This window comes from Hyperolius riggenbachi, chromosome 3, assembly GCF_040937935.1.
Source record: "Hyperolius riggenbachi isolate aHypRig1 chromosome 3, aHypRig1.pri, whole genome shotgun sequence".
NCBI classification, from domain to species: domain Eukaryota; kingdom Metazoa; phylum Chordata; class Amphibia; order Anura; family Hyperoliidae; genus Hyperolius; species Hyperolius riggenbachi.
In genome coordinates this window covers 212,315,449-212,537,849 of record NC_090648.1, presented here as the reverse complement: position 1 = coordinate 212,537,849, position 222,401 = coordinate 212,315,449, and the positions used below count along the sequence as shown (strand labels likewise).

General features: G+C 44.5%; 2 protein-coding genes across 5 annotated transcripts; both read right to left on the bottom strand.

The window, feature by feature from the left end:
- Window positions 1–37,346: 37,346 nt before the first annotated feature.
- On the bottom strand, window positions 37,347–162,222 carry ZNF609 (zinc finger protein 609). 4 transcript variants are annotated; one of them, XM_068275665.1, is made up of 10 exons: window positions 162,007–162,222; window positions 130,902–131,802; window positions 76,191–76,416; window positions 67,644–67,731; window positions 65,099–67,457; window positions 53,733–54,102; window positions 48,316–48,491; window positions 46,647–46,881; window positions 40,082–40,160; window positions 37,347–39,590 (listed from the first exon to the last, which is right to left on the bottom strand). In XM_068275665.1, exons 2-9 carry the CDS (start codon window positions 131,631–131,633, stop codon window positions 40,087–40,089), a joined length of 4,260 nt encoding a protein of 1,419 aa, XP_068131766.1. In that variant the 5' UTR covers window positions 131,634–131,802; window positions 162,007–162,222; the 3' UTR covers window positions 37,347–39,590; window positions 40,082–40,086. The 4 variants fall into 4 exon arrangements, with proteins under 4 accessions (XP_068131766.1, XP_068131765.1, XP_068131767.1 ...); XM_068275664.1 differs by having other exon boundaries at window positions 65,099–67,532; window positions 162,007–162,221; XM_068275666.1 differs by lacking the exons at window positions 130,902–131,802; window positions 162,007–162,222 and adding an exon at window positions 105,004–105,091 and having other exon boundaries at window positions 65,099–67,532.
- Window positions 162,223–176,787: 14,565 nt separating this feature from the next.
- On the bottom strand, window positions 176,788–222,189 carry TRIP4 (thyroid hormone receptor interactor 4). The gene is made up of 14 exons (XM_068275662.1): window positions 221,997–222,189; window positions 219,239–219,402; window positions 217,753–217,800; window positions 208,595–208,740; window positions 202,802–203,020; window positions 196,671–196,749; window positions 193,520–193,631; window positions 191,177–191,392; window positions 190,265–190,385; window positions 188,039–188,211; window positions 182,590–182,714; window positions 180,762–180,853; window positions 178,435–178,537; window positions 176,788–177,382 (listed from the first exon to the last, which is right to left on the bottom strand). The coding sequence occupies exons 1-14, from the start codon at window positions 222,074–222,076 to the stop codon at window positions 177,315–177,317; spliced, it is 1,746 nt and encodes a 581-aa protein (XP_068131763.1). The 5' UTR covers window positions 222,077–222,189; the 3' UTR covers window positions 176,788–177,314.
- Between the last annotated feature and the right edge of the window lie 212 nt (window positions 222,190–222,401).

Here is a 222,401-nt window from a genome sequence, read left to right as displayed (position 1 = left end):
ATACAATCTTCAAGTTTAAGAAGGGTACATTAGTTGAAATAGTTAAACTATAATCTATGTTACAGCAAGGCCCTAATGACACTTTCTCTTAAGGGGCTATGGCCGCCAATTGGCCCATGTGGCAAAGCAAGGTGTAAAAAACATAGTACACCTAGCAGAGGATGGTTTCAATCCATCAACCTCTGGGTTATGGGCCCAGCACACTTCCGCTGCACCACTTTGCTGCCACACAGTGAATGCTTCGTTGTAGGAAAAAGTGGTGTTAAACTTCTTGGACCAGACTTCCTCCCTCCAAAAGACACACATACATCCCCATAAAATCATTTAGCAGCAACTGCATACACAGTCTCTGTAGCGCAATCAGTTAGCACATTCGGCTGTTAATCGAAAGGGTGGTGGTTCAAACCCACCCAGGGACGGCCTTGCCTTTTGTGTTCAACAGTTGTCCGAATAGAACCCCAGATAGCCATTTAGCAGCAACTACATATACAGTCTCTGTGGCACAATCGGTTAGCACATTTGGCTGTTAACCGAAAGGTTGGTGGTTCAAGCCCACCCAGGGACGGCCTTGCCTTTTGTGTTTTGTGAAGGGAACTAATGTACCCTTCTTAAACTTGAAGATTGTATACAAATGTAAGAAGACTGCAGAGTGGCGCAGCGGAAGTGTGCTTGGCCCATAACCCAGAGGTTGATGGATTGAAACCATCTTCTGCTAGGCATGATTTCATTTTTGCACCTCGCTTTATCGCATGGGCAAAACGGTTTCCATAGCCCTGTAAGAGAAAGTGTAATAAGGGCCCTGCCGTAACATAGATATTACGGTAGCTAAGACTACTCCTGGGCCTTTCTTGTAGTTGAAGAGATGAGTGAAATGGCTGGCTTCAGCCTGTAATGTTAGTTGACCTGGCTTCAATTCCCGGCCAATGGTGGTATAGTGGTGAGCATAGCTGCCTTCCAAGCAGTTGACCTGGGTTCGATTCCTGGCCAATGTATGTGAGCTTGCTTTTGACAGCCTACAAATCCCTGGAAGACAAAATCAGAGAGAGGGAGAAGGGAGGAGGGTGGAAGAATTAAACTCCCTGATTGATGTATACACATGCATTAGTGTAGGCCTGCAATTTAGCATTGAATGTGATTTCTGTCCTTAAAACACTGCTTTGCGTGAAAACTAATTTTTTTCCCCGGGACTTTTGACGTCTATCCCAGTCAACCATGTCTCCCTCCAGATGTTAGATGCCTTGAAACATCTTTTCCATCACATTTCTGGCCAGCATAATTTTTTCTAATTTTTCAAGTTTGCCTCCCCATTGAAGTCTATGGCGGTTCGCAAGTTCGCGAACGTTTGCAGAGGTTCGCGAACCTAAAATCGGAGGTTCGGGCCATCTCTAATCATCACTTAAAAGGAAAATCCATGTAAAACCTTGTTCTGGCTAACTTGACGGCATGACAAATCTGACTAATCTTGCTAAGCGCAATGTGAGCCCGAACTTGAAAATTTTGCTTACTCTTCCCTAATTATCAGTATTACACCTGCATGTGGCATGTAATTGTATATATACACTTTGTGTCATGGAATAAGGTAATGCCATATAAAAATAATAATAATAAACAGATATATTTTGTGCTCAACCTAACTACTTCCCATTCCAGAATGTAGATTCTACGTCCTAATTAGTGCTGCTTTATGTTTTAGGACGTAGAATCTACGTCCTGCTTTAAAAACCGATATCCGCTGCCGCGCATGCACAGTCCTGTGAATAATTGTTGCTAGTGAACAGCAACAATCATTTAACAAAGTTAGGGGGGGGGGAAAGTTTAAAAAGTTTGAAAAAAAATTAAAGTGGCATGGTCCCAATAAAATACATTTTTGTCTTTTTTTAATCCCCAGCCAAGTTTTAATCCTAGCCTAGCCTAATAACCCATTGTTAACCACTGCAATACCTATAACTTTTTTTAAATTGTATTTATTTATTTATGTATGTATATAGTGCCGACATATGCAGCGCTGTACAGAGTATATTGTCTTGTCACTACTCACTAACTGTCCCTCAGAGGGGATCACAATCTAGTCAGAATCAGAATCCTTTTATTTCGCCAAGCACGACTGGGTCGTGCCCGGAATTGGTTTTAGCAACAAAACAGGCACAAAAAAATTTGGCAATAGAATTTGCAGCAGTAGAAAGACAGTGAGAAAAGGACAGTGCGAGATAAAGGCGGACATTGCCTTGGTAGCCATAACAATAACAGTGCAAAGAGAAACAAAAAGATAAGTAACAAAGAAGGACAAATAGAACAGACTTTTAAAATAAAATTAAAAATAACACTTTCAGTTACATGGGCTCAGAAACTAGAAAGGTGCATCCTTGGGGAGGGGGGGCTTAGTTGGAGTTTAAGAGTCTCACTGCTGTGGGGAAGAAAGTGTCACTGTGTCTCGTTGTCTTGGTGTGGATAGCACGAAACCTCCGGCCCGATGGTAGCCGTGTAAAGAAACGATGACCTGGATGTGATGGATCATTGGCAATCTTCTTTGCTCTGGAGCCCATCCTGGAGTTGTGAATGAGCTCCAGTGGGGGGAGGGGCTTCCCAATTATTTTCTCCGCTGTTCTGATGACCCTCTGTAGTTTGTATCTGTCACTGGCCGAGGCACCAGTGTACCAGACGAGGATGGAGGAGCAGAGGACCGACTCGATAGTGGCAGAGTAGAAGGACTTAAGGACTTGGGCCATGCCGAACTTCTTTAACCCCCTTGGCGGTATGAAAAATACCGCCAGGGGGCATCGCAGCAGTTTTTAAAAAAAAAAAAATTTTTAAATCATGTAGCGAGCCCAGGTCCCCCCGCCCGCTTCGATCGCCTTCGGCGATCTCCGATCAGGAAATCCCGTTCAAAGAACGGGATTTCCTGGAGGGCTTCCCCCGTCGCCATGGCGACGGGGCGGGATGACATCACCGACGTCAGCGACGTCGGGACGTCATTGGGAGACCCGATCCACCCCTTGGCGCTGCCTGGCACTGATTGGCCAGGCAGCGCAGGGGTCTGGGGGGGGCGCGCGCCGCACCGGATAGCGGCGATCGGGCGCGCGGCGGCGGCCATCAGGGTGCTGGCGCAGCTAGCAAAGTGCTAGCTGCGTCCAGCAAAAAAAAATTTAAATCGGCCCAGCAGGGCCTGAGCGGCACCCTCCGGCGGCTTACCCCGTGTCACACACGGGGTTACCGCTAAGGAGGTTAATTGACGCAGGAAGAACAGCCTCTGCTGAGCCTTCTTTTGGACTGCCCTCGGCGCCGCTCAGCAGGCTCCCGGTCCCCTCCGGTGGCCGACCCGACCTGGCCAGGCCGGCTGCCAGGTTCTTCTGCGTTTCAAAATGCGCCTCACGGGGGCACGCTGACGTCATCGGACGTCCTCCGGGCTGTACTGCGCAGGCGCAGAACTACTGCCCCTGCGCAGTACAGCCCGGAGGACGTCCGATGACATCAGCGCGCCCCCGTGAGGCGCATTTTGAAACGCAGAAGAGCCCGACCTGGCAGCCGGCCTGGCCAGGTCGGGTCGGCCACCGGAGGGGACCGGGAGCCTGCGGAGCGGCGCCGAGGGCACGTCCTGGCTGCCACGGGCTGGAGGAAGCCCCAGGTAAGTGGATGGGCATTTTTATTTTTTTAACAGCCACCCTGAACCTTCCCTTTAAGATAGTGTTCGCCTTCCAGTTCAGGTCGTCTGAGATTGTTGTGCCCAGGAGGCGAACGTTGGGTACTCTTTCAACTTCGGATGCATCTATGTAGATCGGGCTGGGGCTGGTGCTCTGCCTTCTGAAGTCGATGAGCATCTCAACAGTTTTGGTAGTGTTGAGAACCAGCTTTTTCTCCTGGCACCAGTGGCAGATCCTGTCCACCTCCTTCCTGTAAGCCTGCTCGTCGTTCTTGTTAATGAGGCCAACAATGGTGGTATCGTCGGCGAATTTGATTACCTTAACGGAGTTGGTCATGGATATACAGTTGTTAGTATAGAGCGAGAACAGGAAAGGTGATAGGACACAGCCTTGAGGGGCTCCAGTGTTAGTAGTTCTTGGCCTGGACGAGATGTTGCCCAGCTTTACAATTTGGGACCTGCCTGTTAGGAAGTCCATGATCCAGCAGCGAAGGGTGGGGTGAACGTCAAGGTCAACAAGGTTGTTATGCAGTATCCAGGGGCTGATGGTATTGAAGGCCGAGCTGAAGTCCAGAAGGAGCATTCTGGCATATGAGTCTGGTCTGTCCAGGTGGTCCGTGATGTACTCCAGGCAGATGTTGATCGCGTCGTCAGTGGATCTATTCGCTCTGTACGCAAATTGAAACGGGTCCAGTTGGTGCAGTGTGGAGTCCTTAAGGAAGGATAGGATCACTTTCTCAAAGATCTTCATGACAACGGATGTGAGGGCCACTGGTCTGAAATTATTAATGTCCGTGACACCTTGCTTTTTGGGAACAGGGATAATGGTGGAGTCTTTAAAACATGTAGGGACCTTGCCTTCATTTAGGGACTTGGAGTATATGGGAGTAAGGATGGGGGCCAGCTGCCGTGAGCAGGTTTTAAGGCAGGCTGGGAACACACCATCAGGGTCTGAGGCTTTCCTTGCATTCAGCGTCGACAGGTGGCGCAGCACCACAGCCTCGCTTACTGCTGGGGTGGGAGAGCTCGGGCTTCCAGAGAGGCGGGCAGAGTGTGTAGGATGCCACTGCAGTTCCGTTGGGTCCTCGAACCGGCAATAGAAGTCACTGAGTTCCTCGGCTAGCTCAATGCTTGGTGTGGCATGTTGAGGGGGAGGCTTGTAGTTCGTGGCCAACTTGAGCCCTTTCCAGACAGCCCTTGGGTTGTTTGAGCTGAGGTTCTGTCTCAACCTCTCCGCATACTCCCGTTTTGCGGCTCTCAGTTCCTTGCTGAGGGAGTTCCTGGCTGTTCTGAAGTCCTCTAAGGAGCCAGACTTGTGGGCAGCTTCTTTGCGCTTCCGCAGCTGTCGTAGCCGGTTAGAAAACCAAGGTTTGTTATTTGGATAGATTTTGAAGGACTTAGAGGGAATGCAGGATTTGCTGATTCCAGTCGTCTCCTGTAGGTGGGGACCAGGTGGATGAGGCAATGGTCGGAGGAACCCAGTGCAGCCCAGGAGATAGCCTTGTAAGCCTCTCTCAGAACCGTGTAGCAGTGGTCAAGAGTCCTCGTATTCCTGGTGGGGCAGGCTACATGCTGGTGGAACCGTGGCAGCTCCCTGCGGAGGTTAGCCCTGTTAAAGTCACCCATAACAATGAACAAGGAGTCTGGAAGGGTCGTCTCCCACTGAGTGATGATGTCACTAAGGTCATGTTCGGCGAGTTTGACGTCGGCGTCAGGCGGAATGTAGACGCCTACGAGGACATAGGAGGAGAACTCTCTGGGTGAGTAGGTCGGCCTACAGTTGACAAGTAGGAGCTCAAGTTCGGGGGTACACTTCCTGGCAAGTAGTGACGTGTTATTGCACCATGAGGAGTTTATGTAGAAGCAGACCCCACCGCCTTTCTTTTTCCCTGAGAGCGTGGTGTCGCGGTCTGCCCGGATGAGGTTGAAGCCCGGGAGAAGAAGGGCATTGTCAGGGATGCCCTCATGAAGCCATGTCTCTGTGAAGCAGAGGACAGGGGTGTTGCTGCCAATCTCCCGCTTGTCGCCAAGGAGGCGAAGCTCATCTAGCTTGTTGGGGAGTGAGCGAACATTCGCCAGGAGTGCTGAAGGGATGGCTGAACGCAGGCCCTTTTTCCTCAGTCTTACAAGGGCACCTGCACGGCAGCCCCGTCGGCGCTGGACCATACGGGGTTCTGGGGTGGAGCTGGTGATCTGCTGGATGTGCCTCCAGACAGACTTGCATAGGAGCCCGTGCCCCGACTGAGGGGCCCCGCAATGCTCCCACTGGATAAGCTGTGCCCTTGTAAAAACAGTGCGTGGTGTGTGGGATGGCATGGGGGTTACAGTCCCTGTGGTTGCAGACATGATGGGGGGCTTGTGGACAAGGCAGACTGGTATAGAGCATGTCGTGGCAGGGCAGAAGCAGGCCAGCGGTTAGGGAGACAGGGCAGCAAGCAACATGAAGAGCAAGCATTCCTGTGAAGATACATACATGTGTAGGGGGCAGCTGGCAGGAAGAGTAAAGCAGCAGAGCAGAGTGCAGGGAACAACACCACAGCTACCCATGATCATGTAGTCATACCTTCAAGCAGAGACAGAGGTGATGATTCTCCGGGTGTCTGGCTGGACAATGCTGATCAGTAGTGGTGAGGGGGCAGGTGGACCAGTTGGGCCTGCTGAGGTGCAGGGCAGGGGGCACCTTTTAGTTGCTGCTGTGGACTGCATCAGGAGCTGGTGGAGGCGAGCGGTTGGCGGGGGCAGATGGGAGCCCGCCGGGGAGTCTGAGGCAGCAGGTAACTTGTGGAGCCTGCGGCTGGCTCTGGAGCAGGAGCGGAGGCGTCGGGCACTCGATGGCGCCGGGGCGGTGGAGTCCCGTGATGTCCGGAAACTGGGAAAGGCCAAATAATTCACGTTTATGTGCTTTATAACTGTGGGATGTGTCATGTGAAAATTAAGAAGGATGAAAAATGAAAAAAAGGGGTATTTTCTACATTTATGACTAATTTTTTCCCATAAAATGACTATAAAATATTTACGTTTTCAACGTTATCTAGTTCTAAGGCCTGGTACACACTATGCAGTTTTAACTTCAGATCCTATTTCCGATCAGGAAAATGATCAGATAAAAAAAAATATACAGCCTACTGATAGCCAGCGATTAATCTCAAGCTCAAAATTGATCTCTGACCTGACCGAAAGCAGATCGGACAAGCTGGTATACATTGATCCGAATACTGGCTATTATTCTGTGTGTATTTTCCTTCAATTTATTTTAAATTGATATCCAATTGGAAAAATGATCTGATATCTAGAGATGGCCCGAACCTCCGATTTTAGGTTCGCGAACCTCCCGTGAAAGTTCGCGCGAACACGACCTTTCACGGGAGGTTCGCGAACCTAAAATCGGAAAAGACTTCAATGGGGAGGCGAACTTTGAAAACTAGAAAAATTTATGCTGGCCACAAAAGTGATGGAAAAGATGTTTCAAGGGGTCTAGCACCTGGAGGGGGGCCTGGCGGAGTGGGATAAACGCGAAAAGTCTCAAGGAAAAATCTGGATTGGACGCAAAGCAGCGTTTTAAGGGCAGAAATCACATTGAATGCTAAATTGCAGGCCTAAAGTGCTTTAAAACATCTTGCATGTGTATACATCAATCAGGGAGTGTAATTAGAGTACTGCTTCACACTGACACACCAAACTCACTGTGTTACGCACTGCAAACAGCTGTTTGCGTAGTGATGGCCGTGCTGGACTGGTGCGCACCAAGGCGAGATTGCTCTTCCTCACTCAGTGATGTCAGGTAATGTCTGACTGCCATATCAACTTTCGACGGTTCTTTCTCTACCATTGTTAAAGCTTACGTCTATTTTGTTAAATACTTGTTCTGCTTGCTGTTCAGTACCTGCAACGAGAATCTTTTATGGAGGGCAAGTCTGCCATTGCGAATGACCAAAGGTAATGGCCGGGGAATCCTGGTTCAATTTCGGTCCGGAGTGGGAGCCTAAGAAACGGCTACCACCACCACACATCCAAGGAAGGCAGCAGGCACGCTGTAAGCAAAGGAGCAGGAACGGCTACCACACATCCAAGGAAGGCAGCAGGCATGGCATGCACGTCCCGAGGTAGTGACCAAAAATAACAATACAGGAGGACTTTCGAGGCCCTGCTGTATATGACACAGATAGACTTTACTTTTAACGAGAATCTGTTATGGAGGGCAAGTCTGCCACTGCGAGTGACCAGTGACCACGGGTAATGACCGGGGAATCCTGGTTCGATTCTGGTCCAGAGTGGGAGCCTAAGAAACGGCTACCATCACCACACATCCAAGGAAGGCAGCAGGCACACTGTGGGCAAAGGAGCAGGAACGGCTACCACACATCCAAGGAAGGCAGCAGGCATGGCATGCACGTCCCGAGGTAGTGACCAAAAATAACAATACAGGATATGCTGTATATGAGATGAATCAACTTTAAATTCTTTAACGAGAATCTGTTATGGAGGGCAAGTCTGACATCCATTCAAGTGAAAGGTATGCACTGACTGCCAGGTATAATACAACGTGCAGTCAAAGATGCAGTGAAAGGTATGCAGTGACTGCAAACAGCTGTTTGTGTAGTGACGGCCGTGCTGGACTGGTGCGCACCATGACGAGAGGGCAGGGGGTTGCGGCTTTCCAGCCTATATGGTCGCTGGGCTGAGGTAGCTGAATGACAGAACAGTGACTGTCCAGCTGATCGAATTTGGTCTGTCCACAATGAAGCAACAAACTTATTATCTTTGGTGTGCCACCCCCCGAGACACTCATATAGCCGTCGGTCATTTCTTCATTGTGATATGCAAGCCCCTGCATAGCGGAAAGGTAATGATCACGAAGGGGATCATTACGTAGGTAGGTGGGTAGGTAGGTGGGTGCACTGAACACAACAGGTAGGTATATGCAGTGATGAGGTGGGTGCACTGAACACAACAGGTAGGTATATGCAGTGATTGGTATTACAATGTGCACCTGTCACACACAGATAGGTAGCGGACAGGTACAGTGACACTGCGTGCGCTCAACTCACGTGGGTAGGTGGGTGCACTGTGAACAACAGGTAGGTAGGTATATGCAGTAATGGGTATTACAATGTGCACCTGTCACACACACACACAGACAGATAGCGGACAGGCACAGTGACACTGCGTGCGCTCACATAGGTAGGTAAGTGCACTGTGAACAACAGATAGGTAGGTATATGCAGTAATGGGTATTACAATGTGCACCTGTTACACACACACACACACACACACACACACACACACACACACACACACACACACAGACAGGTAACGGACAGGCACAGTGACACTGTGTGCGCTCACGTAGGTAGATGGGTGCACTGTGCACAACAAGTAGGTAGGTATATGCAGTAATGGGTATTACAATGTGCACCTGTCACACACAGACAGGTAGCGGACAGGCACAGTGACACTGCATGCGCTCAACTCATGTAGGTAGGTGGGTGCACTGTGAACAACAGGTAGGTAGGTATATGCAGTACTGGGTATTACAATGTGCACCTGTCACACACACAGGTAGTCACTGAATGTGCCGGGCCTGGCTGGCAGTGGCACACACACAGTATGAATTAGCAAGGCTGTCCATGCAACACAAGTGTCAGTGGGACACACACAGAAAAAAAAATAGATCACAAGAACAAGATTAGCTCTCAAAAGAGCCGTTGAGGGGTGCTATTTTAGCAATAAGAATCAGCAAGGAGCAAGCTAAGAAGCCTACAAGAGCCTAACTAATATTTTCCTATGAGAGTTCCTTCTCTATTTACTGCAGGCACACGAGTGAGTATAATGGCTGGCGGTGCCTGCCTTTTATAAGGGTGCGAGTGGCTCCAGGAGGGAGTGTAGCCTGATTGGCTACAATGTGCCTGCTGACTGTGATGTAGAGGGTCAAAGTTGACCCTAATGGTGCATTATGGGGGCGAACCCGAACTTCCGGAAAAGTTTGCGGTTCTCCGCGATCGCGAACCACCGGAAGTTTGCCGGGAACCGTTCGCCGGCGAACCGTTCGGGCCATCTCTACTGAAATCTGATCTAAATTTGTAAAAAAAAAAAAAATCACTTGTGTGTGCACTAGCTTTCTTCTATCTCCATTGCCAACGATACCACAACTGTTGGCCTTGTTGGTAAGAATGATAAGCAGGCTTACCGCCAGGAGGTAGACAGATTCTGATGATCTAGCTTCCAGTACCAGAAGGGCAGCCAAGGCAACTACTGGTCCGCTCTCTTGGTGTTTACTTTTTACTTTTCTGTTTATTCTTATGTCAATCTGTTTGTGTCTGCCTCCTCCTCTGTACTCTGTATGCATGACATCACCGTGGTTGGCGAATTAAAAACAAAAAAAAATTATTCTGATTCTGAGCCTGCAACTGTTGTAGAGAGAACAGGCTAGCCCTGAACAAAACCAAAACAGTCAAGATGGTCATTGACTTCAGAAAGCATGCCCCTTATCCACCCCCAATTTATATTGATGACTCTGAAGTCGTAAGGGTACCCAGTGTCTGCCTCCGGGGCACAACCATCTCTGATGTCCTGACCTGGCAACATTATCTCAACTCAGAATTGTGCAGCAATGACTTTTCTTCCTTCACCAACTAAAGAAGATTGGTATAGCTCAGGAACTCCTGAGGTCCTCCTACTCCGCCACCATCGAGTCGGTATTTTGCTCATCCAACCTGGTCTTCCGCCAGCAACAGATATGAATTCAGAGGGTCACCAGCTCAGTGGAGAGATTTATTGGGAAACTCCTTCCCCCTTTAGACCTCATCTACAACACCAGACTCTAGAGCAACAAAAATTGCTGGTGACCACTCCTACGAAGGCCATAGCTTCTTCAGCCTGCTCAAATCGGGCCAGAGGTTCCAGTCCATCCCCACCAAGACCACAATGCATAGAAACACTCCCCCCGCAGCTTTTAGACTCTTGAACTCTGCCCATGCCCCTCTCCTCCTGCGGTCCTTTCCTCTTTCCCCTTAGGCTGTAGTTGTCTGTTGACTGCTATCTGACTACGGTTGTTGTTGCACTGTTCACTGTCTCGCTGTAGGTTGTAATTCTATTACTGTCTTATCTTTGTAACATGTTGTTCCTGTACTGTTTTTACTTCCATTGATGTATCACTTTCACTGGGCCAAATCCAATTCCCGGCAGGACCCAGTTGTGCTTGATAAAATAAAACCGATTCTGATTGATATCAGATCTGAATATTGATCTAACCACTCAGTCAAATCTGAAATTAACATTGCAACGAACCTCCCCGAGGGAGAATTGTTAATTGTGTGGGCTTTTGGGGGCAGCGTGCATTTACTTACATATGAAGGACTACTCCATAGCCCCACATTTATATGACATTCCCATGGAAATGACCTGCATCGCTGGAATTTCATCCTGCGATTCTGAGGCAGAGGGGCATATAGATGGTAAGCTACTGAGTAGCTCCCCGTCGGTTTGTGAGTAAATGCCTACTGCACAACTCACAAGCACACACAATTAACAAACCTCTCTTAGGGGGAGGTTCGTTTGAGAAGTTTTAAAAATTATGTGCAAAGTTCCTTTACAGGACAACTGACGTGAGAAGAATATATGGAGGCTGCCATATTTATTTCCTTTTAAACAATACCAGTTGCCTAGCAGCACTGCTAGTCTGGCTGCAGTAGTGTCTGAATAACACCAGAAACAAGCATGTAGCTAATCTTGTCAGATCTGACAATATTGACAGAAACACCCGATCTGCTGCATGCTTGTTCAGGGTCTTTGTCTAAAAGTATTAGAGGCAGAAGATCAGCAGGATAGCCAGGCCACTGGTATTGCTTAAAATGGAATAAATATGGCAGCCTCCATTTTCCTCTCACTTCAGTTGTCCTTTAAGGGGAACCCAAGATGAGAGACACATGGAGGCTGACATCTATTTATTTTTAACTTCCTCCTGATCGCCTAATGCCGATCGGAGGCGGGAGGGTGGCAGCCCAAGGACCATCTAACGCCTATTAGTGTCAAGAACGGTGGGAGGAGAATAGCGGCCGCATCCTGCTGAGTGATGGAGCGGAGCTCTGACATCAGCCTGCTAGCCCACGATTGCGGCTAGCAGGCTGCCAGAATTTTTTTTAAAAAAGTTTCTTTCGGTTGTACAGCGCTGCGATCTAGCGTAGTGCTGTACACGGGACAGCTTAGTGACAAAGCTGTCCCCTCGAGTGGCTCACAATGTGATCCCCTCTCATAGGCTGCTGCCTACAAGATATGATCACTGATTGGATAGGGGAAGGGGGACGGAGGGATGAAAAAAAAATAGCGAAATTTATTTAAAAAATAAATAAATAAATAATCGCAGCAGCAATCAGATGCCACCAACAGAAAACTCTGTTGGTGGCAAGAGAAGGAGGCAAGATTCATTTTGGTGGTAAGTTGTATGGCCGTGCAGCACATTGTTAAAGCTGCAGTGTGCTGAATTGTAAAATAAATAGCCTGGTCACTAGGGGGGGGGGGGGGGGGGGGTTGCCGTATAGTGTGTCCCCAGGCCCCCCCCCCCCTGTGCTCTGCAGTCCCCCATAATAAAAACCGCCATGCAAGCGACACACAGCGTGTCACCAGCAGGCGGTTTACCTCAGTGGTGCCATTCAGCGCCGCTCCCCACCCGCGTCCCTTCCCTCCAATCAGCGGGAGGGAAGGGACGCAGGCGGGAAGCTGCGATTTAGAGGAGGCGGGGGAGCGGCGCTGAATGGCACCACAAAGGTAAAAGGTAAACAGCGTGCTAGCGACAAGGTGCATGTCGCTAGCACGGCAGTTTTTATTACGGGAGACAGCAAAGTGCAGGGGGGGCCTGGGGGCACACTATACGGCAACAGAGGCTGGTGATAGTATGCACAACCAGCCTCTGTGCCCTACTAACCTTGTTAAATCCCACCTCAGGTTTTCTTTAAACAGGGAAGAATTTTTGTGCTTTTGTTTCCTAATGAACCATCGTGGCCTAGTTGTGAAAGAGTGCTGCCACCATGTGGATGCAAAGCAGAATGTCATACCACAAAATATCACCAGGGGGAGGACATTTACTGTATATGTACAATATGAAGTCAAAACTCTAATTTCAGTACTTTTAAACAGGTATGCTCCAAATACAGTTCGGGTGCACTGAAGCTTGGCTGGAGTTTTACTTTAAAGAGTAACTGTCAGGCAAAAACAAGTAATTTTTATCTATGTTCCCCTGTGTTAAACAGTGTGGAAGGAAGCCAAATATCAATACTGAAGTAAAAAAACTCTCTTACTTTATTGTGGGCTGAATAGCAGCCTTCCTTATCTCCAGGCTGTTTAGGAGGCCGCATCAGACTGAAAAGGCCGCAGTCAGCCTGCAAAGCAGTATGGGAAGGTCTTACTTCCTCTCTACTGCCCTCCCTGCACCACCCCTTCATTTCCCTATCCAGCCCTGCTGCAGCCTCATTGGCTGGTCCCTCTCTCCTTCCCTCCCCATCCAGACACCCCGAGTGACAGCTGCAGGCTGCCTGTGGCAACAACCCCCCCGTGAGTGACACCCGCGATCGGCACATTCGCCCCCCCCCCCGCGAGTGACACCCGCGATCGGCACCCCCACCGCGAGTGACACCCGCGATCGGATTAAACCCCCCCCCCCGCGACTGACACATCCGCGATTGGCACCCCCCCCCCCCCCCCCCCCCGTGAGTGACACTCTCGATCGGCACAACCCCCCCCCCCCCCCCGGGAGTGACACCCGCGATCGGCACCCCTTACCCCCCACCCCCCGCGAGTTACACCCGCGATCGGCACTAAACACCCCCCTCCCGAAGTGACACCCGCGATCGGCATCCCCCCCGCGGGTGACAATCGCGATCGTCGGCAACCCCCCCCCCCCCCCCCCCCGAGTGACACCAGCAATCGTCGGCACTCCACCCTAACCCCCCGCCCCCCCCGGTGACAACCGCGAACGTCGGCGCACAACACCCATCCCCCCTTCTCCACCCCCCCCCCCCCCCCCCGGAGAGTGACACCCGCGATCGTCGGCGCTCGAAGCCACCCCGCCCCCCCCCCCAGCAAGTGACATCCGCTATCGTCGGGAGCCCACTCCCTACCACGAGTGACACCCGACCGACATCGCGAACGCACGCAAACCGACCAACATCTCAATCGCCCGCAAGACGACCGACATCGCAATCGCAAGCAAAAGGACCGACATTCCCATCGCAAGCAAAACGACCGACATCGCAAACCGCTCGCAAAACGACCGACAACACAAGCAAAACGCCCGACATCGCAATCGCAAGCAAAACGACTGACTTTGCAATCGGCCGCAAAACGACTGACTTTTCAATCGCAAACAAAACGACCAACATTGCAATCGCAAGCAAAACGACCGACATAGCAAGCAAAACGACCGACATCGCAATAGCTCGCAAAACGACTGACATCGCACGCAAAACGACTGACATCGCAATCGCAAGCAAAACGACTGACTTCGCAATCGCAAGAAAAACGACTGACTTCGCAATCGCTCGCAAAACGACCGACATCGCAAGCAAAACGACCGACATCGCAATCGCAAGCAAAACGACTGACTTTGCAATCGGCCGCAAAACGACTGACTTTTCAATCGCAAACAAAACGACCAACATTGCAATCGCAAGCAAAACGACAGACATCGCAAGCAAAACGACCGACATCGCAATCGCTCGCAAAACGACTGACATCGCAAGCAAAACAATTGACATCGCAATCGCAAGCAAAACGACTGACTGCGCAATCGCTTGCAAAACGACCGTCATCGCAAGCAAAACGACTGACATCGCGATCGCAAGCAAAGCGACCGACATCGCAATCGCCCGCAAAATGACTGACATCGCAATCGGCCGCAAAACGACCGACATCGCAATTGCAAGCAAAATGACCGACATCGCAAGCAAAACAACCGACATTGCAATCGCAAGCAAAACGACTGACTTCGCAATCGCTCGCAAAACAACCGACATTGCAATCGCAAGCAAAACGACCAACATTGCAATCGCAAGCAAAATGACCAACATTGCAATCGCAAGCAAAGGACCGACATCGCAAGCAAAACGACCGACATCGCAATCGCAAGCAAAATGACCGACATCGCAATCGTAAGCAAAACGACTGACTTCGCAATCGCCCGCAAAACGACCGACATCACAAGCAAAACGACCGATATAGCGATCGCAAGCAAAGCGACCGACATCGCAATCGCCCGTAAAACGACTGACATCGCAATCAGCCGCAAAACGACCGACATCGCAATTGCAAGCAAAACGACCGACATCGCAATTGCAAGCAAAACGACCGACATCGCAATCGCCGCAAAACGACCGACATCGCAAACCGCCCGCAAATTGAATGACATCGCAATCATCCGCAACCCCCCGCGACTGACAACGCAATCGCTCGCACAGCTCCCCCCACCCCAACTGACAGCGAGATCGCACGCAACCCAGACATGATCGCTCCCCGCTGAGTGCCTAATACACACGATGCGTTTTCCCGCTCGATCCGCGGGTCGATTAGATTATTTCCAACATGCTCGATTCGGATTTCGATCGTTCCTGCCGTCGATTTGGCATAATTAACATGTTGGAAATAATCAAATCGATCCCAATTGACCCGCGGATCGAGCGGGAAAACGCATCTTGTGTACCGAGCATAAGACCAGAGACTGGTAGGAGTGACTGAGGGCTGGGACTTGGGAGGGCTAATGTATAATTAATCAGGAAGCAGGGTAAGGGAGGATATGACATCACAATTGGCTTCAGACAAGACAGACAAACATGGAACCTGCCATGAGCTGTCAGGAGCATCATTCTCTGCATATACTAAATAAAAATTCTGTGAAATCCAAACGTGGACAGTGAAATGCATATGTAATGTAAGTACAGCCAGTATTTAGCTACTGATATATGTGTTTTTTGTCTCTAAGGCCTAGTGCACACCAAAAACCGCTAGCAGATCCACAAAATGCTAGCAGATATTGAAACGCTTTTTCTTATTTTTCTGCAGCGTTTCAGCTAGCGTTTTGCGGTTTTGTGTAGCGGTTTTGGTATAGTAGATTTCATGTATTGTTACAGTAAAGCTGTTACTGAACAGCTACTGTAACAAAAAACGCCTGGCAAACCGCTCTGAAGTGCCGTTTTTCAGAGCGGTTTGCGGTTTTCCTATACTTAACATTGAGGCAGAAACGCATCCGCAATCCAAAATCTGCAGCAGCCCGGGAGTATGCGTTTCTGCAAAACGCCTCCCGCTCTGGTGTGCACCAGCCCATTGAAATACATTACCCAAGCGTATCCGCACCCGCAAGCAGATCGCAAACCGCAGCGGAAACGCTCCGGTGTGCACTAGGCCCGAGACCCTATACCTAACAGCTCCTTTAAAGGTGGCCACACACAATACAATAAAATGATCAGATTTTACAGCAATTCGATGAAAACGATCGTATCTCTCGAAAAAAATCGAAAGCTTTTTTTTCATTCGACTGAAAAATCCGATCGGAATTCCCGTTTTTTTCGATTTAAATCGATCCGGAATGCCAGATATTTCTGTTCAATTTCTCTAAAGATTGTATGGTGTGTGTTGGATTGTAAGTTTATTAATATACACACCCTAGCAATTTTCTCAGAGTTTCCAATCATTTTTATCATAATTGGGGAAAAATTGAACATAGGTGTGTGGTACATTGGTCATATTTTTTAATTTGTTACAATCAGTCAGAAAAATTGATTGCAATTCTTAAATTGAACAGATATTTAAAAAATTGTATGGTGTGTGGCCACCTTAAGTCAGTTTCTAGACCTGTTTTCTCCCTATGAATTAGTGTTGATTTGACATTTTAGCTATGCCCATTTAATCAGCAATGACTTCATCACAACTTATGGCACCTTAGTGATATATACTACACTGATTTGTTTTTTCAGGGCAAACTAAACTTTCTTCGGGTGCTTTTTTTTACCCAGGAGTTATTTTATTTCCAAAGCATTTTAAGGAGAAAAAAAAATTGAAAAAAAGTTTTCATCATTTGTGCTACTGTAGATAATAACCCCAAATTAAATGTATCTATTTATCTCATTTATTATAAAACTTACATTTTGTTGCAGCTACAATGTACAGTGAATATATTTAATTTTGAATAAAGGTATATTTTTCTGCATTATGTAGTTTTTCTTCCCATCACTGCTATGATAAAATATGTCTAAAGGTAAATGGTGGGAATAAAGGGTTTATAGAAAGCTTAATTAATTGCTTTATTATGCAGGGGTGTGGTTTCAAAAGTGGATGGAGTTATAAGAGCTGGCAAAACAGTATATAGCTTGTTGATCTTGCAACAGTTGCAATATTTTGACTGTAAGCTTGTTCTCTGCTCTTATCTACAAGACCTAGGCCACATACAGACATCAGACCATAGTCTTTGGAAAATGAAAGATCACAGACCAATCTTGCCACCCTTCCTGTAGTATAAGAGCCATACTCTACACAGTCTTTTCTATGGAGCTGAACTCCACATCAGGAAAACATCTTGGCAAGATGCTGCACACACAGATGCTGTACAGACACAAAAGATCAGTATCTGCAAAAGATCTGTTCCTGCCAAAAATCCATTCCTGCAAATTGCAATTATAGTCTATGAGATCTGCAGATCATCATACACACATGATTTAACTGACATTCATCTGCAGATCTGCAGATCTGAAAATCCATCCTGGTGGATCTGATCTGCAGATGAATGTCAGTTAAATCATGTGTGTATGATGATCTGCAGATCTCATAGACTATCATTGCAATTTGCAGGAATGGATTTTTGGCAGGAACAGATCTTTTGCAGATACTGATCTTTTGTGTCTGTACAGCATCTGTGTGTGCAGCATCTTGCAAAGATTTTTTTCTGATGTGGAGTTCAGCTCCATAGAAAAGACTGTATAGAGTATGGCTCTCATACTACATGAAGGGTGGTAAGATTGGTCTGTGATCTTTCAGTTTCCAAAGACTATAGTCTGATGTCTGTATGTGGCCCTAGGATGGTGGTATCCTGCAAATGTTATGACCTTTGACACAGTTGTTCGTGTAGATCAGGGGTCAGGAACCTCTTTGTCAGAGTGAGCCATAAACGCCACATATTTTAAAATGTAATTCTGTGGGAGCCATACAAAATGTTTCAAACTGGGACAATGCGCATGTGCAGCAGAGGGCTGATATGTACACAGTTGATCCTCCAGGGAGCGGAATTGTCACACACGCCAGACAGGAGAAATACCGACTAACAGCTTGTACATTTATAATACTGACAAATAAAAAGAAGTAATGTGGTTCCACCCCTATTAATTATGTTCAACAGTACAATGTACACACGCAGGCGGGGTTTTTTATGAACCCAAAAGTTCTCTTTTATTCTTCAATTTTTCTCTTCAAGAAGAGAAAGCTTGTACATTTAGCTAGCTGACTGGGGGATTGATTCACTTTGTAGGACGAGATCCCTGCACTTTGGTCCAATAGGCTGCCTGTCAAGTGACAGACAGCCTATTGGGCCAATCAAAGTGCGGGGATCTCATCTTACAAAGTCACTGGACCTGACAGGGTCCAGGGTGGGACAATTGGAGCGGCCGTTAGTTTTGAGGGAAGCGTGAGTAAGTTAGTAGTGCATGCTACAGCAGTATTGTGCCTACTTTGAAAATGTTACTTGCGCTGCCACACTAAGCTGCGCTGCTTGTGCAGTGTAGCTTAGTGAATCAACCCTACTGATTTGTCTGTGAGCCAGATGTAGCCATCAAAAGAGCCACATGTGGCTCCCGAGCCATAGGTTCCCTACCCATGTACAGTGTAGATAAAGAACAGAATTGGGGATAGAACACAGCCTCAGGGGTGCCTGTGTTGGTGGTTTGCACTTGAGAGGAGAAACTGTCAAGCTTGATCAGTTGAGTTTTATTGGTGCAGAAGTTTTTTTAGCTACCTGCAGAGGATGGAATGCAAGTCGAGTTCTATAGGGTTGTTGTAGAGGCCGTCTGGGCAAATAGTTTTGAAGGCGGAGCTGAAGTCCAGAGGGAGGATCCTGATGTAGATTTAGTCTGTTGAGATGATTTAAAGGATACAAGAACCGAAAGGTTCTGGTAAAAATGATAATTGCAGTGTGTGGGGGGTTAAAAGTACATACCATCCCACTCCTCCTGCCCCCCTCTGTCTGCCGCCGTTATTGTAATATACATCCCGGTGCCCAGCGACTTGCGTGACCGGGACTTACTGCACCCTGTGTGCGCAGTCTGTCCTCCCCTCTTCACTTCTGGCCGGCGCATAGCGAGCGGCTCAGAAGCACGCTGATCCCCATGTCTCCTCTGGGCTGCGTGTGCACTCCACTACACCAAGCGTCACATGCTAATCCTCAGGGCGCATAATGTCTGGGTCAAGCAAGTCGCCGGACACCGGGATGTATATTACACTAAAGGCGACAGACGGAGAGGGGGCAGGAGAAGCGGATGGTATGTACTTTTAACCCCCCACACACAGCAGCTATCATTTTGAACATTACCTTTCAGTTCTGGTATCCTTTAAGATGTACTCTAGGCTGATGTTGATGATTAACAGACCTGTTTGCTCTCTGTGTGAAAAGGAGTATGTCGGAGAGGTTTTTGGTGGTGTGTTTCAGGTGGGAAAAGTGCAGTCTTTCGAGGAATTTCATGACATTTGATGGAAATGCTATCAATCTGTAGTCATTGAGGTTTGCAACTCCTAGGCCCATATGCTATTCACTTTTTCACCTGAGTTATCTCCTAGGTGATACTTTTAAACTTGTCGATAAAATGCATTTTAAGCCACCAGAAAGCAAGAAAATACTCAAAATTATTTTTAAGTACTTTTTCATTTACTTTTTGGTACTTTTTAGTTGAAAAGTGTTTTAAAAGTTATTTTAAATATAAGGTGAAAACTTATCTCCTAGGTGAAAAAGTGAATTGCATATGGGCCCTAGTTTCTTAGGCATTGGAATAATTGTTGACTGTTTGAGGCATGAGGGTACCGTGCACTCTTTTAAGGATTGTATAAGTAAAGTGGTGAGGACTGGGGCCAACTGGATTGCACAGGTTTCCAAGTAGAGAGTTGACAGAATGTCCGGGCCAGCAGCTTTCCTGGGATTCCCAGAGATGCTTCAATACCACATTAATAATGTTTTAAGGTAGCATGATCGAGTTGCCCTGCGGAAACCTCGCCCCCCTCAAGATATCGAGTCTGAGAATGACCGCACCCAGATATGACTCCACAGGAGAGCCGCCTCTCTGCCACCCATGCCAAGCACTAACAAACACCCAGTTGGTGAATTCGCCCCCTTTAATGTGAAAGGGGCTAAATTATGTAATTGTAAGTTAAACTAAGCTGTGGTCATTAACATCACTTTTATACTCTAGCTAGTATGAACTGCCTCCAAGGTTAAGACCCGTTCACATCTAAAATCGCAAGACTCTAGCACTTGAGTTTTGCTCGAGTGATTTTACCACGATTATCACGGTAAAAATCACTGGACACTTCTGCGATTTCAGAGCAATCGCGATTGCTCCCAAAATGCTGCAGGTAACGCATTTGCGATTGGCGCTAATCACAAAACACCCACGATCTGCGCCAATCGCGGCAGTGAGAACACTGCCATAGGGTAGAACAGCACTATATTTTTGTGGGAAAAACAAAACATTTCTCAGCTTTTTACATTTGAGCAAACTGTGTTGTCCAAAATTATTCATACCCTTCACAAACTGTCAGTCTGTGGGAAAATCCAAAGTTCTATACCCTTCCAAAGTAGTCCAAGCTGTTCTAAAACATTCTAATTACAGATTAATTGGGAACAGCTGTTTTAATCAACTCAACAGGTGAAAACCAGCAGCTCTCTGCAGTTGGTTTGTGGCCAGTCATGGCTAAGACAAAGGAGCTCAGTGAGAACCTGTGGCTGCGCATTTTGGTTGCTCACAAGTCAGGAAAGGGCTACAAGGTCATTTCTAAAGGTTTTCAAGTTACAGTGGCTACAGTGTTTTAAGTATTTTTAAAAAATACAATATGTTCCACACTGTGGAAAATCTCAGATGACGTGGTTGGAAGCCAAAGGTGACAACTGTGCTGGTCAGGTGGATAGTGAGAGAGGTGAAAAAGAATCCAAGTATCAGGGCCGGTTTAAGCAACAATGGGGCCCCAGGGCAAAATAAACCTGGGGGGCCCCCTCAACATATACCCCGGAACAAAAATCGGCATTAGGGGACTTTTTTTGCAGTTGGTATAGTCAGGGTGTGAAGTCCCAATCGGCCAGAGCTCCACATTCTGGCTATCCCAGCCTGCATGGGGGACAAGGGGTTAAAAAGTTTCAGGAGGGGGGACCCCACATAATTTTTTTTTTTAAATTCCCACACTCTAAACATAAAAAAAATGGGAAAATAGGAAAAAATGCCAGGGATCTTCATACAGCCATATTACGGCTGTATAGCGATCCCTGGCCAAAGCGCTGCGGCTGCGTATGGGCCCCCTGGAAACCCCGTCAGGAAATTTATTACGCTTTCGTTTGATGCATGTAAAATTACACTACCGTTAGGTTTACTACTAAAAGTGACATTTACCGCATTTAAAACTATACTTTTTTCCTTCTAAACTTTAAAATCGATTTTCTCAAAAACTATAAGGCCTTTTTGAAAAATTGTTTTTTCCTCTTATTCCTAATGATCTCCTTAACATATTCTGCAAATTTAGGGTTTCTAGCATTTAAGGTGGATTTGCTATTAACCATTAAAGTCGGCAGGTTTTTAAATGTGTTTTTTTTTTCCTTTGAAACTTTAAAATCGATTTTCTCAAAAACTATAAGGCCGATTTGAAATTTTTTTTTTCCTCTTGTAGCCACTGGGGGCCCCTACAAGCTCTGGGGCCCTGGGGCAGCTGCCTCCTTTGCCTTAATGGTAGCGCCGGCCCTGCCAAGTATTACCACCAAGGCCATCCTGGTGAATCTGGTCTCTCGCTGGTGGCAATGTCTCAAGGCAGAAAATCCAACAGACTCTGCACACTACTGAGTTCCACGGATGCAGATCACGGAGGACTCACTTCTCCAGATAAGGCACACAAAAACTTGCTTGGCCTTTGCAAATGCTCATCTAGACAAAGAAGACTTTTCCTCTTCTGTGTTATGGTCAGATGAAACAAAAACTTAATTGTTTGGTCACAATGAGGATTTTCAACGTAATCAGCAGGCAGTCTGCAGAGAAACTTGGCCTTGGGCACCAGTGGACATTTCAGCATAACAATGACCCAAAACACACAGCAAAAGTGGTAAAGATATGGTTAGCAGACAGCAACATTAACATTTTGGAGTGGCCCAGGCAGAGCCCTGACGTGAATCCAATTGAGAATCCGTGGAGGGAGCTAAAGATCAGAGTGATGGCAAGAAGACCCTCCAACCTGAAAGATTTGAAGCTCATTGCTAAAGATTAATGGGCAATAATACCTGTGGAGACATGCAAAAAGCTGGTCTGCAATTAAAGGAAGTGTTTGATCGCTGTAATAGCCAAAGGCTTTTCTATTGATTATTGATAAGGGTATAAATAATTTTGGACTGGACACTTTTTGCTCAAATGTAAATAAAAGCTGAGATTTTTTCCCCCACAATAATGCCTCTTGTACATGGTCTTATCTTTTGGGAGACACCTATGTCATTTCCCGTCAAAATTTGCCAGGGGTATGAATAATTATGGACAGCACTGTATTGTTTACAGCCTGTGCTTTCAAATGAGTTTATCTGCTTATCTGCCATGGGCAGTCATGTGACAAAGTGGAGGGGTCAAATTGCAGCTAGTGATTAGACACGAATGAGGGGGGGGGGGGGAATTAGACAGGCTACACTCTCAAAATACATACTGGATGCATGTCTCGGTTTTCCTTTTGCCCAGTGCAAGAGTTCAGGTCCACTTTAAAATCCTAAACCATAAAAAAAAAAGACTGGTGGTGATGGAACAAAGGACCAATGTGGTCCTAACAGTAACAGATGGCAGCATCCGGACTACCGGAAGCAAACCGGAAGTCACCCACAGCTGTTTGTAGCGTGATGCGATCAACACCCATGCATTGGAAATGGGCCCTTAGGCAGCGGACACACTTGACTGTTTTCATGAGCATTTTCTGCACAGAAAAAATGATTTTAAAACTCATGTTAATCAATGGGCTAGTTCACACAATGCATTTTTCCTGCAGGATAATTCTGCACATTTTTTCTATCCATTACATTAGCTGCTGTGGAAAAAAGCACAAGTTTTTCTGCAAACACAAATGGTTGCATAAAACGCATGCAGAAAAAGTGTGCCCCCTGCTCTAGGCCCTTTTCACACAAATCTGCACATTTCTGGTCCAGTCCAGTACTGGCTTGTCAGTTATGCATCCGTTTTACCCGACTGGACCAGAAAAGTATGCTTTTTATGTGTAAACACACCCATAGAAACAAATACAAAACTGATAGGAATGGACTGGACATGTACAGATGTGTGTGAGCACAGCTATAGAAACACATGCAAAACTGATGCCAACATTCAAAAACTGACAGGATGGGAGTGGATACCATTTTATGTGTTAAGCAAGCCTAAGGGCCCGACACTGAAGCGAGAATAAATCTCGCTTCAGTGCTTATATTCAGCAGGGGCATGTGTGCCCCTGCTAAAACGCCGCTATCCCGCGGCTGAACGGGGGTCCCTTCACCCCCAAATCCCCCCCTGCAAAATCAACGACCAACTTGGTCGTAGATTTTGCTGCTCTTGAGGCAGGGCTAACGGCTGCAGCCCTGCCTCTCAGCACTGTCTATCAGCGGCGCATCGCCGCCTCTCCCCCACCCCTCTCAGCGAAGGAAGACTGAGAGGGGTGGGTGGGGGAGAGGTGGAGATACGCGCTGATAGACGCGCGTGAGGCAGGCCTGCGGCGGTTAGCCCTGCCTGAATGCAGAAGAGATCCCCGCAAAGAACAGAGTGGATTGGGGGTGAAGGGACCCCCGTGTAGCCGCGGGGTAGCGGCGTTTTAGCAGGGGCACACATGCCCCTGCTGAATATAAGCACTGAAGCGAGATTTATTCTCGCTTCAGTGTCTCTTTAATGGATTGGTATGCATTAGTACGCATTTTTTCCATAGCAGTGCATTGTGAAAAAGATTTCAGTTAACCACTTCCCGACCGCCGTATAGACAAATGGCGGCGGTCCTTGTAGGGGCATGGGCGGAGCGATCGCGTCATCCGTGACGCGATCCTCCGCCGGGAGTCGGAAGCCCGGCATTTTGCCTCTGCTCGCCGGCCACTTAGCAGAGCCGGCGAGCGGTGGAATCCGTATTTCCCAGCCAATCAGGATGTATAAGGCACTTTGTTAGGTAAACAAAGTGCCTTATACGTGCTTCCTCCTCGCCTCGTGGTCTCATTGTTGCAGAGACCACCAGCGAGGAGGAACCACATTGTAAGTTTCATTGATCACTGCTTTATTTTGCCCACAGCCTCCCTGATCACCCACCCCAGGCCTCATACCCCCCCTGATCACCCCAGCAGACCCCTGCCTAGCACCCTTGCACCCCTGCAAAACCCCCACCCCCCCACCTGCCACTAACTAGCGACGCTGCCCCTTAGTTTAGGTCCCTAACTGCCTCCTAGTCACCCCTGATCCCCCCCCCCCCCCCTACCTTTAGATCACCCCCAGACCCCATCCCAGACTACCCCCCTGTATACTGTATACATCTGTATACAGCTACCTTACCTCCTGATCCCCCTCTGATCACCTGTCTATCACCTGTCCATCACCCCTCAGCACCCCCACCCATCAGAGCAGACCCTAACTGCCCCGCAGGGCTAAGCCAATCACCTGCCCAGGCCCTCGATTGCCCTTATACCCCCCTCCTGATTACATCCCCTGCTCTTTGTTTACATCTGTCCTCCCCAGCGATCACTAACTGATCTGCGATCAGTAACCCCCTGTGTCTGCCTCTCATCAGATCAGGACTCAGTCTGCCCCGTGCGGGCTCCTGATCAACCCCCCACCCCCTCAAATCGCCCTTAGACCCCCCCCCCCCCTAATCACCGTCCAAGTGCATTGTATTTGACTGTGCTGTGATTGTATCGATTGTGCTGCGCTTGTATTCGATTGTGCTGCGATTGTATTTGTCCCATGATCGGCTTCGATTGTCCCGTGATTGTTTGATTGCCTCTGAGACCCCACTTCCCACCAACCCCCACCCCACCCCCACCCCCCATCACCTTCCGAGTGCATCAGATTTGATTGTGCTGCGCTTGTATTCGATTGTGCTGCGATTGTATTTGATTGTCCCGTGATTGTTTGCCTCTGAGACCCCCCCCTCCCCCCCCCACCACACCCAACCCCCCCCCTCCCCCCCACCACCTCCAACCACCACCTTCCGAGTGCATCAGATTTGCTTGTGCTGTGATTGGAGTCGATTGTGCTGTAATTGTATTTGATTGTCCCGTGATTGTTTGCCTCTGAGACCCCACTTCCCACCAACCCCAATACCTCTCAAATACTCCCTTTTTGCTAGGTAGGTGCTCTTTTTTTCTGGGTAGTCTCGGAGGAAAACCCCATAAATTTAGCAATCCACAATGGCAAGAAGGGGGCTTTCCGATGACGAGGTATACAGGTACATGGACCAGTCGGATGAGTTCTTTTGGGAAGAATCATCCGTCGAATCTTCCGGGTCCGAATTTGAACCTGTAGAAAGCAGTGGTTCCCTGACCGAAAGTGATGACGAGGCTTTGGTCCCGGCTAGAGCCAGGCGTACCAGACCCCAAGTCGTTAGACCGCAGGTGGCGCAGGATCCGCCTCAAGGGCAGCAGGGTGGTGCTAGCGCTGTTGATAGTTTTCTTGGTGAGGCAGGCACCAGCAGCGCAGCATCTCCTGGACTTGGTACCAGTACTTCTGTAGACCCTGGTGAAGTGGTGAGCGTCAGCATGGAAGCTGAAACTGGTACGGTGGCAAGTGCAGTAGTACCCCCGTCGCAGCCACCAAGAAGAAGACGGGCCCGTAGTACCCATAGACTCCCAGAGGTGCTGGCACAACCAGATTGGCAATCCCCTGATTCCGCCGCACCCGTAGTGCCCCCTTTCACCGCCCAGTCTGGAGTCCAGGTGGCGACAGCTCATCTAGGAACGGCCCTAGACTTTTTGCAGCTGTTCATCACCCAGGTTCTCTTGGACTTAATTGTGGTTGAGACCAACCGTAAAGCCACACAATTCATCACCGAGCACCAGGAGAGCATGTATGCCCAGCCTTTCCGGTGGAAACCAGTCCAAGTTTCCGACATTAAAATCTTTTTGGCCCTTATCCTTCACTTGGGACTAATGAAACAGAATGTATTGCGGTCGTATTGGTCTACGAACCCAGTACATCATGTTCCCTTGTACCCTGCTGCCATGTCCAGGACACGATTTGAGTCCATCCTGCGCTTCCTGCACTTCAACGACGACGAAACCTGTCATGAAAGGGGAGACCCTGCTTATGACCGACTCCACAAAATTCGGCCCCTCATAGACCACCTGTCCTCAACATTTGCAGATGCTTATATCCCTGAACAGAACATCTGCGTAGACGAGTCCCTCTTACGCTTTACTGGGCGCCTTGGCATCAAACAGTACATCCCAAGCAAGCGCGCCCGGTATGGGGTGAAACTGTATAAGCTCTGCGAAAGGGCCACAGGCTATACATGTCGTTTTAGGGTCTATGAGGGAAAAGACTCAAAATTGGAGCCGGTCGGATGCCCTGACTACCTGGGGAGCAGTGGAAAGGTTGTGTGGGACTTGGTGTCACCGTTGTTCCAGAAGGGGTACCATCTTTTTGTGGACAATTATTACACAAGTGTGGCCCTCTTTCAGCACTTAAAGTTAGAAGGAATCCGATGCTGTGGCACTGCGCGGCCTAGTCGCCAGGGCTTCCCTTAACGGCTCGTTACCACCAGACTTGAACGGGGGCAGAGGGCTGCCTTGCGTACTGAAGACCTGCTCGCGGTGAAATGGAGGGACAAGAGGGATGTTTACTTTCTGTCCACCATTTACACAGACACGACAGTCCAAATTCAACGGGCAACTAAGGTCATTGAAAAGCCCCTTGTCGTCCACGAATATAATGTCAACATTGGAGGGGTGGACTTCAATGACCAGAGGTTAGCGCCCTATTTAATTACCCGGAAAACAAGACGCTGGTATAAGAAAGTGTCTTTTTATCTGATTCAATTGGCAGTTTACAACAGCTTTGTTCTCTACAGTAAGGCTGGGAGAACTGGATCTTTCCTCCAATTTCAGGAACAGATCATTCTGGACATCCTGTATCCAGGAGGTGCCAGCCCCCCCCCCCCCCCCCCCCCCCCAGATGCAACTAGCCGACTGCATGGTAGGCATTACGCCTATCAGATTCCGTGTGCCCCAGGTCAACGCATCCGAAGAAAACGTTGTCGTGTCTGCAGCAGGACTGGAAGAAGGAATGACACCAGTTTTTATTGTCCCCGCTGTCCTGACCAGCCTGGCCTATGCATAGGGGAGTGCTTTGAGAGGTACCACGAGCAGGTACACTATTAGAACCTAGGGAACTCCAGACATAGGAGTAGGCACACACTCAGTGGTCTTTCGCACATTGTCCCAGGTGGAGGAGAGGTGAGCTTGAAAACCAAAAAAAACATGTAAGCATAAAAGTCGGAAGAAGGATCGGTTTCCATGCTTGATATTGCTGATCTGTCCTGAGTTGGCGATATAAGACTGCATGTTTGAATTTCCCTTGAGTGTGGACACCCCCGGTTTATATGTGATTTGGGCCTATGATGATGCTTTAATGCCACACAGAGTCATCTCTATTAGCAGGCATATTGCTGTATCCTACAGGCATAATGCTGTATACTAAAGTTCTGAGGCCCAGTCACATAAGTTGGTGGCTCACCCTGAGTGCAGGGTGGCACGGGGTGTCTCTCTCCTGAGGTTATCACTGCCATTGATGTGGAGGAAGATCTGCCATTGATGTGGAGCAAGGTATGTTTGCCGTTCATTTTTCCTTTCAGCCCAGAGTGCATTACTTGTATACCCAATATAAGGAGTATAGCAGAAACTCCTAATACTGGCCATACATGTAATGATTGCAGAGACCCTAAAATGCCAGGACAGACTCCACAAATGACCCCATTTTGGAAAGAGGACACCCTAAAGTATTATGTGAGGTGCACGGTGAGTTCATAAAAGATTTTAGTTTTTGTCACAAGTTAGCAGAATTTTTTTTTTTTTTTTTTAACAAAGTGTCATTTTCCGTTAACTTGTGACAAAAAATAAAATTTTCAATGACCTCACCATTCCCCTCATGGAATACCTTGTTGTGTATTCTTTCCAAAATGGGGTCATTTGTGGGGTTTGTTAACTGTCCTGGCAAGTGGGCAGGGTGCTAAATTTTGAGCACACCTGTAAAGCCTAAAGGTACTCATTGGACTCTGGGCCCCTTAGCGCAGTTAGGGTGCAAAAAAGTGCCACACATGTGGTATCGCCGTACTCGGGAGAAGTAGTACAATGTGTTTTGGGGTGTATTTTTACACATACCCATGCTGGGTGGGAGAAATACCTCTGTAAATGACAATCTTTTGATTTTTTTTACACACAATTGTCCATTTACAGAGGTATTTCTCCCACCCAGCATGGGTAGGTGTAAAAATACACCCCAAAACACATTGTACTACTTCTCCCGAGTACGGCGATACCACATGTGTGGCACTTTTTTGCACCCTAACTGTGCTAAAGGGCCCAAAGTCCAATGAGTACCTTTAGGATTTCACAGGTCATTTTGAGAAATTTCGTTTCAAGACTACTCCTCACGGTTTAGGGCCCCTAAAATGCCAGGGCAGTATAGGAACCCCACAAATGTCCCCATTTTAGAAAGAAGACACCCCGAGGTATTCCGTTAGTAGTATAGCGAGTTCATAGAAGATTTTATTTTGTGTCACAAGTAAGCGGAAATTGATTTTAATTGTGTTTTTTCACAAAGTGTCATTTTCCGCTAACTTATGACAAAAAATAAAATCTTCTATGAACTCACCATACTCCTAACGGAATACCTTGGGGTGTCTTCTTTCTAAAATGGGGTCATTTGTGGGGTTCCTATACTGCCCTGGCATTTTAGGGGCCCTAAACCGTGAGGAGTAGTCTTGAAACGAAATTTCTCAAAATGACCTGTGAAATCCTAAAGGTACTCATTGGACTTTGGGCCCTTTAGCGCAGTTAGGGTGCAAAAAAGTGCCACACATGTGGTATTGCCGTACTCAGGAGAAGTACTATAATGTGTTTTGGGGTGTATTTTTACACATACCCATGCTGAGTGGGAGAAAGATCTCTGTAAATGGACAATTGTGTGTAAAAAAAATTAACAAATTGTCATTTACAGAGATATTTCTCCCACCCAGCATGGGTATGTGTAAAAATACACCCCAAAACACATTATACTACTTCTCCTGAGTATGGCAATACCACATGTGTGGCACTTTTTTGCAGCCTAACTGCGCTAAGGGGCCCAAAGTCCAATGAGCACCTTTAGGCTTTACAGGGGTGCTTACAATTTAGCACCCCCCAAAATGTCAGGACAGTAAACACACCCCACAAATTACCCCATTTTGGAAAGTAGACCCTTCAAGGTATTCAGAGAGGGGCATGGTGAGTCCGTGGCAGATTTCATTTTTTTTTGTCGCAAGTTAGAAGAAATGGAAACTTTTTTTTTTCTTTGTCACAAAGTGTCATTTTCCGCTTACTTGTGACAAAAAATAATATCTTCTATGAACTCACTATGCCTCTCAGTGAATAGTTTGGGATGTCTTCTTTCCAAAATGGGGTCATTTGGGGGGTATTTATACTATCCTGGAATTCTAGCCCCTCATGAAACATGACAGGGGGTCAGAAAAGTCATAGATGCTTGAAAATGGGAAAATTCACTTTTTGCACCATAGTTTGTAAACGCTATAACTTTTACCCAAACCAATAAATATACACTGAATGGTTTTTTTTAGCCAAAACATGTTTGTGCACATTTTTCGCGCTGCATGTATACAGACATTTTACTTTATTTGAAAAATGTCAGCACAGAAAGTTAAAAAAATCATTTTTTTGCCAAAATTCATGTCTTTTTTGATGAATATAATAAAAAGTAAAAATCGCAGGAGCAATCAAATAGCACCAAAAGAAAGCTTTATTAGTGACAAGAAAAGGAGCCAAAATTCATTTAGGTGGTAGGTTGTATGAGCGAGCAATAAACCGTGAAAGCTGCAGTGGTCTGAATGGAAAAAAAGTGGCCGGTCCTTAAGGGGTAGAAAGCCCTAGGTCCTCAAGTGGTTAAAATGCACATAGTGGGAACTTTGACATTACTTTGAAAATCAGTTTTCTTTCAGTTATCACTGAGAGCAACTGATTAAGTGTTAAAAGTGGCCTAAAGGTGGCCACACACCGTATAATTAAAGCGGACCCAAACCAAATTTTTTTATAATTAATAATATTTAGTTGCACCACTCTGGCACATAGAAAGATAAATAAACACTCCTTTAAGCCTATGAGCATTTCAGTGCCTGCTTTTCACCCTTCTCTTTTCATAACTAGGGTTAGACAAGACAAGTAACATTTATATTGCGCTTTTCTCCTGGCGGACTCAAAGCGCCAGAGCAGCAGCCACTAGGGCACGCTCTATAGGCAGTAGCAGTGTTAGGGAGACTTGCCAAAGGTCTCCTACTGAATAGGTGCTGGCTTACTGAACAGGCAGAGCCGAGATTCGAACCCTGGTCTCTCATGTCAGAGGCAGAGCCCTTAACCATTACACCATCCAGCCACTGTTATACAGGTTATACAGGTAGCAGCCATTAGCAATTCCTCCTTTGCCAGACACTTCATACTCCACCAGTTTGCTGGATTCTGTCCCTGCAATATGAAAGGAAGGGAGGGGCTCCTCCAATAAATGTAAAATATTTTATATTTGTCATCATACAACTGAAAAAAGGCTGCTATTTATTATTATAATTTAGTAAATATATTTTGTGTCTTTAAAGGGAGGGTTCACGGAGAGATAAAAATACTAATCCACTTACCTGGGGCTTCCTCCAGCCTGTGTCAGGCTAGAAAAATTAGGAAGGTGCCACCACTCATCTGGTCTAAAGGGAAAAAATCCTTAATTGGTACAAAAAGTGCTGGGGGAACAATCTAAAACCACTTAAAAATTGAGCGCTCCCACACACCAAAGCTCACTGCAGCACCACACAGCCTCTTCACCACTCATACCAGGTACCGGTAACCAAGAGTCTCAATACAACTCCTATGGGTGTCAGTGGGTTAATTGTGTAATCCGCAGTATTCTTGGTACGTCCTGTAAGGCTATATCATATTTCAGGGTACAATCCACATCAAAACAAACTTCAGGCAGCAGAAAAACATAGGCAATCTTCACCTGTCTTCACAGGACTTACCCAGTCAGAATCTTACCGCCTTCTTTTGTGATGTTGCTTTCTGCCGGTATGTCACACCGATTTCCCTTATCTCATCCCAGCGTATCCGGTCTTGAGATCTGTCAGGGTTCCAGGTAGACTCCCAGCGTGCACGCTTTTACAAAGTACCTCCAGAGTAGCCAGGACGTCAGGAGCGCTCCACAAGCCAATGCGGGTGTCAGGCCCCGCCCACCTACGCGGTGCACTCGCCTCTCACGAGCTTCAACTGGATGTGTTTTGGTCACACGACGAGGTTGAGTTAGTGCAAATACAGATTGATTTCCAGCCCGTGGCAGGCAGGACGTGCCCTCGATGCCGCTCCAGAGGCTCCCGGTGTTCTCCAATGGCGCACCCGACCTGGCCAGGCCGGCTTTCAGGTTTGGCTCTTGTGCGCTCAAACGTGCGTTTCACGCGGTCGTGCTGTCATCGGACGTACTCTAGGCTGTACTGCGCCTGCGCAGTACAGTCTGTAGGACGTCCGATGAAGTCAGCGCGACCGCGTGAGACTCACGTTGGAGCCCACAAGAGCCAAACCTGGAAGCCGGCCTGGCCAAGTCGGGTGCGCCACCGGAAGCCTCCGGAGTGGCGTCAAGGGCACGTCCTGCCTGCCACGGGCTGGAGGAAGCCCCAGGTAAGTGTATTAGTATTTTTTTTTTAAACTCCATGGATCTTCCCTTTAATCTTGTATTTTTAATTTGGGTCCACTTTAAAAGTTTCAATATTTCTCCAATTCAATAATTTCAATTGGTTGTCCCCCAAAATTGAGAGCTTTTCTTTGTTTTAGATCAAAAAAGCCGATCAAATTTACCAATTTTTTTTTTTTTTTTTTTTTTTGAGATTAAACATGTTGGAAGTTTTAGACTAACTTTATCAAGAATTGTATGGTGTGTGATGGATTGTCAATTACTTGATGTATAGTTATGCTGGGAATACACGATGCATTTCTGCCTCGTTTTTGCTGCTCGATCCTGCACTCGATTCTCTTCTCTTCCACTCGTTTTTCTTATCTTTTTCCATTCACTTCTATCAGAAATCGAGCGGCAAAACTATCGAACAGGAGATCGGACATGTCGGAAATTATCTATAAAACCATATATCTGAGGCAGAAACGAATTGTTTCCCAACATTACAATCTTTTTCTGAACTTTCATTTTATTAATGATTGGGGGAAAATTTAACATAGGTGTGTGGTACATTGGTCAGATTTTTTTTTATTGTTACAATCAGAAAAATGGATTGGTATTCTTGAATTGAACAAATATTTTAAAAAATTGTATGGTGTGGGGCCACCTTTAAGGTGGCTCCATACCATTTTCATGCAATTTGTACAATTTTTATACAATCTTACCAACATCCATGTAGTATACAGCTCTAGGTGATTGTACAGCCAGACTGCATGAAAATTGTATGGTGTGTGGCCACCTTAAAGCGGAATATAACCCTGCATTTCAACTATGCTCTAAAACATTATTTACAGCATATTATATGCAAAAAGCATTTTGTTTAACTAGACCAGCATTGGAAGGGTTAAACACAGAGGTTTAAAGTTCCCTGGAGAGATATGCAGAAGTTCAGATTGTTACATTCTATTTAGTTAAATGTATCTATTGAGAAATGTTACACACTCTTTGGCTGTCTTCCAGCTCCTTCTCAGTCAGAAAGAGTGAATCACATTCAGCACTTAGATGCATTTATGTAAACAAAATATATCTATCTCAGCTTCGGATGCGTCTGCAGAAATCTCCAGGAACTTTAAAGCACTGTGTAACCTTTCCAATGCTGGTCTAGTAAAAAAAAAATGCTGGTTGCATATAATATACTGAAAATAATGTTTTAGAGCAAAGTTGAAATGCAGGGTTATATTCCGCTTTAAAGAGAACCTGAACTGAAAATGAAAGGTCAAAATAAACATAAACCCATCATACTTACCTCCCGTGTACTCTACTCATCAATCTCTTCTCTGCTGTGTTCTGTTTGTCCACTGTGATCAATGGAATTCTCAGTCCTCCATTCCTGGTCAGCACACTGTTAAACTGTAATATCGCCCACTTGAGGGAAACATGGACACTACCTTGCACATTCAGTTGTAACTGACAGCAGCTGATATATAAATGACAGCAACTGGTATATTTCAATTCTGACAAAATATTGTCAGATTGGAACAGGGGGTAACAGTGCTCGAACGAGGTAACTGTGAGAGGAATAGGAAGGCTCTAGCAGTGGTCCCCAACCTTTTTTGAGCCAAGGACCGCTTCAGCATCAGGATGTTTTTCCAAGGACCAGGCAGGTGGGTGTGTTTGTGCCCCCAGGGGTGGGGGATTCTACAGGTAGTGTCAGTACATAAATTCCTGACAGCACCTTGGACATGACCACGACTTGGGACGCACTGTGCGATTGATTAAATAAGAAGGCTGCTGGCTAAGTACACACACACACACACACACACACACACACACACACACACACACACACACACACACGCTCAGCTGCACTAATTAGGGGGATCAAATCCAAATGAAACTCATTTGGATTTCATCCGGAGCTCATCCATACTCAGCATTCTGTTCACTGTGCAGCCAGATGGGCACGGCCCTGCTCAGCACAGCCTGTGGCCAGGCAGTGGGTCACGGACCGGGGGTTGGTCCTGTAGAGTCTATAGGAGCCTTCCCTCACCATAGGAGAATATCTGTTTTCTTATTATAAATTCACTTTAGATTTGATTTAAAGGACATCTGAAGTGAGAAGAATGTGGTGGCTGCCATATGCATTTCCTCTTAAACAATACCAGTTGCCTGGCAGTCCTGCTGACCTATATGGCTGCAGTAGTGTGAATAATACCAGAAAAAATCATGCAGCTAATCCAGTCAGATCCGACAATAATGTCACAAACACCTTATCTGCATATGCTTGTACAGGATCCTTGGCTAAAAGTATTAGCGCCCAAGGATCACCTGGGCACCGCCATAGTCCATAATGAGAAATATGGTTAAAGCGGCACTCTGTGACTAATTTGGGCAGAGCCAGAGCTTAAATTAGAAAAACCTAGGCAATTCAGCCGCTGGCAATAGCTGGTGCTGGAATTAAATGTTCCCTCCTGAGTTGCTGCAACTCCAAGCGGGAACAGTATTTAACACGGCCTTGGCGTTTCAGCGAGAGCAATGTGAGCAGACTTTCAGCTTCATCTTGCTTTGAAACTTACCCGGGCCCATTTTACATGTACGCCCGCACCATGCTCGCTAAGCCAAGACGCACTCACAGATGAGCAGCTGCTACAGGCATGAAGTGGGAGAGTCCTTGGCAGCAATGGGCATAAAGCAGGCCTCCCATTGCAACCAGGGCTGTGGAGTCGGAGTCGGGCAATTTTGGGTGCCTGGAGTCGGAGTAAAAATGCACCGACTCCTAATGAAATTGTAACTGTAATTAAAATAGAAAATATGATCAAATGTTCTATTTCTCAGATAAGTCATTAAAAATAATGTATATATACAGTATATATATATATATATATACAGTAATAGCTGTGCTTAGTCCACAAAAATAAACCAATCAAAATTAGTTACTTGTGCTGCTTCAATAAAGCAGTCCCCGTATTTTTAAGGTCAGATATACACATCTGATTGTGACTGTATATATGATGTGTACACAGGAATCTCTTATATATACTAAATAACATCTATGCTGTAAGAATAAAGCCTGATGTGTAGCTGTGTCACTAATAGAGATGGTCAATGAGATGTAAATAAATCTGCATTGATGCTGATTTATGCAAATGTATGCACTCCCTTTGCTGATGAAATCAAATAATTTGATATGTTATTAAAATTTGGTTTGTTGACTACAAATTAAAGGGTAACTGAGACGGATGAAAAGTAAAGTTTTATACATACCTGGGGTTTCCTCCAGCCCCCTTAAAGCTAATCAGTCCCTCGCTGTCTTCCACCACCCGGATCTTCTGCTATGAGTCCTGGTAATTCAGCCAGTCAGCGCTGTCCGGCCGCATGCCGCTCCCACAGCCAGGAACATTCTGCACCTGCGCAATAGTGCTGCACAGGTGTAGTATGCTCCTGGCGGCGGAGTGTGTGCATGCGCACTACGCCTGACTGACTCAAGTACCTGGACTCATAGCAGAAGATCCAGGTGGTGGAGGAGTACAGCGAGGGACTGATTATCCTGAAGGCGGCTGGAGGAAGCCCCAGGTATGTATAAAACTTTAATTTCATCTGTCTCAGGTTTACTTTGTTACACAGTAGTACTATACTCTACATATGCACTCCCCACAGAGCTGCAGGGAATCCACTGAGAATGCTGTGCACATTGAACACAGAGGTGTTGTCTGTTTACAATCTCCTCATTCCCCTGCAGAGTACCTGCACATCATTCTTACATGTACCCACACTTACATTGCCTAGGGCCTGATAGATGTTCTTTGTTCCGGTTTGTACCTTTTACAAGTACTCTTACCAAGGACTAGTTTTAGTCTAAAGGGAATAAATATAGTAGTCTACATATCCTTCTCACTTCAGTTGTCTTGTAAAATTCCTAAGCGTTGGCAGTTAAGAGACGAATTTCATGTTACATACTTTTAATCAACAAAATTGTAATATGCAAATTAGAGGAGTCGGAGTCGGTGGAATCCTAAACTGAGGAGTCGGAGTCGGTGGATTTTTGGACCGACTCCACGGCCCTGATTGCAACTGATACATTCTCATCCGGCTTGTTCTTCAACAAGATCTAGACAAGCAGCTTGCCAGATTTGTGGCAAATAGGTCGGCTGATACCGGCAAATTTTAATGTATACCCGAGGTGACATATGACATGATGAGATAGACATGTATAAGTTCAGTGCCTAGCACACAAATAACTATGCTGTGTTCCTTTTTTTCTTTCTCTGCCTGAAAGCGTTAATCATCAGGTATGTAAGTGGCAGTTCCTGTTTGAGTCAGGATTGGGTCAGACTACAATGTGACCCTCACTGATAAGAAATTACAACTATAAAACACTTTCATAGCAGAAAATGGCTTCTGAGAGCAGGAAAGAGATAAAAAGGTTCAATAGTTCATAGATTTTAGCTCTGGCATACTTCAATGAATGTGTCATTGAGCAAAAACAATAAAACCGTAAAAACTTAAAAAGTAGATTTAAATATAAAATAAAACTGTGGAATATCTTAAAAAGTATTTTTAGGAGAAGGAGGATAGATACAGTTATTTAATTAGTTTATTTTCACCTTGGGTATCCTTTAGGCTGGGCAGAATGTCTCCCAAGGCACAGTAAGTATATATTGTTAATTTTATACATTAAAAAGCCTTCAGGTACACTTTAAAGTGTACCCAAGACAAAATAAAGCCAGGGCTGTGGAGTCGGTACAAAAATCTTCCGACTCCTCAGTTTATGAAACCACAACTCTGACTCCAGGTACCCAAAATGGCTCAGACTCCGACTCCTCAACTCCGACTCCTTAGTCTAATACTTAACAGGGCTGTGGCTTTTGTACAAAAATCACCCGACTCCGACTCCTCAGTTTATGAAATCCACGACTCCGACTCCAACTCCGGGTGCCCAAAATTGCCCTGACTCAGACTCCTCAACTCCAGCCCCTTGTAGGCCGTGGGCGTCCTAACTGTCCTCCCAGGCTGCTTCTTTGACCTGCAGAGAGCTCCAGTTAATTCCTCAGTCACTCAGTACTCCACATGCTGCTTGATCACGCTCCTGTTCTGCGCCTGCACAGTTACAATCTGAGCGAACTGGGCATGCGCAGAATGCATTTGGCCAAGGGAGCATAATCAGGCAGCGCACGCAACTGTGCATGTGTAGTGGCGCATTACTGAACAATTCACTGCAGCTCACTGTGGGACAACGGAGCAGCCCGAGAGGGAGCCCACAGTCTACAAAGGCCTGGAGAAAGCCCACGGTAAAGTATAAATGCTGGGCTTTATTTTGTCTGAGGTTTCCTTTAAGTTTCTGCCATCCCCGACACACAAAATTCCATACAAAGCTCCATCCCATCATGTCATGAACTATGTTTGGTAGGGGAGCCCCACGCTGTCTGGCTTGGCCCCTCTTTGACAATAGCAACCTCCATGACAGACAAGGGGTTAAAAGAGTTGGGAGGGACATACCTACAGGTTTACAAACTCTCAGACACACAACACACAGCATGGTCTGACACATACAGAGGAGATTGCCACTCTGATAAAACAAACTCATGTAATAAAACAAACTTGTGTATTTTTTTTTCTTTAAAACGGCAAGAAAAAAATTCAACTTTGCCACAAAGACTTCAAATTTGTATGCAAAAAAAGAAAAGAAAAAAATAGCTACATAACAGAAATAGAACTTTACATCTTTATACAGAAACATATGAGGGATGAGGTGAGAGAGGGATTACACTCCCCAGTCACTTACGTTAAAAGTCGTAAGGGGTAAAGTTTATTTCATATACAATAAGTTCTGTTTACAACCAAGCAATACAAAAGAACTTTATTGGAAAACTTCCAGAAAGATTAAATACATTTTTTTGTTGTATTTTTTTTAATGAAATTCCTTCACGTCACCTCCTGGGGTGGGAGTAGCAGAATGTGGATCCCTACAAAAGATTTCAATATTATTGTGCATTGAGGATGATGAAAGATTGACATATGACTGAGATTAATCTTCCTAAATATACCATTTAAAATAACGGGGCAGGTTCAGCTACTGAAGGTGAACTGGACCAAAGACGGAGACGTCTGTGAGACACTTTTGCTAGCAGTAGACAGAGTAGTAGACACAGATAGTTACAGAACCAACAATCTGTTGGAAAATAGCAGCAGCCTGAATGATCCCATAACGCTTGTGTGACATCCGACGATACAACAATGGCATTCTCTAAACAGGATGCTCCCAGCTCGGTGAAAACCTACTTGCACCCATTTATATACTCATTTTCTCTAACTATCTAAAGGGGAAACGGTTCACCTTTAAATACAATAAGACACTTTATGAATATATGTCATTCATCTAGGATTGTTTCCTATACTTATTTAACTTTTTCTATATCCTGCAGCTATAGAGGGGTAGTTCATACCGAATGGGAGCAGTGCTCGTTTCCAACCTTCATATCCGTGTATGTGTGTCTGTAAACTCAGTCCTGAATTCAACAAAGTGCATCTTTGTAACCGAGGGATAAAATCCTTACAGGTTTCATCATTCTCTTATTTGAGAACACTCATCTTCTGCAGAAACAGGGGGACTACAACATACTTAGCATGCTGTATCATAAAAATAAGAACTTTAAATAAGATGTATAGAAGGGAGACTATTGATGGGGCTTTCTTGGTGATCCATGATAGACACTAAACAATTAGTGATAAAACAGATCTAAAATGCTTGTATGAAATATATCTCCCCAATTTTTAAAAGATTAGTGTCTTATTAAAAAACAAACAAACAAAAAAAAAACTTTTGCGAGGTCTATATACATTATACACAGCTAAGGGGCATATTTGGGAGTCCAGTATTGTTACATCTTCATGCCTTCTAAATATATAATTAACCTTTCGATTTCTCCTATTTGTAAGAGAATTATCAAAAATGTAGATTATGAACATTAATCGCGTTGGTAAATTAATAAAAGGCATGTCTGGAGGCAGCTATTGTGCTGGAGCTGCTTGGACAGTGCAGATTAAGATTTACTTCTAGCCTATAGGCATAGAATCGGGTACCCTATGTGTTTCCAGGTCACTGGCCCTTGTTACACAAATACCACAGGAAGTTAAAGTAACTGCCTTGACAAAGTTCAGGTCTCAGGTAAGGGGGAAAACATGAAAATTTTTAAAAAAAAAGGCGTAAAAGAAGCTGAAAATACAGCTATGAAATAGTCACTGCCGAAATGTCTGAAACATAAAACTAACTCCAAATATCCCCAAATTCATGTGGATGCAGCAGATGCAAAATCTTCCCTTGACTTTTGTAACCTGTAAGTATCAGATGCCTGAGCATGGGTGGTGAAAGCAAAGGAAATCCATAAACTGATGCATTACAGCTGATGAAGTGTCAGCACTGAGACAGAAACAGTCATAGGAGTTGTACAGAACATTAACCAGAGTTTCTATGCACAGTAGGTTTTCCTGACCTTGAATGCTTTAGTATATGAATGAGGTGTTTGATACTGTGCACGCAGACTCGCAACAAAACACGAAAATTCCAAGTCTTCTCCTCATGGCCCAGTCAGCTGGAGAGATGCAAGAATAAATACAGTCCTGTTTTGCACAACTGGGTCTCCTTACAATAGGATGATTGCTGAACTTTTGAAGGGCAACAGTTACATTTGTGTGTCCTGGATCAGAATAGGAATGGAGGAGCCCTCGGTGGAAACAACACCATTCAACTGATGCACAGACTCATTCCAGACGTTTCCTGCGATCCAGTCACATGAGCTGCAGACAGGTACCTTGACAAATACAGATTTCTTCTACAGGAGCATAAAAAACAGAGAAAAGGAGTTAAAGAGAGGCTGTACTCTAAAATTCTTACAATAAAAAGCATACCATTCTATTCATTATGTTCTCCTGAGCCCCTCTGTGCTGTTTCTGCCTCTCCCTGCTGCAATCCTGGCTTGCAATTGCCATTTTTATCCAGTGTTTACAAACAAAAGACATAGGGATGGGGGGGGGGGGGGGGAAAGAGAGGAATTCAGCCGCCTGTTGGCAGCCCGGATGTGCAGCGCATGCGGGCCGGATCCCTTGTCCCATCTCCTGGTGGTCTTCAGAGTTCCTTATACCATTTTTTGCATATTCCATGGGGACTGCATAATTCTATATGAATCTCTTACCTTCCCCTACATCCATACACTGCGATTATCAATAACTTCTTTTTCACTAAACCAATTGTCTAACACAGAAGGGGATCCATGACAAATGGGAACTTTCGGATAAAAATAGCAATAAAGACATTACTACTTACCACTTTCACCTCCTTGGGGGTGGGTATAGTGATGGGGCGGAACCCTGCTGACTTGCTACAATAGGTGTAGATGACAAACCTGTAATAAGAAGAGACATTGAAGAGTCTATCTTGGTAACATAAGCTAACATGATCACACCCACACATGTAACATTTTGGTTTGTAAGATGTTTACCGCTGGCCACGGTGCTTGTCGTTAGTGGGCAGCACCGCTATCATCGTTTACGCAAACACAGCATTCCAATCCCAATTTTCCCCATCGTTTGAAGTGACTCTGGCAGTAACAGGTTGCTTTCAAGGTAATTTACCACTGCACTCCTGTCTCCCTCTGCATATGTGAAGAATTAAGCTGGGGCTTCTATCAGCCCCCTTCAGCGGTAATGTCCCACGCCGTCCTGCTCCCATCCGCCGTTCCCCGCAGCCGGCACCGGGCTATTATTCGTCTGTCACACAGACGACTAATGCGCGCCGCCGCTCCTCCGCTCGCGTCATCTGAGGCTTACTGCGCAGGCGCAGTACAACGGTTTTTTGTACTGCCCTTGCGCAGTAAGCTTCCGATGACGCAGGCGGAAGCGAGCGGGTGCGCGGCCACTGTAGCGCAGCCGCAGTTGGATCCCATGCCGCGCTAGACCGGGGCCGGCGGCGGAGAACGGCAGATGGGAGGAGGACGGCGTGGGACATTACCGCTGCAGAAGGCTGATAGAAGCCCAAGGTAAGTGTCTGTTTTTCTCCTAAGAATCCCCCCACAGAACTCCTTAAAGAGAAACCCTCTTTAAATGCAGATTTAGAATTTTCCATAACTACTTCCTGTGGTAGCATATTCCAGATTTTAACCACTATGCTGTCCTTGCATTGAAGGACATCTGCAGCTATAATTACTAGGTAATTCCCAGAAGAGATGATTCAGGCATTTATCAGACTACCATCTGGGGTCTGGAAGGTATTTTTCCCCTTTTAGGGCTGGTTGGCACGAGCATTGTAAGGGCTTGTTTCCACTGTTGCGACGCGATTTCGTCGCATTCCGACGCTTGTAAAAACGCATGCGGATGCGTTTCCACATGCGTTTTTACCCGCGATTTCGCATGGCAGGGTGCCATGCGAAATTAACCATGACACTGCCAGGGCTAAATAAAATTGAAAAAGGTGCGAAATCGCACGCGAAATCGCGGGTAAAAACGCATGTAACAAACGCATGCGTTTTTACTATTAAATACATTAGCGGCGATTCGCACGGATTCCCGACGCAGGCGAAATCGTTGGCTCTTTTGTGCGTTTTTATCACGCTGAAAAAAACGCACCTCAACAACGCTACAGTGGAAACAGGCCCATCCACTTGTATTACATGTGCGGATCTGCATGCGTTGGACGCATGCAGATTCGCGATAGTGGAAACGAGCCCTAAGGGTTTTTCGCCTTTCTCTGGATCAACTGGGATAAAGTTTGAGTTTAGTGGGTTTTTGTTTTTTTCTGATTGAACTTCATGAACAGATGTCTTTACTGAACCAACCTATGTAACTTGTGGTCCTCTTACCGCACTGAGGGCTCCCTTACACGCTTGGTTCTTTGAGCGTGTACAAGGCTGAAGGTTGCTTAGGAGAACTCATGCAGTTATAAAGGAAAGTGGTGATCACACTAAGTATATTTCCTCTTTATGTTCTTTGTAGGTTGTATAATTGATACACAAAACTGTTCATCGCATTATTTTATTAAAGGAAGCTTATTTTTGTTCTTGAAAGTGTTTTGCACGGTAATGTATATTCAAGTGGTCAAGCATTTTTAGCTGACTTATTATACAAGTCTGATAGGGATAGGTGTTTTTTGTTCGCATGAAAAGCGTGGAGATCCTTATATCTGTTGTACACTTATGTTAGCAGTGCAAACCCATAACTCAACAATGACACATTGCTTTATATTTGACAAGGAGTACAAGGCATACAGCTGCACACACAGCTAACATTTTGTTTCACATGCATGGCTTCATTCAGTTATGTATTGCAAAATCAAAGCACTTAAAGTGAATGGGAACCCGCATTTAAAAAAAATGAAGCAAATACTTACCTAAGGAGAGGGAAGGCTCTGGGTTGTATACAGCCTTCCGTCTCCTCTCTCGGTGCTCCCTATCCTGTTCTGGCTCCCCTCCGTTTCAATCCCACGGCAAAAGGGTATTTGGAAGTCTTAAGGAGTCCGTGTCCTCCCGAAGACGTGCGGCTCCATACTGCACAGGCGTGAGGGTGCAAGAGATCGTGCTTGCGCAGGCGCAGTACATGGCCGCCCTTCTTCAGGAGCACTCAGGCTCCGTGAAGATTTCTGAAGCCTCCTTCGGCCGGGTAAAGCAGTATTTGACGAATTTAGTCAAATACTGCTACCGGGCGAGCCAGCACTGGAACGAGGGGACCAGGAGAGGAACGGGAAGGCTCTATAGCAGGGTTTCTCAACACGTGGTACGCGTACCCCTGGGGGTACGTGAGAACACTGCTGGGGGTACGCACAGTTGCTTGTTACTCAATTAAACTACACTTTCTCCTGCTCCGAGCTGCTATTTTGCTATTTACAGCTCCCCTCCAGCTCCTGCAATGCGGAATGCTGATTGTTGATGATTAGATAAAGCTAGAGGATCAGAGCAGAGAGGAACTAAAGCAGCAAACCCCCTTTCCTTTCCAGGCATAATGAGCTCATCCAGTACCCCTCCACCCCTCCCTCAGGAATGTGAGAGGAGGAGAAGAGGAGAGAGAGGTACACATCACCATGTGCTGCAATGGCAAGACAGACAGAGTGAAAGAGCTGCGTGAGTTGGAGATGCTGCTTTATGCTGACTATATGTGTGTGCTGACTGTGTGTGTGTGTGTGTGTGTGTGTGTGGTATGTAGTACTAGTATGTATGTGTGTGTGCTGACTGTGTGTCAGGGTTGCCAAGCGTCCGTCAAAAGACGGACTGTCCGTACAGAAGCTCTTAAAATAGAGCTGTCCGTACTGCCCGTATTTCCTGGGCAGTCGTCCGTCCAAAAGTGCATAAATTATGCCAATCTATTCTGCGCATGCACTATGCGCGCTCTTTTTCCCCCCTCCCTCAGTCTCCCCTCAGCCACCCTCTCCTGCCCGGGTGTCCCCTCCAATCAGCTAACCTCTTTTTGGAGCCGGTGACTCGCTGCCCAATAAGAGATGCAGGGAGCCGGCCCAGCCCACTCTGAGCAGAGCAGCGAGAGGAGTGTCACCAGGAGGAGGACGGCGAGGAGAGTGTCACACGGGCGGCAGCCAGGTCGGAGCTGAGGTCGCAGCACAGACAGCACACAGACCCAGCCGCCGAGCCACGCAGCAGAGCAGATCAGCAGCAGCCGACCGAGCACATGCCATCCCTGCTAACAAGTAAGGAAAAGACAGTCCCAGGCTCGCTGAACTCCATGGCGGCAGCAGGCTGTGTAATAGCTGTCCCTCCTCTCATGTTTCATTAGGGCTCGCCTCGCTCGTTCCGGTCTGACAGCTGGCTGATTATGACCACCAGGCCGGCCACCAGGTCACAAAGTTCATTCATGCATCATGCCTGTATTCTTACAGCAGGCGATGCAGAGGAAAGGGACATCCTCAGTTTTCTACTACACTGTGTGAGGTGAGGAGAGCAACGTAGTTCTTTTATTCCTGAAAGTGTTTGTGTGACCTGAACAGGGCAGAATGAAGGTATTTAGTAATGCACCCTGTATGTATTTAGAGAATTTAGCCTGTAATTCCTCTTCATTTGTGTCTATTTATGATTATTTAGTATTGATATAGCGTGACATCTTACGCAGCACTGTAAAGAGTACATAGTCATGTCACTTAACTGTCCTCAGAGGAGCTCACACTCTAATCCCAACTGTAGCTATGTGTCCTCCATCGTGTATGTCAATACAATAGGCCAATTTTAGGGGAAGCCAATTTTTAGTTATCTGTATGTTTTTGGGGTGTAGGAGAAAACCAGAGTGTCTGGAGGAAACCCATGCAGTCACACTGAGATAATACAAACTCTGCCATGGCTGGGAATGGAACCAGGGACCCAGCGCTGCAACCACTATGCCACTATGCTGTCCACAAGTTGTAATTTGATCTCTCCCTATGTCACCTGACTGCCATGGCAGATAAGCTCATTTGAAACCACAGTATGTTAACAATATGTTTGCTTCCAATAAAGCAGGAAGTAGATACACTGCAGATGTATTGCAGGATCTGTATCAGCTGTAACAAAGAAGCAGAGAGGAAGTTCTGAGTTCAGGTCTGCTTGAAAGGGAACCTAAAAAAAGCAAGAGTAACTTATCTGGGGCTTTTACTGGCCCCCTCCCTCCAGCCGCTCTGTGTTCGACTCAGTCCGCACGGTCACAAACAGATCCTCTGGTCCCCTGCAGCGCCCCACTTTTGGTTCCAGCGGGTAAATGGGCCACTGGGCCTGTGCAGCCAGACAGGGTCGCACAGGTGCAGTCAGTGACTATTAACTTGCTGAGTGCCAGAACTAAAAGTGAGGCGCTGCAGGGGACCAGAGGATCTGCCATCTTCTGCAGCACATTACAGAGTACATAGTCATGTCACTGACTGTCCTTAGAGGAGCACACAATCTAATCCTACCATAGTCATAGTGTAATGTCCCACCATATTATTATTATGTATTTATATAGCACTGACATCTCCTGCAGCACATTACAGAGTACATAGTCCTGTCACTGACTGTCCTCAGAGGAGCTCATAATCTAATCCTGTCATAGTCTAATGCCCTACCATATTATTATTATGTATTTATATAGTATGGACATCATGTTTCTTTTATCGGGAAACAAGCCTTCTCGGTTCAGGTGGGCTGTTTCACATGAGCCGTATGCAGTAATCACCTGCTCCAGCTACAGTATGTTTCTTTCCTCCCGAAATTCACAAGAAGTTCCCTAAAAAGCCTGCTACTGACTCCGCCCCTGACTCCGCCCCCTGTCCGTCCAAAATTTGGGCTGTCCAGATTTTTTGACCATTTTGTCCAGGAAAAATGAGAAATTGGGTTGGCAACCCTGCTGTGTGTGTGTGTAGTATGTATGTGTGCTGACTGTGTGTGTATGTAGTATGTATGTGTGTGTGTGAGTATGTATGTGTGTGTAAATTGCCTGTGTTCTCATTATCCTCTGCCACCCTCAGTCAGCACCCTCACATGTCCCTCACCACTTATCACCCTGTGCCAGCCTCAGCCAGCACCCTCACATGTCCCTCACCACTTATCACCCTGTGCCAGCCTCAGCCAGCACCCTCACATGTCCCTCACCACCTATTTTCCTGTACCAGCCTCACCCAGCACCCTCATTCTCTCAAGCATGTGTGTGTGTGAGTTTGCCCGCGCATTAGCCGGGGGTACTTTGCAGAGATGGAGTAGCAATAAGGGGTACTTGGTTTAAAAAAGTTGAGAAACACTGCTCTATAGGACCCAGAGCCTTCCCTCTCCTTGGGCAAGTATCTGTCTCATTTTTTTTAAATGCGGTTCCTATTCACTTTAAAGAGACTCTGAAGTCTCCAAAAATTCAGCTTTTTATTGCAAAAAGCTGTTCAACATTATTGCCCTAACTGCGGCTGAAATCTAACTAAATCCCCCCAAACTCCCCGGGGCACACTGCGGGGATCGTTTCCGTGAGAGGCAGAGCTTTCAGCTGCAGCTCTGCCTCTACACGCGTCTATCAGCGTGTATCTCCGCCTCTGCCCGCCCCAGTCTCTCAGTCTTCCTTCACTGAGAGAAGCGGCGGAGAGGCGGAGTTACACGCTGATAGACGCGCATGGAGGCAGAGCTGCAGCTGAAAGCTCTGCCTCCCACGGAAGCGCACGGGGCAGCAAAATCCACAACCAAGAAAGTCGTGCATTTTTGCGAGGGGAGTTTGGGGGGGATTTAGTTACATTTCAGCCGCGGGGATCCAGCGTTTTAGTTAGGGCAATATGTTGAACAGCTTTTTGCAATAAAAAGCTGTATTTTCGGAGACTTCAGTGTTTCTTTAACTGCTACACAGTGTTTCATGCATATGAATAGAAAGATAAAGAACAGTTCTTGTTTGTAGCAAGCAGCCTTTTTCTTGCATGCAATGAGCAATGTCTTGCCCACTTGTAAAGACATTTATGTATTTATTAATAATAAAAACTGATCACAGTGCAATATATGCATTTTGCCTTGCAAAATATCTGGATAGCGTTTATAAAGATGGAAAGAGCACATCCTGCACAGTTAATCATTTTTTATAGCAATAAAGGTCTGACCTAGCACACTGCAAGCAAAGAATTGCCACCTTTAAAGCAGAAGCTAGTCATTTTGCATTCATCTAAGTTTCCATAGAAAGCTTTGAGTTCAGCCCTGAGGACATCTTTACTATTTGTGTGCATCCTCCTATTACAGCCACTTTCAGAGTTAGAAGGTAAACTATCATCACATGATGCAGCGTGACTGATAATACAACATAATTCTTGCTCCATCATCTATAGTGGAAATGATGTTCCATGCTACAGTTTGCAAGCAGTGACAGCGACAAACAGGTTGTTTTTTTTGCTTGCAAAGAATCATCAAGGAAAGTATAGCATGCATTACCTGCACCATATGGAAGCTGATACTGGCCAGGCAACAGCGAGTAGCCAAGATGATGGTGGTGATGATGCGTGGACATTAAACGTTGGGAAGGAGAAGTCCGAGGCCTCTCAGAACTCCTGTCACTGACTCCTCGGTCCGGTGCACCCATACTGCTGCAGCCACCTGCACCTGCTGAAGAAGCACCTGGAACACTGCAGCCACCTCGGTCTCGCTCCTGGGGAGATTTATCCATAATCTGTATATATATATAGGAAAGAAGTATACACTATAATATACAACATGCACTACACATAAAAAAAATCAATGCATTATGATATATTCATATTCCAGTATGCTGCATGGTTGTCTGGCTAATTTTCTGTATAGCGTTGTCTAGTTTCAGGCTCCAAAGCAAAACGTGATAAACACCAACATATTCTTCAGTTATAAACTCAAAATCCCTTACAGAGGAAAACCCGAACTAATCCTGCCAACATACAAAAGGTGGTTTCCATTTACATTTGGTACCAGTAAACAGAACACCGAATCACTCCGCAAGACTACTGCTCACTAAACCATATAGCGTTTTGTTTCTGCTGCTTTGAAAGTCTGTGTATGTCCGCAGCAGCATGCTCATGTTAAAAAGGGAAATAAACTTTTTTTCTATGTTTTCCCACAGGAGAGGTTATCTCATCTCCATTTCAGCATTTAGACACTGAAAATAATAAAAATGTAGGTAAAAAAGGTACAACAAATTAATTCTACACAACTTATTCTAATTGTATTTTGCGGACCATAAGACGCACCTAGGTTTAGAAGACAAAAAACAGTGGGAAAAACAAACAAACAAACAAACAAACTACACCTGGTACGTCCATGATGCAGGGGAATCTTGTGGATATCTCTCCCCCCCCCCCCCCCCCGATTATTATGTCCCCTTTATACCTTTAATGTCTCCCGTGTGTCGCCCCCCCCCCCCCCCCCCGCGTTCTCATCCAAGCCCAGTTTCCTCTTAAATGCACCCGGGTTCTCCTATGTGTCCCCTGTGTCCTCTTACATGCCCTCTTTTGTCCTCTTATGTGCCCCCGTTTTCTTGTATGCTCACTTGTGTCCTCTTATGTGCCCCCGTGACATTACCTCTTAGGGCCCCGCTGTGTGCAGTATACCCTTCTGTCCCCCCTCGTAATCTGCTGATGCGTCCCCGTCCCTGTGTGTCTTCCCATGGAACTGGTGGGCAGTGTGCACGCTGTAGCTTACAGAAACATGAACGGATATGTGAAGCGGTAAGCCGCCAGGTGGTCCGTGCTTGCAGCCGGAGCTCTCTCTCTTGCTTCACTTCCGCATTGGTGACGTATGTGGAAGTGAAGGGAGAGAGAGCTTCGGCTGTCCCTCGCTGCAGTTTCGCTGAGCTTCAGGGTCCCGCTGTCAGCCCCGTATTAGATTGCTGACCTGCAGGCTTCTGCATATGCGTACCTCTCGCGGTCCCATTGTCGCAATTGTGAGAGGCGCCCATCTGTGCATAAGCCGACGGGTTTGCAATCCATAACGGGGACAGTAGTGGAATCCTGGGTAACACTTCCTTCACCTGGGATTTTCTTTTAAGAATGCTACACATTTAAAAAAATATTCCAAGGTATGTAACCTTACCAGCACAAATATTAAAAAAAGAAGAAGTCAGAAGTACACTAACCGTAGGAGATTTGCTTTTGTAATGACTGGCATGTTGTTGTAAAATATCAAGAGCTTTAGATTCTGATGTGGGTTTACAGCCGACGCTGGGACTGGCTCGAGATTTCTCAGATTCTTCACTTGCAGAAACTTTGTTGCCGTATGGTGAAAAAGGATAACTAGAGGAGAGGTAAGAGCCTGAATATGGAAAAAGAAAAAGATTATCAACATCTTTAAGTTGAACAACAAATCCAAAGGCTCTTCATGGTTTGAGATATATCACCCAGAGTTTTTTTCCAGCCTGGTGGCATGAAAAAGTAGGCGGGTGGGGCGTGATGAAAAAAAGCAGGACTGACATTTCTCTGTGCAGCTCAGCTTACAGCATTGGAGGAGGTAAGCGATGGCAGCTGAGTGCTCACCAAAACTAGCCGGGTGGAGTACCCCGCTAAAAGAGCCTGGGGAAAACTCTGTCACCTAATATAAAAATCATAATATTTCCTCAGATTTGATTAATGAATGAGATTTTCACAATCAAATTGTACAGAAAACCACACAATATGTGGAGAAAGTTGTGTGAATTTATTCTATGGTCAATTGGAATGCTAAATTTTGATGAACAGAATATTGGATTTTACAGTCATATCTGGAGAGTGTAGTGCCATAATAAACCTATTTATGGTAGCACTCAATTATTCCCTTCAAATTACTTAAAATCCCATAAATCTGATGCAATGATCGCATCTGAGGAAAATAATGTACCGTTGATGGGCACCTTAGAAAGAAACTCCGACCAAGAATTGAACTTTATCCCAATCTGTAGCTGATACCCCCTTTTACATAAGAAATCTATTCCTTTTCACAAACAGACCATCAGGGGGCGCTGTATGACTGATATTGTGGTGAAACCCCTCCCACAAGAAACTGAGGACCCTGGTGCTCCTGGCAGTTTTCTGTCTGTGAACCTTGTTACATTGTGGGAAATGGCTGTTTACAGCTGTTTCCAACTGCCAAAAAAGCAAGCAGCAGCTACATCCCCTTCCAACAGTAAAAATGTCACCATGTAATAAATGTCAGAATGTAAATCAGGGATTTAAAAGATTTTACAATGGGCAAACAATGACTAAATCATATATACATAATTATTGTAAAAATGAAGCACTTTTTTTTAATTACTTTATTTTCACTGGAGTTCATTTTAATGCTCTTACCACTGTTTGGGGCCAGTTTTACAAAAGGGCTATTTAAAGAGGAATGTTAGAAATCCTGTTTGCGTTAGTCCTCACAGCTGCTCAGCAGAGAATTAGACTCAGTTGCTAGGAGCATGTAGGAAGTTCTTTTTATCACATCAGCAATATGACGATTATTTATCTGGGTTGCATAGGATAGGCAAGTTAATAAGGATAGTCAATACATTTCTGATATACCGTAAATGCTCTCCACAAAGCATTCATTAGTCACATCCCATTGTAGGTGAGCTGTGGGTGGATTATAGGCATTAATCTTCCTACTCCTAAAAATAACTTTTAGATGTCCCGCAATTTTATGTTAGGTTGAAAAAAAGTACATTGTTTTGTCCCAGCTCAGTGAAAGAGTCCCGGTTCTCAGAGTGCTTAAATAGATAAACTACTAGTGAAACTAAGCCCGTTTAAAAACGGGCTAGGTCTTCATTACGCATGCGTCCGCCGCGCACGCCAACCCGTCCGCCCACCCCTTGGCCGTGCGGCTCACGTCACTCCCCCTCACTGTCTCTGAGTCCCTGCACATGCAGAGCGCAGATGGGACACTCACAGGGACACGGGACAGAGGGACAGTAGGGTTTTATTATATAGGATTTACTAATTTTTTTTTCCTATCCACTGCTCTCAGAAGCCCAGCTCTCTGCCAGGAAAGTACTGTATGGCTGTAAATCCTTATCAGTGAGGGATGCTATAGTCTGGCTGGGTCGTGACTGGAGAGAAACGGTCAGTTGCATAGCTGAATATTAACTATTTCAGGCAGAGGATAAAGAAAAGCAACTCCACATGTTTATTGGTGTGCTAGGCATCTATTTCATGTCAAATATCACTTAATTTTCCCTTTAAAAGTGGACCTGAACTCTTGCGCAGGACAGAAGGAAAACAGAGAGAATGCACCCTGGATGTATTTAGAGAGTTTGGCCTGTCTAATTCCCCCTCATCTGTGACTAAATCACCACCGTAATTTCATCTTTCAGCTGTGTCAGCTCAGTAATCACCTCTGAAATGGCAGAGCAGCTAATGTGTAAACAGAAGATGTTAACAATATGTCTGCTTCCATGAAAGCAGGTAACAGACACACTCCAGATGTATTGCAGGATTTGTATCAACTGTAAAAGAAATGTTTTTCTTTAAAGTAAACCAGATATGTCAAAGTGTAAAGATTTGATACTTGCTTCCTCCAGCCCCATAATCGAGAGTCCCACTTTGCCCTCCACTCTCAGTCTCATAGGCGCAGTCAGGGCCGGATTTAGGCCATGGCCTAGGGCACCACATGAGCAAGGGCACCAAAGCAGCAGGCTAAACTGTTGCAGCATTTACAAGCTTGCAAATGCTGCAATGAAGGGAGATCGGGCTAGCGCCTGACCGTGGTACTCTGCTGCTAGACGCCTGTGCAGCAGCTATCTTGCTCTCTATGCACGTTTGCATTGTGGCCGGCGGCTATGGACTTGGGCAGCATTGGAGACGGAAAGGAAGAGGAAGCTTCTGCACTGTAGTTGAGTGGAGAAATGAGTGACACTGATGGCTGCTGCAGTGTGAAGGTGAGCTGGCTACCTATACTGAAAGGGGGTGGGAAAAGGAGGGATTAAGGGGAGTCATCTGGCTACCTATACTGGAGGGAAAGGGGGAGGGGTCATCTTGCTACCTATACTGAAGGGGGACGGCTGGTGACAGTGGCCTAGGGCGGTAAAGAGTACAAATCCGGCCCTGGGCGAAGTCGCATCAGTCTGTTTCTATTGCGGATGCGCGAGAGGTTAGGGCATGCGCAGTAGACCCAGACTGGAACTGACTGAGCCACTGACCGGGGCTGATTGTGGTTGAACAGCAGATTGCGGGAGGACGGCGTGGGACTCAGACAAGCTTATGGGGCTAGAGGAAGCCCTGGGTAAGTATCACATCTTTAACTTTAAAGGTTATTATGTTGTTGCGTATCTTGTAGATGAGAGAATAAGTTCTAAATTCAAGTTCGCTTTAACAGAAATTACGCATTGTTCATTGGATCATACTTTTGACGCAAGACTCTCAAGTCATACCAGACACCACTGACCTCAGTTTGAAATGACTTAAAGTGGATCCGAGATAAACTTTTACTCATTGCATAGTTGTGTTCCTTTCATATAGTTTATAGGGGATTCCTCAAGCCAAATACTTTTTTGTTTTGTTTTAATACTCTAATTCCCTATAAACTAAACAAGCCACGCCCACAGCTTTTCCCAGTGCCTTGGCACTTAGTCCCAGGTAGCACGGGCTTATGGGAGCTCAGTCTGGGCAGGTGGAGGTTACTAGTCATTGATTTCAGAGGCAGAGGGGAGGAGGGAGGAGGAGAGGGGCCTGAATTTACACACAAGCAAGCTGATGGCATCTCCAGCCCTCAGCCTGTGACAAACCGAACATGGCTGCCCTCGTATTAAAGCAATAAATAATCATAAACTTTTGAAGCTGTTTGCAGCTAGATTTGCTGTGTAAACTATCTAAACTTTAGATAAGATATATAGACAAGTTACTTGTTATAATTACTTTTTCATCTCGGATCCGCTTTAAAGTGACATTAGATTTAGTCTTAGAAATTGACGCCTTAATCAGACTGAAATTAGCTCTTATCTAGAGTTCCAGCATGGAACTCTAGAGTCCACTGGAGCAAGGTGCAGCCTGATACCAGTTTGCTAACAGCCATATTCTCTTCTGAAGTGATTATTTTATTAGACTGAATATTTATCTACAGGGGACCTCTGTATAATTTATATTTTTGATGAAACGATGGTTCTGAACAAATAAGGGTTTACAAGGACCTGTAGTCAAAATAACATAATGACTTCATGCATAAATGATTTAGTCAGTGTTTGCCCATTGTAAAATATTTCCTCTCTCTGATTTACATTCTGAAATGTATCACAGGTGGCAATATCCTTAGTACTGGCATGTGATCTCTACTGGATGTTCTTTTACTAAGAGTTTTAAACCCAGTAAAATAGATCTCTTCTCTCCCAGAATGCTCTAGGTGGTCTGCATGGTTAACAGCATAGGTTGGACAGGAATATAAAGCTATAAGAAGTGTTTCTGATGCAGAAAATATGATATTTAAAGTAAAAGTAGGTATCCTGAATAATGTACTGCCATTACTCTATGTTCTTTCCGTTCCTCTTTAACCGGTCACTATTTTGGGATGTGGGAGAATTCATAATATCCAGTGCAAGCACTAGAACAACTTACAATCTCTATGCAGACAGGACCTGAACTCCTGCACATGACAGAAGGAAAACAGAGAAATACACCCTGTATGTATTTAGAGTTTTGCTGGTTTAATCCCCCCTCATTTGGCTAATCACAAGTTGTAATTTGAGCTCTCCCATGTCACATGCCACGGCAGAGAATGCAGATAAGCTCATTTGAAAGCACAGGATGTTAACAATATGTCTGCTTCAATGAAAGATTTATTTAGGATTTATATCAGCTGTACCAAAAAGTTTTTTTTTGTTTAAAGATTATTATACTGTTGCGTATCTTTTAGAGCAGAGGACCTTCTGAGTTCAGGTCCGCTTTAATTAATGTACAGCTGCATTACTGCAAATGGACACAAGAGGGCACTTCTTCCCTCACATCAGCTGCTCTAATATCACTCATGTGGTTTTTCAGCTAGAAAATGATTCATTGCATAAGGAGAACTAATTCAAATTCTTATGAATAACATCCTAATAAGCCTCCCTTTACATCACTAAACAGCTATTTCAAATGCATTCAAAATGCACTGGTATCCGCCTATTCGGAATTATTTTACATAAGCAAGAGTGACAATGCCTTTTCATAAACAGGAAGCACTTCAAATTGCTCAACTAAAATGCTATAAATGGTCCCCTCAATCCAGCTATTCTATCAGCAGTTATAATGCACAATAGTATAAAAGGTTTTTATAAAATATAAAATTAAGTGCAACAATTCCATAAAAAAAATAAATAAAGCTCTGAGTATCAAAATGTGCAACATTAATAAATATGCCTTTGAGATATATTCTGAACGGGGTTCTTCCTGATTATGTAGCCAAAGGGTCAATTTCCACTGTGTATGTGTATCTTGCAAAACGTGATGCCAGCACAGCTGTGACGCGAAACGCATCTTAATCCTTCTAACCATACCCTCCACAAGTATAGGGAATTCAGATGTGTTTAAATGTAAATATGAATTTAGGTGTGCATATTTATGTCCTGACCTGGATAGTTCTGCATCATGACTGCTGGCATTCCACGGTAGCTTGGATGGCTGGGGTCATACGCTTGACTGTAAGTGTAACCATGCATGTATGGGATATAGGACTGGTGCTGCGTAAGGGGGGAAGACACAGGAACATGGGTACTAGTGCGAGGGTCCTTGGGCAGTACACGGAGGTCCTCTGTTTGTGGTCCCTTCACTTCCACACCAACTCCTTCTTTGCTGTCCTCTTTAGAGGAAGACTCCTTGCTGCGGCTTCGTTCTTCCTTGATTTTTCGATCTCTTTCTTCCTTCCACCTTTCATCATCAGCTTTTAGTACTTCTGTGTACTTGGGGTAGACATAGGACCACATACGCGAGTCTGGCTCTTGCTGTTGGAGAAAATGCAAAGGGGTTAGATTTTGATGAAAAAAAAATCTATATAAAGAAAAAAGCATATCCATTATTACATGCTATCCACTAAACTGTTCTGGCAAACTCATTTTTTCAGACAAATGTTTCTAAAGGGCAACCATACACACCCACTATAAAGTGCTATAAAATTATATGGCACTGCCAGTAGAATCACCAGAACTCTGAAAGGAGCCCATGTGAACTGAGAAGGATATGGAGGTTGCTATATTTATTTCCTTTCAAATAATACCAGTTGCCTGGCATCCTGCTGATCTCTTTGGCTGCAGTTGTGTCTAAAGGACGGTAAACGTTTGATTTTTCCGAACAATTTGTTGTTCAAACCGGTCGTTTGAACGACAGTTGGACATGTGTATGTTTGATCGTTAGACTGATAGCAGCAGTTTTGAATGATCCGCTCAGTGGATCCGTGGACTAACTGTCGTTCAAACTACAGTTAGGTCCATACATGTGTACAAACGACTTGTTGTTTGAAAGTCTATTTGTTTGACACTATAGGCGCGTACACACACACCATACTTTAGCAAACGGCGGGTCCATCAGACCCTCTCGCTGGGCGGACGTTCTGCCGACAGTAGGACGTGTGTACAGTCTGTCGGCAGACTGATATAGACTTTTTCTGACAGATCCGCTGAGCGATCCGTATCTGACAGATCCGTATGGCGCGTGGACGCGCCTTAATAGACATTCAAACAACAAGTCGTTTGATCAGTCATTTAATCTAATCCATTGTTCTATCCAGTCCATTGTCCATTATCAAGTTGGTTAAACGACATGTAAATTAGGATATCAAATGACTTGTTGGTCAGTGTGTACCTGATGTCTGAACTTCAAGTCATTTAAAACGACCGGTTTAAATGGCAATCAGGCGTAAAGTTGGAAGTGTGTACGCACCTTAAGTAACAAACCTGAAACAAGCATTTAGATAACCCAGTCAAAAAATACTTAATTGACATACTTGTTCAGGGTCTATAGGTGCGTACACACGCACTACTAAATGCAACGACGGGTCCGCCGGACCCTCCCGCTGGGCGGTCTTTAGCCGACAGTATCAGTGGATCGTTCAGAAACAGCCTTATCAGTCCACCGACAGCGCATACCCACGCACTACTGTCGGCTGAACGTCCGCCCAGCGGGAGGGGCCGGCAGATCCGTCGTTGCCGGCGGTAGTGCGTGTGTACGCTTCTTATGGCTAAAAGGATTAGAGGAAGAGGATCAGCAGGATAGCCAGACAATTTGCATTGTTTGAAAGGAAATTAATGTCAGCCCCCCAATATCCCTCTCACTTAAGGTGGCCATACACTTCTAGATTTGCAGTAGATTCGATCATCAGATTGATTTCTGTCAGATACCTGTCAAGTCGAATCTCACAGGAATCTATCTGATGTGTGCCACACACTAGGAACAGATTTCCAATAGATTTCAGAGTGAAATCTATTAAAAATTGATCTAAATGCATTATTGCACCATTAGAGCCAATGCAACAGATCGACCTAGATTTTCCATCCTGTTAGATAGATCAAATTGATCTAAATCAATAGCAATTTGGCTGATTTGAAAGAATCTATTTCCGATCGATCAATCGATTCTATAAAATCGATCGATCGATGCCTAAAATCAACCAGCATATGAACTCCTTAAAGAGACACTGAAGCGAAAAAATATATATGATATAATGAATTGGTTGTGTACTATGAATAATTACTAGAAGATTAGCAGCAAAGAAAATATTCTCATATTTTTATTTTCAGGTATATAGTGTTTTTTCTAACATTGCATCATTCTCTAATATGTGCAGATTACACAACACTCATTCAAAATGATTCTTTCAGAGCAGTCTGTGAACTAATGACCTCTCCTCTGCCAGAGAAAAAGTAAATAGTTGAGATAATAAAAGTCAGATAACAGCCCTGTCCACGACTTTTGAAAGTCGTAGAAATGAATGGCTTTTTTGTAGGGATGGGACGAATCCACAATTTCTTCGAATCCGAATCCGGATCCGAATCTAAAAAGGTTCTCGAATATCTCGAACCTTTCGAATCCCGCATCTAACGAATCCTGCACATAAGAATTGTGCGATCCATGGAATAGTTGCCCGCACTATAGGTAGCTAGGTAAAGGTGTCTTCAGTATAGCTAGCAAGGTATAGGGGCCTTCACTATAGGTTGCAAGGTATAGTGGCCTTCAGTATAGGCCGCCGGGTATAGTGGCCTTCAGTATAGGCAGCAGGGTATAGTGGCCTTCAGTATAGGCAGCAGGGTATAGTGGCCTTCATTATAGGCAGCCGGGTATAGTGGCCTTCATTATAGGCAGCCGGGTATAGTGGCCTTCAGTATAGGCAGCAGGGTATAGGGGCCTTCACTATAGGTTGCAAGGTATAGTGGCCTTCAGTATAGGTAGCAGAGTATAGTGGCCTTCAGTATAGGCAGCAGGGTATAGGGGCCTTCAGTATAGGCAGCAGGGTATAGGGGCCTTCAGTATAGGTAGCAGAGTATAGGGGGCTTCAGTATAGGCAGCAGGGTATAGGGGCCTTCAGTATAGGCAGCAGGGTATAAGGGCCTTTAGTATAGGTAGCAGAGTATAGGGGGCTTCAGTATAGGCAGCAGGGTATAGGGGCCTTCAGTATAGGCAGCAGGGTATAGGGGCCTTTAGTATAGGTAGCAGAGTATAGGGGCCTTCAGTATAGGTAGCAGGGTATAGGGGCCTTCAGTATAGGTAGCAGGGTATAGGGGCCTTCAGTATAGGTAGCAGGCTATGGGGGTGCTTCAGTATAGGTAACAGGCTATGGGGGGCTTCAGTATAGGTAGCAGGCTATGGGGGTGCTTCAGTATAGGTAACAGGCTATGGGGGGCTTCAGTATAGGTAGCAGGCTATGGGGGGGCTTCAGTATAGGTAGCAGGCTATGGGGGGGCTTCAGTATAGGTAGCAGGCTATGGGGGGGCTTCAGTATAGGTAGCAGGCTATGGGGGGCTTCAGTATAGGTAGCAGGCTATGGGGGGCTTCAGTATGGGGGGCTTCAGCATAGTTAGCAGGCTATGGGGGGCTTTAATATAGGTAGCAGGCTATGGGGGGCTTCAGTATGGGGGGCTTCAGTATAGTTAGCAGGCTATGGGGGCTTTAGTATAGGTAACAGGCTATGGGGGCTTCAGTATAGGTAGCAGGCTATGGGGGGCTTTAGTATAGGTAAAAGGCTATGGGGGCTTCAGTATAGGTAGCAGGCTATGGGGGGCTTCAGTATAGGTAGCAGGCTATGGGGGGCTTCAGTTAGGGTGGCTTCAGCATAGTTAGCAGGCTATGGGGGGCTTTAGTATAGGTAGCAGGCTATGGGGGGCTTCAGTATAGATAGCAGGCTATGGGGGGCTTCAGTATAGGTAGCAGGCTATGGGGGGCTTTAGTATAGGTAGCAGGCTATGGGGGGCTTTAGTATAGGTAGCAGGCTATGGGGGGCTTCAGCATAGTTAGCAGGCTATGGGGGGCTTTAGTATAGGTAGCAGGCTATGGGGAGCTTTAGTATAGGTAGCAGGCTATGGGGGGCTTCAGTATGGGGGGCTTCAGTATAGGTAGCAGGCTATGGGGGCTTTAGTATAGGTAGCAGGTTATGGGGGCTTTAGTATAGGTAGCAGGTTATGGGGGGCTTCAGTATAGATAGCAGGCTATGGGGGGGCTTCAGTATAGATAGCAGGCTATGGGGTCTTTAGTATAGGTAGCAGGTTATGGGGGGCTTCAGTATAGATAGCAGGCTATGGGGGGCTTCAGTATAGGTAGCAGGCTATGGGGGGCTTTAGTATAGGTAGCAGGCTATGGGGGGCTTTAGTATAGGTAGCAGGCTATGGGGGGCTTCAGCATAGTTAGCAGGCTTTGGGGGGCTTTAGTATAGGTAGCAGGCTATGGGGAGCTTTAGTATAGGTAGCAGGCTATGGGGAGCTTCAGTATGGGGGGCTTCAGTATAGGTAGCAGGCTATGGGGGCTTTAGTATAGGTAGCAGGTTATGGGGGGCTTCAGTATAGGCAGCAGGGTATAGGGGCCTTTAGTATAGGTAGCAGAGTATAGGGGCCTTCAGTATAGGTAGCAGGGTATAGGGGCCTTCAGTATAGGCAGCAGGGTATAGGGGCCTTTAGTATAGGTAGCAGAGTATAGGGGCCTTCAGTATAGGTAGCAGGGTATAGGGGCCTTCAGTATAGGTAGCAGGGTATAGGGGCCTTCAGTATAGGTAGCAGGGTATAGGGGCCTTCAGTATAGGTAGCAGGCTATGGGGGTGCTTCAGTATAGGTAACAGGCTATGGGGGGCTTCAGTATAGGTAGCAGGCTATGGGGGTGCTTCAGTATAGGTAGCAGGCTATGGGGGGCTTCAGTATAGGTAGCAGGCTATGGGGGGCTTCAGTATGGGGGGCTTCAGTATAGTTAGCAGGCTATGGGGGCTTTAGTATAGGTAACAGGCTATGGGGGCTTCAGTATAGGTAGCAGGCTATGGGGGGCTTCAGTATGGGGGGCTTCAGTATAGGTAGCAGGCTATGGGGGGCTTCAGTATGGGGGGCTTCAGTATAGTTAGCAGGCTATGGGGGCTTTAGTATAGGTAACAGGCTATGGGGGCTTCAGTATAGGTAGCAGGCTATGGGGGGCTTCAGTATGGGGGGCTTCAGTATAGGTAGCAGGCTATGGGGGCTTTAGTATAGGTAGCAGGTTATGGGGGGCTTCAGTATAGATAGCAGGCTATGGGGGGGCTTCAGTATAGATAGCAGGCTATGGGGGCTTTAGTATAGGTAGCAGGTTATGGGGGGCTTCAGTATAGATAGCAGGCTATGGGGGGCTTCAGTATAGGTAGCAGGCTATGGGGGGCTTTAGTATAGGTAGCAGGCTACGGGGGGCTTTAGTATAGGTAGCAGGCTATGGGGGGCTTCAGCATAGTTAGCAGGCTTTGGGGGGCTTTAGTATAGGTAGCAGGCTATGGGGAGCTTTAGTATAGGTAGCAGGCTATGGGGGGCTTCAGTATGGGGGGCTTCAGTATAGGTAGCAGGCTATGGGGGCTTTAGTATAGGTAGCAGGTTATGGGGGGCTTCAGTATAGGCAGCAGGGTATAGGGGCCTTTAGTATAGGTAGCAGAGTATAGGGGCCTTCAGTATAGGTAGCAGGGTATAGGGGCCTTCAGTATAGGTAGCAGGGTATAGGGGCCTTCAGTATAGGTAGCAGGCTATGGGGGTGCTTCAGTATAGGTAACAGGCTATGGGGGGCTTCAGTATAGGTAGCAGGCTATGGGGGGCTTCAGTATGGGGGGCTTCAGTATAGTTAGCAGGCTATGGGGGCTTTAGTATAGGTAACAGGCTATGGGGGCTTCAGTATAGGTAGCAGGCTATGGGGGGCTTCAGTATAGGTAGCAGGCTATGGGAGGCTTCAGTTAGGGTGGCTTCAGCATAGTTAGCAGGCTATGGGGGGCTTTAGTATAGGTAGCAGGCTATGGGGGGCTTCAGTATAGATAGCAGGCTATGGGGGGCTTCAGTATAGGTAGCAGGCTATGGGGGGCTTTAGTATAGGTAGCAGGCTATGGGGGGCTTTAGTATAGGTAGCAGGCTATGGGGGGCTTCAGCATAGTTAGCAGGCTATGGGGGACTTTAGTATAGGTAGCAGGCTATGGGGAGCTTTAGTATAGGTAGCAGGCTATGGGGGGCTTCAGTATAGGTAGCAGGCTATGGGGGCTTTAGTATAGGTAGCAGGTTATGGGGGGCTTCAGTATAGATAGCAGGCTATGGAGGGCTTCAGTATAGATAGCAGGCTATGGGGGCTTTAGTATAGGTAGCAGGTTATGGGGGGCTTCAGTATAGATAGCAGGCTATGGGGGGCTTCAGTATAGGTAGCAGGCTATGGGGGGCTTTAGTATAGGTAGCAGGCTATGGGGGGCTTTAGTATAGGTAGCAGGCTATGGGGGGCTTCAGCATAGTTAGCAGGCTTTGGGGGGCTTTAGTATAGGTAGCAGGCTATGGGGAGCTTTAGTATAGGTAGCAGGCTATGGGGGGCTTCAGTATGGGGGGCTTCAGTATAGGTAGCAGGCTATGGAGGCTTTAGTATAGGTAGCAGGTTATGGGGGGCTTCAGTATAGATAGCAGGCTATGGGGGGCTTCAGTATAGATAGCAGGCTATGGGGGGCTTCAGTATGGGGGGCTTCAGTATAGGTAGCAGGCTATGGGGGCTTTAGTATAGGTAGCAGGTTATGGGGGGCTTCAGTATAGATAGCAGGCTATGGGGGGCTTCAGTATAGATAGCAGGCTATAGGGGCTTTAGTATAGGTAGCAGGTTATGGGGGGCTTCAGTATAGATAGCAGGCTATGGGGGGCTTCGTATGGGGGCTTCAGTATAGATAGCAGGCTATGGGGGCTTCTAACGGGTGGAACATATCCTCCTCCCTCCCCCCGCAGCCTCCTCCACTTGTCCCCCTGCATACATAAGGAGAAGCAGCCTCTCACCTCCAGCATCAGCGTGGAGCCCGGAGCGGCAGCCTTCTCCCTTTACTTCCTGGTTCCCCCTAGTGGCCACCTGACCGGCTCTTACTGATGACGCGTAGTAAGAGCCGGTCACTAGGGGGAATGAGAAAGTCTGTAGGAGGTCTGCCGCTCCGGGCTCCACGCTGGAGGTGAGAGGCTGCTTCCTCTTATTTATGCAGGCGGGCGAGCGGAGGCGGCTGCGGGGAGCGGGAGGAGGACAATTGCGAGCGGGGGGAAGCGGCGGATGCGCGGTGATGCAGCGTCGGGATTCGGCGGATTCGGCGAACGGAAAATGGCGTCGGGATTCGAGTCCACGAATCTCGAATATTTCCTAATATTCGAGGGATTTGTGGATTCGCCGGATTCGTCGTCCCATCCCTACTTTTTTGCATAGAGATAACAACTGGAGTTTCTTAACTCTTCCTGTACTGGAAACAATTAGACTGATGTATATGATCTTAATGTTTTATTTCTTAGCTGTACTACACATACAAATCATAATATCATAATTTTTTTTCCGCTTCAGTGTCTCTTTAAATATGTGCTTTAACTAAAGACTACCATACCAATATGTATGAGAGCATAATACATGCTTGTTTTCAAGCATTAGAGTATAGGCATAACATTTTATAATCTTTCTGCTCAAGGTAATAGGATCACATATCTATCTGTGTGCTATGCTCTCATTGGTACTGTATTATCTTGGTTATTTATACACAACATTAACAAATCTGAATTTGTAATTTTCTGACTTCTAAATATATTTCCTCACTTGTAAAAACAGGTTATTTGCTCAAGGGTAACACTTAATTGGGCTCTCTCTTTTTCTAAACTCAAAACCATCCTGAAATCCTCATCCAAAGTTCATCTACTGCACGGCACAAGACACAAAGCTGCTGATTCTATGCAGCCATAGAGTGCGTTGCTAAATAACTTTATGCTACAACAGTTTAACGGGTACAGTGGAGCACTCGTTAAGTTTAACGAATCGCTTGTTAAACTATTGTAGCATAAAGTTATTTAGCAGTGCACGCCATGGATGCATAGTTTGTGCAGGAGATTATAACACTCGCTGTTGTCATTAAGCTGCGCTGCTGTAGTAGCGCAGCTTAGTGAGTCAACCCCAAAAACTGTTAGTACTTACCTTCTACTGCTTACAAAAGAAGCCCTCATTCACGCTCTAGGGTTTATACATCAAATAGAATTACCACTGTGTGTTGCACTGCCAATAAATGCAACATAATCGTGCATACAAATGTACAGCCCATAGTTTTTAAACTGGCAGATTCACATATTTGCCTTGCAAAAATCCTGTTTTCCTGACACAAGGTGCTTGATTCATTATGTGGTGCTAACCTACTTAGGACGTCTAAAATCTTTAGACGTGCTAACCAGGGTGCTAAGTAGGTTAGCACCGGATTTCTCAATCAGATCGCGCGCTAAGTAACACGCGCAAAGTCCTATAGGCTTTAATGGGCACTTCACGTGGAGCGCCCTGCGCTCTGTGCATTGCGCGCGTAAAGTTTTATGCGCATAAAGTTTTGCGCGCGAAAAGCTCGTTTAGACGTGCTAAGGGGCTTTTCACAGGTGTGCTAACACCACTTTGTGAATCAAGCCCAAGGTCTGCTGTGCGTTTCTAGATACTGTGCACAGAAACGCATGCACACTATTGCAAAGGGCAGATCTATAAAATAATACGCACATTTTAACACGTTCAATGTGTGCTATGAAGTGATCACAGTCTGAACTCCCACTGTAATGCTGGGAATACACGGGTCGATCCGGCGGCCGATTAGCCGCCGGATCAAACCCAGCCGCGCCCCCGCGTATAGATTACCGCTCGTCACCGCCGGCGCTTCCTTATCAGCGCTCAATTCCCTGCCATTGTCCGCCAGCGGGGATCGAGCGGGCACGGGTCGAGCAGCATGATCGGGCCAGCTGAATTTATCAGCTGGCCGGATCAGCTGGTCGATACACGGTACAGAAACGTACCGTGTATCCCCAGCATTACAAATGTCTTTCATCCACACTGGTCAAATTTTCCTCCCTCTACATAAAGATGTGCATGCCTCTCCTTTCCTTAGAATTAGTGTTGATTAGAGATGAGATGCAAATAATACCAATTTACATGCAAATTTCATGCCACATGAAATTGGGCCAAAAAATAGACAAGAAGTGAATTTGATTGGCCCAATTCCAAGCTGCATATAATTGACTTGGAAGAAAAAATGATTTGCCTTTTTAGGCTATGTTCACGAATGTGATACATTCAGGCTACGTTCACAGATTAACGCGGATTGCCGCACAGCAGTGCACCACCATTAGCAAAGTTCACAGTGCGGTATAACGGCGTGCAGCACCTTAACACACTGCATGCTGTGCGTTACAGCAAGACGCGCTCTGTGAAGCATACTTTTCATTGACTGTATCCATCAAAACATGCGGATAACGTACTTTCCAGTTGCATTGCGTTCTTGCTATCACAGAGAGATGGAGAGCCCAACGCCCACTGCGGACCTAGCCAAAGTAATGTTGTCCTAAGTTGTGTTTGGGAGGATTCAGAACCAAATCCCTGAGATTCCTGTATAAAAGTTCTAAAGTACCAATAATAATGTGGATATTATGGACATAATCAGTGGGGCATGGAAAGAAACAAATAATGGCATACAGAAAGATCTCGTTTCAGGTCCAAATCCATCTGAGCATACATTTAGGCATCAACACCACAATGGATTTCTTCCTACATGCTACCTGCCTTTTGCTAACCCTTGAAACATAACCTAAAACCCTCTCTTCAGACAAGCATATAAAGCTATTTGTGTCATTCCAGAACCAGCACTGACTTATGCTGGGTACACACGTTACGATTTTTCACTCGATTTTCCCACCCGATTGTTTTTTCCACTCAATTCTGCGCTCGATTCTCTTATCTCCGCTCGTTTTTCTTATCTTTTTCCATTCATTTCTATGAGAAATCGAGCGCAGAATCAATCGGGAGTAATATCGGACATGAGGGAATTTATCAATCGGATGCATCTACCGTACGGAAAATCGTAACATGTGTACCCAGCATTACTTGCAAGGCAAGGCACACACCATTTACCTTGTATACATTTTACCAGCTCTGTGTAAAACTTGATTCTACCCATTATCCCCATGGAGTGTATGTAATGTAGCACAAGCCTTGCCATTTTTATGAGCTTCCTAAAAGGTGTGAAGCTTGTATAGAGTAGAGTGCTAGACTGTTTACATGGAGTACAAATTGTATGCCTGTATTGTGTATATACAGTCTGCATTATGTTAATTGTACAGAACGACAGAACAACATCTACAGTTACAGTATAAGCTCGTTATAGTAAACGCCAAGGGACCAGGAAAGTGGTTTTCTATAGCAGATATTGTCCTATAACTGGCCCAGCATGCCTTGGTACATTCTCTGCTGCAAAGGAGCAACTCTGTCCTCCGACTGGTAGTACAGTACAACACTTGCACATTTGGTGGCCTACAAGGTAAGTACACCTTAGGGCTGCATAGCCAGGCTGGACAATCACTAGTACAGTATCCAGGACTCCTTAAAAATTGGATCAGTCACTGAATAGAGGCAGCCAGTCGCTTCCTGTGAGTAGGTCCAATACCTCGGTGGGGGACTTGCAAAACTTTCTGCTCACACTTAAGCTAATCATGAAGCCTCTCTTCAAAATGCAGCCAGTCGTAATAAGCCACTAGCATCTGTAATGCAAGTGGCTCCGATACCTCCGCAGGTAGGACTTGGCACTCCTTACTTTTGCAGCGAGTAGGCCTGCTCTGATCTGCACTCCAAGTGAAAGTACTGCGCTCCGCATGCTGCCAGGAGCGTCATCACCAATAAGGGAAGAGATACCTGGGAGTGGGTACAATCTCATGGGAGGACCTTGACAATATTTTTAATTGGCGATTGCAAAGTGGAAGCAGTAACACTGCATCCTCTTGTTTAAATTCACATTATTCCTTATTGTCCCCAGACTGCTTATTTGTACAGTACTGTATATCTAGCGCCTGTGTAATTCTTCTTGTCTTACAAATGTTATCGTGCATCAACTCAGTTGCAGCTAGCCTGAGCCTGAAGAGAGCAGCTGACCATGGGTTTCACACTGACATATGACTGTTTACTATATCCAGAGTCACGTAGTGGCAAAAAAACATGTTTAATATTACAGAGGTTTTATTATATCAGAGTTTACTATAACAGGCATTGCTCCGATAGACTTCTAATGGAGATTGGCTGAGAATTAAAGAGGTAGTTTACTATACCTAAATGTTTACTATATCAGAGTTTATTATAACGAGATTATACTGTATTGGTAGATTATACTCTGTATGTATACTAACAGTAAGTCATTTAAATCTTTTTACAGTAGCATTTACATTAACACTGGACTATAGCAGTTACAAAACAGAACTATTACTCATGTTCAAAACAATAAAAAGATGAAACGGTTGTTACCTGTCTGTACCAAAGAACAGGATCCAGACCAGCTTGTCTGTTGCATTCACTAATAGGCTTGGATGTTTCAGCAGTTTCCTTTCCTGTATGTACTCCTTCTGATACTTTTGCCTTTAACCCCTCTGGCTGCTGCACTGGCAGTTTTGCGGAGTCCTCAGGCTTTGGAATAATGACAGATTTACCAGGGTCAGGCCCTGGCACTAGCTCCTTAGGCTTACTGGAAGAGGACTTCCCTAAATCTGTCAGGCTTGGAGCTTTCGTAAGAGTAGGGGGTACTGAAGACTTGTGCTTCCATTCTTCTTTCAGAGAAGACTCTCTGTCTCTCATGGCCATCTCTGCTTTTTTTTCTATGGTGCGTTGTTGTTGTTGCTGCTGCTGCTGCTGTTGCTGCTGCTGTTGTTCTAGGTTCTGCCTCTGTTTCTGATGCTCCTCATACTGCTGCCTATATGCTGGGTTAGTGCTAAGCAAGTGTGCATGATATCCCTGATCAGTATAGCCATAGGGTGGCACATAGGCATACTGATTGTAATAGAGTGACTGCATGTACATGTTAGGACGCTGTTGGATAACTGAAGGTTGTTGGCTACCGCTGCTAAGCTCTGGCTTTTTATCCTCTGGTGGCTCAACTTTCATTTTAACTTCAGTAACTTCAAGCTCTTCCTCTTTCTTGACTTTAAGTGGTTGACTTTCTGGTGTGGGTTGACCAGTGGGATTCATGGCACCAGGACTGGAATGTGCATAGTTAGGAGAATAATATGTTTCAAAGGTTTGGTAATATGATGATTCTTTGTTCTGAGGTTGTGGTGGAAAGAGAGACTTTTTGGCACTTTCCTTCACCATTTGCTCTGGATCCTTGACCTTTGTGCCCTCCAATTTACCCTCTCCATCCTCTCCTGCATCAGAAATGTCTGAGTAAGCTGGGCTGTTTGTTTTAGCTGAAGTTCCTTCTGCCCCATTTTGGGTAACAACGTGTAGTGGTGTCATAGGTTGACTGGGACTAGGGTTTTCCATGCGGTTTGAGGTACTCCCTCCTCCACCTATTGAAGGACTGGGTGCATTGTCTGTGAAGCTATATATTTTGTCAGCCTCAGCCTTTATGCTGGCTAGGCGGCTCTGGTGAGCATCAGAGCCATTGAGAAGTCCATCACTCTTATTTGAAGAATCACTGGCTGCCTCCCCATAAGGACTTTTCCCATCTTCAGGGCGACTTACTTTTATGGACGTTCCAGGACTTTCTTCATCCCTTTGCTCCTTCTTCTTTTTATCTTTTTTCTTTTTATCTCTAGTTGGTGTTAATGCTGGATTAATGCTAGATGGCTCCCCCAGTACTGTAGGTTTGGGTTGAATGGGCTTAAGCTGAGGACTGGTTGGCATAGTTTGCACAACTGTGGTGGCAAGACCTGCAGAGGATCCAGGACTTGAAGCAGTGAATGTGGTCGCCTGAATGGTGTACATCTGCTGTGGTACTATAGCAGGTGCAATGGGACGGGCAGGCTTTACACTTTTTGAAGAAGCCGATTTATCTTTATTGTTCCCATTCCCTTTCTTAATTGCATCCTTCTCCCCAGTCCGTTTGTCCTCAAATCCATCATTGCTTGTATCATCTGCTGCCATAGGACCTTCATCTGATCCATCATTAGAAAGTGCTCCAGGATCAGGGTCTCCTTCAGTACCCATTTTCTTTTTGCATACTACTTTACTTGCAAATTTGGAAGAAAGTGTAGGACTTTGAGGTTCTGTCAAACGAGCCTTTGGTGTGGCAGACCTGGCAGGGGAAAGAGAACCCTTTTGAGATGGAAAAGTACCATTGCAACCACCCATTTCAAGGTGAAGATGAGGCTCTTCACCACATTCACTATCTCCATCAGCCTCTGGCTTACTGTCATCATCTGTGTGTGCATGAGCCTGATGGTATTTCAGGCCATTAATGTGCTTGTATTTCTTGTTACAATTAGGATGTGGACAGTCTATTAAAATAGGTGAAGAACAATTTCGGTCCAGTGCAGTAGGTTCTACTTTGATGGTGGTTAATGGCATTGTCAGAGGTAAAGACCCAGAAACTGAGGCAGATGAAGATCCCATGGAATTTGTACGGGCACGTTTACTCCCTTTGGAATCTTCTGAGCTTGAAGTCAATTCCATGTCAGAAGGGGGTTTGCTTTTCCGCTTGTTAGCAGATGAAGGACTGGCTTTGATATCTTCTGATGTATTGCAAGGTGGTGGGCGATGCTCTCCTGAATTTTGGCTTCCTCTTCTACCTTTATTGTTGGCTGCAGCACGGGTCTTGCTGCTACTACTGCTGCTACTGCTTGCACATTTACCATCAGCAGCTGATGGGCCTTCAGTTATGGGTGTATTGCTACTTGGACGCATGCGTTTACCCCTCCCCCGTCCATTCCGCATCTCCAAGTCACTGGTGGGAGAGTCGCAGAATCTGGAGGGGGAAGGGACAAAAAGAGGAAGAGTGAGGCATTTTATTCAGTAACACAAACAGTTTGAGGAATGAAATAGCAAACAATTACTGTTTCCATTAATTAAAACTAACCTTGGTGGTGCCCAATCATGTCGTGTGCAGTCCAGTAATGTGCCAACATATGTTTTATTTCTCCAAGTTACATTCACAACCAGCATTCCTAAAATAAAGGAGTTAAGAAATTAGAACAGGAGAGTAGCTATAAGAACAATAGTCTTTTCTAGCCAGAACTAGAAACATATTCCCTCAGGCAAAGCACCCCACATAAAGACACTACTACAGGTTGATTACATAAGTACAGGAGTGTCACCCGCAAAAACAACGTTTTTAAGTTCAAGCTTTACATCAGGGCTGGAAAAAACCCAGGAACTAGGTGGCCAGGGAACCTTATAAACTAAATGTGGAGCCAAACTATTAAAGATTTTTTCCAAGTTCGCTTATCCTGAGGTCAAATTTTAAAGGGAACCTGAAGCGAGGAAAATTATTTAAAATAAACACATGTAGCTGCAAATGAATATTACATACTAACCTCACCGTCAGTTCCTCTCAGAGGCTCACCATTTTCTTCTTACAGTGATCTCTTCCAGTTCTGACAATATTTTGTCAGAACTGAAATATACCAGTTGCTGTCAGTTATGTATCAGCAGCTGTCAGTTACAACTGAATGTGCAAGGTAATGTCCATGTTTCCCTATGGCTCAAGCTGTTGTTCCAGTTTAACAGTGTGCTGACCAAGAAGCTGTTAGGGGGTAACGGCCATTTTTAAAATGGAGGATGGAGAAATCCATTGAACACAGTGGACAAATGGGATGCAGGAGAGGAGAAAGAGATTGAGGAGTAGACTACACAGGACTTAAGTATGACCTGTGAATGGTTATTTTGACTTCTTATTTTCAGTTAAGGTTCACTAAGTTCAGCTTATGTGCAGGTCTCCCACATATCTAACTATCCAGAGATTGTACTGGAAGCATGTTGGGGTGCAGAGTATACATTTGAAGCAAGAACCTTAATTTACAGCTACCTCTCCAGGTGCTGACAGCTGTCCTTGTATCTCTCCTGCAGCTTCTAACTCCTTTTTTAATGCTGGATACACACCATGCGTTTCCGCGTCGCATGCGTCCGTCGATACGATTATTTCCGAGCGCATTTCGATTATTTTTAGGTCGAATGCCATGTAAAGTATGGCAAATCGACCTAACGATCCATTGAACCGCGAATCGGACATGTCGGAAATAATCGAATCGACGCGTATCGACGGACGCATCGAACGCGGAAACGCATGGTGTGTATCCAGCATAAGTCATGGCATCTTGACTGTAGACATGTGCTGTGTTCCTCAGCTCTCAAATGGAGTGAAAAGCTGCATAGAAGATGCGAGGACAGCTGCTGGCATCCAGACAGGTAGCTCTGGGGGCCATATAGCTTATGGACACAATTTCAATGTACACCTTGAATACTCACCTTCTCTTAACTTAAACCCTGTACAGTGTTCCTCAACCCTGTCCTCAGGTCCCGCCAACAGTGCATCTTTTGTGGAAATCCACAGAGGTAGTTAATCAGCTCTGCTGAGGCACTAATTACCTCACCTGTGCATGTTTGTGGTTTTCTTGCAAAAAACGCACTGTAGGTGGGCCTTGAGGACAGGGTTGGGGAACTCTGCTGTAATAGGTGTTTGGAAAGGAAACCAAGGGACATGGGAAGGGGGAGGATTACTGGTTGACAAGTCATACCGTTTTGTGGGGTTTTGATTGCAAGAGTTGGGGAGTGGGGTCTGGTTATGTAGGGGCTGACACAGCCATGAGCATATACAGTAAATAAAGGTGGCTCTTATTTTCTTACTGGCAAATGAATTTCTTCTCACGATTCATATAATGAATCAAAACAACATCAACATAATGTCGTAATGTTTCCAACTCCAGGCAGTGAGCTTAAACAGAGACAGAGCATGTTCTGAGTTGTTGTTTTAAGATTAAAAAGTTGTTACTTTAGCTATATGGATTGCGCACACATGTATTTATGTAATACTTTATAACGGCAACAAATAAAGGCAGGCACAATGGACTATTAAGACCTGATCTTGCAATAGGAATAGTAGCAATGTATAAATGTACAGCGTTACTCATGCTGGACTCCACATACATTTTGCCTACAGACAAACTTGCTGAAGCGCACTGGCCAGATGGCTGCAGCAGGAGTCAGGCCAGCTGCCTTTCCAGCACACCACTCACTGACTACAGTATCTAAAAAGACAGCACAAATGTAGCTATTAATGGCAAACAGCTACCTCCCCAGAGTGATGTACAAGCTGATTATAAAATGTAAAACTGGCGTATACTAAACATTAGCAAAGGGTTTTAGGAAAAGAAAAGCTTTACCTGGATAACAGTAACTTTAAACTGATTAGCTGCTTCTAATGCAACATTGTAATCCACAGGCATAGCTAGAGCTTCTACTAAGTGGAAACCATGAGTGTACCTGCAGCATGCCTGAATCATCTTGACAGAGCAGATGGCTACACAGCTGCAGAGGACATAATGTGCATGGTAAGCAGGTATGAATAAGCCTGCTTTCTAGCAGTCTGTAGTGCGCTCTCTCAGACAGAATGGCACTATTACAAACCCTGAGGAATCCCATATTACATCACACATGAAGCTCACAGACTACTGTGAATGTGATCCCTGTGGTACAAGTCTGCATGGAACATCTGCTACCATAATTAACCCAAAGGAACGCTTAATTTCACAGGTAAAGCAGCAGCATACAATTTTCAAATTCCTTTCAAAACAGCAGCAGCAAAATGCCATATTTCTGAAATACAACATGGATATTTAGTTCTGCTACTACCTAACTGTTCTTAAAGGAGATGCCAAAAAGTGCAGCCGCAAATCACAGACTAAATACAGATGATACGTTTTCAACTAAATGACAAGTCTATGAGGAAAAACACATCAATACACAACATGGAGAACATTATTCCATCTGTTCTACTGCTTATTGCAGGTTAAACAGGATTCATGCATAAACGCTTAATTCATTTCTCAACAGTCTGGAAAGAAGCCATGCTCTCATAATGGCAATTCGCAAAACGATGGGACAATGCTAATTAAGGTCTGTAATAAACAGTCAAGTCCTCAGTTTTCTAGGAAAACTTAAAACCTATCCCTCCATTCTAAATATGGGCAGCACGGTGGCCTAGTGGTTAGCATTCTCGCCTTGCAGCACTGGGTGTCCGGTATGAATCCCAGCGAGGTCAACATCCTGCAAGGAGTTTGTACTTTCTCCCAATGTCTGTGCAGGTTTCCTCTGGGCACTCCGGTTTCCTCCCACATCCCAAAAACATACAGAGAAGTTAATTAGCTTCTCCCTAAATTGGCCCTAGACTATGATACACTACATGATACATGCATAGACATATGACTATGGTAGGGATTAGATTGTGAGCCCCTCTGAGGGACAGTTCGGGACAAGACAATATACTCGGCGCCATATAAATAGTTAATAATAATATATCGTAGTATGGCTAATCCTTCCACTCTATATATCTTAGTGCTGTAAATACCCACAATGCCGAACAATGTTTTTATCTTCATATTCACCCAGAGATAACATTATAACCATCAGTAGCCTGGCATTCTGGAAAAACGTCCCTCTCATTAGGCCTTGCTTCACGACCAGCAATGCACAGTGTGTGAGACAACTAAGGACATCAGAAGTGTATCAGGAAAAAAGCGTGCAGGAGCCTTTACCCAAAAAAAGAGCACCACCATAGGCACCCATTAAATTCTTCCAGTCCATAGAAGTCTTTGGGGTCCCTCGTTGCAGCTTTGGTCCCGTCTAATTGGATCGCCAACCCATCGGAGGATTGGTGCTTCTGCGTGTACACACCCATGTCAGCAGGCGCTTACTGCACCTGGGCAGTAGTCTGCAGAGGCATAGTACGTGCTTGATGACGTGGGCTCGGGCTCACCCAGGCAGAAGCGCTGACCCACCGATGGTTCGGCAAAACCTACAGGCGGCCAATAAAATAAAGTGAGAAAAGTTAGGACGAGTCATCTTGTTGTACTCATTAGCGCCAGTGATAGTGAAGTTGCTATGCAGCCCATAACCAAGGGGGCCCAGTCACAGTCAATAAGGAGTGTCCATTCTGGCCTCATGAATAGCCCCCCCCCCCCCCCCCCGGTCACTATAATTGGGCCACTTTATTTTAAATAATTCTTACATGATTGCATTTGACACCCCTGCTCTAATACCTGTATCCATAGACACTGAACAAGTATGCAGTTTAGAGGTTTCTGACTGAAATCTGACTGGATTAACCACATGATTGTTTTCAGGTTTGTGATTCAGACATCACTGCAGTCAGAGATCAGCAGGACTGCCAGGCAACTGGTATTGTTTAAAAGGAAATAAATATGGCAGCCATCATATATCTTTCTTCAGGGTCCCTTTAAAAAAAAGATCGTTTCAGGCTCAAGCTGTTGTAAATTTTTAATATTAATAGCAATGTTAGAATAAACTTTCTCGAAGTACTTGTTCAAATAAAACGTGCTGTTGGCAACACTTTTAAAACATTAAATGGAAACAGAAATGAAATCACTAAATGGAAACAGAAATTATTCTGGTACACAGAGCAGGAATATGCATAACGTTGGAGATATGTATATTTAGTCAGTCTAAAACATTCACCATGTCCTGCCAAGACAATCACTGCAGTAAACACATGCACAGCATAGACTTATAAAGTATAAAGATTAATTGTTAAGGATGGTTGTATTCTTAGGAAAATAGATTTATACTTCACATTTAAAGCAAAATCACTCAATAGTATAGTTAAAGCAAACTTGTGAGGGTCACAATTAGACACTTACCTCAGGAGGGGGAAGCCTCTGGATTCTAAGCAAGGCTTCCCCGCCCTCGTACATCAGCCATTCCAGCGCCAAGGCTTCCCCGCCCTCGTACGTCAGCCATTCCAGCGCTGGGACCCCCGAAGTGTCGCCTCACTGCGCACTAGCACTGTTTCACTCAGGCTCTGCCAGAAATAGCAGAGGGTGATCGGGTCTGTGCTACTGGACAAGGGCAGATTGCTTGCACCTGTGCAGTAGAACAAATCCGATCTGGCTTTCTCCAAAGAAAGCCAAGGGGGACGGTGCTAGGGCGCCTGCGGAGGAGAACAAGGGAAGTCCCTTTAGTATCCAGAGTCTACCCCCCTCCAGAGGTTATTACCGCCTAGAGGAACTTTTTTCACTTTAGTTTCCCTTTGAAGCGTACTCTAGCTTAAAAGTTCAGGTATGGCATCACATACTTGCCTAAGAAAAGCGAAGCTTCTGGATCCTAGAGGCTTCTCACTGCATCCTCCGGTCCCCGTCGCTGAGCGTGGGCCCTTCATAGATTACAGACCGGCTTCTCAGTAATCTAATCGGCCACACTCCCCTTCAAGCATAAGTTGGCTGTACCGCTTCTGCGCAAGTGCGGCCATGCCTGTGCAGTAAGCTGGAACCGCTCTTGCTGCTGTGCATGCACGGCCACACCCATGCCAGAAGAGGAGTGCAGCCCTGATGTTAATGAGGGCCCCGGACCGTGGCAAAGGACTGGGCGACAGTATAGCAAGACTCTGGAGGATCCAGAGGCTTCACTCAAGTATTCACGGGGCGGGGGGGGGGGGGGGGGGGTGATGGGGGAGAATTTCACCTCGGGTTGTGAGTACAATTTTTTTTTCGCCGCGGGTTCTCTTTAAAAGAAAAAAAAAATCCAAAAGCCTGTATTAGGCCCTGTTCATACTGTCAGCGTTTGCAGAACGCATAGAATAGCAAAGAAAACACAATTTGAGAAACGCATGCATTTATATGCGTTTTTCTTGCGTTTTCTATTGCAATAGTACGCGTTTTTGATATGCGTCCATAGACTTTCATTGTGTCCGTTTCTGCGCGTGACGCACAGAACTGCGTGCAGCAATGCGGATGAGAAACATATGCGTCTCATACGCGTACATGTGACTGAAGCCATTAGAAAACATTAGTAGCCGTTTCTATGCGCAAAGTCTGCCCGTACGCGTTCTGGAAAAACAGCTAGGAACGCACAGTCTGAACAGGGCCTTAATGAGGGATGAAGTCATGCTTGCTTATTTGGTTTCTTTCACTGCAGCAGACAAATTCCAGGGATCCACTGTTTAAATAACCACAGACTTTCTTTGAACACATTAATACCAGCTACTAATAGCTTTATGAAAGAGGTGATGTCCCACATCCAAAAACATACAGATAAGGTAATTTGCTTCCAGTAAAATTGGCTCTAGACTACAATGGACATAGGACTATGGTAGCGCTTACCAGTAGATTGTGAGCCCCTCTGAGGGACAGCTACTAAATGATAATATAATGGATACAGTTTTTACAGTGATGGTTTTGGTAGAAAGCCTTCAGATTTTTACTCATGAGGTGTAGCAATTTCCTTGTCCCTCTCACCTGACCATACAGCAGGCTCTGATCCAATTGTATCAGATTGTACCACAAGGAACAGAATTGTATTTCATCCTGTTAAAGTTCTCTGCATACTGGTATTTCTACATAAGCACTGTAGAAAGGGTGGAAAAGCTGTAAAGAATGTTGCCTTACAATTAGTGGGAAGTGCATGAATCATTACAGTGCCTATACACTTACTAATTTTCCCATTCAATTCCCTGCATTAGCACACAAAACAGTATCTCTGTAAACTTTGACAACAAATACTGGTCTGAGGCTTGGCTTGTAAGGGCCCAGTCACACTTAAAGAGAACCCGAGGTGTGTTTAAAGAATGTTATCTGCATACAGAGGCTGGATCTGCCTATACAGCCCAGCCTCTGTTGCTATCCCAAACCCCCCTAAGGTCCCCCTGCACTCTGCAATCCCTCATAAATCACAGCCATGCTGTGAGGCTGTGTTTACATCTGTAGTGTCAGTCTCAGCTGCTCCCCCGCCTCCTGCATAGCTCCGGTCCCTGCCCCCGTCCCTTCCCTCCAATCAGCAGGGAGGGAAGGGATGCAGGCGGGGACTGGAGTTCTGCAGGAGGTGGGGAGAGCAGCAGACTGACACTACAGAGATAAACACAGCCAGCTCTGACAAGTTTGTCAGCAGCATGGCTGTGATTTATGAGGGATTGCAGAGTGCAGGGGGACCTTAGGGGGGTTTGGGATAGCAACAGAGGCTGGGCTGTATAGGCAGATCCAGCCTCTGTATGCAGATAATATTCTTCAAACCCACCTCGGGTTCTCTTTAAAGAAACTCTGAAGTCTCAAAAAAAACAAACAGTTTTTACTGCAGACTCCTCTTCCGCATTAATGCCCTACCTGAAACGCTGCATCCCTGCGGCTGAACTCGCAATTAAAACCCCCAAAATCCAGGGGAGAAAAATCCACGACACTGCCCGAGGAAGCAGAGCTTTGGGCTGTAGCTCTGTCTCCATTCACGTCAATCTGCGCTGATCCCCCGCCTCTCCCCGCCCCTCTCGGTGAAAGAAGACAGAGGGGTGGGAGGAGGTGGATATCCGCACAGATTGATGGGAGTAGAGGTAGAGCTACTGCCCAAAGCTCTGCTTCAACACTTAAGTGATCCCCAAATCTTACCCCGGGGATTTCTAGGGTATTAATTGCGAGTTCAGCAGCGGAGATACAGCATTTCAGGTAGGGCACTAATGCTGAAGAGGACTCTGCAGTAAAAACAGGTTTTTTTGGAGGCTTCAGTGTCTCTTTAAAAACGCTAAGGGCCTCTTTCCACTAGCCTGCGATTTGATTCTGATCGCAAATCGCAAGGTACATTAAACTAATGGAAACTGCAGCAGCAATTTCCATTAGTGCGATCCGATTGCGATGTGATTTTGGTCAAAGCGCAATCGTCGTCCTGCCGCGTATTGTATGCGATTGAGCTGTACTATAATGAGTATAGTAGCTCAATCACAATTGCATGGTGGAAATAGAAACGCGATTGCGATCGCCATCGGAATCGCGATCGCATTTCATAGTGGAAAGAGCCCTTAACGGTAGCGATTTGCGTTAGTTTTCCGCAGGTGATTTTTCCGCGATTTAACGCGGAAAAAAAAAATCACTGGACAAATTTGCATTTTTCATAGTTAGCGGTTCTATACATGCTAATAGCAACCAATCCAAAATCGCCTGAAATCTGTTGCAGGTAATGCGTTTGTGATTAGCGATAATCGCAAAACACCAGTGAGAACACTGCCATAGGCTATAATAGCACTAGCATATTTCAAAAACGCTAGCGTTTTGCTATTAGCGGGAATCGCGCAATTCCCGCTTAAGTGTGAATGGGTCCAAAGACCTGTACCTACGGTGGATTGATGTCGCCCATCAAGGTGAATGGTGTGAACACAGGTACCGGCCATAACTCAGCTGAACTGATCCACCTGGCAGGTCACTTGCCGAGCAGCGATCAGGGTTCAGCTGAGGCAGTCACTATCAGCTGCCTCAGGCTACTTTTCTAGCATGTGTACCGGGCCTAACAGTTAATCTAAATTTTGGAGAAGGCTGTTCTATTTCATCTTGTTAAAATGTATCTTATAAAGATGTTCACAAATAAAATATTTTACTGGGCCACTGTGCATTCAACATCAAAACAACAACAGACTTACCATCCTCTGTTTCCTGCCACACAATGCCTTCCAAGTTCACACTGGTTCCTGGTTCACAAGGTCCAAGGCATTCCGGCTCTGTGGCCAGAGCAACATCGCTGGTGTTAACCCCTACAGATCTTGTGCGAACCATGATCTGCTCACATGGAGAGGAGATGTCATTGTTCACCACAGGGACCAGCAGATGCAAGGGAAGCCCGGAAGACGCACACACAGGTGACTCCATCTAGAGAGGACAGAACAAAGTGATAGCAAATTAAAGTTGTAAAAGTACATTAGGAGCTGTAAATTCTGCAATGGTGTTATGTCTTTATACTTGTAGGAGTCACATTTTCTCTCCTTTATTCGATGAATAGACTTGATAAAAGGTTTCAAATGTTGTATATATGGTTTACAGACAATTTCATTACCTTGAGCAGCTCTACAAGAAAACTCTTATCAGAAAGAATTGTCAAACCATCCTGGCAAACATCTCTACAAGTTTATAATGGTGCATACATTAAACCAGCCAATAACCAACAACATGACACATGTTGACAGATACCTGGAATACTCTCTTTTCTAGCTGAAACTTAGTAATGCTAAACTTGCTTACACAACCCTAGTGAAACACCAAGTCAGATTAAATCACTTCAACGGGAATATGAATGTATGTAAACATTTAAAAATGGATGTAAAAGGTTTTTTGTCACATGGTAAACAAAAAAGTATGCTTTCTTAAAACAGAAAGAATTTGCGATAATTCAGGTTGGAGTGAGCGCAGAGAGGTCTCCCAGTGCATCACTGCTGAAGTATGCAAATTAACCATTGTCACGTGGTATAACTGGGAAGTTCCCGGTCCTAAAAAGATAGCTATCCCTAAGACAGACATGAGGAGAAATCTCCCAAATAGAGGGGGAAACAGCAAATACATCAGGCCTGTGGAGTCGGTACAAAAATCTTCCAACTCCTCAGTTTCTGAAACCACGACTCCGACTCCGGGTACCCAAAATTGCTCAGACTCCGACTCCTTAGTCTAATACTTAACAGGGCTGTGGGTTTTGTACAAAAATCATTCGACTCCGACTCCAGCTCCGGGTGCCCAAAATTGCCCCGACTCCGACTCCTTGACTCCAACTCCGACTCCACAGCCCTGAAATACATCATGAAATTTCTAAAGCTGCCCATTGACTATTTAATCATCCCGGGCAGATTCGACCAATGTGATCAAATCTGCTGAAGAGTGCTGCTCCAACATGGCTACCAGATCATAACTGTTTGTTTTCCAGCCAAACTTGAACAAGAAAGTATATTTGTGGCACGAAAGAGGGCAGGGGTATGATGGTCTGTATATCCAGAGCCTAGAGTTGGTGATAGGCCCCTCAGGTCTCCCTCCTCCTCTCTCCTAGCCAACACTGCCCCCCAGGGACCCTGCAGAGTATTAGCAGCATTTTGATTCAGTCATGTCCCCTGTGCTCCTTCTCCGTGACCCAGCAGTGTTACGCGAGTACATACATGAGACTGGATCACGGAGGATGGCCTTTAGATTCGATGACACAGCTCTGACAGATTATTAGGTTATAGGGTCTGGATGTATGCTTGACTATTAAGGCACATCCTCAAGAGATGCACAGAGATAATAAATTATTGTATATGTGGTGCCAATACTCACACATACCTCCAGGAAGACAAAATTGTATTTCTGAAAGGTACAAAGCACTGGTCTCTATGAGCAATAGTTCTACCTCAATACACTTATACATAAAATCAAGATATTTTCCACAGGCTAAGGGCTCTTTCACAAGAACCGCTGACGGCAGAACACCTAATTGCGCATCATCCACACCTGTCTATTTGCTGGGCACTTGCAGCCAGCTGCAAGCATAGAGTACTGGCGCTCGTCAGGCATGTATATTTGAGCAGGTGACAGCTGCCTATTAGACATGACATGCCCCACTGAGTTAACTGCTGCCTAGATTTGGTCAATAATATGCAAATATTTCAGAGTTGATGCAGGATTATGTCTGCTCTGTATGCAAATGTATGCAACTTGAAAATAGACGAATCACATTCCACCTTAGCAGGGTCACCTCGTTAATGACCCAGAAGACCTGAAGTGGTTTGAGTCTGCCAGGAGAAAAGTGTCTTATCACTTCAAGCTGCATAAATATGCATGATCCTGCAGCAACTGAGAAAAATTTGCACATCAATGACCATACCTACAGCTGACATGTGTGGGTACAAGCGCTCCCATTTGCTGTAACTGGAATGCACTCACTCACAGCAATAGGCCAGCTAAACTGTTTGTTAAACTTCCGGTTTTGCTGTCCATCTAAAGAACACTGAACAAAAAATGTCTGTCAAATTTCACAACTGTTTCTACCAGGACTGTTGAGTCGCAGTTGGAGACGAAGCAATGTTGGGTACCCGTGGCTGGAGATTTCATAAACTGAGGAGTCGGAGTCGGATGATTTGTGTACAAAATCTACAACCATGGTAAGTATTAGACTAAGGAGTCGGAGTCGAGGAGTCGGAGGCATTTTGGGTACCCGGAGTCGGATTTGGAGTCAGAGTCAGTGGTTTCATAAACTGAGGAATCGGAGTCAGAAGATTTTTGTACCAACTCCACTGCCCTGGTTTCGACGCCATACATTAATTGTTGTGCCTTTGGTGGTATAAACCATATCAGTTATACACATTGTGTAAATATCTGACAAATTCAACAAAGATTGTAAAATGGTATAAACAAGCTGATGAACAGAATGTATTAATAGGGAGAATCTATCAAAAATAACATTTATAGGAAAGAAAAACATAGCTAGAGGCCTAGTTTTGCAAAGTAAAGCAGTGGTTAAAGAGACAGGGATTCCCTTTTGGCAGAATAAGTTCATTACTATGTCACATGAAGGGGAAGAAATGAATAGCTGTGGAGCAGATAAACAGGACAAATCAGCCTGAGCACAATGGGTCTTTAATTACAGCAGCACTGCTAATTAGCAGGCAGGCATGATGTTAATTTGTATGGCACACAGAATAATTAGCAGAGCTGCTTTTTCCACTAATAACTGGGTGGTGGATTGTAGATTAGAAAGTCCCAGCACAATACACAAGAGTAGAAAAGTGTTGTCCAAGAGTATTCACAAGATAGAGGATGGCATAAACATTATCAAGTAGTTGGATGTAGTGGTATAGCTCTAGTCCAAAGGGCCCCATGGCGACCTTTGAAGCCTCATCCCCATTGTAGTAGTAATGACCCCTGTAGTGTCCACTGTTGGGACCCAGTGATGGCACTTTGTGCCAGATCGCAAAGTGTTGACAATTTCCAAAACCGTGAAAGTCTGCAATGTGCAATCGCTCTGGGATCGTTCCAAAAAAGCTGCAGCCAGTCACTGAGCGCAAGCACTGCAGTGCAATCACCATCATAGGGTTCCACTGCCTTTGCGCTTTGCTGATTGCCAGAAAAACACAAATATGCCCAAAGAGCTGCTAGTGTGTCCCAGGCCTTAAGGTGCGTTTCCACCAGGGCTGTGGAGTCGGCGATTTCATAAACTGAGGAGTCCGATTCGGGAGTCGGATGATTTTCGTACAAAATCCACAGCCCTAGTAAGTATTAGACTAAGGAGTCGGAGTCAAAGCCACTCTGGGTACCTGGATTCAGAAGATTTTTGTACCGACTCCACAGCCCTGGTTTCCACACAGTGCCAGCAGGCATCTTGCAAGATACAATGCTGGCACAGGTGTGATGTGAGATGCATCAAAATACCTCTAGCCGATTTGGAATGCATGATGCAACAAAAAGGCAGCATTAGCCAGGTGTCGTCTGGGGCAAGAGAGGCACGAGTGATGGCTACACATTTTCCCCTGCATCAGTAAGTACAAAGCTGGTGGCACCATGATCAACAGACAAGATTGCTGCTGAAAAATGGTGGATCACATAAATGATCAATGACAGGTAGATCCAGATTCTTTAATCTGTCTCCGATCTATCAGTGTATACCTAGTTTAATAAAAATGTCCACAGAAAACCCAGCCAGAATGTAGTCAGCATCCGGGGTGCATTGTTCTCCATTGTACTTACAGTCTGCTAGATGAAAAGTAAAGGACAACATTCTTGAAGTGTCACTGTATTGAGCACTGAAGCAAACTTACAATAGGGAGGGTAAAGATAGATACTTACCTCAGTAGCTGGAAGCCTCTGGAAAATCCAGAGGCTTCTGAAACTTCTAACAGCCCACCATAAACTACAACCAAGTGATGTGCACTGTTGCTATGGAGGGGGGGGGGGGGGTAGGATGATGGTGGAGGGCACGACATAGCAGCTTAGCTTCCCGCAGACAGGATAAAGAAAACCTCATGTGTCAGAGCGCTTTCATACAGGCAGCTAAAGGCGGTGAATTCACCACCTTTCCAGCTGCTCTCTTGCACCAGTCACGCGCTTGTTATGGCTCGGTAGCAGCTTTAAACAGCGGCCTTCTCCGCATGGAGTCAGATCTGAGCGCGGCCCTAATCGGCCCCCTCTGCAAAATTAAGTCTAGAGTGTGTATGAGTTTTAAGTTTTGAGCCAATCACTATGAAGAAAGTCCATCTATTTCAATCCATGGTACAGTGTTTTCTATAGCAGGGATGTTTTAATTCAAAGCATCTTTAGTGTTCAACTACAGTAACTAACATAACCAGCGGGATACTTTTATATACCATCTTCTGAAGAACAGAGTTCTCTTTTCAGCAGAGCAGCACACAATTCACTGTTTGGTGTTCTCAACCTGTAGAAAAAACAGTTCACGATATAAGATTAATGGTAGGTACACACTATGAGATTTTCTGTCCGATTTACTGTCAGATCGAATATTTCCAACATGTCCGATTTGCTTTCCGATCGATTTCCGTTCACTTTAATAGGAAATCGATTGGAAAATGCCCGGAAATCGATCGAAAAGCAAATCGGACATGTTGGAAATAATCGATCTGACAGTAAATCGTCTAGAAAATCTCATAGTGTGTACCCAGCATAAGAACACTGTGCTGGCCTGCCCTACTCCAGTTTAAAGGGAACCTAAACTGAGAAGGAGATGGATTTTTCCTTTTAAAATAATACCAGTTGCCTGACTCTCCTGCTGATCCTGTGTCTCTAATACTTTTAGCCACAGCCCCTCAACAAGCATGCAGATCAGAACTTCTCTCTGTAGTAGATAAGCAACAGCATAATAACCTTTACAGAAAAGCATTTCTTTGTTACAGCTGATAAAAATCCTGCAATAGATCTGCAGTGTCTACATCCTGCTCTCATGGAAGCAAACATATTGTTAACATCCTGTGTTTACCAATTAGTTGTTTGCCATGACAGTCAGCTCAAACGGCTGAGGGATCAAATTATAACTTGTGCTTAGTTACAGAGGAGATAGAATAAGACAGGCTAAACTATCTAAACACATACAGTGTGCATTTCTATATGTTTTCCTTCTATCCTGTGCAAGAGTTCTGGTCCACTTTAATGACTGCTGAACAGTGTGTATTTGGAGGTCATCTGGTTACTCACACTATAAGTATATAACACCCACTTAGGGCCTGCAACTCTGCAATACTGTATGTTGCCTGTGTATCACTTACCACTCGTGACTATAAAATGCAACCAAATGTGAGCATCCACAAGCACAGGTGATGATAGAAGTCAACAGGTGGGAAACCGACATGACATTGAAAACAATCGCATGAAAAGCCTGTTGGGTTGTTACTGCTTATTTAGGTATTACCAAATCTTGTATGTCCCTGATCAAGCTATGTACCACCCCCAGATGCCTCCAGCTGCTTACCGATGTTGAAACCACTGCTATTAGCCATCCATGTGATCTCTAGCCCTTAGCCAAAGTGGAAGAGTTAAAGAGGAACTGTAACCAAGGATTGAACTCCATCACAATCAGTAGCGGATATCCCTTTTCCCATGAGAAATCTTTACCTTTTCCCAAATAGATCATCAAGGGGATCTGTATGACTGATATTGTGGTGAAACCCCTCCCACAGGTACTGACATCACACTGTGGGAGCCTTGTTGCATTGTGGGAAATAACAGCTGTTTCCAACTGCCAAAAATCTCCTTCCACAGACATACCCTGCCAGCAGTGAAGCATGTCAAATACAAAGTGCAAATGTTACCTAAATCATTTATACATTGTAAAAATTAAGCACTTTTTTGCATTCCATTATTTTCACTGCAGTTTAAAGGAGAACTGAAGTGAGAACAATATGGAGGCTGCCATAGGTTTTTCCTTTTAAACAATACACATTGCCTGGCAGCCCTGCTGATCTATTTGGCTGCTGAAGTGTCTGAATCACACTAGAAACAGGCATGCAGCTAATGTCAGATCTGACAAAAATGTCAGAAACACCTGATCTGCTACATGCTTGTTCAGGGACTATGGCTGTTCAGGGACAGGGCTGTCAGGTAACTGGTATTGCTTAAAATGAAATAAAGACGGCAACCTCCTTATACCTCTCACTACAGTTGTCCTTTAAGCCTGGTAACATCACATCACATGTCTGTAAGAAGAAACAAAGCATCTAAGCACACCACTACATCTGAGTGGAAGAAATGAAGGTTCACTTTCATAAACCTAAGTACTGTATACATAAACAGCCTCTAAAGTGTACTTCTCCCACTTCAAAAAAAAGCAAGAACCACACGTTTCTGTTCAGTGAATAATGCTTCATTTGAAGATATAGAGTTTGTTCGGTTAAATCAGTCAATTTACAATACAATTGTGTAGTGATTAGAAATTCCAACCAGAATTTTATCTCCAATAGTAGCTTAAAGAAAACATTTAGCAAGATGATTATGGAGGCTTTCATCTTCATTCCCTTCAAAAAATGCCACCTGCCTGGCCGTTCTGATGATCTGCTGATTGTAATCCTGTCCAAGTCAGTGACCTAAAAAAAAGCATGACAATCAGGGCTGTGGAGTCGGTACACAAATCATCCGACTCCAACTCCTCAATTTATGAAACCACCAACTTCGACTCCACCTCCAGGTACCCAAAATAGGTCCGACTCAGACGTCTCAACTCCAACTTCTTAGTTGAATACTTACCAGGGCTGTAAATTTGGTACAAAAATCCCACCTCCTCAGTTTATGAAACCAACTCCGACTCCAGGTACCCAAAACTGTTCTCATTCCGACTCCAAGACTCTTACTCTGACTCCACAGCCCTGATGACAATCATGTGTTTTGACTAGTCAGTCTTTACTGGTTGCATACTTGTCCAAGGCTAGTGAATTTGATGCTACTGTAGCCAAAAGATCAGCAGGACAGCTGGGCTATTAACATTATCAAACAGGAAATAATTGTAAAGATGAATATTTCATATTTCTTTCAATTTACATTTCTGTTAAAGGACAGAGAAATGCACAACTACTCAAAAGAGAAAGGCCCTGTGTGGAATTTTTTCCTACTAAACCTATACCAGGTCTCATAAATATGTAAAAGAAGAAAAAAAAAAAGAAAGTCAGTGTACCCACAATCCTTCCAACATTCAGGTCAATCACATTGGTTTACCATTGCTTCAAAGTTAAAAGTAGAGAAGTTTCAACAACCCAAAGAAGAAAACTGAGGCGGACTACTCTCACATACAAAAAAACAACAACAAAAAAAAACCTTGAGAAGTCAGGCATCACCATGATGCCAAGCCCAATAATCCACCATAACAATCTCAAATGAATTGTTAGGATAACGCGCAAATATAAACCAGTGATGAACCTTTTAGTTTTTTTTTCCAAGATTGTATTTTTTTTCTATTTCATATATTAAATGACTAAATACTAAAATGGTGTGTGCTTTGTGTAACAAACTAATATATACAGCTGCAAAAAAAAGAAAGAAAAAAAAAAAGGTTTCATCTGATGTAAAAGTGTGGAGTTTCAGTCAGCATAAATCATCCCTCCTAAGCAATGCTTCAGCTCAGCATTCTCTCCAGCTCTCTGTCTCTCACCTCGACTTGAACTGCAGGAGCACTGACTGAACTATAGTGTAAGAGTGTTTAGAGTGGGTTTCCTCATAGCCATGGCTGTGCAGCCACCTGACAGGCATGGAAGCTAAGCCCTCTTCAGCACAGCAGTCTTCAGATTTGGTGCACAGCACTCACCTCAGCTCAGCTCTTAAGCCTGGTAGTGTCGTTTGAGAGCTTTGCACTGAAAGCTTAATTTGACATGACTATGGGCTGTACATGCTGTTGTGTTGGCTCTGTGGTCAGGAAAAGGTTAACCTGCTTTAATGCACGTCAGTGGTCCCAAGCAGCAAGGCGTTTAATGAACCAAGAGAGGTGGTAATGGAGGTGGCGACAGAGAAGAGTGAATAGTGGGAGGTGGGAGTGTGAAAAACGATGGCAAAATTAGGCTCTTTTTTATCGTTAGAATCTAGAAAGACACACTGAGGAATCAGAAATGACATTCACACAATTACATACAAACACTTTTAGAGAATATAAAAGGTGTGTATTTATATATCTATGTATATAGTCACATATACAAGAATATTCATATAGCAGCACGTGCACAAGGAGAGGCAGCAGCAGCAGACACACAGAGACATGTACTCACCTGACACCTCATCCCCTCCCCCACACTATTCCCCTCTGTTTATAATCACACCCCAGTACTACAAACCTCACACAGGAGCTGCTCTAGCACAGGCACAAGGACATGACGGGAAGGTATCCGACAAGTCTTTATTTTACCATTACCTGCAGGCTGGGAAGAGATGGTGTGCCTAGAGACAGGGGAAGGGGTGGCCAGTGGCCCCTTAACACTTACAATTAGAGGGATCGGGAGAAATACCGCTGAGATGACAAGTAGGATTGAGGATTGACTCTCCTGATACACAGGGAGAAACAAAGGAGGAAGGAAAAACGAATGCAGGAGTGAGGCAGAGGGAAGAGTAAAAATCACTCGCAGTCAAGCAAATAACCAGGAAAAAAAAAACATTCTGCAGAGAAAATAAATGCAGCTTATTTCATTGTAATCAGCATGGCAACCATTTGCCTGCTATCACACTGGAAATTAGCAAACTGGCCTTGAAGGTCTCTGCCGGGAGGATTTCTGCCAATCGTGTTGTTTTTTTTATAATGTTCTCTAAACCTTTTTCTAATATGAATGCCATGTTTGTTTAGAATCAGCCAACTAAAAAACATCAACACACTACATGCAGAAGGAACAATTCCATAAACACAAGTATAAGAAGAATTACTGATTTATATAGGTCACTGCCACTGGCATACTCCAATATGGGGAGTGGTAAGACTATTCATGCATCATTTTTTGCTTATTGCTATAGTTCATTACAGAGCAACACAATACACAGCACAGACACAATTCCCCCAAAACTGTAAAGCCAATAGCTGTGAAAATGGAAGATTATGAAAGCTTGGGGCTTGTTTTCACCAGCTGTGACTAAGAGCACATGTGTTATAACGCGCATTGTGATGACATTTTAGAAGCGTTTGGACTGTTCTGGGTTTTTGAAATAGCCCACTGAATGCACATACATTTTGCCTGCTGTTAATCAAAACATTTACTGAGATGGCTCCAGATAGAACAAATCCTTACAAATTCATACATCAGCAGGTCTGGACTGTTAAATCAGACACTGATAATGTGTTTCTTTGCAAAGTGATTGCACCCTGTTCATTAGGGCTATGCCACACACACACACTTGTGACGATTACAAATCTCCACTTTAGGTTATCCAGTGAAGTTTCTACTATGTCCCACAAGCATCAACTTGTAGCTGCATGGAGTTGTATAGCAGCGGCTACAAATGCCAGGAGCCAGGTAAAAGGTGATGAAATTATGGCTGCACCCATCTGAGAATTTCTCTGTTTGTTCCCAATGGAGCTGGATTCTCAAGTTCCTTCTGGGTGGGTTTGATTGGATGGCTTCAATCTGCACATCCCAGAGCTAGTCTTATCTTTACAGGCTGTACAACAAAGGTAAGCTAGATAGAAGAGAATTTTTATAGCTTGATTTAGATTACTTTCCTCCTAGCAGCCTGACTTGGGATTTAAACTGTGAAACCCTGTAAGGCCCAGTGCACACCAAGCGTTTTTTGGAGAGATCCGCCGGCCGCATCCGCCTCTAAAAACGCTTGTCTAATGTATTGCAATGGGATGGTGCACACCGGTGGTTTGCGGTTTTTGCCAAGCCGCAAACGCGCCTCCTGCTGCGCGTTTGCGGTTTTCGGAAGCGTTTCGTCCTCAATGTAAAGTATAGGAAAAACGCAAACCGCTCTGAAAAACGCTAGTTCAGAGCGGTTTGCCAGGCATTTTTGTTACAGTAGCTGTTCAGTAACAGCTTTTACTGTAACAATATGTGTAATCTGCTACACAAAAACGCACGCAAAACCGCTAGGTATGTTTAGAAAACCTCTCTAAACATACCTAGAATCGCTCTGAAATCAGCTCCCAAAACCGCTAGCGTATTGCGGATCTGCTAGCGGTTTTGGTGTGCACTGGGCCTAAGGGCTGGTTCACATGGACTGTTCTGAGAGGCAAACGGACGGCTGTGGTGCTCATCACTTGACGACGTCCATTAAGATGAATGGACAGGCAATGGTACCATCGCCTTCTGTCGTTTGTGCAGCAGCCACGTTTTGATCCCGATTTTGCCATGGTCTGCTTGTTTACTGCCACGCTTCCATGTACCCCTGTGAGGATGAAAAACAGAGCACACTGGGAAGCGCAGCTGAAAACCAACAAATGCTTTTCTGCAAGCTTGCAGAAAAAGCATTCGGAACAAGACTGGGCTGCTGCAGGCGGCTTGTTCAGATGTCCATCTGAACCAGCCCTAAAGCTGGTTTTGTGAAAAGCAGCAAAAAGGTAAACAACCAGTGTTTGTTTGTATTTGTGAACACATTCAGTCACAGCAGCATTTCGGGAAAGAAGGGGTGGGGGGAGGACAACTATGGAGTAACAAAAATGTATACCTGCTGAATAGACACTAAAGCCTTGTATACACGTTTGATTAAAGTCAGCTGAGGCCGATAACGACTGCCTTAGCAGACAATCAAGCATGTGTACAGTGGCCCCCGATCCAACCGCCCGATCAACTCACCCCTGCAGTTACCCGCATAGCAACACAGCGAGTCATCAGCTACGCAGCTGGCTCAACCCTGTGCAGCCCGGCCCAGCGATGTGACCGGGTCCTGATCCAAAATGGGCTACTTTGCTCATAGGCATCTACGCACCTCAAGTTTGAGAACAACAATCAACGTGAATCTGTAGTTTAGGGAAATCTGCTTCTGAGCACCAGTTGCGCACCAGGTCAACAGAGGAGCGGAGGATTCCCTCTTCTTAGGCAAGTATATGTTTCTTAACCCGAGGTTCTCTTTGTGTACACTTAACCACTTCCCGACCGCCTAACGCACAGAGGCGGCCGGGAAGTGGAGCCCTTAAGGACCGGCTCACCCACAGAGGCGGCGGTCCATTTAAGGGCATGGGCGGAGCGATCGCGTCATCCGTGACGCGATCCTCCGCCGGCGCCTGTCACCGCTCGCCGCAACATCCCGCCGGCTATACGGAAGCGCCGGCGGGATGTTAACCCCGCGATCACCGCATACAAAGTGTATAATACACTTTGTAATGTTTACAAAGTGTATTATACAGGCTGCCTCCTGCCCTGGTGGTCCCAGTGTCCGAGGGACCACCAGGGCAGGCTGCAGCCACCCTAGTCTGCACCCAAGCACACTGATTTCTCCCCCCCCTGCCCCAGATCGCCCACAGCACCCATCAGACCCCCCCCCCTGCCCACCCCCCAGACCCCTGTTTGCACCCAATCACCCCCCTAATCACCCATCAATCACTCCCTGTCACTATCTGTCAACGATATTTTTTTTTTATCCCCCCCCCCTGCTCCCTGCCCCCTCCTGATCACCCCCACCCCTCAGATTCTCCCCAGACCCCCCCCCAGACCACCCCCCCCCCCTGTTTACTGTATGCATCTATCCCCCTGATCACCTGTCAATCACCTGTCAATCACCTGTCAATCACCCGTCAATCACCCGTCAATCACCCGTCAATCACCCGTCAATCACCCCCTGTCACTGCCACCCATCAATCAGCCCCTAACCTGCCCCTTGCGGGCAATCTGATCACCCCCCCCCACACCAATAGATCGCCCACAGATCCGACATCAGATCACCTCCCAAATCCATTGTTTACATCTATTCTCTCCTCTAAACACCCACTAATTACCCATCAATCACCCCCTATCACCACCTGTCACTTTTACCTATCAGATCAGACCCTAATCTGCCCCTTGCGGGCACCCAATCACCCGCCCACACGCTCAGATTGCCCTCTGACCCCCCCTTATCAATTCACCAGTGCATTAATTACATCTGTTCTTCCCTGTAATAACCCACTGATCACCTGTCAATCACCTGCCAATCACCTATCACCCATCAATCACCCCCTGTCACTGCCACCCAACAATCAGCCCCTAACCTGCCCCTTGCGGGCAAACTGATCACCCACCCACACCAATAGATCGCCCGCAGATCCGACATCAGATCACCACCCAAGCGCAGTGTTTCCATCTATTCTCTCCTCTAAACACCCACTAATTACCCATCAATCACCCATCAATCACCCCCTATCACCACCTGTCACTGTTACCCATCAGATCAGACCCTAATCTGCCCCTTGCGGGCACCCAATCGCCCGCCTACACGCTCAGATTGCCCTCAGACCCCCCTTTATCAATTTGCCACTGCAATATTTACATCTGTTCTCCCCTGTAATAACCCACTGATTACCTGTCAATCACCTATCAATCACCCATCAATCACCCCCTGTCACTGCCACCCATCAATCACCCCCTGTCACTGCCACCCATCAATCACCCGCTGTCACTGCCACCCATCAATCAGCCCCTAACCTGCCCCTTGCGGGCAAACTGATCACCCACCCACACCAATACATCGCCCGCAGATCCGACATCAGATCACCACCCAAGCGCAGTGTTTCCATCTATTCTCTACCCTAAACACCCACTAATTACCCATCAATCACCCCCTGTCACTGCTACCTATCAGATTAGACCCCTATCTGCCCCTAGGGCACTCAATCACTTGCCCACACCCTCAGAATGCCCTCAGACCCCAGCCCTGATCACCTCGCCAGTGCATTGCTTGCATCTATTCCCCCCTCTAATCACACCTTGAGACACCCATCAATCACCTCCTGTCACCCCCTAGCACACCTACCCATCAGATCAGGCCCCAATTTGCCCCGTGTGGGCTCCTGATCACTCGGCCAAACCCTCAGACCCCCTTCCGATCACCTCCCCAGTGCATTGATTGCATCTATTTTCCCCTCTAACCACCCCCTGAGACACCCATCAATCACCTCCTGTCACCCCCCTAGCACTCCTATCCATCAGATCAGGCCCAATACAACCTGTCATCTAAAAGGCCACCCTGCTTATGACCGGTTCCACAAAATTCGCCCCCTCATAGACCACCTGTCATCAAAATTTGCAGATGCTTATACCCCTGAACAGTCATTTTGAGACATTTGGTTTCCAGACTACTCACGGTTTTGGGCCTGTAAAATGCCAGGGCGGTATAGGAACCCCACAAGTGACCCCATTTTATAAAAAAAAGACACCCCAAGGTATTCTGTTAGGTGTATGACGAGTTCATAGAAGATTTTATTTTTTGTCAAAAGTTAGCGGAAATTAATTTTTATTAGTTTTTTTTCACAAAGTGTCATTTTTCACTAACTTGTGACAAAAAATAAAATCTTCTATGAACTCGCCATACACCTAACGGAATACCTTGGGGTGTCTTCTTTCTAAAATGGGGTCACTTGTGGGGTTCCTATACTGCCCTGGCATTTTAGGGGCCCTAAACCGCGAGGAGTAGTCTAGAAAACAAATGCTTCAAAATGACCTGTGAATAGGACGTTGGGCCCCTTAGCGCACCTAGGCTGCAAAAAAGTGTCACACATGTGGTACCGCCATACTCAGGAAAAGTAGTATAATGTGTTTTGGGGTGTATTTTTACACATACCCATGCTGGGTGGGAGAAATTTCTATGTAAATGGACAATTGTGTGTAAAAAAATCAAACAATTGTCATTTACAGAGATATTTCTCCCACTTAGCATGGGTATGTGTAAAAATACACCCCAAAACGCATTATACTACTTCTCCTGAGTACAGCGGTACCACATGTGTGGCACTTTTTTACACCCTAAGTACGCTAAGGGGCCCAAAGTCCAATGAGTACCTTTAGGATTTCACAGGTCATTTTGCGACATTTGGTTTCAAGACTACTCCTCACGGTTTAGGGCCCCTAAAATGCCAGGGCAGTATAGGAACCCCACAAATGACCCCATTCTAGAAAGAAGACACCCAAAGGTATTCCGTACGGAGTATGGTGAGTTCATAGAAGATTTTATTTTTTGTCACAAGTTAGCGGAAAATGACACTTTGTGAAAAAAAACTATTAAAATCAATTTCCGCTAACTTGTGACAAAAAAATAAAAACTTCTATGAACTCACCATACTCCTAACGGAATACCTTGGGGTGTCTTCTTTCTAAAATGGGGTCATTAGTGGGGTTCCTATACTGCCCTGGCATTTTAGGGGCCCTAAACCGTGAGGAGTAGTCTTGAAACAAAAATGACCTGTGAAATCCTAAAGGTACTCATTGGACTTTGGGCCCCTTAGTGCAGTTAGGGTGCAAAAAAGTGCCACACATGTGGTATCGCCGTACTCGGGAGAAGTAGTACAATGTGTTTTGGGGTGTATTTTTACACATACCCATGCTGGGTGGGAGAAATACCTCTGTAAATGACAATCTTTTGATTTTTTTTACACACAATTGTCCATTTACAGAGGTATTTCTCCCACCCAGCATGGGTATGTGTAAAAATACACCCCAAAACACATTGTACTACTTCTCCCGAGTATGGCGATACCACATGTGTGGCACTTTTTTGCACCCTAACTGCGCTAAAGGGCCCAAAGTCCAATGAGTACCTTTAGGATTTCACAGGTCATTTTGAGAAATTTCGTTTCAAGACTACTCCTCACGGTTTAGGGCCCCTAAAATGCCAGGGCAGTATAGGAACCCCACAAATGACCCCATTTTAGAAAGAAGACACCCCAAGGTATTCCGTTAGGAGTATGGTGAGTTCATAGAAGATTTTATTTTTTGTCAAAAGTTAGCGGAAATTGATTTTAATTGTGTTTTTTCACAAAGTGTCATTTTTCGCTAACTTGTGCCAAAAAATAAAATCTTCTATGAACTCGCCATACTACTAACGGAATACCTTGGGGTGTCTTCTTTCTAAAATGGGGTCATTTGTGGGGTTCCTATACTGCCCTGGCATTTTAGGGGCCCTAAACCGTGAGGAGTAGTCTTGAAACGAAATTTCTCAAAATGACCTGTGAAATCCTAAAGGTACTCATTGGACTTTGGGCCCTTTAGCGCAGTTAGGGTGCAAAAAAGTGCCACACATGTGGTGTCGCCGTACTCAGGAGAAGTAGTATAATGTGTTTTGTGGTGTATTTTTACACATACCCATGCTGAGTGGGAGAAATATCTCTGTAAATGGACAATTGTGTGTAAAAAAAATTAACAAATTGTCATTTACAGAGATATTTCTCCCACCCAGCATGGGTATGTGTAAAAATACACCCCAAAGCACATTATACTACTTCTCCTGAGTACGGCAATACCACATGTGTGGCACTTTTTTGCAGCCTAACTGCGCTAAGGGGTCCAAAGTCCAATGAGCACCTTTAGGCTTTACAGGGGTGCTTACAATTTAGCACCCCCCAAAATGTCAGGACAGTAAACACACCCCACAAATGATCCCATTTTGGAAAGTAGACCCTTCAAGGTATTCAGAGAGGGGCATGGTGAGTCCGTGGCAGATTTCATTTTTTTTTGTCGCAAGTTAGAAGAAATGGAAACTTTTTTTTTTTTTTTTCCTCACAAAGTGTCATTTTCCGCTTGCTTGTGACAAAAAATAATATCTTCTATGAACTCACTATGCCTCTCAGTGAATACTTTGGGATGTCTTCTTTCCAAAATGGGGTCATTTGGGGGGTATTTATACTATCCTGGAATTCTAGCCCCTCATGAAACATGACAGGGGGTCAGAAAAGTCAGAGATGCTTGAAAATGGGAAAATTCACTTTTTGCACCATAGTTTGTAAACGCTATAACTTTTACCCAAACCAATAAATATACACTGAATGGGTTTTTTTTTTATCAAAAACATGTTTGTCCACATTTTTCGCGCTGCATGTATACAGAAATTTTACTTTATTTGAAAAATGTCAGCACAGAAAGTTAAAAAAATCATTTTTTTGCCAAAATTCATGTCTTTTTTGATGAATATAATAAAAAGTAAAAATCGCAGGAGCAATCAAATAGCACCAAAAGAAAGCTTTATTAGTGACAAGAAAAGGAGCCAAAATTCATTTAGGTGGTAGGTTGTATGAGCGAGCAATAAACCGTGAAAGCTGCAGTGGTCTGAATGGAAAAAAAGTGGCCGGTCCTTAAGGGGTAGAAAGCCCTAGGTCCTCAAGTGGTTAAAGACAACAACAAGTATGCAGCTAAGAGTGCTGAATTGTCAGATCAGAGGGTCATGTACTGCAGAGATGACCTCTAACTGGGGTTGCAGAAATTATTAGTACAGCTTAAAGGAATACTGTAGGGGGGGGTCGGGGGAAAATGAGTTGACGTTACCCGGGGCTTCTAATGGTCCCCCGCAGACATCCTGTGCCCACGCAGCCAGTCACCGACGCTCTGGCCCCGCCTCCGGTTCACTTCTGGAATTTCAGACTTTAAAGTCTGAAAACTACTGTGCCTGCGTTGTTGTGTCCTCGCTCCCGCTGTCACCAGGAGCATACTGCGCAGGCCCAGTACAGTCTGTGCCTGCGCAGTATGCTTCTGGTGACAACAGCATGAGCGAGGAAACGGCAACGCAGGCGCAGTGGTTTTCAGACTTTAAAGTCTGAAATTCCAGAAGTGAACCGGAGGCGGGGCCGGAGCATCGGTGAGTGGCTGCGCAGGCACTGGATGTCTGCGGGGGACCATTAGAAGCCCCGAATAAGTGCAACTCATTTTGCCCCGACTACCCTACAGTATCCCTTTAAGGCATGAGTGTTATTATGGCCCATACTCACGGGCTACAATTGTCGCCGCAACACACGGCGCGCGCGTGTTGCGGCGACAGGTCGCCCGTGAGTATGCGCCGTTGCACGGGCGCGCACCCCGAACTGTCGCTCGTCGCTGATGTCGCCAGACGATTGAACTGCTCAATCGCCTGGCGACAGTTGCTGCCGCAATTCCGCCGCAACTGTCGCTAGTCCGCGTGAGTACGCAGACTAGCAACAGCAACCTCCATTGAGGAATACGGAGCTTCCGGCGGGGGGAGGAGGAACGTCGGCGACAACTTCCGTCGCGCCGCTGGTCCCTCTTCCGCGTGTGTACGCGGTGGGACCTGGCGAGGAGCTGCCGCCGGCCTGTCGCTCACGTGTGCTGGCGACAGGCCCAAAAAGTTGCCCGTGAGTATGGGCCATTAGGCTTTCTATGGAGAAGGTAGTAAAAATTGTAGTGTTGCACATAACAGACTGGCTTCCGGCAGGTGAAGTAAGGAGGGGAACAGTAAATATGTCATGCTGGATCTTTAAATGATGTCATGGGAAAGCTGTATGCAAGATGAAGATCCTCGGTCTGGACCTCTGCCTTAGACGACTTCCCTCTTGCAGGTTATTGTGCCATGTAAGATCACTCTGCAGCACACTGCAAGTAAGTGACCTAGCAAGCTGCAGCTGTGAGCAGCAGTGGACACGACAAGACAGACAAGCACAGCAGCAAGACTTCAGAGAGGCTGCTAGATGGGACATTGGCCACAGCACTTCCTAAACACTGAGAAGTGTTAGCATGAACCAGTTGCTCATACAAGCTCGCCAGTGGAACTTGTCCAGTCCTACTGTAGAGAGATGTACAGAAATAAGAATATGCTTCGCCTGAAAGCCTGTATCCAGCTTTGCTAGTGAATTAAAAGTTGCATACAGTTTACTTTGGTATTGCCGGAAACAATTCTTCCTGATATTGGTGGTCACCCTTCAGGGAACGGTCCAGCTAGATTGTACTTGGTTTCTGACTATTGTAGTTTCTGCTGTGAACTGCAGTGGGACCCCTGATGCTCACCTTCCCCCTTTCTCTCTCCATAGAACATAAGCTACTCGGTGGACAGACGAAAATGTCCTCTGTACACTGACCAAGGATAAACTGTCGCCAGACCTTATCAATAAAGATATTTGAGGTGACATAAAACCACAGTGTGCAGGTAGCTTAAAGCGAATATTGGAAACTAGGCAAATATTAAGAGTGAGATGAAATTCATAAGGGATTTCTGAAAGGAAACTAGTACCATGTTACACCATGGAAACCTGAACCTAGAGGAAGGGATATACCGTAGCTTGACAGCAAACTGCACGTATGTTAAATTAGGGGTCTGTGGTTATATTTGGATTTCTAGCACGGGTTTCCTCTCCCGTGTGTTTTTAATTCAACAAGAGCAAGGGATTTTTCCCTTTTTTACTGCTTGTGTTGAACAGGTCTCCTCCTTGTTACTGTATCCCAGGATGGGGTTAGAGTGGCATCCTGCCAGCTCAGGGCTCTCCCAGCCAACAACAATAAATTGACAGATTAAAAAAGCATTAGAGCTGCATTCCAGAGAGGATCAGTTCAGATCTGGATGTGTTCCCGCAGCCTCATGCAGAACTAGGGCTACGAAGGCCAAAAGAGGCCTGGAAACAAGGCATCATTAGCAGACAAGAAAGCAGCCAGCAAAACTCACACATATTTTACTATTACAAAACATTCCTGACTACAACTGAAGATTGTAAATACAGTAGTCTCGATTACTGGGATTGGCTGATACCGGGTAAGTGAGCTATCTGGTTGCTTTAGACTCAATGTTAAAAATAGGCCTAGCTAATATACAGTATTAAATCCCACTCTATATACAGGCCATGGACTATGTATTAAGTGTTAAAATACAGTAATTGGGAGTATATTATCCTTGGGAGAGCCAATGAATGCAGCCTAAAACAGCAGAGCTCACAGACAGGCTACAAGTTGGCCTTCACCATTGTGAGTACTACTGGTGATTTGTGCTGGTTGGTTGAGGTCCAGATAACCGGGACTCCGGGATAACCGAGACTGTTATACAGAGCTTTCACCAAACATGCCTCAGATTATGCTAGGTATACACCATACAATTTTCTGGCAGATTTACCTTCCAGGTCGATTATTTCCAACAGGTTCTATATGAATTTTGATATAGATTTTTAAATCTTTTTTGTTTTTCATCGTTTCTTTGATCTTTTTTTGACCTATTTTCATTCTGTTCTATGAAAACCGATTAAAAAAACAATTGATAAAACGATAGGAAAATAAAAATCAGTTGAAATTAAGATCGGACGCTTTGGAAATAATCGATCTGGCAGGTAAATCTGAAAGAAAATTGTATAGCGTGTACCTAGCATTATTTATCTCAGAAAAAATACACATATATAAGTAGATAAATACTTGTTCTGCTTACATAACATATATTGTACTGTCCACATTTTGATTTGAGTGATTTTTCTACAGTAAAAAAAAAAGAGAAAATCCCTCTTAGCATTTCCCATTTTAAATGTGGCCATTTTGAAGCCAATCCTGAAGTAATTTCCTCCCTTACTCTCCTCTGCCTGATTTTGTATGCATTGCCTGCACTCCACTAATAGAAAGTGCATTGTCTCAGCATGAGAAATATTGGCCAATCAGAGAGGAACAGGGGTGTGGGAGGGGAAAAAAGGAGGGAAAGAGGCTTCAGCCAATTAGGCTGCATTAGTTAAGTCTGAGGGGAAGTAGAGAAGCAAAAAGACAACCCAGCATGCCCTGCAACTTCCTTTATGCGTACCAAATTTTGTGTGTCCCAGATAAGAGCCAGGTAAACTGGGGAATGATCATTTATCAACAAGGAAAGTAACCCAGCGATTTTAACTTTTGGATTGCCTGGTTAGAAATCCAGATAAAATTTGTTTATTTTATGCCCGACAGTTACACCTTAACGAAACACATCATAAAGGTACATAAACACGTCTGATTTTTTCCTTGGCGGATCCGTCAAAATCAGCCTTATCAGCCGAACGACCGTTTGTACACACGCCCGATTTGACGTAAGAACGACCGATCGTTTGGAAAAATCAGAGCTGTGTATGTAACTTAAGAGAGATGAGTAGCTGATACCAAACAACAATGGAATGGGATTCATAGTCCCAGCACACAAGGGGTAATCAATAGGCTGACAATCAAAGCATGACAGAAGGCTCTATCTCCAGATTTTTTGAAGTGCACTCTGGGAGTGACCAAGTTTATAGAACTTGCTGATCTGAGGTTGTGAGAGGTGTGGTGCAGCTTCAGCAAGTCCTTCATGTATCCAGGGCCCAGATTGTGCAGGGATTTGAATGCCAGCAGTCCAATCTTGAAGAGTATTCTCCATAATCACTGTATTTTACCATTGGAACACTTTTTTTTTAAAGACTCTTGGCCGTCCCATCATTTCTCGTTAGTTTTGGGCAATAGGGGGGTGATTGCATGTACAGTGCCTAACAAACCGCCTCACGCTACTTTACCGCAATTCAATTTAAGCAAAAAAAAGAACAATACTAATTTGGTGATATTTACCGTCCTATGCAATAATAATACATTTATAGCATTTCTCAGGAATTCTTAAATACTGATCTATTTCTGCCCATGTTACAACAAATCACTCATACCAAAGGGACAACTCAATATTAGGAGTATGTAAGGTCTTAAATTGAAAAAAGCGCTGCATGTAACCCTATAGGAGTGATCGCAAAAGAATTGCTTCAAAAGTCCCTGAATACTCACAGTTGTGATTGCGATTTTTCTGCAATTTGTGGTGTGAAAGAGCCCTACCTGTATACTCTATAAACATGCAGCAGAAGATGCCAGCACTATACAAATAGTTTTACTTATGCAAATGTAAGCATGGTTGGACCCTAACAACACACACAGCTTCAGTGTTCTCCCCAGAATCTTTTTCCAGCCGGGTGGCATGAAAAAGTAGCCGGGTGTAGTAATATAAGAGAATGCAGGGCCGGACCATCCCTTTGACTGTAGGGATGGATAGCAAGAGGGCAGAGTTGTGTACAGATGCCCCACTCTGCTACAGCAGAGCAACTGGTCTGTTTTTATGAGGAAGACTGATGTGTACGCAAACGTAAGTCACACCAGCCACATCCTGGTGTTTGAAAAGAATGACTAGATCTCTGACCTACATAGTCATGTCTGTTCCTCAGGGACTGCCCAGGGATAATCACCTTGGAAACTAGCTCCAATATCAATTTTCACAGGATTTCTCTGATTCTACTCTATTCTCTTTACAACTGTTTGGTAAGCTGGCACTCTGAAGACTGGGAGGCCTGGTAAACACCATGCAATTTTCACTTCAGATCCTACTTCTGATCGGGTAAAAAAAAATATACAGCCCATTGATTGCTAGAAAATTGCACAGGCTGGAAATTAATCAGCTATCATCTCGTATGTATGCCCATTCCAACAACAAAAACAACAAATCATATGTGTATGCTAGCTTTCTTCTATATGCAATCAACGTTGGATTTGAATATCGAGCAGATCTCTCGTTCGAGTATGATTTGAAATGGAAATTGTGTGCGGTGTACCAAGCCTAAAATGGATGAGCAGCAATTTTAGGCCCAGTGCACACCAAGAACTTCTAGCAGATCTGCAAAACGCTAGAGGTTTTTGAAGCAGATTTCAGAGCAATTCTAGGCTCTTTTTCTAAACATGCCGAGCCTTTTTTGGGGCGTTTTTGTGTAGCAGATTTCATATTTTGTTACAGTAAAGCTGATACTGAACAGCTTCTGTAACAAAAACACCTGGAAAACCGCTCTGATCTAGCGTTTTTCACTTTCCTATACTTTAACCACTTCCCGACCGCCGTATTGACAAATGGCGGCCGGGAAGTGCACCCCGCAAGGACCGCCGTATAGACAAATGGCGGCGGTCCTTGTAGGGGCATGGGCGGAGCGATCGCGTCATCAGTGACGCGATCCTCCGCCTGGCGCCGCTCAACCGTCGCAACATCCCGCCGGCCATACGGAAGCGCCGGCGGGATGTTAACCCGACGATCGCCGCATACAAAGTGTATAATACACTTTGTAATGTTTACAAAGTGTATTATACAGGCTGCCTCCTGCCCTGGTGGTCCCAGTGTCCGAGGAACCACCAGGGCAGGCTGCAGCCACCCTAATCTGCACCAAGCACACTGTTTCTCCCCCCCCCCCCTGCCCCAGATCGCCCACAGCACCGATCAGACCCCCCCCTGCCCACCCCCCAGACCCCTGTTTGCACCCAATCACCCCCCTAAGCACCCATCAATCACTCCCTGTCACTATCTGTCAACGCTATTTTTTTTTATACCCCGCCCCCTGCCCCCTCCTGATCACCCCCCACCCCTCAGATTCTCCCCAGACCCCCCCCCCCCATGTACTGTATGCATCTATCCCCCCGATCACCTGTCAATCACCTGTCATTCACCCATCAATCACCCCCTGTCACTGCCACCCATCAATCACCCCCTGTCACTGCCACCCATCAATCACCCGCTGTCACTGCCACCCATCAATCACCCGCTGTCACTGCCACCCATCAATCAGCCCCTAACCTGCCCCTTGCGGGCAAACTGATCACCCACCCACACCAATTGATCGCCCGCAGATCCGACGTCCGATCACCTCCCAAGTGCAGTGTTTACATCTGTTCTCTACCCTAAACACCCACTAATTTCCCATCAATCACCCCCTGTCACTGCTACCTATCAGATTAGACCCCTATCTGCCCCTAGGGCACTCAATCACCCGCCCACACCCTCAGAATGCCCTCAGACCCCAGCCCTGATCACCTCGCCAGTGCATTGCTTGCATCTATTCCCCCCTCTAATCACACCTTGAGACACCCATCAATCACCTCCTGTCACCCCCTAGCACACCTACCCATCAGATCAGGCCCTAATTTGCCCCGTGTGGGCTCCTGATCACTCGGCCAAACCCTCAGATCCCCCTCAGACCCCCTTCCGATCACCTCACCAGTGCATTGATTGCATCTATTTTCCCCTCTAACCACCCCCTGAGACACCCATCAATCACCTCCTGTCACCCCCCTAGCACTCCTATCCATCAGATCAGGCCCAATACAACCTGTCATCTAAAAGGCCACCCTGCTTATGACCGGTTCCACAAAATTCGCCCCCTCATAGACCACCTGTCATCAAAATTTGCAGATGCTTATACCCCTGAACAGTCATTTTGAGACATTTAGTTTCCAGACTACTCACGGTTTTGGGCCCGTAAAATGCCAGGGCGGTATAGGAACCCCACAAGTGACCCCATTTTAGAAAAAAAAGACACCCCAAGCTATTCAGTTAGGTGTATGATGAGTTCATAGAAGATTTTATTTTTGTCAAAAGTTAGCGGAAATTGATTTTTATTGTTTTTTTTTCACAAAGTGTCATTTTTCACTAACTTGTGACAAAAAATAAAATCTTCTATGAGCTCGACATACAGGTAAACGGAATACCTTGGGGTGTCTTCTTTCTAAAATTGGGTCACTTGTGGGGTTCCTATACTGCCCTGGCATTTTAGGGGCCCTAAAACCGCGAGGAGTAGTCTAGAAAACAAATGCCTCAAAATGACCTGTGAATAGGACGTTGGGCCCCTTAGCGCACCTAGGCTGCAAAAAAGTGTCACACATGTGGTACCGCCGTACTCAGGAAAAGTAGAATAATGTGTTTTGGGGTGTATTTTTACACATAACCATGCTGGGTGGGAGAAATTTCTATGTAAATGGACAATTGTGTGTAAAAAAAATCAAACAATTGTCATTTACAGAGATATTTCTCCCACTTAGCATGGGTATGTGTAAAAATACACCCCAAAACGCATTATACTACTTCTCCTGAGTACGGCGGTACCACATGTGTGGCACTTTTTTACACCCTAAGTACGCTAAGGGGCCCAAAGTCCAATGAGTACCTTTAGGATTTCACAGGTCATTTTGCGACATTTGGTTTCAAGACTACTCCTCACGGTTTAGGGCCCCTAAAATGCCAGGGCAGTATAGGAACCTCACAAATGACCCCATTCTAGAAAGAAGACACCCAAAGGTATTCCGTACGGAGTATGGTGAGTTCATAGAAGATTTTATTTTTTGTCACAAGTTAGCGGAAAATGACACTTTGTGAAAAAAAACAAAATCAATTTCCGCTAACTTGTGACAAAAAAATAAAAACTTCTATGAACTCACCATACTCCTAACGGAATACCTTGGGGTGTCTTCTTTCTAAAATGGGGTCATTAGTGGGGTTCCTATATTGCCCTGGCATTTTAGGGGCCCTAAACCGTGAGGAGTAGTCTTGAACAAAAATGACCTGTGAAATCCTAAAGGTACTCATTGGACTTTGGGCCCCTTAGTGCAGTTAGGGTGCAAAAAAGTGCCACACATGTGGTATCGCCGTACTCGGGAGAAGTAGTATAATGTGTTTTGGGGTGTATTTTTACACATACCCATGCTGGGTGGGAGAAATACCTCTGTAAATGACAATCTTTTGATTTTTTTACACACAATTGTCCATTTACAGAGGTATTTCTCCCACCCAGCATGGGTATGTGTAAAAATACACCCCAAAACACATTGTACTACTTCTCCCGAGTACGGCGATACCACATGTGTGGCACTTTTTTGCACCCTAACTGCGCTAAAGGGTCCAAAGTCCAATGAGTACCTTTAGGATTTCACAGGTCATTTTGAGAAATTTCGTTTCAAGACTACTCCTCACGGTTTAGGGCCCCTAAAATGCCAGGGCAGTATAGGAACCCCACAAATGACCCCATTTTAGAAAGAAGACACCCCAAGGTATTCCGTTAGTAGTATAGCGAGTTCATAGAAGATTTTATTTTTTGTCACAAGTTAGCGGAAATTGATTTTAATTGTGTTTTTTTTCATAAAGTGTCATTTTCCGCTAACTTGTGACAAAAAATAAAATCTTCTATGAACTCACCATACTCCTAACGGAATACCTTGGGGTGTCTTCTTTCTAAAATGGGGTAATTTGTGGGGTTCCTATACTGCCCTGGCATTTTAGGGGCCCTAAACCGTGAGGAGTAGTCTTGAAACGAAATTTCTCAAAATGACCTGTGAAATCCTAAAGGTACTCATTGGACTTTGGGCCCTTTAGTGCAGTTAGGGTGCAAAAAAGTGCCACACATGTGGTATCACCGTACTTAGGAGAAGTAGTATAATGTGTTTTGGGGTGTATTTTAACACATACCCATGCTGAGTGGGAGAAAGATCTCTGTAAATGGACAATTGTGTGTAAAAAAAATTAACAAATTGTCATTTACAGAGATATTTCTCCCACCCAGCATGGGTATGTGTAAAAATACACCCCAAAACACATTATACTACTTCTCCTGAGTATGGCAGTACCACATGTGTGGCACTTTTTTGCAGCCTAACTGCGCTAAGGGGTCCAAAGTCCAATGAGCACCTTTAGGCTTTACAGGGGTGCTTACAATTTAGCACCCCCCAAAATGTCAGGACAGTAAACACAACCCACAAATGACCCCATTTTGGAAAGTAGACCCTTCAAGGTATTCAGAGAGGGGCATGGTGAGTCCGTGGCAGATTTCATTTTTTTTTTGTCGCAAGTTAGAAGAAATGGAAACTTTTTTTTTTTTTTGTCAAAGTGTCATTTTCCGCATACTTGTGACAAAAAATAATATCTTCTATGAACTCATTATGCCTCTCAGTGAATACTTTGGGATGTCTTCTTTCCAAAATGGGGTCATTTGGGGGGTATTTATACTATCCTGGAATTCTAGCCCCTCATGAAACATGACAGGGGGTCAGAAAAGTCATAGATGCTTGAAAATGGGAAAATTCACTTTTTGCACCATAGTTTGTAAACGCTATAACTTTTACCCAAACCAATAAATATACACGGAATGGGTTTTTTTTTATCCAAAACATGTTTGTCCACATTTTTCGCGCTGCATATATACAGAAATTTTACTTTATTTGAAAAATGTCAGCACAGAAAGTTAAAAAAATCATTTTTTTGCCAAAATTCATGTCTTTTTTGATGAATATAATAAAAAGTAAAAATCGCAGGAGCAATCAAATAGCACCAAAAGAAAGCTTTATTAGTGACAAGAAAAGGAGCCAAAATTCATTTAGGTGGTAGGTTGTATGAGCGAGCAATAAACCGTGAAAGCTGCAGTGGTCTGAATGGAAAAAAAGTGGCCGGTCCTTAAGGGGTAGAAAGCCCTAGGTCCTCAAGTGGTTAACATTGAGGCAGAAACGCCTCAGAAATCTAAAAAAAAGCTGCAGCCCGGGAGTTTGCGCTTATGTAAAAAAACGACCCGCTCTGGTGTGCACCAGCCCATTCACTTTCATTAGCCAAGCGTTTTCCCCCTGCAAGCGTTTTAAAAAACGCTCCAGAACAGCTCTGGCGTGCACCAACCCTTAGGGCCCGTTTCCACTAGAGCGAATCCGCATGCGTTGTCTGCATGCGGATTCGCATAACTAATACAAGTGGATGAGACTGTTTCCACTTGTCAGTTTTTTGGTGCGTTTTTCTGTGCAGGATTTTTCTGCACGGTAGGGCCTGCAGAATTCGCCTGCGTGTGGAATGCAGGCGATTCGCAGGCAATGTATTTAATAGGGGAAAACGCACATGCGTTTTTACTAAAACTAATGTACATTGAGCCAGGCAGTGACATGGTTAAAATCGCTAATAGCCTACCTATGCGAAATCGCATGCGAAATCGCGGCAAAAATCGCATGCGGAATCGCATCCGCATGCGATTTTGTCAGCGGTGGAATCCCAGCGATTCGCACCGCACTAGTGGAAACGGGCCCTAATGTTCTTTAGCGTGCATTAGTTTTACAGCCCTTAAAAAGACTCTGAAGCGAGAATAAATCTCGCTTCAGAGCTCATAGTTAGCAGGGGCATGTGTGCCCCTGCTAAACCGCCACTATCCCGCGCAGTGTCCTCCCCTGAATTTTTTTTCCAGCCGGGTGGCATGAAAAAGTAGCCGGGTGGGGAGAGATGAAAGAATGCAGTGCCATGCTTCTCTGCACATTTCTGCTTACAGCAGAGGTGGAGTTGAGCCGATGACAGCCGGGTGGTCACCAAAACTAGCCGGGTGGAGCACCCGGCTAAAAGAGCCTGGGGAGAACACTGCCGCGGCTTAACGGGGGTCCCTTCACCCCCAAACCCCCCCACTGCAACACTTGGTCGCAGACTTGGTCGCTCCTGGAGGCAGGGCTAACGGCTGCAGCCCTGCCTCCAGTCGCGTCTATCAGCGGCGCATCGCCGCCTCTCCCCCGCCCCTCTCAGTGAAGGAAGACTGAGAGGGGCGGGGGAAAGGCGGAGATACGCGCTGAGAGACGCGCGTGGGGCAGGGCTGAGGCGGTTAGCCCTGCCCCAACCAGGAAGCGCTCCCCCGCTGCACCGAGGGGATTTGGAGGTTAAGGGACCCCCGTTAAGCCGCAGGATAGCGGCGTTTTAGCAGGGGCACACATGCCCCTGCTATCTATGAGGTCTGAAGCGAGATTTATTCTCGCTTCAGACTCTCTTTAAGCCCCATCTACACCATACAATTTTTTGTCCGATTCGATTTGATTCAATCCGACATGTCCAATCGAGATTCGATTCAATTTGCCATAGCAAAACATGTCGGATTGAATCAAATTGAACAAAAAAATTGTATGGTGTAGATGGGGCTTTAGATTTGACTTATCAGGGCCTCTTTGCGCTCTTTCATCAGATCAATGTGTGTTGTGGGTCCAGGACAACAGGGCATATTTTTGATTTACATGGTAATGAAATGCCTAAGGAAACACTTTCAAAGTATCTCTACAGGGCTCCCCACAGCTAGTTTAAGGCTACATCGACTCACATGTTCTACATGGTGCTGAAAAAACTGGATTCATTGCCTCTCTTTTTAAGATGTCCATTAACCGTACAATATTTTTAACACACAAAAGCAATAGAACACAGCAGTACATGCATCCAGCTACATTTGAAATTGGTCAGCAGGTGCTCGTCAGCCAATCAGGATGCACTGTCATACACCCTTTACCTGCCATACCACATCTAGCAGCCATTAGCATTCAGGTGGGAGGCCTGAATGCTAATGGCTGCTAGATGTGGTATGGCAGGTAAAGGGTGTATGACAGTGCATCCTGATTGGCTGACGAGCACCTGCTGACCAATTTCAAATGTAGCTGGATGCATGTACTGCTGTGTTCTATTGCTTGTGTGTGTTGAATTTAGCATTCAGTATGGAGGCAGTGTTGGTGGGTTTTCTGGATGTGAGAGGTCCAGAGCCTGGGTGTGAGAGGTCCAGGCCCACCTGCACTCCCCTCCAGATATCGCGTGTTGGCCTTGGGGCCCCGGCCAGTGAGAGAGGTACGGGGCCCCTGGCCATCGTGTGAACCAATCGTGTGTTTTTAAACGTTTTCGTACAATATTTTTCTCAGATGTAATCATTTGATCAGATTTGACGACTGAATTGTACAGAAAACCATATAGTATGTGGAGAAAAGCACTGTGGAACGATTCTATTGACTGTAATACAGAATTTTGTCGATCGAAATGTTGGATTTTCTGATTGTATCTGAAGAAAGTGCCTTCATTAACCCATTTATGGGAACAATCGATAATTACCTTCCAAATACTTACGGTCCTGCAAATCTGATCAAATGATCGCATAGGAGTAAAATATTGTACCGGTAATGGGAACCTTTAGTTCCCACAGCAACTGCCCAACTGTCAAATAACAGTTTTCTATGTTTTAATAGCCCTGCACACAGCAGCTGCTGATTTGTGCTGATTTGATGCAGATTCTTCGCTCTTCCACCAATTTGTAAACTGTTGCTAGGTGTGCAGAAAACATCCTGTAGGGAAGCCTTCCAATTGCCATACACCTGTATTGTAGCTGCTATGATCTGCTACTACAGCTTTCCATTAGGCTATTAAAAACAAAACAAACAAACAACAACAAAAAAACAGACGATACATATTTTGGCAACCCCCCTGGAAAAACATTAGCAGCAACTGAGCCAGCAGTTGCTGCAGCAAATCTGTGTGGGTGTTCAATAGAGCTCTTACTAAAGCTTGGCATAAAATAAAAAATAAGTTAAACTATCAGTATCTGCTTACTTGAGAGACTGTGCACCACTCAATAATACATCAAATCACAGCAAAGATCTAATTAATTTTCATTAGCAGAAAAGGATTCACACTCATACCTCTTCAGTGGATTCAGGGGTGCACAGCTCAGTCAGGCTTGTTTCCCACTTGTGTAGAAAACGTACTGATTCTGTACTTTTTCTACACCTCCCAGAAACGCAGGAAGTGGATCCTATTGTTTTATATATATATATATATATATATATATATATATATATATATATATATATATATATATATATATATATATAAATTATACTCTGAATATTAAACTTCAGAGTGCCGACCTGCTACACTTTTCCAGACCAGTGGATGCATTGCCCACAGCCACCAATGGTGCCAATGCCTTTATACCCCCATATGCAAACATGACTAGAATCGTAGCAGAAACTGAACTGTCCAATCCATTCGGTGCTGAAATGACCTGTTGCGAGTGGGAACCGAGCCTTAGGCAATTTAGAAAGAAGACTGTAAAGGAGGCTTTACAATAGATGGCCGCTAGATTCGACCATCAGATCGATCCTTTCCACACACTGTACACAGATTCTTAATAGATTTCTTAATAATCGTAACATCAAGAGGAGCATACAACAAGGTGGGGATTATTCAATATCATTTAGATCAGTGTTTCTTCAAACCTGTCCTTGTGACTCCCCAATGGAGCACGTTTTGCAGGCAACCTCACCTATGCACAGGAGGGTTGATTAGTGTCTCAGTTAAGTGGATTCCATGCAGCTGAAATACTAATTATCCCCCCCGTGAATATGTGAGGTTGCATGCAAAACATGCACCATTGGTGAGTCACAAGTCAGGTTTGATAAACACTGATGTAGATATCGATCATTTAGTTCATCTTAAAGGGAACGTGAACAAGAGGTATATGGAGGCTGCCATATGCATTTCCTTTTAAACAATACCAGTTGCCTGGCAGGCCCGCTGATCATTCTGGCATCAGTAGTGTCTGAATCACACACCTGAAACAAGCATGCAGCTAATCATCACATTTTGTCAGAAACATCTGACCTGCATGCTTGTTCAGGGTCTAGGGCTAAAAGTATTAGAGACATGATGATCAGCTGGGCAGCAATGGAACTGGTATTAACCTTCCTGGCGGTAAGCCCGAGCTGATGCCACGCAGGAGGATATCTCAGCCCCTGGTGGGGCGATTTGCCCCATTTAAAGTGCTGTGCGCGCAGCTAGCACTTTGCGAGCCGCGCGCACAGCTTGATTGCCGCCGCTCTGCAGCGATCGCCCCCACACAGCGGCAGAAGAGGGCCCCCCTGCCAGAGTCCATGACGTCATTCCGATCGTCGCCATGGCGACAGGAGAAGCCAAACAGGGGAACGCGTTATATCCGCGTTCCCCTGTTTGCTATTGATGCCGGCGACGATCGCACTAGAGGGACACATGCGCCCTCTAGTGGTGTTTCATGTAGCTACCACTCTGGTAACTTTACATAAAACAAAAAACAACAAAAAAAAAAAAACAGATTTCTGCCTATCAGCCGCCAGGAGGGTAAAAGGAAGCAAATATGGCAGCCTCCATATACCTCTTGCTTCAAGTTTGTATACTTAGCACAAATAGAAGGTAGTTGATGTGTTTAAGGCAAGCATGCCAACCTGGAAGAGGTCCATCAGATGACTATGAAAGGGTTTGGAAATGTTGAAATATACAAAACAAGAGCTAACATAAGAACATGGAAAGATCTAGGTATCAATTTAAACCAATCATATTAAATAGTTGAGAATAATCCGCACTAGGAGTTCAGCTCAACTGTATGCCTCAAGCCTCACCCCACTTATGCACGATGTAATATTCCAAATAGACAAGTGGAAATCTTCCCATAGGCATAGCTAGCAGAACAGCTGTATTTAGAATGGTTTCAGTGGGTCACCTGATATACCCGATGCAGACTAACAACGCTCCTTACTTGACATCAGGAAAAAAACTTTTCAACAAATCAATTTGGAAGAGTAAAGAAGCATCGCAACAAAAACAATTTGTCTCACTGGGATCTAATCAGCATAAAACCGCTAGGAAATCAATTATAAATAATGGAGAGTGCATGGTTCCGTTTTGAAGAAATCATGAAAAATATGGTATACCTAGAGAAGATATACTTGCCAATTTGTAGTTAAGTGCCTTTATATCATAAAAGAATTTGAAACAACAGCCTCACCAATAAATTTTAATCAACATAGCCACAGGGCAAATAACCAGGGCTGTGGAGTCGGAGTTGGAGCAATTTTGGGCACCCGGAGTTGGAGTCGTGGTTTCATAAACTGAGGAGTCGGATGATTTTTGTACAAAATCCACAAGGGTTGGGTTAAGTAGACTAAACAGTCGGAGTCGAGGAGTCGGAGTCTGAACCATTTTGGGTACCCGGAGTCGGAGTTTCATAAATTGAGGAGTCGGAAGATTTTTGTATCAACTCCACAGCCCTGCAAATGACAACTTCAAAATGGGACCTGGACCTAAAAATAAGAAATTATCTGGTCAAGCATGAGGGAAAAGACCTCAAAGAAGAAATACTGGATAAATTACTGCAAGGACACCGGGAATTAAGAGATTAAAAATAAGAAATGGAAAACCTTGCACCTGTTCGTTCATAAGGCAAAATACAACTTTAAATACCTAAATACTGGACACCGTGTTATACCACTCATCACAATGAGAAATGTGTAAAAGCTCAAATCCTGACCTAACCTACTGTGTACAGGGATGACCCCCAGCAAACCATTTCTGGGATAAGATTGTACAGTACATGACTAGAATATGTAACATGTCAATTGTAAAAAAAGAAAGACCTGTACCTGCTTAATTAATGACTTTGATGCTAGAGAAAACAATGCACACGTTTTCCACATTATACCCTATAATTTTAGCTGCAGATACAAAAGCTATCTTCAACGATGGCTACACAACAATTCAACAATCCACACATTGACTGAAAAACTGCTGTGTGTGTTTACCATGGAAAAACTAAATAACCTTCAAGAAAAAGGTAAAAGGTAGCATTTATCTGAGAAAGAAAGGAATACTCAAATCAGCAACTATGGTATACAGTAAAATTTTGGTACTGTGTGAACATCTGAGAGGCTTCTGCACTGAGAGGCACTCTGGTCTTCACTGTGCGAAGAGTCGGGACTTGGCATCATAACACCAAGTCCCGATGCTCTGCACAGATAAAGCCGGAGCTGTATACAGCGGGGGTGTTGTGATCGGCACTGGAGAGAGGCACGGTGAGTAACAGCACCAGGGATCACTGCAGGTGGTGAGGGGCACCTATACTTGAGCACATATAGCTGACTAACATACTTGGGCTCCTCTAGCTGGCTAACCTATACTGGTGGCACATAATACACTGGGAAAGCTCCAGACACTGTCAGCCATATCACTTTCAGCTAATTCTTCTTGCCCGACATAGTGTTGGGCATACTACCCAGGATCAGTGGACTTTAACTGTCAATCCTGCTGAATAGTCACAATCGCTAGCTTAACTTCGCAACGATGGGTAGATAATAGGTGTCCCAAATGATGCAACAAATATATGATTTAAAGTGGATCCGAGATGAACTTTTACTCATTGCATAATTGTGTTCCTTTCATATATATTGTATAGGGCATTCCTCAAGCCAAATACTTTTTTGTTTTTGTTTTAATGCTCTAATTCCCTATAAACTAAATAAGCCCCACCCACAGTTTTCAGAGAGCATTGGCAGTAGCAAGGGCTCATGGGAGCTCAGTCTGGGAAGGAGGAGGAGGAGGAGGTGTTACTAGCCATTGATTTCAGAGGCAGGGAGGAGGGGGGGATTAGGTTTTTTCAGTCTGAGTGCTGATGGTACAGATAAGCCTGCCTCTGTGTAATGTTTACAAACAACATGGCTGCTGTCATTGTATCACAGGAAGAAATGATCATATTCTATTAAAGCAGTATGCAGACAGATTTGCTGTTTAAACCATCTAAACTGTACATAAGATAAATACACAAGTTACAGTTAGTTTTTCATCTCGGATCCGCTTTAAGTACATACATCCCATTCCATAAATATGATGCTTCTCTAATATACACGACCAATGAAATGAAGCATAGGTAAAATTCTTATTAGAGTCAGCTGCACTATATTAATTTGAGCAATGGCAGAGAGCAGATTAATCATACAGAAGGAAGGCAAGTCATTAAAATTGTATTTGTTCTGCACACTGCAGACTATGGATTTTTCAGGGAAGATGAAAGCAGAAACCCATTTCACTATTACCATTGAGACACACACACACACACACACACACACACACACACACACACACAAGCACACACACACACACGCACACACACACACACACAGAGAAATAGTGCCTTTTTGCAACCTTAAAGGGAGCCAGAGATGTACCCTAGATGAAAAAATGAAAAAGAGATTATACATACCTGGGGCTTCCTCCAGCCCCATACACGCTGATCGATCCCACGCCGCAGTCCTCCGCTGTCTGCATCTACGAGAACCGCCTCCAGTCGCGGATGTCATCGGAGCCAGCTACGCAGGCGAAGTGCGCCCTCTACGTATCTATCCATACACTGCTGCAGATACGCAAAGAGCGCACTTCTGCTACGCTTAGACTCGCTCCGACTGACGGAACAGCGGGGAGCTGGTTCTCGTAGCTGCGGGCAGGGGAGAATGGCGGCATGGGATCAATCAGCGCGTATGGGACTGGAGGAAGCCCCAGGTATGTATAAAATCTTTGTTTTTTTTAATCTCTGGTTCCTTTTAAAGGATACATCTGAGCACCCCCCATAAATGTGATCACTTACCCGGGGCTTCCACCAGCCTCTGGCACCTGATATGTCCCTCGCTGCAGCTCCAGTGTCCCAGGATCCCCTCCATTGCAGATGCCGACCTTGCCAGGTCAGCATCTACAGCGCCTGCGCTCATAGTCTGGAGTGTTCTGTGCAGGCGTTCTGGGTCTGTGTGGTACACTCCAGATCAAGTGGGCGCAATCACGACAAGAGGCGCTCGCGCAGTAGGTGCTGACCTGGCGAGGTCGGCATTTGCAATGGAGGGTATCCCGGGACACCGGAGCTGCGGCGAAAGACATATCAGGCGCCAGGGGTTGGAGGAAGCCCCGGGTAAGTAGATCTAATTTTTTGGGGGAGCTCGGGTGTATCCTTTAACCATAACCACTTCCTGCGATATGGATGTTTATAAATGTCCTATTTGTGCACCTCTGGCCCATGAAGTGGTTAACAAAAAAAAAATCCAAGCTGTATTTATGCAATACAAAATAAAACCACCAAGTGAAAGCTATAAACAGTTTAAAAAAAAAATAATAAAAAAAAAATCTGTAAAATGTGTGATGGATCGCAGACTGTACCAGTACTTCGTTTTACTTTAACCACTTCGCATCCAGACCTTGTTTCCCACTTATGGACCAGAGCAGTTTTAACAGTTTACCTATGTCCTTATTTAATAAAAGATAACTTTATCCCTACTTATGACACAGAAATGAAATATATATATATTTTTTCAAGACAAACTAGGCTTTCGTTGTATGCCATTTTTTCCCTCGAACAATTTTGTTTTCTATGAATTTTAATGGATAAACAAGGGAAAAAAATAGAAAAACACATTATTTCTCAGTTTTACCAATTCCAGTTTAAAAATAAAAAGTGCTATTGTAGATAAAACACACAAACTGTGTTTGGCTATTCTTACCGCTTATCACATGTTCCTGTTACAATTTATGGTGAAGATATTTGATTCTGAAATAATGGTACAGAGTGTATTTTTCACTATGAACTGAAAAAATAAAATTATTAATCGTAAAAATCAATCTCATTAGCTCAGGAAACATATATTCCCATTCACCAATTAGTGCTGCATCAGATAGTGCCAGAAATGTGCACAGGAGCAAGCCCAATCCTGCACAGCACTGCTTCTGCTACAAGACGTAGATCTACTGACTCATGGCTTAGATGAAGTCACAGAGGACGTAGATATACTGCAGTGGTGAATAAAGTGGTTAGTTACATGCTTGTGTCTGTTGGGATACTTCTCTGCCAACTTTCAGTGCCAGGACAAGGTCACCTACAGCCCAAGACACAGATGCTGAAATGCACCTGCCACATCCAGTTTGCTGAATCCAGTAGCCCACATATTGCACATATATTGACCATACACCAGCGCGTAATGTATACACAAATATACAATGGCCAATGACATATGACAGTTTGCATGAGAACACACACACTGTGGATACACACACTCACATGCCCTAACACCTACAAAATATATACACACACACACAAAAATCACATTACACACATATGCACCAACGAGGACCAGATTTAAAACATCCCACAGTCAAGCTACATACACAAATCCAACTATAGTCACCCATCGGCGATTGGGAAATGATCCCTCTGGCAACAATCTGGGGAACAATGATGTACAGACACATCCCTAGACTTGAGGCTAGCAATAGCTTGTGTTGCTATGGAGGGAAGTGGAGGGACGGCGATCAGCACACGACTGACTGAGCTTCTATTGGTCAGGGGAACAAAAAGGTTACAAGAGGAGAAAGATTGATAAGCGGCCATGGTACACATATAACAATCAACGGCTGAAATGGTCATTATCGGCCAATGACTACTGCACATGTGTATGTATCTCCAGACATCAGATCCTTTTCAGGCTGGCAGACACGCACTTCCCATTCAAACTCCCCCTGCACTGCCCCACTTTGGGACCTACAGACACCCGCAGCTGTGTCGAGGGCCTTGCAGTACAATTTGCAGTACAATTTGTGCAGCTGGAGAAACATTGCAGCAGTTTGACAGATGCGTGGCCTAGCAACAGACAATTGCGGCACCCATCAACTGGCAATGGGAACACAGCTACTGAGTTGCTAGGGGGCAGGTATGTGTTCACAGCAGCAATAATGAGGGGGAGGAGTTATGCACCCACACTCATCTCTCCTTAGCATTGAGCCCCGAGGCTGAAGCCTTTCTAAAGCCGCGTGTAGACACTACCAACTGATATTGCTTATCAGGGACCATGAGCTGATCCCCTAGGGCAACATCGCTGTTCCGGGCTACACATACACTGTAGCTGACAACTTACTATGCTGATATGAGGAGGGACAACAGAGGGATGACTAGCGGTGTGCGCGAGGCATCATGCAGTGGGCTAGGGAGCAGTATGAACAATGGAATCAGTGTTGCTGGGGTTGAGCAGATGCGAAGGGCAGATCGCTCATGGGCTGGGGGCAGGCGGCTGCTGTACACACGCCTCAGCCAACTTCAGTCAGGTGTGTGTACGGGCCTTAAACAATGTCTTGCCAACTTTGCATATCTAGACTATGCAATATTTGTCTACTTTTATGACAACTGTTCAAGCTCAGTCAGATGAGATGGATTTACCTCTAGGCCAAGCAAGGAAATTAACTGTTTTCTGGTTCATCCACGCCATGAATATTTTTGCCATGTGCTTCGGATCACTACTATATTGGAAGGTGAACATTTTTTTTAACCACTGGCAACTTCCTGGCAGCAGACTGTACATTTTCCCAAAGAATGTGATGGTGTTTTGGTCCATCCATTTTTCCCTTCTTTCTCAATGCCCCAGTTGCTCATACAATACAATGCTTCAACCATGTTAAGGCTAGTGGATGCTGACATCAACCCTAGCTTCAGGTGTACATCCTTTTTACCCTGGCAGTGTATCGTCAGATGTCTGCTTCATTTCACTATGGTTTTGATTCTGTTTGGCCTCAGAATCTTCAAGCCTTGTTTGTCAAAGCTAAATTGAGACTCAGGGCCCATTCACAATTTTACCACACTCCTAGGGACTGATGAAGCATTTGAAATGTTTCTATCCACCTCCTAACGTGTGCCTGTCCACATCTTTATCCACGAGATCTTTTGACAAACACAAAGTTGATTGCTTGCTTTCAGTTGCACTACAAAGCACTGGAACACTCTAGGAATAGCTGTTTTTATACTGAACTTACTAAAATGATTAGGAATGCTCAATAGTGAAAAGCTATTTAGCTTGGTATGACATACAGAAAGGTGCCTGAGCTTGCAGGTATTTAAATTGATTCTGGTTGTGTTTTTGTTCTTAATTATATCTTTTACTTGCATGTCAGAAGCAGCATTGGAAATATAACTGCAAAAAAATATGTTTCGGTGGCATCTTAATTTACACCTGCAAAGCAACAAAATGTAGGTATTTTGAATGATGGGATTCCTTTCTATGTTCATTGTATGCATACAAAAGTTAGAAATAAAATGTAAATATGAAGAGCCAAGGGGGATAGAATCCACATTTTTACAGTTAGTTCTTGTATGTTCAACCACAAAAAGAAATAATTCTACAATTTTGATCTAAAATTTTAACTGGATACACAATACCTTAGAATAGTTTTCAGTGGGGATCACATTAACCTGTCACGCTTAGGTAAAGTGCCTTTCCACTTCATACTTGTCCTTGTATAAAAGTGCCTTTCCACTTCATACTTGTCCTTGTATAAAAGTGCCTTTCCACTTCATACTTGTCCTTGTATAAAAGTGCCTTTCCACTTCATACTTGTCCTTGTATAAAAAATAAAGCATACAATTTTCCACATGCACGATTCTGCGTTTGCGATCTCTGTATTCTTTTTGTACGAATTGTGAAGCAGAATTTTTATACTTTGTATTAGGCCTGAAAGATAAATCGAATTTAAACCGAAATCGCAATCACCAAGATCACAATTTCGGAATTGTCATAGTGGCAATTATCGCGATCACATCATTTCCATATGGGGGAAGTTTGAAGAAGTGGCTTCAAACCACCCCAAAGTCCCGGTGCGTCCGGCCCGCAGTGTTGGACATAACCTTCCGCACGAGTCCAACGCTGTCCGTCCTCTAACTTTGTCTACTGGCTCTTATGCTTGGCAAAACTGCGGGTTCCTCTAGGTCACATGACATACAGGAAGTATTCCGTGCATTAGAGCCTGCAGGAGGCGAAGTGGACAGACTGGCATCGCTGGACTCGTGCTTGAAGCTATGTCCACAACTGATGTAGCTTGGGGGACAAAGGAGGCACAGAGAGACACACAGCGGGCACAGAGAGACACACAGCGGGCACAGAGACACAGGGGGCAAGAGAGAGATCCAGAGGAGGCATAAAGAGGCAAAGGGGGCACAAAGAGAGACAGAGAGACAGGGGGACAGAGCGGGAACAAACAGGCACAGAGGTGGAAAAAAGCTTGATTTTAAGGAAATCGTGAATCGAATCGAAATTTCAGACAGAAATCGCTCAATTCAATTTTTTCCTAAAATTGTTCAAGCCTAGTTTGTATGCATAATTTGGCATTGCAATTTTACCAGTGAGCACCAATGTATTTAGCTTACATGAAACGTCATCTATCTTCAGAATCGCATGCAGATTTTAGTGCAAAACAAATGATTATGCAAATTTTCAAAATTCCCAGTGAATGGCATTGAAACACGAATTACATTGTCCAAATTTTAAATGCAAACAATTTCTAAATGCAAATTTGCACAAAATCAGAAATACAATGAAATGCCATTGAGATACATTGGATCTGCAGTAAATTATTTTTTGCCGTTTCACAAATACTGCCTTACAGAAAAGCATTGCTACAGACACTTTATGTGGCAGGGAGTACACCAACTTTTCCTCAGCAGATGTCACAATCAGCTCAGCATGGGAAATGAAAACCGTACAATAAGAAAAACAAGAGAAAATAAATTAGATGCAAAGAGCTACATATGGAGACGTAATGTTCAGACTTACCAATGAACTGGGATTCTAATTTCATCAGAGCACATAGTAATCGCCGAGTGGTTTCTGGTTGGCCATCATATAAGTTACAAGTGCTTACCCTTCTGTGTGCAGCCAACTGGTATCATTGCAAGGTTTACATGTAAAAAACTAATCTTTACAACAATAACGACAGAAATATTGCTGCGTGCTGTGAGTAAACTGCTAGTCATATATTTACAGTTTTCTTCATAATGCCATATAACAGATGATAAACACTTTTACAGCATTTTTGACATGTGAAACCTGCCAAATATAACTGAAATGGCAGAAAACAAAATAATCAAATTCTTTATGACAGCTGATGTTTGACCCCTACAGAACTGTGTCCACATATAGGCATTTTGCGGACCCGTCACTTACCTTCTGTAGTACTGAATTGCTGTCTTGCTGTAACATCTGTTTGTGGCTCTAAAACATGTTTGCATATTAAAAATCTTCCACACCATGTAGCAGGAGCTTGTGAAAGTTGCCTGATCCGGTTTTCATACAGTTACAAACGCAAATAACTACCTGGCATACTTCCAGCCTCCAGCATGCAGCATCTCATTGCAATGCATACAAAATTACACTGCTACGGAAAACTAAAAACACTTCCTGTTTTTCTCTGGCACTGCAAGTGTTTCAGACATCTTCATGAATTTAACTAAACCTCAGGTAAAATGTAATCAACAGAGCAGAATGTTATTGTCATAATGTGATGGTTAAAGAGCTCTGCCTCTGACACAGGAGACCAGGGTTTGAATCTCAGCACTCCCTGTTCAGTAAGTCAGCACCTTTTCAGTGTGGAGTCCTAGGGCAAGACTCCCTATCACTGCTACTGCCTACTGAGCACACCCTAGTAGCTGCAGCTCTTTTGCTTTGAGTCGGCCAGGAGAAGAACACAATATAAATGTTATTTGTCTTTTGTCTTATCTACTCATTGAAACAACTAAGTTTTCACTTCATAACCTCAGATACCATGTTTATTGATGCTACCGGAGGAAGTCAATTTTACATTATTAGTACACATGCAGCTATTCCACTTTAACCTCTTGCGGACCGGACAGCTCTGGTCGCCTTAAAGGAGGAACTTTTGGGAAAAGGGGGAAAAATAAATCAATACATTGCAAAGTGGGAAATAGAAAAATAGAAGAAAGATCAAGAAATGATTGATATTCGCGATGTAATTTTGTTCACATTGTTGGATCCACAACCAGCCTGCATGCAATCATCTTTACTACTAGCAGACATGGAAAAGAGAGAAAGAAAAAAAAAAGCAAAAAAAAAAAAACAACAAATGGTATTATCTATAACCACGCTCCCTAAAAGCAACAGGCTAAAAGGTTTTGTGGTTTTCTTTTGTTTTTATAGATATACTGGTTGCTTATAGATATACTGGTTGCTTGGCAGTTGGAAACCGCTATTTCCCACAATGCTACAAGGCTCACAGACAGGAACTGTCAAGACCTAGGTCCTGACATTCAATTGTGGGAGGGGTTTCACCACAATATCAGCCATACAGACCCCTCTGATGATCAATTTGAGAAAAGGTAATGCTTTCCCATGAGAAAGGGGGTATCAGCTACTGGTTGGGGGTGAAGTTCAATCCTTGGTTACAGTTCCACTGTAAGACTGGAGCCATCCACTGTGATTGGCTCACAGCTATTACGGTGTCAGGAGCCAATTAAATGAAATTGGTTCCTGACACAGACACAGAAGCTCTGCTGTCAGTGTGACAGGGAGATAGAGCAGTGCACACAGCAGTGATGATTGAAACCTATCTGTTCAGTCTAAAAGAATAAATAAAGGTCAGTTGAAGCTATACAGGGCATACACAAGCCAATAATGCTTAAATATTAAAGGGGTCCAATCAGTTTTTTTCTGCAGTTAACCCTGGTTTCTAATAGCTGTAGGAGCTGCCCCCCCCCCCCTCATCAAATGCAACTTCTCAAAGCACAGTGTCCTACCCCCCCCCCCCCCCCCCCCCACACACACACACACACACACACACACACACACACACTTTGCTTGCTCGTTGATACTGCTAATTGTTGTCTGGGGACGGTAGGTCATGGAAATAAAAGCCTCTAACAAACATTTAATTATTAAAAGAAGTAATTTAAGTTTTTTTTTTGTTTTGTTTGTAATGAGCCATATTTTGTAATGAGCCATATTGTTAGCATGCATGTTTAATGTGCTGTTGAGAAGGCTAAAAATGCTGCTCAGTTCACTTTAAATATTTTGAATAAATATTATGAGCAACCACTTCCTGATCAAAAAGTAGTAATCAATGTTTCAACCTTGTCTAGTCAATCACAAGTAGATTTCTGAACAAATGTAACTGAGAATTGATCAATCCACCAGTATTGTACTGTTCAGTGCTCTAACAATACTATGCAGTCATCAATCCCTGGCTACTCCTCCCTCTGTCCACTCAGAGGCTTCTGATAAACATAAGCATATAATAGTTCATTCACACAACAACTCATGTGGCCACATGCTGGCATTCAGTACATTATGGCCCAAATTAAATGAGACCATTCCTCACATTGGTTAAGGGTTAGTGCACATGGACATTTGACTTCAGGATTTGGTTCGACTTGATATCACTTCATGTTCCAGCCATACAGAATCAAACATGGCTAAAAGTATTAAAGTGAGTACACACCTTTGACGGATGTCGCCCATTGGGGATCAGAACCAGATCCCCTTGAACGACATCACTGGGCCCGGCTGCACAGACGTGTGTCAGCTGTGTAGCTGACAATGCGCTGTGTTGCTATGCAGGGAAGAGCAACACAGTGAGAACAATGGAATTGCCATCAATGGGGTTGACTAGATCTGCCTGGTGGTTCACTTGCAGTTTGGGGGTCGCCAGTTGCCATGCACATAGCTAACTGTCAGCTGAGGCAGTCATTATTGGTCGCCTCAGAAGACTTAAGTCAGGTGTGTGCTTTAGAAGCAGAGAATCAGGACAGGCGGGCAACAAGTACTAAAAAAATATGTCAACCTCCATATCCCTCTCAAGTCAGGTTCCCTTTAACCACTTCTCTACCACAGGGTTTTTCACCTAAAAACCACGGCAATTTTCACATTTAAGGGAGGCAAGGGTTAATGGGCTTAATGGGGGTATAATTTATTTAAAAAAAACCTCACTGATGCTGATCAGTCACTAATGCTGTGTTAGTTATCTGAGATCCTCTCACGAGTGATCTCAGTAACTGTAACAGCATAGTGACTGATACAATGTTTACACACATTCTGCATGAATAAGCACTGTCATTGGCTTTGTGAACACATGTTCACATCAGCCAATCACAGACCAGCGGGTGCCCGACGCGTATGCCCGTCCGCATGCACGCGGACGCGATCGCGCACGCGAACGCGATCGCGCACGCGATCGCGCACAGCAGGAAAATAAACAGGAGTTGCCCATCTACGCCCGTGACTCAGGTGAATTTTAAAGGGGCGTAGATAAGCGTGGCAGAGGTTGTTAAGTGGTTAAAGGAAAAAGAAAAAAATATAGTATATATATATATATATATATATATATATATATATATATATATATATATATATATATATATATATATATATATATATATATATATATATATATATATATATATATATATATATATATATATATATATATAGTTTTAAACACTGGTATGAACATTCTTCTATGAAAATAATGCTAAAAGCATTGTCCACACTTTATTAACAGTTTCCTGTTCAAGAATACTAATTTTTCTAGAATTCTATAGTAATAAAATGTGACTGTCAAGTGTATGGCACCTGCACTTTATTTAAAACTGACATATAAATAACACCTGCAGACAAGGGCCGTCAGAACATATCTAAGTAGCCTGCCTTCCTATTGCAATGGACAGAGTTCCTCTGATCCATTTTACTAGAACTCTCTTACTTGTCAAGACAAAAGAGCACAAAACACAGATCTGAAAAAGCTACTTGTAAAGCCGAACACTGTAAAATCTCAATGGAGGAAAAGAAACACAATTCAAGGTTTAAAAGCTTTAAAAAACTCACAGAAGAGTAACACAAACAGTGCTCACAAATGAATATAGGCAGCAGTTCTTTGCTACAGTGAGCTCCTGACCGAGGCAGTTCTATCTGGAAACACTTCTCTGCTCCCTGAGGGATCTTTAGCAAGAAAGCAAACTGTCTCACACTTTTATTAGTGCGGCTACGTGACCGTGGCTGACATCTGGCTGTAGCTGCCAACTCTAATCTGTCCATCTAGCTGGCATCTGTCCCCCTCCCTCCTGTTCTTCTTAGCTGCTGACAACTTTGGTACTCTCAGGGCTCTGGAAATTACCCTTTTACTCCCTTCCCGCTTGCGCCATGCTTCATCTCCCTGGGGTGTTGGAAAGGGGCGGGAGAAAATGACTATGGAAGTGGCAAGCAGCCAGAGGTCTGTCAGCCGCTACAAAGTGGGAATGGCAGGCGCTTGAGTCAGGCTCAAGAGCATCCTTTTCAATCCACCTCCCTCAGACAGAGCTCACTCCTGTGGGAAAGGTCATCTCTCTACTCTGGCTCCTTAAAACATTTGGATGGATTGAATATTATTGTTGCAATAATTAGGGAAGGAATATTCTAGACTTTTCCATGGTATTAATATTAATTTTAAAATTTGATGAAATGGTGAATGATTTTTCTAAATGTGTCAATGCCACGTATCAGTGTGAAATAATAAAAAAAATTGGTGTTTGTCTTCATAGGATTATCAGTGTGTACTCTCCAAACACGTTAACATGCAAATCTAACAGAAACATTTTTTTTTCTTTGATTCTCTCAATTGGGGTTTGTGGTGATCACCATGCATAAGCAAATGCAGGGGGGGGGGGTGCAGAATCCCCCCTCAGATGAGAGCCGGTGCAGTGTCTAGGGACAGGCACAAGTTGAGACACCAGAATGTCTGCAGACATCCTGCAGCTCACAGCACTGCCCCCTTTCTTTCCCTTTCCCTGCTACAGTTGACTTTGGATGGAGCAGCAGCGTGTATACAGATCATTGACCAGCTCTGGGGAACTTGACAGAGCCAGGTATGAGCAGTCCTGTGCCCTGCTGTATGAATGCTTCAGTTTCCCCTACATTACTAATGTCTTCTGTCCTCATTCTCTATATCCAAACTCCTGCTGATCGATACCATTGTCGATCGGGAGCAGATCGGACATTTAGGAAATAATTGTCAGATCCTGTCAGCCGGATGGAAAGTTGCATAATGTCATGTGTACCTAGCATGATGTCCTACCATATTATTATACTGTATCGTGCGTGCATGGCTGAGGGAAACCTTTCAGGAATCCCCCCTCCCCTGAAAATCCTGGGTTTGCCCCTGCAATGGATCAATGATTGGTCTCTGATCGCTCTCTAGGTCAGGGGTCCTCAAACTTTTAAAACCAGGGGCCAGTTCACAGTCCCTCAGACTGTTGGGAGCTCCAGAATTATTACAAAAAAATATAAAAAGAAAACCATTCCCATGCACACATATTTGTAGTGGGGAAAAAAACCTACCTGTGCTTTTGGTTAAGGGATTGCAGATGATACCGCTGGTCTGCGTTTCAGGGTACAGGGTGGCAGGGGATGCTGCTGGGCTGTGTTTCTGGGTACTGGGTGGGTGATACAGCTGGCCTGTGTTTCTGGGTACTGGGTGGCAGGTGATGCTGCTGGGCTGTGTTTTTGGGTACTGAGTGGCAGGTGATGCTGCTGGGCTGTGTTTCTGGGTACTGGGTGGCAGGAGATGCTGCTGGCATGTGTGTCTGGGTACTGGGTGGCAGGAGATGCTGCTGGCATGTGTTTCTGGGTACTGGGTGGCAGGAGATGCTGCTGGCATGTGTTTCTGGGTACTGGGTGGCAGGAGATGCTGCTGGCATGCGTTTCTGGGTACTGGGTGGCAGGAGATGCTGCTGGCATGTGTTTCTGGGTACTGGGTGGCAGGTGATGCTGCTGGGCTGTATTTCTGGGTATTGGGTGGCAAGAGATGCTGCTGGGCTGTGTTTCTGGGTACCGGGTGGCAGGTGGTGCTGCTGGGCTGTGTTTCTGTGTACTGGGTGGCAGGAGATGCTGCTGCGCTGTGTTTTGGGGTACTGGGTGGCAGGTGATGCTGCTGGGCTGTGTTTCTGGGTACTGGGTGGCAGAAGATGCTGCTGGGCTGTATTTTTGGGTACTGGGTGGCAGGAGATGCTACCGGGCTGTGTTTCTGTGTACTCGGTGGCAGGAGATGCTGCTGCGCTGTGTTTTGGGGTACTGGGTGGCAGGTGATGCTGCTGGGCTGTGTTTCTGGGTACTGGGTGGCAGGAGATGCTGCTGGGCTGTATTTATGGGTACTGGGTGGCAGGTGGTGCTGCTGGGCTGTGTTTCTGCGTACTGGGTGGCAGGTGATGCTGCTGGGCTGTGTTTTTCTGAGTACTGGGTGGCAGGTGATGCTGCTGGGCTGTTTCTGGGTACTGGGTGGCAGGAGATGCTGCTGGCATGTGTTTCTGGGTACTGGGTGGCAGGAGATGCTGCTGGCATGTGTTTCTGGGTACTGGGTGGCAGGTGATGCTGCTGGGCTGTGTTTCTGGGTACCGGGTGGCAGGTGGTGCTGCTGGGCTGTGCTTCTGTGTACTGGGTGGCAGGAGATGCTGCTGCACTGTGTTTTGGGGTACTGGGTAGCAGGTGATGCTGCTGGGCTGTGTTTCTGGGTACTGGGTGGCAGAAGATGCTGCTGGGCTGTATTTCTGGGTACTGGGTGGCAGGAGATGCTACCAGGCTGTGTTTCTGGGTACTGGGTGGCAGGTGGTGCTGCTGGGCTGTGTTTGTGTACTCGGTGGCAGGAGATGCTGCTGCGCTGTGTTTTGGGGTACTGGGTGGCAGGTGATGCTGCTGGGCTGTGTTTCTGGGTACTGGGTGGAAGGTGGTGCTGCTGGCCTGTGTTTCTGGGTACTGGGTGGCAGGAGATGCTGCTGGGCTGTATTTATGGGTACTGGGTGGCAGGTGGTGCTGCTGGGCTGTGTTTCTGGGTACTGGGTGGCAGGTGATGCTGCTGGGCTGTGTTTCTGAGTACTGGGTGGCAGGTGATGCTGCTGGGCTGTGTTTCTGAGTACTGGGTGGCAGGAGATGCTGCTGGCATGTGTTTCTGGGTACTAGGTGGCAGGTGATGCTGCTGGGCTGTGTTTCTGGGTACTGGGTGGCAGGTGATGCTGCTGGGCTGTATTTCTGGGTACTGGGTGGCAGGAGATGCTGCTGGGCTGTTTCTGGGTACTGGGTGGCAGGTGGTGCTGCTGGCCTGTGTTTCTGGGTACTGGGTGGCAGTTGATGCTGCTGGCCTGTGTTTCTGGGTACTGGGTGGCAAGAGATGCTGCTGGGCTTTATTTATGGGTACTGGGTAGCAGGTGGTGCTGCAGGCCTGTGTTTCTGGGTACTGGGTGGCAGGTGATGCTGCTGCCTACGTTTCTGGGTACTGGGTGGTAAGTGATGCCTACCTTGCTCCCGCTGACGTCGCTGGGAGCTCCCTGCGCAGGAGCACTACGCGGCGGGACCATAGGATCATTTTGTCCTGGTGCTGGCACAGGACGTCTGGGGGGGGTGTAAATCCCCAGAACTTGAAGTGGTTAAAATTACACTAACTGGGGAAAAAAATTGCCTTTCACTTCTGGGACACTAGGACCTTATCTAGCATCTGCGTGGACAAACCTAAGAGCATGAGGTTGAACATATACAGTACAGACCAAAAGTTTCTCATTGAAAGAGTTTATTTTCATGACTATGAACATTGTAGATTCACACTGAAGGCACCCAAACTATGAATTCACTCATGTGGCAGTATAGTACATAACCAAAAAGTGTGAAACAACTGCAAATGTCATTCTAGGTTCTTCAAAGTAGCCACCATTTGCTTTGATTACTGCTTTGCACACTCTTGGCATTCTCTTGATGAGCTTCAAGAGGTAGTCACCTGAAATAATTATCACTTCACAGGTGTGCCCTGTCAGGTTTAATAAGTGGGATTTCTTGCCTTATAAATGGGGTTGGGACCATCAGTTGCGTTGTAGAGAAGGCAGGTGGATACACAGCTGATAGTCCTTCTGAATAGACTGTTAGAATTTGTATTATGGCAAGAAAAAAAGCAGCTAAGTAAAGAAAAATGAGTGGCCATCATTACTTTAAGAAATGAAGGTCAGTCAGTTCGAAAAATTGGGAACACTTTGAAAGTGTCCCCAAGTGCAGTCTCAAAAACCATCAAACGCTACAAAGAAACTGGCTCATATGCGGACTGCCCCAGAAAAGGAAGACCAAGAGTCACCTCTGCTGCGGAGGATAAGTTCATCCGAGTCACCAGCCTCAGAAATCGCAGGTTAACAGCAGCTCAGATTAGAGACCAGGTCAATGCCACACAGAGTTCTAGCAGCAGACATCTCTAGAACAACTGTTAAGAGGAGACTGTGTAAATCAGGCCTTCATGGTAGAATATCACCTAGGAAACCACTGCTAAGGACAGGCAACAAGCAGAAGAGACTTGCTTGGGCTAACGAACACAAGGAATGGACATTAGACCAGTGGAAATCTGTGCTTTGATCTGATGAGTCCAAATTTGAGATTTTTGGTTCCAGCCACCGTGTCTTTGTGCGACACAGAAAAGGTGAACGGATGGTCTCTACATGCCTGGTTCCCACCGTGAAGCATGGAGGAGGTGGTGTGATGGCGGTGGGGGGGGGGGGGTGCTGGTGACACTGTTGAGGATTTATTCAAAATTGAAGGCATACTGAACCAGCATGGCTACCAGAGCATCTTGCAGCGACATGATATTCCATCCGGTTTGCGTTTAGTTGGACCATCTACTTTTTCAACAGAACAATGACCCCAAACACACCTCCAGGTTGTGTAAGGGCTATTTGACCATGAAGGAGAGTGATGGGGTGCTGCGCCAGGTGACCTGGCCTTCTCAGTCACCAGACCTGAAACAAATCGAGATGGTTTGGGGTGAGCTGGACCGCAGAGTGAAGGCAAAAGGGCCAACAAGTGCTAACCATCTCTGGGAACGCCTTCAAGAACGTTGGAAGACCATTTCAGGTGACTACCTCTTGAAGCTCATCAAGAGAATGCCAAGAGTGTGCAAAGCAGTAATCAAAACAAAAAGGTGGCTACTTTGAAGAACCTAGAATATGCCATATTTTCAGTTGTTTCACACTTTTTGGTTATGTACTATTCTTCCACATGTGTTAATTCATAGTTTGGATGCCTTCAGTGTGAATCTACAATGTTCATAGTCATGAAAATAAAGAAAACTCTTTGAATGAGAAGGTATGTCCAAACTTTTGGGTCTGTACTGTACATATCAGGAAAAAAAAGTTGAGTTTTAGAAAAAAAGCTCAATTAAGCAATGTAGTAATGAAGCATATGGTACTCTACCGATACAGATGAAATGTCAGTGGCATATCTAAAGAGGTACAGGTATGGATCATGCCATGGGCGCTATGACTGCCCCCTTATGCTGCACTACCATACTGGGGGATGCCTCACTATTACCTTCACTGGGGGAATACCTCTTTCCACCTATACTGGGGGGGGGGGGGGGGGGAGGAGTTCTTATATTGGGGGAAAACCTCTCACCACAAACTATGCGGCTACTTATACTGAGTGGACACCTCCTGCAACCTTCACTGGGGGTACCTATATGGGGGGGGCAGGGCGGGTATGTCTTGAGGCAAGTGGCTACTGTACTTAAAGTGGGCCTAAACTAATGCACTGGACATAAGGAAAACAGAGAAATGCACCCTGTATGCATTTAGAGAGTTTAGCCTGTGTAATTCCCCCTCATATGTGAGTGAGCAAACTTTGTAATTTGATCCCTTCGTTTTGTCAGCTTACTGCCACGGCAGAGCTCATTTATAAATGCAGGATGTTAATATGCCTGCTCCCATGAAAGCAGGAAGTAGACAAAGCAGATTTATTGCAGGATTTGTATCAGCTGTAACAAAGAAATGTATTTCTTTAAAGGTTATGCTGTTGCTTATCTTATAGAGCAGAGATGAAGTGCTCAGTTCAGGTCCGTTTTAATTTTATCTGGATGCTTGGGACTACTTAGCATTTTTTATTGGAGGGCATGTGACTACTTGATTCTGTTATCACGGAACTGTTTGATCCTTTTATCTGCAGGCATGAGACTATTTCTTTTAATTTTGAGGTACCCAATTCTAATATCTAGGGGGACCATGGAACCAATTTGTGCATCCAGGGACATAATCAATTCTGTTATTTCCCGCTGCCTAATTCTATCTAGGGACACAAGTAACTTCTGCAATATCCAACACAGACGATAATGAATATATGCAAGTAAAGAAGCCATTATTATGAGGTAAGGGGTTCAGGGGGTGCATAGGCACAATTTCAATGTTTGCCATAGGCGCTATCTTACCAAGATATGCCACTGTGAAATGTATAATGTAATTGTATACTAGTGCTATTAGTAGCATGGTAACAAAAACATTTATTCAAGTATTTATATAGCGCTGACATATTACGCAGTGCTGTACAGAGTATATATTGTCTTGTCACTAACTGTCCCTCGGAGGGGCTCACAACTGAATCCCTGCCATAGTCATATGTCTATGTATGTATTGTCTAATGCATGCATCATAGTCTAGGGCAGTGATGGCTAACCTTGGCACTCCAGCTGTGACAAAACTACAAATCCCATCATGCCTCTGCCTTCCAGAGTTATGCTTAGAGCTGTCAGAGTATTGCAATGCCTCATGGGACTTGTAGTTCCACCACAGCTGGAGTGCCAAGGTTAGCCATCACTGGTCTAGGGCCAATTTAGGGAAAGCCAATTAACTTATCTGTATGTTTTTGGGATGTGGGAGGAAACAGGAGTGCTTGGAAGAAACCCATGCAGACACGGGGAGAACATACAAACTCCTTGCAGCGCTAGTAGTATTGGTAACAGATACAGGAAGAATTGGATTGCCCTAGGTAAATGATCCACTTGACAGACTCGCACACCACCACCTCCTCCTTCTTCTTAGAGGGCTAATGGGTTTTTCTATCTAGGTCATTGTATTAAGTGCTATCTAAGAAATGAAAGCTTTTCACTCACAGTCCTCTCAACAACACAGAACTGGAAATCAGCTATAGAATACAGACAACGGGATTTTTGAACATTTCTGTTTTGAAGCAAGGTTGTACTTTGTAAAGTGGAACATGAACTGAAAGAATTCTATATCTAAAAGCATTAATCACGAACAACAAAATGGACATTACACATTTCTACCGTGTTTCCATGGAAGTAAGACACTGTCATTAATTTTACCCCCAAAAGACGCCAGAGCTTATTTTTGGGGAGGGCTTGTAATTCTGAGGGGTGATACTATATGCTCCCTGTAGTCAGATGTGCCACCAGGTTTCCCGGTTCCCAGCGGCAACCCCCAGCCCCTTCCCTATCTCCCTGATGCGATTTCCTTAAAAAAAGTTCCCATGGGGGAACTCACCTCGGTAGGGGGAAGCCTCTGAATCCAATCGAGGCTACCCCTGTCCTGTGTCCCACGGCGGTCTCACTGCAGCCTACAGAAGGCACAGCTGACAATTTGTCAGGATGTGCAATATTTACCTTTTCTGGTTCCAGCGGGGGCGCTGTGGCGGCTCTCCGCTCAGAATAGCCAATCTCAGTCGGGTCCGCTCTACTGCGCAGGAGACTTGCGCCTGCGCAGTAGAGCGGACCTGCCCGCAATCTGGTATTTCCGCCTATTTCAGAACAGCCGATTGTCACTACTGCGCCTGCGCTGGAGCTGAGAAGGTAAATATTTACATCCCCGCTGTTCGAGGGGGGGTGGGGGGGGGGGGGTGGACGGAGGAGGCGAGTACCCCCGAGGAGAACTCTTTTTGTTACAGGTTTCTCTTTAAGCTAAGTACACACGAGGTAAAAGTCTTTGGAATGAACGATCACAGACCAATTTTCCCACCTTCCATGTATTATGAGAGCATACCTACACTCTCTACTAACCAGGGCTGTGGAGTCGGTACAAAAATCTTCCGACTCCAACTCCTCAGGTTATGAAACTACCGACTCAAACTCCGACTCTGGGTACCCAAAATGGCTCCGACTCCGACATCTAATACTTACCAGGGCTGTGGATTTTGTACAAAAATCATCCGACTCCCACTCAGTTTATAAAATCACCGTCTCCAACTCAGACTCCAGGTACCCAAAATTGCTCCGACTCCACAGCCCTGGTACTAACCTCCCTGGCGGTATGATTATTTCTGGATTTTAGGGTCTTATCAGCATGTTTACGACCCTAAAATGAGGGGAAAAAATCCTGCTGCCAGAATGCCAGCAGCAGCCCCTGCACTCACTCACCTCCCTGGGCTCCAGCGCTGCAATTTTCCCTCTGTTCTCCAGGTGGCGCTGTAACTCTGTAGTGAGATCACCGACGGCAATCTCACCAGAGTGATTCAGAGCCTCGTAGGACAGGAAGGACAACCGCTACCGATCTCTGGATCCCCCGGGAGGTGAGTAAAAATGCACGCTGTTGGCTATACCCTGCATAGATCTCCTGGTGCCTAGGCCAAGCATAGCTCAGGCTTACCGCCAGGAAGGTTAAAGTGGACCCAAACTAAAAATACAAGATTTCAGAAATAACATCTATTTTCTAAATTATAATAATAAATAGCAGCCTTTTTTCAGCTGCATGATGACAAATATAAAATATTTTACATTTATTGTAGAAACCCCTCCCTTCCTTTCATATTGCCGGGACAGAATCCGGCAAACTGGTGGAGTAGATGGTGTCCAGCAAAGGAGGAATTGCTAATGGCTGCCACCTGTATAATCCTAGTTATGCAAAGAGGAGGGTGAAAAGCATGCACTGAAATGCTCATAGGCTTGAAGGAGTGTTTATTTATATTTGTATGTGTCAGAGTGGTGCAACTAAATATTTTGAATTAAAAAAATGTTTGGTTTGAGTCAGCTTTAAGCTGAGTACACCCATCAGAAAAAAATCTTTGCAAACTGACGGATTTAACTGTCACATAGGCTTGTCAGGGAGGTTTGAAAGATTGATCTTTCTAAAGATGCTGTACACATGCAAAAGATCAGTCCCTGCAAAAGATCAATTCTTGCAAAAATGCATTCATAGTCTATATCTGGAGATCTTATACACATCTTGTTTAACACAGTCCTCTGCTGATCAGATCCACCAGGATGTCTGTTAAGCTAGGTACACACGGAGCGATGTTACTTATTAAATCGAGCTGATGCGGCTCGATTGATAAGATCCGACAGGTCCGATCTCGCCGCCGCTCGATTCCCCGCGAGCGGACAATAGCGGGGAATCGAGCGGAAGATAAGCGGCGCCGGCAGGGACGAGCGGGTATCGAATCTGACGCACGCGCGGACGAGCGGGGACGCGCGGGGATGCGGAAGAGGCGATCCGGCGGCTAATCGAGCCGCCGGATCGCTCCGTCTAGATTAGGCTTTAAACCAGGTATGTATGAGATCTCCAGACATCATAGACAATGAAAGCATATTGCAGGAACTGATCTTTTGCATGTGTTACAGCAGCTTTAGTCTTTCAAACCTCACTGACAAACCTATGTGACAGATAAATTCCTCAGTTTGCAAAGATTTTTATCTGATAGGTGTACTCCGCTTCATAGAATAGAGTGTGTAGGTATGCTCTCATATTACATGGATGATGGTAAAATTGGTTAGAAATGTTTTAAGCCGCATCTTCACGAGTAGATGTGGCCGCGATGTTCCTTATCAATCGAGCCGCATCAGCGGCTCGATTGATAAGATCGGACAGGACGGATCTCCCCACCGCCGATTCCCTGCTCGCTCCCCGCGAGGGGACAATGGCAGGGAATCGAGCGGAAGATAAGCGGCGCCAGCGGGGACTCGAATGCGGCGCACGCTCGGCGAGCGGGGGCGCGGAAGAAGCGATCCGGCGGCTAATCGAGCCGCCGGATCGCAGCCTCATCTACCCGTGTAGATGAGGCTTTAGACTTATCTCGTGTGTACTTAGCTTTAATCAGATCTGCCCCCAGGTTTCCAAATCCCCAGTGGCAACCCCCTGCCAGTTCCCTCACTACCTGATGTGCTTTCCTTAGTCAGATGTGCCCCCAGGTGTCTCGGTCCCCAGCGGCACCCCAGACCAGTATAGCCGTTCCCTCCCTCCTTCTGCAGTGGAGAGCGGAGCATTTCCGGTACCCCAGAAGAAAGTAACCGGCTTCCGACGTGCCAGCATTATCTTCTTACCTCAGCAGCTCCCAACTACCTCTGGTTGACAACAGGGGCTCGTGTCATGTGACACCGCAGTACGTACATCAAGCTTTGTTCCCCTCTGTGCCAGTTTGTTCACCCCTTTGCGTCTCTCCATCCCCATGTCCGTGCCACCTCAGTGGGTCTCTCCCTGTGCCACCTCAGTGGGTCTCTCCCTGTGCCACCTCTGGGGTTCTCTCCCTGTGCCACCTCTGGGGTTCTCTCCCTGTGCCACCTCTGGGGTTCTCTCCCTGTGCCACCTACGGGGTTCTCTCCCTGTGCCACCTACGGGGTTCTCTCCCTGTGCCACCTACGGGGTTCTCTCCCTGTGCCACCTACGGGGTTCTCTCCCTGTGCCACCTACGGGGTTCTCTCCCTGTGCCACCTCTGTCCCCCAAGCTGCGGCAGTCCAACGATGCCCGTCCTCTCTAGCAGTCTGTCGGCTCTTGTGCACAGCATACTTCCTGGTACCTGTATGTCACATGACATACAGGAAGTATGCCACGAATTGTATGTATGCCGTGCACGTCAGAAGGCGAGAGAGGGTGGACAACATTGGACTCATGGGGTGAGGGGGAAGAGTTTGAAGTCGCTTCTTCAAACGTCCCCACGCGGAAATTACATCATCACGGAAATCACAGCTTTGACAATTCCGAAATAGTGATCGGGATTTTGGTTTAAAAATCGAGAAATTGTTCAGGCCTACCAGACTGCGTAGGTTTGCTATTATTCCATCAATTTGTCAATACTGTAAGGTTGACAATTGTTTCAGGGCTACATAGGATCCCCTTTATTAAAGTACAATAGAAAACAGTAACAACGTAAAGACGTTACCGTTTTCTACTGTGCTTTTATAAAGGAGACCCCTGTGTGGCCCCAATTGTCAACCTTACATTATTGACAATAAAAGCAAATCTACGCAGCCTGGTGTGCTAACCTACTTTAGACTTTACATATTTCTTCCAGAGTCTGAGCAGAAAGCCACTAGGATCCACAGGCTTCCCCCTCCTGAGGTAAGTATATGATATTTTAAATGTTATTAGGTAAAAATCCCTTTTTTTGCTAAGTTTTATGCACTACAACTCTTTTAAAACAAGGTGCAGCAAAGACACTATGACTACTAATTTGCCATTCAGGTCTTAAGAGATTAAAAACTGAAATAACAGAATAGGTTTCATGGATTTCTGGAAATCCCTGCATTTTAAATAGGGAAGGAGAATAATAAAACTTTTTATTACAATTTCAACAGGTCAGTGTTATTTTGTAAAGAATGAATGATGTGAAATACAACAAAACAAGCTTACCATCTCTGACTTGACCTTTTTCAATCCACGATTTTCTATTTCAGAATCTTCATTTTCAGTTTTTATAACATTCAAAGCATTAGCACTGTCTGTTGCAATTCCCCCACCCATCTGCTCTACTGCAGCTCCCATAGCTTCTTGCACAGAAGTTCCTCTACCTCCAACTCCAGGGGCTGGCTGTAACACTCCTATAGGCTCTTTCTCGCCAGTTGCCCCTGGCATCTCACTCTTGTCCTTTTTAGCCTTGCCACTTTCTTTTTTAGAGCTAGAGGAGTTACGGGCAGACTTCCCAGATTTTTCTACCCCTTTCGAAGGGGCTGCTACAGACGTGGGAACTCCTGAGCTGCCCCCAACATCTGCTGAACGTCCAGACACTTCCTTTTTACTTGCATCCCCTGCTGGGAAAAGTCCAGAAGTCGTCTGACTGCTTCTTCCTCCATCTTTGCTACTTTTACTCCTTTTTGATTTTGACTTTGACTCCTTGCTTTGGCCACTAGTCACAGGCGTCACAAACTTAATGTTGTCAGGGAGAGTGGCCACAGCATTGGGGGCTGGCATGCCCACCTCTTTAGATCCTGACATCTCAAGCTTCTGCTGGTCCTTCTCTAAATCAGCATCCAAGTCAATGATCAGATTGCCCACGCCGATGTCCCATTCATCACCACTGTCATAGGTCTCCACAGGATTTGTGTCCAGACCTTTCCCTCCTGGTGCCCCACTGCTCAAGGACATCTTAAGTGTACACACCCTCCTGAGGCCTTATATTGTTCCAGGTGGTGATGCCAGCCTCCCTTCCCTCCAGCCTGGATCTGCTGCAACAGTTTTACCAAAGACCAGCAAAGAACAACTGGACGCCAAGACTATACATGTACAGTGGGAGGCTGAAGAGACAACATTGTCACTGTAGGGGGAAAAAAAAGAAAGAAAAGAAGTCTCAATTTAGAATTCAGTGTAGAATGAATAAATAAAACAAAAAATAAACCTAACAATTACAGACACGCACTGCTGAACAAATGGCTAGGTCACTTGTGAAAATGCTCTCAAATCCCTTTTTGCCCCATGTTGCCCAAGCCTATCATCCACTTAAATTACATTCACCTGACTTAGGACTGGTTCACACTCGAAACCGTAATTTTGCAGCTCCAAATTTCACAATTTTGCCAACGATTTGAGATTGTGAATTACTTTCAATAGAACAAGAATCACAGTGCAATCACCCCCAAAATGCTGCAGGTAGCTCATTTGTGATTTGCATAAAATCAATCTGCAGTGAGAATGGTCCCATAGGGATACATATGCATAGCGCTTTTACTGATAGCTGGCCATCAGCAAAGCACTGAAAAGCACCCCAGTGTGAACCAGCCCGTACACTGGACCTACGGAAGGTACAGTAAGCCATGTAAACAATCAACATCGCACTGCTAACCATTTATTGGAAGCAATGCTATATATTTCATCACACAAAAAAATCTGATCAGACATTTATCAGAATGCCACTTCCTCTAGCACTACAAAGCTATGCCGCTATCTATGAAATGCTCTCCTACGGTATCTATTTTCCCATTACTCTTTTCATCCACTGAATCTGATAAAGTATACCCAAGCAATAATCAATGTTTAATAAAAAATAAAAAAAATATCAACAGGGCTTTATCCTTTACAGATTTTCAGATGAAATCTAACATCTAATCTATGAATAAAATAATATTGTATAACTACAATTATGCTAGTCATACACAATTACACTGTTATATTTCTGGTATATCATGTAAACTATTTCTGGATTTTTACATTGCATCACTACACATTCAATGTTTACATTGCACCACTACACAGTCAGATTTCAGTAGAAATCTGAACAAATATTGCTCAGAACAATGCCACCAATATCTTGGCATGCTTGATGCAGTACAAATGTGTCAATCGCCCACAACTACCCAATGTGGATCACTCTACTCCTACCATGCTCCATTTACAAAATAATGGCCTCAACCCTGCAATGTTCAGGCAATGTGTGAAACAGAAACAGGTCAAGGAAACATTAGTTTAACTGGTTCCGGACCGACGCAGTACGAATCTACATCCAGCAGGTGGTGCTGCGGCTCTGACTGGATGTAGATTCAACGTTGCAATGAGTCATGTGAGCCCGCCGATCTCGCCGCTCGGCACCCGTTGCAATTTGCTTGCTTGCTTTGACTGCAGAGATCTGTAAGCAGGTCAGGAGCTGGTTTCATTGGCTCCTGACTGCGTGATCACGGAGAGCCAATCACATTGGCTCCCACTGACAGACAGTGTCAGGAGCCAATGAAAGCAGCTCCTGACCAGCATCGTCAGCACTCTGCCGTCATAGAGACAGCAGAGAGAGAATGCAGCGGCAATTGGGCAGTGCTATGACCAGAGGGCATGTGTGGCGATTCATCGGGAGGCGGTGTTGTACCATACCAGCAGTCTGCCCCCCCAGGGGGGCAGAGACTGCTGGTGCGGAAGCGGTTAAGGCTATCTTCACAGGGGCCATTGCTAATCCTGTGACAGCAGGGCAGGAATGCAATGAATCAGGATAGTGGCACTACATGTTATGCTGTCGTCCTGTCTGGTACAGCGAAGCGGTCAGTGAAAAATATGCTTCTTTTTTTGTTATATTTAAAGTTTTTTTTTTCAAATATAAGAAAGAAGTATCAAAATACAATTATTTGGTCAGATACATTAGACATAAGCCAGACCGATAGCAAAATACAAATGCTTACAATACCCTATAAAGTGCTGACATATACACCAACAATACTTACAGTGGTGTGAAAAACTATTTGCCCCCTTCCTGATTTCTTATTGTTTTGCATGCTTGTCACACTTAAATGATTCTGCTCATCAAAAACCGTTAACTATTAGTCAAAGATAACCTAATTGAAAACAAAATGCAGTTTTAAATGATGGTTTTTATTATTTAGTGAGAAAACAAAACTCCAAATCTACATGGCCATGTGTGAAAAAGTGATTGCCCCCCCTTGTTAAAAAATAACTTAAAGGTGGTTTATTACACCTGAGTTCAATTTCTGTAGTCACCCCCAGGCCTGATTACTGCCACACCTGTTTCAATCAAGAAATCACTTAAATAGGAGCTATCTGACACAGAGAAGTAGACCAAAAGCACCTCAAAGGCTAGACATCATGCCAAGATCCAAAGAAATTCAGGAACAAATGAGAACAAAAGTACTGTAATTGAAATCTATCAGTCTGGTAAAGGTTATAAAGCCATTTCTAAAGCTTTGGGACTCCAGCGAACCACAGTGAGAGCCATTATCCACAAATGGCAAACACATGGAACAGTGATGAACCTTCCCAGGAGTGGCCGGCCGACCAAAATTACCCGAAGAGCACAGAGAAAACTCATCCGAGAGGCCACAAAAGACCCCAGGACAACATCTAAAGAACTGCAGGCCTCACTTGCCTCAATTAAGGTCAGTGTACACGACTCCACCATAAGAAAGAGACTGGGCAAAAACGGCCTGCACGGAAGATATCCAAGGCGCACACAACTTTTAAGCAAAAAGAACATTAAGGCTTGTCTCAATTTTGCTAAAAAAACATCTCAATGTTTGCCAAGACTTTTGGGAAAATACCTTGTGGACCGACGAGACAAAAGTTGAACTTTTTGGAAGGTGCGTGTCCCGTTACATCTGGCGTAGAAGTAACACAGCATTTCAGCAGAAGAACATCATACCAACAGTAAAATATGGTGGTGGTAGTGTGATGGTCTGGGGTTGTTTTGCTGCTTCAGGACCTGGAAGGCATGCTGTGACAGATGGAACCATGAATTCTACTGTCTGCTAAAAAATCCTGAAGGAGAATGTCTGGCCAACTGTTCGTCAACTCAGGCTGAAGCGATCTTGGGTGCTGCAGCAGGACAATGACCCAAAACACACCAGCAAATTCACCTCTGAATGGCTGAAGAAAAACAAAATGAAGACTTTGGAGAGGCCTATTCAAAGTCCTGACCTGAATCCTATTGAGATGTTGTGGCATGACCTTAAAAAGGTGATTCATGCTAGAAAACCCTCAAATAAAGCTGAATTACAACAATTCTGCAAAGATAAGTGGGCCAAATTCCTCCAGAGCGCTGTAAAAGACTTGTTGCAAGTTATCGCAAATGCTTGATTGCAGTTATTGCTGCTCAGGGTGGCCCAACCAGTTATTAGGTTCAGGGGGCAATTTCTTTTTCACACAGGGCCATGTAGGTTTTGAGGTTTTTTTCTCACTAAATAATAAAAAACATCATTTAAAACTGCATTTTGTGTTCAATTATGTTATCTTTGACTAATAGTTAACGGTTTTTGATGAGCAGAAACATTTAAGTGTGACAAACATGCAAAATAATAAGAAATCAGGAAGGGGGCAAATAGTTTTTCACACCACTGTATATATGAAAACAAACCTACTATGAGAATTACACTGGGCACGAGCGAGACCCATGCTATCATACCAGCGATTCCCAAGACCTGCTCATCACCAGGCCAGGTATAACAAAAGGAGACCAAGCTGTTGAGGAGTATGATAGGAAGAAAAGAAAAGGAAGAGAGAAAGGAGAAAAGAAAAAGAATAAAGAATAGAAAAAGAAAAACGAGTGGAGTCTGAAGATTCCGAAAAGAAAGAAAGAGGAGAAGAAGGGTTTCAAGCCGAGCACTTGAGACCAGACCCTAAAAATATGCTTCATTTTTAATGTTAATGCACGTGTTTAGCTGTAATGCATTGCATGCAGTGCATTAAAATGCCGCAACCTATAATACCGCAACACAACCATCACACTGTCACAACACAACCGTCACACTGTGAACATCGCGTAGGTGGTGTATTGCAGTGCGGCAAGTCGCCTCACAAGGGGCAATTACACTGCATCATAACCCACCACAATGAACGAGGCCTAATACTTTTATATTATTATTGAATCATTGCTATATGACTGTCAATAAGTACTGTATAACAGACGAATTTATAGAATTTCCATGAATATTTTTTTCTTTTCTTTTTTTAACCAAACAATGCTTGCTTAGCAAGTTACTATAAGCCAAAGCCCATATTCAAGCATATCTCTTACTAGCTACTATTAGTGTGCTAAAAGGTTACCTTTTTGTGGATAGAAGGATGAAGCCGGCACCATCAGTTGTATTAATGCTCTTTTAATAAGTAAAAAACATGCTAACAGCCAATATGCGACGTTTCAAGGCACGCAGCCTCTTTCTCAAGCTAGACTGTGCATGACAGAATAAACAGTGTATCATCAGCTTTATATACTCACAACATGTGTTCAAGGCAGCCAATCTGGTTTGCACATACAAACAACAACCAAAAAGAACAGGTCCTACCTAGTGGACCTGATAGGGAACTATGCTGCTGCCTACCTGATAGGGACGTTTGAAGTGGTATCCCTCCCCTCCAGCATAACGCCTATCTCTGTAGGAGCAGAACTGCTTCACATTGCCGGGCTGCTGCGCGGAAGTCCGTGTCCATAGGCCACGCCCCCGGCGGACCACATGGGGAACCTGCCGCACCACGTAGAGGAGAAGGCGGCGTCATGCCGCCCACTCCCCTTCTGCCCGGCAACTTGTGACGCGAGCGGGAATAACCCGCTCATTCGTCACAAGGATGTAAATAGGAAAGCGCACTATCCGCTCCTATCAGAGAGCAGAGCGTGGGTCCGTAACCTAGTAACGGACCTCTTGCATACTACATCATATACTGCAATGAATGTACATAATGCTACCTCACATCAAAGCGGAAAAAACTAATTAGTATATATCGTAGCCCACATTAAGACCAACTGCCTACTTGTAGATGGTACTACAGTAGTTAAATGTCAGGACTAAAGGAAGAGGACGGGAAACCGCAGAAGGACAGGAGGGAAGAGGAGAACAGACACAAAGGGTCATCGTGAGGAGGGAAAGGGGGGGGGGGGGGGGGGGAGTCATCATGAGGAGGAAAACAGGGGGGGAGAGAGAGAAGAAGACAAACGCCGGACAGGCGCCCATCGCGTCAATGTAACAGTAAAATCAAACGAAATAAATAAAATAATATAATAATAATAATTATTATTATTAAAGAGGCTGGACATCATGGAACAGGGGAACCATCAGATAAAGGGTATGAGATCTAATTCTCTATTTAAACCCCTAGGTTCCATGGTGTCCAGCCTCTTGATCCAATGGGCCTCCCTCCATAGTAGCCTCCTCTCCCTATCACCCCCCCTCCTCAACGGTTGAACCTGCTCTATGATTTGAAATTTAAGTTGGCTGACGTGGTGGTTTGCTGCCACAAAATGATAGGGGACAGCCTGATCTACCAATTTTTCTCTTATAGCATGCTTATGTGAGGATAACCTTTTCTTCAATTTTTGTGTGGTCTGACCAACATATAGTAGTCCACAAGGACACTTCAGAGCATAGACCACATATGCGGTATCGCAGGTAAAATAACCATTAATCCTAAATTGTCTTCCTGTATGTGGGTGACTAATGAATTCTCCCCTAGTCACTGAGCTACAGTGCACACAGTTGAGGCATGGGAAAGTTCCCCTTCTCACTGAATCAGACCTACCCCCCCCTCAGCGTGTCCCATGTCCGCATGGACCAAACGGTCTCTCAAATTTGGTGCGGCAGGTTCCCCATGTGGTCCGCCGGGGGCGTGGCCTATGGACACGGACTTCCGCGCAGCAGCCCGGCAATGTGAAGCAGTTCTGCTCCTACAGAGATAGGCGTTATGCTGGAGGGGAGGGATACCACTTCAAACGTCCCTATCAGGTAGGCAGCAGCATAGTTCCCTATCGGGTCCACTAGGTAGGACCTGTTCTTATTGGTTGTTGTTTGTATGTGCAAACCAGATTGGCTGCCTTGAACACATGTTGTGAGTATATAAAGCTGATGATACACTGTTTATTCTGTCATGCACAGTCTAGCTTGAGAAAGAGGCTGCGTGCCTTGAAACGTCGCATATTGGCTGTTAGCATGTTTTTTACTTATTAAAAGAGCATTAATACAACTGATGGTGCCGGCTTCATCCTTCTATCCACTGCTCAGATTCTGGAGTGTTGCCAGAAACGCCGTGGCACATCAAGCTTGATCTTTCAGAGGAGTGCTCCACCACCCACTAACACAAAAAAGGTTACCTTTTTAGAATAAAAAAAATAAATAAAAAAAGCATATTGCAGCTAAATTCCTGTTGTGAAATTTTAATCACATGACCAGAAGACACAATTATAGATGGTCAGATTTCAAGCTCAGTGGTATGGAAGCTATTGATACCTGGAGTGTACAAATTTCAATGTTCAGACTGCAGTGGGGGTGGAACAGTCTGTTTCTATGGGTGCCTAAACACATCCAATTTTGACACTTCCATGCAGTATGACAGTTTACCTACACAATCTGTTTCATTTACCTGGGAGAGGGCTTCTGCCAGCCTCCTGCAGCCGTCCTGTCTCACGCCTGTACTCAATGATCCTCCGTTCTCCCATTGCGGCGCAGTTTCGGTTTGTAGAGTCGCTGTCCACTGTGCCTGCGCGAGTCCTCATTCACGCTCCCGATGCTGACTCCCACAGGCGCAGTAGAGATTTCCTCGTACCACACCTGAGCAGGAAGTTACCAGTGACGGAAGCGCGGAGGAGGTGCGCGGCTGGAGCCGCGCTGGCCCAGTGGACATCAACCTCTGAAATTGCGCCACGGCGGGGGAACGGAGAATCATTGAGGACCGGTGCGGGACAGGATGGCTGCAGGGGGCTAGCAGAACCCTCAGGTGAGTTAAACACAAAAAAAAAAAACCTTCAGGTCACTTTAAGAAGATTGCAGCATACCACACAGGCAGTCTGTTATAGAAGAAGTCAGTGAATGGGCTCCTTACATGCTTACACAGATCTAGAAAACACTTTTGTGTCTGGAGTGAGGCTCTTAAGGAGGCAATTTATAGATGGAAACCATATTTGACCATCACATTTGTAAAACAAAAAGGTAGACAATTAAGAGCCCCCAATCGTGTATAATTGATAATACAATGTAAATATTGGTATGTAGTGAATAATACTCACAAGTATGGGTTGCCAAGGCCAGGAAACCACTCAAAAAGCAAGAGGGGAGATTAGGCCTGTCCCCACTCAGACTAAGAAGTTGCTCTCCGTAGAACAAGAAAGAAAGGTGGTCACACCCATCCACCAGGTGGATAATTATCACTTGGACAATAAGATACAGAGGCGCCAGCAGAGTAAAAATGTAAAAAAAAAAAAGTAAAGAGTAAAAAAATAAAAATAAAAAAAAAAGGTATAAAATGAGTGGCAAGGGTGGACTTACCTCCCTGACAAAAACACAACTATTGTCTAAGATCAAGAAAAACTGTATTTATTCTTACTCCAAAAACAGTTTGCAACGCGTTTCAAGCCGGCTTCATCAGGCAAAAACACAGAAGAAGCAACTTTCAAGTGCGAAGGCGCTTCACTAGCAGAGGCGCTTCACTAGCGTGTAAAAATTGAATTGTGTATTTTTGCCTGATAAAGGGGGCTTGGGATCCGTGAAATGCGTTGCAAACGTTTTGGAGTAAGAATAAATACAGTACCGCTTTGGTCTGCTTTCTTCCCCAATACTTACCAGGTGTGCTAGAGATCAAGGTGATCTTTTGCACATGTTGTGGAACTGCCCCAAACTCAGGAGATACTGGGGTAGCGTTCTGAATGCTATTGATCAGGTATTCCAAATAAAAGTCCCACGCATGGCATTGGCATGTATTTATGGATCTTTTGAGGATGGGGACATATCAGAGCACACTAGAATTGAATTGCAGTCATAAGATCATTGCTTATTGCTAGAAAATGGATGCTTCAGTTTTGGAAGAAACCCACTCCCCCTTCCCTAAATATGTGGATTATGCAGATAAATGCTTCTTTAAAACTTGAAAAAAAATTATATATGCACTATATGCATTATATATGAGAAAAGATGGTGTAAATTGTCTTAATGTTCAAGATTGTCGATCCTGACTTAGTCAGGGAAAGAATTTTGGCTAACATTGGTTTATCTAGAAGTTTCTGTAAGCAACATTTGATTGCTATGTCCTTCTGTACTTGGAAATCTCGCTATATGTACTTTTTTGACGAATTTAATTGTTTGCTCTTTGAAAGATGTATTGATGTATTGTATGTTTTTTTTGGCAACCTCAAAAACGTCCTTGTTGAACAAAAAAATAAAATAAAAATAATAACAGTTTTTCTTGCTCTTATACAATAGTTGTGTTTTTGTCGGGGAGGTAAGTCCACCCTTGCCCATCATTTTATACCTTTTTAACTTGAGTTTTACTCTGCTGGCGCCTCCGTATCTTATTGTCCAATTGACCATCAGATAGGTCCCGGTCAGATCAAATTTGATCTGAGTGGGATCTATTACTGCCACACATTAGGCGTAGATATTTAATAAATTTCATTGTGAAATCTATTAAAAACCTATCTAACCGCAGCATTGCTCTGTTTGGTAGAGTGCAGCGCTATAGGCAATCAATCCGCCGCCAGTTCCTGCCCACCACCGATCGATATCTTCCATCCAATTTGGTCGACTGATTAGATCGATTTTAGATGATCAATTGATCGGGACGCCAGTAGCACTGATTTTTAGCAGATTTGATCAGCATTATGAAATTTGCCGGATGTTGACAGGAAAAATGTATGGCCATCTTTAGTGTCATTTTACAACTAAATTCCTACAAGCATGTGACTTTGGAGGATTTGTGATGCTGCAGCCAGAGAAGCACTCACATTTGCTTGTTATTCAGTAATATTATTTGGGTATCATGTGTGGCACATTTACAGCAACTACATCATGTAATTCTGTAGCCCTGTAGCCAGTGTTCTCCCCAGGCTCTTTTAGCTGGGTGCTCCACCTGGCTAGTTTTGGTGAGCACCCGGCTGTCATCGGCTCATCTCCTACGTTGTAAGCAGAGTTGCACACAGAAGCACCAGCTCTGCATTCTCTTATCACCCCACCCAGCTACTTTTTCATGCCACCAGGGTACTACTATTTCATGTCACGCAGCTGGAAAAAAATTCTGGTGAGAACACTGGTAGCAATAACTATTTTTGAGTTACTACACTACTTGACATCAACCCAAAACATGCCACTGATCAGGGACATTGGTGGAGAAAGTGGTGAGGGTTCCGAGACAGTTGAGCACAGGCCACTGGTTTATTTCACAAAATGTTAATTCTGCTTTAGCACATGTAGCAATGCTTTGACTTGAATTGAAGCCCATGTGTAATACAAAAGCACTTAAATAACTGTTGAATATAAAAAAAAAATATTGAAAAATGCCTAGATTTATCAAGCAATAATATCAATAAAAAGGGTTCAAACGAGAGCCAATGAAGTCTTCTGTTCACCTAGAGATGGCATTCATACCGCTACAGGTAGCTATGGATAGGGAGTGGTCACTAATGTTAGAGCAGCACTGAACATGTTAATTCCTGAGACAGTCTCTAGCCAGATGGTTCCTGGCTTAAGAAAGAAGACACTCAATCCCTGACCCAGTGGCCTGGATATAACTTCCGCAAAGGTAATGAAGGGGTCACAACACAGATTGAGGGGAAAACTAAAAGGCTGACAGCATAGGCTGTTCCAGCTTGAAAAGATGTGTATCGAGGGTCCAGGGAGGAAAGTAATGGTCAAAAATGTTGGTTGTCAGGGAGCATCGGAGGAACATTTCTGAAATGAACTTCATACTGTCTCAGACCTCACCCAAATAGAAACAGTCTTTGGACAGTTAATAAAATACACAAAAAAGTCACATACAAGAGGATTTAAGATGACCCTTGTATGAATGAATAACCATGCCCTTAAACTGTTCACAAATGTAGAAGCTTTGTTCACACTGGTGCTTTGCATCAAACAAAATAAACATTGCTGACAATAATATTGTAAAGGTACATTTACACTGACGCATTAGAAGTGCAGTGTGATGGATCAGTCAGGCATAATGGATCGAATATTGATCAGCTCCCTTTTCTAACATACTACGGCTTCCCACAACTCCCTATGTCATAAAGGTATTGTAGCCATCAAACTTTTCTCCTCCTATTACAAGAGAGGCCACCTTAAAGTGGATCCGAGATGAACGTTTATTCATTGCATAATTGTGTTCCTTACATATAGTTTTATAGGGCATTCCTCAAGCCAATCCTTTTTTTTTAATACTCTAATTCCCTATAAACTAAACAAGCCTCGTCCACAGATTCTCCAAAATGCCAAGGCACTCAGACCCATGTAGCAAGGGCTTATGAGAGCTCAGTCTGGGCAGGAGGAGGTTACTAGCCAGAGATTTCAGAGGCATAGGGAAGGGGGAAGTGAATTGTTCACAGGCTGAGGGGTGGAGATGCAGTTGCAGATTACCTGTGTATAATGACAAACAGAACATGGGCGCTCTCATTGTATCACAGGAATATATCATCATAAGCTATTGAAGCTGTATGCAGACAGATTTGCTGTGTAATCTAAACTTTAGATAAGATATATAGACAAGTTACTTGTTATAGTTAAGGTAGCCATACACTGGTCGATTTGCCATTAGATCGACCAACTGACAGATCCCTACCTGATCGAATCTGCTCAGAGAGGGATCGTATGGCTGCCTTTACTGCAAACAGATTGCAAATCGATTTCGGCCTGAAACCGATCACAATCTGTTGAGCTGCTCCTGCCGCCTGTCCCCCCCCCCCCCCCATACATTACCTGAAGCTGGCTCCGGGTCCTCTTCTCCGCGCTGCACCGCATCCCAGCGTACACTGTGTCGCTCTGAGCGCCCTCTATATGAACTTCCTGGTCACTGGAGTGACACAGGAAGTTAATGTACGCTGGGATGGAAGCAGGAACAGAGCGGTGCAGTGCGGAGAAGATGCCCGGGAGCCAGTGTCAGGTAATGTATACCTGTATCGGATGCCGCTAGCGACGCACTCCCTACCCGCGGGCGATCGATGGTAATTTCCCGCACAGCGCGATCGACGGACCGATCCAATTTCGAGAGGTAATCGGATCGACGGGTGCTTTTAGCGCGAACGATTGGCAGCAGATTCGATCCCAGTGATCGAATCTGCTGTCGAAACGGCGGCAAATCAGGCCAGTGTACGGCCAGCTTTAGTTTTTCATCTCGGATCCCTTTTAACCTTCCTCCCTGGCTATAGCTCTGCCACTGCTAATGTGGCCACAACTCATACCATTCAGTCACCATAACACCCTACTTCCACCCCTAAGAAGTACAGGCACCATCCCTGCCCCATAACAATTATAGTGCCTATTTCCCCCCTTATAAAATAAGAAGCAAATATGATTTGTATCGTATGATGGTACAGTATTAATAACTAATTCCTGCTATTACCGCTGATCCTCCGCCGGTTCCCATTCCACAAGAAGTCAGAATCAAAAATCCGGTACTTCCTGCTTCAAGATGGTAGCGACAGTTTGGAAACTTTCTAGTCACGGCTTTCCTTTCTCCCCGCGCACATCACTCTGCTCCGAGACCCAATTATGCACTGAGCTTGGGCAGGCTGGGTGTGTGCGCATGCACAGAAAGGACTCTCTGAACCTGCCACATGCAGCAGTTGTTGGCAGTGGATTTTGCAATCTCGGGCACAGTTTCATACAGCGTGTGCAGGTAGCGGAAACTTCCCCGGCGTGCAACTGGTAGCGTCAGCGTCTTCTGTACGGGCTGGTGCACACCAAAACCCGCTAGCAGATCCGCAAAATGCTAGCAGATTTTTAAACGCTTTTTTTTATTTTTCTATGGCGTTTTGCTAGCGTTTTGCGGATTGCTGCTGCGGTTTTCAGTATAGTAGATTTCATATATTGTTACAGTAAAGCTGTTACTGAACAGCTTCTGTAACAAAAACGCCTGCAAAACCGCTCTGAAGTGCCGTTTTTCAGAGCGGTTTGCGTTTTTCCTATACTTAACATTGAGGCAGAAACGCATCCGCAATCCAAAAAATGCCTCACCCAGGCATTTTTCGTTTCTGCAAAACGCCTGCCGCTCTGGTGTGCACCACCCCATTGAGATACATTGACCAAGCAGATCCGCAGCCGCAAGCGGATCTGAAAACGCCCAAAAAGCCGCTCGGTGTGCACCAGCCCTACGAGTACAAGGTAATGCTTAGTCACTGGAGGAGAGCATGGAAATTAGGCAAGTTAGGCTCACTCAGATGCACAGCATGGGTTGACACCAATGGAGTTGCATGATCAGGTAGGACACAAAAGGAGGAGGACCCTGCCCAAAGCCTTAAAATCTAGAGGAAGAGGTAAGGACACGAAAGGTAGGGGACCAGAGTTCAGCTGTGGGTTTCGAGCACTTGTGAGGGCAGTAGGCCAGAGTGAAAAAGTGAGTTTTGAGGGCCTTCTTGAAGATGTTGAAGGAGGGGGCTGCCCTAATGGGTGGAGGTAGGGAGTTCCATAGTGTTGGAGCAGCTCTTGAGAAGTCCTGGAGGCGTGCATGGTACTTCATCAGAGAGGGATCTATTATCCACCCACACACTGCACACAGCTTTCCAATAGATTTCAGCATCTAACGGCAGTACATGTGATGGGTTCACTAGGGTACAGATGCCCAGCAGAGATGTAGAAGACACGGGTCACAGAAGGAGTGTGCCAGTGGACAGGTGAGTCTGCAATACTCTGCACAGCTGGAGGGGAGGGCGGGACTTGAATAGATATACAGCTTTTGCTCCATTCAGCGACAGAGCAACAATAATATTATGCCTGCCAATATGCTGTGCCTCTATAGCAATAGAAAGGAAGGACAAACCGACACCAACTATGGCCAATTATCCAAATGTATTCAACTCATAGGAAAAAACCATCTCAGGTGCCGTGGGTCTGAAGTTCTCTAACAGCCCCATCATTCTCAGAGTGGCTAATCTATTGGGAATTATTCTACTAGGTACAACATAAAGAAGAATCCTGGCTCCCTCCTACTAAGTGTTTATCTAAATAATGAATAAAAAAAAACAACCAACATTAATTAAGCTGCCCATACACTTAGACATCAGAAGTAGATAAGGTAAAAGATCAATATACGGTAATTTAAATATTGATCGCTGATGTGTTTTACCACTTTGCACCACTCAATATCGAAAAAATTTCATAAGAAATCTTGTCTACCGTCAACTTCTCTGCTACAGCGGCAGCTGTAGACGACTATGCTACAGAGATCAATGGATAATGCAGTTGCTGTTGTGATTCCCCAAAGGAAATGATGTCTGTATCACAACAACATTCTAGTAAGGCTGAATTTCATCTGTAAAAAGAAAAAGGTATTGTTCAAACCCACCCTGAGGACCAACCATCAGAGGTGCAGGATCTTGAAGCTAGACAATGTCAAGAACGGGATAAAAATAGTAGGTTGTTGAAACCAGACCAACTAGAGGAAATCCACATTTATACAGTAAAAGCATACAAACTCCATGAAAATGTTTCTGGACATCATATTTTGGATTTCATTGCTCTATCTAACCACAATGTTTAGGCTTGGTTCCCACTTGCAACGGATAACGTGCGGCCAACAGAAGCAAACAGTGCAGTGTCCGCTTTGATGGTCCGCTGTGGTCCAGCTGGAGACCGGATCAGATGCATTGCCCCATAGGCTATATGGTGAAGACATTCGCCTGCCCAGGATTATCGCATACTGCACAGAAGTGTGACCCACTTACTGCAACGAATCCCATGGATCCATAGCAGAGTGATGTGTGACCTGTTCCCATTTATAAAACAGAAGTTGTTCACTGTCAGTTTTACTATGCAGAAAAACGGACAAAAAATGTCCGTTTTATTGTCAAATGGGAACACAGCCTTTTAGATTTAAGAGAAAATGACTTCAAGTAAAGAAAGCAGTAAGCCCTTTTGTGCTTACATCGCAAGGAACATTTTAACAGTCGAAAACAGCAAGAAAAAAACAACCATTCACGCAATTAAAATCTTTTTAGGTGAGAGAGCATCTGAATTGTAACCTACATCCACGCACATGCTACATAGAACCTATCCACAAATGTTATTTATAAGCAGAGTAGAGGCTGGGTTAGCAGTGGGCAAATAAAACCAGCAGACACAGAACAAAAGACTGCTCTATCCCCTTATACCCAAGCTTGGTGCACACAAAGGCTCCTAGCATGCGTCAAGATGTGCTACACCTCTCTCGTGTCCTTGAATCACCCCCTCCCAGCATATAACGTGTTTCTTATATAAATATAGGTTAGAGTGTGTTGAGGTATGGAGAGCGGTGTACTGAAGCAGATACGAGTGTGAGAGCATGGGGACACGAAGGGGAGGCGTGATAAAGAAAAGGAGTTATATGGAAAACGACAAGAGAGATGTGAATGGAAGAGGGAGAACGGGTGCATAAAGAAAGGAAACAACACAAAAAGGGAAACAGGGCAGAATAAGGGGGCTGGGGCAGCTGCAACCTCTTTGATAGCCATATTATTGTTGTAACCCAACCTAGTACCGCAGATGCTTAGGATGAAAGCCTTGAGAGCCTAGACAATTGGAGAGGGGGATGGGGGGTTTTCCCACATCTAATCCCATTGCTAGTGTAGGAAGGTTCTACAGGAAGATGTTGCATTCAACCCTCAGTCAATACAGCTTAACAGACATATTGTGCAGACAGGGACCAGAATATGTAGTACTCCAAAAGGATAATCCGGAGCAATACAGTGTGAGAATGATCAGTATGAAAAATGCATCAGAGATGGCACAAATAGCCTTGTTTACCAACACTAAATATAACATTCTCACACTCCGCAGACTTATGAACCATGCATTATCCAATTGTTGTCACAAATGCAAACTGAAAGCCGCTAAAGGCAGCTAAATATCTGCTTTCCGACAAAAATTGTATCTGCATCTGATAGACATATCCACTATTGGTGAATTAGCCATTAGCAATGCCTGATCAAAGCTATGGGTAAATGTCAGTTTTCAGTCTTCACATTACAAATCGCAATTACAATTGCCAAGGGTTTAGCAACTGCGATTTTGCAATACAATTTCTGATAAAATGTGCATTTTGTACACTCTTACAAGTTGAATCTCTTCTTTAAATGCTGCATGCAGAGCAACTGCAATTATAACCAAATCTTGACTCTAATTGCAGCACTGCACCGTTCCATGCAGTGCAACGCTAGGCCCTAGCCTTCATCTACTGCTCCTGCCCCAATCCACCTAGATGTTTCCATCCTTTCCGGTCGATACTTTTCATAAAATTGTGTTCAAAATCAATTAAAATTTGGTTGACCTAAATGTGGCCATATAATTATAGATGGCCACCAGATTTACCACCAGATAGATCAGAGAGGGATTAATTGGCAGCCCACACGCTACACACAGATTTTGATTCAAAAATCTGTGGAGCCGCCACCTGCCTCGCCACCCCCCCATCTGTGCTCCCCAGCAGGCAGTGTATTCATTACCTGTCCACTGATGTATGTTATGCCAGGCCTGTGCTTTAACTTCTTCTGGCGGGTCTTCTCCATGGTTGCCTCTTCTCTTCCAGTCATGTGACAACTTTAAGTTTAGAGACACCGGCAGCATACACGCAGTTTGAACTTTGGCTTGTCACATGACAGGAAGAGAAGTGGACACACTGAGGAGGAGACCCACCAGAAGAGGTGAACGCACTGGATACGGGAGGACACACACCAGTGGACAGTTGAGAGCACTGCCTCTATTCTGTGTTGGTTGATGCCAAATCGAGAGTCGATAACAACACACAGCCGACCCACCGGCGATCAAGCAAAATTTTCAGTCTCGTCCAATCAACCTATTGGACCAGAATTAATTGTTTTCAGACAGAAATCAAACAGGCAACGTTTGCTTTACTGATTTAACAGCAGATTCAATTAAAGTAATAAAATCTGCTGTATATCGACAGTAAAATTCAGTAGTGGATGGCCTGCTAAACATTCTGGAGGAATCAATTCCCAGGAGATGAAGTGAATCTTCAAGGAATCAAATGGGAAAAAGTGATGAATGCATTTAAAAGGGAGCAGCTCCAAAACTAATCGATACTGACTGATGTTTGTTTTGCAAGAGTAGATATTATGCCGGGCATACACGGCTCGTTTTATGCGCCGGATCGAGCCAGCAGCTTCATGCCGGCGCATCCCCGCTCGTCCGTGCGGATCGATTGCAGCTCGAATCGAGCGGGCGCGGGTCGAGCGGCATGATCGGGCCAGCTGAATATTATCAGCTGGCCGGATAAGCTGGTCGATACACGGTACAGAAACGTACCGTGTATCCCCAGCATTAGACCAGATTTAAAGGGAACCTAAACTGAGAAGGATATGGATTTTTCCTTTTAACCACTTGCCGACCGCGCATTCATACCGCGCGTTGGCAAAGTGGCAGCTGCAGGACCAGCGACGCAGTATTGCGTCGCCAGCTGCAGGCTGATTAATCAGGAAGCAGCCGCTCGCGCGAGCGGCTGCTTCCTGTCAATTCACGGCGGGGGGCTCCGTGAATAGCCTGCGGGCCGCCGATCGTGGCTCGCAGGCTAAATGTAAACACAAGCGGAAATAATCCGCTTTGTTTACATTGTACGGCGCTGCTGCGCAGCAGCGCCGTAAGGCAGATCGGCGATCCCCGGCCAATCAGCGGCCGGGGATCGCCGCCATGTGACAGGGGACAGCCTGTCACTGGCTGCACAGGACGGATAGCGTCCTGTGCAGCCCCGATCACCGGGGATGAGCAGATAGGAGAGGGAGGGGGGAATTTCGCCGCGGAGGGGGGCTTTGAGGTGCCCCCCCCCGCAACATGCCAGACAGGCAGGAGAGATCAGACCCCCCCTGCACATCATCCCCATAGGGGGGAAAAAAGGAGGGCGATCTAATCGCTCTGTGTGCCAGCTGATCTGTGCTGGGGGCTGCAGAGCCCACCCAGCACAGATCACAAAAAATAACGCTGGTCCTTAAGGGGGGGGTAAAGGGTGGGTCCTCAAGTGGTTAAAATAGTACCAGTTGCCCAACTCTCCTGCTGATCCTGTGTCTCTAATACTTATTGCCACAGCCCCACAACAAGCATACAGATCAGGTGCTCTGACTGAAGTCAGACTGGATTAGCTGCCTGCTTGTTTCAGGTGTGTGATTCAGCCACTACTGCCCCAAAGAGATCAGCAGGACTGCCAGTCAACTGGTATTGTTTATAAGGAAACATCCATATCCCTCTCAGATAAGGTTCCCTTTAAGCAGAAATATTACCCATCATCAGTCGTATGGTTCTCCCACTTGTTTTGCACAGATTTATGAATCAAAATGCTATGTGGATGTTGAATGCCTAAAGCCTCAAACACACAATAGCGGGTCAACGCTACCTAGAATCTTGCGCATGGCGTGTACAGTGGCCCCAATGGATCGTTCAAAGATGACCTCTGCCGAGAGCATTGTTCTTATCCCTCTCAACAGAATAGGTTAACCTGAAGGCACTTGGCCCAAAACTTTCGCCCAAGGGTTTGAGTCCGGATTCCTGCAGGGGCAAAAGTAAGGGCCTATTTCCACTAGTTCTGCATCAGTTTTCTGCATCCAGTTTCTGGATGTGGCTATTTAGGGCCCATTTCCACTACACGCAGATTCTGGATGCAGAAAAACTGCCTCTATTGAATGCCTATGGGCCTGTTTCCACTAAACGCAATTTTTCTGATGCAGATTTCTGCACCCGTTTCTCATACAATGAAAACGTTAGTGAAAACAGACCCATAGAAATTCATTGGAGTCAGTTTTTCTGCATTCAGAATCTTGATGCAGAAATCTGCAACATACCATCCATAATTTTTCTGCATCACAAAAATTGCGTTTAGTGGAAACAGGCCCATAGGCATTAATTGTAGTCAGTTGTTCTGCATCCAATCTGCATGTAGCGGAACGCACTATTGTGTTCTGCGATTAGCTGCTAGTGGAACTATTTTGTCCCACCAAAGTGACTAAGGGCCGTTTCCACTGACGTTGAGGAAGCGACGCAATCGCCTCGCATCCCCCCCCCCCCCCCCACGGGTACTTCCGATTGTCAGTACAACCGGATGCAGCATCTTGTCAGCGGCTATAGGGAATTGGATGCATGCTGCAGAAAACTGCAGCATGCTATCCATAAATTCCCCCGCGTTGCATCATGCAAGGTCGCGTAGGTCAATTCGCATCAATGGAAACTACTCCAATGATGTGAACTGGTTACAGTTTCTTTGCGTTGAGATGCGGTTTCCGCATAGCAAGCAGGGCTGTGGAGTCGGTACAAAAATCATCCAACTCCTCAGTTTATGAAATCACTGACTCAGACTCCAGGTATCCAAAATGGCTCCGACTCAGACTCCTCGACTCCGACTCCTTAAGCCGCATCTACACGAGTAGATGCGGCCGCGATGCTGCTTATCAATCGAGCCGCTGATGCGGCTCGATTGATAAGATCCGACAGGACGGATCTCCGTACCGCCGATTCCCTGCTCGATCCCCGCGAGGGGACAATGGCAGGGAATCGTGCGGGAGATAAGCGGCGCCGGCGGGGACGAGCGGGGAATCGAATGCGAGGCACGCAGAAGAGGCGATCCGGCGGCTAATCGAGCCGCCGGATCGCTACAAAGTCCCTCCGTGTAGATGGGGCTTTAGTCTCTTACCAGGGCTGTGGATTTTGTACACAAATCATCCGACTCCCACTCAGTTTATGAAACCACCAACTCCAACTCTGAATCTAGGTACCCAAAATTGCTCCAACTCCACAGCCCTGATTGCAACGCTTGTAGTGGAAACGGATCCTTAGCATCTTCGGAATCCTAGCAGGGACACAGCACTATACTTTGTTTTTAAGTTATTTTTCACTTCAGGTGTACTTTAAAGTCTTTGGCTACAATAGACAAATTGCATCACTGGATACAGTAGTGAATTTGCAATCACACCAGGAATCGCGGTATGTCTAAAAATTGGCAAATCGCAGTCTCTCGGCCATTGTTATATTGTGCCTGTAGTGGGTCCTAGGCCTAAGAGGATAAAGGTTGCCATAGACTATTTGATCTAATCTGACAGTCTGTTGGAAACAATATGATTGATAATCTTCAGATCGATTCTGGACAATGTATGGATCGAATGGATATGAGGGAGTAATTTAGTACTGATTGGAAGGGGCACACAACATTTTCATCAACTTCCAGTCCAACTTCAAGGAGAGGTTCAAAGTGAGATAGCAATCACCATTCTCCAATTGATTACCACCTGATCTGAGACATCAATCACATGTGTACAGTTATCTTGTGCATAAGCAGAAGCTCACATAATTTATATAAAATGATTGGAATTTAGAAAAGCCTCGAAAAACACATACAAGAACTGTTGTTCAAAGGGATCTCCCTGATGACAGTTTGGGACCAGGTGCTGAACAGATGCATTACTAGCCTGCTGCTATGCAGGGGGACCATATTCAAATTAGAATCTCTGTAGAAGTGGCCCCCGCCTGATGACTTGCCTGAGAACCAACTAGCATGTGAACAAAGACTTCAGGTGTCGCCTGTAGGAATCAGGACTTGATAAATTGTGCACCAACTTAGGGCAGAGTTCTGTACAGAGGTGTCACTAGGCTACAGACTACCAATGGTTTCTATTACACATGCTAGACTCTTTGCAGAGAACACCCTGACTGGTCATCTGGGCCAAGAACCATCCAGCGCGTGTGTGCAAAACTTAAAGAGAATCTGTATTGTTAAAATCGCTCAAAAGTAAACATACCAGTGCGTTAGGGGACATCTCCTATTACCCTCTGTCACAATTTCGCCGCTCCTCGCCGCATTAAAAGTGGTTAAAAACAGTTTTAAACAGTTTGTTAGTAAACAAACAAAATGGCCACCAAAACAGGAAGTAGGTTGATGTACAGTATGTCCACACATAGAAAAATACATCCATACACAAGCAGGCTGTATACAGCATTCCTTTTGAATCTCAAGAGATCATTTGTGTGTTTCTTTCCCCCATGCACTGAAGTTTCAGGCTGCTCTTTTCTTCCTGCAAACAGCTTTGCCCTTGTTTGTAATTCCTCAGTATGCGAAAGTCCAGCCAGCTCAGAGGACGATTTATCCAGCTTGTAAAAGATAAGAGAGAAGAGAGAAGCTGCTCTAATCTAAATAACACACAGGCAGTGTGCATAGAGAGGCCAGGAAGGGTGAGTTCATAGCAGAACCACAACACTGAAGAACTTGGCAGCCTTCCAGACACAGGCCGACAAGTCTGACAGGGGAAAGATACATTGATTTATTACAGAGACAGTGATAGTATAAAGTGCTGCAGTTAGCCAGAACACATTAGAATAGCTTTTGGAACTTGTAGGATGATAAAAAACAGGATGCAATTTTTGTTACGGAGTCTCTTTAAGTCTATACATATAAATAAAAAAAAAGAAGAAAAAAGAAGAAGACAGCCACGTATACAGTAAGTAGTTTAACAAAAGGCAAGCTATAAAGCTTCATACACATACTAGGACCTGATCCCTTGAGCGACAGTTCGGGGTCGAGTCTGTACAGATTTGTTGGTAGCCTACAAGCTGGTGACTTCTGTCGCTGTGGAGGAGACATGATGTTGCAGTGCATGACTTAACAAGTAGAACAGGCAGATCTCTCGCTGACGCACCATGCCCCCCCTCTTGTTGAGGTTAACTTGTTACACTAGAATCTTTGCAATATACCCACACCTAGTGGTAGAGCATTGCTCTTCATATTTTTAATTAACTCGTTAGCAGCTTCAAATGAATTATATCATTTGAGAGAAGTGAACCGCTTTTTACCTCATCCGGCAGAACTTGGTGCTGTAAATTCTTGGAATGCTTTGATGTCCCTCTGCTAGCACAGGATATAGAAACTGAAAGCAGAAGTCCTGTTATTGTCTCACACTGCGCGCTAGTGACTTAAGGCCATAAATACACATTACAGCAGTACTAATTAGCAGCAAGGAAATGTAACAATTAAGAAACAAAACATTTTGCTAAAATAAATTGGCCTGGAGCACTTGCAAGCCTCTAAATAAATTGCCCGCTAAAGGGTTAATAAATAAAAGTTTAGTTTTTAGTGTGTTTAGGGGTATATTAGATTAGGCATTACTATATACCAGATTCTCAGCAGATTGCAACAGGAGCTGGTGTAGTTAAATCTATGCTGTGTCAAGCTTGAGCAACCATAAGCCTGACATACATTTAACTGCATACGTTCCCCAGGTGGTTTAAATGCTTACTTTAGGTCTGTTAAATCAAAGCCAAATGCAGAAAACACAGCCAACTGGTTCAAATACGTTGCACAGAGTAAAAAGAAAAAAAAAATGTATGATAAAATATGTGGAACAATGCCCTCAACAAGGCTCATCGCTCACTGATGCATTGAGGGGAAATTGGGGACCGCTGAACACTCACTAGATTCCCAGCCTTCTAGTGGGTTTAGTTTATCCGTTCCAGCACTGAAGTTCCCCTGGGCTCCAGGCTGCCGCTATTCGCTCTGTATGATAGTGGCCCGTGGCTGTGCATGCACAGGCATGTGGTGTGGCTCTCATGACTGCGCACAAAGACTTCAACTGCGCAAGAGCAGAGAGCTACCAGCCACAAGAACACGATAAGTGGAGCGTGACACCCCCATGCATGTGCAGAAGCCAGCAACCCAGCCGTGAGTCAAAATCTTACGGAGGGGACAGCATTGTTCCACCTACCCAATCATACATTAAACATACGGCACCATAATGTGCACACACAAATTTGTGCTTACGCAGTATGGAGCTTCTCATCTTTGGAAGTATTCTGTGACGCGAGTACTTCCAAAGCCTCCCCGAGGAGGGCCGAAGACATGTTCGACCTGCTGGTCGAGTAACTTTAATGAAGGGACAGCAGTGGAACTAGAGAGGACCGGGAAGGCATAGCATGTACATCTGCCATGACAAATGCACACAATTTCACAGAAAAATGCAAGAAACTGCATGCATTTTCCTATACCTTTGCTATGTTGTTTTGGCAGGAGAAAGTCTAAAAGCTGTGCTGAAAGATCCATCAACCAGAAAGATTTGTGAAATTCCTGAATATGAGCTTTTTAGGACCCCCAAACTAATAGTGGTTCTCCAGGGGCCTTGGAGAGTACTCGAGGCAGTGGAGCGAACTCACCTGTCCAGCTGACACACTCCCTCCAGTCAATGTCCTTCCATCCCCATCTCCACCAGCACCCATTCTCCACAACTTGGTGGCATTTACCTACTCATGTAACATGCCGCCAGGTCACAGAGAACCTGCACTGGTGGAGATGGAAACAGACTGGAGGGAGCACGCTAGCTGGTCAGGCGAGTTTGTTTTGCTGTCGCGAGTACTCTGCAGGGACCCCAAGGGACCACTTATTAGCTAAGGGGAAAACCTGGAAGCCCATCCACAGCTCTGGGGACCTGAGCTATTGCCTACCACCATGCTTCTGCCCCCTTTCAAGCTAAATCTACCATCCAGTAAAATTGCTGATTTTGACCAATGTCGGCTAGAAATGGAGCAAAACTGTGAATGAGCGGCCATGTGTAGTCATTGATCTCCACCAGATTCGGTCACAGTTATTGATTATGCTAGTGAAAATGGATTAGTGTACGGGCACCTTTTATCTGCCCAGCTACAACCAACCCCCATGCTCTGTTCTATGGAGGCAGCGAATGAGCAAGAAAAGTCCACCAGAGGGAATGACAATGAAAATTAATAACTTTTTCATTTAAACCATGAAAGATCACTAAAGAATTTCAAGGGACAGCTGTAATGCCACTAGATTTTTGCCTAATGCTGGATCCACACGGTGCGTTCGTGCACTCGATTTCCCGCTCAATTCCCATCGATTCGTTTATTTCCAACATGTCCGATTTAGATGTCGATGGATCGTTAGGTCGATTCGGCATACTTTGCATGCAAATCGACCTAACGATCCATCGAAATCCAAATCGGACATGTTGGAAATAAACGAATCGACGGGAATCGAGCGGGAAATCGAGTGCGCGAACGCACCGTGTGGATCCAGCATTAGGCAATCATAAGTGTTTGTATCTATTATGTAAAATTACGCAAACTGGATTAAACCTTGGATGGATGAGAGTTCAGAGCATATCTAGCTTAAGCCAATAATTGTAAAAATTACAAATCAAATACAGCTTGATACAGTATAAATACAACTCATTTTATACAGTGGTTTTTCAACACCTCCCTATATTATGCTTTTGTCTAAAAGCTGAGAAAGAAGAAGCAAAGATTGGTGGTTGTATAAGAGGTACGCTAGCAAGGGCAGTAATTCAATTGATTCTTTACAGCGGTATTGTCACCATAAAAATCAAATTTCAACAGCAACTGGTCTGAGTGTATTAAGTGATAAAGATGCTAATCCAGCAGTCAAAACTTTTTTCTGCTGTTATGGTTTGGAGTTATTACATACTATAGGAGCACTGGCCCTAGTGCCAAACAGTGCCAAAAAGTTGAATGCTGGGAGTTCTTTTTATCTATAATATATTCCTCCTCTTCCATTTATTTCCCTGCCTAGCTGATCACTTGTGTTTACAAGCAAGGCTGAGGTGACACAGTGATTGGATGTGTAAACAAAAAAAAGACTCTGGGAGGAGGGCAGCTAATGAATACACAATGAGCAAGAGAAGGGAGGGGGGAAACAAGATTCAGGGAGGATATGATGTCAGCATTAGCTTGACAAGATGGCCACTGCCTAGAAAAGGATTTTCTCCTTTGTAAAATTCACAGGAATCATTACGTGGATAGCACAATACATCTGTTATGCAAGTAGAGGTAGTATTTATCTACTTATATATGTGGTTTTTATTTCTAAGTTAGCATGAGTGTCGCTTGTTCTTTAACAGATTCTACTGAAGGTTGATGGAGACCCATTGGTGCTAGATAAATCAATTTCCAGTTAGGGAGGGATTTATTCCTTTCAAAATCGGGCTACCAATGTATATCTAGCGTTAAAGCACCGAAAAGGAAGGCAATGCCCCACCTATGAGTCGTTCACAGTGAGGCAAATGTGTTGTAATGTAACAGCGTGCAGCATAGTAAATGCATTCAGTGCATTACAGCAAAGTGAATGTGTTAACAGTAAAGTGACGCATATGTTTAATTGGCTGTATGCTTCGCTGCATCCAACAACGCACAGGAAATGGCAAAGTCGCTTTGCCGTTCCAGCCCTTACAAACGTTGCCAGTTGGCTGCATGCTACTATAACTGAAAGGCACTCATGGCAGGCAGGCTGACCTACCTAACATGTGTGCAGTTCAGCCTACCATGTGAAAGATGCCTAAAGGTGCGTACACATCTTTGACTGATGTCACCCGTTGGGGATCAGAACCCCATCCCTCAGGCGACATCGATGGGCCAGGATGAACAGCCGCTAAGACAGCTGTATAGCCGAATTTGAGATGACATAGCGGCGTGTATGTGACATCATATTGCAGGCAGGGGAGCGGCACAATGGAGTTGCCCGTCACTCAGCCAAGTTTATCTACCACGCAGAATGCTTGTGGAGCAGTGGTTGGGGGCCACTGTACACACACACACACACACACACACACACACACACACACACACACACACACACACACACTTATCAGCTGAGACGCTTGTTATCAGCTGCCTCAGACGACTGATTGTGTGAGCTGCTTATATCATTAGCCAGTCCTGGTTCGAATTGAGCTACCCATTTTAGTTGGGTATCACTATTTCTTCTATTGAGGTGGGAGTCATACCGATACCTCCCTTATCAGAGGAAAACAATGGCCAAGAAAGGTTTTGCATCCTGGGTGAATGATCTCCATCCCAAAAGAACTTATTTAGACATGTCTGCATGCAACCTACAGATTTGTGATTTAGATGAAGGGAGGGTCAATGAGATGCAAATCATTTGAATAATTTTGCATTAAAAAAAGTCATCAATTATTCAACATCAACTTAGAAATTGCCACACCTAATAAGAAGCACCATTTAAGAAACATACATTATAGGTATCTGTACTAGTAGAGTAGAATTCCAAGCACAGAGCTAAAATATTAATTCCCCCTCCCTTCCTGTTTATAAAGAGCACATGAAGAAGATTTTGCACACAACATTAGATATGTACTTCAGTAGTATAAAGCTTCTGAATAGTCCAGATGCTTTCCTGATTCACCTGCAGACCACTATTCCAGCTCTGGGTCCCTCTAAGCATATTCAACAAGAGCTTGTCAAATATATAGCTCGTGGTCAAAATCCCACGTAGTAGTGCATTCTAACAGGGCGTGCGCGAGTATGGCCTACGCATGCTCAGTAAAATTAAGGCTAAATAGCACAATAATGGCTTTCTTCAACTGGGCATGTATAGACTATACTCATACAGCGATAAGAGCTCAGCCAAAAGAAGAAGGTCCCAGGCTCTGGAAAGCCTCTGAACTATCCAGATGCTTCCCACTAACAGACAAGTATCTAACATTCATTCTTACATTCCTCACAGGTTTGCTGTAAAGCACACCTGACCCGAGGTAATGCTACCTAAGGCAAGTACAGAGGTACGTTTAATATGGATCCACATACCTCTGTGCATTGTCTGTTCCTCTCCTCACTCCCTCTGGTTCGTGTAACCACTCCTTGAAAAATCAGACTTTTGGCTAAAGTCACATTTTCAGACTGAAGATGGCAATGCTACTACCTATCAACCTCCCATTCCTTGCCTGAATTGAATGAGAGGGTGATAATACGGAACGGAGTGAGTAGCAGCCTCTTCCTGTTTTAAAATATAGCCAGTATAAAAAAGACTCTGTGTTTACCTTAGGTAGGTTTGTCTCGAGTCCAGTATACTTTGGAGTAAACCTGTAAAGGAAAAAGTGCCCCTGGGGTGTACTTACCTTGGGAAGGGGAAGCCTCTGGATGCTAATGAAGATTCCCAGTCTCCCTCCGCCAGCCTGATCAAGCGCTAGCAGCCTGGAGCAGAAGCCAACAACAATTGTTACTTCTTCCTGTCAGTGCAGTAGCGGCTCTCAGCTCGGGCTCCGGACTGCACATTCGCAGTAAGGTGGATCCGATCAGGCAGGGCTATTTTGGCAGAAGCCCGAGTGGAGAGCTTCTATTGCACATGTACGCACGTTGGCAAGGAGATATTCTGGGGATCCCAGCGCGGTGGACATGGGAGTCCTCTTTAGAATCCAGAGGCTTCCCCCTCCTGATGCAAGTACCCCAGGGGCTCTTTTTTCCCTTAAAGGCTTATTTGAATTCAAACCTTAATAGAGAAGAGAGGATTAAAAAAAAAAAATCTTAACTACCGTATACGTACAGCTCTAGAAGAATGACATCACTTCCCAGTAGGGCTGTGGATTTGGTACAAAAATCATCTGACCAACTCCAACTCCTCAGTTTATAAAAACACTGACTCAGACTCAAGGAACCCAAAATTGCTACTTCTCCTAAAAGGGCCCATACACTGGTCGATTTCAGCCATCAATTCATGGATTTTATGGAATCGACTAATCAGAAATAGATTCTATCAAATCTATCAGTGGCCAATTTCGATTGGTTTGATCTGACAAAATGGAAAATCTAGGTGGCAGCAGATCGATGGCCCATAGAGTTGCATTGGATCTAATGGTCCAATAATGCATTTAGATCGATTTCCAATAGATTTCATTCTGAAATCTGATGGAAATCTGTTCCTAGTGTGTGGCACACATCAGATAGATTCCTGTCAGATTCAACTTGACAGGCATCTGATACAAATCTATTAGATGGCCGAATCGGCTGAAAATCTGTAAGTGTATGGTCACCTTAAAGGTAGCCATACACTGGCTCGATTCCCGGCCGTTTCGACAGCAGATTCGATCCTGGGATCGAATCTGCTGCCAATCGTTCGCGGTAAACGCAGCCGCCGATCCGATTCCCTCCCGGAATCGGAACGGTCCGTCGATCGCGCCGTGCGGGAAATTACCCTCGATCGCCCGCGGGTAAAGTTCGCGTCGCTAGCGGCGGCCGATCCGATCAGGTATACATTACCTGAGGCTGGCTCCCGGGCGTCTTCTCCGGGCTGCACGGCTCTGTTCCGGCTCCATCCATCCCGGCGCTTCCTGTGTCACTGCAGTGACCAGGAAGTTCTAATAGAGGGCGCTCTATTTGAACTTCCTGGTCACGGAGTAACACAGGAAGCGCCGTAATGGATCCGGAACAGAGCCGTGCAATGCGGAGAAGATGCCCGGGAGCCAGCGTCAGGTAATGTATACGGGGGGGGGGGGGGGGGGGAAACAGGCGGCAGGAGCAGCTCAGCAGATGGTGAATCGGTTTCAGGCTGAAATCGATTCACAATCTGTTTGCAGTAAAGGCAGCCCTACGATCCCTCTCTGTTCAGATTCGATCAGATAGGGATCTGTCAGCTGGTCGATCTAATGGCACATCGACCAGTGTATGGCTACCTTAAGTGTAATTCTTATTAGGACTGTGGAATTTGTACAAAAATCATCCAATTCCTCAGTTTATTGACTCCAGATACCCAAAATTGCTCCGACTCTAGAGCCCTGCTTCACAGGATGTCAGTCTCTAAGAAAATCCATGTTTGACAAGATTTCAGACAAAAGGGTCAATTTCCACTACTGTGATTCACTGCACATGAATTCGGATGCGATTTGTTATCCTACTGAAGTCAATAGGCTGCATCCGAATTTGCATGCAGGGAAAAAAAATGGACAGCATGCAGCATAAAATCACGTTACGCATACAAATCTCGTAGCCATCAGATGCAATCTCGCATCACAGCAAGTGTCAACATCGGCTCTTGCAGATGCATGTCAGTGCAGTGGAATTTTACATGCTATGATAATTCTTTGCTCATGACAACCAACACCAGATGCTGGGGCAGTTTTAAGGGTAACTGAAGTGACTTAGGCTATGTTCACAGTGTTGCATTACGGCATAATGGGCGCATTGTAATGCAGCTTGCCACACTGTGGGGATTGCGGCATAACGGCATGCTGAATCCCAACGCAAAACATGAATATTAAAGCATGCTTTCCACTAGCTATATGCTTCAATCTATTGAGATACAATGCAAGGATAACATGCGGTGCCACTGTTCCATTGTGTTCCTGCTGCAACAGGAAATGCAAAGCCCACTGTGAACCTAGCTATTGTGCAGTCTAGGTGAAAGTAATAACCATGTTTCCCTATGGATCAGTTCCCATTACACACATTTTAATTGAAAGCTTTTTCACAATGTACTACACTGGAAAAACTGATTCGCTAAAACACGTCAGTTTTTCAGCATACAGTGTGAAAGAGGCCTAAAGGTGTATGTGTATTGCTAACAATACTTCTTAGAACTAGGCTGTGTTCCTTTTTCCCCTCACTGGATAAGAATGAAACTCTAGTAACATTTGTATAATGCAAGCTTTATAACGTGTTATAATGACTGTGAACTGCAATGGAGTCTGGACATAGGCTTTAATACAAAGCTTGCATGCAGAGAGTTAGAATAACGTGATCAGTTACAATGCAGTACTGTGAAAAGCCACTTACTATGGCCTCAATTCATTAAGCTTTATCAAACATTTGATAATTTACCTCATGGGTAAAATCTAATTTTGAATTCACTAAGGTGTTATATATTTATTGAATGTTTTATCCATAAAACTTTCAATAAATCTATAACATCTTAGTGAATACAAAATTAGATTTTACCCATGAGGTAAATTATCAAAAGTTTGATACAGTTTAGTAAATTGAGGCCATAGTATTGTATGGGCAGTGAGCTGGCATGCAAGAAATATTCTGCAATGTAACTTACCACTGTGAACAGGGCCTTTGGCCTCTCCTGTAAGGCCCAGTTTACACTTAATCAGTTGGTACGCAGTTTCTTCTTCTCCATAGCAATACATTGTAAAAAGGATTTCAGTTAAAATGCGTTAAGTGTGAAAAGTGCCATAGGAAAACATGGACATTACTTTGAAAATCAGTTGTCCTTTCAGTTATAACTGAGAGCAACTGATTAAGTGTAAACAGGGACTAAGCTGAAAACTGATGTATTTTACCTGATCAGTTGTTCCATTGCAGTGCATTACGAAAAAGCTTCAGTAAACTTAGACACTACCTACTGAAAGCAACGAAAGCAGTATAAACTGAGCCTTTCTTTGCAGTTGAACTGTATTACAATTGTAAAAATAATATAACCGATTAAGCTTTGAAACCCATGTGGCTAAGAAAAACACACCCAAGAGCATAGAGCAGGTAAGTTCAACAGTTTGAGTTTTATTTGTTTGGAACCTAATTACTGTTAAAAATTACTCATCCTCTGAACAGTCAAAAGTGTAAAGGTGAACTGTAACCTTTAAATATAGGAGTATAGTTAAAATGGTTTATCATTTTTTCTTAATTTTCACATCAGGGTTGCTTTATGACCCCTGGACCAAGGGAAAATGTCCTGGCACAGTAACATGACAGTGAATGCCGATAAAACAAATTTAAATATTTTAACAGTTCCTCATAAGCAGAAAAGGTACATATATTATTTTCATTAACTTCAATATCGCCTAAACATAGCACAACATACATGTTTCCTTTCATAACCCTAGCAAGAAAATAAAGTCCAGAGTGATAAACAAAAACTAACTACATCCACAATCCCGTGTAAAAAAAGAAAAAAAATAGTACTAGAGCCACTGAACACAATGCAGCCCGGCAAGACAGGGCACGTACAACCAGGAAGGCAGTATGGAGGATTTGTTGCTATATAAACACAAACATAATAAAGAGACAATTGATATAGTAAAATAACATAACAGGCCACCTCCATCCGAGTCTCTCGTACAACAGCCACACTGCTACAAATAGCATTCCCCCTGGTGGGGAAGAGGAGTGTGGGCTGCGATTGTCACCCTGGTGTCCCGGGCCCACCTCTCATCATGCGGTCTCCCCCTTCCACACTCGCACACAGCCCAGCAGAGCCGGATCCCCTGCGCCCCCATCATTGTGCTCCAGCACAGCCGGTATGCACAATACATGCTGCTGCTGCTGCCGCCTGTGGGGGCATCTCCGGGAATCCCGCACTGCACACCGCACGGCTCTCTGTGCTCCTTCCTATAAACACTCACCCTCTGTCTGGCCTTAGGTGTCCTCCATCTTGTCCTATCCAACACAGCTCCCCGGGGATCAGGTCACACGGGGCCCGGCTTCCCCCCCATCCCTTCGCCCTCCCCCCGCACCGAGTCCGCGCAGCCACTACTCCAGCTTCAGGCTTCACCGTACACACAGGCCGCAACCAAAGCCGGACCAAGAGGAGGACTGCGCTTCCGGCGCGGCCGGAGACACGCCCACTGATCCGACCGGGGTACCCACCCCTTCCCGCGAGAGGTCGTAAAGCACGCCCATCAGGGAGGGCGCTGGCACGTAATGCGAGAATGGAAAATGCCGATAGGGCTGCATCCGCGAGCAATAGAGGGCCAGAGGCAGCAAGGTTGTGTGGATGTTATACTAGTCACTACCAGAGCCAGCCAGTCTGATGTACAGCGCGGCATCAGCTCCCGGTCTGTCACAAGCAGCTCCGTCATGCTCCTGCATACCTGTCCCGGGACACCCACTCACTAAACTCTGCTTATAGGATAACTGAGTAGTGCTGCTGGCAATGCGTTGTTGTATCCCTGCACTGCGTGGGATTTTACACTCTACTACTCTCTTTCCAGCATTAGTGGGGATAAGAGTTTGACAGATGAAGTCTTTTGGAATCCCACAGGATGGAAATTATTTTCTTAATCCACCTAGAGAACACTAACCTAGACAGTGGCGTAGCTAAGGAGCTGTGGGCCCCGATGCAAATTTTACATTGGGGCCCCCCATGCACTCTATACATAACAATAGATAAGAAGCACCAAAACCTGCCAATGGCAACTACAGTGTCAGAGGTGCAAGAAGGGAATGGAGAGCAGTTTGTTAATGATTACTACTATTCAAAGTATCTATAGAAGTGATTATTATCAGCACAGGACCAATAGAGAGCTAATACTGCATTTGAGAAAGGGCCCTTCGGGGCCCCTCTGGCCCAAGGGCCCCGATGCGGTCGCTACCTCTGCACCCCCTATTGCTACGCCCCTGAACCTAGAATGATTAAGCGTCCAATTTTGTCACTTGCATGTAGTATGAGAGCTTACCTAAACCATCTGTTCATAATATACAAGATATGTTGGAGCACATGCTACATGGAGGTGGTAAAATTGGTCAGTGATTGCATGTGTATGCACCCTTACCATACATGAACAATGAATAGACGGTAGACCATTATTACTGGCATTTTATGTGGAGAGTTTAGCTAGTAATTCACATTGCTGGTGCATTTATTACTATAACAGACTGAACAGAAACTTGGCATATTACTAATCAGATTTAGGAAAATTAATGGTTGGCACTTGTCAAGCCCAATCTACACGATACGATTATTTGTACGATTCGATTATGATTCTATTTACGATTCGATCAAATCCGACATGTCCGATCGGGATTCGATGCAATTCGATTTGCCATTGTTTTGCAATTGCAAATCGAACAGAATCGAATCCCGATCGGACATGTCGGATTTAATAGAATTGTATCGTGTAGATTGGGCTTAATGTATAGACCAGGGCTGTGGAGCCGGAGTCGTGGAGTCGGGCAATTTTGGGTGCCTGGAGTCGGAGTCGGGAAAAAATGCTCCGACTCCGACTCCTAATGAATTTGTAACTGTAATTAAAATAGAAAATATGATAAAATGTTCTATTTCTCAGATAATAGTCATTAAAAATAATGTATATATACAGTATATATACAGTCAGTAATAGCTGTGCTTAGTCCACAAAAATGAAATAAACCAATCAAAATGAGTTACTTGTGCTGCTTCAATAAAGCAGTCCCCGTATTTTTAAGGTCAGATATACATATCTGATTGTGACTGTATATATGATGTGTACACAGGAATCTCTTATATATGTTACGGCCAGAACCCGAAGTGTGGCCACTTCAGGTTCTGGCCGGCCACTTCGGGTTCTGGCCGGCCAATGTGCAAAGTGGCCGCAGCGCAGCGGCCAATGTTAGAAATGGAAAGTTTACATTTATTTTACAGCCGTCTCGCTGCGGCCAAATGTATTAAAAGTTGCTTAATTTAATTAAATATAGCCGGCGGCAATGTGATAGATGAAGCCGCCGGCTTTCGCACTGCCTCCTCCTCTCCTCCTCCCCCCCGCCTCTCTCCTCTCCCCTGCCTCCTATACGACATACGGAGCAGCCGGGCGGGGACACGCGTGTCCCCGAGAGTCGTTCGTCGCGGCAGGGGAATCCTGCCGTTCCTGCAGAGCGGGCGCTGGCAGAAGCAATGTCTGCAGCCTCCCCGCTCTGCTTCCCCTGCCGCGACGAACGACTCTCCCGGCGGCTCCATATTGTATGGAAGGCGGGGACAAGGAGAGAGGCGGGGGGGGGGAGGCAGTGCGAAAGCCGCCAGGCTATATTTAATTAAATTTAAGCAACTTTTAATACATTTGGCCGCAGCGAGACGGCCGTAAAATAAGTGTAGCTTTGCATTTCTAACATTGGCCGCTGCGCTGCGGCCACTTCGCAAATTGGCCGGCCAGAACCCGAAGTGGCCGGCCAGAACTAGAAGTGGCCACACTTCGGGTTCTGGCCGTAACATATATACTAAATAACATCTATGCTGTAAGAATAAAGCCTGATGTGTAGCTTTGTCACTAATACAGATGGTCAACGAGATGGAAATAATTCTGCATTGATGCTGATTTATGCAAATGTATGCACTCCCTTTGCTGATGAAATCAAATAATTTGATATGTTATTAAAATTTGGTTTGGTGACTACAAATTAGCGGGTAACTGAGACGGATGAAAAGTAAAGTTTTATACATACCTGGAGCTTCCTCCAGCCCCCTTCAGGCTAATCAGTCCCTCGCTGTCCTCCACCACCCGGATCTTCTGCTATGAGTCCTGGTAATTCAGCCAGTCAGCGCTGTCCGGCCGCATGCCGCTCCCACAGCCAGGAGCGTTCTGCACCTGCGCAATAGTGCTGCACAGGTGTAGTATGCTCCTGGCGGCAGAGTGTGTGCATGCGCACTACGCCTGACTGGCTCAAGTACCTGGACTCATAGCAGAAGATCCGGGTGGTGGAGGAGGACAACGAGGGACTGATTATCCTGAAGGCGGCTGGAGGAAGCCCCGGGTATGTATAAAACTTTAATTTCATCTGTCTTAGGTTTACTTTGTTACACAGTAGTACTATACTCTACATATGCACTCCCCACAGAGCTGCAGGGAATCCACTGAGAATGCTGTGCACATTGAACACAGAGGTGTTGTCTGTTTACAATCTCCTCATTCCCCTGCAGAGTACCTGCACATCATTCTTACATGTTCCCACACTTACATTGCCTATGGCCTGATAGATGTTCTTTGTTCCGGTTTGTACCTTTTACAAGTACTCTTACCAAGGACTAGTTTTAGTCTAAAGGGAATAAATATAGTAGTCTACATATCCTTCTCACTTCAGTTGTCTTGTAAAATTCCTAAGCGTTAGCAGTTAAGAGACGAATTTCATGTTACATACTTTTAATCAACAAAATTGTAATATGCAAATTAGAGGAGTCGGAGTCGTGGAGTCGGAGTCGGTGGAATCCTAAACTGAGGAGTCGGAGTCGGTGGATTTTTGGACCGACTCCACAGCCCTGGTATAGACAAGTAATTATTTTAGTATTTATATAGTGCTGACATCTTCAGCAGTGCTTTACACTATAGAAACTAAGTGCTTGAATTACCATAGGCTGTAATAGGAATTACAGCTATAGCAGCGCACACAGAGTAACTCTGGCGCTGTCAGAAGACGGAGCTTAAGTTACTTTTAAAACACAATAATTCGTTGCTGGAAGCCAAATTATATCATTCCCCACTATCCATGGTGGCCTGGAGGGGGAATAGTATTTAGCGCAGCCTGGAACTCCCAAGTCTCCCGGCGCCGATTTTATATGTATCCGTAGAAACTGGTTATAGTAAACATTGATTATAGCAAAGTCAGTCACTAGGCATGCACCTGTATTAGGACAAATTCTGATATTGTAAACTACTTGGCCAGGTCGCTTGAAGTATACTTTAAGTGGATTTTACCGTAGTTTTTACACTGACTGTCCCTCAGAGTGGCTCATGATTTAATCCCTTCTAGGGATGATCAATAAAATGCAAATTCTTCTGAAATTATGCACATTTGTATGCAGTTTGAAAATTGTCCAATCAATTTAAACCCACGTTTAATTGATTGGTCCATTTTCAAGATGCATATATTTGCATAAAAATTTGCATCAACTCAGAATACTTAACATATCTTTGATCATCCTTAATCCCTACCATAGTCCAATCCCTGTCCTATTCAAAGCCCAATTTGGGGGAAAGACTGTTAAAACCTGAGGCAGAATAAAACCATTATGAAAAAAAAAAAAAGTTATCTTTCCCAAAGAGGGAAGACTCTGAAGCTTCCCATGTCCTCTTCCAGACCACCATTGCCTGCACCTGTGTGAGTACCACTGCATCTGTGCCGTAGCACAGAGCAGCTCCAGCTCACTGCACAGGCAAGTACACTCAGGGCTCGTTTCCACTATTACGGTGTGGAATCGCCCTGGATTCCTCCGCTGATGAAATCGCATGCGGATGCGATTCCGCATGCGTTTTTTGCAGCGAATTCGCATAGGTCAGGGAATATGCGATTTTAACCATGTCACTACCTGTGTGAATTTACATTGGTACCTATGCGAATTCGCGGCAAAAAACGTATGGGGAAACGCATGCGATTTCCCTATTAAATGCATTGTGTGCGATTTGCCTGCATTCTACACGCAGGCGAATTCTGAGGGCTCTGCCGTGCAGAAAAATCCTGCACAGAAAAACGCATAGCAAAACTGACAAGTGGAAACAGGCCCATCCATTTGTATTAGCTGTACGAATCCGCATGTGGACAACGCATGCGGATTCGCGATAGTGGAAACGGGCCCTCACGCTCATGAATGAATAGGAGCACGGCCACGATAATCTGTCTGACATGATCTTGTTGGCTATGTTATGGGGGTCTCTGCATGGTAACGGTGGGGGCCAGGAAGATGCGGGAAGCCTCTGCATCCCCATAAGCTCATCTTAATAATTCTCAAAATAATGTTTTTCCTCTAAATCATTAAACACAGAGAAAAAAAATCATTAAGGTTTGGTGCACACCAGGAGCGGTTCTGAGCGTTTTTTAAACCGCTTGCGGGTTGAAAACTGCTTGGCTACTGTATTGCAGTGAGTTGGTTCACACCAGAGCGGTTCCTTTTTCCCCCAAATGCAAACTCCTGCAGCATTTTTGCTGATTTCTAAGGTGACTCAGCTTCAATGTTAAAGGACACATCCAAGCTGTTAAAATAAAAAAGTCCACTTACCTGGGGCTTTCTCCAGCCCCTGCCAGCCGTTCCGTGCCCTCGCCGCAGCTCCGATCACCGCTGGTGGTCCTGGGTCCCCTCTGGCGCAGGATTCCTACTGCCCCTGTGCGAGCAGCTCTCAGAGTTGCGCTGACATCATCTGGACCGTACTGCGCCGGCACAGTAGTTCTGCGTCTGCGCAGAACAGCCTGGATAATGTCAGTGCGACTCAGTAAGCAGCACTGTGGAACTCGGCAAGATGGAGGAAGATGCCGACCTGGCAAGGTCAGCCTCTTCACTGGAGGGGACCGGGAGCTGCGGCAAGGGCACAGTTCGGTTGCCAGGGGCTGGAGGAAGCCCTGGGGTAACTGGATTTTTTTTTCCTCCTTGGACAGTGGAAAACCCCTCTGAAGAACTGTAGATCAGAGCAATTTTCCAAGCTGTTTTTGTTACAGAAGCTGTTCAGTTACAGCTCTACTGTAACAAAATATAAAATCTGCTACACAAAAATGCTCCAAAAAACACTAGACATGCTTAGAATTGCTTTCAAAAAGCTTCAAAAAATGCTAGCGGTTTTTGGTGTGCACTGGCCTTGATACTGCTGGGCTCTATTCACAATCACACATGCGGTAAGAGATTTTTTTTTTTTTACCGCTATATTACCGGCAGTGATTTCCACTTTTTTTTTCTCACATTCACTAAAAATGTTCCACGTTTTCAGCATGCGGGAAACATGCGTAATTATGTAGTAAACATACGGAAACCATGCAGAAAAAAAGTGGCAGGAAAAAAAAAATTGTCCCAAAAAAAAAAAATTAACCTATTTTGGTTCCTGGACGTAGAAACTACGTCCAGGAACCATGTGCGCTACCGCGCGGGCTCCCTTCCCGCGGTTCGTTAGCCAGGCAATCAGTGAATCAGGCTATGGTACCCGATCACTGATTCCTCTCCCCTGCTGAAAAAGCGACAGCTTCTCTCGGAAGCTGCGCTTTTTCTGGCTGTTACCTCCCCCATGCGTCACTCTAAGCGTGTGTTACGCTTAGAGTGACGTCATGTAAACAAACTCATGGCCACCATCTTGTGGCCAAAAAGTAAAACTACAACTAAAAGTAAAAAAAATAAAATTTAAACACACATTTACATTATAAATCACTTGTTTACATCCCACCCTCCCAAAACTACCCAAATAAAATGTTTAATATAAAAAATAAAATACAATAAAAAAACATGTAAATATTTACATAAGGGTCTAAACTTTTTAAATATCAATGTAAAGATGAAATACTTCTATATTTTTTTTTTATTTTAAACTTGTAAATAGTGATAGATGCAAAACGGAAAAAATGCACCTTTAATTCCAAATAAAATATTGTCGCCATACATTGTGATAGGGACATAATTTTAATGGTGTAATAACCGGTACATATGGGCAAATACAATACGTGAGTTTAAATTATAGAGGCATGTATTATTTTTAAACTATAATGGCTGAAAACTGAGAAATAATGATTTTTTTCCGATTTATTTTCTTATTCTTCCTGTTAAAATACATTTACAGTAAAGTGGCTCTTAGCAAAATGTACCCCCTAAAGAAAGCCTAATTGGTGGCGGAAAAAACAAGATATAGATCAGTTCATTGTGATAAGTAGTGCTAAAGTTATAGGCTAATGAATGGGAGGTGAACATTTCTCAAGTGAAAACGACGGAACGCGAATGGGTTAAAGTCCAGCAAATCCAGCGCTCAAGGCTGAAGACTCCATTTAAGTCAATGGGAAGTGAAATATATAACCTAGTAGTTGTAAGTGATATAAAATCGGTAGTTAAGTCAGAAATAATGCACCCCTTTTTCTTAGTGAATATCTATTTTCTTTTTTTGCGGGAATTACCGACTTTTGCAGATTTTTACCGTACTTTAACAATTTTACGCATGCGGTAAAAAACCGCATGCGTAAAATGTTAATGTCAAGATGGTCTTATTTCAGTCGGGAATTTACCGCATTGTATAATTGCATCGAAGCTAACTGATAGTGTTGCCGGCTGCAGGACAAATTACCAGATCTACTCTAAGGCCTCGTACACATTGCGTTTCGATTGCGTTAGCATTGGACTTTAAGTGATTTCTTTCCCCCCCCCCCCCTTCCCGTCGAATTCTGTTCGATGGATGTTTTGGGTAAGCTTTTTTTGTAGGCGTTTTTGCAGAGTGATTCCATTTTTTCACTTCCTTATGTCAGTGAACTCTTTGATCCGGAAAAAAATAAATACAATGTATTTATTCTTAAAACCGCAAACGCTGTGCAAAGCGATTTTGTGAGCGTTTTGCGGTTTTCCTATACCTTCAATTGTAGCATAATCGCCCCGAAAATGGTCCATGCAGCGCTTCTTTGCTTTTGAGCGGAAAGCTGACGGATCGCCCTAATCTGAACTAGCGCATAGGATAGCATGGTGTAAGCTTTTTCAGGGTGATTTTTAAAAATCGCAGGCGTTTAAATTCCAAAAACGCCTCCAGTGTGAACAAGCCCTTAGTGCAGTAATCAGTGAGCAAATAAAGGAGAAAGTTCTCTGCTTACCCCCTCCCTGGATACAGCAGAAAATCTTCTGCCTTGTTTACACATTGTATATTGCCCTATCTGATAATACTGGTTAGCAAAAGCAGGCTTATCAATTAGCTAAATGAAGTGAAAAATTGAGTTTCAATCTGTAAAAACCAGTCAGATGGTTTTATGCTGGGAATACACGATGAGTTTCTGCAGCAGATAGATGGGTGCGATAGATAATTTCCGACATGTCCGATCTTGCGTTCAAACGTTTTGCCACTTGATTTCTGATAGAAGTGAATGGAAAAAGATAAATGAGTGGAAGATAAGAGAATGGAGCGGCAAAAACGATCGGAAACGCATTGTGTATTCCGAGCATTAGCTGTTAATTTTATGCTGTGTTCAATGCTTTCGATCAGTTTCCCAACCCTGTCCTCAAGGCCCACCAACAGTACGTTTTGCAGAAAACGACAAACATACACAGGTGGCGTAATTAGTGTCTCACCACGGCTGATTAACAACCTCTGTGGATTTCCACAAAACATGCACTGTTGGTGGGCCTTGAGGACAGGGTTGGGGAACACTGCTTACTATACATGGCATTTGAGTATACCTCCACTTTACTTTACTCTTCCCAGGGTTGTTGAGTGGTAGCAATTTTTGGGTACCTGGAGTCAATGGTTTCATGAACTGAGGAGTCGAAGTTGGGTGATTTTTTTTTTTTTTTTTTTTACCAACTCCACAGCCCTGGTTCAAACATCTTCAGGGCCAGTGCACACCAAAAACCTCTAGTATCTGCAAACACTAGCATTTTTTTTGTAGTAGTTTTCTAAACATGCCTGTTTTTTTGAAGTTTTTGACTGTAACAAAAAGGTTTGGAAAACTGCTCTGATCTAGCGGTTTTCAGAGCAGTTTTCCACTTTCCTATACTGAACATTGAGGCAGAATCGCCTCAGAAATCAGCAAAAATTTTGCAGGGCCAGAGTTTGCGCATGGGGAAAAAAACAAACCGCTCTGGTGTGCACCATCACATTACAAAACATTAGGCAAGCGGTTTTCAGCCCGCAAGCGTTTTTAAAAATGCTCACAACCGCTCTTAGTGTGCACCAGCCCTTTTGTTGCAGAAGTCTTGCGGTTTGTTCTGATGCAGCTTAGCAACCCAATTCGTTCAGCCAGGTTCTTTTTAGAGAACAAGGATTGTCTTCTGGCAGCCAGGGATGGTCAATGGGATTCAAATAAATGAGTTGATGCAAGTTTATGCACTTTGAGAATGGACTAATAAAATGCCACCCTGGCTTTATTTGACAAATTTTCAACTTGTTAATTTGCATTATAATGCATGAATGCTGAAGTATGTGAAATTATTCACCATATACCTACTGGCAACCTTTCCAAATAAGCAATATTATGGGTTTTTTCCCAATTGCACTACCTTGATCTTTACAGAACTTTATCATGTTTTAGACGAGGCTGAGATGCACTGTCAGACCATGGAGTGAGTTTGCTGGGATTTCCGCTCCTAGGAATATTGGCAGCTGCCTTAAATATTTTCCTAATTTTGAGTAATCTTTCTCACTGTAAAATACTGGACTTAGTTTGGAAATTGCCTTATAACCATTCTTAGATTGGTTGGCATCAACAATTGCATCTCTTGTCACCATGGATTAATTCATGGAAATGTTTAATTATAGGTGCTCTGCCTTTGTATCCTCTCACTTACAAAAGTTGTAATTGCCCACAACGCTTTTATAGGATCTGGGCCTCCAGTATAACAATGTTGATGTAATTCCTTCAGGTCCTGAGGACTAGTTAGTTCTGATAACATGTTTGTACTTGGTATTGAGACTATACAGTGGTTTGCAAAAGTATTCAGCTCTCTTGAAGTTTTCCACATTTTGACATATTGCCACAAACATGAATCAATTTTATTGGCATACCATGTGACAGACCAATACAAAGTGGTGTACACGTGAGAAGTGGAACGAAAATACATGATTCCAAACATTTTTACAAATAAATGCAAAGTGGGGTGTGTGTAATTATTCAGTCCCCTTTGGTCTGAGTGCAGTCAGTTGCCCATACACATTGCCTGATGAGTGCTTATGACTAAATACAGTGCACCTGTGTGTGATCTAGTGTCAGTACAAATACAGCTGCTCTGTGACGGCCTCAGAGGTTGTTTAAGACCATATTGGGAACAACAACACCACGAAGTCCAAAGAACACACCAGACAGGGATCAAGTTATTAAGAAATTTAAAGCAGGCTTAGGCTACAAAAAGATTTCCAAAGCCTTGAACATCCCACAGAGCACTGTTCAAGCGATCATTCAGAAATGGAAGGAGTATGGCACAACTGTAAACCTACCAAGACAAGGCCATCCACCTAAACTCAAAGGCTGAACAAGGAGAGCGCTGATCAGAAATGCAGTCAAGAGGCCCATGGTGACTCTGGACGAGCTGCAGAGATCTACAGCCGAGGTGGGGATATGTCCATAGGACAACTATTAACCGTGCACTGCACAAAGTTGACCTTTTTGGAAGAGTGGCAAGAAAAAAACCATTGTTAACAGAAAAGCATAAGAAGTCTCATTTGCAGTTTGCCACAAGCCATATGGGGGACACAGCAAACATGTGGAAGAAGGTACTCTGGTCAGATGAGAACATAATTTTACTTTTTTGCAAAAATGCAAAACGCTATGTGTGGCGGAAAACTAACACTGCACATCACTCTGAACACACCATCCCCACTGTCAAATGTGGTGGCAGCATCTTTCTCTGGGGGTGCTTCTCTTCAGCAAGGACAGGGAAGCTGGTAGAGTTGATGGGAAGATGGATGAAGCCAAATACGGGGCAATCTTGGAAGAAAACCTCATGGAGTCTGGAAAAGACTTGAGACTGGGGCAGAGGTTCACCTTCCAGCAAAACAACGACCCTCAACATAAAGCCAGGGCAACAATGGAATGGTTTTAAAACAAAACATAATCCATGTGTTAGAATGGCTCAGTCAAAGCCCAGATCTAAATCCAATCGAGAATCTGTGGCAAGATCAGAAAACTGCTGTTCTCAAACGCTGTCCATCTAATCTGACTGAGCTGGAGCTGTTTTATAAAAGGAGAATGGGCAAGGATTTCAGTCTCTAGATGTGCAAAGCTGGTAGAGACATACCCTAAAAGACTGGCAGCTGTAATTGCAGCAAAAAGTGGTTCTACAAAATATTGACTCAGAGGGCTGAATAATTACGCACACCCCACTTTGCAGTTATATATTTTTTTAAATGTTTGGAATCCTGTATGATTTTTGTTCCACTTTTCACATGTACACCACTTTGTATTGGTCTTTCACGTGGAATTCCAATAAAATTGATTCACGTTTGTGGCAGTAATATGACAAAGTGAAAAACTTCAAGGGGGCCAAATACTTTTGCAAACCACTGTGCATATCTGTGATATGCTGTTTCGAGGAGAAGCAATTGGAGATCTTTTTCCCTCCCTTTATATCTGCCTTTTCTGTATCATCCTGGTTATATTGGTACGTATTGTGATACTGTTGTAGTAAAATTAAAAGGCATAACTTGACACAAATTAACTTTGAAACCAATGGGCTCTATTCACAATCATTTTCCGCATGTGGAAATGCACTTGCGGCAAATTCCCCACTGAAATAAGACCATCTTGACATTCACAATTTTACGCATCGCTATTTACCACACGCGTAACATTGTACGCATTGTTTTCCCGCATGTGTAAAAGTCCACAAAAGCTGGTAATTCCCGCAAAAAAAAAAAAAAAAAAAAAAAAATCGAAATTCACAAAGAAAAAAGGGGCGCCGTATTTCTGACAACTACAGATTTTATATCACCTACAAGTATTTGGTGATATATTTACCTTCCCATTGTCTTAAATGGAGTCTTCAGCCTTGAGTGCGGTTTGCTGGATTTTTTTTTTTACTTTTTTTATGACACTTATGCATGGTTTCTGCATTTTTACTACATAATTACGCATGTTTCTCCAATTTTTTATGCATTGTTCCTGTATGCGGAAAAAAAATCTTTCGTGAATGTGGAAAAAATGCGGCAATTATCACTGCCGGTAATATAGCGGTATAAAAATATCTTACCGCATGTGTGATTGTAAATAGAGTCCAATGTCTATCGCATATAACTATAATGTGCATTTTACTCTAAGTTGTATATCGTATTGTACGCAACATTGTACCTTTAAGATATATTGTAGTTCTTTGATCCTGTACAAGTGATTACTACCCCACATTCCTCTTTACCTTTCTTTATTTTGATTTGTTAAAAAAATTGCATCTTTTAAAGGGAATCTGTACTGTCCGATTTTTACAATAAAAAAAAAAAAAAAACATACTAATCGAGTCACTAATCTCCTGGATCCCTCTTTGCTGGTTCTGCCGATTCCCGCCGCGATCCTGGCTTTTATTCACCAGTTTTAGGCAGTGTTTACAAACAAAAACCATGGCCGCTAACCAGGAAGTGGTGTGTGTGTGTGTGTGTGTGTGTGTTACACACACTTGTAGTATATATACTACAAGTTTTTATTACATAGTGAATTTTCTGCATTCCAGTCAGGTATTCTCACAGTTTTAGCATAGGCAGCTCCCTCCCCCCTCAGACAAGCTGAAATTGAGGAGAGACTCTAACAGAGCACACAAACAGAGCCTACAGGGTCATGGAGGTGTGCATAACTTCTCCCTATCACAGCAGAGGCAGTGCATTCCTCCCTGGGTTTACAAAGAAAAGAAGATTAGATATATTACAGAGACAGTGCAACTAGAAAAGAATGCAGTAAGCCAGACCACATTAGAACAGGTATAGGAACTTATAGGATAGAAGAAATAAGTATGAAAATTGTTACAATCTCTTTAAGGAGCCCATTATCTATACAATTTTCATTGATCCTTTCCGGTCTGATCAGATTATTAGATTGGTTGAAATGATAAAGGCTTGACGCTGCAGAACACAAATCATATCCATCATTTTCCCTGCCAATGGACGATTAGTCCAGTGGATTGAGTTAATCATTAAGGATTGGTTATACTTTTTTAATCTGTTTACCTTCTGGCACCTATTTAAAGAGCTGAGAGTCTATAGTATATGAAAATTGTACCATTAATTGCCACTTTAAAGAATACATGAGCTAAAAAGACAGGCTTTACTCACCTGGGGCTTCTTACAGCCCCTAGAAATCTGTCCCGCACTGAGGGTGCACCTTGCTCGAGTCTGTGCTGTCCCCTCTGTAAGATAGTAACCTGCGGCTGGGTCATGATCTGCTGTGCATGTGCTGTAAGCAGGCCTCTCACCTCGTGAACCCGCGGTGAAAAACTGAGGAGATCGACAATTGTACTTATCCTCCTATTCCTAAAATGACGAATTCTGCTAGGAAAACATTTGTGGTACTTGAAAATACCTGAAAATTATCTGTTTCAGGCAGTTATCAAAACAAAAATAAATCACAAAATAAAACAAGTAAAACAGCCTGGTTAGTGTTTTGCCCCCTACATACACTGGTTTATCATCATGCTACCTTAGGTAACATTAGCACTGGTTAGTCTGCAACAAATCCGTTCAAACTGCAGTGGATCTATTGAGGGTAAGCAGACTGCACTTCTGTGCTGTGCTCCATTTTCCCAGAATAGTGGACACATTTCTCGTATAGCCTGTAGTTAAAAAGCATCCACTCTGGACTCCAACAGACCATTGGAGCGGACACTACACAGTCTGCTCCCGCTGGCAGTTCATGGCTCGGCTCAAGTGGGAACCCAGTCTGAAAAAGCGCTGTAAAAACAGTGCAGGCGATATGGGCGCAGCCAGCTCCACCATAGGCCATAATAGGAATTGCGGCGCTTAGTGAGTAATTTTGGTGTCGTCAAGACTGAGCACAAATTACTATTGTAACACTGTAATTTGTCTGCCAGCAATAGCTAGAAGCCGAATTACATCTTTCCCTCACTATCCATGGCAGCCTGGAGGGGGACTAGTAATTAGCATCGCCAGGACTTTTGTAGAAGCAGGGTGAGCCCAAATCACCCGACGGCTAGATCTGCTTGAATGATGTTGGTTCGTGAAAGGAAAGAGTAGCAGAAAACTCAGACGTGAGAAGCTACCTCTGGGCAGGCAGCATCCATTGCAAGGCAAACGCTCAACTCAGCCACCACACTGCCACACATTATTCGATTTTCTTAAGGATTTCCATGGTGTAATGCCTAGGTTCTCAACGTGTGGTACCCGTACCCCAGGGGGTACATCTGATGGTTCCAGGGAGTACTCGGGCTTAATATACTTAATGCGGAACTGTAAAGTGTTTTTAAACACATTGTTTAACTTACCCGGGGCTTCCCCAAGCCCCCAGCAGCCGTCCTGTCCCGCGCCGGTCCAGCCCGAGCCTCCGTTCTCCAGCCGCCGTCTTATAAGTCAACACCAGCGCAGCCCTGCCAAGCGTATCTTTTCATCGCGTTCCCTTCTGCAATAGCAGGGGATGCGTGGCCAGAGCCGCACAGGCGCAGTGGCAAAACGAAAGTAGCTGGCGGCGGGAGTACGGCGGCTCGGGCAGGACCGGCGCGGGACAGGACGGCTGCTAGGGGCTTGGGGAAGCCCCAGGTAATTGAAACTGTGTTTAAAAACACTTTACAGTTCCGCTTTAACCAAGAATACAGTCAGCGTTTTAGAAAAAAGATAAATCTTAAACAACACCAAATTAGTATTTTAGGACCAATTGTCATGCACTACAATTAAATATATATTTGTCAAGAGGTACCTGTGGTAATGTTTACTAGGGGGTATTTGGTGAGTACAAGGTTCTAAAAGGGGTACATACCAATAAAATGTTGAGAAACACTGGTGTAATGCAGTAAAACAGCTCGTACATATTTACTTTAGATTGATTGTAGTTTACTCATACATTCTTACCAATGAGAGGTTAATAAAATATTTATTTTGCTGTGGGGTTGTTGTACAGAAAAAGTTCTGGATCTTACAGTTATAAATATGTTTTATGCCATATGTATTAGTATGCCATACATTATGACCAGGAAATTGCTTTTTACACTTGCACTTTAAAAATTTACAAAGTGTAATGTATTATCTGAAACTGCAAGGCAAGGTCCAGACTTATGAGGATTGAGTTGCTGTGTTCAGGTTCTTACTGCGATCCTGCATATTGGACTTATACAGCTATATTCCTATTCACTGCTTTGACTGATCAGCAACGTTGTTGGATTGTGATGAGATGTATTATAGTGAAGAATTCTCATAGTAAAAGCAATTTCCTAGTCATGCTTTGTGCATTACTACAGCATTATCCGCTGGTGTGTCAGAGTGATCGCTGTGCAGGTTTAAACTTCTATCTTGACACAAAGTGCTCCTATTTGGAATAGTGGCATCTATTTGCTTCAACTGCGCACCGCTAAAAGATCCAGCTTGTTGGTTTCTGAGTCTTGTCAAGCCTTCTCTCTTCTGAACATTAACCCCTTCTTGGCTCCTTGATGAATTTTAGAGTCCAGTTTCCCTAGAATAGAAGCGTTTTATTGAAATCATACCAATAAACAACTAAAAATATGACAAAATTAGGTTTCAGCTTGTTCTATTTCTCAGGAAGTGCACTAGTGATATCTCAGAAGTAGAGTTCCCAGGTCCAGTCACTTGCAAAGTCAGTGGGAGGTATTTCCACATGCATTTAGTTATTAACCTTTACTGCTATATTACAAATAAGAGATTAGATATATAGTACAGTGGAAACTCTAAAATCACTTCCAATAATGATATCACAGATAAGGATGTATATGCTGCTGATAAAGATTCATCTTCCATCACTACGGTCTAAATTACAATCAATATCATGATCAATTTTGTAACTACCAGGCTAGCAGCTCCCATTGTGCTTTCCTGTTTGCATGATAAGTATTTAGTTATGCATATGTTTTGCATCTGTTTGATTGCTGAGTGTGTATTTGAGCTGTATAAGTGGTGCACATGAGGTCATTCAAATGCAGCCCATGTGGTGAGCGCTGGCTTTATTCTCTGCTGTCCATATTGAATATAAATTACACATTTCTGCTTAGCTGCTGCCAGGGTAAGGTCATATGCTTTTAACTTATGTTAGATAGTGTAGGACATCTGCTCCGGAGAATTACCTCAACGTTGGTGCAGATGTCCAGTAAATTGTATTTTGCTAGCAAACTACTGTATAATCGAAGCTAAACTTTCTCCGTAAACCAGTATTGCATGGTTTGGATGCGAGGCGTGCAATTTTAGTCCAGGAAGGCCAGTGTACGCCACAGCGATTAACCATTCAACTGTAGTAGTAGGTCAGGGATGCGCAGCCTTCTACCCGTATTTGTAATTTTCAATAGATTGCCTTCTGGAATCTATTGACCATCGATGTGCAGTGTGTGAAAAGAAAAGATTCCTTTCTGAATTAATTTGCAGAGAGGAATCTATAGTTTTACCACATAGGGTAGCAATCTATAGAAGTATGGCCAGCCTTACATGGCAACATCACATTTAATGCACAGGTGGCTTTATATATGAGTCGGCTGTATGTGAAGTTGGGACACTTACATATCTTGTGTTGGCCTTTAATAGGGAACTTTATAAGCAATTCTTGAGGGTTTGTACAGATGAATACAAATGGTGATGCCGATTCTTGGCTGAGCGCTGGATACTGTGGATGAGAAGAAAAAAAAAAAAAAAAAGTATTCAGTATCTGAATTTTTCTCGGTACATAGTACAAACTATTTTTCAGTTGCCACCCTCATCCTGTATAGTGCATATTTCTTAATATAATTTGCTACTTGAATATTATGCCGTCAAGGCAGTTACACACTCAGGAAAATGTATACAGTATAATCTTTAAAATAATCTCTGATGTAGTAAACATTTGAGTATAGTAAAACTACCTCTCCAGGTCCTGGTCAATCCCCATTATACATCTATGGTATCAACACCTAGTATACTAAAATCTGATATAATAAAACTTCTGTTATAGTAAAAGTTTTTGGCCCCTATGACACTGATACTGGATATAGTAAACAGTGGGCGGTGCATGCGTCTTAGTGTAAAACCAATGGTTGACTGCTCTTTTCAGGCTGGTTGCAAGTGAGTTGATGCATTTGTAAGACCAGAACAATAGCACTGAAGCCTACTCGCTGCAAAACTGAGAGTGGAGAGTAGAGTGATAGGTCCCACCCATATATGTATTGGAGCCATTTGAATTACAGATGAGTGGCTTAAAGAGAACCCGAGGTGGGAATTACTAATACTATTGGGGCACAGAGGCTGGTTGCGCACACTAAGACCAGCCTTTGTTGCCCCATCGTATGCCTCCATGTCCCCCCTGCTCGCCGCTATAGACCCCGCAGTGCTGGCGACACGCAGCGTGTCGCCAGCACAATGTTTACCTAAGCGCTGTCTGTCAGCGCCGCTCCCCCGCATCGCCGCTACCCGGCCGTGTCACTTCCCTCCTATCAGCGGGAGGGAAGGGACACGGGCGGGTGCGCCGATGCGGAGGAGGCGGGGGAGCGGCGCTGACAGACAGCGCTTAGGTAAACATTGTGCTGGCGACACGCTGCGTGTCGCCAGCACTGCGGGGTCTATAGCGGCGAGCAGGGGGGACATGGAGGCACACGATGGGGCAACAGAGGCTGTTCTTAGTGTGCACAACCAGCCTCTGTGCCCCAATAGTATTAGTAATTCCCACCTCGGGTTCTCTTTAATGCTCCTTAATGCCTAACCCTTAAGCCCCCTCCTTAACACTTAACCCTCCCCCTCCGCCAAGATTAGGAGTTATGTGGGGGGGGGGGGTTAAGGCTAAGGTTAGAAGTTAAGGAGTCATCAGGGGGATACGAGGACTATGAGTGCAACTTACCCGGGGCTTCGTCCAGCCCCAAGCTCCCAGCATGTCCCTCGCCGCAGCCCCGCGGTGAGCCGTTCACCTGTGAAGCTTTCCGGTCCCCGGCGATGACGTCAGGTCGACCCGTCATTGCCGGGGACCGGGAAGCGTCACAGGCGAATGGCTCACCGCAGAGCTGCACCGAGGGACATGCTTAGAGCTTGGGGCTGGAGGAAGCCCAGGGTAAGTAGCACTTATTGTTCTCATATCCCCCTGATAACTCCTTTAAGGATAAAAAGAGTTAGGGGTTAAGGAGGGGGGAGGGGGGTAGATAAGGTTAGGGGTTAAGGATGGTGGAGGTTAGGGGTTACTCATTTTACCAAACTATTTTCCTGTTTTAGTCATGTACTGTAATTTATGTAAGTAAATGTGTTCATTCTACACCTGATACTCACAACACCTCTGTTGAAAGATTCAAGGCTGTAATCTGAGACACTTATGCTGAAGGGATTGAAACGTAAACACTTGCTGACGCTTTAGGGACTGAAACGAGTTTTACTGAGGGCCCATTTCCACTTGCGCAGTTTCCGCACCAAATCCGCAGATTTTCCCCACAGGCAAATCACGCAGGAAAACTCTGCCATAGATAACAGCACCATTTCCATCCGAAGTTGTGCGGGAGGTTGCAAATCCCATCAGCCTTGCATGGCACGGCTGATGGGATTCGTCTGCATACCCGCAGACCCGAAAGTGCCACCGCGCGTCTCGCAGATGCGTGCGGCTGAAGTGGAAACAGGCCCTTAGTGTTTACCTGCCTGGATGGCATAATACTTAAGTACTAATAATTCTAGCATATATCCCTTTATTAATGGCTGCCAAGTACTTCCTATTGTGGGTTAAGCTGCATCAACAAGCTAGATAAAAATCTGGTGAGGTGGCTGACAATCACTACCTCAGATGATAATCTGGCATGTGTACCAAACACCACTCAGCAAGCGCTCTTCTGTAGATATGGCATTTTATTTCTAGAAGTTAAAGGGGTTTATGATTTACTTGCCTGTTCTTGAAATTGCTCTTGGGACAAGCAGTCTGCCATTTCCACACAACCCAGGAGACAGCCAGTTGGATAATCCTTGGGGAAATCAATATCTGCATAGACACAAAGTGTATCCACTTTTAATGAATGCTTAAAAACAAAACACATATATCACTACAGACTGCTCTGTACAGTGCAAGAGAGGGTTCAGAATTTTGTATGGTACTCTAAAGAACTGTATTTCTCTTTAGGTTTGTTTTCACAGGGCTACTTAATGGACTGGAGATGGATATGAAGGCTGACATTTATTTTCTTTAAAAAAAATTAAAAAAAATGCAGAGTTCCTGGCTGTTGTGCTCATCCTCTGCCTCTAATACGTTTAGCCATAGACCATGAACAAGCATGCAAATCAGATGCTTGCCACATACATGTTTCAGGTGTGTGACTCAGACACTACTGGTCCATGACAGATCAGCAGGATGCCAGGCAATTGGTATTGCTTAAAAGAAAAAAAAATTATAAACATGGCAGCCTTCATATCTCTTTCAGGCAAATTGTCATTTAGGAATGATCATAAATCAGTGGTGTATAAAGAAATATTTACAAACCCCGGGGGGTGGGGGGTGTCAAGCAGCAGATCAGTGCTAGTTTAGATTTACAGTGCAATTGGCATGATCGACTGACATTTCAACTATCATGCACTATACTCTTTTATAGTCTAAGTACAGCTGCATAGAACATAATTACCAGACTAAATCTTACGTTTTAACAGCCATACTGAAAACTTTCTGGACAGATTTGAAAAGGAGAGTCTGTTGGACTTCTATCCATAGTCCTCTATATCTGCATTTTAAATGCATGGGTGGCCATGTGCTCAGCTCAGCATGGAAAACACAATTTTTGCCCAATAAGACTTTTTGTGAAATTAAATGTCTGAGAAAAAAAAAAAATTGCATCGTGTATGGCCAGCTTTACAGAAGGTATAAGAGAGACAGACCATAGTTAGATATCATTTTAGTTATCATCTAAGACCTTGTCTTAAAGCTGACACAAACTCCATGGCATGGCAGAGGAGATACCTGAGCTGACACAGATGAGATCAAATTACAGTGGTGATTAGTCACAGATGAGGGGGAATTAGACAGGCTAAACTCTCTAAATACATACAGAGTACATTCTCTAGGTTTTCCTTCTGTCCTGTGCAAGTGTTCAGGTACAATTACGCATGACTGCAACAAAGGCTTTTTATGCAAATACCCTAATTACTGTATATTCCTGCGTATAAGACTACTTTTTAACCCTTGAAAATCATCTGAAAAGTCAGGGGTCGTCTTATACGCCGGGTGTCATTGATGCGGGGTGATACGCCTTATCCTGTTACTGCCTCTCAGATCTCCCTGCTGAGGGAGCGCAATGTATTCTTCCATACCGCTCTTATAAACAGGTAGACAAGAAGAGCTGACCAGTCTACTTAAGGAGAGTCGACCAATGCAACAAGTCAATTGACTATATACTGTTATATACTGGGTAACACATACAGTACAGCACCAGTATCTGTTCATACATAGCAACCAGTACATGATTTTTTTAATTTTTATTTGGTGTGCATTGGAAGAGGGGTAGTCTTATACGGCGAGTATATCCCCAAACTCCATATTTTAACTGGAAAAGTTGGGGGATCGTCTTATACGCCGGAATATACAGTAGTTATCACAAGCATCTGGCATTTTCTTTCCTTATTTAGACATATGATCAATATGTGTAGTCCCACTTTTCTGAGTAATTGCTCTCTATACTGCACTCTCACTGCCCACGTTTCAGAGTTTATAAGAAAATCTGGCAGCTCAACCTTTGTGAAGTAGCACACGGTATGAAGCCTCCAGCTCTGAGATCTCCTGTTGGGAAGGTCTTTTGGCAGCTGCTGCTATCCACAGACGGCCTCGATGAGCGCTGTACCAGGTCCTACCCTCCACTCTGCAGGAGAGAGAAGCAAGAACTACACTGAGCAATCTGATCAGACAAGCACTGAACTGCACAGTCACATATCAACGTAAAGTAGCTGGAGTCACATTGTTAGTCAGCAGGGAAGGATTTAACGACAGGGCAGCTTAGGCAGAGATCATTCCCCTTCCTGCTGATAAATTGCTTGTATACACAATGAATTGCAGGCAGGAACACTGAGATTATATTGCTCTGTCAATCAACGGAAGCATTTCAAAAATCTGTAAGGACTGCTTATGCACATACTATAGAAAAATAATATTTCTCATATTTATAAGAATGGTTTACACATTGTTCTAGATTATTTTGTAAGATACAGATACATTCATAAAGACATATTTAAATCCATTTTGGACCTGCATCAGAAAAAAAAATTTACAGGCCAAACATACGGCAGTAGATTAGGTAAACTATTGATACTGATCATTTTTGTGGATTTCGCCATAAACCACTCACTGTAGTGGACCTAACACTTAAAGGGACACTGTAGGGGGGGTCAGGGGAAAATGAATTGAAGTTACCCGGGGCTTCTAATGGTCCCCCGCAGATGTTCTGCGCCCGCGCAGCCACTAACCGATGCTCCGGCCCAGGGCCGGCCTTAGGTTTCACAGCGCCCTGAGCGTAACCAGATTTTGGTGCCCCCCCATTCATCCTCTTCGCGCACGCACGCACGCACGCACACACACACACACTAACTATTATAGGCAGATCCTAAGTATTAGCACCGTATCGCTATGCACATAAAGTAAATACCAATCGCGTGTAGCGCCGAAAACGTTGCGCTGTACGCCATTAACGTTGCACCGTTCGTGTGGAGGATGCATTGTTTAGCGTGCAAAGGCGAATTACCGCACAAACAGTGCAATGTTAATGGCGCACTGCAAAACGTTTTCTGCGCACAAACGGTACTAACTTTGTGAGGCCAAACTACCTAGCGCCCTAGTTTGCACGCCCAAACTCTTTAGGCGTGCTAACTAGGTTAGCGCCGTATAGTGAATCAAGCCCTTAGTGTATATATAGGCTACTAGTCTTATATAGTAGTAGTAGTAGTAGTATTTGTAGGCAGATCCCCCTTTAGTGTATATATAGACAGCCTATATATATTAAAGGGGGAATCTGCCTAGTACATATACAAGACTAGTAGCCTATATACACTAAGGGGGGATCTGCCTATATATACACTAAAGGTGGGGGGGGGGGATCTGCCTACATATAAAAGACTAGTAGCCTATATACACTAAGGGGGGGGATCTGCCTATTATAGGCAGATCCCCCCCTTAGTGTATATAGGCTACTAGTCTTGTATATGTAGGCAGACCCCCCCCCCCCCCCCCTTTAGCGTATTTATAGGCAGATCCCCCTTAGTGTATATAGGTTTAGGTTGCAGATCCCCTTTTAGAGTATGCAGATGGACACGAGGGCAAAAAACAGAGGGGGGGGGGGGGAGAGAGAGAGAGAGATATAGAGAGAGAGGGGAGGGTGAGAGGGAGAGATAGAGAGAGGGAGGGAGAGAGAGAGAGGGATGGAGAGAGAGAGGGGGGGGGGGGGGAGGGAGAGAGAGATAGAGGAGGGAGAGAGATAGATAGAGAGAAGGGGAGAGGGGGAGAGAGAGAGAGGGGGGGAGAGAGGAGAGGGAGAATATATATATATATATATATATATATATATATATATATATATATATATATATATATATATATATATATATATATATATATATATATATATATATCTATAGAGAGAGAGAGATGAAGAGAGAGGGAGGGGGATATATATATATATATATAGAGAGAGAGAGAGAGAGAGAGAGAGAGAGAGAGAGGATGGGTGGCACTGGGAGATAAAGAGGAACAGGAAAAAGGAGGAATAGACTGTGTGGATATTGAGTAATCTCACCAGTCTTCACCAGTCTCGTTTGGCAGGGACATATAACACACATCAACATGCTGGACTCTGCAGGGCAGACAGCGGAGTGCACATGCTGGGAGGCAGAGAAAGGACATGAAGAATTCAGTGGAATTTATCTTATCTAAATTGTCCCCATCTGCTTCTCTCTGCTCTAGTAACGTCACAAATATCGGCTATCAGGAGAGGACGGCTGTGCTCCTCTCCTGCCTCTCTTGTCTGTGTCACTCGTCTCGGACCACTGCAGCTACACAAATTCCTGTTCTTCTCTTCCACTCCCATTAGCCTCAGCGGCAGCAGCAGGGCTCCAGACAACCAATCACCAGGGGGATGTGTGTTGCGAGGATGGAAGCAGCAGGGACAGGAGGTGAATGGGATGCGGAAAGTGTTACCCATTGCTGTACGGCACAGTCGGTGCTCACAGGAGGTGCTCAGACGTCAGACCTGGCTGGCAGGGAGGGTGATTTTCTCACTTATGCGCCCCCTAGAAGGTGGGGGCCTCGGAGTCTCTCACTCCTAGAGGCAGAGCCGGAGCTCGCAGCAACAGTTTGTTGGTCTTCGCCCCCATCACCCCCAGCGGCACCAGGGGGCGGGGCAAGACGTTGCGAGACAGACCCAGCCGGAGCCCGCAGCCAGATATGCAGCCTGAGTGGCAGGAGCGCCCCCTGGAAGCCGGCGCCCTGAGCGATCGCTCCGGTCGCTCAGGTCAAAGGCCGGCCCTGCTCCGGCCCCGCCTCTGGTACTCTTCTAGAATTTCAGACTTTAAAGTCCGAAAACCACTGCGCCTGCATTGCCGTGTCCTCGCTTTCCCTGATGTCACCAGGAGCGCAGGGCGCAGGCACAGACCATACTGGGCCTGTGCAGTACACTCTGGTGCCATCAGCGGGAGTGAGGGCGTTGCCATGCAGGCTCAGTGGTTTTCAGACTTTAAAGTCTGAAATTCCAAAATGAACCAGAGGCAGCGTCGGAGCATTGGGGAGTGGCTGCGCGGGCCCAGGATGTCTGCGGGGGACCATTACAAGCCCCGGGTAACTTCAACTCATTTTCCCCTGACCCCGCTACAGTGTCCCTTTAACCTCCCTGGCGTTCAATTTCCCCAGGATTTCTGTGCAAAAAGTGATAATTTTTAAAACTTTTTTCCTGTAACTTGCCAAAATATGTCAAGCAAGGTTCTAGTATACAGTGCAGGAGAGTATTGCTGTGTATGCACGTTTATACTGTTCACAGCATGTTTTTATGGACGGATATATCTATCCATACCGCTAGGGAGGTTAATCTTTGGTTTTTCATTAGTTTCACTGTTTTTATCTAAATCTAAGGTTCAACACACACCATACAATATTGGTTGTTCAATCTTACCACTTTCATGTAGTATAAGAGCTTATCCAATCAATCATACAAGGTATTTTCAATCTATTGGCCCTTATACTGCATAGATTTGGTAAATCTGTACAACAAAGATTGTATGGTGTGTGTTGAGCTACATTCTAATCTATTAAGAATCTCCATTAACATATCATACAATGCTTTTTTTTTTTATATAGATTACGTATGATTAGATTTTTTTTTATCAAATCTAACATATCTATTGAAATTGATATTAATGGTACACAGCAGTTTGCAGGTAAACTATACTCATTAGTCTATCTATTATGTATCTTGTTAAGGTTACATCCAGACAAATATGGGGGTCTCATAGTACATTTCCTTTGTTGAAAACAATTTCATATACTGTAAATCTTTTCAAAAAATGGTGTCAGTCATTATGTTTTCATGCACCTGAAGCTGTAAAGTATTTTTAGACACTTTACAGGAGGGGTTATCATGCTCATTCCAGTCCAGTGAAGAGGAAAATGACACCATATACCTGCAGAGTGGCATTAACCCTCCTGGCGGTTTGTCAAAATGGCTGCGGCGACGCGTATAGCGGCGGATCGGTGGCGATCGGGCACTGCACGCAGCTAGCAAAGTGCTAGCTGCGTGCAGCAAAAAAAAAATTATGCAAATCGGCCCATCGGGGCCTGAGCGGTGCCTCCCGGCGGCATAGCCCGTGCTCAGCACGGGCTTACCGCCAGGGAGGTTAATGAATAGTTTTGTCAGACTTACAGGCTATACCGCATGTGTAACATCATAAGATGTCTTGCTGTATAAGCAGGAAAATAGGATATGATCTTATCTGCAAACATTTGTTGAAAGGATTGTATTGCATTTGTACATAAAATCAAAAATCGCTTTTCTTGCTAATAAATGTCTTTTAATCCTTTGAATTTGGATTTCTGGAGCAAGTGAAGGCCACTAAATATTCACTTTGTAAACCATTCATATATGTCTTTTTTTTTTGGTGGGGGGGGGGCTTTTAATCCATTTTATTACATACCATAATCTCAGTTTGAATCAGAGCCATTAAAGAGACACTGAAGCGAAAAAAATACATCAGTCTAATTGTTTCCAGTACAGGAAGAGTTGAGAAACTCCAGTTATCTCTATGCAAACAAGCCATTAAGCTCTCCGACTAAGTTAATAGTGGAGAGGGCTGTTATCTGACTTTTATTATCTCAACTGTAAGTGAACTGTTTACTTTTTCTCTGCTAGAGGAGAGGTCATTACTTCAGACTGCTCTGAAAGAATCATTTTGAATGCCGAGTGTTGTGTAATCTGCACATATTATAGAATAATGCAATGTTAGAAAAAACACTATATACCTGAAAATAAAAGTATGAGAATATTTTCTTTGCTGCTAATCTTCTAGAAATTATTCATAGTACACAACCAATTCATCATATATTTTTTTTTTCGCTTCAGTGTCTCTTTAAGGCTGCTTCCACACAGGGAAGTTACAGGCACACGTTAGTGCAGCCTGTAACGCTCCTCAACTCACAGCAATACAAAGTCAATGGGGCTGTTCACACTGCCCACGTTGCGTTACATGTAACGCTGCACGTTCCTAAGAACGTGCAGCATACTATAGCGTACCAGCGGCTTAAGCCGCGTTAGACTGTTTACACATGCTCAGTGTTGGGGCGGAGAGGAGAGGCCGCTACGTAGCCACGCACATGGCTACTCAATATGCACTGCACTGGTGGCCGCTGATTGCCTGGCGGTACCACGTGATGCGGAGTGTTTCACTCCGCATCACGTGGTCCCGCCGGCCAATCAGCGCCACTCTCACTGCCCTAATGCGGAAAGAGCCGCTTAACGCGGCTCACTCACTGTCCTCTACCAACACCGACCATAACGTCCACTATAACGCAACGTCCCGGTGTGTAACTAGCCTAAATATTACCTTCTGTGGTGGGCCCATGACCTCAGCCTTGTGAGCACATCAATCTGTCATTGATTGAAAAACTGGAAGGTAGGAATCCGCTTTAAACAAAACCTGGAGCCTAGCTCACCGTTTAATGCCAGCAACTAAAAGAGAGGCCCATGGTTGATGCATGCTCAGACACATGCCCTGGTCGCTGATCTCCTGCAATTCTCGATCTTGTATTCGAAGTCTGTTCCGCTCTGTGTTCTCTTCCGCCAAAGTCCTTCTCTTTTCTGAACCTGTATTAGACTGGTCAACCCACTGGAATGACAGTACAGAATACTGCATTTATTAATGCAATTTGTTAAAGGAGCCCTGAGTAGAAAATCCTTAAAAGGAATATCAAATTAAAAAAAAAAAAAAAAAAAGGGGAGGCTTGGGTTCTGGTATCCTTTAAAATATTATGGTTCAAATGTAAATTTACACTTTTTACATCAGATTAAGTAAATGGTCTAGATTCTTAAATTTTTTTTTCTTTCTACCAAATTATTTTAAGAGATTATATACACCAAATATACACCAAAACCACCAGGCGTAGGAACACATTCTTCCCTCAAGCGATCACTCTCCTCCACTCAGACCTTCTCCCCAATGCCATCTCCTAATCCCCTTCAGCGCCTCGGGGCACTAGTGTACGAACGCGTGCCCGTAGGCTGTCTCATGTTCATCCTTGCATAATATGGGGACAACCGCTCTGTGTAATTTTTGCTATGTTGCAATGTTTCTCTATAAATTGTACTATGTGTAGTGTTACTTGCACTGTTTGCACTTGCCGATATGCCTTGTGTCCACAAATAATTCCGGATGTGGTGCCTGTCGCACTTGGCGAATAAAGGGATTCTGATTCCTTTATGTATGCCATGCCTTGTTGGTAAAACAGAAAATATAGAAGGCAGTACTGTAACATTTCAGGATTGTGTTTACTATAGATCTGATATAGTTTCTGTATAAACTTAAGGAAGAAAACAGTAATAAGCTGGGAAATGTTCATGTCTACATCCAAGTATGTCTCTGGGCACAAACTATGCCATCTGCTCCGAACAGATGTACTCTTCTGCATACAAGAATGAGAATGCGTAAGGAAGTCACTGGTATCTCGACGCACAAACACAGATTTACAAATCGTGCCCAAAACACACAGACATTATACACAAAAAAAAGATTAAAATAACCTGGAACCTGGCATGGATTGTTAACGATTGGCATTTTTTTTTTTTACTTCCTACAAGTTCAGGACTAGGTTAGGGCCAGAACTTTGAGTAGCTCACTCTTAATTCCAAGTGATGCGTCAAAAACAAACAGTGAAAGCCAAACATTAGAACGCTTGAATTGAAATTAAACGTGCATTAACATTGGAAATCAGATGTAATTTATAAAGCAATAGCGAAGTGAGGGTTAATGGGATGGAAGATTCTTTAACGTGTACCTGAAGTGGTATAAAATCTGTCAAACCCCAGGCATCAGCTCAGACTGTTGGTGTTGGTTTATTAATGAGGAGGAAAATGGGATATTGCAGATTGTAAGCAGAGGCATCCCTGTACATGGGCAAAGTTCCAATTTAGTAGCTTTTCTATTTCAAGAATTTTATTGGCAAGAATTTTATTGCACATGGTACACCAGCACATTTGTAATGAGCTCATATGAGAATAACTATATTACTTATTGGTTTCCACTTGCATTACGCTATTGTGCTCTATTATAGTAGGTCTCCTAATAAAAACCCATAGAACAGTATCTGAGCAGCCTTACGGTCTCCAAATTACCACCTCTGTTGTGCTCTTTAAATATAAACATCGTCACTGTGCTACTAAAAGTGCTCAGTAAACAAAGCAATTGTAGATCTGCTTTGAGGTGTGTACACACACTGTTTTTGCTGCCCAAGATGATCGCTTGTGTTAAAGTCTAGTGTGCATACAGGTGTACCACACTGTTCAGGTGTACCACATTGTTGCCTCCCCTTCAATGAAAGATTGAGTTTGACCACTCCTCCCTTGCTGCTCTTGTTGTGATCCCCACAATGGGGAGCCTCCTGCTCAACCTCCTACCTCCATAGAGCATGCAGATGGTCAAGGAGCAGGACTGTGTACGGTGATCAAGAATGATTCTTTTGGATGACCGTAATTGAACATAAATACATAGTTTTACCATGGTTGAAATAAAACTTGCTGTAAATGTTTTCTTTACTAGCAAATGTACTGTGCACAAGCCGTGAAACCAGAGACTACATATCTGAATATATTTTACATGTATCCAAGTTGCTACACTTAAAGCGGCCCTTCTGCATCTCATTTGCCCATTAGCTAATCAGACTTACGACAGGAGGAGGCATCTGCAAGCCAGGATTCAAGAGGATGGAATCATTTTGATAACTTCCTGAACTCTTCACTGGTTTTCCTAATGTCCCAGAGTTAATGGAATGCACAGTCTCATCAAATCTGTCCAAGAAAATCATAAAATGTAGTAAAATCTACAGAATACTATTCTACAAAATGCTTATACAGTATTATGTATCCATAACAGCAGCATTAAATAACTTATAAAGTTTAGTATCCACATTAAATTCAATAACTAAACAACTAACTCTGCTCGCTTACTCCATCCTGTGTTCCCCACATCTTAGTAGGCCTAGTGGGAAAGTGTCCTCTTCTCCTCCTGTGTCATGTTTTTATTATGGTTTGTCCAGGCCTGGATTTGCCTCACAGGAGCCTATAGGCACAGATGTCCTGGCACCTTAAACTTGGTCCTCCATGAACCTACAAACCCCCACCCAAGTGTACTGCACGTGTGCTGACTGGTCTAGCTATTACTTCTCCCTTACTTCCCTTTCTAAGGTGTCCCTTAGCATTAGGTAGCCAGAGGTACTCTCAGTATTAAGTAGCAAGAGTTGTGCCAAAATATTAGGTAGCTAGAGGAACCTCAGTATTAAGTAGCTATAAGCGCCCCTGACTGAATGGAGATCTTGTCAGTGGAATGCCGAGAGCCGGGTGAGTAACCTCTCACTTGGGACTCCGCATTGGGAAGGAGGGAGGGAGGCACTCGGGGAGGGGAGTGAGACACTTTTCCATCATTAGGTGCCTGTAGGCACGTCCCTACAGTGCCTTATGGTAAATCCGGCCCTGGGGTTGTCTAACATCTATAATCTACACCAGTTACCAATTTACTGTTTAGCCCTGTGTAATAAGTTGGCAGTTTGTAGAGGATGTTTAGATAAGACACTTTTTCTTACTGTTTGTGATAATCAACAAGGTCTCCTCCTTCCTCAAAAACCTTGCGGCCTGCAAAGTCAATTGTGACTTTACGAGAGAGGCGGGAAGCATGACGTAGTTCTAGCAGCTCTTGTTCCTTTTTGCGCAGAGCCTCCCGTTCCAACTTGGATAACCACTGGTTGGAATCAGTTGCAAAATAATCTGACTCATCATCGATCACATGTGTGCGCCGTACACTGTGGATCAACAGGCAGAATTGGGAGAAGAAAACCAAAAAAAAAAACAAAAAAAAAAAAAACACCACAGCATTAAAGATGTGATAAGATAAGGGGATATGCATACTTTGAAGAAGAACGTAATCGGAAAAAAGTAAGGAGGGGTGGGGGGAATAAATCATTACAAAGAATAAAAATGGAAAAGAGATCAATAAATGATTGATATTTGCCATATAATTAGTTCATGCTGTTTCATCCACAACGAGCCAGCGCATCATCTTTATTGTTGGCAGACTGCCATCTATAATCACGCCCACTAACAATGACATTGGTTGTTTTTAATAGATATACATATGCACGTAATGGTGGCCATACATGGTACAATTTTCAATTAGATAATTTAGTTCAATTATTCCATTAGATCGAATATAAAGATTTTTCCAGCATGTCCGATCATTTTTCCAGAAAAAAAGACGGGATAATCTTTCGAATTTCTTGATCGAAAAAAAAAATATATTTTCAACTTTTATTCAATTCGATCATTTAGATCCAATAAACGGGAAAATCGAACGTTTTTATTGTACCGTGTATGGCCACCACAAGGGAGATACTGGTTGCTTGGCAGTTTTAAAGAAAGGAAACTGTCATGACATCACTGTTGGAGGTGTTTCCCCACAATATTAGCCACACACACCCCCTGATGATCTATAGAGAGAAGGTAAAGACTTCTCATAGGAAACTGGGTATTGGCTGCTGATTGAGATGAAGATCAATCCTTGGTTAAATTCCCGCTTTACACTGTACATTATCACAAATACAAATCCATCATTGCAGGGGTGCTTCCCATTGCAACACCAGATAACAGACCACCATATTCTAGGGCTCTTTCCCATTGCAACACTAGACAGTAGACCACCAGGTTGTAAAGCTCTTTCCCACTGCAACACCAGATAGTAAACCAGCAGGTTGTAGGGGTCTTTCCCGTCGCAAAACACAAGATAGTAGACCAATAGGGTGGTAGGGCTCTTATGCACTAGGAAACGTGCTGCGATCACGGCTATTTCCGGTTTCCACCTGCACGATTCGTTGGGTGTATGGTGCGAATGCAGTGTGTTTTGCACCAAGAAAACAAACAAGCGGGGAATTGCCGAATAGCTGGGGTAATCACGTAACGGTGCGATTGCTATGCAATTTCCCTGCACTTCTATCCAAAATATAGGAGCTGAATCGCACAGAAAACCTAGCAGGACAAGACTGCACTCGGGAAAACAATTACGACACAAACGGATAGCACTAATGGAAACAGTCCCTGCAGTTTTCTTTAGTTTAGCTGTACCTAGCATATTGTGATCTGCTAGCAATTATATCGCAAAACACGAAGTGAAAAAGGGCCCTAAACGGTTCAACAGAGCAATTGGTTGGTTACAGCTGGGGTACAATTGTTCTATGTCTCCCTTCAACACATCACAAAATTGTAGTACCTCTCCTTCACCTCTTATAGCCTTAATCTTCTTGAAGCTCAAATAAAAAAAGCTTCGCAAAGTGTAAAATAGAGATTCGTATTTCCTTCCCCTGCTAAAAATCCCTCTTTCAGTGTCTACCCTCGGTTACTGCACATAAACACTGATGGAACTTTTGGAGTCCCGCTCTTCCTTCCATCTCTTCTTGCATCTCTTGCTACAATCCTCCAATGGGGGACGAGTAGGACGAAGCATAGTCCATATACAGTGTTCACATACCATGTATAGATGTTAATGGGAGACATAGTAAGCAAGCTTTTAGCAGGGAAAGGCACTATGTTGGTTTTACCCTATGCAAAGTTAACCGATTTACAAAAAGGAAATTAAGGCTAAGAGAAGTGGGGAAAAGGGTACTACCCCAAATTGGGGATCAGCTGAAGGAATCATGGAACCACTGTACAGCAGCAATAACCACCCAAAGCTCTGTTGAACCACATACAGCCTCATGGTCTACTGTCGGTTAAACTGCTGAGAGAAGGATGCACTGCAGTACTGAGTACAGTTTGTATTTGTTGAACTTTTGCACTAGTTAAACAGTGTCCAATCCGAGACAGCTACTTAGAAAATGGGACGTATGCTAATAGTAGGGTCAAGCATACTTTGTGTTGCTTGATACTGTGACAAATACCTAGTCTTGTCATACTCCAGGAGCTTGTCGCGATGTTGTAAGGCCCTCTCTAAACCCTCCTTCATGCGCATTTCTTGATGAGGGAGCAGATCTTTTGAACAGGCATCAGGAACTACAATGAAAAAAATAAAAATATGTTCAAGTCCAATGTCAGCAGTTCGTTCATGTGTTAATTTCTCAAAAATTGAAATATTTGTTTCATGCTAAGCCATAACCTGCCCATGAATTAAAATGTGGCTAAAATGACAGAAATCAAATATTTGCCCATAATACTTTCTATATTATAGCAGACAAAAAAAGCTACTATTCTATTGTAAGAGCTCAGAGGAGTGATGGTGTGGACTCATTCTAACTGGGCTTAGTGCTGACTGGTGTTTTTACTAGGTGTTAAAAGATGCTTCATACTGACTTCACTGGTGAAGGTCAAATCGCTAATAAAGGGCCATCATGTCTACAGTAGGAAGCTAGCAATACAGGAGTCAATAAAAGCTTGATATGGAAAACAATTGATCCCTCACCAATCAGAATCAGCCCACTTAGTCATCAATGAAATTTCAGCCGAATTCTATCTAGAACTGATCAAACCACTAGTGTTGTACTATTCAACATAGCATGGTATGCACCTTTCAATCCCATCCCCTTTCCCTAAAACTGTATGGGAAAAATGTGACACATGTATGACCTGCTTATGAAAAGCAAGCCATCGTCAAGCTTGCAGTGTGAATAAAATGTTAAAGCACCACTAATGCCAAGAATCACTTGCAATGTTAACTAGCCAAGTGTTGTAAAGAAGAAAGATCTACTCAGAGAAGCACAAGAATAATGGCAAAACAGAGATTAAGCAACTATGATGCTGAATCTTAAAAAGTAAGTCTCTAAAGCAGTGCTCCTCAAACTAAGGCCCGCGGGCCGAATGCGGCCCGCCGATGCTTTTTCATTGGCCCTCAAACACATAGGGCTTGATTCACAAAAGAGTGGTAACTAATAGCACGGCCGTTTTCGCGCAAAACTAACGTTTTCGGGCGCAACCATGACTTTTCGCACGCAAACTATATCGGTTTCACGCGAAAACCGTTATCGTTTTGGGCAAAAATGCACGGTCGCGCACAACACGAAAACGGCCGTGCTATCAGTTAGCACTCTTTTGTGAATCAAGCCCAAAATGTGTAACTTATAGATGTAGCCCACTGTACCTTTAAATATCAGCTTCTCACATATAGAATAGCAGTGCTGGCACCACCCATCCACATACTATAGAAGCCAGCTAGCAGTCATTCGCTGGCTACCAATCCAATTCTGCATCAGGTGACACTGCTGTCCAACTGGATGGCAGGTTGTCACCTGGTTATGCTTCACTGTCTGGTGCTCAAAGTAGTTCGAGCGACGCACGACTAATTGGCTGCTGCTGGGAGTTCTCCTCCAGGCATGTTATGCATGTTCCGGCCCCCCGGCAGTCTGAAGCAAGTTGACCCGGCCCTTGACCGGAAAAAGTTTGGGGACCTCTGCTCTAAAGACAAAGACAGACAAAGACAGACAAAGACAGACAAAGACAGACAAAGACAGACAAAGACAGACAAAGACAGACAAAGACAGACAAAGACAGACAAAGACACACACACAAAGACACACACACACACAAAGACACACACACACAAAGACACACACACACACACACACACACACACACACACACACACACACACACACACACACACACACACACACAAAGACACACACACACACACACACACACACACACACACACACACACACACACACACACACACACACACACACACACACACACACACACACACACACACACACACACACACACACACACACACACTGATCTGCATATTCAGGGTTTAGAGGTAGAGAATCAGAAGGATAGCCAGGTAACTGGTATTGTTTAAAAGGAAATAAATATGGCAGCCTCCATATACCTCTCATTACAGTTGTCCTTTCAGCTTGCCTCTCCATCTCCACATTCAAAAAGGTCTGTGGTACATGCAGTCACTCTTAATAACATTGCGCTGCTGTGGACATGAAGTGGAGGTGACAGTGTGCAGTACTCTACATAGACTTTTCAAAGCCAACTTTAATTTTCTTAGTGAAGAAAAAAAAAACTTGTTTACCCACATTTGCAAGAGACTAGCATGTTCTTTTCTAACAGAGTAAACTGTAGACAGCATAACTGACAACTAACAATAACATTTTGCTAGCTTATGAAAATTCACACTGTCAGGGTCCCCAGCAGCAGGTGACAGCAGTAAGCATGCAGCCATGGCTCTACGATGGCTAAATTGGGCCCAGCCAAAGCAAGTAGAGTGTGGCAGGCACTGCAGGTCCAGGAGCGAGTTGCAGCCTACATCCAGTTCAGTTGCACAGAGAATGAAGTCGCACACCACAGGCGAGGTGCTGGACCAATATTTGTAATCCACGAAAAACTCCAGAAGGTCCGCACACTCTAATTTACCATGTTCTGTTTATTCAGAAAACGTAACACACCATTCCACAAATGGTTGTGGAATGGTGTGTTACGTTTTCTGAATAAACAGAACATGGTAAATTAGAGTGTGCGGACCTTCTGGAGTTTTTCGTGGATTACATCCAGTTCAGAACAAGGGACCTAAATTAGCAGCAGAGGCCACCTGCGTGTGGGGTCCAGTGTGGTAGTCATTGCGATACAGCTACTATGTGTCTGGAAGCCGTGGTCCTTAGCGGTGGATTCCCCCCACCATACTTACAGGATATCAGGAGGAGGGCAGATTACGGGCAAAAATGCATTCCCGGCAGCGGAGCTCTGAAACTTGTGGCTGCTCAGGCCACCATGCCAGCCATACCCCTGGGGCCTTACTTGCTGCTTCAATAGAGGAAGGGACAAAAGACTCAGAGTGCAACGGCTCTGCACTTACCGCATTGAGGGGTGCCCATTTGGACCATAAGATGCACTGAATTTTCCACCCCATTTTGGGGGGAGAAAAAGTGTGTCTTATGGTCCAAATAATACAATATATGGATGCAGAGATTTTCACTTTACAAATTGCAGAATCTAATGAAAGTTATTTATAATAAGCTATTGGAATTGAGCTGTCCTTTTCTGTGACCACTTTACAATCACAGGAGCATTTACATATATCTGGCTCACCTCCCATAAGTTTCTTCCGCAATTTCTGGCTCTTGTTGGAGTCTCTTATTAATATGTCTTGCTCTTCCTTTGTGCAAACCTAACAGAAGGTTACAAAAAAAAAAAAATCATCAGATGAAGCTCTGTGGAAATGTAAAACATATTGTGAATAATTAACAGAATTTCTCAACACTAAACACCTCTCCTAAAGCATTTTATAGAACTTACTAACAACCTACTAGTTCTGGAGTTGTCAGCTACCAGACCAGCTGACCATTGCCTACTTCATGTTACTAAATTATTGGCCCATATTACACAGTTTAACAGCTGATTCAACTGCATGAGTAAAGCTGGCATTTGCTAGGTCTATTAGGAGGCTATTCGTAGGTGCATTGGAGGGCAATTTCTAAACTAATATTTTTGACAAACCTTCAGCACCAGTCATCACTTACCACCTACTGCTTGGTTAACTCCAATTTAGTTATTGCTATTTTTTTTATTTTACTTGAATAATATTACAAATTGCATTGCATCCCTCCCCCCAAAAAAAAATAAATAAATAAAAAAAAAACTTGTCCTTGAAGACTGACATTAGAAGAAATGTAACCAAGTATGGTTTTCAACAGTAATACTTCAGGACATATATGTTTCAATAAGCAAGAGATTACCCTCTGTAGCTCGGTCCCTAGCTTACAGAACTTTCCTCCCAAAATCCCAGTCTTGAACATACAACTGATAGAATTTTCTGCAGCAGCAGCTTACAGATCACAAACCGCTGTACAGCGAGCGTAGAGCTGCCTTGGGCACCAGAAGGAAAACCCCCTTAATCAGAGCTGAACCTACCCAATGGTGGAGCAACTAAGATTCAATCTGGCAACTGGGAGCAAATTGGAAGGACACCTGAACTGAGAGGGATATGGAGGCTGCCATATTTATTTCCTTTTAAACAAAAAAAATACTAGTTGCCTGGCTGTCCTGCTGATAATCTGCATCATCCTGCTGATAATCTGCATCTAATACTTTTAGCCACAGACCCTGAACAAGCATGCAGATGAGGTGTTTCTGATTAGATGTGGATTAGCCACATGCTTGTTTCAGGGCTGTGATTCAGACACTATTGCAGCCAAAGAGATCAAGAGGACAGCCAGACAACTAGTATTGTTTAAAAGGAAATAAATGTCAGGCTTCATATCGGTCACAGTTCAGGTGTCCTTTAACTACATAAAAGAGGATTTTAAACCAAATATAATCCTATCCTAGTTGCTGGAGGAAGTTCTGGCAACTATACCATTGCCCACTTATGGACTTGGGCAATAAAGGGAGTTAATAGCAGTGCTGAAGCAGGTTCAGACTTACGTTGTGTGGCAAGAAGATTTTATTCTAGGTTTTGGGTTTGTTACTAATTTTTCGCTGCATGGGAATGGGTAAGGGGTACGGATTTACTCTTACACTGGTTTCCCTTAGGGAGGCAAGTATCAGGGAGCCTTCTTATTCAAAGGTGATACAGATTCCACTAAAAATTACCCCCAGTGCCCATACTAAATGGAGTGGCACATTAAAATGTATGCTGCAGTGCACTATTGTATCACACTGCACTGGTAGTAAAGTCAGACAATGAGCTATGGTGGCTAAGTGGATAGCATTTTCACCTTGCAGCGCAAGAATCCCAGGCTCCAATTTGAGGCAGGACACCATCAACATACCGGTATGTTGTTAATTGACTCCCCCATATTACCACTAAACTTTGGTAAGGACATTGGATTGTAAGCTCCGTGAAGGACAGTTAGTGTACTCTGTAAAGCACTTGCAGAAGATGGTAGCAGAATATAAATACATAATAAAAACAACAATGCATAATGTCTGACGTCCCTTAATATCACACAAAACATATTTATAAAGAGCCCTCAAGTGTCAGTTGTCTTTTGCTGTCAACACCATTTAAAGAAAACCTGAACTGAAAAGTAAAAGTCAAAATAAGCATACACAAGTCATACTTACCTTCCATGTAGTCTACTCCTCAGTGTCTTTCTCCCATCCTGTTTGTTCACTGTGACCAAGGGAATTTTCCGTCCTCCTTTTTGAAAATGGGCATTACCCATAACAGCTTTCTGGTCAGCACACAGTTAAACTGTAACATCGCCCACTTAAGCCATAGGGAAAGATGGACATTACCTGGTACATCAGTTTTCCTCTCAGCTATAACTGACAGCAACTGATATTTTATGGGCAGCAACTGATATATTTCAGATCTGACAAAATATTGTCAGAACTGGAAGGAATTATTGTCAGAAGAAAATGGTGAGTTTCTGAGAGGAACTGATGGCAAGGTAACTGTGTAATGTTCATTTGAAGTTACCTCATGTGTTTATTTTAAATATTTTTACTCAGTACAGGTTCTCTTTAAGGGAGACTAAATTCTGAATAAAAAAATGAGTTGAACTTACCTGGGGCTTCTTGCAGCCCCCGGGAGCCATCCTGTGCCCACAACGCCGATCCAAGTCCCTCCGGCCAGCAGCGGCAACCCTGCAAAGCCAGCCGGTGACTACTGCACATGCACAGCCCAGAGCCGCTCGTACCCTGATCACGGTCTAGCAGCTGGGAGCACTCTGCACATGTGCAATAGCGATTTTTTCGTACTCCCGGCCGTGGGAGCAAGATGAGGAGGCGCAGCTGCTGCCCGGGGTTACATGGACCAGTGTCGTAGGCACAGGAGGACACCAGTGGGCTGCAAGAAGCCCCAGGTAAGTTCAACTCATTTTTTTAAATTACAATTTAGATTTCCTTAAAAGCGGATTCGAGATGAAAAACTAACTATAACAAGTAACTTGTCTATATCTTATCTAAAGTTTAGATAGTATACACAGCAAATCTAGCTGCAAACAGCTTCAATAGAACATGATTATTTCTTCCTGTGATACAATGACAGCAGCCATGTTTGTAAACATTACACACAGCAAGCTTATCTGCATCTTCAGCACTCAGCCTGTGAAAAAAAACCTAATCCCCCTCCTCCTCCCTCCTCCCCTTTCACTCTGTCTGAAAATGCCAAGGCTCTCTGAAATGCTGTGGGCGAGGCTTGTTTAATTTAAAGGGAATTAGAGTATTAAAACAAAAAAGTATTTGGCTTGAGGAATGCCCTATAAACAATAGGAAAGGAACACAATTATGCAATGAGTAAAATTTTATCTCGGATCCACTTTAGGAGCCGACAAATATTTGATAGCAAAGTCTAATTGTCAATACATTGCTCACTAGCAGCATACTGCTCATAGGGAACAACTTTCACAATAGTGAAAGCTCAATCTCTTCTCAACAGTTTACCACTGGCACCTACTGGTGGAAAGTTGTGTTTTTTCAAGACATGGTATTCTACACAATGTGATTCAAGCTTAATTCCATGAATTCAACTTATTGGCAGAGCTGTTTCTGACCAGTTTGGCAGCCCAGGCAAGTCAACCTGTGTTGTCCACGCCCCAATGATGCACCACCTCCACCACCAGGGTTAGGGCAGGGTAATTGATTAGAGGAAAGATGAGGGGTAGGTATACTGATCAATCAGGAGATTAGAGGAGACATTGTTTAAATGCTTTTGGTTTAGGGGGATATTAGTGACAGTCTACAAATTCTATTATTCCTTATCTGTGGCTGTATACACAAAGTCAATAGAACAATTATGCAGAGAGCACACAAAACCTTGGACCTCAAGAAAGGATAGTTAAAGAGGAACTCCAGTGAAAATAATGTAATAAAAAAAGTGCTTTATTTTTACAATAATTATGTATAAATGATTTAGTCAGTGTTTGCCCATTGTAAAATCTTTTAAATCCCTGATTTACATTCTGACATTTATTGCATGGTGACATTTTTACTGTTGGCAGGTGATTTAGCTGCTGCATGTTTTTTTGGCAGTTGGAAACAGCTGTAAACAGCTATTTCCCACAATGCAGCAAGGTTCACAGACAGGAAACTGCCAAGAGTACGTACTCAGAATTTCTTTGTGGGAGGGGTTTCACAACAATATCAGCCATACAGCGCCCCCCCCCCCCCCCCCTCTGATGGGCTGTTTGTGAAAAGGAATAGATTTCTCATGTAAAAGGGGGTATCAGCTACTGATTGGGATAAAGTACAATTCTTGGTTGGAGTTTCTCTTTTACCATTTCAGCCGCCCAGACGTGATCCTCACGTCCAGGCAGCTGCTCTGCTGTGGTGCCGCGCTTCGGCGTGCTGCCGCGGCCACGCCCCCGTGCTGTTCCCCGGTAGCCCTGTGATCAGTGAACGGGCACATGGTTCCCAATCACCGATCAAAATCCCCAGCAGAAAAAACGATTGTCTCTTACCAGAGGCCACAGTCTTTCTGCAAAAAAAAAAAAAAAGTTTCCCAGTCGTCCTTGTGCTTCCGGTAAGCGAGAGGCACAAGATAGAAAAAAAAAAAAACTCAATCTTGTGGCCAAATAGTAAAACTACATCTACAAACATTTTTGAAGGGAATTCACACACATTTTAACATTTAAAAATAAATGTTTATTTCCCACACGAAAAAATTACCCAAATAAAATTTTTAATGGAAAAAAAAAATTACAATAAAAACAAAAAACAAAAACATAGTTACCTAAGGGTCTGAACTTTTTAAATATGCATGTGAAGGGGGTATAAGACTAACATTTTTTAAATTATAAGCTTGTAAATAGTGGTGGACGCAAAACGGGAAAAAATTCACCTTTATTTCCAAATATTGGCGCCATACATTGTGATAGGGACAAAATGTAAATGGTATAATTACCAAGACAAACTGGCAAATAAAATACATAGGTTTTAATTATGGTAGCATGGATTATTTTAAAGCTATAATAGACAAAAACTGAGAAATAATGAATGGTTTCCATTTTTTTTCTTATTAATCCTGTTAAAATGCATTTATAAAAAAAATAATGCTTAGCAAAATGCATCACCCAAAGAAAGCCTAAGTAGTGGCAGAAAAAACAATATATAGATCAATAACTTGTGATAAGGATGGACTTTAGATTGTAAGCTCGTCCTTTAGATTGTAAGCTCGCAAGGGCAGGGCTCTCACCCTTCTGTGTCATGGAATGTTATTAATTTAATTGCTTGCACACTGTTAGACATTTATACATTTTAGTCATGGCAAATTTGCTATTGTAATCAGCAGTTCTGTATTTTGTATCAGTGTGCATATCTGATGTATATCATTGTCTGTATCATCATGTATCCCGTGTTTTCTTACATTGTAGAGCACCACGGAATATGTTGGCGCTTTATAAATAAATAATAATAATAATAATAGTGATGAAGTGATTAGTGAATGAATGGGAGGTGAAAATTGCTCTAATGCATAAGGTGAAAAATCCCCGCGGGCTGAAATGGTTAAATCCTGGACTGTCAGTATTTTTATCCTGGACTGCCAGTAAACTTACTGCACCCTCTGACAGGCACTGTACTCCAGGCCACCACCTGTAAAGTCTGTGGGTTTAAACGGCCCTGCTTATTGATGCTATGGCAGCAGAGCCACAATGAAAGGTAATGGCTTCTTTTAAAGGGAAGGTCCAAGCAAAATAAAAAAAATGAGCTTCACTTACCTGGGGCTTCTACCAGCCCCATGCAGCCATCCTGTGCCCTCGTAGTCACTCACTGCTGCTCCAGTCCCCCGCTGGCAGCTTTCTGACCTCAGAGGTCGGCGGGCCGCATTGCATACGTTTTTACGCATTCCCACTAGTGCAGGAACATTAACACATACATTTTTACGCGGTACTGGTTCAATGCGTAAAAATTTACGCATTGAACCAGTAACGCGTAAAAATGTATGTGTTAATGCTCTTGCACCAGCGGGAATGCGTAAAAACGTACGCAATGCGGCCCGCCGACCTCGGAGGTCGGAAAGCTGCCAGCGGGGGACTGGAGCAGCAGTGAGTGACTACGAGGGCACAGGATGGCTGCATGGGGCTGGTAGAAGCCCCAGGTAAGTGAAACTCATTTTTTTATTTTGCTTGAACCTTCCCTTTAAGAATCCTGAACTTAAATACCTGTTTTTGTATAGAGCAGAAGCTAATGCATGACCTTTGGTCTTATATTTCCTTTTGCTTCCAGTACCAGGCAATGGGCATTGCATCTCACATCACAAGTACCAGAGATCTTACCAAGCTCCCACAAAACAGACAAGGTCCAGAGCCTTCTTGGTCGCATACAATGCGTCCACAAGTCATACAGTTGTTGATAAGTTTATGCTTCTGGGCCAGGCACTCGCATGGATGACGTCCAGGTATCAGCACAGTCAGCCGGTCCTGTCCCTCTTTGGTGTATAAGTTGACAAACTTTTGCTTTTTCTTTGAGGATAAGAGAGCAGCTGTTTCTTGAGCCTGACAATAGAAGCCAACAGTTACAACTATTATTATTATTATTATTATTGAAATATAAAGTGTCAACATATTCCGTGCAGTGCAAAGCAGTGATGTACACATAGACGTAATATAACAGGGTTACCATTAAATGTAGGCCTGCCATAGGCACCATTTTAAAAAAGGAGCATTCATTCCATTTATGAAACATTGGTCCCAATTCAAACATGTTGCTGGGATTTCCGTCAGAGACGTTTAACATTTTACCAATAGAATAGCTTTTAGACCCTAGCAAAAAGTATTAAAAAAGAAAAAAAAAAAGTTACCCTAAATTTAGACTAAAGAACCACCATCAGGAAAAATAATTAAATAAAAACAAACATTTAAACACATACTATAAAGCACACAGTAAAATGCACTATAGAATTCTATAAACACTATCAGTTGTACAGAAAATCAAATTTGTGAACTTGATCACAGAATTTACATCTGAACCATCAGGGAACTGGCATTCATTTTTGCATAAAGTTTTCTTGTTTCTGTTTTCTAGCTATGCAAATAGGGTTTAAAATAACACATCTGAAGAGGCAATTTTTTAAAATATCTTCCATTGAGGAGTTGGACTGAAAGGTGCAGCAAGCAACCTTAAATTCAAGTGAAAAGGCTGGGCCCTGTAAAAGGTAGGTGGGGAAAATCAAAGGGATTCTCAATCAACAGATTCTTCAGCAATGCAGTCTTTTGGGTCAGAAAAGTATCGCCATGAACACCCTGGATCTGTCCTGAATAATTCTGTGAAAGATCCCTGAAATTAACATGATATGGGAATAAATGTAGCCATATCAGGGGTTCAGGGAGCTGAACAGATTTCATTTGGAACAGCTTTTTGTTGAAAAGCGATCCTCAGAGACCCTAGTGGTTGCAGATCTGTTGAAATATTCAGAGACAATTCATCCTGATGGGAGAGTCAACCTGCAGAGGTAATCTACCAAGAAGTGTAATGTACTTTTTAGGCCAGAAACCCACTAGGAGCAATTTCTAATCGCTAGTGATTTAAAAAATAAATAAATAAATAAAAATAAATAAATAAATAATAATAATAAAAAAAAAGTGTGATCACACCCACAGCATTACATTAGCAAGAGTTTTCAAATCGCAAAGCACTCAGAAAAAACCATGTCATAGATACCATTCCCATCTATAAAATTTCTGATTTACATGCGGTTTCTTGAAAAAAAAAGTCTTGTAAGACTAGACTATGCATTCTTCTCCTGCAACATAGACAATGGGCATGTCCTAACAGAGCCTTTAGATAACATAGGATCTGTTGACATGTCCGCTGGCTTCTGTTGCAGAATACAGTCTAATTTGGCCTCTACTGTGGACCCAGGTTACAGAACACTCACTGTTGACATCTCTAAACACTGCATTACCGTAGATCACTTACAGCCTACAACTGTTTTGTATTCAGTAACTGGCAGCTTTCATCCCTTACCAAACTGCAGAAAATAACATGACTAGCCAATACTCTCTTCACAGAAAATCTTCATGGCTGATTCTTCCCCCCCCCCCCTGCATTCTGAATGAGGGAGAGGAGGGTGTTCAGAATGCATGTCTTAAACAGCATGTTAGTGATGTATATTTACCTCCCCTGTTTCTGCAGGAGTCCCAGCATCTTCTCGGCTCCTCAAAATGATTGATTTCTCATGTGAGAACCAAGTTTGTAATTTTAGAGACATCATGTCAGCAAAGTTACTGTCCTGGTGCTCACATTAGGATTTAGACATTATAAAAGGAGGTATAGCGTGTGCTTTCAGGACCTGGAAGGATGAATACACACAACCAGAAGGTACAACGTTGTACATGTTTAATCTGTTAGATTAAACAAAGATTCTAAACTGAAACACACGTGGAAAGATCATGTCCAACCGCCTTACTTGTTAGAGGTGGTGCTTGGCAGAACTTCCACATGGCAGTATACACAGATTCATCACATAAGCCTGCAGCACACCATGATGGGTTAAAAGCCAGGAACTTTACTAGCACATCCAAAAAAAAGACAAGGCAGTTTACATGTTTCAGACACACTGGTTCTTATTCATAGCTTGCCAATTACTAATGGGGAATATCATACATACATTAGACTCCACCCCTAGAGGCCAAACACCTGCAAGGTAACAAATTTGGCCAGCACTCAAAGATCCATATAAACTGTGGACTGGAGTCGTCATTCCACACTTAAAAACCAATGCAATATAAATTTAGTACAAAATTTAATACTTAAATGTAAGTAAAACAAAACCAATATTTCCACCATCTATGTCCATCTCTCTGCCTAATATAACAATATATTTTAATGACACCCCTATAACTTCAATTCCCAAAGCGCTTGCTTAGGGGTAATAATTGACTTTTTTTCTGCTCACGTTCACTTCCTAACCAGCTCCTGTCATCTCCAACTCAAAAACATATCTCGCATCCAACCTTTTCTCACTCAGGACACTACTAACATGTTAGTACATGCTCCTAGAATATCTCGTCTAGACTAAAATGTACAGCTTAGTGAACTATCAATTAACAGACTGGCACCGCTCCAATCTATACTGAACTCAGTTGCTCGACCTATACATCTTCCTTCTCGCTCTTCCTGTGCTGCTCCTCTCTGTCAAGCTCTTTACCGGCTGCCAATCAACCAGAAGATCAATTTCAAACTCTTAATACTAACCTACAAAGCTCTCCACAATCTCTTTCCCCCATACATCTCCTCACTACTTTTAAGATACCAACTCAACTGCAATCTCAGATCTGCAGATGAACAGCTTTTGTCCTCCTCTAGAATCACCTCCCCACATGTGCATATACAAGATTTTGCACCTGCTTCACCACTCCTCTGGAATGTCCTTCCACAACACCTGCTACTCTCCAAACTTTGAAATCTCCCTCAAAACTCACTTTTTTTTACGACAAGCATACAATCCAACTTAGGCCATTCCCCCTTTGACCAAGTTTTACTCCTTACTAGATAACCCAAAAACACACTGCCTTTACGTTGTGAGGGATCAGCTGCAAATGGTGAGTACTCAGCGGGAGATAGCAGCACAGACAGGTGTAGTTTCCAAAACAAACAATAGTTTATTGGACAGCAGGCTTCTTAAACAGCAGTCTTTTGGCAGTTTGTAAAGTACAGTTCAAATGAAAACAAAAAGGCCAGTCCAGGCCAGTAGCTTACATTCAGCTTTCACTATCAGGAACACACCAAACTCCACCTGCAGCCTGCACTCTCTCTCCAGAGCAAACTAGCTTCCTGAAAGCAAACCTGAAGTCTTTCCCAGCAGACTGTCAGACCTTGCTGGTCACACCCTCTCTCTCTCCTCCTACTCCAGCCTTTCAAAAGCGGCTCTGTTAACCCTGTGTGAGCCTTCTCCAGCAGAAGCCCACATACACAGAGCAATCGATCCACCCAGGATCTGGCGACCAGATGCGCCCGCCCACTCTGCATCTGGTCAGCTCCGGACCCAAGTAAGGTTTTTAACCTCTGTCCATGTGACAGACAGCCAAAACCTTTTCTTCCGGAGCTGCTACTGGATGTAGCGTCTGATCCCAGGTGGAATGTACCTCCCATCCAACACAACCTGGGACAAATCGATTACCTCCTGAGTATCGACTTTGTCACAACGTATAAATATTGTATACTGGCCCACCTCTTGTTCCTCCCATTCCTTTAGATTGTAAGGTTGCAAGGGCAGGGCTCTCACCCTTTTGTGACTTGGAACTTGTTAAACATTTTTTTTAATTATGGCATTTATGTCACTGTAATTACCATGTGAAGATCCGCTCGGCTGCCTGCGCAGGCAGGCAGCTTTTTTACCACTGTTCAGGTCTGCATTCTGCAGGTCTCTGGAAGAGAGACCTTTTGTCAGTTTTGCAGCTTGCTGCTGAGGAATTTGCATACGTTTGTCATGCAGATTGCCTAGCCACATCCTTTGTAGGCTTGCTCTATATATACACCATGTGATATCACAGTTCTGGGCTGGTCATAAGGGTTTGTCCTGTGAAACACTCCTGGAGTGTCAGCCTTGCTCATTGTTTAAAGATTAGCTTAGAGTAATTCCTGGGACTGCACTAGGCAGGTTCCCTAGTGCAGTTAGGATTGCATATCTGTTTTGTTTGTCTGTTGCGATTGTCCTGTCCCAGCGGTGGTCGACAGGAGATCGTTCTGATCTTTGTTCTTGGAGTATAGCTGGAGCAGCGGTTGCTACCAGCTATCTCATCTGCCTGTCTTGCCTGGATCGCACTCGCCTTGCGCTAGTGCTGTGGATCCTTCTGTTCTGTCTTCCTGGATCGCACTAGCCTCTTGCGCTAGTGCTGTGGATCCTATCTCTCACTTATTCCTGTTTTCGTGTGTCTGTCTTGTCTGCTACAAGCGCTTGCTGGAGGCTCGGTGAGGTAACCGTTAAGCAAGCGCTCGCGTCCTCTGTTTCATGTTTGTCTGTCGGTGGTTAGTTAGGCGTGCTTGTCTCTGTTGTGCTTAACACGTGGAGACCGCGCATAAACGCGTGCACAGTTGCGAATGAGTGCGGTGTTCGCGTTTAGTTAGCGTTTGTTATTTTCCTTATCTCCTCATTGTATTATTTGCTGTGCCTTTGCTACTCTCGTGCTCTGCCTTGCTGTAGCCTTGTGTCACCTCTGGCCCTCTCGCGATTGCGTTCCTACTTCATATCTGCTGTTGTGTATGCACTGTCGCGGGTTGGCGACTAGATTGGTGCACACACATACCCTCTGTCGCTTTGCTCTATCTTTCAGGGCAATCTTGCCCTGCGTTTCTTCCCTTCGTACAATTCCTGTCTGGCGTCTGTGGCAGGGCAGAGGATCTGTTCCTCTGCACTCCACAGCTCCACCTGCCGACAGGAATTTCCCTCTACAGGTGCATTGCACCTTTTGCTGGGTTCCCTCAAATTATACGCTTGTGGAGGATTTCCGCAGTGTCAGCGCACGTCTTGTGCGCTGATCACGGAGAGAATTTCACAATCGTTGCATACCAATTCTGTAATTTGTGCCAATGCTCTATTTTGTATATTGGTGTATACCATTGTCTGTATTGTTTTGTACCCCATGTTTGTTTCTTACTTTGTACAGCGCCAGATAATTTGTTGGCGCTTTATAAATCAATAATAAAAAAAAAAATGAAGAACCCATCTGGCGTTTAAGCTTAGTACTAGGTTTCCTAATTGGTTAAAGATCCATTTAGCTTCACGCAATCAAAGTTCCTGGATTTTATCCGATCATGGTGTGCTGCGGGCTGCTGTGCAAAGATTCTAAATAGTTGCACTGAAGTATTTTTACCTAATTTTCTTTACACCTGTCCTTGCTAATCAGGCTCAAATACTTTGCAGTTACAGTTGCACTTTAACAGGAAAATAATATAGCAAAAATGCAACAAACCAATACCATAAAGAATTTAAAACATTACTGCTTCTTATGTTGTATCTATCATACTGTAAAATACTCTTCCCAATGAAATGGAGGAAATGCAAGTGGACAGAAAAATTGTATCTTATTTTATTTTAATCCTTGGCTTAAATTCACTTGAATGCATACCTTGGCCATATCCATGGGAGTTTTGACTTCTTCTACTGCAGTATCAGTCAAAGCATTAGTAGGCAGTGGTTCCATTTTGTTCCTCCCTTTACGCCTACCTCTTCTGGACTGGTCACCAAATAACTGTAATCCTGGACCTTCTGTACCTTAAAGTAGTACATAAAAATGCACATTAGCATTGCAATCCTTTATAAAAAGGTAATTCCCCTCACCTCCGCACACCCTGTCAACTGAGAAGAGTGGAGTCCTTGTTTAATACAGACTTTCATTCCAGAGTTACTTACAGAGTCAGGATACCAGACTCTAAGGGCTGGTTCACATGGACATCCGCCCCGCGTTTACCGCCGGCATTCGGGACTCCTCGTTAAACACTCCCATTCAAGTAAATGGGGGTGTTTGTACCGGGCTTTTACCGGCGTTTGCGCAAACGCAGCGTTCCAATCCCTATTTTCCCCGTCGTTTGAGGCAACTCTGGATGCAACATGTAGTGTTCAGGGTCGGTTAACCGCCGTGGCTAGTGTCTCCCTGTGGGGACAAAAACACTAATCGCGACGGAAAGCTGCTAAAAGCCCGAACACGCTGCTGCCGAGATGCTTCTGGAAGCCAGGTGGACGTCCATATGAACCAGCTGTCACAGACCGCAAGGCCGATCTGCGGATGGGGTCAATCGATCAGAGTCAGAAATCCTCTCACACGGTCATTTTGCTCATCACGGAGGGTAACCCGACTTCGCAATTTGATGAACTGACTCGCGGAGGGAGCGTTCAGACGCCAACGGATTCACCACACACATACAATTCAAAGATCTGCCACCAAGCGGGTTACACAGCCCGCTACTGTAATTATACTAGGACTTTGAGAACGCTCTATTAACCCTTAGCAGTATGCAGGAACCTGGGTCAGATCGTCATATCTGGGCCGGATTCTCGCATATGGGTTATAAGGGCACACTTCTGTTAAACACAGGGTAGCGATTTCGGGAGAATAGGTACGATTGTGTATGTTCAGCAACAGGTCATACCCGCTAAACGATTTTTAAACGTTTAATAACAAAAAATGCATTACATACAGTTATATACACCAATTAACATATAAAACAAAGCTTAAAAATAAAGGGGTAAAATTAGAAAGTTCCTACTTCGTTATGGCTGATAGTCCATTTGGAGAATGAAGAAACAGAGTCCAGTTTAAAAGTAGGCATTAATGTTAAGAGTCCTTGAACACAGCAGGCGTTGGTTCTCCTTGAACGCCTGCATGGACTTTCCTGGTCAATGGAATTTGGAGAACTGGGCGGGTTTGGTCCCGCCCCACTTTTATAGGACCTGAGCTTTGGGCTGTTACTACCTGGAAAGTAGGTGTGTTTAACCTATTTTGGTTCCTGGACGTAGAAACTACGTCCAGGAACCATGCGCGCTACCGCGCGCTCCCGTGGCCAATCGCGCGCGTGCTCGCGCACTCCCGGACGCGGATTCGGTAGCCAGGGAATCAATGGATCGGGCTATGGTGCCCGATCACTGATTCCTCTCCCCCGCTGAAAAAGCGACAGCTTCTCTCGGAAGCTGCGCCTTTTCTGGCCGTTCCCTCCCCGATGCGTCACTCTAAGCGTGTGTTACGCTTAGAGTGACGTCATGTAAACAAACTCATGGCCGCCATCTTGTGGCCAAAAAGTAATACAACTGAAAATAAAAATAAACACACATTTACATTATAAATCTATTGTTTACCCCCCACCCTCCCAAAACTACCCAAATAAAATGTTTACTATAAAAAAAAATAAAAAAAAACACATGTAAATATTTACCTAAGGGTCTAAACTTTTTAACCACTTAGCAACTTCTGCCACGCTTTTCTACGTCCTTATTTACAAACACCTATAAACACATAAATATTTGGTTCTGTTTTCTATTTTTAGAAAACTGAATATGTATAGCACCATCTTGTGGCCAAAAAGTAAAACTACTTCCAAATACACCATTATTCACTTACCATAGGAACATTAAAGAGACTCCGTAACAAAAATTGCATCCTGTTTTTTATCATCCTACATGTTCCAAAAGCTATTCTAATGTGTTCTGGCTAACTGCAGCACTTTCTACTATGACAGTCTCTGTAATAAATCAATGTATCTTTCCCCTGTCAGACTTGTCGGCCTGTGTCTGGAAGGCTGCCAAGTTCTTCAGTGTTGTGGTTCTGCTATGAACTCACCCTTTCTGGCCCCTCTATGCGCACTGCCTGTGTGTTATTTAGATAAGAGAGAAGAGAGAAGCTGCTCTAATCAGCTGGATAAATCGTCCTCTGAGCTGGCTGGGCTTTCACATACTGAGGAATTACAAACAAGGGCAAAGCTGTTTGCAGGAAGAAAAGAGCAGCCTGACACTTCAGTGGAAGATAGCTGCATGGGGGAAAGAAACACACAAATGATCTCTTGAGATTCAAAAGGAATGCTGTATACAGCCTGCTTATGTATGGATGTATTTTCTATGTGTGGACATACTGTACATCAACCTACTTCCTGTTTTGGTGGCCATTTTGTTTGTTTACAAACAAACTTTTTAAAACAGTTTTTAACCACTTTTAATGCGGCGAGGAGCGGAGAAATTGTGACAGAGGGTAATAGGAGATGTCCCCTAACGCACTGGTATGTTTACTTTTGAGCGATTTTAACAATACAGATTCTCTTTAAGCACATTTTCATTATTTTTGAAACTCCTTCACCCCTCACCCAAAATAAAATATTATTGCCATACTTTGTACTAGGGACACAATTTAAACATTGTAAAAACCGGGACAAATTGGCAAATAAAATGTGACTGCTTTATCTACAATAGCACAATTTATTTTTAAACTACAATGGCTGAAAGCTGAGAAATGGTGATTTTTTTCTTCTTCTTCCCTGTCAAATCAGTATAAAATAATATAATTCTTAGCATAAAGTACTGCCCAAAGAAAGCCTAGTTTTTCCCGTAAAAAATAATGTATATATCATTTCAGTGTTATAATTAGTGATAAAGTTATTACCGAATGAATGGGAAGAGCTTTTGAAGGGGAAAAAACCTGTGGTAGAGAAGTGGTTAAATATCAATGTAAAGATGAAATTTTTCTATATTTTTTTTATTTTAAATGCACCTTTATTTCCAAATAAAATATTGTCGCCATACATTGTGATAGGGACATAATTTTAACGGTGTAATAACCTGGACATATGGGCAAATACAATACGTGAGTTTTAATTATGGAGGCATGTATAATTTAAAACTATAATGGCTGAAAACTGACAATGAATTTTTCCATTTTTTTCTTATTCTTCCTCTTAAAATGCGTTTACAGTAAAGTGGCTCTTAGCAAAATGTACCCCCCAAAGAAAGCCTAATTGGTGGCGGAAAAAACAAGATATAGATCAGTTCATTGTGATAAGTAGTGATAAAGTTATAGGCTAATGAATGGGAGGTGAACATTTCTCACGTGAAAACCACGGAACCTGAATGGGTTAAGGCGGGGTTACCTCCTAATCAGCAGGTTGCCACCCCCAGACTCAGAGCAAAAAATGTAACATTTATGAATTCTCTGTGTGACTCCGCCCCAGATTGGCGCATCGCAAATCCGAGGCTATATTCATAAGCGGCCTGCGATCCTGTATCAAACGAGGCTACACATGCCTATTCTATCGCATTTGCTTTACGCAGGCTGGATAAAGCAGTTTCTCTACTGATTCCTGATAGTTAGAAAATTGTAATTCAGGTGAATGATAGAACTGATTTCTAGGTATCAGAAAATGTGTTTTTTTGTCTGTGGCAAGGCTATTTTGAATTACAAATACATAAAAGTTCTCTTTGTTTGATTGTATGATTTTGGAGGGAATCTCTTATCTTACTGGTTAGATCTAGTTCTTTTGGGGAAAGAGCTGTGCAGCAAATGGCTCAGCCTAGGGGGTCGGCCATGTGTGAAATTCCTTTCCATGTTATCAGGACATGGGGGGGGGGTGGGGGGGAGGAAAAGAGAAAGGAAAGACATTTATTGTATAGTTACACAGCACTGACAGTAATGGTGCTGTAGCATTTCTGAAATCACCATGCAATTCCCACACCTACGGTCTCTATTTTTTTACTGCAATGGCTCATTTATTACAGAAGGAGGATTATTGATGCCCATGTGTATGCTAAGGATGCATTTACCCCAGATGGATAATAGTCGCCATTTCAAAAGCACATACCACCACCTACACTACATGGAAATTATTACAGTTCCTAATCACCCAAGCATTCACAGGTGTGACTACAGTATGTTATATAGCTTATTAAGCTACTGGAAAGTCAGTATATAAAGCGGATATGTGTAGGAGTTACGTTTTCTCATCCATGTAATTTGCAACCTTACCCACTAATGCACTGCCAGAACATATCCACACATGATCTAGCACAGTAAGTTATTACCTTAGAGCACAGGCATCAAAGTCAATGCGCTCCTTGGCATTTTATGTGGCCCTTGAAAGCTTTAAATGTGCATCATTGTTAGCAGTAAAAGAACAGTACACTGCCTTCCAATCCAGAGGATGACAGCGTTTCTGGTTGAAACATTGTCAGTTTAAGTGAGGGTGCAGCAACCACCCACGGGACCCCTCCTTGGATACAAACTCCTCCATGTGGCTGGTAAACACACACACACACACACACCTTTTCCACCTAGCACCCTTTCCCCGCATAGCAGAGTAGTGCAGCGCAACAGTGCATTTTATCTGCTCCAGCGCTTTGTTGCGTCTCTTCTGTTCTTCCCAGCAGCTACACACTTACACACTTTATACTTCCACTAGTCTACCTAAGCCCGTGTAACCACTTGCCGACCGCCTACTTCATATTGGCGGCGGCAAAGTGGCAGCCCCAGGACCACGTAACGCAGAATGGCGTCAGGTCCTGGGGCACTGTTTTGCCGGGGATCGCGCGCTGGGATGCGCGCGCATCCGCCGGCAATAGGCTCCGCCCACCCGCGACATCAACCCGCCGGCCAATCGGAAGCGCCGGCGGGTTGTTAACGTTAACCCGACGATCGCCGGATAGGAAGCGTATAATACGCTTTGTAATGTTTACAAAGTGTATTATACAGGCTGCCTCCTGCCCTGGTGGTCCCAGTGTCCGAGGGACCACCAGGGCAGGCTGCAGCCACCCTAGTCTGCACCCAAACACACTGATCTGCCCCCCTGCCCCCTGATCGCCCACAGCACCCCTCAGACCCCCCCCCCCCCCAGCCCACCCCCCAGACCACTGTTTGCACACAATCACCCCCCTAATCACCCATCAATCACTCCCTGTCACTATCTATCAACGCTTTTTTTTTCTAGTCCCTAAACTGCCCCCTGGGTACTCCTGATCACCCCCCACCCCTCAGATTCTCCCCATAACCCCCCCCCCCCCCCCCAGTGTACTGTATGCAGCTATCCCCCTGATCACCTGTCAATCACCTGTCAATCACCCATCAATCACCCCCTGTCACTGCCACCCATCAATCAGCCCCTAATCTGCCCCTTGCAGGCAATCTGATCACCCACCCACACCAATAGATCACCCACAGATCCGACATCAGATCAGCTCCCAAGTGCAGTGTTTACATCTGTTCTCTACTCTAAACACCCACTAATTACCCATCAATCACCCATCAATCACCCCCTATCACCACCCATCAGATTAGACCCTAATCTGCCCCTTGCGGGCACCCAATCACCCGCCCACACACTCAGATTGCCCTCAGACCCTCCCTTATCAATTCGCCAGTGCATTATTTACATCCGTTCTTCCCTGTAATAACCCACTGATCACCTGTCAATCACCCCCTGTCACTGACACCCATCAATCACCCCCTGTCACTGACACCCATCAATCAGCTCCTAACCTGCCCCTTGCGGGCAATCTGATCACCCACCCACACCATCAGATTGCCCCAGACCTACCCTCAGATCACCTCCAAAGTGCATTGTTTACATCTGTTCTGCCATCTAATCACCCACTGATCACCCATCAATCAGCCCCTGTCACTGCTACCCATCAGATTAGACCCCTATCTGCCCCTAGGGCACCCAATCACCTGCCCACACCCTCAGAACGCCCTCAGACCCCAGCCCTGATCACCTCACCAGTGCATCGCTTGCATCTATTCCCCCCACTAATCACACCTTGAGACACCCATCAATCACCTCCTGTCACCACCTGTCACCCCCTAACACACCTACCCATCAAATCAAGCCCTAATTTGCCCCGTGTGGGCTCCTGATCACTCGGCCAAACCCTCAGATCCCCCTCAGACCCCCTTCCGATCACCTCCCCAGTGCATTGATTGCATCTATTTTCCCCTCTAACCACCCCCTGAGACACGCATCAATCACCTCCTGTCACCCCCTAGCACTCCTATCCATCAGATCAGGCCCAATACAACCTGTCATGTAAGAGGCCACCCTGCTTATGACCGGTTCCACAAAATTCGCCCCCTTATAGACCACCTGCCATCAAAATTTGCAGATGCTTATACCCCTGAACAGTCATTTTGAGACATTTGGTTTCCAGACTACTCACGGTTTTGGGCCCGTAAAATGCCAGGGCAGTATAGGAACTCCACAAGTGACCCCTTTTTAGAAAAAAGACACCCCAAGGTATTCTGTTAGGTGTATGAAGCGTTCATAGAAGATTTTATTTTTTGTCAAAAGTTAGCGGAAATTTATTTTTATTGTTTTTTCACAAAGTTTCATTTTTCACTAACTTGTGACAAAAAAAAATAAGATCTTCTATGAACTCACCATACACCTAACGGAATACCTTGGGGTGTCTTCTTTCTAAAATGGGGTCACTTGTGGCGTTCCTATACTGCCCTGGCATTTTAGGGGCCCTAAACCGTGAGGAGTAGTCTAGAAAACAAACGCCTCAAAATGACCTGTGAATAGGACGTTGGGCCCCTTAGAGCACCTAGGCTGCAAAAAAGTGTCACACATGTGGTATCGCCGTACTCAGGAGAAGTAGTATAATGTGTTTTGGGGTGTATTTTTACACATACCCATGCTGGGTGGGAGAAATCTCTCTGTAAATGGACAATTGTGTGTAAAAAAAAAATCTAATATATGTCATTTACAGAGATATTTCTCCCACCCAGCATGGGTATATGTAAAAATACACCACAAAACACATTATACTACTTCTTCTGAGCACGGCAGTACCACATGTGTGGCACTTTTTTGCAGCCTAACTGCGCTAAAGGGCCCAAAGTCCAATGAGTACCTTTAGGATTTCTCAGGTCATTTTGCGACATTTGGGTTCAAGACTACTCCTCACGGTTTAGGGCCCCTAAAATGCCAGGGCAGTATAGGAACCCCACAAGTGACCCCATTTTAGAAAGAAGACACCCCAAGGTATTCCGTTAGGAGTATGGTGAGTTCATAAAAGATTTTATTTTTTGTCACAAGTTAGCGGAACTTGATTTGTATTGGGTTTTTTTTTCACAAAGTGTCAATTTCCGCTAACTTGTGACAAAAAAAAAAAAAAATTCTTCTATGAACTCACCATACTCCTAACAGAATACCTTGGGGTGTCTTCTTTCTAAAATGGGGTCACTTGTGGGGTTCCTATACTGCCCTGGCATTTTAGGGGCCCTAAACCGTGAGGAGTAGTCTTGAAACCAAATGTTGCATAATGACCTGTGAAATCCTAAAGGTACTCATTGGACTTTGGGCCCCTTAGCGCAGTTAGGGTGCAAAAAAGTGCCACACATGTGGTATCGCCATACTCAGGAGAAGTAGAATAATGTGTTTTGGGGTGTATTTTTACACATACCCATGCTGAGTGGGAGAAATATCTCTGTAAATGGACAATTGTGTGTAAAACAAAAAAAAATTGTCATTTACAGAGATATTTCTCCCACCCAGCATGGGTATGTGTAAAAATACACCCCAAAACACATTATACTACTTCTCCTGAGTACGGCAATACCACATGTGTGGCACTTTTTTGCAGCCTAACTGCGCTAAGGGGCCCTAAGTCCAATGAGCACCTTTAGGCTTTACAGGGGTGCTTACAATTTAGCACCCCCCAAAATGCCAGGACAGTAAACACACCCCACAAATGACCCCATTTTGGAAAGTAGACACTTCAAGGTATTCAGAGAGGGGCATGGTGAGTTCGTGGCAGATTTCATTTTTTTTTTTGTCGCAAGTTAGAAGAAATGGAAACTTTTTTTTCCCTTTTTTTTTGTCACAAAGTGTCATTTTCCGCTAACTTGTGACAAAAAATAAAATCTTCTATGAACTCACCATGCCTCTCAGTGAATACTTTGGGATGTCTTCTTTCCAAAATGGGGTCATTTGGGGGGTATTTATACTATCCTGGAATTTTAGCACCTCATGAAACATGACAGGGGGTCAGAAAATTCGGATGCTTCAAAATGGGAAAATTCACTTTTTGCACCATAGTTTGTAAACGCTATAACTTTTACCCAAACCAATAAATATACACTGAATGTTTTTTTTTTATCAAAGACATGTAGCAGAAAAACTTTCGCGCTCAAATGTATAGGAAATTTTACTTTATTTGAAAAAATGTCAGCGCAAAAAGTAAAAAAAGTCATTTTTTTTGACAAAATTCATGTCTTTTTTGATGAATATAATAAAAAGTAAAACTCACAGCAGCAATCAAATCACACCAAAAGAAAGCTGTATTAGTGACAAGAAAAGGAGGTAAAATTCATTTAGGTGGTAGGTTGTATGACCGAGCAATAAACCGTTAAAGCTGCAGTGGTCTGAATGGAAAAAAAAGGCTCTGGTCCTTAAGGGGTTTTATGACTGCAGTCCTTAAGTGGTTAATAACGGGCTGTAGGTAAGGATACCGCCACCACCGCATGTTAGTGCGCATGCGTGCACATGCCCGCCCAGCTCCCTGGCACGACCTTCTGTCCTAACAGTTGTGTGTGCTGCGCACATGCGCAGTGCACAAAACCCAGGGACACACAACCATGAGGAGGATGACGCAGGGACAGTTAGGGATTATTATAGAGGATTCCTCAAGCTTCCGATCACATGACATGCATTCAGAGTGAGCGGTATGCATCGGCAAGCAGTGAATAAGTCATTGTGCTTGCTACTGTAAAATCTTTTTGAAGCTGTAAATAGCAAAATACTCCAATATACTTACTAGAAGATTGGCTGGATTGAAATTGTGAGGCAGTAATGTTTTGTTGATCTGAAAAATTAAAACAATAGTAAGTTATTTTACATTCAAATAAAAATTACATTGTGGAAGAAAATTCCAGCTTTTAGGCTACTTACACACCAGGACGTTGCGTTTAGGGGACGTTATAGGGCACATAACGTGCCCCTAACGCAACGCCTGGTGGTGTTGGAGCAGGACGCTACCAAGAGCCGCGTTACAAGCAGCTCTTGGTGCGCCTGCTCTGTCGGAGGCACTGCGGAGACCATGTGAGCGGAGCTCTCCGCATCACGTGGTCCCGCCAGCCAATCCGCGGCTGCACCAGGATGTAAACATTGCAAGTGCAGTGAATAATAAGTAGCCATGTGCCTGGCTACGTAGCGGCCTCTCCCCGCCTCCTATCCGCCCATAAAATGAAGAAAAAAAAACAACTACTGAGCATGTGCAAACAGTCTAACGCGGCTTAGCCGCGTGTAAAGTACTACATGCAGTACGTTATGTAGACGTGCTGCGTTACAAAGTAACGCAACGTGGGCACTGTGAACAGCCCATTGATTTTTCATTGCTGTGCGTTGGGGTGCGTTACAGGCTGCTCTAACGTGCGCCTGTAACGTCCCACTGTGAAAGCAGCCTTAGGCAAATTTGTGGTCCAACATAGGGCATCAAAAGCCATCAAAATGTCACTATGCACATCTAAAAGCTAAACTTCAGGCAAAAATACAAAATACAATTATATAATCCCTATCCAATCATAAAAATGGATATTTATATAATACATAGCAGGTGTAAGTTTATGAATACCACCACTGTTTATTATAGAATAATATTTCTATTTGTGGTATTTAATATTTCTTGACTAATAATGCTTGAAAATCTATTTTTAGTAACAAAATAAATAAAACTAATTAAAAACTCACTATATACTTTCTTTTAAAGTTCTAAATGTGGGCTGGACAACCTGGTGTAGGAAGCATTTCACAGCTGCCAAGTAGTGATCCGGTCACCAGACATCCTCCAACCACTGTTCTGAATTAGGCTAGTGTCACCATGTAAAAACAGAATCGAACCGTAACAGACTGGAAGGGATGCAACGCATACAGTATATGATAAGTATGCTTCACTTCACTGCAACAGCAAACATGCATGTTGTCCTGTTCCACACAGCATGAACTGCTTTATTCTAAAACGCATCAATGTGAATGCTCCATCACAATATAATCACATCATGTTTGCTATGTGATCATATTGTCTAATGCAACGTGTAACAGTGAAAATAGCCTTGGGTGAATGCTTTCCATGTAAACACTGATTTTGGCTCTGCACTTCCAACCCCACCAATCTCCCCACTGGTCAATTCAAGAAAGCTTTTTACCTAGCCCAGTACAATAATGAGGGTTGAGATAAGTATGGTACTAAATAAATTAGCAATGAAGGAATTATTAATAAATCACAAGCTAACCCTGAAACTGACCATCATTCCTATTCATATGAGGAGAAAAGTTGGATGGGTGCCTGGTTCTCCGCCATCGATGTTTTAGCTCTTTAATAAAGACCTGTTTTCTCTCCTCAGAACCCTGGACAAGGTCATTAATGTATTCCTCAACTTCTTCTTCTACTTCAATAGAGATGATATACCTGTTGGTTCAAAAGCAAATTAGAATCAGAATCACTTTTATTATTTCGCCAAGCACGACTGGGTCGTGCCCGGAATTGGGCTTGGCACAACGGATACAGGGCGTATACATAGAAAAGTAAGAGACATTAGGACATAGTAGACATGATTTCATCGCATAAACATAACCATAAGCCATAAACATAACCATCGACCACAATTCCATCACTTCATCACATAAACATAACCATAGACCATCGTTTTCCATAACTAGGTGGGTTACATGTCTAAAGTCAGCGTGGAGGAGCAGGGGCAGCCTAAGGGGGAGGGCATAAACAGAGTTTATCGCGTTGAGCAAATTTACCGCTGAGGGGAAGAAGCTGTTTTTGTATCTCGTGGTCTTTGTCGCGATGGACCGATACCTCCGCCCCACGGGGAGCTGACTGAAACACTGGTGGCCAGGGTGGGAGGGATCGTTTGCAATCTTCAGTCCTCTGGAACATAGTCTGGTCTTATAGAGGGAGTCCAGGGCAGGAAGTTGGTTCCCGATGATCCTTTCCGCTGACCTGATGATCCTCTGTAGTTTGCGTCTGTCTCTATCAGTGGAGCCAGCATACCAGACAAGGATAGAGGAGCAGAAGACAGATTCAATGGTTGCGGTGTAGAAGCTCCTCAGGAGTTTTTGGGACATGCCGAACTTCCTCAGTTGGCGGAGGAAGTAGAGCCTCTGCTGGGCTTTCCTCTGGATGGAGACAGGGTTTGTCTTCCACTTCAGGGTATTGGAGATGGTGGTGCCCAGGAGGCATACACAGGGCACTCTTTCCACCACCATCCCTCTAGTGTGCAATGGAGGCGGGGTGGAGGCGTGCTTCCAAATACATGGAGGGAAAACGTTTTAGCCATTTATTTAGGAAAGGGTTCTTTACAGTAAAAGTGATTAAGATGTGGAACGCATTGCCACAAGAAGTCGTTATGGCAAACTCTATACCTGCATTTAAAGGGGGCTTAGATGCTTTCCTTGCGCTGAAAGACATCCATGGCTACAAATACTAGGTAATGCCTAATGATGTTGATCCAGGGATTTTATCTGATTGCCATCTGGAGTCGGGAAGGAATTTTCTTCCGTTTTGGGGCTAATTGGACCATGCCTTGTAAGGGTTTGTTCGCCTTCCTTTGGATCAATATGGATATGTGAGGGAGCAGGCTTGTGTTGTATTTTGTTCTCTGGTTGAACTCGATGGACGTATGTCTTTTTTCAACCAAAATAACTATGTAACAAAATATATAAGACAAAAGTTTTTAAGAAAATAATCACATAAAACTATTAGAGGTTAATGGGGAAAATTGCTCACCTCAAAAATAAAACACTAATACCCCAAGCTGATACTCTGACTATCTCTAAATTACACAGTGGAATAACTATGCAGATTCAGTGTTCAGTGTCCATGCTGACCTTAACAATTACAGTAGAATTCCTTTATAGTGAACTACTAGTGACCAGGCAAAGTAGTTTACTAAAGCAGAAGTTTATTGTGTCAAATTGTTATAGTTAATCATATAAAATATACTATAGTACTGTAACTTAATTGAGTCAATAATTGGAAGTCGTTTTTCTTTTCAATGCTTCAGCAAGCAAGCACAGTGTGTATGCTAGATCAAACGAACAGTGCTCAATATGCATGATTTGCATGCAATAATTACACAACAGCTTGCAAATGCAGCATAGGTCTCACCAGTTCATGCAGGAACAGTACTTATGTGCTCTAAGGCCTAGTGCACACCGAGCGGTTTTGGTAGCGTTTTTAGAACCGCTTGGGTAATGTATTTCAATGGGCTGGTGCACACCAGAGTGGTAGGCGTTTTGCAGAAACGCATACTCCCAGGCTGCAGCATTTTTTGGATTTCGGAGAGGTTTCTGCCTCCAATGTTAAGGGCTCTTTCACACCAGAGCCCACTTCTGGCGTTTTAACGCAAAGTCTATACTTTGCGTTCACCAAGGTAAAAAGAAAGTCCATAGACTTTCCTTTTACCTTTCACACCCAACACTGTGTTTCGATACGTTGCAGTACGACGCGTCCCGGCGCATTTTATCGTCGGGAATCGCTGTTTCCCCTTCGGGGTAATTAACTACCACCGCCGCTACTCAGCATCGCACTGGAGTTTCCCGACGACACGCCGCAACGCGTGCAGGAGCCATTCTCCTGCACGCTTTTGGTGTGTAACGAGCCTAAGTATAGGAAAAACGCTTGATAAAACGCCAGATCAGAGCGGTTTTCCAGGCGTTTTTGTTACAGTAGCTGTTCAGTAACAGCTTTAATATAACAATATCTGTAATCTGCTACACAAAAAACCCTACACAAAACACTCGCAAAACGCTTCATAAGAAGAAAAACCCGCTTCAAAAAACCGCTAGCGTTTTGCGGATCTGCTAGCAGTTTTTGGTGTGCACTAGGCCTAAATGAACTAAATGAATCTTTTGGTAAAGCATAAAACCCTCTACCAACATGAAATGCAGAAAGTGCAGAATACGAGCGCCTTGATTTTTTTTCTTTTTTTTAACACTATTTAGTTGCAAAATGTTTCCCGGAGCAGCAGTTAGTTTGTCAGTATGACTTACTGCACGACGTCTTCACTGACTCTAAGCCCGAAGCGGCTCTCCAGCTCTCTCACACACCAACTCAGCAGTTCCGCAGCCATGCTGACTGCCACAACTCAGGCTGCCTATTTCCAGGCAGACACTACACCGGGTCTATGCGCTAACTGACTGTCATTCACTGTACAGGGATCGCAGCCGCCTGATGACATTACAGTCACATGACCGGAAGAAAAGGGTCCCGGAAGCAGCTTGACTTTAGCTGATTGGTTCGGACTCGGGAGATAGTTCTCTCTGGACGTGATTCTGAGCGGGTACGGCTGTCGCACTCGTATTTAGATTACTGTATTATATTATTGGATGTATAGATGGAATATTTTAACTGTATGATAATCGTATCCCCCACTGTCCAGAAATAAAACATCATAT

Coding starts and splice junctions, on each gene's coding strand:
- ZNF609 (XM_068275664.1), bottom strand. CDS start 131,633: ATGTCCTTGAGCAGTGGGGCACCAGGAGGGAAAGGTCTGGACACAAAT. Junction 76,417..130,901: donor AAAAGGTCAAGTCAGAGATG/GTAAGCTTGTTT, acceptor TGTCCTCTCTAG/ATGGAGTCACCTGTGTGTGC. Junction 67,533..67,643: donor CATGATTGGGCACCACCAAG/GTTAGTTTTAAT, acceptor TTCCCCCTCCAG/ATTCTGCGACTCTCCCACCA.
- TRIP4 (XM_068275662.1), bottom strand. CDS start 222,076: ATGGCTGCGGAACTGCTGAGTTGGTGTGTGAGAGAGCTGGAGAGCCGC. Junction 217,801..219,238: donor TCATATGAATAGGAATGATG/GTCAGTTTCAGG, acceptor TTAATTTTTCAG/ATCAACAAAACATTACTGCC. Junction 182,715..188,038: donor TTAGTTGCTGGCATTAAACG/GTGAGCTAGGCT, acceptor TCTCTCCTGCAG/AGTGGAGGGTAGGACCTGGT.